A 286,484-nucleotide genomic window follows, 5' to 3' on the forward strand; every position below is an offset into this window, starting at 1 on the left:
GGACTAACCACTCATCCCAGTGTCTTTGGGAGCTCTTACCTAAGTCGGTATCACACTAGCATAAGGAGACATTCCCCTAAGGATTCTCACTAAAATATTTGTCACCCAGAGGAACCCAACCAAGATGTAACTGAGCTGCCTCTTCCTGTTTTCCTATAAAAGTCAACCAAGCCCAGCCTGATTCATCTCAGAACCCTGGCCCACCTACTTCTTCCTGGCCAAACCCAGTTAAATGTTGCTCCCTTAGAATGTCTTTGGTTGTTCTGTCTTCTCCTTAGACAATCCCAATTTGGTTCCATCTTCCTTCTAGGTATCTCCAGGTCTGCTCTGGCTCCTCTGAGCAACTCTAGTTTTCTGTATAGTTCCCTACTGCAGAAGCTGTTTTCCATCATGTTAAGCAAGAGACACCATCATTCCACTTTCTAGTGAGTACACTTAAAGAAGGTCCTACTGACCCTTTCTAAAATATAGTGACTAATTTGGATAACATCAAATACTCACCAGATACTACAAGGCAGATTAAACAGAAGTAACCCATTTCCAAGCTTATGAAAATGATGGCCCTTGTGTTTTTAATTGTCTGTCACCATTGTTGCACATGATTGTCCATTAAACAAATAATACAGAACAATAAATGTTGAATAACAAACGGCCACAAATCTATTGATATCTATTTTACTTTTTGTTCTTAAATTATAGTCAAATTAAGTTCAGGACTGGGGAGCAAAGCTGCTAATCCTGATGGTTAAGAGTTAAAAAATTAGAGCTGCAGGACTTCTGCAATCTTAAACCTCAGGCCACTTATTTACATCCCTCAGTACAAATATTTTGAAGCATCTAAATTAGAAAATTTGGTCTAGAATTCCTCAATCTAGACAAAGGGAGGGATTTTCAAAAGGGCTCCGCTTTTAGTTTAACTCTGCTCCTTTTGAGGTCAATGGGAGTTTTACCATTTATTTCAATGGAAACAGAATAAAGGTTGACATTAACCCTAGGTATTAACTTAGTAGTGTATATTTCAACTGGTGTAGAAGCAGCTTTAAAGACCTATTTTAAAACTAATCCTAAATCCTTTGACTGAAAGGAGATTAAAGAATTAAAATAACTAATGCTGAGTGAGGGCCAGATACTCTATTTTACAAAGGATTTTGAGATTTTAAAATTTGACTTTATTTAGATTTGGAAAGAAACCTGAACACTTCAAAATTCTCTGCCAGGGAAAATCCTGGAAATTCATTTGATGAAACTGAAATATTTTGTTTAGATTTTTATTTTACAATATATAATACAACATTTTTTTAAAACTTCCAAGCAAAAGGCTGTTTCAAAATGAAAAATCAAAATATTTCACTCCAAAATGTTGAAATGAGATGTTTGTTTTTCTCTGAAACAAAATTTTGGCAAACTTGACATGATTTTGTGAAGCTTTTTTTATTTCGATGGACTGTATTTTTCAGTGGAAACCAGTTCTTTCTGTTTTTCCAACCAGTTTTAAAATTAACCTCAAACAGCCTTGCACCAACTGCCTGCAGTTCAACACTTATTGATCATAATTCTGTGTGTCCTATTTTTATCTTCAACAAAGAAAAGCAAAGATTTTCTACACAAAGTTCTTATTAGGTGGTCACATATATATAAGCTAAATTATCTCATTCATTCTAAATTGGATCTTTCCTTGTAGTATCTCTTTTGAGCTAGTGGGTTTTCAGTCTGGGGACCTTTTCAGAACAGTGCCTGAGCAATACTATCTATTATTGTCCTGCAGTCATGCCAGTTATAGTGTATGAAGCTGTTACAGTGCTGAGCAGGGAAGAGTAAAGAGGCTTTTTTACACCACATGAGCCTATTTCTATAAAAATCCACTGTTCATTTCCTAATCCTCTATTTCAATGTCTTTGTTCGGGTCTTCAGTTTTAACAATACCATTAGCACTATGAGTTTAAAAAAATAAGGTGTTTCTACTTCTTCCTAAGGCTTCTAATAATCAGTGTACACAAGCTAAGCTTCCTGTTTATCGTAACAGAACGAGGAGGAGATTCTCAATTTTAATACAGAAAACCCCTCACTGGACATGACTGTTTTGCACAGATGAGCATCTATAATGGGTGCTGATGAGATCAGAAAATGGGAGAGAGACAAAATCATATTTAGAATTGAATTGCCCCTAAATTTGGGAGTTTCAGATCTGAAGGTTTGGTTCAGCCCGTTAGAGCAAAATCCTGAGCTGTTGTTCTGAGAGGTCACTCCATTGACTTCAGTTGAGGAAGGCTGGCCCACAGGGCTAGCAGTAATGTTCTTGTGTGTGATAAAATCCAAGGATTGATGCTGGCCCATTTCTAGCTGTCATGGAGTGCAATACATGCAGATCCTTTTATTATTCATTCTCATAGTGTTAAGCATCATAAAGTCACATCACAATGAACAATAAACACAACACACAGGAGCCACGGGCCAGTAATCTTCTTCCCAGTCTTCTCACAGCCTTGAGAAGCATGCCATGCTGCCTCCCAACCAGTCAGCAATGTCATCAAACCACACTCACCATGGATGGGTGTCTCTGGTACTAGTCCCTGCAAATCTTGCTTCAGCAATCTTCCCCCACTTATCCACCGAACATGTCCCGCAAACACAAATTTTCTTTGACTGATCATCTTGATATTAAGTATCACTCCGGTTATTCTGTAAATGTTTGTCATGTGTGAGGTATAGCAAGCATGCAGCAATTGCCCAAAACATTTCAGTTTGAAAGCAAAAGGTCTCTTAATGTTCTGTTTCCGTCATGCATATACCAAGATGGCGAAGGCAAGGGCCTGCAGCAAATCCATTTTAAACTTCATAGTAATACTTATCTTCTCCAAATGTGTCTGAGTGTCGCTAGAGGAGCAGTCGCAAGTCCAATTCTGTGTCTGATCTCTAAGTGATATTTAGTATGCTTGTGGTCATGCGACCAGTCTGCACAATAAGAACAGAGCAAGCACCTATTGTTCTAATGTGTAAAGATACAAAAATAATCCATCTTTTTGACCTTGTATGAATCACAAATCTAAACAATAACTTCTGCAGTTCAAAAAATAGATACTCTGCTTTTTTGTTCTTTTTTTTTTAATAAAATACTTTTTAGTCCAAGCCCATTCATGACCTTGTTTTACAAATAGTGTCATTAGACTTATTACTGTAGACAAAGTTAGGAAGAAAATGTCCATAATAATGGACCAAAGCCAAAAAGGATCTCAGTTCTATGATATTCTAAGGCACAATTACTTTGGACATAAAAATAGCCGTACTGGGTCAGATCAATGGTCCATCTATCTCAGTATCCTGTCTTCCAACAGTAGCCAGTGCTAAATGCTTCAGTGGGAATGAACAGAACAACGCAATTATTGAATGATCTGTTTCCTGTCATCCAGTCCCAGCTTCTGGCAGTCAGAGGTTTAGGGATATCCAAAGCATGTGGTTGTGTCCCTGGCCACCTTGGCTAATAGCATTGATGGACATATCCTCCATCAACTTATCTGATTCTTTTTTGCACCCGTTATACTTTTGGCTGTCACAATATTCCCTGACAATGAGTTCCACAAGTTGCCTGAGTGCTGTGTACATCCTTATGGGTTTTTTTAAAACCTGCTGCCTATTAATTTCATTGGGTGTCCCCTGGTTCTTGTATTGTAAAGTGGTAAATAACACTTTTATTCACTTACTCATGATTTTATAAACCTTTATTATATCCCCCCTTAGTCAACTCTTTTCTAAACTGAACAATCCCAGTCTTTTTAATATTTCCCCTTATGGAAGCTGTTCCATACCCCTAATAATTTTTGTTGCCCTTTTCTGTAATTTGCCAATTCTAATATATCTTTTTTCATATAGGATGATCAGAACTGCATGTAGTATTCAAGGCGTGGATGTCCCATGAATTTATACAGTGGTGTTATAATATATTCTGTCTTATTTTCTATCCCTTACCTAATGGTTCCTAATATTCTATTAGCTTTTTTTGCTTGCCGCTTCACATTGAGCAGATGTTTTCAGAGAACTATACACAATGACTCCACAATCTCTTTCTTGAGTGGTAACAGCTAATTTAGACCCATCGTTTTGTATGTATAGTTGGGACTGAGTTTTATTTTTCTCTGAGACACGTTTTAGGATTTCCACATTGATTTTATGACCCAATTGAGTCTCATGTTACTGGAAAAAGGCATGTTTTTCTTTCTCTTACCTGTAATCCAAGCCTTTCTAACTATTTTAACACAAGCTCCAGGTTTCTCAAAAGATCTCCTCTATTTTCACCAAAAATAAATACATCCCCCAGAGAACAAGCCACTCCATTAAAACCCTATGTTATTTGGTATGTTATATGTTAAAATATAACAGGCGACTTAGTACCTCCATAATAAAGTCTAAAAAAAAAAAAACCTTAATAAGTACTTGGGGTTACATATTTCCATAAATACCATTTTGGGTTACATTTAAGATCAATCTAGTTACCATATTGCATCAAAAAGAATTACATTAAAAGAATGTTTAAGTTGCAAAGTCAAGTACATAAAAATTAGGAAATGCCAGAATTAAGGTTGTCCTGCTTTCTTATTAAATACCCTCCCATCCCCTCTGTTCTTATCATCCCTCCTCCCCCTCCACCAAACCTCTGAATCCTGCTATCCCCTGCTACCTTCCCCTGATTCATCCCTTGCTACCACTACCTTTCCTCAATTCTTTGGTTCAAATCAGGCTTTTTCTGTCTCCTTTTCACTGCCTGGGTGTGAGCACTGAGAGCACAGAGAGACAGTCCCGCTGCTCTCAGTTCCTGTGCCTGGTGCCACGGCAGCCCTGATGGATAATTGCATGGAAAGTCCTGCTCAGCCCCTCTAGCCCTGGATTTGAGCATGCTCAGTGGCTCTGTGTGGACAATTGGCACATAGAAGCTGTTGAGGGGATGGAGCATGGTCAGTGCAGATGGAATCTTCAGAGAATTTGGCTGCCAGACTCTAACAAGTCACTACTGAGCATGTTTGAACTGAGATTTTTGGTAACGTGGCCAAATTTGGGTGAATTTTAGCAGGGTTGGCGAAGATGCCATTCTGACACCCCTGCTGAATTTCAAGTCTATGTTCCGAAGTATGGAGGTGCTAGAGCTTCTCAATGTAACAGTTGAAAAAATTTTTTAACATAGATAAATAAATGATAGATAAAACATTAGATAGATAAAACAATGTATTTTCCTTAATACTGTTCTTAGAAACAGCTTGAAACATTTTAGCTGAAACTTCCCCTAAAAATTGACTTGAGACAGACACCAGGATAGAAAATTTCAGCCCAAATGGTTGGTTTAGCGATATTATATGCAACTGAAAACACAGTCTTATAATGGAAAGTGTTAGATGGCCTTAACTACCAGTGTTATGGTAGCTTCCCAATAAGGGACATTATACTAAGATAACTCTGCTTTTTGGAAGTGCTTCGTGGGAGAGGACAGTATGTGTGCAGGAAGGAATAAAGCCAGAATGCTGCACTGCCTTGATTCTGTCATTTTATACTTGACACAGAACAAACAATGTCAATAATATTGATGCTAAAGTGCTATTGTTGCAGTCAGCTGTTCCATGACACCTGTGTAATCTCAGCTTCTTCTGAAAACATTACTGCATGCAGGCCCACTTTTGCTGTCTCTGGGAATTCTTTAATACTGTTTCCAATCTCCTCTCGTTTATAGGCAAGCACAAATAGGAGAAAGTTTGGTTAGAAAACAATCCCTTTGCTTCAAAACAAAACAAATCCCTTCATCACACTGCTGTGAGAGAAATCTTCAGTGCCTTGTTCAGGGCACAATCTCAGTCACACACCATTGAAATTAGCCATTTAGCCCTAGATATCCTCACCTAAAATTTCTCAGAGATGAAAGTAGTGTATTCTCAAGGAGTTGATATGTCATAAATGCTGTTTTGTGTTTCTGGGATTGCACATGAGTCCTCAGAAATACAAAGCATTTCCTATTCTAATACTGCTGGAATTTATATAAAAAAGTGACATATGTGAAACTAAATGTCATTGCTTGTTTGTTCAGATTATGCATTTCCTGAAAAATTTTAACAACAAAGCTGTGCTTTGAGGGTTCACTCCTGGAGCTGTGAAGTGCTAACCAATAGTTTGATTCAGATTTGTTCTAAAGAACACTCCTGTCCGATTTGTGGCTCATTGGGCATTTCTTTTCTGTACTCTCTAGAACTAGGCTTTTGTATTAATTTACATAATACTTGACAAACACACTAATCCAAGAGAGTGCAATGTTGATCCTGATAATGATCATTTCTTATGTTTCTGTGGTGCCTTTCATCCTGCAACATGGCATGACACTTAATTGTTTTCACTGTGCGAAAAGGAATCATGTCCTCCACTACTGAAAAGCATCATTCTCCCAACAAAGATGATTGGTACGTTCAGAAATCTTTTTTCTTCTTCATCAGAACATGGTAGCACAAGTGTTGCAAACTTGCAGCAACCAGCAGGGTTCATTTTGAATTCAGCATGCATGTTTGTGCCTACGTATTAGTGATGGTACATTCCTGGTGCCCAAGACAAAAAATGCTGTATGTGCCTGGCTTTTTAAACTTCGGTGCAAAACCATAAGACATCTGTGTAACAAATATGCACGTAGATGCTAAAGTGCCCCACCAGTTATGTTTTGAAAGTGCACCAAATCCTATTTTGGATTCTATTTACAATCACCACAGAACAGTGCTCCAATTCAGTTTGTATTGGCTTTTATTAAAAAACAAGACATGCTACTGTGTACTATAATCACGTTAGATTTCCCCAGCTAAATAGAATTGGGTTAGGTCACTACATGGATGATAAACCTACTAAGAGCATCTACAGACTGCAGTAAGAGGCGTTAGTGGTTCAGTAGGTGGCTCTCTGTCCTTAGTTTACTGTGGGTCATGGTGGATCGTCCATCATTGATAATTTTTTTTTAAAAGATTGCATGCTTTTCCTAAAAGCTATTCTCTAGGAATAATTTTGGGGATGTTCTGTGGCCTGTGTTATGCAGGAGGTCAGACTAGATCATTACAATGGTCCCATCTGGCCTTAAAATCTATGGACTCTGAATCAACATCCCTATACAGATAGAGGTCTCCAGGCTGCTAGCAGAGATGTGAATTCAGGTCCTGACCACTGGTGATTTCTAAGGGTCCGATAGAGCTTTCTGTAAAAGTGCATGTATTCATTCCAGTATCATGGTTAAATTTCTACTTGTATAGTTATAGTCTGCCTTCTTACATTTTCCTTGCAATTTCAAGTGCATTCTTCATTTCCTATCCTAGACTTTTGTCTAGTGGTGCTACATGCTGTTACGCAGCTTTATTTCAATCTAGTGCTGGGTGAAATGTTCTCTACTAGAGGTAGGCTCAAGCTGCACACCTTGGATCCAGATTTTGAATAACTCATGTTGTTATTGGAGAGAGGGACCATTTTGAAATTAAAATTCATGTTTGGGTTCCTTCTAGCTCCTCCTTCATTCCAAAATTGAATCTAGAGTTTGGTGTCTTCCACGCCTACTCTTTTTATTCATGATGAGCACTCCCTAGAGTGCTGGGAGGTCTATGCCCTTAAACTTTGAGATCCTTTAGCCAAAATGCAAAGCATTGTTGTAATCCCAATTGACTTGAATACGTTTGCAGCACCAGTTGATTCATGATTCCAGTGTAAGGGATGGTTGTTTGTATTCTTCAAAGAAGGCATTTTGATAAACAAACTCTTAGGGGGTTGTTACTACATTATCTGCTAGATAAACTGATAAGACTGTATTAAAGGCAGACTAGGCATGTTTAATTGCAAGCAAAAAAAAACTAGCCACCCGATGCTCTTTGTAATACTGTTTCCTATGAGGGTGCAATATCTGTCTGCTGAGAAATACTTGCAAGCTCATTACTTAGAAACGTAGGAGTGGTCATACTAAAGCAAACTGTTGGGCTTTCTGGTTTGGTATCCTGTTTCCATCAATGGCCAATAGATGATAGCCCAAAAAAGGATCCACAATACACCTAGCCAACTGAGCAATGCTAATCTACATTTAAAATACAATCACTGTCATACTGGTACTCAAAGGCAAATTTGTTGCTGATCTCAGCAGACAGGCAAAGTACTAAACAGACAAAGAAACCCAGCTACTATTTGATCCCTAGAGAAGTACCCCCAGAACAGGGTTGAAGCACACAAAGGCAGAGGGGCTGATGCGGAGGCAACATGTACTGCAGCTGCCTTTGCTGTCATTTTTCTATCTATTTTAAGGTTTCTATGGTACCCAGCAATCTAAGCATTTCCTAGGTTGGCTAGATCTGCATAGTCAGATCTGAAGTGGGCTTCAAAGAGTCTCCTACTTCTCTTTATTCTGACCTTCTATTGAAGGTTCTGCTTGGGATTGTCCAGGGCCTGCTTCTCTACTTCCTTGCACCTGATGTGGTTATTTTCTACCGCTGCGCAAAGTGTGAGCAGAATGTTACCATTCTGATCGGACAGCATGTGAGACCCACTTTGCACAGGTGTACATGACTGCACACATGGTTCAAGGCAGTGAAGAATCAGGCCTGTAATTTCCCTCCCCCGCCTCCCTCCGGTCCCCACCCATTAATAAGCAGAGAATTTTAGTCTCAATGTCTGCTAGAAACCCTTTCATTAGTGCTGAACTCATTTGTTTTCATTTTTATGTTCATGTAAATAGGTTCTATACTGGTTCCTTTAAAAGAGTGTTAAACATCTATCATGAGGTTTGTGTCTGAATGGCATAGAATGGAGACATTGGGGCATGGAGTTCAGATTTAGGCCTGGTTTACACATCAAAGTTAGGCTGACATAGCTACATCGTTCAGGGATGTGAAAAATCCACACCTCTGACTGATGTAGCTATGCTGGCCCAACTCCCAATGCAGCTGCAGCTATGTGGACGGAAGAATGCTTCTGTTGATGTGGCAACTGTCATCTGAGAAGGTGGTGTTCCTACACGGAACAGAAAAACCTCTTCCATCAGTGCACGCTGCATCTACGCTATGGGGTTATGCTGGCGTAGCTACAGCAATGTAGCGCTGCTGATATAGTTTCCATGGTGTAGATAGACCCTTAGTGTAGCTGAAGAAAGTAGGAAGAAACATGCGTCTAAGGGTTCATCTGCACTTCAATCAAAAAAAATCCTGCAGCAGCAAGTCTCAGAGGCCAGGTCAACTGACTCAGGCTTGTGGGGTTGTGCCACGGGGCTAAAAATAGTGGTGTAGTTGTTCCTCCCTGGGTTGGAGCCCAGGCTGTTAAAAGCCAGAGCTCCAGCCCAAGCCGGGCACATCTACACTGCTATTTTTAGCGCCGTAGAGCAAGCCTGAGTCAATGGACCTGGGCTCTAATACTCTCTGCCACAGGATTTTATTTTTATTTATTTATTTTTTTGCAGTGCTAGACATACTCTGTGCAACCATTTCACTCCCCCATTCTTGGGGACTGGCTGGGAGCTGAAAAAGCCCAGGGGTAGCTTAGAACAAACTAAGGGCTGCAGCGAATGGTGCTGGGTGCAGTTGTCCTTTAGGAAGCATTTTGTCAGCTGGGGATCAGTGGAGCACTGTGTATTGCTCCTTGACAGTCCCTGCCCCTAATGCTGCACCCTATGTGTAGGGAAGAGTGGGTGGCATGGAGCCATATATGCTGGCTTTTCACCACCTGAGGATCCTCCTGTCAGGGGAATTCTTGGCTGTGACTTTAGACAGCTTTACAGCTGCTTCATGCAGCCTCAGCCAGGGCTGAAAATCTGGCCTCTTGTGTTTTATTCATTAAAATTCCTTTCCCTGCTCCAAAATCTATACTCATCTTTTCATTAGAGAATCTGCTTCATTTCCTCTAATTTAGTGTCAGGCTGCAATACTTCGCATTTCAGGCAAGAACCTTCACCAGGAGAATGATCAGCATCAATCCCACAGCCAACTTTTCAAGAATGATGGGGGGGGGGGGGGGGGGGGGGGAGGATGGGTAGGTTTATTGAATGTGATCACTCTGTTTTATTATGCTGGATATTTGATTTCTGATAACCCACTATTGATGGGGGGAGGCATTTTTAAGATTTGAGCTCGGAGTCATCTTTCCTAGGCGAATTGTCAAGTAACTGATAGATCAGTCATGGCTGACAAGTGAGTAATTGGGAGAAGGAAGGGAGTGCAGCGGGTGTCGGTACTAATTTGGTAAAACAAAAAAATTGAGTACCAAGTATGGAAGGAAAGTCACTCTCACATTCATGACGTTTACAAGCTTTTAATACAAAATATGTCCATAATTTTACAATACTTGGAGCATTAAGTATTACTCAGTCTCTTTAAAGGATCTCATTTTTATTTTAGAGATGAGTGGTAAATCTTTTAATACAAGACATGTTTGAGCTCCCTAATCATTAACAGAACACAGGTACAGGCTTCAAACTAATAAGTATGGGCTGGAAATACTCCAGGGAGGGGTTCTCTGAGGAGGAAAATTTCTTTTTGGAGTTCTACATTTTTCGGTTGGGTTGGGAGATGCGCCCTCTGTGGGATGACCCAATGTGCTGCTCCAAAACTGCCTGAAATCAGTAGTAGACCAGGACCATCCCAAAGAGTCCCCGTGTGCCTCCACCAACATCTCCCTGACAGGATCTCACATGCCCACAGCTGAGCTGGGTCATCTGAATAGAGGGGACCTGCAGTTTGCTGTGTAGTTGTAGCCGTGTTGGTCCCAGGATATCAGAAAGACAAGGTGGGTGAAGTAATAGCTGTCATTGAACCAACTTCAGTTGGTGAAAGTGACAGGCTTTCGAGCTTACACAGAGCTCTTCTTGAGGTCTGGAACTAGGTTACCTTTATTTTTAAAATAGTCTCTGCAGGGCTAGAAGGAGAGACAATGCCCCTGTCTCCAAATCTGACCAGTTCCCGCCTAATGGCCCCTGCTATTGGCCCACTCCAGTCCCTGCCCATTTCTATCTCAGGTACTCTCGGAAGGGATGGTGCCATGGAATACCTGACCATCATATTCCATGCTGCAGGGTGAGATCCACACATGGGTGAAGGGCCCCCAGGGTCAGAGAGGCACAGTCTAGGACTCGGTTTGAATTTTTAAAATACAGAATTTGAAATATGCTTCCCTGCCAAATTCACTGCTGTGAGTTCTGTGTTCCCCTGCCCTCAATCTTAGCTGGCATTGCAGCCCTAAAACCAGGGACCCAAGTGCTGTTTTTGATGCCCTAATGGCATTAACTACAACAGGGCAAACAAAGAATTCTGTTAGCAGGTACAGTTCTGCTATGAAGTCACTGTACAGAGAGCATCCTGTACAGGGTCCTGGTGTGACAACACCATTCTCAGCTGTGTGGGGAGAGAGGCTTCCCACTGGCTCACTGGACACCACCATTTAGTCACTCGTCTAGCATTATCACTGTGGCAACCTCCACGTGTAGGATTTGTGCACCTCAGGGATGGATGCTTTATTTGACCTTCCAACAGCTGCTGCCATGCTGGATTCCACGTGCCTCACTCAGGGCGATGCTGTTTTGCCTGCATTTCCTATTCACCCTGGGACATGTGCTACCAGGGAGGGTTTTTTGTGTGCCTTTCACGTGCCCTTTTAACAAGAAGTTTGGGAGGGAGCTTCCTGGTCTAAAAGTGCTAGCTTGCTTTAGTTTGTAATGTCCCTATTTGGTGGGGATGTTTTCTTCTTTGTTTCTGGAATCCCCCTAACACAAACATCGTAAGTTTTACAGGAACATAAATGAGCAGCTGCAGTTCTTCAAATGGTGCCCCGCTCCCATATCTTGAGCCTTACTAAAAGGTAAAACAGCTCCAAGCCTCATGTGTTGTTGCGTGCGTGTGTGAGTGCATTACTTTCTTTCACTACTATGACAGCACATGCTCCTGCAAAGCCGTTCAAGGCATTGGAAATACAACTCCTCCCTCCAGTGCCACAGTGTGTGAGCAGCTCAGGCTTTCTGCTTCAGCTCACTCCCATTTGATCACTGGGCTGACAGTCACGACTCTCTGTTCTACACCTCCAGGCTTCACTCTGAGGAAAGAAGGACCAAGAAAAACACAGAAGCAGACACACAACTGACCTACAGAGCCATCAATAACTTACTTCCCTTGCAGCTTAATTACATAGGGGAGGGGAGGACGAGGGAAAGGAAGGGGGGGGGGGGGAGAGGAAAAGAAAAAGAAAATCCAGAGAATTCTAGCCTTCAAAATAGTCAAACTGAGAATGAGAGGAGTGTGTTTGCTCTGCAGGAACGGAGAAGAAAGAACAAATTAAATAAACAAAAGCAGGAGTGGACTGCAGCTCTCTTCCCGATAGCAACAGTGTTATTTTAGCGGTAAAATGATTCCTCCAAGCAACACTACTGAAGTCAGTGTGGATAATGTGGAGAAAGAGAATGAACTGGAGAGCACAGATCAGCCCCCCTCTCCAGCATCTACTACCAGCCAGGAATCAAAGGTATTTAATCCATTTGGTATAACAAAGCAGATTTTTCTGTCTGCTGGAGGTGTATTTTTTTTTTAAGTAGAAATTCTAACCCAGAGATTGAAAATAGTGATTTATTATTATTGTGGCTTATAATGTTCTAACCCTATTCAATGTTTATAATGACCAGATTGCAGAACTCTTGCCATTCACCTGGGTGGCTCAAGAGTTTGAATTGAAGGGGGGAAATGGTTTTGAGATTTCTTTTTCCTATGGGGGGAAAATCAATCCCTTTCAATAGACATTTATAGACGTTTTCATAGTTGGCATGAGAATAGGTCAAAGGTTTTCACTTCTTCGTGGCTGGAATGACTGAATGTATTGCAGGTTCAGGACACAATTTTAGGTTATTTTCTAACAGACCCTTCCATGAGCTTTGATATTCCTTTTTAAACAAGTCAGTATTTGAAATGAGACCTGGGTGGTCATTTTGGTGCAAGAATTCCAAACCTCTCTATGTAGAAGAGGGCTTTTTTCCCCACAGCCTCCTTTTAATAACTTGGTTCAACTTACCTGGATGAAAACAGCCAATCAGCTCTAATTTCTGTGCTCTTAAATGTTTCATTTATTTATTTGTGAAAAGTTTCTTGGTCATCCTGTGTATAATTAGGAAGAGAGAGAAGTAAATGTACCAAAGCAGATTTCCAAAATAATAGTGCTCTTCTGTTTATTGGACAGTCTCCCAATGATTTGTTTGTTTGTTTATTTATTTGTATTGCAGTTGTGCCTGGGAGCTGCAGGCATGGACCAGGGCCCATTGTGCTAGGTGCTGTACAAATACAGAACAAAAAGATGGTCACTGTCCCCAGTAGCTTATGGCTGGAAAGATATTTAGAAACCACATAACCTAATGCAGTTGGTTTAGCTGATAAGGTGCATAATTCATCTTGATTTAAGTGAAACAGTTGCTTTAGCCCACAGTATACATATATATTCTAGTATACAAAGAATACTACAATATTCTACAATAATGACCTAAATCACTGTAGTAACAGTATAATATGCCTCAGTGCTTTGGGCCATGATGAGAGTTTTATTTTTGGGATGGTGTACCATAAAGAAGAGAATTAAAGAATTCCCTAAGTAAAGGAGCATCTTTATATTTAAAAGAAAAAAACCTTGCACCATCAATATTCTGCAGTAAATGACCCAATTCTGTTGTGCACTGTAGTGCTTTGGGACATCACTGTGGAATGAAAAAGTGAGGGTTATTCACTGAGGGTCTGGCTCCACCAGGATCCAGCTGGTAGGTGTTGAGCAACCCTATCTCCCAGAGAAGTCCGTAGGAATTGAAAGCACTCTACCCCAGGAGTGGCTCAGGCCTTCAATGAAGACCTATAAACAGGTGGAGCAGCCATCATGCAACCATGTGCATGAAGGTGTATGCTGGGCCATGGCTCCTTGGTGCTGTATGATACCACCCTCAGGCAGTGCCAAACAAATAGCTATAAAGCTTTAGGTTCCATTCATCTAATCAGATTTAACTACTACTGTGTGCATGAGGCGCTTCTTAGATAAGTTAAAAACGCTTCATGCACAACAAAAATGGATAATTCTAGTCCTAAAATTAGATCAAGCAAAATATTACATGCAAAATTGCTCTTCTGCTGGTCATACATCCACACCACTCCCAGGAGTGCCAATGGGACTTCGGCTCATCTGGGAAGAGAACATGATACTGCTAAATGACTTATTATCGAATAATAACCATTCGCTTTGCCACTCTCACACCGTAAGCAAAAGGCCTGGATGTCTGTGCAGTTTTTATAAGTTGAAGCTAGTATTTGTAGTGTACATGTAATGTGTATATTAATTTTGAATCTTCATTTTATATATGATCAGAATGGACGTTGTATTCTCCATTCTATAGGAAAATCCATTTTAAAAATGAACAGGGAGCACTTCAGCAGTAGAAAGACTTCTGAGGAATAAAGACTCCTGGGGCCATATTTCAGAGAGCAGGCTTGAAATGTGCATACAACAAAATGCTTGTACTCAGAAAGATGACAGGCAAGCAATACTGCAGTACCCGACAAGCATGTTTTGAGATACACAATTTCAGGCTACCAGAAAAGCAGCTGAAATTTGGAAGGGTCTAGCAGGCAGGAGGTGAGTAGCTGGTGAACATCTAACTTTGTAGCCATGCAGATTTGTGCAAGAGTTTTCAAAGACATTTATCAGGCATTTCTAATTGGACATCCCCTCACAATTGAATCACATTCCTTATATGAAAGTATATCCCAATCAATAGTAAATTGCACTGCCATGTGCAAGTAACAAGTAATCCTTACAACCCCTGCATTGGCTGGGTAAGTATTATGAACTCCATTTTACAGGCAAGGAAACTGATACACAGAATAGTTAAGTACAAGATTCTGATACCCTTACTCATATTGACTTGCACCTTAATGATTGGTTTAATGGAACTGCTCACAATTCAGCATGAGTAAATGTATTTGAAGCTAACCCTAACTGATTTGTTCAAGGACACATAGCTGGAGATGCACTCACATGAGGTCTGAATGTAGCCCAGAAAACTCAGGAGAATCTAACTCCCAGAGCCACACTCAGGCCACATCTACCCTAAGGGCACTGAACTGGCATAGCTACGGTGCCGTAGGCATGCTGACATAACCCCATAATGCAGATGCAGCCTACACTGACGGAAAGGATTTTTCTTTTGGTATAAGAACACCACCACCCCCCTGCGATGGTAGCTAGGTCATCAGAAACATCCCTCCATCCATTTAGCTGCATTTACACTTGTTGGATTTTTCACACCCCTGAGCGATGTAGCTACGTCACCCCTAAATTTTAAGTGTAGCTCAGGCCTCATTCATATTGAACCATGCTGCCAATGATCCTTTATGCTTTGGGTCATTGTATTGGAATAGAAGAAACATTGTATAGGCCCTAATATAAAGCGACAAACATGGGCATAGAACACACGACTTTATGTTAAGGAATTCCCTAATGTGTTTGCTTTAGTCTCTATAAACACACGTTTTCAGATTAACTGCCCTTCATTTAATATATGAGCTGCCTGTTGGAACAGTATACTGTAGATACAGTTGTTTCAGATGTGTATGCAAAGGACAACAAATACTATGTACATATGTTTGTAAATTATGGCTTCTGTGCATTTGACCCTGCAGATCTAGTAAGACAGCAAAAGGCTTGTTTGTGGTAGAGTCCTCTAGTTTTGCACAGCAAAAAAAAAAAAAAAAAAAAGGGAAGGAATTGACTAATATATTCTGTGAGAGGATTTATTTCTCTGGACTCTTGTCTCTTGCACTTTTTATGGCCCTTTTGGATATGTCCTATAGGCTATAATAGAAAATTAAAACATTTCAATTTTTGCACCATTTTATTGAATTCAATAAAGAATTATAATTCCTACTATAATATTTGATAGGATGGATAAAAAGCCTATGAGAATGTGATAATTCTCTATTAAATGCTATAGATTTTTAGAGTTATTGGTATAGACACTTATTAGTTCTGTCCCTATTAAATTCAATGGAACTTTCCTAAATGAGCCCACATCTTGACTTCTACTATGATTATACAAATTTTATTAGTGCTGTGTTTTAATAATTTGGGACAAATCTTCAGAGACACCAGATATGCAATTTGCATATTCAAGTCCTAATTTTCTATGGTGCTGAGGTTCTATAGTCCCAGTTGAGGTCAATGGGGAGCTGTGGTTGTTCAGTGCCTCTAATTATCAAGCCACTAGGGTTTGATTTATAGCCATGGTGAGCTGTCTTCCACTGAAACTGCCAGCCAGAAGTTTCTTTCTTATAGATGTCAATGGACACCACAGGAAAATCAGGCATTCTTTCATAAGTATGCCCATTTCCACCCACTTTAGCAAAGTACAGGTCTGTGTATGAGATTTACGCACATTTAAACGTGCTCTGTAGCTTAAATACTTACATGACAACCCAAAATAGACTTCCACATTGAACTGCTGGCACTGTGGATAGCTAGGTGCTTGGAATATCTAAGAGTTTTTGCTTTGAATAGCTAGCCTTTAAATCAATTTGGTGTTGGGATAGATATTCAGAGAAGTACAAGTGATTTATACAGGCCAAAACTACTGTATACTGCGTAGCCACTGACTAGCTCAGGTAAACAAAGACAATTATATCCAAGGTTAGTCACAGCAATCAAAGACACACAGCACATATGTGCACTCTTTATGTATCAGCATAATAGGCATTAAAAGGAAGATGCTGAGAAGGTAGATTTTTGTATAATGAATCTTCCAGAGAGAGACCTGGTCTTCACACCTGTTTCTACAGTAGCAATCCAGAAGTTTGAAACCACTACCTACTACACTGTTAGCTATATACAAGTAATAATATGATTAAATAACGTTTCTAAACAAAGATGTCAGTAGCAAATTCTGAGCTGTCTTAAATGTCTTGCAGCCCCATTGATGTTAATAGGATTGCACATGGTTTTAATCTTGCAGGATTTGGTCTACAGCATTTAATGGAGATCTCCCCTGCATAAAGAGTTAATACTTTATGAAGCTCCATGGATGAGGGATAGGTTGCTGCTCAATGAATATTTAAAAGGGTAGGTAACATAACATACAGTTAGTGTCCCCCCCTCCACACTACTGAATAAATAGCCCATATGCAAACTACTACTGTGATTGTCTTCAAGGGAATATAAAAGCAAATTAAAAAAAAAAAACCTAAGAAAGAAAAAAAGTCATTTCCTGTTCTTCCCTACAGGTGCTTTACATGCCACTTCCTAAAATGGTGAGTACATATTGTGAAGGAGTTAAAGTTGGTAGTGCAAAGGGGAAGAAAATGAACTAAGGTTTTGTGCTTACACATGTTTATTTTGGGGAGTATTTTAATAAAATTATACAGAAGAAATTTTAATTGCAGGCAAGAAAATGGTGTTCTATCTCTATGAATAACAACATTTTGGGTTTCTCTATACGGATATACATAAATATATATATGTTTCTTTGTCTTTGTCCTTTTCTTTCTTATTTCTCACCTATTCACCTGCTGATCTGATATTTAGGGACTGGTTTATTTTCTCTATATATAATTAGTTTGTGGCTCCTTCTGGGGCAACAGGACATCAGAAGTAAAATGGGAATTCAGTCTGTTTATTCTCCTTTCACCTAGCCACTCTGCTATCCTAAGCAAAGAAAATGCCTACTGTCTCTTGATGCACATCTACCTAGCATGGCCTAGTAATGACTTGACTCTAGCCTGGTGTGGAGAAAAAAAAATCTCAGTACCAGCAATAAAAACAGATTTGCCAAAAGAGAAGAAATATTTCACCAAATAGAATAAGCAGTCTTTGTAGGTAGAAAGCTATCATTTTTCACATGAATAATCACAGAGCAAAACTTGGTCGGTTTGCCAAGATGTACTTCAGACGTAGGACCAGTTTTTCAGCTCTGGGTGTCTGAGTTTGGCTTACTTGATTTGTGTGTGCGTCTACCACATGCACAAAACCTGTGTTTGCACACACAAATGGCCATTCGTAGAAAATGGGTAATTGTGCTATAGCTCACCAGCCATTTGGGATGCTGAATTACCCATTTCATGCCTGTGAAAGTCCGTTTCCAATTGGCACATTAGTTGATTTTGCAGGTGTGGCAACACAGGTACCAAACTTTGAAAATGACAATCTGTGCTGAATGACTGGAATAAACTCTAAGCCTGGTTTTCCATTTACAATGGCATATTCCAGGAGTGACTCCACTTAGCTCACTAGTTACACTAGTATTACAAGAGACCAAGGAGTCTTGCCTGGGTATTCAACTCAGAAAACCTCCAATCCATATCTGTGATGAATATAAAATAAAGTTCTTGTGAGGATGGCACTGTAGAAGAAATCACAGTCTTCACTTCTGTTTGGGTGGGCAAGGAAAAGACCTTTATTAACAAGGTAATTACCTGGGGCAACAGCTTCAGATGAACTGCGCCCCCGATCTGCGTCACGTGAGGTTTTTTATACAGATTTATTCCCAGGTCATTGTTATACAGCAAAAATGCATTAAGCATGCGTAATACAAAGACGAAATAACCGTGAGTTTGCACAAACAGTGATACGTATACAAGGAACTTTCCGTATATAGTTACAAAGGAAGGCATGCGCATAGCTTATTGTTAAAATGGAAAAATACAACTTCAGTTAAAAGAAAGAGACAGTAGGGCAGTTTACTTATCTTATTTCTTAGTTTCTGAGAAAACTTTCGCCCATGCCTTGCTGACCATGCTTATCGGTCAGCGCATTCCTAACTGCCTCTTAGCTTTCAGCTACATGCTTAAACTGTCTTTGTGACAAACTTTATGTTTCCACAGCACGGATTGTTCAGACATTGCAAACAGTTTGCAAATCTGTTTAGAGAAATAAAGCTATTGCCTCTAAATTCACGTGTAGTCATTTCTCTCATTTAGGGCTCAAAGTTTTCTTTTTGTATAGGGCATTTCACAGTCAACCTGTTTTTTAACCTATTGTAGTAGTGTGCCAGATTTTATCAAACTGAATTCCTATATTTTAGGCATTTGTCATTAATCAGTCATAATATAGCTGTTTAAGATATCATTTTATTAACAATTGTAATAATGGGCTGTTTCCCCAGCCTCAGGAACTTCTGAGTCCCCAATGGAATTCCTAAGTTAGTCCTTTAAATAAGTGGTGGTGACAGTTTAGTAGGTTTTCTTGATACAGATAAGTTTTCAAATGGTATTTAGAAATGGAGCATTATTAAGACACCACACACACACTGCTTTACTAATGAGGATCATTTTAGCAGTCAATTGTTGTGAATGGAAAGCCAAAACAGCTGACCTACAGTACATGCCAATTAGATTTGGTTCAGTTAGGAGCAAAATGCTACACACTGACACGTTAGTCTTATGAATTCAACATATAACAAATAATCCTTTTTTTCAACCATCTCTCGAAGAAAGACAAAGAAATACTTGGCTATTCAGGCATGATTCAGGTGATCGAGCAAAGCCGGTAGGTGAACCTATAGCAAATTATATTGAATAGGGTCTTAGGGTCAGAATCTCATCTCAGTTATTCTAGTGAGACTCCACTCACTTCAGTAGGACTACACTGGATTTACACTGATCTATCTGAGAGTAAACCTGGTCTTTACTGTGAGAGACTCGGACATCTAAATTTCATCCCATTTCTATTACCCCAGTTTTCAAGGTTCATCCATATCTGGAGTAATAGAAATGGGATGAAATTTAATAGTGTAGATCATGCACTTAAGGACTAACAATGAGCTTTGCTAAAAGTTGGGGACTTGCCAGTTGTAAAGGGCAGAGGTGGGGAAAGACATGGGTGTATTGGTTGATCACACAATGATTATGAGCCACCAATGTGATACAGCCATGAAAAAAGGCTATTGCAATCCTAGGCTGCATTAGGTGAGGTATTTCCAGGAAAGATATGGGAGTGGTATTACTCATGTACAAGGCATGAGTGAGATCTCAGCTGGAATACTGTGTGCCGTTCTGGTCTCCCTTGTTTTTTGGGCACTCACATGAGTTGTGAGCGATCAAAATTCAGAGCCGTCCCACATTCCAACTGAGTGCCCTAACCAGCAGGCTATCAAGACAGTCTCTTGCCCATGTATATTTTTGTGAAAAGTTGTGGTTTCATTTCACATCACAATGAAAACAAAATCAGAATTTTTCACAAAACAGAATGGTTATGCATTGATGACAAAAACAGAAAGAAATGTGACCCTATCCAGGATGCATTATGAATCATACAACAACTTCATGATATACGGGCATAGAGGACTCTTTGGCAGACACACAGCAGTTAAATTTACCTTTAGCAGTTAGTCCTAATGACAAATATACTTAATTCTCTTAGATGTTGTATGGGTCTAGATGAACTGTCATTCAATTAGTCTCTGCCTTCCAGTCTTCATCTCTCTCCTCTCTGTTCCTCAGCTCACCCAAGTGCTTTCATCACAGAAGCAAGAGCCAGACCTCATATTTTCTGTACATACAAAATTTCCAGGGTCAAGACTAGTCAAGTTTAAAGTTGCCTACAGTGAAAATGGATGATAATCCTTTAGCTCATGTCATAAGTATGGTTGAAGTACAGCAAACTCCAGAGGCTTGACCCTCCATTTCCTCTATAAATGAGTCAGGGCTACTTTCTTTACAATAAATACATTGCTCTTGCTCCTCCACGGTCTGCTGCGTGCTCACTTTTAACAGCCCTGAAATGTTCAGCATTACAAAGTGTCCACCGTGCTTGGATGCAAATTTATTTCTCTCTTGGTATAACTTCATGTTGGTTTTTTTTATGTACAATAAGTTATTTTCACTAGCAAATTGGAACCTTGGAAATGAAGCAATAGAAAATATTATTTATGATAAGGAAATGGATCTCTCTCCTCCTCATTTGGGGTGTCTTCCCTGAATCTGGGCCTGGGTAGGCAGAAAGTAATGTGAGTGAAGGGGATTTTTCTGCCCTTTGAGTGTAAATGCACTGCCCACCCAGGCATTCACAGCCTCTGCCAGTTCAATCACAGGAATCAAAAGAACAGAAATCATAGTCAAGTCTCCCTGAGGTAGTAGAGAGTGCTACAACTACAGGCCAGGAATCTTTTATTCCTGCACTTTAAACGGAATTTATGTATTTATTTAAGTGACCATTGTGATTGAGAAAGCTTCCAAATTCACAACCCTCCTGACCACAGTTATTTGGTTATTAATAGAATAGGTACATATGGACAGTGACAGTACAAGCTTTCTGATGTGCCCCCAAGCTGGCCAGAAGGTGTTGGGTAGTTGGCAGCGGGGTGTTGGGTAGTTTAGTTGCCTGGTGGAATTTTCTTTCAGACTTCTTGTATCAGCAAATCCACTACTGTGTGAACCACTGGTACCCAAGCGTTTTCTGTCACGCTCCCCCTTTACCTGCAATGGAATCTGTCCACACCCACTCAGGAGCTGTGGTCATGAGCCAGGGCCAGGAGTAGGGTTACAGCGGGAGCCAGGGCTATGGCCAGGGTTGGGAGTTGGAGCCAGGAGCAGGGCTGGGGCCAGGAGCCAAGTCTGGGCCAGAACTGCAGTGGGGGCCATAGCTAGGAGTGGAGCCACAGCCAGGGCCAGGAGAAGGGCCGTGGCTGGAAGCAGAGCTGTAGCTGGGGCCGCAGTTGGGAGTAGAGTCAGGAGGGGAGCCAGGGCTAGAACTGTGGCTGGGGCAGGGATGGAGGAAGGGGCTGGGGACAGAGCAGGATTGGGCGGCACTCCCTCCCTACCCCCCGTGGCGGCTGGCCCAGGCCCTACCGTGCCTCCCCTCCCCCAAATGTTCCTCCACGACTCCCCATGCTCCACTGTTTGGGGACCACTTGTGTAGACTATAGTTATTGCTTTTGCCATAATTCTCATCTGATCTTAGTGAGAAATGGCACAGAACTCTGACAAATTAATATTTAGAGATCAGCAAAGGGGAAATTGATGGCAACAGAGCTGCTGTGATGTAGATAAATGAAGGACTTTCCAGAAATGGTGCAGGAACTGATGGCAAGTTTTTAAAAATGAAACAACCCCGTCCCTCTCAGAGCTGCACCACGCAGAGAACGCAGTTTCTGAGACTTAAGTTCACAGGTGTTAGCTAGTCACACAATCCATACAAAGAACTTAAGACTGTAGAAGTTCAGACCTCTTTAAAAGAGAAGGTAATAAAATGAAGCTAACTCTTTGTGGAAATGTAAGCAATTGATAATAAATATGCTCCATCAAAAGCAATAAACATGGGAACACATAGTTTATTCTCTACCAACAACTGCTGAGCCCCTGAAAAGATCCCCTCCCCCCAAGGTATCATATCTCCTGGTCAATAAAACTCGCAGCCTCCCCAGTATATGAAAAGTAAGACTACCCAACACCAAGGAATAAACATTGCACTTGTTGCCCAGTATAATAGCCATCATTTGACTCCCAGGACCATTTGGCAGAGATCTGTTATGGATCTATGCCACTTACCCCAGCACAGAATTTGGTCCTATGACCATATTGTATTGAGCTCAAACAAGTGCCGGCTGTATATCTGTACACTCAAAACTAGATCAAATGTTCATAACAAAGATTCACTAGATTCACTTGGGAGAATTTGGGCATCAATCCAAACCAACCTTTCATTTCCTCTCTCTCATACCTTTCTGTTGCTTTCGGGGTAAAAGTGCTGGTAGCCTTTGTCCTCACCTCCAATCTCGCCAGAGGCCAGCAGGCTCATTTTCCTTCTTGGCCTACATGATTGGCCTGATTTTCAAGAACTGAGCATGCAGCATTGCACTATCAAAGCCTGTGCCGAAGTTAGGGTGACCAGACGTCTCAATATTAGAGGCTTTGGCTTATATAGGCAACCTGCTCCCTGCCCCCTCATCCATACTTTTCACACTTGCTATCTGGTCACACTAGCTGAAGTCATTGGGAGCTGCTGGGGGCCAAGTATTCTTGAAGACCAAACCACTTATTACAATGCCTAATTGTGAATACAGGAGCCTGGCTGTAGAAACCCAGTTTTGACAATCTTGCTCTCCGCATTGTTGTTTGTTAAATCATTCCATTGCAGCTAGGTACAGTACAGCCGGTTCTTATTTGCTATGTGGAGAAAGGGCCAGGTGTAGATAGCACAAAGCTGCAAAGTTTAAAAGAAAAGAGTGCAGAAATCTGGGAACCTTTAACATGTATTTTTTTAAAGTCCACTAGATTCAAAAAGGATTCCCAAGGATGGGAAATGGCACGGTGTAGTTTGAAGGATAGCCAGCGGGGAGTTGATGCTTAATTCCCCTGCTGGAGGTCTTTGAAGCTATTGCTGCCATGATAGATAAATGAAATTCAAGGGCTGCTGTTCATTTAAATATTCCAAAAAGATTTCAGCAGAGTTCTGCATCATAGGAGATTAATGGTTAAGGGGAAAGGGCCATGGAATAGGCGGAGACTCAGGTGCTTCATAGCAAACAGGCAGAAAAACAGAATCCTCATTCACATCAAGTTCATACTCTTTCAGCCCCTTGAGGGTGAGGACATAGCTCTGCCCTGACTGTCTCTGCTCTCATTTCCTCCGCTGGCTGCTTAGGTTCCTTCTATGCAACCCTCTGGAATATCCCAGGTAAAATCCTGGCCCCATTGAAGTCAATGAGCATTTTGCTAGTGATTTCAATTTCACCCGCTATTTATAATTTCTCACTCATTTATGCACCAGCGTCTGAGTGCTTGGTACTCCCTCCTTGTCTTTGGGCCCAGCAAAGTGCTCAAACTCGAGTGTAACTTTAAGGATTGAAGTAACCCCATTGATTTCAGTGGCATTATTCACATGCTTAAAGTAGTGCATGTCCTTAGATGCTTTGCTGGCTCAGAACTCTTGAACATCAGTCGAGCACTCTGTCCTGTGTACCACACCTCCCATCATTAACCCAGCAACTACAGAGAGAGTGTGTGTGTGTGTAAAATGCAAATACAATGGAATGGAAAGGTACTTGCCATTCATGACCATCCCAAACTCCAGCTGCTAACTCTGTCTCTCTCTCCACATTGCTACCAGCATATATCCTGAATTCGCCACACATGTCACAGAAACGCTTTTTGGGGAATGCTTCGCTGCAGGGTTTTAAACACTTTATTGAGATGATTCTTTTCAGCTCTTTGCATATAAAGCCAAAGGCCTTAGTTACCAAGAGTCCAATGTGACAGAGTAGTCTGTCCCTGAAGGGCTGTATTTCCTAGTGGTCAATCCTCCCTATCACATAGCATGGCCCTTTAAGAGTTTGACATGGTCTGATACATAAACCCTGAGGAGATATGGGGAGAGAAAAGTGGTCCTGGGAAGAAGTAGCATCTAGAAGGAATCCATTACTGTATCTTTAAGGGCTGGGGACCTGGACCCTTGCAGAGAGGGTGGGGCAGGGCTCTCCTCCAACCCAGCCAATAAGGAATGAGCTGGGAGAAGGAGCCAGCATAAATGCTGCCTCCTTCACAGCAAGGCAGATCTCTGTAGGTACAGAGAGGAGTAAGAAGGTGCTGAGTCAGTAACAAGCAGACAACAGCAGGAGCCCAAATCCTCTGAGCTTGAGGATTAAGTGGGGCCAGCTGAGGCAGATAAATTGCCCCTTCCTCCCCCCTGCTCGAGGGGGATTGCTGGGGACTCCTGGTAAGAAGGATAATAGTAGTTTGAATTACCCAGCTCCGGTATGTTATCTGGGGTGCCTGCCATGAGGAGAGTCATAAAGACTCAGAGAGAACACTGCAGGACTGGGAATGGAGCTTAGAGGGCAGGCTTGAGAGGAACCCTGAAAGCCAAAACTAACTTTTGTTTAGGTGGAACTTTTTGTTATGGTTCCTTTTGTAGGAGGTTTTGTAATAAACAAGGCCTGTGGAGGGTATTATTGACACAAAAGTGCCTAATGTGGAATGATTGCTTTCCTGGGGAAGAGAACCTGAGGCAGGAGTACAGGCAGTGCCATACTACCTCAGCAGGAGATGCTTCTGGGCAGGCATGCTCTACAGCATCCAATTCTACCGAGTTCTGAGGGAATTGTATAAGTCAGAGTTTCCAGCTGTTGGCTTGAACACTTCTTTGTGACTCCCTAAGAAACCCAGAATCTCCCCACTCAGTGAAGTAAAACTCCAAATGTTTAACCCCACAGGGTTGCATAATAATGGACATGGAAGCTGTGAATTTTTTTTTTTTTTTCTTTTCAGAAAAGCTGTTACTACTCTAAGACTTGAGCTATGTCTTCACTAGAAAAAATGTATTTTCTGAGAGACATCTGCCATGCAGCCTGTTCCAGGGTCTGGGAATTCTACTGCTCCTAGACTCCCACACCAGGTGGCTCCCTAGGCTGTCTGACACCAAGTGGTGAGCTAGCTTCAACAAGAGGCACACAGACTGGAAAGGCAGTTGGCCCAGAAGTCTGGAAGCCTTGGGGTCCTTGTGTGGTGGGACTGTCCCAGACCCCCAACCTTGGAAGCCCTGGCACTTGCTGACTGAAATTGACATGTTTTTTATCAGTCTCACCTCTGCTATTGGGTGGTGGGCTGTGTGAAACTGACAACCATGTTAATTTCAATCAGCAGCTATTGAGAGCAGATTTTTATTTCAGAAATGAAAAATTTACAGTTTATAGGAACTTTTTTTTAAATGCTTTTGTTCAAAATCAGAATGAAAACCAATTTTGAACAGTTTTGGACAGCTCTACTTAGAATGTTAGAATAAACACCAAAAAGAAAGATTAGCGGGTCAGAGGGCAAGTGAGGCAGTCGAATACATAGGATGAATTCACTTATCAAATAATTCCAATTTATCAGATATTTCTGTATATATTTTACATAGTCACTGAGCCGAGGAGCTTACAATGTCTTTTCACATATCTATAAAGTGTCAAGAATTTATTATAATAATTCTCTTCCAAGTTAGATTGAAAGCCCCTTCGGGCGGAACGTTGACTACATCTATAGAGCACTGAGCATACTGATGGCCCAATACATATGAGCCAAAATACAGATTTAGCTGGAAACTTTCTGTAGCGGAAATAGGTTAATGTTGAGAGCTTAAGAATTGTTTTCAGCATTCTACTCCAAGCGTATGAACCATTTTGAAGTAGGAATTGAAAAGTAGATCTCCAAATGGCAGACAGTATTAAAATTGGAGACCGGGCAGATAGTGAGGAACTTGCATTCAGATTGGAAAGGTTTTTAATTATTTAGGTGACCCTGCATTTGTCAATTATTTGTTAACTAATCTAGGAACAAGGAACCAAGCTAGAGAGCTTGTACTAAATAGAACAATCATCTAGCTCACTGAGCCAGATATAGCAGCTTTTGTGGAAAAATCATTCAAACCATCAGCATAAGACTCAGCAGCAATAAAAAGGCAAACAGAATACAGGGTTGTGTTAGCTGTGCAGTAGATATACAACTAAAAAGATGACCCATCTGCCATATAAAGAAGTCACTAGACCCCTTCCTTCCCCCTAGAACTCTATGCCCACTATTGGCCACTGTATCTCAGGAAAGATATTACTCTCAAGAAGGTAGCGTATAAAATATCAAATATGACATCAGGCTGGAAAAATTTAAGTTAGGAAGGATAAAGAAGCTAACAAAGCTGAGACATGGAGATCACCTAAAAGGCATTTGTTAAAATTATGGAAAGGATAAAAATATTGAGAGAGACTTTCACATTGATAAGATCTTAAAACAAAGAGATGAAGACAAGCTGCAATATTTGGATGTGGGATTTCAGTTTTATGGGAAAGAATGGTTGTAACGTGGGGGATATAGAGCTGCATGCTGAAGTCTGGTGGTTAATTCAGCCATAAAATTCAGACCCAGGTTCAGTTTCCAAACTTTCTGCACGGCATAAGGTTCCAAGATTTTTGGTTCAGCTCCATCTCTAATGACGTTTAAAGCAATGCAAGTAAATAGGAAACCTAGATAGAGCTAATGCACACAAAAACAAGTGACTGAGAGGCAAAAGAAGCAGGAAGTACAGACAAATGCAAGATACACCTATATTTGGTGCTGAAGAAGCAGAGGATTTACAGAGATGGGGAAAAATCAAGAAGCTGGAATAAAGATCATTCAGATAAGGGGAAGTACATTGTGTCAGCTGGCCTTTTCCTGGTGCAAAAATTGTATTTTTATGAACAAGGCAAGATACTAAAAGGATTTTTTTTCACTCTAGGGTTTGGCTCCGTTGTGGGTTTTTTTTTTTTGTTTTTTTTTTCCCCTTTAATTCCTTACTCAGGCATAATTCCCATTGAAGTTAGCGGGAGTTAGCAGTGAGTAAGGATCTCAGGATTTGGCCTACTGACAATGTCATTGCATAACTGAGCAGTTATGTTTTTATTCTGAAGCAATGTTAACAGGCAAGTTCTTAACTTCTTTAAGAAGAGTGGAAACACTGACAGCATGTTAACTATAACAACACCCCGAGGTGTCTGGACCTTTTTTTTTTTGTTCTAAGTCAATACAAATGAGATTGTGTGGGATCTGGTGCTGATGTTATGTGTATCAGCCCCATGCCAAATAAGTTTTCATACTATATCCAACAGGCTGCCATTTGAATATTATAAAATGACTACTCTTTAAAAAAAACTCATGAGCAAAACAAAATCCAGTGGAAGTTTTCAGAAGTAGCTGGGCCACAATTCTTTAGCTGAAGGGTGTCATTAAGCACAGATGTAAATGGAGCTAATGTTTAATTACTTATTTTTAGCTTATGATGGGCAAAGTACACCTGAAGTAATGTCACATAGGGTCAAAGGCTGGGCATGTTACACTAATAGAATTTTGACTCCAGTGGGATTATTCATGAGGGTATGGTGAGCAAAATGTAGTTGCTATTTGGAGGTTTTTTGTTTTGTTTTGTTTTTTTAAATAAAATTCTCAATGGCCAGACCCTCAGCTAGTGTAAATCAATATAGCGCTGTTGATTTCAGTAGAGAACTATGCATTTACACCAGCCTGGGATCTGGCCCTTTATTTTCTAAAGGAAAAACACAAAAATCCACTTTGTAGCTGTACCTATACAGTAATAATTAGCAAATGACTGTCAAGGTTACTACCACTGGGAAATCACTGTTCCACTTAGAAGCGGAAATGGAAAAGAGAAATCCAAGTGGGGCAGTGAAATAATGAATTCCCAGAAGAGATCTTAAAGATAACCGTTCAACTTCAGCGCATATTGAGAAGCAAAAGACATACTAATCATGCGCATTGTCGTAATGAGGACAAACAATGGAAAAGATTGGCTGCTTAGCAACCAGATGACTGAGGTGAAACCCAAAGTACAAAACCAGACCTTGTAAACAAATATATATATATATATTATAGACAGAGTTGCAGGAATGTTTGGAAAAAATGAGAAAGTTACTATCAACCTTCTGTTACTTAATGTGTCAGCTTTCATGTTATGTTTCTGGGCAAAACATAAGGAAGAATCAGTTGACCCACAGTGACGACAAAATGATTCATCAAGGATTTTTTTAGTTTGTTCTTGTATAGAGCACCTTTTACAAGCTAAACTGTAGAAGATGTGCTGTAACTGATGCCACTTGTGTTAAACGAGACATGTAACAGCCTACAAGATTTACTGTCTCCCTCCCTGTTTTTGAGGCCAGCAGATCCCTTCGTGAGGTGATACATGAAAAGAGGCAGAAAAAGTGATGCATTCACGAGCCCTGTTGTAAAACATCATGCTTTTTTGTCATGAAGGTGTTTAGTTTAAACTGTGACTTACACACATGTTTACAAAGGAAGAAGACTTGACAGTCACTGGGCAGAGTACTATGAATTCAGCAGACGTTATTTACTTTCGGACTTTTAATCTAATTTTCATGGTTTGGATGGTAAACTATAGAATAAAAGAGAGCAATTATTTTCTGACAGAAGATCTGAGGAGAGATTGTTGAAATGTTGCACACCATGGCTTTAGAAAGACTATTGAAAGAAGGACTCTTAGGGCTTGTTCACACATACAGAGCTGCAACAAGGCAGCTGTGCCACTGCAGAGCTTAGTGAAGATGCTATCTACACCACCAGGACAGCTTCTCCCATGGTGTAGGCACATTACCTCCCTGAGAGGCGGTAGCTATGTTGATGGGAGGAGCCCTCCCATCGACATAACAGTGTCTACACCAGGGGTTAGGTTGGTATAACTATGTCATTCATGGGTGTGGATTTTCCATGCCCCTGAGTGACGTAGTTTTACTGTCATAGGTTTGTAGTGTAGACAAAGCCCAACACAAACAAGGAGTGAGCATTCCACCTGCAAAAAACATGACCCCCTAAGCCTTCCCCCAAACTAATCCTGAATCAACACTGTTCTAAGGTTTGAATAGGTATAATGAAGCATGCTTTTTTTCCAGATAGGACTAGCTATCTCAGGGAATTGGTAATGAAATATAAAGTCTTTGGTTTCTCAGTGGCTGGTTCTAATCTAGCTTGGTAGTAAGCAAAACATCATCAAAAGAAGACTCGTTGAAAATTTGCCATCAAAACCATGTTTCAGTGGAAAATTGGGTTTTCAACTAAGTGAATTTGTTTGCAAAATGTGTCTGCTTTCCTCATATTTTTTCCACAAAAAGATGAGCTTCTGAAAACTGAAAAGTTTTCTAGCTTTGTCCAAAATTCCAAGTATTTGATTCTGAAATGCTGCTGTGGAGCCCCAGAGACTCATAGACTTTAAGGCCAGAAGGGACCATCATGATCATCTAGTCTGTCCTCCTAAACATTGCAGGCCACAGAACCTCACCCACCAACACCCAAAATAGACCCATCACTCCTGCCTGAGTTACTGAAGTCCTCAAATCATAATTTAAAGACTTCAAGTTACAGAGAATCCACCATTGACACTAGGTTAAACCTGCAAGTGATCTGTGCCCTATGCTGCAGATAAAGGTGAAAAACTCCAGGGTCTATGCCACTCTGACTGAGGGAAAATTCCTTCCCAACCCCAAATATGGCCATCATATGGGAAAAAATTCTCTGTAGTAACTCAGAGCCCTCCCCATCCACTGTCCCATCACCAGCCATTGGAGATAGCTGCTTTTGGCAGTCACAGATCGGCTACGTGCCATTGCAGTCAGCCCCATCATACCATCCCCTCCATAAATTTATTGAGCTCAGTCTTGAAACAAGTTAGGTGTTTTGCTCCCCTTCAAAGGCTGTTTCACTACTTCACTCCTCTGATGTTCGAAACCTTCATCTAATTTCAAGCCTAAACTAGTTTCTATCCATGTTGTGTAGTTTGGGTATTTCATGCTTCCATTTTCCTATGGCATGGTCTCTCCAGCTGGACTCTTTGAGATGCACCAGGGCCATATGACTGCTATGATGCACTGTCTCCTCTCACCAATAGGGGAAATCATTTGCTGCCTCATGGGAGATATCCAACAAGGGAGTTCAGCCTATCAGACAGAATGAGAATGCGAGGTACCTGAGCTACAGCTGCCATGAGGCACTGTAGTGGCATTTCAAAATATTTTTAATTCTGATTTTCAATTTTTCACTAACAACTCAAAATTTCCCATGGAAAAAAGTCCCAGTTCTAATCACAAGTCTGTTCAGTTGCCTATGTATATGGTGATTTTTTTTCTCTCACAATCCCATTGGGTACGTGTCCACATCAGTCACTGCCACCACAGTTAGCACCTTTGTTGTCAATCTCAGCAGAGGCCAAGGATTGAATGGGCATGAAACATGAATTACCCTTTTACCCTATAGGCAAGGTTGGAGGCACATTGGTACAGGACAGTGGGAAAGTTTGTGCTGTCAATTTCTGTGCTGAAATTTGTTCCCGGAATAGACAAAAGATTTTAGTCCCCAGTACTATCAATCTGATATCTTTCACTGGCACTAAATTCCCCCTCCCCACCTCTCCCTTTTTTTTGCATTTTCACATACATCTGGTCTTCCTTCTTCCTTTTAAGATCAGAAACTGCAGTGACCATATACTGTGCGGTATTTCCAGCCCAACTGGAGAAAGAAGTAGTAGGAAGCATGAGATTTCCAGCCTAGTTATACTGAGATATCAAGAGGTTCACGTGGCACAGTCAAGGTTTGGATGAGTAGACAAACAGTTTGGATACTTATCAAGAGATTTGTTTTGGGTACTTTGAGGACCACTGATCAGATATGCACATCCTCCAAGGTTACCGTAAATCCTGCGATCAAATCTAGAACAGGGCTAAGCATTGTAGCTCACATTGACTTCAGTAGGAGTGCTGAGTACTCAGCATCCCTTAGGATTCAGCCCTATGATTTCATTAGGCTTTTTTAAAATTCTATTTGAATTACAGTAATATCCAGCTCAGGCCTCCATTGCACTCGACACTGTGCAGAGATAAAATAAAAGATAATCCCTGCCCCCAAAGAGTTCACAGTCTAAACAGAAACATAATTCAAAAGCCATGTCGAACACAAAGTCAGGGGAGAGTGGGGGAGCTAATGGTGACAGTAACACGAACACAGAGCTGCATGTAATAGCGAAGGGTACAATTTGGAGGCTTCCTAATCATCTGTTCTTTGTTAAATCAGATAAGTGAACAAGAGATGTAAATGAATCACTAACAGGCCACCTGCCTGGCCATTAGGCATGGTGTATAAGGTTTCTCCTTTGACTAGTTCAATACAGTATCCAGGCAGGCAGTTTGATGTCTTTCTTAAACAAAAATAAATGTATTAATTATAATGCTGTCTGTCTAATCTGCTGGGAAAACACACAAATATAATCCATAGCAGATTCTATAAGGATGGTCACTCCCTTGGACTGTGATGGATTATAAGGATGTGTTTTCCACCAAAGGCTAGACATACAATCCTTGAACAAATGCACTGGACCATGTCTCAGCTGGTGTAAATTGGCATCAATTGCACTACACCAATTTACAACAGTTGAGGGTCTGTTCTATTTATATCTATGGTGCATACATGTTGAAAATAAATCTGTTTTGCTCCCAGGTTTAACCTGACATTTTTGCGCACACAAAAATAATTAACTTGAATTTTTAAAATATCTTTTTATCTGGCCAATGGTATAGGCTGTGCTGCTTCTCCCATCAAACTGTCGGAAATCCGTAATAGTCCTTGAAAGAGATGTAGGCTTTGAGATGGTTTTCATCATGAATTTGCTTCTTAAAATCCTGATGCAATGCTTTTTTAAATCAGAGCCAGAAGAAGAATATATCCAGGTTTAAGAAATCAGTTGCTTTTGTATTTTTCAATTTGAACAAGATAAACATTTTTTATACTTACTTCACTCTCACTGTGGACCAGACCTTCACCTGCTGCTGTAAATCAGTATAGCTCTGTTGATTCACCTAAGCCAATCAACACCAGCTGGGAATCTGTCCCTGTATGTTTTACTTTATAACATACAGATCTTGAACAAATCTTGTCAACATCAACATACATTAGTGTATGTTAAAATACATTCTAGAGGACGATAATGTGAATTGAATGCTTCTTGACCCAGAAAACAAAAGTTACTCAGTAGAAGATCATCTCGTCTGTCAACAATTTGTTCTTCCCCTTACTTTTAGTCTAGTCCTCATGGTAACACATAATGCACTTGGTGAGTCCGGATAATGCTGCCTGCCTCACGCACCAAAGTCCTCCTTTTGCAGCAATGCAAGAGTCAAATGCTTTTGAATCTGACGCTGAAAAGCTAGCAGGGAAAAATGGTTCTGGTGGGCAGGGAAGGTGTTTATCTGGCAATAGTTAGAGGTCTAGCACTGCTGCATTTTTATTCTCTGCATTGCCAGTGAATAGAGTTAAGCAAAACTGGTGCATTTTTGTAAAATTTGCAGAGGAAAAAAATTGTGTGGGCGATTCAGTCCAATTTCCTCAATAGCCCTCATTATTTGTAATTCACACCATATTATCAGTAGCACTTGACTAAATAAAGGGAAAGGGAAAGGGAAAGGAAGCGTGCTTCCTTTTTCTCGTTGATATATTTTTGGTAGTGTAGCTGGAGACAGGTGACTAGAGCTAAGGGCTTAATCTATTTGGCCTGGGAGATTCATGCAGTGAAGGAGAGATGACGAACCTGATTCACTCACTGCCCTCTTGTAGTGACACAAGCCCCTAACTGGCCTCTCTGCACAGGAAGGCCCAGAGCCAGCCTCCAAACTGACAGTGGGGGTAGGCAGGCTGGGAAATGTGCTGGGCTTACTCTGTCTCTTGGGCAACCTCCACAAATGTTGCTCCAGATTACAAAGCAAAACTTCCAGGAGAAGGTGGCATTGGTACCCCTGCTTGTCGTTGTGACCCAAGGACCTCTTGGTGCCAATTAGCAGAGGGCACACTGCAGAGGGCATAAGGATTACAGGGATCCCCTAGGTCTGGTATCTACATACTAGTTCACCAAAGAGTGTCGCGTAAAGTCTCTAATGAAAGCCCGTGTCATACCGGTCAGCATACTCATTGTGAAACGTATGTACGGATAATAAATAAGAAGTTATATGTGTATACTGAAAATGATGTATTTAAGGCTTAGGGCTGGCCACCAGAAAAGGTGAGAAACTGCTTAGTTTTGGGCAAGAGTTGTTTATCTGTTTACATGTCATTTGAAAATTGTGTGGTTCACAATGGGAGTCAATTTACAGTTTAAGCAAAATCCTAGTCGAGTGATTGCAAAGTCTCCGGGGGAGACACTAGACAGGAAAGCGCAAGCAGCAAGGGTTATCCTGTTTACAAGCACAGGCAATGGATTTTTGGAATATAATTATAAGGACAGAGGAAAACTCTGGGTCTTTCCACTGCGGAGGCAAGAGGACAGCGTGTTTTTTCATGAACAGATGATCACAGCCAAGCCTGGTTGTAATACGCTAGAAGGATTTGGGGTGACCTTTTTGCTCTAATGGCATAGCAGTGTCTTATTTGTTAAATTTAGGCTTCAGCCTGTCTATTATGATTTTTTTTTAATGTAACCTGTTGTTTCCAATACTTCTATTTGTTATCGTGCGAATCTCTGATCTTTGTTAAATGAACTTATCCTTGGTTTCTCTATAAACAAATCCTAGTGCTGTGTCTTAAGCAGAGCTGTGTTCTGTGCTGTCACTGATAACCTGCACTGAACTGTTCCTTTGGGATAGGAATAGCTGGGATTCTGTGAGTGTCCAGTGGAACAGGGGCTGGGCACTCCAAGGTGACACTTGGAGGACTCGGTGGTTGGAGTTTCATGTGTAAAGAGAGGGCAGGGCCTGCAGAGGCCTGCAAGGCAGTGCTTGTGTTGCTAGAGGATTGTGGTTAGTAACTGATCCACAGAAGACACAGACGAGGCTTCCTCGCACTAAAGGTAGGTGGTAGCCTTGTTCCTCACAACCCTGGGTACCCTTGGGAAGCATCACAGTCCTCCCCCAGGGAGAATCTTCCCTCGGGCCCCAGAGAGAGGAGTGCAATCTGCTGCCATTGCTGGTGGGGAGAGCAGGAGACAAGGTGACTGGGAATAAAGTCAGCTAAATGGGGAGGGTAAATGAAGTGTTAAGCAAGATCTTGAAGGTGAGGCCAGGAAGTTTAAAACTGATGTGGTGGAGGCAGAGAAGCCAGCAGAGGGACTCAGTGAGCTTACGCAATCAGTTATGTGAGCAAGGGATACCATTTTGAAGTGGACTGAAGAGGGTGATGTGGGTGCTAGAGAGATAGAAGAGGAGGTGGTTACAACAATCAAGGCAGGAGATAAAAGCCTGGACTAAAGCTTCAGCTGTCTGGACAGACAAAAATTGTTTCTTAATTGCATGAAACCAGAATGAAAAAGGAACCAAAATCTCTGGGCTCCTCCCACTCTCTGTGTGTACCTTAATGCAAAGAAGTAAGTAACAGTGGGCTGCTTGCACTTTTAAGACAAAAGTTAGCCCTGGTGTAGCCGGACATAACTCACATTGAAATCAGTGGGAATTACACCTGTTCCGCCCAGGGCACAATTTCACCCAAGATGTTTTTGCTACCTCTGAGTCCTCTGTATGAGAGGAGCCAGCTTCAGGGCCCCAGAGTTAGAGCAGAGTTTGCATGTCCAAACAGCCCCACATGCTTAGGATGATGTCTTGTAGCTTACTTGCTGCCACTCATTCTAATAGATCTCCAATAAATCCATAAAGGCATCAGGACAGTCACAGTAAATCCACAGGGAATAAGGAACAGAGGAAACAATGTGAGACTATTATTTCTCTGGAGCTACCAGAATCTTTGGAGTGGGAGCATTCAGTGAAACAATAGGGAAGGAATAGATTCTGGTATAAGATACCTAGGAAAAGGTTAAATCTGCTCTTGGAAGCTGCTCTTGCAGTTATCTGTGTCCTGCCCTCAAGGTACAGTATGTGCAGTCAATGAGAGTTTGCTTGGATGATATAATGCTTTTAACTAGGGGACTGGCAAACTTTTGTGCCTAATTTCAAAGGCACAGGAACATCCTGGGTTTCAAATCAGACAGTGAACAGCCTTCTAGGGCTCATAAGAGTCAGCATTGCACTCCTGTGATTTTTATTGCAAGTCTTGCAATATTTGGTGGGGAGGGTGTGTTAAAACCACAGCTTCTGAACTCATGAGAATCTCGGTTTACTTTTATTTTATTTTATTTTTAAATGAAAGTTTCTAGCTCTTATGTATGGGTTTCCCTCAAAAAAAAAAAAAAGGGGGGGGGACACATTTATTGGCTTAAAAATCATGAGATGTCTTTAAGTAATCTAATGTTTGTTTTTTTCTGGCCTTGGCTCATAATTTTCAAATTGTTGGGGTTGCCAATGCTAGACGTTTGGATTGTGGCTGTCTTTGGCAGAAGCAATACTGAGCTAGGTTCAAGATCTAAATCTAACCTTTGTTCATAGCTCAAGTTTCTCCAGAGTTCAGATCTGGGGGTTTGTTGTGGGTTTGTCTCCAGAGAAAGATTAAAAATCCTGAGACTGTAATTTTTTGCTCTGATGAGATAAAATGTAAAGGACCTGATTCTGATCTCACGCCAGCTAAGCATCTTATTCGCTCCAGTAAATCAGTAGCCTCACAGCAGCATTAAATCAATATAAAAGAGATAAAAATCAGGCAAACAGCATACATGAATGTTTCATGGCATGTCTTTAAGATCTCTTTCAGTGTTCAACAAAACGAATTAGCTTAAACAATTGCAAAGATGTGGGAAACATAAATCTTTGTTTAAAGAATCAGTGTTCATTTGACTGCAACATAATCATATGTGTAATTATATTTTACATCTTTTAGCATTTATATTTTCACAAAAGTCTTTACTTGTCCCCAATTAGCTCATTGCTTGCACCATCCTCCCTCTAGTAGAGCAAAGATATGCATTTGCATCCAATAGCATACTTAGGCCTGGTCTACACTAGAGAGTTTTGTCAACAAACGTCACCTTTTGTCGACAACAATCCTGGTGTACACACTGCAATGACCCTTTTGTCGACAAAACTGCCCTGTTTTGTCGACAAAACAAAACCACCTTAACGAGAGGCGTAGAGCTCTTTGCGACAACGTTTTAGCGACAAACAGCAGTGTAGACACTGCTGTATGTTTTTGTCACGGTAAATGGACTCCAGAAATTTCCAACAATGCCAGTCCTGACCACTCTGGACATCTGTTTGCTGCTCTGCAGCCACCTGCCCCTCCCCCAGGAAAGTCGCGAAAGTTTTGTAAGTGTTATTCCACTTCCTGCTTGATCGGCGTGGAGAGCTTGCATCTCATCTTCCCAGGTGACCATGGCAGCTCCACACAGCAAGCGCTCTTCCACTTTGAGCACACCGGAGCTGCTGGTCCTGATCAGGATTTGGGGGGATTCTGCCATGCAGTCCCAGCTCCGCTCTAGCTGAAGGAACTTTGATACCTACGGCCAGATTTCTCATGCCATGGCGGAGAAGGGCTATGAGTGGGACATGATGCAGTGCCGAGCTAAAATCAAGGACCTGCGGCAGAACTAACACAAGGCTAGGGAGGCACACGGTTGCTCTGGTGCAGAGCCAATGAGCTGCCACTTCTACAAAGAGCTGGAATCCATCCTCAGCGGTGACCCCACATCCACTCCCAAGATGCCCGTAGACACCTCTGCAGCCCCAGGGCCACTGGATACCAAACTGAACTCCAACAAAGAGGTCATTGACGAGGAAATGGACCTGGAGAATGACCCAGAACAGTTCAGTTGCTGAGGCTGGGAGTCAGGAGCTGTTCTCGACTCCAGAAAGCTACAGCCACCCCCAGCCCTTCAGCTCAGGATGAAGGAGAGGGGAGCTCTGGTAAGTGTTTGGAAGCCGATGCTGCTTGTATACTGGAGGCATGGGGGGTCATTAGCTTGGCTAAAATATACAGATGTTGGAAGGGATAGAAATGCACAGGAGTAGCTGTGGTTGCATGTGCTTTCCCGTTTCCTTGTGCATCTAGGCAGTAAGGCTGAGAAGCATGTTAATGTACGCTGAGATTTTGCGGGTATCCTCTGATGTGACCTTTAGGAAACTTTTTCAGAGGTACTTCCCGACTCTTTGCCTCAGATTCCTGGGCAGAGCAGCTGTGTTTCTGCCCCCCTTGTAGGTCACTTTCCCATGCCAATCACTTGAGTGGGGACCAAAGCAGCGCACCATCATGCAGCATAGGGACCCAGTTTGAAGCTGCTTGTGTGGAGATGCATCCTAGCATCTTTGCTGACTCTAAGGAGCGAGATATCTGCTTCTATGGCCCCTGCCTGTGGAGAATGGTGGCACAATTTGAAATTTGCTTTCCCTATGGACCTGCATATATGTCCCAAGTGATCACGCATCCGGAACCCAGGACTATTTGGATGGTCTTCCCCCCCCCACACCCCAACTCACCATTCTCAGGCTGATCAAGGAGCTGTATTCTGTTCAGGGAGACAGTGAGAATGAGGTGTGTTTCACAGTGATTCAAGTGTAGTGTTAGGACACTCACAATAATGGTTTTGTTCACTGTTTCTTGTTCTTACACAGATGTGACCTTCACAGCCAAGGTCCCTATGCCGGTGGACTGCCTACGACTGATAAGGAAGCAACCCTGGAGAAGCAAGGAGGAGATGTTCCAGAAACTCCTCTTGTCCTCTGAGGCATCCAAAAGAGAGAAAAGGGCATGGAGACAATCAATGTCAGAATCTCAGAAGATGGAAAGACAGGAAAGGAAGGAAAACCAGTAGAGAATTTTAGCTGGCCATGAGTACATGATCAAGGCCATGGAGGAGAAGACAGAGCTTCTAAAGACAACAGTGTCATTGCAGACACAGTTCATGCAAGCTCGCCCACCCCCTTCAGCCACAACAGAACTGCTTTCCCTGCACTCCACTATCTCTCCCTACACATTCCTACCAAAGTTATGGGCATCTCATCACCCCCTTCATTCCACCTCCTCAGACAGCTATGAGAATGACTGCTGGACTTACATTCAGCTCTCATAGCTGGCACTGCCACCCACTACTTCCTCCCCTCTAGGATTTGTTTGTGCTGTGTGATGTTGTGTGTTTAATAATAAAAGTAACTCTCAAAACAAGAAGCACTCTTTATTTATGTGTTGAACATGATATGTGCACCTACCACTGACACACATGTACAGCTGTATAGCGGCCATAGAATGTCACAGCTCAGTTTTAAAAAACACCTGATGGGTTCTCATTGTCAAAATGGGCCCTCAATGCCTCCCTTATGTAAATGGCCCCCTGTTGTGCCCCTCTAATACCCCTGGCACCTTTCTGCTCATATTCAGATACAAGGTGATCCGCTTCTGCAGTCTGCCCAGGGGCAAACTTCTCACCTTTAGCTTCATGTAAATTATGGAGCACACAGCAGGCAGCTATAACCACAGGAATATAGTCCTTGTTTAAGTCCAGCCTGCCATAAAGGCATCTCCAGCATGCCTTTAACCTGCCAAACGCATGTTCAACATTCATTCAGCACCTGTTCAGCCTGCTATTGAAGCACTCCTTGCTGCTGTCCAGGTTGCCTGTGTAAGGCTTCATGAGCCATAGCATTAGTGGGTAGGCTGGGTCTCCCAGGATCACTATGGACATCTCAACATCCCCTATTGCATGGGCGCTGGATGAACCGCCCGTTAGGGGAGGCTAGCCTATGGCTCCTCCCCTTCCACCTGAGAACACGCCCCTCCTGCTCCCTCCTTCGCCACTGTGGCACTCTTCCCCCCTCCCACCCCCCGCCACTGCAGCTGGAGGAGCCCTGCCCCAGAGCTGAGCCACCCTGAGTCACAACAGGGATGCCCCAGGACCCCCAGCTGCCCGAGACCCTTGGACAGCAGCCTCAGCACCAGTTGGGCAGCCCAAGATGCACATGGCCCCAGCCACCCCAGAGAGGCAGCCACATGTGGCCCCAGGACCCACCAGTGGCCCCAGCCGCCCTGGAGCTGTGATCGCATGTGACTCTGGTGGCCCCAATGCGGCGGCCAGCCCCAGCCACTCCTGAGCGGTTGCCCCAGAGCGCCAGCACCCGCTGGTGACCCCAGCCACCCCAGTGCGGTGGCAGCACATGGTTCCAGTGCCTGCTGGTAGTGTGGTGGCCCCAGCCACCCCGGAGCCATGCCCAGGCGGCTGCAGCAGTGCCCAGGAAGCTTCTGCTGCAGAGGCAGAAGGAGGAGGTGGGGCCATGCCTGGCTCTTTGGGAAGGCCAAGCCTTCCCCTGCCTACATTACTCGACACCCATGCCCTATTGGAATCTTCTTGTCTGGAAAAAGAGTCCTTGCTTGTAGCTTCCGGTACAAACCAGTGTTCCTGAAAATATGAGCATCATGCACCTTTTCTGACCAACCACTGCAGTACCATAGAGAAATACCCCTTTCTATTGATGTTCTCCATCGCAAGATAGTCCGGTGCCAAAACTGGGATATGTGTGCCATCGATTGCTCTGCCACAGTTAGGGAATCCCATTGCTGTGAATCCATTCATTATTTCACACACATTGCGCAGTCACATTTCTTCACAGCAGAACGCAATTACGTATGTGCGATAATGCAATGGTGGACTTGCTGACTCCAAACTGATTCGCGACTGACCAGTAGCAGTCTGGAGTTGCCAGCTTCCAAACAGCGATTGCCATGCGCTTCTCCACCGAGAGGGCAGCTCTTATTCTGGTGTCCTTGTGCTGCAGGGCAGGGGCCAGCTCCGCATAGAGTTCCATGAAGGTGGCTTTGCACATTCAAAAGTTCTGTAGCCACTATTCATCATCCCAGACCTGCAGAATGATGCAATCCCACCACTCAGTGCTTGTCTCATGTGCCCAGAAGTGGCAGTTCACCGTGTGAAGATGCTCCATGAATGGCAACAGTAAGTTGTGGTGCTGTTTGTCTGCATGTCACTCAGCAGGTCAGGCTCCTCGGATTCCTGTTCCGATTCAGAGCTCATGATGTACTGCGCGACCGGTGTTCAGAATGCTGAAAAAAATAGTGGAGGGTAGCACGGGATCCATCTTTTCAGCTAGAGATGGTGGGCACGCAGTAACTGGTGGGGAGCTATTGAAAAAATGGTGTGAGTCGCTGCCAGCAATGCCGTGAATGACGGCATGGAAACGCATTGCACCATGGGACATTGACCCAGCAACCCATGCTGCTGCGGGCTCCTCTCCCCCATCCCAGAATTCCTAGTGGCAGAAGCTGCCGAGTTGCACGGTGGGCTAGCTGCCCACGTTGCACTGCTCTCACTATCAATACTTCAGCACCAAGAGTGGATGCGTTTTTGCGACAAAAATGATACTGCAGTATCAGGATTTGCACTTATGAGATGCAAAGCAGTAGAGAATCAGATCCAGGGGTTCCATTTGTGTGTGCACTATTATGCATATATAATCCACTTGGGGTACATTTTTGCACTTTTACTTGCATATTACGTTACAGGATTTGCATGTGCACAACTCATCTGTTTCATCAGGGCAATTTCAAATGGGATCTGAATGTGCAAATGCTATCATTTTGGTAACAGTGTGCACAAATTGCACATTCAAATGAATTTGCATGCATATATTTGCATGCACACACAAGTGGCACTCAGGTTGTGGCTTTTCTGAAAAGTTTGGGCCTCTCCGTCTAGGTGAGAAAATGCTTTCAATGGAGCTCTTCTCGAGTATATGACAGTGCATATAAGACTGAGCAAATAATATTAAATTACTCTTAGTCTGTTGAACTAAACAGTTTTTTGAGTTTTTTATTTTTTTGCGTCTTTGTCTTCTGTGATAAAATAAATACTTTATTGTACAGCTTAGTCTTCTGCCCATGGCAGAAGCATAGTAATATTTGAGATTTAATTGTCACTGCAGAAATGGATAGCAAATCAATAATGAATGCTGTCACAGTCACCTTGTGGCGCTATAATTCTCTGTGTTTAGTTGCACTAATGAGGTCTCGTTTCTGTGAGAACCACTTCAACAGCAAGCAGGAATTGTTTTTGGGTTTTTTATTGATGATCTCATGTCCATCACTGGGGAGATGAAGTAATCTCAGTAGAGATGCTACTACTGGGGGCCAGTGGCTTAAAATGCAAGAGGGGGAATATAACCCATTTTGTTGGTGCTTTTATACTTTCTCAGGCTGAGAAATTCCAAGTATTAAGCATCAGTTGATGTAGCTGTGGAAACGAGCCGCTATTCTGTTCTTGTGTTTGATATGTAATGATTTGATCTCTATTTGGTAATGACTCTCCTAGAAAGTAATCAGAGTGACTCCTTAGCAAACACTTTAGCATTTGCTTTGGTTATGAACATCTCCTCTGGGCTCTTTCTGTGTGCCAAGAAAAGAAAATGTATCTGACGACTCACTTTAGGGTTGTGTCAGTCTCTCCCACAAAGGACTTATCTAAATGGAGACTCTGGCATCAAAGCACTCGACAGAACTTTTAGCGTGCAGTTGCAGAGTAAGCGGCAGGCTAGCGTAGTGTACATTCATACCCTGGCTTGCCACACGTGAAGCCTCCGTGTAAAAGTCACTAGTGAGAAGAAGTTAATTAAATGGAAATAATGGATGTAAAAGAGAAGTTCTGAGAATTTTACAATACAGCAACCTTGGACTATTGTTAACCTGGAGAGCAGAGCTAAGGCAGCGGAAACACCTTGCACCTTTGTTGGACCAATGGAATTTACTGTGGAGAAATATAGGAAAATGACCTGAGTATTCCTTGTGCCAGTTCATATGGCTGCCTGGTGTGGAGTAGAGGCTACCTCCCATTCATGACAGGAGAGCACACCATTTTATGAAGCCCCTGTCCACTAATATCTGCTACAGGCTTCATAATAAAAAAAAAAAAAAAGGCAGATCAGAGGTGGAAAGTGGTTATAACAGAGCCCCAAGGCCACTACATCAGGTCTCGTGCCAGGATTACAGACCAGTTCCATGCACTTTCAGGAAAGTATGTAAGCTCATTCCCTTCCATTAATTTGAATTATCACTTCCAATCGCCATTGTTTCTAGTGTAAATAGTTTATAACCTAAACAATGCTCCTAGTTACCATGGACAGACTCTATGTGGCATGGAAAATTTTGTGCTCCATCACATTGGCCAAGAAAATAAGGCCCAGCATTGCTATAATTGAAGTAATACTGTGTGTGATAGGTAAAATGGACATGCTGTATGTCAGAGATAAATGAACATGAAAGGAGATGCATCTTAGGTTTTCCCAGCATGCTTTTCTTTCCCCTGACTGTTTGCCCTCTTTAGACTTCAGAGCCTGTCAAACCTGCCAACTTCTGTAACTCACACCATGATAGATACCAGACTTCACCCACTGCCCTTTGCAGAACTGTTAATTTTGGGGGGAGAGCACTGACACAGTAGAAGAGCCTGCCTGAATTACAGGAAAATTACACAGTATGAATTTGAGCACATGAAGCATTTATTATGATTCTTCTTAGGATCCTGGCAAAACACATGGTGCCATAGCTCTTGATCTTCACTAATTTTTCTTTTTAAAACCAGGATTTCTAGGACAAAACCCAGGAAATACTGTATTTGTTTGCACTGAATTGTAAACGAAGTTTAAAAAAATACATAATCTACCTCACTGATTTCATTTCTCTTCCAGAATCCTAAAACAGCTGATCTTAAAACAGCTTTACCTGTTACTCATGGACTCTACATAAGCACTTTAATTTCTGTCACAATTGCACACAAAGGAGCATATATTCTCCCCAGGATGTATGTGCATAATGCTCTGTGACGACTTTGTTGTTGCACCTATTAAGAAGACAGCAATATAGTTGTTTGTTAGAGCCTTTCTTCTTGCAAACTCTTGTCTTAACACTCAAGTTGCTAGTTAGATTTTGAAGTGGATTATTTAGGTCACTGGCGTCATCACAATTGTAGTCCCATCCATGGGATAATCCATTCCCAACGTACTGTTAATATCAGTGGGAACTTACATGTATGCACAAAGTTGACAATATACTCCCCAACATGAACCTGACCTGCAGTGTGGGGGTTTTGTTTTTTCGTTTGGTTGGATTTTTTTAAAGTGACCAACTTCTCTGTTATTGCATTGCAGCTCCAGAAACTGAAAAGATCGCTCTCTTTCAAGACCAAAAGCTTACGGAGTAAAAGTGCAGACAACTTTTTCCAGAGGACTAACAGTGATGTCAAATTACAAGTTGATTTGCTACCTGAGGTGAGCACCAGCACTGGCCAGCTTCCCAGCTCAGAGAGCCAGACCTCCACACCCACCAAACTCCAACGGCATCCAGAAAGCAACAAGGTTCATGTTTTCCAGGAGCACATCTTCAAAAAACCCACTTTCTGTGACGTCTGCAACCACATGATTGTTGGTAAGAATTATTTTCTTTGCGTGTGAGCGAGACCGTGCAGAGTGGCCTTTCCAGGCCAGATGTGATCACAGAGATGTTCTTGACAGTACTAGCACAAGGGAACTTGGACTGATGAGCTACACCAGCCAGCCCATTAACATGATCATGGGCTCCTTGATCTCACCCTTTAAGCTGTGTGGTTGACATAGGTCACAGTTTGACCCAAATAACAAATGTCTCCCCATGCTGACACAAGTAGGTATCACAACTCAGAAGCTATGGAGCCAAATTTTGCTCTGTCAGGTTTGGATGCATATTGGTTCCTGTTGGCTGCACTGTTATAAAATATGGCAAAATGTCATTCATTATAATGAATGAAGTAGAATGAAAACCTCACGTCGTTTCACTGCATTCCAGTGTGTTAATTGTAAATTCACCCAAGTGCGGAGGTCTCATGAAAGGCCCAGTACACCAGCTTTGCAATAAGGCTGCAGAAGAAGAGGTAGGGAGAGGAGGGCAAGAAGGATGGCAGAACAGAGGCTACATCCTCTGCCTGTCATGGGGGGGAGGGGTCCATGCTACCTGTCAATAGGCCAACAGGGAGGCTGTTACTCTAGAATGTTGACCTGCACACGCAGTTTTATAGACGGTTCACTTCACCTGGGGTGATGATCCTCCCATATAGAATGGCATAAAGCAGGAGTAATTCCTCCATTAAAAGCAATGGAGTTATACCTCTGTAAAAGTGAATAAGTGAGAGGAGAACCGGGTCCATGTTATTCATCAATAAAATTTAGAATGGGGCAGTGAATACCTTCATATAGAAAAAGTAACACGCATCCTTGGCTCAACTATTAGACAGAAACCTGCAACTGCACATGTTCTTCAATGTGGCGGGTGGCAGGTTTCAAAATGAGAAAACAGGGTTTGTTTTCTGGATCTCTGCATTGGGCCATATCCTCATCTAGTGTAAACTGGTGTAACTCCATGGCATTCAGAGGAGCCCATCAGGATGTGCCCCATTGTCTGTTGTGAGGTTCTTTGGCTACCTTCATTGAAGATACTAGTGGGCTGGATTTTTTTCAGTTTGCAGCATTGGTGGGTGTCCTGTCACAGCTAACTTTTTCAGTGTTGCTGGGGTCAGGGTCCCTTCTGCAGGCAATCTAGTCTTCTGTTGGTGGGTCAACAGAAGACTAGATTGCCCAGGACTGTAGCTATATTTAGTGATATTCCTATTGTGAGGCTCCCGAGGGTGCCCAGGGTTGTGAAGCACCTCACCACTAGCTGCCCTTAGCATGAAGGAGTCTTCTCTGTGCTTGCTGTGGATCAGCTCCATGACACCAACAGCCTCTGGCAGCACAAGCACTGCCTTCCAGACATTTGCAGGCCATGCTCTCTTTGTACGGATAGCTATAGGCACATACCACCTCCCACGTCCTCGGAGCATTTCCTGCAGTGTCCAGCCCCTTCTCCACTGAATAGCACAGAATTACCAGGCCTGCTGTTCCCAAAGGAACAGCCCACACCAGCTTGTAAGATCCAGCTGATACTTAAGCTGATGCTTAATACTGAGATGTATTTATGGTGAAAACAAGAATAAGTTTATTATCAAAGAACAGAGATTCAAATGTTAGTGTGAGAATATTGGAAACAAATGGCTACATACAAAATAAAACAATAACATGCTTTCTAGAGATTAAAGTGAATGAACAATTAACCTTCTGTCTAAAGAAGCTTATTGCACCCAAAGTCTACTCCAGCATTTTCAGCCAAGCCTGGTTCTGACCCTTCTTTCACAAAACAAATTTGCTGTCCATTTACTTCCTTGGTGAAGGATGCTTGGGTATCTCCTTTGTCTTCCTGCTCCCCCAAATATACTCAAGCAAACCTTTGATGTGCATCTCAAGATATGGTTCTCTCCAGCTGGTGTCTTTCTCTTACTGTTTTCTCTTACTCTTTTTGAAGTTCTTACAATCCTTCATTTGCATTCAGGTCAGACCTGTGATAGGACACCCACTTTGAACAAGACGGTAACCAATTTACATGTAAAGAGATGGATAAACATATCTTGTCTGACAGAACCTGTTTTTCATCTTTGCTGGTGACCAGTGTTGATACATGGCTAAACATCTTTTCAGTGTATATGCATAACTCCTTGCACAACATTCATACCTGTGTTTTGTGATCATATTGATGAGCAGTCTGACACCAGCTTTCATTTGAGACCTCACATGACATTTTTTTGGTGAACTAGAATCAGGAGGTCTCTGTAAGCCTTCTGCACCTCCTTGCAGAAGAGATTCTTGGGTCACACCTATACTAAGAGGAAGCCTTTGAAATTAAAATGTATTTTAAATAAAGTTTAGATATATATGTGGCAGTTGAAGACAATGCTCAGCATGATACAGGACTACGACCTATCTGGGGACATGTCATCAAGTATTATTAGCTTTGGGGGGAAATAAATAAGTTTTATAGCCTTAAAAACCTTTAGCGGCAGAGGATGGTTTCACATTTGAGATCAAAGGCCAGGACGGTGAGAGAGAGTATTAACACCAGGGAATACTAGGAGCCTAGGGCAAAAAAAAAAAAAAAAAAGGGGGGGGAGAGCTGGCATGAGTCTGATTGGTTTAAATAACCTGTTGTCCTAAACAAGCCCATGTGGATTTCATCTCAAGTATTAGTTTAAAAAATGTATACAGCTGAGAATATACGCTCAGAACAACTTTGCTTCCAACTGTTCACATTTTAACTGTTTCTCACTAATGCTGTGAATGATGTAGATTAGTAAAACTTCAAACCGATACAATTCAACAGTGCAATTCCAAAATATTATTACTCTAGGTAGGTGGGGGCCCACTCCCTGCAGCAAAGAGCTGACGCAAGTCCAGTTCTTACACACCCTTTGCCTTTGTTCAGCTTCCTCTGTGACACAACTTAACCAGGCGCGTCCTGAAGCAGAGCCATAGTACAAAACATCAGCTTTGGCCTTAGCTGCATCCTGAGCCAGCTCTCCCCTACGCTTCTGCTTGAAGAACTCACTAGCCTACACTTTAGCCCTTTTGCTATAGAGAGAAACCTTTTATCCCTGCTGAGATGAAGTTAATGTGACCTACTTTGTCTGGCTGCCTGGATGAGTCAGGTGAATGACCTCTGCCATGCAGCTTGTTGGTGAATCTTCCCCTTGAAGATACAAGGAAAAGACGTTGAGAGTTTTTACCCCATGGTACCCTATAGTCTAGATCAGGGGTTCTCAACCTTTTTCTTCCTGAGGCTGCCCCTCAACATGCTATAAAAACCTCCTCAGCCCACCTGTGCCACCACAGCTGTGTGTTTCTGCATAACCAGTAGAATAAAAGCTAGGACCGGCATTACTGGGCAGCAAGCAAGGCAAGTGCTTAGGGCCCCATGCCACAGAGGACCCACTAAGTTAAGTTGCGTGGTTTCAGCTTCAACCCCGGGAGCCAGGACTCAGGCTTTGGTTTTCTGCCCTGGGCCCCAGAGAGTCTAACGGCAGCCCTGCTCTCTGGTTTATTTTGGCAGACCTCCTGAAACCTGCTCGTGACCACCTCCCCACCAGGGGGGCCGAGACATCTGGTTGGTCTAGACCCCCTTTAAAGTGATGTATGGAACTGATTCTCATATACAAAACGCTGCTGTTACAGGCATCCCCTCCCTCTCTTCTTCCCATAGCCATGTCTGATTTTATAGCATTGTACTATGGACTGCAATTGGAGACTGAATAGTAACATTTGACATAGCTTGGTTACTCCAGATAAGCTGTGCAACTACTGGCCATAGGGCTGCTGAAACAAAACAGGCAGTTTTCCAGGAAATCTCGACATATTTCTTGCTTCCAAATGAAAAGCTTGTGCCAACCCACTTCTGCCCTGGTCCGTTGTGATTCTGAATTTTCATTGTAATAACATAACACCTTTCATTCCTTCCATTCATATTTTCCATAGGCTGTCATACTTAAAGGTAATAAGTGCATGGCTTTAAATTCTTTATTGATTGGAGTGGAGGGAAATATGTTCTGAGGACTGTTAATAGTCACTGGCAGAAAGAGTCCAGGAAAACCTCAACTTGGCTTCAGATGGTTTGATTTTTTTTTGTCACCAAGAAGGATTCCAGGTTCACCTTAAATGGAGCACTGCTCTATGAACTGAACAGCACTGTTGGGTCTGGTGCTGAATGATGAGCTCTGCCCCGCATGATCTCACAGTATGTGCTTCTGTCTTGCCAGTGTGTCAAAATCTTACTGTAGCTTAAGAGCTAACATGAAACTTACAATGCAGACAACAGGCTCTCTACGCTGCTCTTTTCACTGAAGGCAAAATTAAAGCAATGGAACATGAAACATCATCCTACAGAAAATGTGTGCATCGCCTTCCTTTTTGTCATCAAGTACAATGAGCCCAATTCTGCCTTTCAGCATGGGCTCCTTTATTATCTCTGTTTGTTCCTTTTACACATGTATAGTCAGGAGATAACGGTTAAATACATACAACTGGTTTCAGTATACAGAGTACTCTAGTGCTTTTCATATAGTGCATCAAAAATGCATTACACCCCATTCAAAAGCAACCCAAAAGGTGCAATTCCTGTGGAAATGACCAAGAGATGGAACAATAAAATGCTTTAAGCCTGGGCTTAAAGATGGAAGGCCAAGTATTGCTCTCAGGTTTTTTGGGTGCAATTCCCTTGCTAGAATTACAAAAGGAGGATGCTGGCACAGAGGCAGTTCCTGCCTGTCAGACCAAACAAGGGAGAGCCTTCCACATTCAAGGGGGCACTACAGGATAAAGGGAGCTCTCATTTTAAGGCAGTTTCTTAAGGCAGTAGTAGGCATTTTAGGTATGTCTACACTGCAGTAAAACACCCATGGCTGGCTGATGTCAAGCGACTTGGGCTCGCTGGGCTATAAAGGGCTATAAAGTTGCAGTGTAGCTGTTCAGGCCTGAAGCCCGCACTCTGTGACTTTCCCCCTTCATTGGGTCCCGGAGCTTGGGCCCGTTCTACAACTACAATTTTATAGCCCCACAGCCTGAGCTCAAGTCAGCTGACGCCAGCCAACTGCAAGTGTTTAATTGCAGTGTAGGCATACCCCTAGAGACCAGCTGAATTTTAAAAAAGAGCATTTCTCTCTCTTTAACAGCAGCAGTCGGGAAGGTCAAAAATCAAATGTGTGTGGGTTTAAAGGGTTTTCCAGAGCACAGGAGACTTTTATGTGCATGTGTGTGTATTTCATTTTACTGAACTGAGCCCCAGTTTATCGGAAGCTACTGGTAAAGACTGAAATAGAAGCACAAGGGGAAAATAAGATGAATTTCAGGCCGTTTTAAAGACCAATTTTGCACCCAATTTCCAATGCTCTTCCCGTTCTTTGTTTTCTTACCTAAGATTTCACTTGTTTTAGGCAGAATGTCATGACTCAGGTCAATATCAGGTGAGGGAAGGGAAAGAAAGTCTGTCAGCATTTAATATCTAAGCCCTAGCAAAGACTGTAAATGTAATGCCGCATCAGAAAAAGAAGCTTAAAAAATATAGGGCGATCAAACCCACGTGTTCTCTCTTTTCTCCCAGTCTTTGATGTGTCATCAATCATCACTATAGTACTTTGCGCTTAGGAGAAAACATTGTGTCAGTACTTCACACTTAGAAGAAAACATTGTGTATTTAAAAAACCCCGCTCCATCTGGGGCCCTCTTCTAAACATTTTACTCATTTGCAGTTCATTTCCTGTAATGACTCAGATGGCAAATCTTTTCCCCCCCTACACATTCCATGCATACTGTATGTAATTAATACTTCCCTGTCTAAGACAAATGTAAGTGACATATCAAGAAATTAACCCAACTTGGTTTTAAAAATATCTAACATAACATTTTCAGTGTTCCTAGACAGTAAATAGCTATTCATTTTAAAAAACCTTATAACAGTATTTTCTTTAACTGTAAACACAGCAGTTGAGTTCCACTACTCACCTTAACTCTGACGCAGAACCTCCCCCTACTTTATGGTGATATATATATTACAGTTGCTATAAATCCATAAATTGAATAAATAACTTTAGAAATCTTTCATTAAATAATTGAATATAAATGTCCAATAGGCAACACCAGCTGGGCCTTTTGTAATATAGCCATGAAAAAACAGTAATGGATTCCAGCCCTGTAGCTACCTCTCCTGTTGGTTGTAAGAGTGACCAGTGATATCCAATTCATGCAGCCATAAGTCTATAAAGAAACAGAGGACTATACAGTGCCTCTGTGTGAAATTAATACTTCTCTTTGGTAGTAGGGATCTAAGCATACTTTAAAGTGAATATTGAAAAGCAAATATTGAGTTTGTTTTTCCTTTGGGAGAACTTGCTCCTCTGAGATGAGGTTAGAATTTTATCTCTAAATTGGAAAATCAGGGACTGTTTAGCTTAGAAAAGAGCATGGAAGCACACTTCAAATTCTAATTTGTCCTTGCAAGGCACCAAGCATAGTTCACATTTGTTAGTTTATTATTTTTTAACTGACAGTAAATTTTAGAAAATGAATGTGTTTAATCTGCAGTGAGAAGACACTTTCAAGCCGCTGGGTAAAGTTTGTTGCCTAGCAGAAAGGAAGGTGGGTAAAACTTTCAAAAGCACATAGTCAAGGCACTTAGAAATCCAAACTACTTGAGAAACGACCACTACTGCTGAAACAATTCTCATTAAATATGTTTTTGACGTCCTCATGATCACTCAATAGCGACTATTGCTGCATCAATCGATGCAACAGAGGAATGTGGGGAGAAGCTGGGGGGAAAGGAGGAGAGAGAAAGTGGGAACAATTTTCAAAAGTACCGGTAAGTACTTTTTTTGAGACTAATGTGGATGTCAAGTGCTTTCCCTTGAAAGTGGAATCAAGTATGGCTCTTTTCAAAATGACCTTTTTAGTAAGCACTTTATTTTTCTACGTATAGACCTGTCTTTGTAGGCCATCTAAATATTTCAATTATATAGATGACTGTAGCTGCCGCTTGCTTGGTAACGTGTGATGTAGGGCCAAGTCAATGGGAGTTTCACCTTAAGGACTGCAGAACCTTAAAGCAAGTTAGTTTATGGATCTGCTTTTTCAAGAAAGTAAAATGCTGTATACAACAAGGATGGCAAAATCACACCCCACAGGATGCTTGAGCATAGCTTGTAGCTACCTTCATTGTTACTACAGAAGCACGGCTTAGAGATGTGATGACGCTAGTAGCCAATGCACAGCACTGCATGATGTGACCCACTGCTACCCTTGGCCATACTTTCATATTGTCAGTATGGATGCTAAGTTGGATGAAGTTTGGGTGCCCCAGTATAAACAAACGATGAAATCTTTGCCACAAGTCTATTTTATATGTGTAAGTGAAGAGAATATTCTAGGCCTGCTGACACACCAGTCTTACACTCTTTATGAGGACACACCATACAGTTGATGCTTATGACAAGATTATAAATCATTTTTCTGCTAACAGCCACTCTGATTACTGCTTGTCTGTGGCTGTGTGGTTCCCTTGTTATCTGCATGAGGTAACCTGGAAACAAAATATTTGGTCACTACCCGAAGAGCATAATCAAGGACAGGGGTTTTCACCTGAGGTCCATGGACCCCTGGGGGTCTGCTGACAATGTCTAAGATTTCCAGAAGGGTCCGCACCTCCATTTAAAATTCCTTAGGGGTCCGCACGTGGAAAAAGATTGAAAACCACTGGTCTAGGGGTACATCTACATTGCAATTAAAAATCCATGGCTGGCCCAGGCCAACTGACTCCAGGCTCATGGGGCTTGGGCTAAGGGGCTGTTTAACTGTAGTGTAGATGTGCCCACCATGCAGATAGAAGTAAGGAATCGTTTTCATCCTTTCTGCACAAGTACTACGGCGGAGAATGATTTGGAGGACCCTTTGGAGGGAATGGATCAGAAGGAGACCCATTTGATCAGAAGACAAGGGATGCATTATCCTAGGGACGGGCGTTCCACGACCACCATTCCCAAGAGGAAGAGAAGGGTGATGGTGGTCGGGGATTCCCTCCGATAACCTATTGGCTATTATCTTTGAAAGCTCGTGGCAACAGGGGGAGGTCCCTGAGGACTGGAAAAAAACAAATATAGTGCCCATCTTCAAAAAAGGGAGGAAAGAGGATCCAGGGAACTACAGACCGGTCAGCCTCACTTCAATCCCTGGAAAAATCATGGAGCAGGTCCTTAAGGAATCCATTTTAAGGCACTTGGAAGAGAGGAAGGTGATCAGGAACAGTCAACACGGATTCACCAAGGGAAAGTCATGCCTGACCAACCTGATTGCTTTCTATGATGAGGTGACTGGCTCTGTGGATGTAGGGAAGGCGGTGGATGTGATATACCTTGACTTTAGCAAAGCTTTTGATACTGTCTCTCACAGTATTCTTATCGGCAAGTTAAAGAAGTATGGGTTGGATGAATGGACTATAAAATGGATAGAGAACTGGCTAGAGCATAGGGCTCAATGAGTAGTGATCAATGGCTCCATGTCTAGCTGGCAGCCGGTCACAAGTGGAGTTCCCCACGGGTCGGTCCTGGGGCCGGTTTTGTTCAACATCTTTATTAATGATCTGGAGGATGGGGTAGATTGCACCCTTAGCAAGTTTGCGAATGACACTAAGCTGGGGGGAGTGGTAGATACCCTGGAAGGTAGGAATAGGATACAGAGTGACCTAAACAAACTGTAGGATTGGGCCAAAAGAAATCTAATGAGGTTCAACAAAGAAAAATGCAGAGTCCTCCACTTAGGAAGGAAGAATCCCATGCACAGCTATAGACTGGGGACCGACGAGCTGGGCAGCAGCTCTGCAGAAAAGGACCTGGGGGTAACAGTGGATAAAAATCTGGATATGAGTCAGCAGTGTGCCCTGGTTGTCAAGAAGGCTAATAGCATATTGGGCTGCATTAGGAGGGGCATTGCCAGCAGGATGCGGGAAGTGATTATTCCCCTCTATTCGGCATTGGTGAGGCCGCATTTAGAATATTGTGTCCAGTTTTGGGCCCCCCACTACAAAAAGGATGTGGACAAGTTGGAGAGAGTCCATCGGAGGGCAACAAAAATGATTAGGGGGCTGGAGCACAGGACTTATGAGGAGAGGCTGAGGGAACTGGGCTTGTTTAGTCTGCAAAAGAGAAGAATGAGGGGGGATTTGATAGCGGCTTTTAACTACCTGAAAGGGGGTTCCAGGGAGGATGGGGCTAGGCTGTTCTCGGTGGTGGCAGATGACAGAACAAGGAGCAACGGTCTCAAGTTGCAGGGCAGGAGGTCTAGGTTGGACATTAGGAAAAAGTTTTTCACTAGGAGGGTGGTGAAGCACTGGAATGGGTTACCTAGAGAGGTGGTGGAATCTCCATCTTTAGAGGTTTTTAAGCTGAGGCTTGACAAAGCCTTGGCTGGGATGATATAGCGGAAGTTAGTCCTGCTTTGAGCAGGGGGTTGGACTAGATGACCTCCTGAGGTCCCTTCCAACTCTATGATTCTATGATTCTATGTTTGGGCTCAGGCTAGAGCCCTGTCTTTAGGACCCGGAGAGGTGGGAGGGCCCCAGAGCTTTGGCTGAAGACTGAGCCTGAACATCTACACTGCAGTTAAACAGTGCCTTCACCCGTGTCCCATGAGCCTGAGTTAGCTGGCACAGGCCAGCTGTGCATGTCTAATTACAGATGTACTCTGTGCTTCTTATCTCGGCTCTATCCACAGTTCTGTCTTGGGACATTTTGTGCTATGACATTCATTTCATTGAGGCCAATTATTGTAAAAGGAACCATCTAAATTTAATTTGCCTTGTAAATTTCACTGAAATTCTCTTTGAGAAACCTTTGGTAGTTATGCTCATCTGGCCAAGGGAAAGTAACAAAGCAGGTGACTTTTGTGTTTCCAGTGTAAACAACTAAAAAAAATTGATTTTGGAATCAAATAAATTAAAAACCAGGAATTATTTGCAGAAAGTATTAATAAAATAATTCTGAATAAGGACTTAACCAATCAGTTTGCAGACAATTCACAAAAAGAAAAGCAAAATTCATCAAGTAAATAATTCATTAGGCGTCACTTTAGACACTGATCCTTGACCGCTTTGTGTGCAACTGTGCTGTGAGCAGAGCAGTGGCAGCTGTGTAGTGGATATGGCATAGGGAAGGATGGCTTGAGAGTGCTGGCAGGGGACATGTGACGGGCCATCCCTTACTTCTCTCTTCTTAAAAGGAGTAGCTTGCACCCCCATTTAATCCCTGTTGCATACCACTGAGTATGCAGTGGAGTAGTGGGGCTCTGACCAGGGCCATTCTGGACTGTAGCATCCTGGCAAAGATATTGGCTACTAGCCTTTCTCCCAACCTGGTGTTCTTCTGAGCACTAGATTGCTGTCTTGCTTTTTCTGCTTAATGTGGGGGATCAGGGAGAGAAAGGGCCCCACATCTTCTCCCCCCAGTAGCACCTATGCAGGAGTGTGTGTATATGTGTGTGTGTGCACGCACGTTGCAAAACTCAGCTTTAACTGTGAAGCCACGACCGGTGCTTCCATAACAGATATAATCAGCTCCCTTATTGACAAACTCAGTAGAGAAACTATGGACTGAATGTATGTGAAGATTCCACCTGGTCCTTCCAGGTCAGGGTTGAGGCATATTCATGAGTCAGTGTAGGGGAATTTGTACTTTCACTGCCAATATTGCATCTGTTTTGTAGACTACAGCAAGCTTCCGTGTCCAGGGCTGTTGGTACAGCACCTTTCACCAGAACTGATGTCTCGCTCTCACGCACCACAGACAATGACACCTGAAAAGCTCAAAATAGATTCTGGGCTGCCCGCGATCTTTTAAGAATCGTGAGGTATTTGCATAAAGGAGAACATCTTGCATTCCTCTTTAAGCATGCACACAGAATAGCTGCCTGGGACTTGCCAGTCAGAGAGAGGGGATTATTAGCAGCAGCTGGGGGTGCTCTCTGTATGCACGTTTACAGGCAAATGCTGAGGTGCTACAGGCTATGGGGTGCCTTAAATGGTCAGAAGCCATCTTCTAGTTTGTTCAGCATGAAAGTTCTTATTTTCCCTGTTCTAATCTAGCTGCAACCATAGGTAAGTACCAAATCCATTTATTGTCTAGGGCTGGGAATTTCAAAGATGCCTAAGGAGTGTTAACTGAATTTGAATGGGATTTGGATACCTAATTCTAAGTACTAGATTACAACTCTCCCAACTTACTTCCCCGTCTCTAGTACACTTAGGCCTGGGCTGTCTAACCGACAGCCTGCGGGCCAGAGTCTGGCCCGCCAAAGGCTACTATCCAGCCCGCTGGGGCAAAGGAGCAGTCCCTCCACTTCCAAGCTGGCTGAGCACAGCAGTAGCCCCTCCCCTCCAGCTCTGACCTGGCGGGTGCAGCAGCAGCCCCCCAGCTGGCCGGGTGCAGCAGCAGCCCCCCCACCCACCCCAGCCAGAAGCCAGCGGGGCACAACAGCAGCTCCCCCTCAGCCAGCCAGGCAGAGGAGCAGCACCTCCCCTCCAGCCACTTTGAGCTCTCTGTCCCCGAGTGAAAGAAAAAATTGCAGTGTGGCTCCTCACACAAAAAGGTTGGACACTCCTGACTCAGGCCTTGTCTAGGCTTGGGATCTAGCCATCAGACCAGAAACTGGTATTGTTGCTCTGGTGCAAACCCCAAGTGTAGAGAAGGAAAGCTAAAATTTGCACTGGTTCAATTTACTCCAGCTTGAATCCAGGATAAACTCAACCAATGCAAATTATGGCTCTTGAAATCTACATCAGGAGTTTGCTGCTGGCCAGCTACTGAACATGAATGAAGGCTATTCCTAATATAGACCAGGCCTTCATCATCTTGCTGAACTAATGACCAAAGCTTATGACATAAAATCAAATTTTTATTTACCATTCAAATTATTTTGCACCTAAGATTGACCCAAAGGAAGAAAAGTTCCTTTTACATACGTTGTAGAGATGGAGTGAAATTCTGTATTGGTCATGTGAAACTAAGAGATCTTTCCAGCAAATGAGGGGCTTTCTTCTTTTCAAAAAAAATGTATGTCCTTTCCAGCTACTTGGTAGAGTTGTTTTTAAGCTATCACTGCTGTGCTGAGTAAACCATAGAATCAGCATCAAATTCTGTTCTCATGTTGTAACTGATGGCAGAGTTTGCCTATTTCTGTGTCCAACACTTAATATCAGAACTGATCAGAAATTTTCAGATGAAATGCTTTTCTGTCAGAAAATGCTATTTAATAAAAACTGAAACTTTCTGCGGCAAAATGTCATTTTCAACAACATTTTCTTTAAAAAAAAAATTGAAATGAAGCATTTTGGTGATGAGAGTTCTATTTCAAATGATTTTTCATTTCAAAATGACCTTTTTTTTCAAAATGTATTTCATATTATAAAAAAAGAATCAAAATGAAACACTTCCGTTTTTATGGGGAAAAAATGCTTCAGTTGACCCGAAACACATTTTTTGACAACTTCATTTAACGAGAAATTGTTTAATTGTGAAATGGTTCTGCACAGCTCTACTTAATACAATCCCCAGGGTTATCCTCACTCAGGGCCAAATTATGCCCACCCATATGCACCTGTGGCTTCAGCTGAAGTCAATTAGAGCTGAATGTGCATCCAAGAGCAGAATTTGGATTCAGATTAAAAAGTAGCATGTAGCCAGATTCTGACAGAGGACTAAGCATTAGGCGTGTGTATGTAGTTATCCTCTGCTGCTGTCTCCTTGGCAGCTTCTGTGAAATGGGGGAAAGATGGAGGGAAGAAAGGTGTTGCAAAAGTCGGACATCTGCCTTTTCATTTGGCCTGCTCTAGCACGAGCTCCGCTGCTCTGTCTGCATTAACAAAGTCCAGGTACACAAAAGAGAAGTTGGTTTGACAAATTAGTGTTCGTGCCACAAGAGGAAACAGCCAAAGCATTAGGAAGTTTGGAACAGCAGAAGCCCAGTGGGCAGTCAGCTGTTTACATATCAAGTATTTTTTAAGTAAACAACTATTTTATAGTAAAATTGTCTTAATCCTTTGGCACACACCGTTCTCTCTCACTTCAGACCCATTGGTAATGGAGTGCCGCAAGCAACAAAACATTAAACAGTTATTAGCAGAACAGAGGGGATGAAAAATCCTTTTGCTGTGATGGAGTCAGAGCAGATTGTTCTTCTATTGCCAGCGTGAGGCTCCTTTCCCCCTTCTCAGCACAGCCAAAGCACTGCTCTTCATTTTGCAGCCAGTTCTTTGGTCTAATATTATTTTCTCACCTTCCAGGTTCTTAGTCATGGGATGTAGATCTCAGAAGATTGCAGTTTGAGTGCAGATAAGGCTCTGAAATTTTGAGAAGTTTATCTCATAAAACATTCAGGAGCCCATTTTTTCTTAATCAGTGCTCCATTTTTCCAGGTTATAAAAGACAGGTGCAAATAAATTGTGTGTACAAAAATAGAGGCCATTGTCTGAAAATCTGGTTTTCTGAATCTAAAATCTATTTGGTCTAGGAATTAAACTGTAAATGTAATTTGATTGGACTTTCTTGCACGTTTATGTGCCCAGAATAAGCCCAAACCATTCACCTGGGCTGGTCCTTACTTGGGCAACTGGTCAGGTTGCTTCTTGTCCTTTCTTTATTGTATTCTAGTCATGTTCTTATACCACCCTCGTCGCCAGAGTATTTAGGTGCTTTCCAGAAGTGCATTAAGATATGTAACTCTCCCTTTTTCTGCCTTCTGCTCACCAGGGGAAATCTATATGCAGGGAGGAGGGGTTTACTTTTTATTATTTAACGTCTGCTGTAGTATGTGTGGTGATTACTGAAGTAAAGACACTGGAATCCATATTTAGGCATCCTACGTTGCCTGATTTTCATGAGCAATGCAGGTGCGCAGCCTCTCTGAAAATCAGGCCACATGCTTAGGTTGTGTCCAGTGAGGCATCCCAGCTTGAAAATGTTGGCCTAAAGTTGGTTTGTACCGTAATATCCCTGTAGTATTTTTAAAGATGTGTTTGGATTGGTTATTTTATCTGAACCATTTTCCCCCATCCCTGTTAAAAATACTGTCTCATGCCTATTGCTTCTTGCTATTTAGGCAGAGGTGATAAATCTGAACATTATTACTGTGCTTCTGTAAGCAATTTTATCTGCCTTTCAGGCAAAACAACTCTCCACAAAGATCTGTTGAATACGGCTTGCCAAAGAGCTTACCTGACATTGGCAGTCATTGTTTTGCAGAGGAGTAGTTGCTATTGAGACATCAATGCCAGTTTGTTGAAAATGCAGTAAACTAGAGATGATATATTGCATTTGGCTTTAATAATACATTTGGCTGTTAATTTATTTATCATGTTGCTCTTGTGTCTTCACCAACATGTAGATAATCAACAAGAGGTGATATTTTAAGAAATGTGGTGGTGAATATTTTGTTTCTAGGATAGAACTAGTTAGCAAAGCTGCTGAATATTTGAAAAGTGAATGCTGGGAGAACTCTGGCTTTATATCTTCAGTGTGGGGCAATCAGCTCATCATCACCATAACATTCAAATATCTAGAATGAAATTCGCCCTTGTACAGAAGGCGTGTATGCCACATAAGCCCTATTTCAAGGATCGATTCATGACCTAATGACTGCGTAATGGTGTTGCTGCTGTATAGACGTTACAGAGCTGAATTACAGATGGAACAAAAATGTTTTCACCAATGCACATTGGAGAGAGAAAAATAAACATACATGTGGCATTTTTAATGATGAGATTATTTGTCCTGGACCAATCCCTGAAGAAAAACCTCCCTGTTCATTCATTTTTTCTTAACACATTGTTTCTAAAGAAAGCTCTGTCACTGGGAAGTCACTTCTAATTTTATGCTCTGTTTTCCAGCCTGCCTGCATACAATGAAACTCTTTTTTTTTCCTTTCTTTCTATTTCTAAAAAAATGTATCTGAATTCTGAAGCAGCTTTGGATGGATGGGAACTAACGATGACTCAAGCAGAAATAAATTTCCTGCCCTAAAACGTTGACATCCTGTCTTCTGCTGATTGATACGTTGCTGATATATTACGCTCAGGGAGATTTGTACATAGCTTGACACTATATTTCACGACTCATTGAAAAGAGTGATTTCAAGGCTATCCTCCCTGCAGCTCTCTATACATAACATCCAACAAAAAATGTAAAAAACAAAACAAAACAAAAAAACAGTAAAGGTGTAACTTTTTCAAAACATCAAAGTCAGACCAGTACTGTCACTTTTTATGGCAAATCCCCATAGATAAATTCTTTGACTCCTTTCATGACTCTATCAGTTCTTAAATTATATTTATAGGTTTTTAAATCCTCCATCTGACATATCTGTGGCTCACCTATGGGATCTGTCCTCCACTGAGTTCAGGCAGGAATCAAACCTTTGACAGAGAGGGCTGTTTGTGATGTGCTGTTTGTTTTCTTAACAAAGAAAAATGAAATTGATCCTTATGAAGTATGCCAGACTATTGAACTACAGCACAGGGAGAAGCAATGCAAGTCAGCCCTTCACCAGCCCACCAATGCAGCTTGTTCTGACATAATGGGACTATCTTTGCTTGGTAGCAGATAGTTCATCATACCATTCAATCCTGGGCCTCTCTGCCGAGGGTGTTCCTGGGGTTGCCAGTTGTGCTGGTGATTTTATGTGATGTGGATATCTGACCGGGAGCGATTCGTTTTCCCCCAGGACCATCACGTGGTAACAACCTTCATTCACAACCAACTTTAATCAGGATTTGAACTCTTAGATGGGCAGAGCTTTGAGTTTGATCTTCAGATGGTGCAAATGGCTTTAATGGGATTATGCCTATTTACATCAACTGGGCGGGAGGGGTGTTACCAACTGGGCAAGTCGCAGAATTTTAGCCCTTGCTGGAGCCAATCAGGGATGAAGCAAGAAGCTCCATCTGTTGCAGGATGGATGGAACCACCTGAGCTGCTGAAGGAGAGATGCAGAGATCTCCCTTCCTCCCACCCTCTCCTCAGCAGCCAAAATAATTTTGGGGGAGGGGAATTGGGGAGAGGAAACTTAAAGCGTAACAGCTCAAGGTTGTTCACTCCTGTGAAGAGTCAGTTTGCTTTCTGCTCCTCCCCCACATCTCTCCGTCTCTGCAACACCAGGCTTAAGGTGAAGTGGGAGAGGGGATGAAGAACCCCTGAAGATCTCTCTCCAAGGCCTGGAAAGGGTGAGAAGAGGACCTCACAGCTGCCCCTGACCCTCCCCCACTACCTGAGGGAAGAGCAGAGGTGTGCTGTGGACAAGGGGCAGCTGTATAGCTGAGGAGAGCAAAATTAATGTAAGTGGCTGGATGAGCCTAAGTGCTGGGCTGGAAGGAGGGGTGGACAGATGTGGGGATGGGGTGGACATAGAATTAATTAACTAGAGTGCTGGCTTGGGTTTGAGAAGAAGGTTTAGGCTCTGCATCGTCAGGAAATATTTTATACAAACCCGGGCAACCTAATCTCAGTGGGCCTTCTAGGAAGGGATCAGTTTACACAGGAGACACAGTTGCATTACTCCGGTACAGAAGGCAGTACTGTATGTCCCGGACACACATTGGGGGTATGCAGGGAAGAGTTCAAAAGCCAAAGATAGGCCAAAACTTCTTGAAACATACCAGGATTTTGGGGCCAATTTCATGATTTTGGAGAGGGGGGGTCTGTTTGAACTTCTGAGACTGGCAATGCCACACACCCAAATATCAGTCCTTGAGCCATCCAGTACTACAGCTGAAGCACAGATGGGGGAGAGAGCTTATCCAACCGGGGGAGAGGGGAGGCCCAGCAGTAGAAACAGGAAGTGGTCACGGAGAAATTTAGAAATAGTGAATATTATTTTTAAAACTAAGCAAAAAGTTAAAAAAAAATGCAAGCAGGGGCAGGGGGTGAGAGGTTGAGGAATGAGGTGAGGCCAGTGAGGTCATCTGATGGACTTTGTGCTTCTAAGGTGACATTGGAAATCTCTTGCTGACAAATTATTGGCCCTGCCAACTTCAAGTCTCCAGTTCCAGCTCACAGGCAGCCCTCCTGCAACAATTGCAAATGCACGAGAGGAGGGGGGAGGAGGGAAGAAGCACACCTTGCTTTCATCAGCTTCACACAGCAGAAGTTCAAGTTTGATGGAAAATACGTGGGTTGGATGTTTTTAGCAAAAAGGAGGGAAAAAATCCAACTGCTGAGTAGCATGATCCTTTGCATTGCAATGACAACAAACCTAAGGTCTAGACTGCAATCAGCTTAGCTCAGGGGTTCTCAAACTGGGGATCATGACCCCTCAGGGAGTCACAAGGTTATTATGGGGGGTCACGAGCTATTGGCCCCTGTGCATGCTAGTAAGGATGGCATGGCATGGGGGGGGGGAGTCATCAATTTTTTGGGGGGGTGATTGTCACAGCCTGAAATATTTTCAAAGGGGGGTCCCAGCAAAAAAAGTTTGAGAACCCCATTCTGCATGCAACAGTCTCCTTTCTCACTGAATGGAAATGACACTTGTGGGGGGAAGGTCGCATTCTGCCCTGAATTACAGCCCATGTTTGATGTAATAGGGTTGCAGTGGGTGTAAATTGACAGGATATGGCTCTTTTGTTTTTGTTTCTTCATATATTATGTATTTATGTTAATTCCATCCCAAGGGAACCTGCTCAGGAGCAGTGTCCAACACAAGAGGGCTGCAGTCTTAATAAGGGCCTTTATGTGCTGTTATAATACAAATAATTAATAACTGAGAATTCACTGGTCACGAACAGCCACTTAATGACATGCTACTGATTAAAACTAGTGTGTTGTGGCATGAGTGTATTATTTTAGTGAATCCTGCACATCAGAGGTGGGGAAGAATCTTGTTTGTAGAACTGAGTGAAAGATGGTGGTTTCAGTTTCCTTCATCTTTGGTTCTCATGCACTCAAATTCTGCTTTAAGTTTCAAAGTATGAACAACCCAAAAACTCCAAGTGGAGCTCATTTAAAACCTCCTTTTCTTACCATGACACCATGCAAAGTTTCAAAATCCACATATTTCTTAATTCGGTCTGCTTGTGCATATGCATTAAGATACAACCTTTAACTACATAAGTAGATAGTGAGGCATCCCTGTGTTATTCAGTGCACAGGTTAGAAGGGTGCACAGTGAAGGAATCTGAATTAGTTATAGAGAGAACAAGGCTTTCTATAGGTCCTTTGTGTCATTTGTTGTCAGTGGTCCTGTGGAAAAATATATGTGTGTGCCTAATGGATAGAACACTGGACTGGGACACAGGAGACCTAGGTTATAATCCAAGTTCTATGACTAGGCTACTGAGTTACTTGAGCAAGTCACTTAACCTTTCTGTGTCTCAGTTTCCCTAATTGTAAAACAGGGATAAAGATACCGATCTCCTTTATAAAGTGCTTTGAGATCTGCTGATGAAAAACACTAGGTATTTAGTGAAAAACACTAAAAGCTAGGCGGTATAACTAAATGAAGACTCTGTCATAATACACACACACAAAGGGGCAGAATTAAAGTTGCACAAGCAACCTTAAATTTGGCATTTCCACAATTTGTACAGCGATGTACATATAGATTAAAAAATGACTGTAAATAAAAATGAAACTGACTTCATTAATTTCATTGACCAATCTGAGAGAAATGCAAAAAGTAAACAAATAGCAGAGAAGATGAAAAATATATTGGATTGTTAGTAGAAATATATGGAAGAAAACTCACTTGTTTAATGTGGATGACTAAATATTTTCAGTGTCCCTTTTATTCAGGTTGAATCATCTGATTAGCTTTGTGATTGAACCAGATTTCAGAAACAACACTGGTAGAGCTGGTGAGAAGTTTCTAAATTTTTTAAATCTCAATGTATTTTTCCCCAGAAATGTGTGTTTTATCAACCAGCTTATAAACCAGTGAGATTTTTTTGAAAATTTGAAATTTGGCTGAAAATTTTGTGCAAAATTTTGCAAAATACCATGGAATTCTGTCTGTATTTTTCAACTAACTCCGAGGATGTGTTTTTATAAGCATCTGAACTGCCAGATCCGCCAGGACTTTAGTAATGACGTTGGGGTTCATTAAACAACAAAAACAGTCAATGAGAAAGGAATAAATTTTGATGCCATGTGATGTGGCAAATATAAGCGGAAATCAAGCCCCAAAACAGTAGAAACACAACCAAACAAGCGCAATTTGGTGACCTCAACAAAGATGGCCAATTTTGCATTTCTGGTTCCAGTGGAGCCGGTGCCGGAAGTAGGCAGAAATAACAAGCCCAAAAAGAACTGGAAGCGGGAGGCTAAAACAAGTACAAAACCTGCAGCCCGCAATTCACTCCAGAAACAAGTGACTTGCTTGCAAAAGAAGCCCAATTCCACAAGCTTCCGGGGCACATCTCAAAATTCCTATGTTCATAACTCTGTCCCTTGTGAGGGACCATCTCTAAATTATAATCTTCCACAAACATATATCTACATCTTCTCCCTTAAAGAAAAATGAATTAGCTCTTATATACACATATAAATAGCTAGCTATCTAATAATTTATATGTGAAATTCTCAACTCATCTAGTACATTTCCAATCCAATGTGTCAACTACCTAGAGAGCAGAGGTTACCAACCCATCATTCTGCAGTGAGTCTTTACCAGTGACTTTCCTCAAGTACCCCTTCTCCAGGCAGGTTAGCAAGTCTCTGAGTCTTTCAGGATGTTTAATCTCTCACTCTGCTCATCTCAGTATCAGCTTTTCATTAGAGTCTGAGTTATTATCTTGTTCCTTGATAGTTTCTCCTTTGTCTGCTGATGATAAATGATCAGTCAGCCGGGAAATGCCAGAGTCCACATCTATTGTCAATGTTTGGGAACTTTCTGGGATTATTCCTAGATCCCTTTGATTATGTCGAAATGTGTCTTCCTGGTCTGTCTGGACTACATAAAACATTGGATGAAAGCTGTTCTTTAACGGTACCACTTTGGCCCCAAGAGTGTGCCTGAGGAATCCCACCTCTATCACCTGGGTTAAGTGATGGGCAATCACAGGCCTTTTTGTCAATAATATTTCTGCTTCCATTTCTGATTTTCTTTCATCTTCCATGTGGTTTCATCATTATGAGATTTCAGCAGGTTATCAATGGTTAGTAAATTATATCTGATCCTTCTTCCCATTAACAGGTGAGCTGGAGAAAAGCCATTCTCCAGAAATGAACTTTGGTAAACCAATAACGCTTTATACAAATCACCCCCAGTATCAAAAGTCTTTTTCATAAGGTTCCTTACTGTCTGTATAGACCTTTCCTCAAGTCCACTTGTTTAGAGTAATTTGGATGTGATGTTTTGTGATGAAAATCCCAATCTGTGGCAAATTGTCTGAAATCTGCATGGAAAATTGTGACCCTTTATCTCTAAAGACTTCATCTGGAATTCCATGTCTGGAGAAGATTCCCTTCATGCTGGCTAGCACTGACATACTATTAGTACTGTGCAGTGTGCAAACTTCTGGATACAGAGAATAGTAATCTGTGACTGTTAAATAATCATTTGATCACCAGGTAAATAAATCTCCTCATAATACCTTTGTGGAACTGGATGAGGTCTCAGTAACGCTACCTGTTGCCATGGTTTGTATTTCAAGCATGAAAAGCAGTTTCTTACCACATTAGAGATGTTGTGATTGATCCGCGGCCCATATAGCACCTCTTGTGCTCTTTCTTTGCACTTCTCAATTCCTAAATGACCCCTCATGGATATTCTGTAGCATTTCATTTTGGAGGCTCATTGGAATTACAGCCTTACTGCCCTTGAAAATCACCCCTTCTATCACAGTAAGTTCATGGCTGCAGTTCTAATAGTTTCTTATACTTGGACAGCAATTGCTTATTTCTTCAGGCTACCCCTTAATTGTCACTTCTTTAAGGATCCCCAACTATTCATCTTTCCCCATTTCCCCTCATTTGTTGCAGTTTCCTGTTAGCTACAGAAATTGACTTTACATAGGCTTACATCTATATCTCTAAAAGTCTTCTCTGGTTTTGTAGTAGGAGTCACTGCTCTTGAAAGTGCATCTGCAATGAACATGAATTTTCCAGGCGGGTAGGTCACAACCAAATCATACTTTTGTATCTTTATCATCATTCGTTGAATCCTGAAGGTACAGTCATTTAGCAGTTTGCTAAATAACGCTATCAGGGGCTTGGGGTCTGTTTCAGTTTCCATTGTCTGGCCATAAATAAACTGATTGAATCTCTCACAGGCAAACAATATTCCTAAAAACTCCGTCTCAGTCTGTTAGTATTGGCTTTCTACCTCAATCAGTGATTTGAATGCAAATGCCACCGGTTGCCAACAATCCTGCTTCTGTGAAATCACTGCACCTAATCCAGACTGTGAAGTATCTGCTGAAATTTTAATAGGTCTTCCTGGTGCATACAACTTCAACACTGGTTCTTATATCAATTGTTGCTTTAAACCTTCCCATGATTCTTCCTGTTCTGCATCCTAACACCATTCATTATTATTCTCTAGGAGTTTTCTCAAATCTGCTGCTTTGGTAGATAGATGAGGTATGAATTTTCCAAGATAATTAACCATTCCCAGGAATCGCTGGACATCTTTCTTTAGCTGGGGATGTGGAATTATTTCAGAGGTTGAAATATTCCTCTTATCAAGTTTTACACCTTCACTGGAAATAATGTCTCCAACAAAAGTTAGTCCTGTAAACCTTACCACACATTTCTCCCTATTTAATTTGAGGTTTGCAGTTCTAGTTGCATCCAGGACTTCTCAAAGTCTACGATCATGCTCCTCTTTCATTGAGTCCCAGATGATGATGTCATCTATTGAGGTGTCATAAACCATATGTATGATTTTGTGGTATGCTTCTGGTGCTGAAGGTGTGCCGAAGGGTAAGTGTAAGAATCTGTATCTTCAAAATGAAGTATTAAATGTGCATACTTTTGAGCTTTCTTCAGTTACTTTTAGCTGCCAAAAACCTGAGGATGCATCCAATTTACTGAAATATTGTGCATTTGCAAATTGAGCCATAATTTCTTCTCTAGTTAGTAGTTTGAAATGTTCACTGTTTTATAGCCTTGTTGAGCTCTCTCAGATTTAAGCATATGCGTAGCTGGCCATTACTTTTTTCCACAATGACCAGGGAGCTCACCCATTCTGTTGGCACCTCAATTTTTTGTATTACTTGCATTGCCAGTACTTTTTTGCATTACTTGCAAGCTCAGCCTTGAGTTTATCATGGAGTGCAAATGGCACCATTTTACATGGATGGATAAGTGGAAGGACCTGCTTGTTTATCTAGATTGTATGTTCACCCTGCAGGCAACCCAACCCTTGAAACAGATCGTGATGTTCCCAAATGAGTGCCTCATAATCAAGTTCAGTATGATCTTACAGTGAGAGCACCCGTTTTACCAGACTGAGTTTTTCACATGCAGTCAGGCCTAAAATTGGTGTCACCTCCTTTGGCACTACAATGAATGGGAGCTTTTACATGGTGTTTTTATGATTGATGCTAGCAATGCACTGCCCCTTCACAGGTATATTTGTTCCAGAATAAACCATTTTATTTTTGGTGTCCCATTTTTAGTTTTATTTTCTGTTTCTCATAATCTTGTTCAGACAGAATATTAACCTGAGCTGCTCCTGTGTCTAGTTTCAGTGGAATAATTGTTTCATTCACTTTCATGGGCCGTATATAGTGTCTCTCATTCAGCCCTGCTTTATCCCTGTATGTCTATGAAAACTCCTCAACTAGGTTGTCTTCAACTGAATGCACTTGTCTTTCCTGCATCTGGGATCTGCAGCATTTTGCAAAATGTTTATTTTCCTCACATTTATGACAGAGTTTCCCAAAGGCAGCACACTGTTTGGGGCCGTGCTGTGATCCACACCTTCCACATAACCATCTGTACCCAGTCTTCCCCCAGCAGTGTTTTTCATAGCAAGTGGTTGCGCTTTTTGATCTGACCTACTCTGGCTATATTCGTTTGTACTTAGCACATGGGTAACCCCTTTTGGTGTATTCACCTCTTTGGCTTGTGCTTTCACAATTTCTGCTGCCCTGAATATCTGGAGAGCTTCTTCTCAAGTTAAATCTCCTTCATGGAGCAGTCTCTCTCTTAACACATTGTCTTTAATGCCACAGATGATTCCATCTCTGACCCAGAGATTCTGTCAGCTCAACAAAGTCACAGGTTTCACTGAGTTTCCTGACTTCTGTGTCATATTGCTCTATGGCATCATCAGTTTTTTTGCATGCATGTAAAAAATTTTGTCTCTCTGAAAGGTCTCATTACTTCTTGGCATGCAATTTTCCTCAGATTTAGTCAGTATTTTACTTAACTTCATGTTTTCACTTCTTCTTCAAAGTTGTTATAAATATCCAATGCTTCCTCCTCAACAACATGCAAGAAGATTGATTATTTCACTTTATCATTTTTCTCCTTTCCCCTATGGCTGCTAAATGCAATTCAAATCTCTGTCTGAATTTTTTCCAGTTCTCTGTAACATTGTCTGACAATTGCAGCCTGGATGGAGGCTGCAACACATCCATTTTGGGCTGTTTTTTTTCAAAATGACTGCAGTTCCTTCTCATTCAGCACTTCTGACACCATGTAATGATGGTTCATTCGGGTTCATTAGACAACAAAAACAGTGAATGAGAAAGGAATAAAACTTTTAATAAAATAAACTAAAGAGCTTCTGCAGTGAACTGCTGTACAAAGCTACGCTGTTCTCAACCCCCAGCTTCCAGGGCACATCTCTAAATTCCTATATTCTTAATACTATCCCTTATGAGGGAGCATCTCTAAATTATAATCTTCCACAAACATACCTCTACAACATGGGTGGCACGTGATGCCTGCCTTTGCGGAGGCTAGGCCCTCTCTCCAGAGGCCCTGCCCACGTTTCACCCTCACCATCAACATGCTGCAGCTACTGCCTTCCAGCACCACAAGGAATGCAGCGTGAAGCCTGGCACGGAAAGAAAAGGGTATCTGCTCTCCCTGCCTGTTGGTGGGGAGCCCAGCTGGTGCGGGAATCCAGATGGGCTCTGCTCGGCCCACTCCCCCACCTACCACTCGTGCCTTTTTGCCCTATCCCCCCAAGAGATATGAAGAGAGAGCAGGGGAGGGGGCAAAGAGGTGCGAGCGGTGGGCAGGGGGAGGACTTGGGGGAGGGAACCAATTGGGAGAGGAGCCCAGCTGGACTCCCCGCATTGGCTGGGGTCTGCACCACCAGACAGGGTAGGCGGGTGCCCTTTGCTTTCTGCCCACGCTGGCCCCTACGCTGAGTTCCCTGTGGTGCTGAGGGCAGTAGCAGCCACTCTGGATCCATCCCAGGCTGGGTTTGCCATGCGAAGAAGCAGCTGCTGAGGGCAGTCCGCGCCAACTCCTCTTGCAGTGGCATGTGAAGAGCAGGAATGGAGTGTGGGTGGGACAGAGAGATGGAGGAGCTTTCGGTGGCTGCTGATTGGGGTGGTGTATTATACCCGTCATCTATGCTCTATAACTGTCCTGTGGAATCTAAACTGTGCTTTCTGGCCTCCAAAAAATGTTGTGGAATGATAGTTACTTCCAGCTTTTAGCCACTATTTCAGTCAAAGAGCTTTTTAATCAACCTAAGGATGGATTCAAGCTAAACGGGGGTTGGAGCAATGAATTAAACGAGGCCCCTAAATGGATTGCATTTTCCCCCAGTGAGCGCTCTGCATATTTCTTGAGCAGATGGGGAAAGAAAGGCTGTCTTTCCTCTTCTGCATGAACACCAAATGTTTCCAGTTTAGGGCACTTCTTTGAAATGCAGAGCCTGGATCACACAGTGCTGCCTTGATCCGTCATCGAATAAATACCATCCACACGGGGGGGCTAAAATCAACCCTACATAACTCCACAGAAGCTGGTTTAGTTAAAACAAGGCCAAATTTGGCCCAAGATCTATTTCTTTAGCTATCCAAGAGCATCTTCCATTCTTACTGAGATAAGGAAAAAATGTGATTGCAGGAGGTCATATATCTAAACATCCTGTATCAGTTCTCAAAATAAAGTGCTTGACAACTAGAGCCACCACTGTGCTCTTTATATTCCTGTAAAAGCTGCATGATGTTTAAGATTCATTACCATGCATTTGTTTACTGGGCAGAACAAATGGCTGCAGAGAGTGAAGTGGCATTTGTAGCTTTGGTTGCCCTCCAGGCAGATTTCAAATCCATTTTGTTAGAAAGAAATGATAGGAAATACTCCTCCTCTGAAGCAGTGAAAGCAGCGGCCCACATTTGAAGCTCAGCAGCTGCATCATTGTTTCATGCTGTAAAGTCCCCATATGCACATGAGCATGGATTCACACAGAGCAGCCGTGTGTGCCCGGGTTTCTTCTGAAAATGAGTTATTTCATGGTTCATTATGTGACGGCATAGTTATATGTGTGCTGGAGCTTGGTTCTATTGCACAGACCCTGGCCCAGTTCAAGGGCGAGAACCTCTTAGCTTCTTTCCTGTTTTATCTTTGTAGCTGATCAGGGTTCTGATTCTCCTATACCAGATAACTCACTGAATTCTCTCTCTCTCTCTCACACACACATTCACCCAAGGCATAAAATATTTACTTCAAATAGCCACTTATAATCCAGTTATTCCCAAATATTAAATTGTATGTTTTGCTTTTGACTTTCTTCAGATTAGAAAATTCTTGCTCTTTCTCAGTGGCTTCCAATCTGATGGCGGTTTTAAAACAACAGTTGCAAAGAGCAAAACTACCCAGTTGTGGATAGCTCAGTTAACGAGTTTACTGACTGAGCAAACAATGGCAGGGGGAGGGGGGTGCAGGGGATGTTTGATGACATGTATTTTCATCCTCTAGGGTGCAGACTGTTTCCCTGCAGTGCGGTGTTGGTCCATTTGTTGCATATAGAAGAGACTGAGAGAGAGATGCCTGGACCAGAGATTTAGGATTAATCAAATACTGTCTCTTCTCGCAATCTTGATTACACACCTATGGTTAGTTGTTCTGTTCCCACCTAGGCAAAGGAGGCAGAGGATGGGGGAGATAGGAACAAGAATAGGTGGGAGGGAGAGAGCTGGCTAGGAACTGGGGAAGGCAAGAGCTATGGAGCAGTGCTTGGGGAATGAATCGAGGTTTTGTAGTGCATGAAGACTTGTTGGTAGGACCCCTCTGAAAAATCAGGCCCTAGTATTCTCAAACTGGGCACCTGAAATTAGTTGACTTTTCTGACATTTTGGCTGTAATCTCTGCCTCAGTTCCCCATGTGTGAAATGAGGATAATACAACTTTACCTCACAGGGGTGTTGTGGAATTCACTAATGTTTGTAAAGTACTAAGAAGCTGAATTAAGGCTGTACAGACAACCTTAAATCTGGCATTTCCTAACTTTCAAGTGCTTGACTTTGCAACCTTAGTAGCATTCTTTTAATGTAGCTTTTTTAATATAATAGAATATAGGCCAACAAAATGGTTAGTTTTATTATTGCTCTCTGTAGAAATCTAGAGCAATATGTCTGTATTTGAAGTCACCTGAAGTATTTCATATCTAATTGCAAGGGCAGTAGTGCCTATATTACTGATCATCCCTAAATGGAAATTACTGTCATGCTCCTGACTGGAAAGAAGATTTTATTTAGCACTTCACACTGGTTGCTTCCAGCTGTGCTTTAAGTCTGGTTTAACAGAACATCTGCTGATGGGGATGAATAGTAAGCTGCAATCAGACTGTCAGCTATTTAGAGGCCAGGGACAGAAAGAAGCCAACAGAGAGAGAGCCACGTTCACATATAGGCCTTTTCCACTTCTGTTGGGAGCAGTATTTTCCAGGCCATGAGGGGCCATTTTAGATAAGAATTTAGAAAGATAATATTCACCTATCCCCTTGCTGTTCAGAAACTTCATTCTAATGGGAACAAGCACACAGATGGATTCTTTAATTTTGAACAGGTGGTCCAAACATATCCATCTGAGCAGTGGGAGACAAGTGAAAATATCCCTCTAACCTTCAATTAGTCCACACAATAAGGGAGAGATAAAACCCAGCGTTGTCTATTTGATTACAATTCCTTTAACCTGTGTTCGCATGTGGGGTCAAATTGTGCCATTCAGGGGCCAATCCCTTTATGGATAGGATGGTATAATCTGATTTCCCCTTGCAAGCTGAGCCAGCTTGGTAGAGAGGCACCATGGCCCCATCTATTTACACCCCCTTTGGCGTGAGTTGAGTGCCTGGAGGTAGAGAGAGAGAGACACAGACACACACAGACACACACCCTGTGCTCCTGCATGAGTGTAAGAGAGGGACCTACCCTTAAGTGATAATGTTAGTTAATTGTTAGAGTCTGTAGGCTGTTTCTGCAGAACAGAGGAAGGAGAGAAGAGTTTAACTACACACTGTGCTCCAGTGATTTCACTGAAGCTGCAGGGATGTAGCTAAAGGCAGACTTTGGCACACTGAGCATTTCTTGCAATCCTTCTCCCTGTGAACTAGTCAGCTGACCAAAGCTTTGTGAGTTATAAAGTGATGTCTGTGTGTGCTTAAGCTTACCCCTGGCTGAGGAACTATATCTTTGCTCATTCTTCAGGGGACAGAATCATGAACCTGAGTGGTTTCTGACATATTAGCCCTATGCAGTGAGACACTGAGCCACGACAATGGTTCTAAAGGTGTCTAGAGCATGAATGCAGGACATAAAATGATCCCCATAGGGGAGAAGGAGAACTCTTATCCTCCATGTACAGCGCTGTGCAATTGGGCAGGAACATCATGGGGTGGAAGGGCAATTTATCTTCCTTTGAAGCACCAGTCTGGCACTGCAGGGGCAGGATGCTGAACTAGAAGCACTAATGATCTGATAGAGGAAGGTAAATACTATTACTGAAAGCACCCACAGAGCTGAAATCGCTGTCCCTGGGGAAGCTTGAATTACTAAGATTATATTATATTTTATATTTGCAATTATTATTTTCTCTAACTTTTCTGTTATTGTGGGAGACTGTTTATGAAAGGAAATTAATATTTTTATTAGAAAGCAGATTATTCACAACGCCAAATGGCAGGATATTCTAATTTTTGTTAGGCTGAAGGAGCTAGGGTTTTGGTTCAAGGCTGAATCAGCACGAGAGTTCCACATCAGGTTTGAATTCTATCACGAAATAAGATCAACTGTCATTACACGTTTTCCTTAGTAGCTGAACAAAACTCAAAAAGGATAGGCCTGTTGGCCTGTTCTGGTTTTAGATCCAGTCTGAAAACATAATCAAATGGGAAGGTTCTGGTCAAGACATTTAAAAATCTGCTTTTCAACTCTTCCTCCACAGAAATGTTGAGAGGTTTGGATTCACAGTTCTGTTTTTGACAAATCTCCAATTTTTATGTTCCTTTTTTTTCTCCAGCGCAGTTTTAGGAGGCATCGTAATGCCAATTGGCAAAGGGTATACTGTCATGTAACAATGACTCCTGACATGTTGTGGTCATAGTATTTATCTATAAAGAATGTCATGTAAGGTATCATATCAAAGCTTATATCACACTGGTCATCATAAGTATTGTGAGATATAGGTGTGGGTGTCATGCAAGAAGTTGTAAGTATGCACTAAAAATATGTTTAAACCATGTAACCAGGCAGCATTGATAGGCAAGTTTTTCTCAGACAAAGGAATGCTGATTTACCTATCTTCCTAGATTTCTGATGTAAAGTAAGCTGATAAACAAACACAAAGGAAGCTCTATTTGCACATTAAGTCAACAGGAAAACAGATTTAAATCAGCATAGGAGATCTAGACCATGGGGGTTGTCTTGTCTCTGGGATCAAAACAATGAGTTTTGAGGAAATATAAGGAAAAGCGAAAAGCCATTTTGTTATCCACTTGCTGAGGAGACTCCTGGGGAATCATGAAAATCTGGATCCTGATTTGACTGAAAATCAGCAAGCTCTACAGAAAAACTTTAAGGGTAAGAGAACTCCTTTATCCAAAGGAATTTATGTTGCTAAGCTTTATGTTTAGTCTCTTAGAAGCATGTCATACTTTTGTTTTATTTGTAACCAATTCTGTTTCCACTATCCTTACTCAGGATCACTTAACTCTCTCTTTGTGAGTGTGAATTCTTAGTTGAATTAAACAAGCTGGTGTCTACACTGTTTCTTTGGAGATAGTGGACTTGGCAATTTCTGTGAGTGTCCTAGGACAGGGACTGGAAACTCTAGAGGAATGCTCTTCCAGCGGGCTTGGGAACTTGGGTTCTTCCATGGCAAAGTAAGAGCTGGCAGAGTCCTGAGAAGATTGTCTGGGATAGCTACCAGAGGAGTGACAGGGAGCTGTCACCCAGTTTAGCACCAGCAAATCTCTCACTCACTAAAGCCGGAGGGTTACACAATGATTTAATGTTTTGGGCCCCAATAAAGCATCCCAGCGGGTAATTTTCTTTAAAAGGATGAAGTACAGTCTATCACTTTCTGCAAATGTGAGTTACTTCCACCAAGTTTGCACTTGCAGTTTTCAACCTGTAATTTGAATTACAAATCAGAATTCTTGCACCTCTAATTGGCTGATTTGCACCTGCAATTGAACTGCAATATGAAAATGTGAATGCCAGCTTTGCTGATGCAAGTTGTGCCCAAGAAATCTGTAAAATATAATCTTGTCAGGCTAAAAATAAAATTATGCTCCAGAAGAGTTCTAAAGACAAAGAGTACTGTGGTTTAGGTTGCATGTGAGCCTCTTGCATCAGAAAATCAGGGTACAACATCTAACTTACGTCATACTATAGGTGAATATGATCTAAGTGGTCTGATTCTTGTCTCAAGAAGACACCAGACCACATCATAAAAGTACATCAGAATCTGTTATGGTCTGATACCAAGGATCCAGAACTGAATTCACACAGATATGGTGTTCTGGTATGAGGTGCAACTAACACAGCCTTTGGAAACATTGGACCAGTGCCTGCCCGCAATAAGCCTAATTCTTCTCTTGCCAAACACAAGAGGCTTTGCCAAGGAAAACACGTCATTGCAGGGTAAAATCATCTCCAAGAACCAAATAAGTTTTCAAGCCTGATCATTAGTAATTTGTTTACTGTAGTCTTACAGAAGATTTTAGGAAAACCTCCAAAGGAAACTGGAATATGCATTCTTTATCTTTCTTAAGAGTCAGTTTTACATCATCATCATCATCTTTCAGCAGAGTTAAAATATACAAAGCACAATCCTCAGTGCAGAGACTGCTTCAAATTTGCAAACACTTTCTAGTAAACTTATTTTCCAGTCATACTGACATTAGCTGCCTTCTAGTACTAGAAGTAAAGAGGTTTCTGGTCAGAGAGATCCATAGTCTTTCCTTGATGTCTGGGGGATTTAGATGGGCAGATCCCATTAGCTGTAATTAACATTTAAACAAATCACTTATACCCAATGACATTTCTTTAGATGTAATGTGGATGACAAAGGTGTAAATTCAGAGTAACTCCACTGAAGTCAATGGAGTTACTTCAAATTTACATAGTGTAGCTGACATCAACATTTGATCTATAACCCTTTTACATTGCATTCTACCAAACAGTGTTCCAAAATCTGCTCCTCTACTTACACTTTTGTAACACCAAAAGCAATGAGATTGCACAAGCATGAGAGTAAAATTTGACTCAAAGAGCCAATTCTGCTCTCATTTACACCTGTATAAAATGTAGTGTAATTCTATTGACCTAACTGTAAACTGGTTGTTCAATATCTCTTGAAAATTAGTTTACTTATTTGGGTGTCTAAATATGGATTTTGGACACACAAGTGTGAATATTTTGGCCATGGTTTCAAGAACAAATTTGATTAGCAAACTGACCTATCAGAAACCAGAGAAGAAGGCATTATTCTGAGTCAAATGTATGGTACAGCAATTTCATTTTCAAAGACTGAGTTATGGCAGTGAAATGTCACTTAGACACAAAGTAAATTCTTCTTCCATTAACCATTGGTTATTCCACAAAGGAAACCTGGTAGACACATGCAAAATTGTTCCCAGGCTGCTCAGTTCACACAATAAATTGGGTAGTTAGAAAAGATAGCAAAATAGAGACTGAAGTTTTAGCTGGTTACAGGAAACTTCATTTTAATTTATAGACTCCCTTTAGATGCCAATGTGCTCTTGAAATAACTTTCCTCTCTTTGAAGCTATTACTTCTCTGTGACAGATGACACTCACTAATAAAAAATATAAAGTACTTGCTCTTCTAAAATTCATTCTATTGAGTTGATTGCAGCCCATCCTCACAGATGTCTGTTCCAGAAGAGAAAATGCTTCTGGTTTTGAAAAGAAGTGTATTCAATGTATGTATCTAGCACATTGTTTGGGTGTATAATTATATACAAGAGCAATAGATGTCTAAGATATCACATATTTTATTAAGAGTGTTTTATCATCAGAAAACATTTAAGAAATCAACATTTGAATAAACATTAATATTAAAATGACTCGAAAAGCAGAGAAACCCGAATGAAAAATAAAGACTATAAGGGGCTGATTCTCTTGTCAGGTTGGTGAAAATCAGCAGTAAGTAGAGTTACACTGGTATAAAACCAGAATAAGGGAAAGGAGAATTAGACCCAGTGTAGACACTGTCACCAAGTATGTATTTTAGTTATTCCTTGCAAGTGCAGTAGCTTGTCATTTTCAGAATTTTTATTCCACCTGATAAATCTAATAGACAAATGAGGGTGAAGTCCTGTTTTCCTATTGATTAATCCATTCATTCACTTCTAGAAAATTCTGTTCTCAGTAACACAAGCTGGAAGTCGAAATTGGTTTGTACATGTGTAATTGACATTGGCCTGATGTGTAAATAAAAAATATTCATAGTCACATAAACAAAAACTGCTACTCAGGAAAAAAGGATTTTTTTTTTCCTATGTGGCAAAAAGAATGACTTCAGGATTGGGCATTACCCAGCAGTTTATAACCGCTTGGGTTAATTGCAGCCCTCAGCTTCTCCAGTCAGTCTCCAAATGCCAGAAAATGCCCTCCCTGTCAGACATTATTGCTTACACTGAACCTAATTCTACCCTGATTCACACCAGTCCCATTCACTTCAGCCTTATTCAACTCCAATGGAGACATAGTATGTAGTCCAGGGCAGAATTTGGTCCCTAATATTAAGAAGTGACCAGTATTGAAATAGCTGGCACCATCTGAACACTCAGAAGCTCCATAAAATTCCCAGACCTCCCTGTGGTTATATCTGGTACCCAGGATCACCATCTTGACACCTGACATTTGAGAAAAGGCTGACCCTGAAAGCAACTTCTGGAGAGGCTAATATTTTATCATCTCCTTAGTATGTCTATACTGACGGCGGCAAAGTCGCCGCTGCCAGATCGATCTTTCTGGATCGATTGAGTGGTCAGTGTAGGAAGTTGACTGAGTAAAACCACCCCTTCAACACACTTCCCATCGGCGCAGTGCAGTGAAGATGGTGTGCAGAAGGGAAGCACAGCAGTCAACGGGAGTTACGCAAGCTACTCTGCATAGTTTGCGTAACTCCCGTGGACTGCCGCTGAATCTCCAGGTAAGTGTAGACCAGGGCTTAGTGACATCCTTTCCTGAAGTACTTCCTTCAGCAGTAGTACATCACTGGGTTAAGTCATCTAGCCAATGGAAATCAGTGTCACTCAGGTTTTATTACAGCAGCTTGTACACCAGGTTAGCTAGCCAAATAACCAATCTCTACACACATGCTTTCAAATGCCGAAACATTTCCTAACCCACTGAATAATACTACTAATCTCGCCAGGTAATTATTACAAATTAAAACATTTTGAAAGGCTTTGTGACCAAGGATTTTAATCTTTACGAGCCTGATGATATAGCTCATCTCACTGCTGTTATAACTGGGAGGTCAAAGACTTAACTGCAGTTTATGGAAAAGTTCTTTATCTGAGATGCCTATGACAAATTTCTTTTTAATATGTTTAGGCCTCTTTACTCTTTTCAGAGTGAAGATCCTGCTAACTCATACAAACACCTTCTAAATAATTCTGTGGGCATTTGTTTCTCTGGAAGAAATGTGCCCTTATGTTCCATTTAGGGGGTGAGAATTTCTAAAGCACCTAAGGGTGTTAAGTAACCAACTTCTATTGACTTGTAAGTTAGCAACTCAACTCCCTTATGAGTTTTTGAAAATCCAATCTAAATATCCAGTTTTCTCTGTTACTGCTTTATCCATTAATTCCCATTTATAGCCCTCCATTAGGCTCTAATACTTCCCTTACTATGTGAAGAGCTCAGAGCTTTTCTGCTGTGCTCTGGCTGCAAATGAATCTAAATCTTGCACGCAACAGTTCTGTGTATCGGAGTAGATAACAATGAACAGGAGTTCAGTGTATTCATTCCATTAAAAAAAATTATCTGCATGGGCCCAGAAAAGCAACGTTTCAGCCCAGAGAAAAATTTTGCAGCTTTTCTACACGTTCCTAAAAATGATCCTGTTGATTCGAATTTAAATTCTCAAGTACAGTTTATGATCGTGTGTGGATATACGCACAAGAGTGACATTTCCTGCCCTGCAGCTAGTGGGCTTATTTGTGTCCTTAGACACTGCTCCATGTTGCAGGACATGCAGAACTGAACCCAGCCTTGTCCCAGGAAGGCAAAATTTCCCCTGGAGTTCCCCTGCATGCAAACAGTGTGTGTCTGCTGCTCTGCTCCTTCAGGGGTGCTGCATACTCAGTGCCAGGAGGCACAGCTGTGCAGTGCACAGGCGGGTCAGGGCCATGGCCTCATCACCTCCACATCCCTTTGGGGACTCTTGCATCTCAGGAGACACATGGAGAGAAAAATCTCTGCCTTCCCCAGGAGACTAGCAAATGTACCCGGCTACTGCAGAAAGACACAAGGAGGTAACTTCTTGCTTCAGCATGCAGAGACAAGTGGGGGCCTGGCAAGGTGCCCTGGGTTCTGACCGGGACAGGTCATAGGATCCATCCGTTCATGAATCCTCTAAACAACCATCCAGCCACTTCTTTGGAGGCACATTTGGGACACAAAAGCCTGACTTCAGCCAATAGGCTAACGCAGCCTCTGTGTAGTGGCCCCATAGCCTGGGGCTCACAGTCCCTCACTGCTCTTAGGTCTGGGCATCAGGTCCCTGGACTTGGCCAGTGTGATGGCATTTATGGGCATTGAGAGGAATCATGGTAAACCAAAGAATAATCCAGTTCAGTCTCTGACATAACCGAGGTCAGTATTATCCTGGAAAACAGGGAGAAGCCCGAGAGAGAATATCCTAAACAGGAGAAACTTAAAAAAGCCAAAGGGAGTTTGTACACATATAAGGATGGAGAAAAAGGCTATTACCAATACCTACAAATACCAACTGAAACTGACCTTCTCTTTGATGCATTTAGGTCACTTGTTAAATGCATGGAAACTATTGATTTTGTTTACCTAAATTATCTCTGTGCATTTGACAGGGACAAATGCTAAACATGGACTGCGCTGTAAGGCTTGTAAGATGAGCATCCACCACAAGTGCACAGACAGTATTGGACAACAGCGTTGCATGGGCAAACTGGTAAGCAAGCTGCTCGGTAAAAATTGAACAGAATGCTACATGGCTCACATTTGATCCATTAGCTCTGTAAATGCTGCACTGTTGCTGTTACCTCCTGAATGTAGCCAATTGGTGCGTTAGCTCCTTTCATTTAGAAAATGGCAATTATGACTCAAGAGGCTGAGAAAACTAATACAGTTTCTTTTCTGTTGTATGGGTGTGGGTTTATGGTCACACATGGGTCAAAGTAATCTAAATGTTAGTTATTTTTTTAATTGAAGTGGTATTTGCCATATGGTATAGATCTCTGCAAAGAATTAATAAAATTGTTACAGTTAGGGCTGGTTCAAGTTGTTGAAAATCTGTTAGTAAACATCCTGGAAATTTCATTTGACTGGTTTCTGACCTCAAAATTTTATGAAAACAATAATTTAGTCGTAAAAACCAATAAATACTTTACAAGGATGATAAACCTCATTCTTCAGATAAGTCTTAAGATAATCACTAACTATTAGTGATCAGGATGAAATTTAATAAGGGGGGGGGGGAATTACCCCACATCTTCCTATTGCAGGGATCTTGCACCTTCCTCCGAAGCATCTTCTACTGGCTACTGTTGTAGACAGGGAATACTGGCCTCGCTGGACCCTGGGTCTGATCCAGTCTGGCAGTTACAATGTTCTTCTGTTCCTGTATTTCATTCATTCTTAGTGAAAAGAAGAAGGCCCGTTATACTGTGAAAATCAGACCAATTATGAATTTGCAATCCAACGTGCAACTGCTCACATTTCAGACATTTTGAGTTTTGTTGCAAATATTTCACACACATTAGTTTTGCAGGATAAAAAAGAAAATCAAAGCTTTAGAACAGACATAAGCTAGGAACAAATAGGTTGAAACCCCCCTCTGAAGTTTTGTCGTTGATTTCAAAGGGGCCAGGAAATCCACCCATAGTCTTGCAGGGCCTGCTCTCTCCCTATGTGTGTGTACAGTAGTTTCTATTAATATTAATGGAAGTTACATATGAGGTAAAACATAATGTGTTTAAACCAGAATCATAGTCACAGCCTGGGGCTTTCTAGTGCAGAATACTAAGCTCTTAAGGATAGATGAGTACTGAAGAATTTAATTGCCTGTCTGGTGTAAGCTGAATATTTAGTTCACATTAATTGTTTTAGACTTCAGAAGAGGGGGTCCTGTCATTATATGCATTGCTAGCTAAAGCTGTGTTGGTAGTGGTTTAGTTTTTATACAGGAGCAAACGAAAAAAGGCCAAGTTTAGAACTGTCAGAAGCAGGCACACGCAACTCCATTTTAAGTTAGGAGTTTGACAGGCCTACAGGAACTCAGAATTTGGCTTGTAGTTGAGAAAGTAAAGCTGTAAGTCACTAGCATCAGTTTCCCCACAGGCATCACAACTGTGAACCCCATCATTCTGTTTCAGTTTGTGTCCTTACATGGAAGCACAATAGCAGCAGGATTAACTCTCTATAACTTTACCCATCTGGATATCGTAGATATACACATTCTCCCTAAACATTTCTTCACTGGCAATTTGGAAAATGCCACTGTTATAATGGAGTCACCAAACCATGAGGCTTCCGCATTTCTTATTGTGACTTGAGCCTGTGTGTAGCGTAAGTTACTGCAGAAATACAAGATAGTCTAATACAAGCTATAACTAGTGATAACTATGTGTGTGGCCATAACCATATTCCAGGCTAGTGAATTTCTGAATCCTTGGCCTTAGATTGAAAAGTGTATGATCCCAAGATATGGTAAATACTGAGTTCATAATGAATGAAATATTTTGTTAACTGTGCTAAGAAAAAGGCGTGGCTTTGGCAGTTATACTGTATCTCTCTAGGAAGAACTTTTGAGGGCTATCTGATTGTTTTGTTTGAAATCTTTTGTTACATAGGCCCAACTTCTGCTCCTTTGACCTCTAACTAAATAGGAGCCAAAGGGAGAGGTTATCCTCTTTGTGCACTGCAGACTGTGCTCTCATGGGCTCTGTACATGGCAGCACAGGGATCTGATGTTAGGGCAGGGCAGAGTGGAGTCATTGCCAATACATCCATAACTATATACATTGACTGGCGGAATACTCCCGCATGGGAAAGGAAGGAGTGAGCTACCATGAAGGTTACTCCATGGGTTGTAGTACAGGCTGTGGAGCAGCTTTGCATCCTGTAAAGAGGATTCCTGGAGAGAACTGCTGAGCAAAGCCCATTTACCCTGGCTTTGTACAAGGAAACATGATTCACCCTTAAAGCCATATTTGGGGACATGTATCTCTGTCTGCCACGGCTCCTGAAGTGGGACACACCAATGTGGGATAAAGACCCCCCACCAGAGAGCCACAAGAACATCAGCAATTCCAGAAATTGTAAATAGTGTGGCAATAGTTTCCTTAGTTTAGAATATTTGGAAACCTGTTTTATGATCCAACATTTTTGCTGTAATTAATTTAAACTTCTTAATGCTAAGTTTGTATAAGGTTAAAGGTAAAATAGGGTTTCAAAATGAGGGTCCTTCTTCCAGAAAATGTTAAGAAACAGAAATAAGATGTTTCCAGTAAGCAAAAAAATAAATCTCTGTTCTCTGCACCCTGCCGTGAAGGAGGTAAAGGACTGCTCTGTAACAGATAGTATGTTCCTGCTCCCCACACTTTTTTTTGAGAGAAATTAGGGTTATGCCGCTAGCAGAAGAGCTGAGATTATTTCTGATGTTCTGTGACGCTACATCCATCATGTCAGTGACACACGTTGCTTGTTTTCTCTCTCTAGCCAAAGGGGTTTCGGCGTTACTACAGTTCCCCACTACTCATTCATGAACAGTTTGGCTGCATCAAAGAAGTGATGCCTATTGGTGAGTTTTAATTGAATTTCCTTTCAATCTAGCACAGCCCAAGAGAAACCTGGTTTTGCTCTCAGAAGTGATGTTTGTTCTCAGTGGCACTTCAGCTCCTTGCCGAGGAGCCAGGTATTCTTCCACCATCTCAGAAAAGTAGTCCTTCGAAAATACAGCGTTGTAACTGAAATGCATGTATTTATTTTTATTTTCAATATTATATGGTTCAAAGCCATAATGATGTTGATCAAACCAATTCCTGTGCTCAGAGTGGGAGGACTCTGTGCACTGCTGCTAGGCAGGCCTGATTTGGGAAGAAGCACCACAAGAGTTATACGTTAAAATAACAGTGAGCTCTGCTGAACACTGGTCTGGTCAGGATCTTGAATTAATTACTTCCTTTCTCTCTTTTTCCACCTTCCTTTCTTTTCTTTTTTGATTTTTACTGATTTATTTATTATTTCTTCAGATACTTGGGCCCAGATTTTGCTCTGTTACACCAGATTCTGAAAATGAAAATTTTTAACTAACAAAAAAAAAAATTCAATTTTGAAAAACTTCCTTCATGTGATTAAGTTAAACATTCCAAACGGTCAATGCAAAAACTAAAAACAAAGCAAAATGACTAACATGAAAGAATGTGTCTGAGAACAGCCAATGAGCTAATATTTTTGCCTGTAGTTTCCATCAAAACATTTTTTTTTAAAAATTAAATGACTGTGTAAATTTCCATTTTCAAAAAAAGACCCTTTTAATATGATAATTGTTTCTGTTCAGAATATTCTGAGCAGCTGTTCTGTAAAAAATAAGGTTTGTCTTGCTCTTTGCGACATTAAAGATCCTAGTATCTTTTACCTCCCTCCTGTTGTGCTGTAGGTTAGCTGGTTACTACCCTCCACCCTGGAGGAGGCTGCCTTTCCGTGATGCTGTGTGTTATGTAGAGCCTGAATCTGGTCTCAGTCACACCACTGTAAATTTATAGACTTTAACTGAATTACCTTGATTTACACCAATGTAGTGAGAACATACATTCAGAGATTCCAAGGCCAGAAGGGATTATTGTGATCATTTAGTCTGACCTCCTTTGTAACGCAGGCCACAGAACTTCCTCCAAATAATTCCTTTTTGAACTAGACCATATCTTTTAGAAAAACATCAAGTCTTGGTTTTAAAATTGCCAGTGATAGAAAATCAGCTCCACAGTTCTTGGATGTGCTTTCGGATGAACAGTGCTAGGTGAATATAAGGCCCTGATCCTACATTAAGAACTGTGTGGACAGACCTTATCGACTTAACTGGGGCTCTGTTTCGGGACAGAGGCCATCTCCTGTGGTTCTCAGTGTAGGACTGGAGTCACGTATTCATTAGCTTTACATCATTTTTCTCTTTATTCAAGTGAAACTTTGTTGTTTTAAGATTCAGGAGAAGTGCTCATTTCTCATAAAATGATAGCTATGTAGGACTGGAAGGGCCCTCAAAAAGTCATGCAGTCCATCCCCCTGCTCTGAGGTGGGACCAAGACCATCCCTTCAACTTGTTCTCAAAAACCTCCAATGATGGGGATTCCACAACCTCCCTGTTTCAGTGCTTACAGTTAGAAAGCTTTTCCTAATACCTAACCTAAACCTCCCTAGCTGCAGATTAAGCCCATTACTTCTTGTCCTACCTTCAGTGGACGTGAGGAACAATTGATCACAGTCCTCTTTATAACAGCCTTTAACATATTTGAAGACTGTTATCAGGTTCTCCCTCAATCTTCTTTTCCCAAAACAAAACATGCCTGGTTTTTTAACTTTTCCTCATAGTTCAGGTTTTATAAACCTTTTATAATTTTTATTGTTCTCCTCTGAATTCTCTCCAGGTTTTCCAGATTTTTCTTAAAGTGTTGTGTTCAGAATTGGATACAGTATTCCAGCTGAGGCCTCACCAGTGCTGAATAGTGTGGAGCAAGTACCCCCCATGTCTTAGTACAACACTCCTCTTAATACATCCAAGAATGATATTTGCCTTTTTCTCATGTATTATACTGTTGGCTCATATTTCATTTGATCCACTATAACCCCAGATCCTTTACTCCAGTACTACTACCCAGCCAGTTATTCCCAATTTTGTAGTTGTGCATTTGCTTTTTCCTTCCTAAGTGTAGTACTTTACACTTATATTTATTGAATTTCATCCTGTTGATTTCAGATCAATTTTCCAATTTATCAAGATCCTTTTGAATTATCATTCTGTCCTCCAAAGTACTTGCAATCCCTCCCAGCATGAGGTGTTCTGCAAATTTTATAAGCATACTCACCACTTCATTATCCATTAATGAAAATATTGAATGTGCCAGACCCAGGACTGACCTCTATGGTCCACCCTCTTAGTTTGACAGTGAACCACTGATGATGACTCTTTGAGTATGGTCTTTCAACCAGTTGTGCACCCACGTTATAGTACATTCATCTAGATTGCATTTCCTAGTTTGTTTATGAGACTGTTATATGGCACCGTGTCAAAAGCCTTACTAAAATTGTTATATCATGTCTACTGCTTTCCCCTTATCCACTAGGCCAGTAACCCTGTCAAAAAAGGAAATTAGGTTGGTTTTGCATGATTTGTTCTTGACAAATCCATGTTGGCTATTACTTAATCCTATTATCCTCTAGGTGTTTACAAATTGATTATTTAATCATTTGTTCCAGTATCTTTCTAAGTATTGAAGTTAGGCTGACTAGTCTATAATTCTCCAGGTCCCCTTTGTTCCCCTTTTTAAAATATGTAGCATGGTTTCCCTTTCTCTGGTCGTTTGGAACCTAATTCTTTCTCCATGTGTTCTTGAAGATAATTGGTTATGGTTCCAAGATTGCTTCAGCTAGTTCCTCAAATACCCAGAATGACACAAGTAGAGCTAAGCTCTTATGAGAAGATCCAGTTTACTTCATGAACTGCTAATGATCACTGTCCTTTGACATACCCTTTATATATTATAAATATCTTCCATTCAAAACAAAGATCACAGTTTTATGGATGATGAGATAAGGCTCATTCTTGCAAAGGAAGTAAGAACCAGTTATAGTGTGTGTGAGTGGGAGGGATCAGGAAAGCAGAGAAAAGGAGTCTACTAGCAAGATTGGTGGCCTAAAGGTAGGTCTACACAGTAATCAGGTGATGCAGTTGCAGCACACACAGGCATTCCCCAGCTGGCTTGCTAAAAATAGCAGGGAAGCTGCATCGTTCCGGGCAGTGACACAAGTTAGCTGCACCAAAACAGTCCCACCTAGAGACCCCAGGTACAAATTCGAGCAGCTAGCTCATGCCACCCTGCCTACACTGTTACTGATGGCAAACTGGCTCAATGAAAGGTAGTTTGGATATGTCTACATATGCCATCCCAATTGCAGCATAGACATATCATAGAAGAGAGAGGATGGGACCTGACAGTGGGAACAGGAGTAGATCATGTAGTTTCTCACAGATGAGGTGATTTTAGTTGCAATGGAAGATGATTTGAAGGGTCGGTCAATAGTAAGGTTGGGAGCAAGGAGAGAGTGGAAGTACTTCAGTGGGAGTGACAGCCTCATTGTAACTAGTGGTGGATCAGGGACAGACTGGGAATCACAGGAAAGAATGGTCTCATTGGGAGGGAAGAGACGTAGGAGAGGACCAAAGTGTTTGTATACGGACCTTGATAGGAGCAGAGAGGAAGCAGAAACTAACAGCAAAAGCCTCTTCTATTATAACGCCATGATCCTGCATGGTGGTCCCTGTGGGTGGACCCCTGCATGTTCATCGAGCACCTTGCATGATCAGGGCCTACCCTGTTTATTTTTTGTGTTTGTCTCCCCGAACATGAAGGGATGGGCAGTTATGTCTCTAAGTGAAGGAGATATGATGATGAGTACTTTCTGTCACACGTTTATCTGTGTTTTGCCTCTTCTGTTCCAGCCTGTGGCAATAAGGTCGACCCAGTGTATGAAACCCTCCGCTTTGGAACCTCGTTGGCACAGAAAACCAAGAAGGGCAGCTCTGGAAGTGGATCTGATTCACCCAAACGGAACTCTGTAAATCTTCTGTTTTATCTTCCCTTTTCCTTTTGCAGGATCCGAGTGCATCCATGCACAATAGTTGTGTCAGAGTTTCCATCCTAAAGCCCAAATTTCAGGTTATTTAAAAAGAATACATTCCAGACTAGAAAAAGGCCTCTAAACCCTTTTTTAAAAAACCTTAAAAAGAAAGAAAAATAGACATTGGACTGGTAAGCATTCCTGTTTTACTTTGATTTGAAAACATTGACATTCAATAAACAACATAAGCCAGAATCATTTCTAATAATTTGGAGATGGGGAAGTGAAAACAAAATAAATGAAAATGTTTACATTTGAAAAGTGACTTGCAAATGCACAGCACCGGCTTTAAAAGACACATTGGTATCTTGCAATTTAGCTTTGAACAATAGGCAGTGCATAGTCATGCTGTTATATGGACAAGTCAGGTACTGAATTTTGGCTCCACCCACTCTTTGGCTGTAGCAGCTTGATGGCACTGGGACCTAAGATCTGGGTAGATCATGCAGGTAATTAAGATAGCACCTCACATCCCTTCACTCTCATTCCTGGGCATGTTGGCCTGCCCATCACTGAGTACAGCAGAAGGCTGTTTTTTCAGGGGTGCTGAATGCTCACAACTCTAACTGACTTCAGTGGAAATTGCAGGTGATTGGCATCTCTGAAAATCAGGATCTAGATGGGCACTTGCTGGTAGTGTAGGAAGAGCTGGTGAACATGTGGTGCTGGCTTACTTCCTTGTTTCATTAAAGATGGCTGGAAACAACACACTGCATGGTGGGAAGTGATCCTCAGTCATGAATGGAAAGGGAGGTGGTCAACACACAATCTCTCTGTTAAGGTGTTGTCTGCACTTGAAAAAGGAAACTACTGTCTTAGAGTGAAATTCATCACACCGAGAAAGAACTCATAGGACTTAGGCCCTGATTCATCGATTCAGCACGGCACTTAAACACATGCTTAATTTTAAACTGGTGCGTCAATCCATTCCTGTTCACCACAGCACTTAAGCCATTATTTCATTGGGCTATAAACAGGTGCTTACTTGCTGTGCTGAATCAGGGCCTTAAATGGTACAGATGGCAATTTAAACAGGCCTTTTAACTCAGATAGAAAGGAAAACAAAGAGAAATTCAAACCAGAGACTTAAAATTCCTAAGTGAAAATAGCAAGGAAGTTATTAAATGACATGCCCTTCATCCAATGTTTTTTCTTTTAAAAGAAACAATAATTTTCCACCCCTTTTAAAAATCCAAAATCAATTCTAACACTTTTCACACTCTGTGATTACAGTTCTTTCTTTGGCTTATTTGATTTATATTGGAACAGGAGTTCTACAAATGTAATCATTACCTGCTAAATCAATAAAGCATTATGTTAAATTATGAATGATTACTCAGGCGTAGAAAATTGTCAACTTGCATTGTCAACTTGCCCTGGACTTTTGATCATAACAAGATGGGGAGTGGGTGTAAACTACAGAATGCCAGTTTGTCATGGGCTATTCTCCCAGGGAGTCAGTTTGTGACTAAATGTAGCACATGTCAGTGCTTAGGTAATATAGAAAACCATAAGACAGAGAGACAGATACAGAAAACCCTAACTTCTCACAGTTAAATCCTAAACCAGCAGTGCGTGAGCAGTTACAGAAATACAGAAACTAAACTTCTTCCCTGTTGGTCCTCCGATCCCACATGTATGCTGCATTGTTCCCCTGTGAATCTTTTGTTTCATTACAATCACAGTGGAAGTTGTGAATGATGTACCTGGTTTGCCCAATATACCTGCTGTGTTTATGCTGCAGTGAAGCAGGTAATAGATGCAAAGCAGGAACACGCCCTTTAGGACCTTATTGAGATTGTCACAATAACATCTAGAATCTGCATGTCCCTCTATGTGATTTTAACCTGGGTTTTTGAATGCCCATAAAAGGAAGGTAGCCATATGCTCCAAACTGAGCACCTACCACTTAATTGCTTCCATCAAAACGTAACCCTCTAGCCCATGTTTATGTGGGGAAATTGTTCGAGCTAATGGAAACATAACACCAGTTTTCATTCAGGATTTGATGGACTCATTCTTTCCAAGTGAGGCTTTGTATTTCAAAGTGAGAATATTTGTCCTGTAGGGCCTGATCCAAAGCTCATTGAAGTCAGTGGAAAGACACACACTAACTTCAATGGACTCTGGATCAGGCTCATAATGCAGGGATTGTCATGGCACTGACATAATATTCAGCAAAACATTGTGGTATAGCAGGATATCCCCACACTTTGACAGTGTTGTAACTGAGGTTTGAAGCCAAAGGTTTTTAATCATTGCAGAGATGCAGGAGTCTGGTGTCCAAGGAGCCAAGTTGAAGAGTTACAATTTCTGAAGGGTTTAGGTCTTGTAGCTAGTCAATGGGAAACCCAGGGACCCTGCCTTTACAAACTGTTGAAAAATAACCCTGATCTGGGGTATCTGACTCCATTTTCCACCTAGGAAGACAATGTTCATCCTGTGACATTCCCCATAGTTTCCCCTGCTTTACACAGTATTATTATCACTTAACATTTATACTGTGATAGAGCCTAAAGGCCTCAACCAGGTTGGGACTCCATTGTGCAAGGCACAGTCCAAAAGACAAACCATAAGAGGTGGACAGGACAAACAAGGAGGCCTGGGTGATGGTGAGGGAGACAAGATAGCAAAATGATTTTGAGTCTCTCCAGCTCCATGTTAACTTCCATGTCCCCTCAATATCCTTGGAAAAGGGAGAAGTTGGCAAAATAGGAGCAGTGATATTTGCCCTCAGGGAAAACCTACTGGATTTGACATAACCAGAGCTATAGGTAGAGAAGTAAGCAGTATTATCCTTATTTACAAGTTAGAAAACTGACAATCATAAAGGCTAAGGCCCAACTTTTTAAACATGGATGCCCAAATTATACTATAAATTTCTGCTAAAAGAAATTAGAGACATTATTTAAAAATTAATTAATTAAAAAAGTTAATTTCTGCTAAAAGAAATTAAAGAGACATCTTTTTTTGCCTTCCTCTGTAGCATGGGGCACAAGTCACTTGCTGGTGGATTCTCTGTGCCTTGAAGTCTTTAAACCATGATTTGAGGACTTCAATAACTCTGTCATAGGTTAGGGATCTGTTACAGGAGTGGATTGGTGAGGTTCTGTGGCCTGCATTGTGCAGGAGGTCAGACTAGATGATCATATTGGTCCTTTCTGACCTTAAAGTCTATGAGTCTAAAAACACAATTAGCCTTAAAATTATTTGTCAAATCCTTGTCCTTGTAACCCAGGGTTTTCAGAACCTAAAGCAGTGGTAACTTAACTGTTTCACTCCAGGCAGTGTCAAGAATAAATCAATGGGAACACATGGCTTCTGGCTGATGAAGATTAATACCAGCAAGTGTGCTGTTCTCTAAAGCTACTATTTATTAGATTTAAGCAACACAGAGACATAAGCAATAGGTTTAGAACATCCAAAAATAATTCCTTAGCATCTGAGATGGTATTGAGTAATTATCAGCAGGTCAACGATGGCTGGATGCTTCCCTGCCAGGGAGTAAGATGTCAGGAAAAAGTCTCTCAAGATAGCTTCAGAAAACTGCTCCAAAGTACACTCTATTATCTAGCTTTTTATAACTGACTTTCACAAAACACATAAATCATAGTGACTCCTACTGGGTCATCACCTCTCCTAACTTCAATAAGCTACTTCTTAACAAAACATTCCTAACAATCTTATTCATAATAAGCTTCTATATTAAAGATCCCAAACTCAAGGTCTCCATCTACTTGTTTTCTTTCAGTTTCAAATTGTTGACTCTTTTCTCTCCTCCTCCCATTCCGATTAGCAGAAACTGCAAGCCTGCCTTGACCTTGCATCCAGAAGCCCTGCTTGTTCAAATTAACTTTTAGCTATATGGAGTTCTATTTTATTAATTCATGGTGGCTGAATGCACACAATATGGTTGGAATTAGCTTGCTCAACTTCTGGGGTAACACGCCCTTCAAATCCAGGGAAACATGACACTACTAAATTTTAAAAATCAAGAAATGTATTTAAACTCTAGTCCTGCATTACGTGGGCAAACTCCCCATTGTCTTCATGCATAACTCCCACTGATTTCATTGAGGGTTTTGCCTGTGTAAGGAGTGCAGATTTGGATCCTTATATAGCACCTGTCATCCCAGAGGATCCTTAGGCAAACTACAGGCCCATCTTGCACACACAGACAAAACTTCCATTGGCTTCATACAAAACTCTCATTGGCCTCAGAGGGAGTTTTGCCTGTGAAAGAACTTGCGGGATCTGGCCCAAAAATATTTCTACCACTTTTGTAGGTTGACCGTGACAGCCAGTGAAGTCCCTGAGTCCATCCCTACTCACATAAGCTGAACTTTATGCATGTGCTAAATTCCCATATATTTCAATGGAACTTAGGCATGTCCCTAAGTATTTTTCTGAATAAGATGCATTCCTGAGTTGAGGACTGACAGAGAAAAGCAAGTCTATCCAACACTTTAGGAAAAGAAGTGATAAAGAATCTGCATTCAGCTGAAAGTGTTAACTTAGCAAAACAGAATGAGAATTAACCACACTGGGATTTGACTAGGACAGCATAGCTAACCCATCCTTATACTTTTTGTTATACCGTTGCCATTAAAGAGGCACTATAAAAGTCAATTAATTCATTATCTGCTTTATTTTATGTCATATTTATAACTTTTTTTTTTAAATTCCGGGCACAAGTTCTAATGCTGTTGGGTTTGTTTGATTTGTTTTTGATCTAAAAAATCAGGGTCAACAGTCCTACATTTATAAGCAACCCTGCAACAACAACCAATATGTGTATAAATGTGGATTGGTGGGGAATATATTTATAGGAAAACAAATGTCATTTTTCATCATTTAACATTTTCATTCAGATCTTAGCACAAAAAGTGGAAACGTGCTAATAAAATTTGCAGATGACAAAAGTTAGGAGGTATTGCCAATATGGAGGAGAATTGGAATATCATATAAGAGCTGGATGACCTTGAAAACTGGAGTAATAGAAATGGGATGAAATTTAACAGTGCAAAGTGCAATGTCATGAATTTAAAGACTCACAAGAAGAATTTTTCCTATAAGATGGGGACATATCATTTAGAAGTGACAGGAGAAAGCTCTGGGTGTATTGGTTGACCATACAATGACTATGAGCCACCAAGATGATGTAGCCGTGAAAAAGGCTAATGAAATCCTAGGATGCATCAGGCGAGGTATTTTCAGTAGAGATAGTGATGTGTTGTTGCCATTATACAAGGCACTGGTGAGCCCTCATCTGGAATACTGAGTGAAATTCCGATCACCCATGTTTAAGAAAGATTAATTCAAACTAGAACAGGTGCAGCAAAGGACCAGGACAATCAAAGTAATGGAAAACCTACCTTATGAAAGGACACTCAAGGAGATTGACTTATTTAGCCTAACCAAACGACACCTGAGGGCAGATATGAGTGCTCTATATAAATACCTCAAAGGGATAAATACCAGGGAGGGAGAGGAGTTATTTGGATTAAGCACCAATGTTGACACAAGAACAAATGGATATAAACTGGCCATCAACAGGTTTAGGCTTGACATTAGATGAAGATTTCTAACCATCAGAGGAGTTAAGTTCTGGAACAGCCTCCTTAGGGGAGCAATGGGGGCAAAGAAACCTAGTTAGCTTCAAGACTAAGCTTGAAAAGCTTATGGAGAGGGTGGTATGATGAGATTTCCTATAATGGCATGTGGCCCATCTGCGACTGCTAGTAGCAAATATCTCCAGTGACTTGAGATGAGACACTAGATGGGGAGGGCTCTAAGTTGCTAGAGAGAATGCTTTCCCAGGTATCTGGCTGGTGGATCTTGCCAACATACTCAGGGTCTAACTGAGTGCCATATTTGGGATGAGAATGGAATTTTTTCCCAGGTGAGATTGACAGAGACCCTGGAGGTTTTTCACCTTCCTCCGCAGTATGGGATACAGATCACTTGCTGATTTGAACTAGAGTAAATGGTGGATTCTCTGTAACTTGAAGTCTTTAAATCATGATTTGAGGTCTTCAGTAACTCAACCAGAGGTTATGGAGTTATTACAGGAGTGGGTGGGTGAGGTTCTGTGGGCTGCAATGTGCAGGCGGTCAGACTAAATGAGCACAATGGTACCTTCTGGCCTTAAAGTCTACGAGTAAGCAGCTGTGCTATAAATATGTGACAGAAAACAATATTTAGAAAATTGTGAAAGAATGCCACATCATTGATGATGACCTTTAAACATAGCTAGAGTACATTTTTGTTTAGTCTTTTTTTTCTTGAGAGGCAAGCTTAGGCCTGCGATGCAGTTGGCTTACTTGTGTGTACACTAAAATTACCAGTATCATGAAGAAATAAAATGGTAGAGTGAAATCCTCAAAAGCTCTTTTACAAAAATGTTAACAAGAAATAAACAAATCTTAGGAATATACACAAGGAAGAACTAGCTTTTTCAGACCAGAAAATGCTTCAGAATCCTGAGTTTATAAGGCTGTTCTAAAAATAATCCCAAAAGCAGAGAAGCATGTTGAATTCAGAATCTGAAGGTTCATAGGGTTGGATTCTGATAATCTTATTTTGAATAGCTCCTTACTCCAATAGAGCTACTCATGGAGAAAATTACTACTCAACTCAAGTAAAGGTATCAGACTCTGATCCTTAGACTATATACTTCAGAGGCCTGGAACCGTGTTGTCCTCCATGTTTGTATAGCACCTGGAACAATGTGACACTAATCCTGATTGGAGTCATTAGACACTACTGCAGTACAACTAATAAATAAAAGAATCATAACAAAAGTATTTAGCTTTCAAAGTATACCAGCACATAGGCTACTAAAAAAGAAAGTGGGTAGAGTGATTGTGACTAATTTCAGTAGATCTTTCATACTTCTGCTCTTTCTTCCACAGCAAATTGGAGACATTAAGGTCACACTCCATATTAAGGATATGTTTATAAAATGCTTATAAATGAATTATAGATGTTTTAATAAATGGTCATTCATTGTATAACTCATTGTTATAAATTATTATGAAGTGTAACTGCAATTAAATATTTACAATCACCAAAAACAGCTACTCTGTACAGATACCAACAACTTTTTAGTAACTTTGCACTCCAACTTCATCTGCTGTGCAGAAACCTGTTATACACTAGATCTGGTGTTCAGCTGGGTTTCCTGCTGCTTCCCATTAACTATCTGAATTGCCCCGTTGGATATCATGTTATCAGTAAATCTCTTCATGTTGACTTCATCTCACAACACCAAGCTGCTGATTTCACTTAATTCTCTTGTGTGATTTTATTTCACCTCATTATTCCCTTTTCTTCTTTATTCAGTCCCATTAACTTTCTTTTCCCTCATAGACTTCAGACCTGGCAGAAGTTCCTGAGGAAGCGGATGGTTCAGGAAGCATGATTGATATAAACAGGAAACGCAGCAACAGTGGTAAGTTCTGGACCATGTAGTATTTTCAGATACACAAAAATATTCTTCTAAATGAGTGGTGTAATTATTCCACTACCTTAGCCCACACAAGTGGCGTGGGATGAGAGATGAATTTGGCCCAATGTGGCCAAATTCTTTTCTTAGTCTTCAAGGGGGGTTATTCATTTTTCAAGTTGGGGGGCGAGGTTTAGCCAACAGGTTGGGAGCAGGAGTCTGAGGAGGTCTTTTTACTAGTGTTGCTTATTTACTTGGCTCCTAGTGGTCTAGGGGGACTGATTTTCCGTACCCACTGTGACCAAATTTATTTGGCAGTAGACAGGGACTCAGGACATCTCAATTCAGTCCCACAGACTTCCTGTGTGTGTGAGACCTTAGGCTGATCATTTAATGTCTGTGGGCCTCAATTTCCCATCTGTAAAATGGGGATGATAATACTTCCTTTCCTCCCACCCTTTTGTCTGCCTTGTCTACTTAGACTATATGCTCACAGGACAGGGACTGTCTGTTATTCTTACAGTGCCCATTACAATGGGTCTTTATCTCAGTAGTGGCCTTTTGATGCTATTGTAGTACAAATCATAAATAATAACACTAATAGTCCAAACCCTTTGTCCTCTTTTGGAATCTGAATGTCATGTTCCTATGCTATTGTAACTGTTATCAGGTAACTCCATCACAGGCAGCCCAGTGATGAAGACTTTTGTGGGTGCAGTGATGGAGACTTAGCCAGGAGCTTGGAACACCGACTAGCAAAACTGCAGTGTCCATTGTGCGCCAGTTCAGTCTTGGTGACACAAGGATTGTGCATAGGAAGAATTTTGGGGCACCCAATAAAGCTCTAGGCCTGGAGTGGAGCTGTTAATTGTACAGAGGCTCACCAATACCACCAAAAAGAATTAATATTCCCAAACTGCACACAGGGGCACGCAGGCTGGATCCCAGGCAAACACAAGCCACAGTGAATAGGCCTCCCTTCTTTGGACCCCTAAATCCACCTCCTCCCCAGTGCAGATCCTCCATTGGTCTTGGCATATGGTTGGTAATTTTTATAGTGGTCATGTGTCAACTGTAGTTGTCCTTTCCCTCACCCCCACCACATTTTACCTCCTTCCCACACTCCTCCCCGCCACTCATTCTGACCCTTTCATTTCACATCTCTGTGTTGTCCTTTTCCTCCCTCTCAGCATGTGGCCCACCTATCAGTGGCACCCACCTCCACCTGATGTCTTGTTGGGATTCTCCATCTCACTTGAGCGCTTGAAACCATAACCCAACCCGGCCAATGGTTAAGAATCCAATCTCCCTGAGTTTCATTTTGCCCCTGGGTTTTTCAGATCGCTTCTTTTTCATCACACACCTCCTTTATTTTTGAGCCTGTAAGAAACTTTTCTATGGGATCTGCATGACTTAGAGGCATCGAGAAACTTGCTCAAAGAGATCAGTTTAAAGAACTCAGCATGTGTCAAACCTCCAAATAACTTCCTCAGCACATTAATGATTCCTTTGATCAGCATTGGCTTTCTTTTTACGATCCATCCTTCAGAGGCCCCCGTGTATAAATTATGCAGCAATTGCTCCACATATTTCCTCTTGGTAGTTTTTAATAAACTGCCTGTGTTGTTTGCACAGATCATGGAAATGGTAAGACCCTTTTCATGCTGTCAGAGTCCCTGCGTGGTTTTCCTGCTGCTGCAAGGGCAAACAGATGGATTTCTGCTTTGTGTAGAGATGGAACATATAGTTGCTTTGGCCTTTAGCTTTATGTGTCTCCCAGTAATATGCAGTAGGCATGAGCCGAACAGAGATTGAAAGTTAAATGAACTAATATAAAATATTTTTGGGCGTTATTCGCCACTGCATTGCTCCAGCTTTACACTGGCATAACTCAAGTGATTCTAAATCGTGTTACTACACCCTAAAGGTGGAGTAAACCAGCAATGCATCAGTATGCAGAAGTCTAGAAGGCACAGTAAACATGGACTAGTTTATTCTCTTCTATAGATTCATTGCAATATTTTCAAAGGAAAATTGATTCTCTACTATGCTAATGCACGCACAGTGTCAAATGTGCTCAGTTTACACATAAAAAGATGTATTTTCTAACTGCCAACTCTGTAAACTCAAAGTCAATTGATCTCATTTCTTTACATGCATCATTACCAGTAATAAAAGTTCTGCAGGCCAAATTATTTTGTAAAAGACACCTGTGCAATCCCATTGCCATCAGTGAAATTGTGTAGATGTTTCTGATTCAGGTGTAGGAAACAATCTCCGGAAAGGAATACATTTAGTATACAGTTCTGTCAATGTACAAGGAATAGAATTCAGCTTATGCTTGCTTAGCTCAGTTAATTCTGTATTGCTAAGCAGAGTAAAAATTTTAGTAAGATTTTATTTTTGTCAATGAAGAAATCAGAAATTACCCTGAATACCCAGAGGTAGCTGATCTGATGAACAAGGCAGCTATATACTTTTCAGGTCAGAAATGCACGCTGAAATTTTGTAAAGCCTTTTCATATTATGAATAGCATAAGTCTAGACAAGGTGGGTGAGGTAATAACTGTTAGTGGACCAACTTTTGCTTGAGAGAGACACAAGCTTTTGAACTTACGCAGAGCTCTTCTCCAGAACTGAAGAACTCTGTGTAAACTAAACAGAACTTTGGCATTTTCCAGTTAGGTGCAGCAGAGGCAAGATCACAAGGTGGCATTTGCACCATTGCTATGCAGTTTGTGTTCAAGGTTCATTGAACTTTGTGTATGTGTACTTACTGTCTGTCTCTCTCTTTCCTGTTCACCTGCCAATTCATCCCTCTTCCCTATACTCCAACAATTAACACTTAGTTTTCTGAGTACCTAGAAATACAACTCACTCTCACAGTGGGAGGTTTACTACCACAGGCTTGTTGAACCTTTCCCTTAAATTCCAAGACTCTTATCTGGCTTTCATTTTACACTATGAAACACCACTGGGGAGGTAGGAGTGCACTGGCTTCCTGGCTTTTGTTATTCTGAAAGTATTAAACTAAATCACAGAGAAGGAAAACAAAAACACACAGACCAATCACTAATAATTGGTTTACAAAATACCAATAACAATATAACTGCTTTTGGAGACTTCTGACTTTTATTTCATATTTTCTAACAACAACAGGACTCAACTTTTCTAAAAGGCACTTAGTCCCATAACAGTTGATGGATTCCATCTACTAAAACCATGTCTCAGCTTTGCTCAAAAGTAAGGGACACCATGCTTTAAAAATTAGAGAGTGAAGAAGGAACACAGTCAGTGTAATAAAGCAATTGATGTTAGCAAGGAAGGCAACTGAAGCAAAGGTGCTGCATAAATCAGCTTATGAAACAATTGCAGTAGATTCAGCTAAATTCTGATACCCTTGTTAACCCTGAGTGGGACCTCACTCCTTATGTAGACCTACTGATTTCAGTGGAATTACACACAAAGTGATGTGCTACTTTGTGTGAGTAAGGCTGCCAGAATCTCATTGGCCTGGGTGTCAGGAGACCTGGGCTGTATTTCCAGTTCCACCACTGAATTGCTTCATGACCTTTTCCCTTCCCACCAGTTATTTTATGGGTTTTGATGATAACTTCTTCAAGCAAGGACTGTCTTGTACTACTTGTTTGTACAATGTGTAGCACAATGGACTCCATGACTTGATGTGGCCTATAAGTGCAACTGCAATACAAATGACTGATTAATAAAAGGACATTTTTGAGAGAAGTAGTTAAAACATTAGAAAGGGAGGATTAGGAGATATATACACACACACACACACACGTATATACATATCTCTCTCCTGATCCTCCCTTTCCAATTTTTCACTACCTCTCTCAATAATGTCCTTCTTTTATTAAGAATATAATATATAAAAAGGCAGACATCATGAGGTGAATGGCCTCCAGCTGTTCCTACAAAATGTTATGTGTTTTGTTTTATTTCAGTGTTTACCTACTCAGAAAATGGCACAGCAGACTTTGCAGAAGAATCCAAGACGATAAGCACGCTGGTATGGGCAAAGATTTAGTGAAAGTATAGTGAAAATGTTAATTGATTTGAAGAGGATTATTTTTACAGAAAAGAACATGGCTGAGCAGTATTAATTGGCATGGTGAACACAAACGTTATGGGTATGTCTATACTGACGGTGGCAAAGTGGCCACCGTCAGATCGATCTTTCTGGATCAATTGAGCGTCAGTGTAGACCCGCTCAATCGATCAGGAAGTCAACACTGGTAACCACCCCCTTAAGTGGCGTAGTGCTGCGTCGATGGGAACACAGTTCCCGTCAGTGCAGTGCAGTCAAGATGGTGCTCAGAAGGGAAACACAACAGTCGATGGGAGTTACGCAAGCTACTCTGCGTAGCTTGCATAACTCCCATTGACTGCCGCTGACTCTCCAGATATAACACGTGAGCCAGAGCAATGTGAATGTGATTACAATGGAGCAATCTTACAGCTGTGACAGCATAAAAATGACACTGCACAATCCAGAGTCTGACATAATTTGAAAAGGATCTGTGTCTTTTTTGCAGTTTTGAATATGAGTCTATGATGGGAGGCGGTTGTGCAACAGGCTTATATCATTAACAGGAGTGTTGTATGTAAGACACAGGAGGTAATTATCCTGCTTTACTCAGCGCTGGTGAGGCCTCAGCTGAGTACGCTGTCCCGTTCTGAGCACAACACCTTAAGAAAGATGTGGACAATTTACAAATTGGAGAGCATTCAGAGGAGAGTAACAAAAATCAAAGAAGTACAGAAAACCTGATCTATGACAAAAGGTTAAAAAAACTGGGGGTGTTTAATCTTGAGAAAAGAAGACTGATGGGGGCCCAGATAATAGTCAAATATGTTAAAGGCTGTTATAAAAGGGACTGTGATCAGTTGTTCTCCATGTCTTTTAAAGGGACGATAGGAAGTAATGGGCTTAATCTGAAGCATGGGAGCTTTAGGTTAACTATTAGGAAAAACTTCCTATTCTTCTGGGTGTGGTTGTGGAATCCCCATCATTGGAGATTTTTTAGAACAAGTTGGACAAACACCTGTAAGAGACAGTTAAGGTTTACTTGGTCCTCCCTCAGTGCCAGGGACTGGACATGATGACTTCTCGAGGTCCCTTCTAGCCCTATATTTCTATAATGCTATATAATGACAGTAATACACTGCTGGGCACACAGCACGCAGCCCTTAACATACAGCAGTGAGCACCTTTTTTTTTTTTTTTTTTTTTTTTTTTAAGAACTCACCCAAAAGACACACAAATAGTAAACTGTGCAAACCTCGTTTTATCTGCTTCTGGAGGATGAAGGGCCGAGTCAGCTCTGCCAGAACTTGAACCTGTGGTTCTGTAGCGTAGTTATTGCAAACTTCAGAAGTCCTGTTTATCCTTTAATACCTTCTTAAAATGTAAACATTTATTTGACTGAGAGACAGTTGTGCAATCTTGTCCCTCTGTCTGTAATGGGATGAACCAAAATCCTGTATTGAAAGGCCCCAACTTTTAATAAAGTTCAGATCTGGAGCCAAATATTTCACCTCAGGCTCAACTCTACGCAGAGCATAGCAATTCTGGCAGCCGGAAACTTACAGTTTCTCTTATCTGTTTTTTTTTCCCCCCTTAAAGGAACCTCTTTATAAAGACACATTACAAATGAACACCTATGTGGCCTTGTACAAATTTGTACCACAAGAGAATGAAGACTTGGAGATGAGGTAAAGTGCTGACATATTTACTTACTGATTTGACTCATGAAAACTGAGAATAGGGGAGACTCAAATTAGTGTTGTACTTTTAATTCTTTTTTTGTTGTTGTTGTTGCTATGCTTATTTCCATTATATTACTTATATAAACATGGTCTTACAGCTATTTAATTATGTACCCTTTCCCTCTTTCCACTTATGAAAATGATACAGAGTTGGGGACAAGTTTTTACAAAGACAATAATGGGTAAAATTTTAAAATCACTTACGAGCTGAAGTCCAGTGACTTAGGCACTTTTGAAAATTATGCCGTAAGTCCCATTCAATGACTTTTAAGGACACTTAGGCAGCTGAATGACAAAGTCTCTTTTGGGATGATTGAAATTTTTCTGTCAAAAATTTTTGATAGAAAATTGGATTTTCGATTAAATAAATATTTTTGTGGAAAGTGTCTGCTTTCCTTGAAGTTTTTGATTTTTTTTAAATCAGAAAACAAGAAAGTTTGTTTTGTTTTGACCAAATATTTTCAGTTTTTACCAACCAAAAACTGAAAAAATATCAGGTTTTAAATTTGAGGGATTTTGACAAAAAATAAAAAATTTCCACAGGAAAAAGAATCCCATTTTCTGACCAGCTCTAGTGACAATGTTGGAAGTTTAACCAGTGTTATTTAACTGATTGCTTCCTCCTCCCCTCCCCACCCCCGAGTTTATGTCTCAGAAAAAGAGAACGATGAGGATCTCAAGATGGTGAATGTACAATACATGGAAAGTTGGTTTGAATTACAAAATCATCTAGTTCAAATATCTTCTCTTTATCACTTTTTACTGTAACCCAGCACTCGTGCTGCGTTGTCCACTCTCACAGAGCCTATTCCAAAGCCCCGCTGAAGTCAAAGGGAATTTCCATTGACTTCAGTGGGATTTGATGCAGGTTCACAGTGAGTGGTTTGTTGCAGGGACTTTAATAAGCTCTATGAGTGCTGTCTGCTTTGGGCACAGTTCACAAAACATGTCAGCTCTCTTCATGATTTGCCCAAGAACAAAAGAGTAGAGTGCTGACTTAAATAAAATAAACTTACAAAGTCACTCAAGAGAAGTCCCACCATTCAGCATCTCTCTGTTTCCCAGTTCTCAGCTGTGCCTTCTTCGTGCTCAAGACAGAGCTATTGTTTTTCGTGGCTGGCATTTTTCCATTGTTGCTTTGTTTCAGGTGTGATAACTGGATAGAAAATAGCCACATGCAGCATGACATTTGGTAGGAATCCAGAGCCCCAACATCTAACCACTCTGCATGTTGGATTCCCCTTTTGCATTGTTGATTTATTTTGGTTTATGCACTTCACTCATTCGATTAAGAAGGAGCGCTAACTTAAAATGCAATGTAACTCAATCACATGCAATAACCTAGCCACTGAAAACATACTTAAGATCTTAACGTCCCCTGCCAGAGTCCTCCCACACGACACGGTGTAAAAACGTGCCTTGCAGTCCACCCTGAAGGCTTATAAACTAGAACTGCTTTGGACTGACTTGCCTTCTCTGTTGAGATGCCAGATACGTTTCCGATCAGCACCACTTGTTATGATGGTGGGTTTTGTTGTGTGACCAAAAGACCAGAGTAGAGACCAGATAGCAATGCTGTTTGGTCACCCACTGACCTGGGCTGGATTCACACTGGTCACTACGAGTTTCATTTTCATTTCATTTTAATTCATTTCATACCTAGGTGCTTTTGAAAATTCCACTAGGCACCTGTGTGCATCTTTAGATGCCTAAATACCTTTAAAAAGCTGCCCCTTTTTAAAAAGCACTTTATAAATTATTATAATCCCCGTTGGATGAAGAGGAAAATGGAGACAGAGAAATTAATGACTCAGTCCCTAGACTTTAATGGGAGTTAGTGTGGCTTCTAAGTGGCATAACCAGGAATCAAACCCAGGTGTGGTGCTCTGTCACTGGAGCACACTGTCCAGTCCAGTCAGATGGGAAGCTCTCTGGTTCTGAGCTGCCATCACAATTGTACAATGAATTCAAGATAAGATGTGGGGAAAGCTGGAGAAATTAGGGTTCAGCTACTGCCCATTAATTTCAGTAGAATTCAAAATCCGCATGACCCCAAGAAAGGCTCACACCAAGCAGGAAAGATCTCTTTGGAGCTGGTCACATTGGGAAGTGGGCGCATTTTACTTCCAACAGCACAGTGTGTGATGTTTGTGTAACAACTTGATGCAGTGTCTTGAAGTGGGTCTTCAGATATCTGCCAAACTAAAGCTACAGTATTAGGGATGAGCCCAGCAGACCCAAATATGGCCAGTTTGAGCAGGTTAATATTTCTGGCTGAATTATCCTCCCAGCCCTAGGTAGGAACTAGTCAGATGGATTATGATACTTAGCAATTACATCATGACTCTACGCATTATGAAGGTAAATATGTCCCGGTTGAATCAAAAAGACATTTCTGGGTAGAGTTACATCCCTGAAGATTAATTACATTTGTCAATTAAATAAAACTGTTTTCCTGCTGCCTTCCTTTAGCAGTAACAGCATGAGAATATGGTGGGTAAGATTCTGTGTCCCAACAATATTTAATGCCTTCATGTAAACATGGTTACAAATGTATTTTTAAGCAGTTTCAGACTAAATTGGAAGCAAAAATACATCACTTGGGAGCTGTCATCTTATTACAGAGATCTTTCCATAGAGAGGAGGGGAGGGGATTGTGTAAATGGGATGTCAGGTTTTAATTGCTGAGGTACTGTGAAATTTGGTTTAATATATCCTTTATTGCTTCTGTTGAAGTCAATAGCAAAACTTCCATTGATTTGAGTGGGAGTAGGACCCAGATGCTGTGTGGATCAAACCTTAGGGCCATATTGTGTCTGACCCTACGATGGATGAAGTTAGGGGAGGGTTGAACAAGCCTTCTCTCTGCCAAGTGCCTGCTACGTATTAGCCAGGCACAATAGTAATTCTTCCACTCAAGGGAGCACACAAACTCCTCCCTTTTAGTCCTATGGGTGCAAATCACACCAAAGGAGATGGGGGGAAAATGGAGGTCATGGCCATGTGTCCTCCACCATCCACCTAATGCAACCCTCATCAGTCCATGGCTCACTGGCCAGAACGCAGAAGGGAGAAGACAGCACCATTCTATGGAATGATGTCACATACATACACTCTCCCACTTCATGCATCGCGTTGCTGGGCCAGAGATTATCCTTGTGAGACAAAATCCCTCTGGGTGTTCTCCCTGGCATTAGGCTCTGCCAAACTGCCTCTAACATGAGCCAATGTAAAAGAGAGACAGGTCCAAATCATCTCCTGGTATGTATCAGCCCAGCTCCATCGACTTCATTCTGCATCTTAAGGTGTTTGTTCCCACTCAGCTGCAGGAAAAAAGTGTTACAACTTGTTGGAGTATCAACAGAGCCATTCAGGACCTGTTGCCTTGGTACCAAAATGCACAGGAGAACTCAATGGGACAAATTTTACAACCAGTACAATGGTCCAACCACCTTAGCATCAATGGGTTTTTCACTTGTATTACTGAGAGCAGAGTTTGACCCATTCTCACCTCGAATATGGAGATTTTGCTTCTGTGCTTGTATCTGACTTAGGAAGTTCTCGTTGCTTCATGGATCCACATGTAGTGATTAATCAGATATAATGACCAAGGTTGGGCTACCTTTATAGTAGCATTTCACTGTGAATATTGATGTAGTGTTACAATTAAGACACATTTTAATCAAAATTCCCTACATCTGTTTTTTCTTATTATAGACCAGGTGATATGATCACACTGCTTGAGGACTCTAATGAAGACTGGTGGAAGGTACGAGCCAAAATCTCTATATCCTTAAAAAAATAAATTAATGGTATTTATAATTAGTATGAAGGTCATTCTTTTGTCAATGTGCTTGCTCCATAGGGGAGAATTGAGGACAGAATAGGATTTTTTCCCGCTAATTTTGTTCAGCGAGTGCAACAAGATGAAAAAATTTTCAAGTGCATCAGAACATTTATCGGATGCAAGGAGCAGGGACAGATTACTCTGAAAGAGAACCAGGTAAGTGAAGTACACTATTTACTGTGCATTACATTCCTTGTGTACCTGTAATCTGTGAACCCAATAATCTGCTTGATTTCATTAGAAGCTTTGGGTGTGCAAAGAAACCATGAGCAGACTCTTTCACACCACATAGTATTTTTTTCAGTAATTATTATTTGTATTGTGGTAATACCTAGTGCCCAGCCACAATCATGGCCTCATTGTATGTACACTAGAGCTGGATAGAAAGCTGTTTTCTCATCCACTGAGAGTTTTCAAGACTTTGAAATTTCTTCACGTGCCAAATTGGAATGAAAAGTCAAAATCTCAAATATTTTCATGAACAGATCATCTGAAAAAAATTTCAGATCAGGTCGATCTCAATGTTTCTTTTCAGTAATTTTGATACGTTTAGTTTATATTGGCCTTTTTTAACCTTTATTTATTATAAACTAACTAAAATTTCAAAACAAAGTCATTTTGAACCAGAAAATGAAACTTTTTGTTTTGAATATTTCAAAACAAAATGTTTCAATGGTTTCAAAACTTTTTTTTTCCAAAAACGTTTTGAATCAGGAGATTCATCAAAACCAACCCTTTCCTGCAAACAGTTTCAGTTTTAACAAATCAACATTTTCTATTAAAGATGGTTTTCTCAGAAAATTCTGACCAGCTCTAGCAAACACATGGGAAGACAGTCTATGCCTCAAAGAGTTTATGGTCTAAATCCTCAATCGCACCAAGATTTGTGGACATGGTTAATTTACACCCTGTGAGTTGTCCTATTGACTCCAAAGAGGACAACACACAATGCATAAAGTTAAGCACATACGTAAGTTTGTTTTAGAACTGGGGCTTAATTTAAGACAGCACTCAACAAATGTCTTTAACAGACAATAAGGGGGAAGGGGATGCTGAGGGTAACAGTGATGGGAATGCTGTTACATGGGGTAATATGTGAACAACTAGTGGCTTCCAAATCATTCAGAATGGGATTTTCAAAAGTGATTTGAATTGGACCGTACCTTGCTCCCATTGATGCCAATTCCCAATGACTTATCAAAGGGAGCAAAGTTAAGGCAACATTGAGCATCCTTAAAATATCTTTTAATTATCCTTTTCCAATGCTTTAATCATTCCATAACTCCTTGTGCCACCTCGCCCTCCTCATTCCTACACACTGATTTTTTTTTTAATTAAAAACCACCACTGTATAGTATTTTTCGCTGTGTATCAGTTTGGACTCTCACAAACTATTCACTTTGAAGGTCTTTTATCAACGCCTCTATTTTAATATTTTTACACACACAATGATGGGCATATCTTTCATTTGAGGATATGCCTTTGTTGTGTTCTTTTTTTAAATTTGATTTTATAACTATTTTTCCCGAACACTGAATGGATCCAGTTGAAGTCAATGGAGGGCTTCTATAGGGTTGCACTGGTGTAAATGAAAGCAAAATTTGGCCTAAAATCTCCATTAAAAGAACATCAACACTGTGACATAAACACAGTAACATAATTAAGGAAACGAACAACTAAAAGAGAAAACAAAGCCTAGGTTCTTGGATACAAAGGGACATCAGCTTGAACTCTTTCTCAATGCATCCTGTTAGAACTAATTATTTTCCCCTCTTCGTGGGGCTTTTTCTTTCCTTTGGCGATTTGCATCACATCTCATATTCCTAGGGGCCAAATTCTGTGCTTACTTGCACTCTCTTGAACTCCGCCTGATCTCTGTGCTCTATTTTTCACTGAACATGTTTTCTCCCTCTTCACTCCTTTTCCCTAGCCTCTCTTAAGCAGAAAGACAACCCCATAGCATTCAAGTTGAATTTCAGTGGGGGCTTTTTCTTTCCTTTGGCGATTTGCGTCACATCTCATATTCCTAGGGATGAAATTCTGTGCTACTTGCACTCTCTGCAAGGCTACTGATCTTAATGCGGTTGAATGGGGGAGTCTAAATCAGTGTAGAATTTGGCCCCTAATGTTTCTTTAATGTTGCATTTGCTTGTGATGTTTCTTAACACTTCAGTTTGATGGTGGGTAGGGATTTTTCACCCCTTTGATACAGAAGAATGTCTAAGTACTAACATTCTGTGGCAACATCATCCCTGTAAAGAAGACATTGCAAGAGCAATACTCAGAATATATTTTGACTATCCTCCTGCAGCAAGTACATTAGGCAGCACTGAAACTGGTAAAGTGAGAGAATCTGCTTAAAGTTTTTTACCATCACAGTAAATTAGTGCAAATTTCTTCATTATGGGCCTGATTTTCCACTATCCTGCACCTTGTGTGGTTATTTACATATGTGCAAAAGGATGGAAAAATCAGGATAGTAGGAATTTATTCCACTTTGCACTGGTGTAAATCACTAGGTAAGGGGGAAGGGAGTGGAGAATCTAGCCCTGTGAATTTGATGGGTCAACATGAAGGTAGATTGACAGATGATTTGTGCGATTAAGTCAGATTATAATGTTAAACACACAATATCCTGTCAGTAAATATGATTACCATTGTAAATGCTATGGGCCAATTTTCTTGTATCATTTCCCATTGGATTATAATTTCCAAATGGTCAGATATAAAGTCTGACACTTGTCTTTAAACACCAGACCATCCTGTTGTCCTTCTTTCATAATAGGATTGTATTGGAGCTATCATCGGAGCAGCTCATTGTTTCAGTTCAATATCTGAGATGAATAGAGGTGGACTAATTCATCCTGTCTCTCAACCCCTTAATTTCCTTTTAGTAAAGGCAAGCAAACTTGTCTAGTTTAATTCTGAAACCATGCAGTCATTGAAGTTCATCTTGAATGCTATGGGGTTCTCTTTTCTTCTTTGGAAAGACTGGGGTAAAAGGAGTGAAGAGGGATAAAACATGTTCAGTGAAAAATAAAGTACAGAGATCAGACAGAGTTGAATGGGTAAATGCAGAGAGATGTGAGAAAAGGTGTAGAGACTGAGAGCAAAATCTAATGAAGGAATAAATGTGGGGGGTCAAATTATAACCAGCCACGGCAGAGAGATGCAGGAGGGGAAGTGCAAGGAACCTCCACGGCACCTTGCACAACTTCCACAAACATCATTCAGTCCTAATTCCTCCATGAATCCCACTCTGGAACACCGCCTGAGGTGGTCTGAGCCCCACACAGAGCTGTAGTTACCTGGTACAAGTCTGGATCATTGAACTTTTTTGTAAAAAAAAAAAAGGGCAATATACAATTTTTTGTGAGGAAAATTTTAGTTTTTGCTAACATTTTTCTTAAAAACATTGTTTACTTTTCAAAAACCAATTATTATTATTATTTTGTTTTAATATTTCTCACTTTCTCTCCATTCCTTTATTCTGTTTTGCCACTGTAGATAGAAAAAGGGAAAGGCAAAAAGGGAGGAAAAATGCAAAACATTAAAGAGCCATTTGGAGAGATTTGTCTAATCAAAAAAACCAAAAATTTCGGTGGAAAATTTTGAATGACATGAAAACATTTCATTCCTTTTGATACATTTTTTGGAAAATACTTAACATTTTTCATCTTTGGACACAAGTGAGGCCAATGCACAATACCATACACAGGTTCACCACTTGTGCCAGACTAGCTTTTGAAGGACGAGAGGAGGTTCTTCAGCCCCAAACACAGAGCTCAGGCTTCCCTTTAGCTAGAAAAAGTACATAACATTTATTTAACAAATGAATGTAATTATATTAGCAAAGATTCTCCTCGTTTTATATGGATGTCAATTCACTGGGTCAAATTCTGTGCTGGCACAGAAGTCATGCTAAAAGCATTTGTGACAATAAAGTTAGTGTAGTTACACCAACAGAGAGCTGGCCCATTGAATTTAATGTGAGCTGCTCATTTTCTAATACAGTGCTTGTCACCAAGAGCTTTCATACTACAGGCTACTCCTGTTGATGCTTGAACATAACTCCCTGCCACATTAGTGGGAGTTACATATGCACATCAAGAAGTGAATTAACAAATTATAAAGTGCTTAGTGCAGAAAAAGAGGAATTTTTTGTATGCACAATACTATATTAAATCAGCAGTAAAAATTCATAATCATAGACAGGCCAAAATACAGGCTATTTTCAGATAGGCAAAGATGTTTTCAGCATCCCACACACCCTGGGCAAGTCTGCCTATGTCTTTGCTTTACATGGTTTCAAGCACTTCGAGTTTCAGGTTCATCCAAACCTTTACTACACTAAAGGTATGTCTAAACAGCCTGCAGAAGCAGGCCTCTCAGCTCAACAGCTGCAAGCTAATAGGGCTCTTGCTCACACTCTAAAAATAGCTGTCTAGACAGCACTTGGATACTGCAGCCTGAGCTGGAGTTTGAGCTCTGAAACCTAGGGATTGGGGTGGGCTTCAGATCCTGAGCCTCACTCCAAGCTACAACTTCAAAGCGCTGTCTACATCACTATTTTTAGAGACAAGGCTGAACCTAGCTAGCCCGAATCTATTGATCTGGCCTCGGAGGCCTGCTTCTGTGGACTGTGTAGACAGTTGCTAAGGGGGAGAAGGGAAACAGCACGTTTTGCTCCTTCCTCTCTTGCATGATGTAAGGGTTCCGCTTCACAAAAGAGCTCTTGAAAAATTCATTATGAAAGATGAAACGCAACTTGGGGAAAAAAGCATTCTTCAAAGACATCCACATTTTTCATGTTAGGGTTCAGTGACAGACTTGTGCGTGTTGAAACTGGTTCAGAAGAAAATTTGCTATATATAGAGCTCAGTTCTGTGCCTACTAAAAAAAAACGTTGTATGGAGTTTTGTAACCACAATGGGCCCAGGATGTTAGAGAGACAAGGTGAGTGAGGTAATATCTTTTATTGGACTAAGTTATTGTTGGTGAGAGAAGTTGGTTCAATAAAAGATATTACCTTCTAGAAAAAAATGTGAGTTTTGCCATTGATTTCAAGATAGTAAGAACGGCCCCTTATTTTTTAATTTGAAACCAAAGCTAGCCAACTTTTGCAGGTGTTCAGATTTTGAAACAAAACTCTTGCATGATGCTGATTGTGTAAGCATTTCCATTTGAGATGGTCCCTTCATCTGGATGTGAAAAACCTTCTCCAGGCTGAAACGTCCAATCCAGCATATTAGTTCAACAACACATATTCTGAGACTTAGCCTTATATGTTAACAGGTCTTAAGTGAACCTCTGCTCAAAAAATAAAAGTCTGCCTATTGACACATACCTAGATATATATCATTACACAATCTATGTTTGGAAAACAATAAAATCAACATTTTTACCATAGTGGCCTTTAAAGGATTCCGAATAATCTAATGTTTGAACCTCTGGTTTTTATTCTCGCTCATTTCCTATTTAAAACAAAGGAAATGAACACTGGAAAAAAGCCTTGAGCCAGATCTTCAGCTCATGTAAATTGGAATAGTTCCATTGAAATCTATAGAGCTACACCAGTTTATGTGAGCTCATGATCTGGTCCCCTGTGCTTCAAAAAAGTCGAACTTCTGTGACCCAAAACGTCCAAGGTGGCAAAGAAATTCATAACCAATGTTAACACTCTGTTCTTAACCCAACTCTTTGCTTCTTGGCTATGCAGATGTCTTCAAAAAGAGGAGTTGTAATTTTCCATAATGTACAGTTCAGCAAATCATAGAGGAGTAATAAGAGAAATCTGAAAAACAAATCAGAAGAATCGATGCATTTATTGAAACAGCAATGTAAATTGCTTCTCTTACATAAAGAGCCTTCCAGAAAAGAGCCATTGCATTTAATACAACTACAGAACTTAGCATCTGTAGTGACTCTTATAACTTGACACTGCTACATGGCTATATTGTACAGCCATGCTATTGTAGCACCCAACCGTGATAATGGATAGACTCTCAGGCCCAACACAGCTTTAGTCCTTGCTGTCCCTAAGTACACTGAAACTCATGGAGCATGCACCGAGCCTAGCCTCAAAATACATAAGCCTACATTTTCAAAAGTAACTAGTGATTTTAGGTGGCACAGTTTTTGAGTTCCCAACCTGAAATACTGTAAAGTGACCTAATTTTCACTGGATAGTTGCTCAGCAAACTCTGTTCAGTTGCTCTGAAAACCAGGCCACTGTAAGGTATCTCAGAAACCCAAAACTGAGGTTTCCCCCAAAACACTAATCATGTTTGAAAATTTAGGCCAAAATAACTTGCCTTGGATCGGTGGAGGGTAGATACTCCTCCAGGCCATTCCTGGAACTAAAGGTCTTAATGTCATGGCAACATGAAATCTGTGTCCCTATTGTACGAAAGGGACTGACTGGATAGCACAGAGGATTGAGAATGGACTTTTGGAGCCTGGCATCAGTGTGTTAGTGATTCAAACCCAGGCTGGATTGGTAGTCATTACCATCTGAACGTTCTTTAGTGACCTGTGTGAAATGAGTTGGTGCTGTCAGTCCAAATGCTAGGAAGCTAGTGGGCACAAAAACCATCACCACAAATGGCGGCCTGGCTGGCAGTTACAGTCGAGAGGCAAAAGGAATGAATGGGCACGGAGAGACTGAACTATACTCCTTCGGTCCACAGAGTTGGTGCTTTCAGGCCAGGATAGACATGAATTGGCAGAACAACAGAGGGCCACTTACACGGCCACATGAGTTTTACAGATAAATAGAGGGCATCAGCCTCGAAGACGGTAACTTTCTAAATTCCCACTAGAAATGGTAGTGAGTTTGTATCCAAATTGCTATTCTATGGAAACCAAGGCATGGCATGGCAATGGGAAACGTTGTTCAAAGACATGCAGGTGCCAGGGGGACATTCTGAGGTGAACATAAGAGACATCAGGGAAAGCTAAACGTTGCTGTTTGACAATGGGAATTTTCCACTTGAGCCTTTTTCTCTGATGGCTAAATGCAAAGTATAGGACTCATGTGAGTTGGAGAATATTAATAACTCTGCAGTTTAAAAGAGCATTTCCTAATCATTCCTCTTGCCCATCTGTTAAGGAAAAAGTGATGGACAAGAATTCTTCAGGGTCAGAATATGCTGACAAGTTCAGGGAACAGTCCGAATCCCAGCAATTTTTTTTTAAAATAGAATGGAAACAAAGAATGGGGAAGCAACTTTCTAATATTAGAACATGTTTTCTGCTAGGACCACCTGCTATCTCAGAAATCGTTTGAGAAATGGTCACTTACACCAGTTCTAACCTCTGAACCACAGGCAGTTTTTCAGTGTCTATTTGTGTTGCTAGTTCATTGGGGAGTTGCTTCCCAGCTGCTCACTTGTGTTGGCAGCATGGCAGCCTCCCATGTATGAACAGGCCAGTGAGTTGCCATTTTAACCAGATTCCAGTTTGATACAGCAAGCTGTAAGTGCCCACTAGCAGTAGTCTCACACTTTCCCCCATAGCCACAATATTGGTTTGCATTTATCAACAACACTAGTTCCGTGTAACAGCTGAGGCACTGTGCAGCATCCGAATCTATTCTGACAGCTGTTAGAAATACGGGGCTTCAGGCTCCATTAATTTAGAGGCTATTTACAGTGCTTTGACTCCACCAACTTCATGTTACTCCTGATTTACACTGAAGCAAGATGAGAATCATCAGGTGCATGGATTAGAACTTGAGACCAATGCTTAAGGCTGGTCAGCTATTGGCAATGCAAGACCCAAGGGAGGTGAAGGAAGGAAAAAATAGTTTAAAGCCACCTTTACATTCTCCCAGTCCTTGCAGTTGCTAGGAGCTGATTTGGCTCTCTGCACAACTTGTAGCACCTTCAGGGGTGATCTAAGTTCTGGCAGCTGCTGCAGCCTCCTAAGATCTGATGTCTGACAAGAGATTGCCAGAGCACAGTGTGCTATGGTCATGCCCATTTCTGCCCCGATACATCCTCTTCACTGGAAAGGGGTGGCATAGTGCCAGCTGGAAGGTACCAGAGTTCAGGACTAGAGTTTTACAAGCTTGCAAGAGAAATTTATTCAGATGGGCACTCGCTTGCAAGGATCAGGAAGGAATATTTTTATGCACAATTGGCCAGATGTATTGGTTTTTGCCTTCCTCTGAAGCATCAGGGATTGACTGCAGCTGGAAACAGGCCTCTGGAAAGAGTTGACTGGTGTTCTGAGGTGCTAGATGCTCTTTCATAGATGCCTGGCTGGTGTATCCTGCTCATGGGCTGAGAGTCCAACTGATCACCAGCTCTAGGGTTGGAAAGGAATTTTCCCCACAAATCAGATTTTCGGGGACCTAGGATTTTTTTTTCATGGAGTATGGATCAGCTGCTAGGATCATTTGGGTATATCCTACCTAATCATTTCTCCACCTTTGCAGGGACCTTGGGCATTGGTGACAGCTCAGTCTCTCTCCTGTGTTCTGCCTGTGGCACAAAACATTTTAGTCTAAATACTAAAAGGCTTTAGTCTAATCCCAGTTACTGGGTTCAACACAATGGTAACTGGATGAAATGTAGTGGCCTGCTCTATACAAGAGGCCAGAGTAGGTGGCCTAATGCTCCCTTGTAGCCTTAATCTCTATAAAACTATATCTGCCACAGTTTCATATAGGGTGTTACCACTGACAGCAGTGGGAGCTAAAACGTTTTGAAAGCCCAACCTTTTATTCAGTTATTGCAGAGGGTGATGAAATGAGACTTTTGTGAATCTGTGACTATGATTTTCTTTTACCCATGAAGAATTATGCCCATTAGGAGTTAGGCACCTAAATAGGATTTGGGCCTATATGTGTGTACAGCACCTACCAGAATTGGCCCTTAATCTGAGACAAGACATTTAGGTACTATGGTAACATAAATAATCATGTTGCTGAAAATTATGCAGATAGATACATTTTTAGGGCCACGTATTCGTTGCATGTCCTCTGAGTAACTATAACTGAATATTGTAAATACTGGCAGCATATTCTCCCCTCTACAGAAACAACACCATGGAGTGATAGTTCATTTGGTGTGTGTGTGTAAGACTATGAGAGACCTTTCCGTGCTCCACGTCACTGCAGTCAACACATCTGTTTTATGCCTCACTTTTGAACCCTGTTTGATTTCAACAGCTTGTTTGTTGGAAGTGTACGGATCTTAGTGCCACATTGTACCTTGCTGGCTTAATTTTTTGAAAGTGATGTGGGGGGCTTTGTTTGTTGGTTGCCCAGTTAAGACACGTTACAAGGCCTGCTTCTTAGAGGGCAGTTCCTCAGTAATTTGTAAAAGGCAGGCATCTGAAAGGGGGCTCAGGCTGGGCCCTCCAAAACCGTGCTATCTATCTAAAAGCACTATCACTTCAGAGAATATGTTATTTAACATTTAGTAGAGTCCAGATGCTTCACTCACGATTGGCTCCCACTGTCATAGGCACTAAACAAACACACAAAGTGACAGGCCCTGCTTCAAAACCCTTGATCAAAAACAGCACTCCCACGGATGTCCGTGAAAACTGTGTGTGTGTATTGGCCTTTCAGAAGGAAACCATTGATCACTTTATATATGGAAGTGAAATTTCTTACATTCTGAGTTGAAATATAAAGAGGACTGCTCTATTTACAAGCTTTATCAGCAAAGTCTCACCCATGCAGTAAGTATTCGCTCATGGAATAAAGCAGCTGTTCGTCACAGCACTGGGTTTATTTGAATATATCTCCCCCTCTTTCACTTCAGATCTGCGTGACTTCTGAAAAGGAACATGATGGCTTCATCAAAGTTTACTGTGGGAAGAAGAAAGGCTTTGTCCCGCTAGATGTCCTAGAAATCATCTGATTTCAGCAACGCCCTTGCTGCAGTAGGAAAGCTTTGCTGGCAATGCCCGTCTGCCTCATCTCACACTGTGTCAACCCAGATGGGCTGTCTTGCAGATGATCAGGGATTAGTGAGACAACCGCAGCAACAAAAAAGACACTTGGACTGTTACGGCAACAAGAAATAATAAGAGGGTTGATTAAAAGAATATATATCAGGAAACCTCCAGGGGGAAAAGGGGACAAGGAAAATAAAAAGAATAAGGTAAGAAATGTCTGGACTAGCTCCTTTCCAGTGCAAGATGACTATTAATTACCCTGATGGAGACATACAGACAGCTGTTCTGAAGGACTAACCTGCTCGTGTGTCTGAAGAAAACTGTTGGAGTGCGTTTGTTTGAAGTGTGATTTTCAGGGGGGGAAAGGTTCAAACTGTTCTCGTAGTACAGTCTGATCTTATAGTAAAGTGTGTCTATGATTCTAGAGTTTTGTCCACAGTATTAGCCAGTCAGTATAGCGTTAAATCCTGATGTCGAGTCTCATAACAAAGCAGTTTGGAGGCACTGTATAAATGTCAGTCTGAGAAGTGCACTGTTGTCTGGACGTCAACGGCTTTCTCTTTCTCTGTGCTCAGACTGTACAAAAGAGTAGCCAACTTCTACGTCCTTTGTTTTCTCTGTATACAAACAAAACTCTTGGCACATGTTGGATGTAATGGCTGCTACGGTAGCTGACAAACTTAGAGTCCCTCCTGTTCAGAAGGCCTGGCTAGAAGTATTCCTCTGTGATCCCTGCTCCTTTATCTGGTAGCAGACGAAGTGTCAGAAATACAGAGCTAGGTCAGAGACCCCTGCTTGAAGTTTTCTATTTTTCTGGGTTTAATAAGTTTAAAGAGATTTTAATATATTGATCCTGTTTATAAGTAGTAGATGGTCAATCACGCCCCTTCCAGAGTGAAAATGCTAGTAAGAATTGAAGTAATTGAAGGAGAAGTCTGGAATCCTCCCATTCTATGATCAGTTAGCACAAGTGCTGGAACTAGGGGTGCTGGAGTGCTACCACACACCCTAAGTGGTTTCTGTCATACACAGGGTTTATAGTTTGGTTCAATGGCTCTCAGCACCCCCCCTATACAAATTGTTCAGCAGCCCTGTCAGTGAGAGAAACAAACTAAGGTATCATTCATTAACGCAAAGTCTCTTGGTTCATTCACAAGATGGGAGCTTTAAACAGACTAAGCTAAATTCTGCCTTCACACACACACATGCAAGCCCTACATCAATGAGCTTGCAAGAGGTGTCTGTGAGAGCAATGTTTGCTCTGCATCTGTTACTGTCTGCATCAGGTAGGCTTCTGCCATGTAATCTGTTCTGTGCATATGAACCTCTGTGCCCATGTAGAGTTCCTTTGTCTTCAATGGTCTCTCTGTGCAGACATAAGGGTCTGCTGGTGCGGATCAAACCGCAACATGAGGACCTTGGGTCTATGTCTCATAATATTTGCCACTTGAGTTCTTGCCTTTGTTGTACAGCCTGTGACAGAATCCTACTCTATATTAATAGATCCAAATCAAAATCTTATCTCCACATATTCCCACACAAAGGGGAAGTTTCAGATCTGCATCTGAACTTCGCATGTGGCCAGTCTCGCTAAAATGGACTGAACCCCACAATCCTGCAACCAGACACGGCAGAATTGTGAATCTATATCCATAGACCCTGGTCCTCAATTAGATGAGCCCTATATGAACTGTCCATGCAGAGCCTTCCTGAAGACAACAGGGTCCCATACAGCTTCAGAGGTCCACCCAATGTGCCAGATCAGACCCATACATTGTAGCTCTCATTGCTGTGGTAATGTCAGCTAATGAACCTTTTTTCTTCAGAGCTAATGTAATCTACACCAATCACTAAGGTTCCCACTTCCTACGCAAACCATGTTCATTTCAGATATTGTTCAGTGGGGAGATCAAAGATACATAAATGGCCTTTTTCCGTGTAAACACTTAACTACTTTAGCTCAGCTGATTTTCCAAGGTAACCTAGAAAACTCAGTGGGGGAACTGAGGATGCTGATATGGCTCAGAGACCAAGAGGAAAAACAGCAGAAATGTTATTATTCCACCCTGTTTTGTAACATTATTGTATTTGATATCCACCACTTCTTTAAAAAAATCTCAAATGCCTGGTACAACTAAAATTCTTGCTTACTTTGGTCTGGCCTGTTATGCCTAGACTAGGGAAATCTGTTTTAATCTATACTTATATGCTCTTGTTTACATGATTGCATCATACTGTGATTCCCTCCTGTGTCAGTCTCCTCCTATTATTTCAATTTCTCCCTAAAACATGCATCCTACTAATAACATGAACATTAACTACAATTCACAATGGCCTTTAATCAATGTCAGTTTGATTTCTTTTGATACCAAGCAATAAATAAAGTGATCATGGTGAAGCAAACATTGCTTTCTAAATAAAAGCTTTCATGGTTATTTTTCCTTTTTCCTTTTCTGTCATTGTCTCATGTGAAAACCAGTATTTTGTCCCTGATTCAGCAAGTTGCTTATTGTGTGCCTTGTGTTAAGCATAAGAGTAGCCAATGGATCATATGCTTAAAGCCAGGCACTTTCTTGAACATTTTATTCGTCAATTTTGGATGCTTTACTCTGATTCCAGATTAGCATTCCATAGCTTTTCTACCAGATGCCGTGCACCATAAATATTTGCATTAATAAACAGATAGGCCAGATGCAGTGATGGACTGGACTTTATCGGACACTTGCTCAGAAAAAATGAATTTTAGGAGATAGGGGTTGCTCACATCGAATTTTATATTTGCTTAATAAAGAACCTGCAGTGGCTGGCTGAAAGGAGAATGGAAGAACATGTGTTCCAACCTCTTCAATGCATTGAGTATTTTATCATTACAGAGACATTATTGGAGCACTTACTGCAGGTATCAGTAACAGGAGCAGTTGAATACTTGCTATTGCCCCCACTGGAGTTTCTCCTTTGAAACATTTCTAAAACAGTTCTGTAAAATAGGTAGCATATACCAAGTACATGATGGTGCTGTATGGTATAAAAGTTTTGTTTTATCAGTGGGGATTTGGGCCAAGCTACTTCAATCACTGACTGCCAGCCAGGAGCATCTCAGTATCACCTTTACATCACACCCATGCCTCAATGACAACCTATGGAACCGAATTCTACCCAGCACGATTGGATTATGGAAATCATCATCACATGATGTAATTAAGGTGAAGAACATATCAAAATTTAAAGAGATAATAGACATGTATGGATAACAAGATAGCCAGAGTTATAATAGTATATATTTTTAAGAGTTTTGAAAGATATAAAATCTCATGTTTCAGAGCCTAAACCAATCTCTAGTTGGTAGGGGCTAAGAGAATATGCTGGGGAATCAGATTATCCTATTTATAAGAATTGCATGTGAAGCTCTGCACACAAAAAGCTATTTATAGTGCACAACATTAAAGTTTTATTGGGCCCACAAACCATAGGAACAACGCTGCGTATTTCTTGAGCATCATCTACCACATCTGATGTATTAACTATTTACATAGACAACTCTGCTTTATAGAGCACTTCCACTACATCTGTCTTTATATAAAGGCAACGAACCAATTTCAATTAGCAATATAAATCCTGGCTTCACTAAAGTCAGTGGCAAAATTCCCCTTGAGGTCCATGGGGCCTGGATTTCATCAATAGTCACTGAAAAGATTAGTCAAAGTTACCAGTCTTTCAGCCATCTGTTTTACAGCCCAGACCCATAATAGCTACACCTAACTACAGCAAGGTTTCTTGCAACACTTTCTGAAGCAGCTGATACTGGCCACCATCAGAGACAGAATATGGACTGGCAGGACAGCAGGTCTGACCCACTATTGTTGTCCATATGTTTATTCAAGCTAGAAAGACATATTTCCCACAAGTTTGTCACATGCTTAAACAAGTGTTTTCTACATCAATGTAAGTAGGGAAAATGTTAAAAAGGCACAAAAGTCAGTTTTCATTATATCTAGACTAGATGGTGGTATGAAAGATATAACTACTTATATTATTCTATACTTCACTAGGTTATTCATAGTCATAGACCAACCAAAGCAGTTCATTTTACACATTTCATATGTAGTCAAAAATCATCATCAAGATGTGCAATCTGTTTTGTAAGGCACATAGTGCCTGGAGCCTTAACATTTTCCAGTGGGACTATATGTCAACAAATTCCTCACATTTAGTTTTTCCATGGCAAAAATAAGATCCTCTAAGTTAAGATGTACATCAGTCTTATTTTTAAAGCCATTCTTTATATAGCAAATGGTAATGTGCTTGGGGAACAAGCACTTGGCAGACTCTGCTCACAAGAGGCCCACAGCTTGAATAGCTAGGTTGCTGCAGGTCAGTTTGTAAGTGCATGTGTCTTGTGCTAGTAGTCTCTTATATTCACAAGCATCAAATGGATAGCAAGAGCAAAGCCCCTTTATTGTCCATCCTGAGTGACTGTTTTTCTTATATTAATGTTTTTGGCAGCTAGATCATCTGGTAAGTGGCACACCATCTATTTATCTACATAAATAGATGGGAAAGTACGGCAATTCTTGAGGGCACTATCTGCATTAGACAAAGGGTGTACTGTACAAATGCACATCTACAGGCATCTAAGCTGTAAACGTACACTACTGTAGGTAACAAAATATTTTCTATTTCCAAAATGCATGCCATTAGATAATCGAGATTACATTATTTTACAATATAAAAAGTGCCATACCACGCAACACCATCAGATCGATATGTAAAACACACCTCTTTAACTGAGCTTTCTCACAATAACGACAGTCAAAATATATCCCTTCACTTGGGGCTAGGAAGATTTAAAAAAAAAGTGTTCAACACACTGATACAGTGGTAATAACACAATGTGAAAAATCTACATACACGAGACAGAAACAGATCATTGGTCCAGCTAATTAAGTATCCTGCCAGGCCACAAATATGTGAAGATGAGCCAAAGGAAAGTGGCAAACAAAAAAAGATTATTTTAGCATTGAAACAATCTACAATGAGTGCCAACAAGAGGTTATAGCAAAAAAAAATCTGTATAGCCAACATAATATATCAACTGCTGACATGAAATTAATCAAGATGAAAAATCCTCCCACACAGCACTGATGATTATGTGACACGCCCCACCCCCCCCCAACCACCCTCACCCCATCAGATTTAACATCAGCTGAAACATCAGATCTTTTAGACCCACTCGTCCCCTAGCCACCTGCTCGCCCTCCCCACCCCCGCTCACAGTAGGAATTTCCCGTATCCCATGTTGATATACTGGAGCCACCATAGAGCTGAGTGCTATACAATACAGGAAGTTCCTATGGCTGGGTGACTCCCCCAGCTGTTGTCCACCCTCCCCACGTTCAAGTGAAAATCTGCCAGTTCTGCTGCTAGGGTCTGCTGCACCCATTGAAGACAGAGAGTTGTCCCCAACAATCAGACAAGCTAGCCATTTAACATGGCAATAGGCAGCCTTACAACTTCACAGTATAGTCCTCTAAATGATAACGCCATATGCAGAAAGCCCCAGTTCTTGTGTCTTTCTTCCATGGTCAGGGTTTAACTTGTCGTGACTAATATTAAACATCTGGCCCTGTCCTGGAGTCACCGTTAGCCCACCATCCATTCGTGTTTTGATTGCACTGATTCTCACACTTCGCCCTTGATGGCACTTCCTTTTGCTTACGCAAGCCTGCATCGCATCCGCTCTGTTTGTTAGATAGCCTCTTCCCTAACCCATCTAGAGCTTGAATCTCAATTTCCCTCAAACTCAGGTCTTGCATGACTGCTCTACCAGCCACTGGAGCCTTTAGTCAGAAGGCTGAGAAGGGGCATGGTGGCTGAGCTAAGAACACGAGGGGTGGACAGGTGGGGGCAGGGGGAGGGTTGTCTGAGCCAAAAAAGCCACAAAAAAAATGTGATGATTTGTTAGCCTGTGGAAACAGACCAAGTTTCCAAGGCCTGAACATGCTGTAGTTCATACCAGCTATGGAAGAGGCATGTTCATGAGTGAGCCAGTTCATATCTGCATGTGTGTCCACATTTTGGCTAAAGAAATCCAGAATGAGTGCAACCAACAGCCCTTCCCCAGCATCTTAACCGCTCTTTGTTTAAGTACAAGACCAAACAGCAACCTTGCTAAGCTGTCCTCTCACCCGCTTCCCAAGAGCTATGCTCCTGATGGCTGGTATCTAGGTCACTGCAAGGAATTCCTCTTTGTGGATTTTGTTTAGGTTGGTGATGTTGCATCTCCTTTGGCGATTTCTGTGTCACTGGAATATCCCGCTTGAAGTAACCAGAAATTGTCCTTGCTCCCACTATTGCAGCACAACCTGAGATGACAAGACACGCCCAGGTGAGAAGTGAGGGCGTTTTGTTTCGCTCTCTAATTTTTTCCGGGTGGTGTCTCATAGGATCACAATGTGATGTGACTGAGCTCCCGCCCAACACCAATGACCATCACCTGAAGCACATGTTTGCAAAGCCAGACCAGGAGCCACAGGAAGGAGTGATATAATGTACTAGCATTCACTATTTTACAGTCATTTGAAAGGGGTGTGTGGGCAGTGTTGTGTGTGGCTTTTAATTTCAGGTGATGAGGTTAACCAGCCCTGACTGGACCATGTAGGCATCCAGGAAGCAGACTTCTTTGCCCAGAAAGGATGGTGTGTAAAATTAGATGATAGGAGAAGGCAGTTATTCACATCTATTGTCATTACATGCCACTCCTTACAAACAGCCATAAGGTATGTCATTTTATATTGGGGTGAGAAAGGCTAGGGTGACACTAAACATTACATGTGGTACATATCTTATAAAGAGCTGTCCAACTTAATATAGCGCTAATTGGACTAACCGCTTAGGCCTCATTCCTTCCAGGTGCTGTGGACCAGCTGCAGCTGGCAGAATCAGGCCCTTATCATTTAAGGCTGCTCAGAAAGAGAAACCGGAAGGATGGGCTTGGAGTTAAGTCACTGGGCAAGGGGCCAGGAGATCTGGGTCGCTCTGTGTGATCTTTAGAGCAGGACTGACTCTTATGATTAATATCTATGGTGTTGTAGAATTTAGGCATTACTGTGTAGAATCAGACCATCACGGTCTGTGTGTCTCCTTGCTGTGAGACACAGCTCTGCAGGTGCACTGCCTCGGTTCCGCCCACATCGGTGACTTCTGGGGGCTCAGCCCTCCAGCCAGGTCACCATAACATTTCATTCTCTTCTGGGGTAGCAGAGACCAGAGTCTTGGTGCAAAACACACACTATAAAGGAGTCTTTGCCCCAGCAGGGCTTAATTCTGGGCTTATTTGTCCATCTGTCCTCTGAGTTTATAAACTTATAGACTTTAAGGTCAGACGGGACCAATATGCTCATCCAGTCTGACCTCCTGCACAATGCAGGCCACAGAACTTCACCCACCCACTCCTGTAATAGACCCCTAACCTATGACTGAATTATTGAAGTCCTCAAATCATGGTTTAAAGACTTCAGGGTATAGAGAATCCACCAGCAAGTGATCCATGCCCCATGCTACAGAGGAAGGCGAAAAAACCCCAGGTCTCTGCCAATCTGCCTGGGGAAAAATTCCTTCCCAACCCATATATGGCAACCAGCTAAACCCTGAGCATGTAGGCAAGACTCACCAGCCAGCCACCCAAGAAAGAATTCTCCATCCTCCTTCTGGCTTGTCAAGTGACATACCCTCTACCATCCCCTGTCAGGTCCTAACTTCCCCGTCCAGGGAGGCTTGAGCAGGCAGCGACCTACTCATCTCTGGATTCCTGTCCAGCTTCTCTCTCCACGTGAAGGCCATTACCGTACATCTTTTCCTAGACAGGCTCTTGCTGAGCAGCCTCTTCCCTTTTCAGCCCTTCCTTGTGGCCTAGCACCCACCACAGGTGTAGCAGGCAGGACTAAGTAGGCTCACAGTAGTCCCTTAACCCTTTCCAGGTCTGTATGGGGTTTGCAAAGCCCATCACCCTGCAGTATAAATGCTAAACAATAAATGGCATAGCTGCCCATTTGCATCCCAAAAACCAAGCTCCCTTCTACTTTTAGCAAAGGTGTGGAAGCTGTGCTCCCACAGCTACCTCGCCATTGCACCCTGCGGACAGGCTCTTCCATGACAAGCTGGACAGCCAAAGAGAACAACCCTTTAGTCAGGTTCAGGCAAAGCATTTGTTCCAGGAGGAAAAGGGGTGGGGTTTCCAGGCACACAGAGAGAGGGGCAGCATGCTGCTCAAAGCTCGCAGGTGAGCTTCTTCTACCACACTTCCTTGTGAGCATGCATGGCCTGGTCTACGAGCCAGCGCCAGGGCAGGCTAAGGCCAGGCTCAGCTTTCCTCCTCTTTGAGGTGATGGGAAACGCCACGGGCATGCAGAAGAGCAGTCCCATGTACTCCATTCAAATACAGGGCCCACAACTAGGGCAGGCTGTTCTGCAGATCATGCAAGACAGGGATGCTCTTCGCACGTGCCATGCCCTCCCCCTCCCCCCATGCCTCATGCACCTATGTCAGAGCTGGTCAAAATCTGGCCTGTATGGCTACAGCAAGTTCCAGGGCCCCTAAAAGGCTGACCTAAAATGCATGCCATTAAAAAACAATGCCGCCTTTGCGATGTGACTTTTCTGCAGAATTTTCTGGGTTCAGCATAGGAAATAATCCAAAAACCTGGCACAAGTAACAAGTGGTAAGGGCTACTTTTTTAATGGCACCTACTAATGCTCAGATTTAAATCCACATTTACAGCTCCGTTCCCAGGCAGAGCCAACTACGAGAAAAGCCATGCTGTACAGCGCTGCTATTTTTGTCTCAGCTCTCAGTAGGCTGGCCTGTATCTTAACTCACATCGGAGTGTATTTACTCACATGATTAGCCTCACTGACATCATAAAGGGTTGCACACTCTAGCCCACTGGGTTTATTCTGCCTCAAAAAGCTGCCTATCCCACCACGCCTTCTGTAGAGCACAACCAGCACCCTCCACAGATGAATGTAACGCATCAGCTGTCAGACCAGATGCCAGAGCAGACGCCCGGGTCTTGGCCAGCCAATTCTGTAGTTACTGAACCATTCAAATTCATTCACTAGCAGGAAATGTTATACAATGCTTGCAAATTGGAGATCAACAAATCCATGTCTTGAGCTTACATAACTATTGACAGTGGCACCCTTTCCTCTGCTTTTCACACCCACTAAACCCCTTCACAGCTGTTTATGTTTTATGCAGTTAACCACGCCATCCTCAGCAGACAAATGTGGCTACGTAGCCTACTGTTGCAACACATTTTTGTGTGCTAGATCCTACTCCGTGCCAGAGCTCTGCTCACTATAAATGAGGGTGAGGGGGGAGAAGGCTCCCCGATCACACTCCACAAGTCTGTTGTCGGCTGATTTGGCTTCCAGTGTAATTTAGAGCATCCTCAGGGCCCACGGAGCCATTATGCCGGCGAGGCATTACTCTGTCGCAGGGTGCTCTGATCACACATGCTCAAGCATGCTGCGTCTGCCACCATAGCCAGAAGAGACCGTAGAGATCCAGCTATGCCTGCTGGCTACTCCCCCGTACTGGGGGACTCCTCAGCTTCCCTTTTGGAGTTGTACTATGGCCACATTACTTGAATAGCAAAGCGTAAAGCAGTCATAGTAAGGCCTTTGTGCTTCCAGAGCACACCGTGCTCAAGCAAAACCTTGTCTTTGTCTTTCAAATAGTTTCTGAATGCTGATTGTTCCAAAGACATGGCCATTAAAAGGGACGCTTTCCAGGACATTATATTTGTCCATCTCAGGCTTTTCCATAGCACCATCAGTCTCCATCATGCTGGTTCTGGTGGAATTGCTTCGTCAAAGAACAGGGCCTTGCAGTCTGAAAGCAGCCAAATGCTGAACTGATCTGATCACTTTCTGGAAACTTCTTCCACAGCTGAACCTCTTGACTAAGAATGCTCTGTCTTCGACTTCCATGCATGTCTGTAGTCAAGTGTCGGTCACCCCTCCCCTCTGTGTTGGAGAGAGGCCACCGCCTCATTATGTCACCATCTCTTGACAAGGCAGGACTTAGCCAAGAGATTGTCAGGGGTACTCTGGGCGGGGCAGGGTGAGTGCACAGTCTATAAGGTCTGGGCTTTTAGGGAGGGGCAGATCCAAGCAGAGGTCTTTAGCCCTGGCCCTCAGGTAGGGTAGGGCAAGTGAACAGTCTAAAGCCCAGGCCCTCAGGCAGGATCTGGCAAGGGAACAGTCTATGGCCTGGGGTCTTGGCTCAAGTAGACGACATGCAAATGCAGGCCCCTTGGCCTGTGGTGAGGTTCTGCCACCTCAGGAGTGAGGTGGCAGGCGGTAGGGGGACACGGGCACATCCAACTCCACCATATCCCAGGGAGTGTTCCCCCACTGGATCAGCAGGGACTCCAACTGTAACACGCTGACTGGGGTGCAGGCCAAATACAACTGAATTGCAGTTAGCCACCCCAGGCTACTTCCTACCCTCTTTTCAGAGTGTACCTGGGTCCACAGAGTATTCTTGTTTAACCTGGGGTAGGCAGCCAGCAGCAGTCCTGCTGGTTCCCGTGCAGGCCCAGGCTCCCCAGTGGGCAAAGTGTCTTTGGACCTGTCTGCAAAGACAGTGGCCTGGAGCAAGCCAGATGCATCCATCTCCCTTGCTGTCTCAGCCCCAACTGAGGTGGAAGCCCTGCCTTTTATATTTCCTGTCCTACCCCCTCCCCCCCCCCCACTTCCAGTGGGAGGGGTGAGGTTGGTCTGGCTCTGCCCACTTGGGTAGGGAGGGTGGCTCCACCCCATCACTCAGGAGGAGGCCACACTGCCTCATTACAATGTTATTCAGGGCTTTGTAAGCTCCACTTTCTGTGAAGAACTTCAGCTGGCTAGGCAAATCATGGATGGAGAGGTGGTAATTGATGTAGCTCGGTTCAGACCAATTGATGGTTAAGAAGAGCAGGACCAAAACTGACTGACGATGGAACTGAACTGAGAGCCAGTAGAGGGAGCAGAGCAGAGAGGTGAAGTGCTCGTAGTTACCCATCTCATTGACAAGGCAGAAAGCTGCACTCTGTGCAAGCTGGAGATACAGTATTGCATCCACATTCAGACCCAGAAATCCATTATAGAGGTGATGAATGCACAGACCATTGGGCCAGATGCTCATTTACACTAGGACCACTTCAACTGTAAAGGGGCCTTAAAATGAGTGTACCTGCTTTCAGATCCATTTGCAGTGCCTGGGTGGTGTAAAAGAGGCTCTTAGTGTAAATGTGAATAAGGCCAATTTTGTCCAGAACCTGCTCTGGGGTGTAGAGATGGAGTTCCCTAGCAAGCTGTAGATGGGTCTGGAGAATCCCAGCTAGTTCTTCAAAGAATTCTTCCTTCTACCCAATGTCACCTTGTTTGTGCCCTGTCTTGATCAGCCCCAGCAGAATACCAATCACAGGCGTGCCTGACAAAATGACTAGAGAAGGACCTAACGTGTGGTGGTAGCTTCTGGGACATATCATAGAGAAGAATAGCTACGCAAATTGCTACAGTGCAGACACAGTGAAGATATGAACCTTCCCTGCCCGTTGGATAGTGGGAAAAGTAGAAGCCGTCAGAGTACTGAGCTGCAAAGTGAATTATACAATTATGGTATGAGAGCTAGAATGAAGCAGATAGTGCTTCCTGCATGGTTCGATGCTTTATTAAAGATACAGTGCTGACTATCATACATGACACCTCCAGCCATTCTACACACAGTCTGAGGCAGAAAGAACCATGTATGCATATAACCAAGATATCATAGACAGTACTGCAAGTTCATACAGTCATACAAAACTCAGAGATCCTTACTCAGGCTGTTTGCTTCCCTGCAACATAGAGTCAATATGACAGTATACTTACTTATAAGTACATACCACAGCAACAAATGAACTGATTAGATGCAAATACAGGAACCCCTGAATTTCTCTAGTGGATGGTTTGTCAACCTCACAGATGTCAGATGAGTATTACAATTAAAAGAAAACAGGCAGATTTAGTTAACAGTGGTTTCTGGACCACCTGTCTGTTAACACTCTGCATTGCAGGTCTTGAACTCAGCTAAGACAATAAATAGTGCACACCGCTGTATGTGCGCAATACTCGCAAGCCAGGCCACTGTGGCAAATTCCATAACTAACTGGTGAATATTCAAGCAAAGGCCCCAACTATACATAGACCTGGAACAACCTGGAAAACAAGGGCTCCTTGCAGGTCTACAGAATGAGAGTTGAATTAATAGGCCCTGGGTTTGGGGGTTATAATGAGAAGGAAGGCACAGTTGACATTTATCGGATCAAACAAACAGTGATGAATGGATGTAGCTCCAATTGTGGTAGAAAATGTATGAGGCAACCTGGGATACATAAAAGGCAAAGTGATGTGTCAAATCGCAGTCAAGTGTGAGCAATAAAGTCTGACAGATCATTTCTCAAGAAGAGAAGACAAGAGGAGTGTGGAATCCCGATTTCGCCCCAAGGAAGAGAAGAAGGAGGAAGAACATCTGAATCAATCACATCTCATCTGAATAAAGTGGATTCACTGTATATTACTGCAATGTAGAACCAAATTCATACAAGCCATTGAGTGCTGGAAATGGATGAATGAGAGTAATAAAATTCATTAATGTATGAAAAGGCTAAATTCATTGTCTGTAAAAGTGCTTTGAGAATCTCGTATGTAAGGCACCATAGAAGCACAAATAATTATCATCAGCACTGACATGTTGCAGTGCTTAGCAGCCTATAGGCAAATGCTGAGACCACTGCAGTGATGCAAGTCTGGGATGAGATCAGATTAAAGTCCATGAAAATGCCAGATTTTAAAGAAAAGAAGAGAATGTTCAGGATTGCCAGCAGTTATTAAAGGAATCTATTCTTGTCTCCGGCCCATTTGACAACAGAACAAGTCTCTTTTGCTGCTATTCATTCATTTAAATATTTCATGTAATTAACATGGGCACTGACATGGCCGGTGTTCCTTGAAGAACAGTAAAAAATCCATTACTCTTCTCTTTCTTTGTTGAAATGACCGAGGTGTAAGGCAAGTTAGAAGGAAAATCTGTGCTTGATTGTTTTATTTCTCGTTTGTCTATCATGCTGACTGAGGAAACGAAAAGTCATTAATCACCTCTCAAAACAGCAGATTAAAATTGCTTTGGTGTAGCAAGGATTAAAAAGGAGCACTAAAGCATGTCAATTAATTGAAATGAGTAAGACAGTGTCAGGCTCCTCATTCAAACCTAAGTAGCAGGTGACAGGTAACAGATCTTGGCTAATATTAAGAAAAATTGAGGGGGAAATCACAGTTGACTAGACGAGAAGTAACAAATGAGTTACAAGATGGAATGAAAGAACAGATGAGGAGAAGAGGAGCGTTTATATTAATAATCCCAGGTTCTTTATTGTCTTAAAACATTTAGTCAGAAACCTCTAGCCATGAATTCCTTCTCATCACATTATTCATACAAGTACTAAGCAAACAGAGGTTAGTAGACAAGCACCCATCATTCTCGAGGTTTCTTGAGAAGAATGCTAGCGATAGCATACCAGACCTGTCAGTGACATCTCTGTGCAGGTACATGAAGATGCTTCTCTTCCCCAGCTAGACTTTGGAAAGGCCTACATACGTTGAGGCTGCAAATAAACAAATCTGCCGGGATGAAAGCATTAGCTGTCACTAAACTCTTTGTTGCTTTTATGCACCCCACCTCATCCACTCTCACCGATCTAAAATATACCAGTCTGTTTAACCTCTCCTTTTATGGGAGTTTCCTTTCCCACCTCTTTATATGGAAACCCACTCTTCCCACCATGCTCCTAAACATTGTCATTCATTCTGGCTGGATGTTCCTCTGTTGACTCCATCCTTTTGGAGAATAGGCAATCAAAATGTAATGCAGAATTTGAGCTGAAGGTGTACCCATGATGTGTATATTAGCATGAGAGAGAATAACATGGATAAAACTAGCCCATTCATTAACCTGTTTTTCAAGCACTGTGCATATGCAGTTAATATAGATCTTCTGGTTCAGGGATACAACTGGGAGTTAGGAGATCTGGGGCACTATTCTGCAGCCACAGAATATAAGGAACTCACTGGGAATTCCTCTTAACCTGCACTTGGGAGAATTTATCCACAAAATTCCATTCCTGGCCCTGCCACAGACTTTCTCTGTTATCTTGGGCAAGCCATATTCCGTCTGTTTCAGATTTTTTACCTGTAAAATGGGTCTAGCCATACTAGAGCTGACTGGGAAAGAATTTTTTTTACCAATGTGAAAAATTTCAACAAAAATGTCTTTTTTCATTTTCATGGAAATTTTTCTTTAAATTTGGTTTCTATAATCAAATTGGGGGGGGGGGGGGGCAGGGAAAGGGTTGTGCGCTTAAAACTGAAAATAGTCACTTTTCAAGTTTTCATTTAAAGCCTGGACATTTTCAACAACAATGGAAGTCTTGCATGAAATTTTCTATTTAATTGAAAAGCTATTTTCCATCAAAAAAAAATAAAAGGTCCATGGGAAATTTTCAACTAGCTCTAAAGAATGTTACCCCTCAAAGGAATGCTTGAAGCTAAGTTTAAATACTATTACACACACAAAAAAAACTTTGTTTGGAAGTGGTGAAGCTGCACAAATAATATATACGACACAAATCTACCAAAGCGAGGAAATGGAAGGTAAGCCACCTAACACCTCTACCCCCCCTCCATCCTCCAGTCCTCACCATTAACACAACTGCCATAGCCACATACCAGAGCCTTAGCTTCCCTCCCACCCAATAAGCCTTTTTCCACACACTCTTTTAACAAACTACCTCTGCCCAATACTTTCCATTGACTTCCTTGGGCTTTGGATCAGGCCCTAAGCAAACACTATTATTATAAATGGAGCAGCAGACACCACTCTACATTGCATAACAGTGTCTGTTCCTACCAGCCCCTTTCAGTCAGGCAGAAATTTCTGAAACCGTCACAAACGGATGAAAGAGCTAAGTCACTGGGGCATGAGGTGAAAAAAAACCTGTTCACAATATAAAAGAAATTGTAAACCCTTCCTTTTGAATAGCTCCCCAACCAAAACAGCTGGGGATGGAACACTGACATTTGGTCGTAGAACAGCCTTAATTCAGAGCCCTTTGACTGGGCCAAAATATGATTCTTGCACAGTACATTTTAAATGGGCTGGTTTTATTTTTTCCTAAACTCAAAAAGTTCATAAGGAAGTGCACATACATGTACAAAGGTTACCAATGATGCATACAGGCCAAAGCAAGGGCTTTACACAAGCCTTTGTCTAATCCTTGTGGACCTCTGTAGTGTAGGAAGAAGGTAGTATTGTTTTCTTTATAAATGAGCAGTTTACCCACAGACCCAGTGCGTGGAAGATGTTTACTTTCACTAGGCCTCTGCGGGCACTCTCTCTCCCATTGTAATTCTGGATTAGAACTCCAGTCTCTTCACCTTTTTCATCTTTTGCTCCTTACAGAAGAAAAATCATAGGACAAAGTCACAGGCTCAGTTCCAAAATAACTATATTTACTAAATATATACACATGAAAGGCCTACCTATAGCTTTATATACGACACAAACCTTTCTGGCGGCATCTAACACACAGAATGCAGTGAGCACCATGAAAGGGCTCATGAACTATTTAAAGGGATACCACCCTATGTCTATACACTATCACCTTATAAGGATAGGGTTAGAAAGTACTGCAGTACACTTGCTAGACTGTACCTTGTCTTACTTGGCTGAGGCCTCTATATGCCCTTGTTGCACCTACCTGGATTTGGGACCCACGTCTAGCGCAAAGCCGAGCTCCTGCTCTCTTGATACTCTCCACTGTGAGAGTGGGTAGAATCTTGACTCTACCACCCAAGTGGCTGTACAGAGCAGCTGAGCAAGGAGGGTGGGGAAAAAAATCAGTAATTAATTGCTGGTGCAGCCTAGCAGTAAATCATTACCACCTACAAGCAAGAGAAAGAATTGTGCCTCAGACAGATGTTTTCTCAAATCACAGTGCCTACAAGGGCTATGCTTATATATTTGTTGACTTTGGGTTTGGGGGGGAGGAAGGGAAGATTTCATAGGGACTTCATCTGCAGCCTCACCATGCACAGAACTTCCCTTCACTTCAGCTGGAATTGAGCACAATGAGCAGCTACAGAAGCTGCAATTTGAAATACATTTTCAGATCAGCAGGTCTGACTTTACCCTTGAGACATGCAGATAAATTAATTCTCCACCTCTGTCCCCAACAAAGCACTTTTACACAGTCTAAACAGTACTCTTTAAAGTTGGAGAGAGAAAATACCGTTGTTCACCTCCCGGACCCAACAAGTGATTCCTGCACAATGTGTGTGACGCTTTCAGATATGACTTTTCTTTTTTCAATTTCTGTTAAGTAAAGGCCATTTTTAATACATCATTTTTGCATTTTAATCAAAGTTCAATATTTGGTGCAATAATTTTTTGCATAATTATGCTGGATAGGCGTTATCTGGAGCACACATAGGTGGGTTGAGGTGAAGCATCAATTGTGAGGAAATTGGAGACGTTCATAATAAACTCGCACTCACATTTGCAATGCAATATTAAATAACACTGTTTCTGCATGGTTTGGTTCAGTCCAAGCCCTAAAACACCAAAGCCATCCAGAGTTGCTTAGCAATTCGTGATTAGTTCAGATGCTGGCTGTCATTTAGTGGACATTGAATTAATTACAATCCTGCTGGCCTCAGAGAAAAATTATTCTGATGTCATTCAAAATACCCAATCTGTTGTACCGATGTGCACTGAAAGTACATCTCTGAAGGTGGCTACCATGTTATGATAAGGAACGCTTTGCTGCAACAGGGCAGAATCAAAATTCAGAAAATGATGTCTTCTATATATATGCCAGCCTATAATATTACATTCATATGTGATATTATTGTGCAGTGTATGGGATATGACTCATGATACATCACACAAAAAACATTAGCTAAAGAAATTTGAACTTCAGGAAACTAAGTTTAAAGAGAAAGAAACCACAGTTTTCAGAAATAATGAATATGGTAGACAGAGAAATCTCTCCAGATTTAATTAGTGGACTGTATTTCCTGTCCCATTTTATTTTTGGGTTGTCAAGAAGAGAAGCATTCAGTCTTGCTGCCACAATGCACAGGCCTGTAGGTATCCAGTGGTGAGTCACATATGTGGTTCCAATCATTTGGCACATTGCACTGGCTTTTAATACTCTCACAAACTGATATAAGGAGGAGGAAAGAAGCAATAGCTGTCAAACAGTACCTCAGCTAGTGCCACTTCTGAAGGAAGCTACTAAGGGTGATTGTGAAATGGCATGGACTAAAATAGCAGCAATACACAAATTCCCAGCCCTTCAGTAGTTATACATCAGTTGGACAATGAGCAACTTTCTGTAACTAACTCCTGGAAAGACCAGGGCCCTGCACAATTTTTTCAGGCCCAGTACAAACTTGTAACATAGGCCCCCTCCCATGCACATACCCTCTGGGCCCCAGTAAAGTGTACCCTACCCTTCCCCCCCCAATGTGGGGGCCCTGGGAAAGACTGAGCTGCTGCTGGAAGGGAGGGAGAAGTATTTTGAAGAACTTGCCACATCTGTAACATCACTTCACTCAGGGCATCTTCCTTCAGATCACTAAGAGAGTTTACAGCTCTAGTGTCCAGGCGGTGGACTGGACTCCTTATTGTTTCCATTTATGACCTATAAAAAGCAACCACTCTTGCCAGAGTCAAAGCTAGACACAGTAATCCACATGTAAGAGGGCTGTTGGCCCTTTACTGAAACGTAGGGGTGTTTCTTTGGCCCTTTCCCGATACCAGGAGAAAGGGGAAGGGACCTGAAGAATTTGTGTGCCTATGAAAGGCACTTTTGTATTGACCTACCTCCACCTCCTCCCACTTGGTACACATCTTACATTAAAGCAAAACCACAGTAAAAGCTGAGGATAAAGGCCACTGCTTTATTTATACAAACTTAAGCAGAACCCACGCATTAATCACCAATGAAACAGATGGCAACATAATATCAGCAGCAGGTTATTATTTGCCCAGGATATGCAGCAAAATCTCAACTAAATACATATACATAATGGAATCAAACACATATCTTGATTCCACATTTTATGAATTATTTCCCCAATCCTGCAATTATATGCACATAGACCGAGTCCCAATGAAATCATTGCAGCTCTGGATGGGCAGAGGAGTCCTCCTACAAAGAGCTTACTCCAGGCTCAGGGCCTCGCTATATAGGCCTTGATCCAACTCTTATTATTATCAATTGAAAGATTCCCATGGTGTGTAGAATCAGGCCTATACTACATTCAGTCAATAGATCAGAGTCCAAAAAAAAAAATTAAGGAAATGGCAAAGCAAGATGCATTAGAAAGAAAGGACGGGGTGGAAAACAGAAGGAGAGTGATTGAACTGAATGGAAGAGAATCTGACAACATTTGGAGACATATGGGAGAAATTCCTGGATAGAAGCCATTTAAAATTAGGGGAAATTTTAAAATGCAATGCCTATAGCTGAATAATTCAAAAGAAAAAGTACTATATCACAGGGACACCAACATTTCTACCAGCAGCCTTCCTTGACTTCAATTTAAAGCAGCAGAAGATTTGGCCCATGGCCTTCTCATCTGCTGCTAGCCCACACCTTTCCACCAGGAAATGACCAAATAATCACAACCATTTCCAATCCTACTCCGGTAGACACTTTGTCACCAGGATGAGGATGGCGTATTGTAATAAAGTGGTCATTGAGGGATTAACTGGGTTACTCAGAGTATTATGGGTTGGAGCCATGCTCCACCTTCCCTAACTCACTGTTTAATTAGTGAAGGGCTCCCCCTCCCCCCTTCTTATGTAGTTGAATAAAGCAGCATGTTCCCAACCTGCTGTACTGTATGAAGAGTGTGTTCTTGTGAACAGACCAGTCCCTTTATAAATGATACTTGGTCTGGGAGTGGTGGAAGAGAGCTGAATTTGAGAAATGGACTGCAGATGAGGCGGAGAATGATGGGCATGAAGGACCTAATCCAAAGATCATTGATGTCAATGGGCTTTGGAACAGGTCTTAACTGCTTGTTTCCTTGCTTTTTACAATGTGTTGATGAAAGCCACAATCTAGGAACCTTATGTCAAAGTCAGCAAAGGAGCTTTAAACACATATACTACACACATATGCACAGATATATACATTTTCTTTCTTCAAAAAGTTATTCAAGGCCCTTCCCCTCTCAATTGCTCAAAGAAAAGATCCAAAATGAAAAAGGCCACAAGGTGTCCTTCCGAATACCCTTCAGATATGAAAGTTAAACCATTACTGAAAATCATTGCTATTAACCTGAAAAATAAAAAGCAATGAATCATTGAAAATCTTTGAGGAATCTCTCCTTACAAGAACCTGTGTACTAAAACTACTGAGCATACAGAGAAACAAAAGGGAATAATTGTGCTACCCAGGAATAAGGGGTGGAAATGTTTCCTAGCTAGAGAAGTGGCATTTTTTTAAAAACATGCCAGAGTGTTTGCAGTGTTAATTACAGTTTTCAATTGTCTAAACAAAGTTAATCCTAATCTTGAAACCCATTATTAGTCAGCCAGACTATGGGGGCCAGATTCTGATCACACTGTGATGTAAAACATAAGTCACTCCATTAAATCAGTGGAATTACCTTTAGACATTCATTCAGCCTGTGCCGCAGACACATCAGGCAGTCCAGTTCCCTCACTGATTATGGTCACTCACTAGCTGTGGTACTTCTTCCCACATGAACCAGTGCATTCAACATCCTCTGCCACTGTCTGCTGCTAGTTCTTCTTGGGCCTTCCATGCTTTCTTTTTTCTCCCTCACCTATCCAATTTGATGTTTGCTTAGCATGCCTCCCATCTTCCATACAGGATACATGTCCCAACCACCTGAGCCTTCTTTCTTTCATAATATAATAAAACCCCATTTATCCAAACCGCCATTATCCGGCTCTCCACATAAACCAAACAACCAGCCGCCATGTGCAGGGCTGACAGCACAAGCCCAGCCTGCTGGTCTGACAGCTGAACCCCCGCCAACCATTCTCCAGTTTATCCAGATTTTTGGTTATCTGATCTGGACCCGGTCCCAATTAGATTGGATAATAGGGGTTCCACTATATTTTCTAACATGTGCTGTTCTGTCAGCTCCCTTCCTCTTGCATTTATAATTTTATCTTTCCATGAAAGGTGTAATATCTTCCCAAGCCATCTGTGATGGGCAGCCTCCAACCTCTTTTTGTTAGCCACTGTTAATGGCCAAGTGAAATTACATTAGTGTAAAAAGCCTGTGAAAGCAGAATCAGACACCAAGAATCAATTCAGAACCAATGTGCTGGGCATAAAAGGAATCCTCATAGGAAAACATAAACCCATGGACATTTTGAATAAAAAATGAGATGGGGGATGACTGTGCAAAGGAATGCTCAGAGGCGCACTTACAGATTTTGTACACCAGTAAGGATGTGCAACATCAGTAAGAAAACTGTGAATGTCAGGAGTAATAAATCCTGCAACTGTCTGTGTCCTTGAGCAACCCAAGTTTGCACCTTTGCACAAAAGGGAATAGATGTCATGTGGGAGAAGACAACTGTGAACATGGGCAAACTGTCTGATATCAAATCCTGTGGCCAAACTCTGATCCACAGGCACCATTTTTCATTTTAAAAAAAAATTATGTCAGCTTGATGACAAGGGTAGCTGTAAATATGGACCTTAGGTAGCCAGTGCCAAGCAGGATGGGGCGTAAAGATGATACTGATTTGCATATGTCTCTCTCCCACTCCCATTCTTTGCTGACTGCAGAATTGGGCCCTGGAGGGGTATAACAGACAGAGAGAATGGCATGATATCGTCAATTTATTTCTCTCATAATTTTCTCTCATTTAAAATGAAGGAAAATTTTAAAATGTAGCGCCTCTAACTGTATAATTCAAAAAAAGTGTATAACAGGGCCACCAACACTCCTACTAGCACCTTCAAGGACTTTGATTTATTTTCCTCATTATTTTCTCTCCCTTCTGGGAAATTGCAGTTCCAACCAGCTAGCCCAGATGGAGGGGCTAAGCTATTCTACTAAGGCAGCTACTGACACGTCTCAAATGAGTGCATCATAGAAGGCATCTTTGTTGTCTGTTGGAAATGATACGTAACCTTCCAGATCAGTGTCTAATGAATGGGGTTTCCACTTCTCTAGGTAACTATATCATCTTTTACAGTTATTCTGCAAATTACTTTTTTTCTAGCAGCCCCTTTGACTTTGTTGTTGATGTAATGGAAAAAAACTGTTCCGTTGTTTACCAGAGCATTCTTTTGTTTAGAGCCTACAATTTCTTATCAGCAGATATGGCTCTGAATAATTATGTCAGATTAATATCAAAGTAAGCCAGTAAATGGAGCACAGACTCCAAACAAATAATAGGATGGAAGATTAAAGGGTGGGCAGGGGCAGGTTGTTTGTCTTTGCAAGGGTTGGAGAATTATAGAACTGGCCAGTCTTCAAAACCATGAATCATAAGAACATGCAAGGTGTCTGGAACACAGCAGTTTAACATGGGTGAGCTCTGCTGACTTGCGTGGCATGAATTCTAATCTACTGCACTGGCACACGCAAGAGGGAATCGGGCTCTACATATGTTATAGATTTTTATTTTAAAGGCTGGGCTTTGAATTTTCCTGGTTCATTGCAACCTCCATATATTCTTTCCATCATGATCTTACCGTCATTTAAATCCATTGAAAAGAAAGCCCTTTTCTTTAGTCCTGCACTGACATAAACCTCATCTTATTGCACAATGCCTCTCAAAAGTGACTATAAAAATTGCAATGGGGACTTCCATGATTATTGCTTCTCAGAGATTCAAAATCAGATTACAATTAAAAAATGTAGCAGAACTAATTTTCTACTACCTTGCAGTATGCGTTTTCATTTACACTTGTGCTAATAATTGTCCTTCTGATCTGGGGGCATTTTCCACCTTCTTATAACAGATGTAAAGCCTGACACAAGAGGAAGAAGCCATGGAGAACTAGGCCCACATCTGCTACCACCATCACTGCACACTGAACGTGGATTCTGAAAGGTAAACTGCATCTTTTCTAGTTATTGCATCATCATCAGTAGTAAAGTTTCTATAAACCAGATTATGCTCTCAGCCATTCTGATGTAAATCAGGAGGAGCTTCATTTAAGCCCATGGAGTCTCTGTGGCATCTGTTCAGAACTGTTCAGAGCGTCTGAAAACTAGGCTCAGGGGCCAAAACTGTGGATTGTGTGTGCTCACACAACTATACACGTGCAAATCATTTGTGTGCACTGTCACTTGTGCATTCAAAAAAATCATTTGTTTATGTAACTTGAAGGCAAATTGGCTTTGAACAACTAAGTTCTGTTATTTATATGAACAAAAATAACCTATATAAATGATTTGCATGCAGGAAAATGGTGGCTAGATGTTGAAAATATGGGCTTAACTGTAAAGAGCATTTTTTTCATAGAATAATAGAATATTAGGGTTGGACGGGACCTCAGGAGGTCATCTAGTCCAACCCCCTGCTTCAAGCAGGAATAACAGGAATAACCCTATCTAATTCATCCCAGCCAGGACTTTGTCAAGCCAGGCTTTAAAAACCTCTAAGGATGGAGATTCCACCACCTACCTAGGTAACCCATTCCAGTGTTTCACCACCTTCCTAGTGAAAAAGTTTTTCCTACTATCCAACCTAGACATCCCCCACTGCAACTTGAGACCATTGCTCCTTGTTCTGTCATCTGCCACCACTGAGAACAGCCTAGCTCCATCCTCCCTGGAACCCCATCTTCAGGTAGTTGAAGGCTGCTATCAAATCCCCCCTCACTCTTCTCTTCTGCAGACTAAACAAGCCTGCTTCCCTCAGCCCCTCCTAATAAATCATGTGCTCCAGTCCCCTATTCATTTTTGTTGCCCTCTGCTGGACTGTCTCCAATCCATATTTTGTCCATATCTTTTCTGCAGTGGGGGGCCCAAAACTGGACACAGTTCTCCAAATGTGGTCTCACCAGTGCTGAATAGAGGGGAATAATCACTTCCCTCGATCTGCTGGCAATGCTTCTCCTAATGCAGGCCATTATGCCGTTAGCCTTCTTGACAACAAGGGCACACTGTTGACTCATATCCAGCTTCTTGTCCATTGTAACCCTCAGATCTTTTTCTGAAGAATTGCTGCCTAGCCAGTCAGTCCCCAGTCTGTAGCAGTGCATGGGATTCTTCCATCCTAAGTGCAGGATTCTACACTTTGTCCTTGTTAAACCTCATCAGATTTCTTTTGGCCCAATCCTCCCATTTGTCTAGGTCACACTGTATCCTATCCCTAGCCTCCATTGTATCCACAATCCCCCCAGCTTAGTGTCATCTGCAAACTTGCTGAGGGTGCAATCCACTCCATCCTCCAGATCATTAATGAAGATGTTGAACAAAACTGGTCCCAGGACTGACCTGACCCTGGGGCATTCTGCTTGTTACCAGTTGCCAACTAGACATCAAGCCATTGATCACTACCTGTTGAGCCCGATGATCTAGCAAGCTTTCTATCCATCTTATAATCCTTTCATCCAACCCATACTTCTTTAACTTGCTGGTAAGAATACTGTGGGAAACTGTATCAAAAGCTTTGCTAAAGTCAAAATATATCATGTCCACCACTTTCCCCACATCCACAGAGCCAGTCATCTCATCACTGAAGGCAATCAGGTTGGTCAGGCGTGACTGGCCCTTGGTGAATCCATGCTGACTGTTCCTGATTACCTTCCTCTTTTCCAGGTGCCTCAAAATTGATTCCTTGGGGACCTGCTCCATTATTTTTCCAGGGACTGAGGTGAGGCTGACTAGTCTGCTGTTCCTCGGATTCTCCTTCCCTTTTATGAAGATGGGCACTATATTTGCCTTTTTCCAATCATCCGGGACCTCCCCCAATCGCCATGAGTTTTCAAAGATAATGGCCAATGGCTCTGCAACCAAATCAGCAAACTCCCTCAGCACCCTCGGATGCATTAAATCTGGCCCCATGAACTTGTGCATGTCCAGCCTTTCTAAATAGTCCTGTTCTTTCATCACTGAGGGCTGCTCACCTCCTCCCCATACTGTGCTGCCCAGTGCAATAGTCTGGGAGCTGAGCTTGTCTGTGAAGACAGAGGCAAAAAAGCATTGAGTACTTCAGCTTTTTCCATATCATCTGTCATTTGGTTGCCTCCCCCATTCTGTAAGGGGCCTACACTTTCCCAAACTCTTTGCGTAACCGTGTTTACGCTGATGGTTAAATTTTCAGTTTTAGAAAATATTTGTATCCGCATTGACTCCTAAAATGCACTTGAAATTTCCACATACTCATAGGACAACATTGCAGATCTCTTCAACCCTCAAGCACTGTGTATTCTCAGTGCCTGTTTCCCATTCTCAATGATCTACCCTTAGCAAACTCTCCCTTTTGTTCCCCTAAGTCTCATATTCAAACACCTGTCATTGTGATCCACAGCACAGCACTAAAGAAATGGAAGCTGAACACAACCCTTTTTCATTGTGAGAAGCAATTGCATCCTTGAATGTTTAAGTGTCTTGGCAGCTTCCAATAATAATATCAGAGCTACAGCCTGTTGAAATACATAAAAGAAACCACCCAAGGGGTAAGGTCACATGAAATACAAGACATTCCTTGATTCGAAGACTGAATTTTCATCTATCAGCAGTAAACAGCATGCAAGTATGTAGTATGCATCTGTTCTGAAAAGAAAGTGTGTTAGCAATATGACAGCTGTATAGTATGGTACGTACTCATGCTAGAGCAATCCAGGCATGACAGGAATCTGTCAATTCAGATTCAACTATTGAAAAGCAAGAATATCTTTCCCCTTTTCTAATTTTCAACTATTTCAAAATAGAATGATCAATTAGTAGAAGCCTTTTGTTGCTTTGTCACTAATCCAATCCACCTCATGGAAAATATGAGTCAGGCCTTTCTGTGACCTTTTCTTTAGGCTGCTTTACCCACCAGAAAGAGAATGGGATACAGAAGGAAATGAAAAATTAATGCAGCTAAAATGAGCTCTCAAATAACCAAAATATTCACAAAATTCAAAGCCAGCAACTCAGTTTGAAAGTCCCAAGTGTTTTAGTAAGCGGTTCCTTTCAGAGGACCACACTCAGTCTCTTATTATTTAGTGCAACAATATTGTCTTCTACTGTTTCGTGGCAGGATTCATACTGTGAAGTGCATTTTCACTTGTTTAGAATTCTGCTGGAGGCATAAATATTTGTTCTAGACTCAAACTTCATATACAAGGTCTCAGGGAAGGAATGGACTAGGGTTGGGGTTTTTTAGGCCTTTTGCACAAACATTCAATTGTTTTAATTTATCATTTTAAATCATTCAACAAAAATCGAAGTATAGGCCAGATTAAGTGTTTACCCCCTTTAAAATCTTAGAAATGAATGGGATTACAAAGTAAATCCGTGCAGAATTTGATTTTTGTACATACATACAAAAAGAGAGAAGAGAATGTGTCCTGCACACAGATATATAGGCCACATTCTCTTCTCAGTTATGCCACTACAACGCCATTGAAATCAATGGGGGTACTCTGGTGTAACTGAGAAAAAAAATGGTTTTATATAAAATGTATTTGTTACACATATTTTGTGTACAATTCTACATACAATTATATGCAATATAATGGACTTAAATTGAGTTGCACAGACATAACTGCATTTATAGTACACTTTAATACATCACATATATTTATTGATTTAAAATACATTCTCAATCTATGTCATTCAAAAATAGTTTTGATTAAAAAGCAATCTTTGGCATAGGATGAATCCATAATAGAGTGTAACTTCTGCTAATAATTGCCATTAAGTATCACTCCTATTTGTAATTCCCATAGACTCTGTTACAATAAATCACCTGGTCTCTATTGGTTTCCACTGGTTATTTTTGAGTCCCTGTTCTCACCTACCACAAGATAAAAGTAACTCTCCTTTGCTTTGACAGAAATTACTCATAACCTGATGCAGGAGAATAAGTTAGCTGATTTCTATTGATCTTAGTTTCTGCTCATATCTGTTGGCTTTCAGTTAAGGCCCTGTGGCAGACCAATAAGCCCATGTGATGTTCTAAATCTAGTAACCCACATGAACCATATGAAAAATTTTACCTGAAATTTCTACACAACCAGAAAAGCCAAGGTCTGAATGAGCATGAAGACAGAATTACCCCCTAAAATTCATCCTTCCAGGTCAGTATGGTACAATAGGAGGACAAGTTTATACTTCCACTGCCCAGGCTGTACCCATCCAGTGGATAAATTAAGAATTTCAGTTTGCAGGACTCTCAGACTCATATTTTTCACCAGCAGTACATTTATTCAACTGATGTTTAAAATAATAGTACCTAAAATGGAAAATTTCCCCACTGCTACTTTTCACAAGGATTTGAGAAATTTCTGAATTTCAAAGTTTCCTATTTATGCTATAGACCTGGAATAATTTCACCTTTATTGGATAAACAACAGACCAACTTAACCCCTACTGAAATCAGTGGAATTACGCTAGGAATGAATTTGGTCCAACATGACTTGAAATATTTGAGAACGGCCTTTTCATGATAAACTGAAGCAGCTGTTCTTCAGGTCCTGATTCTGCAGTCCATCACTGTTAGTTTCCAAAAGAATTTTGTCCAAGAAAGAGAATGGAGAATTGGGCTCCATATCAAGAAAACCAAACTCTGTGACCTTAAGGACTATGCTGGCAATTTGTCAGGGCGCTAAAGTCAGCACCCTATTTGCATATATATTTACAGATTTTTAAAAATCAAAAGTAAATGCACAGAAGCATACAAGGTGTTTGTACTTGGACCATACCTTCCATGGCAGAAAAATCTAAATTGCTTGTTGTTTGAATTCATCCAATAGAGAGAGGATAGCTGAATAGCAGAGAGAGAATATATTTTAGGACCACCAGAGACTTCACAAGATCTCCTGATGAATTGTTTTAAATAATATCTATTGGATGACTATTCAGCATTCTCTCTTTATTATATTTTCCAAATTCACCTTGCTTAGTAATACTGAATGTTGTCATAACATAGGTTCACTAGCCTGTATATTAAGGTCCAATCTTGAAACACAAAAGAAATCCTCTCTCACGTGAGTACCCCCTATTGGCTTCAATGGGACTGTTTGTGTAAGGATTATTAACATAATTAATGATTGCTTCACAGGATCGGGAGCTTGTTTCGCAATATGTTCTGTATATTTATTTAAAAAATGAATGAGTGTGTATATACAACAGCCCTTACTACTTCACTGCATCGGAATAAATATTAAGAGAAAGAAAACCATTACATTTCTAGAAGTTAATACAACCACAGTTATGAGTTTATAAAGAAAAGCCCTTGCCAGACAAACAAGATTAGAGGGACATTGGGGAGGAGTTAAATAGAATTATACAAAAATGGGCGGACTAAGGGGAAAAAAGTAGCTGTAACACAGCAGGATTTAGTAAAACATTTATTACCTTATCACCAAATTTTACTCTCAAAATTAATTCAAATTGCTTTGGATGCGAACACTGTCACATAAATTAAAATCCGACCAGTGAGCCATCAACAAAGGGAAGTGACAAGAGGCAGTATTTGAAGCTGGGAGGGGAAGTGTCTAGGAAGTACCACAATGATCGATGTCAGTTGAGGTGTTAAGAATTCAGATACTGTGCTGTACTGACGGAAGCCATATAAGTAGACTGAAAAGTTTGGTGGATAAATTGATAATTATTGATTTAGGAAAAGGCATAAATGATGTATTAGAAAACAATGCAAATGATGCTAAATCAGGAGGGTGTTGTAGCCACCAGCCAGGACAGAAAAAAGAATACCAGACAGGCAGAAGAACTGATGCAATTCCACTTTGCAGGGAGAATGAGGAACTGAGGGTGTGCATCCAGTGAGGTGTCTGCAAAACAGCTTGCAGGGGGCAGTGCAGGACACAGGATCAGCTGCTAGGCTAATCCTCTGGTCCTCTCCTACACAGGAAGTGCAGAGCTAGTCCTGCTATTGGGCTACAAGTAGCCTCCATGTAGCAGCCATATGATGGCTTGGTGGGAGAATTCCTTGCCTGTCCCACAATTGCCCAGCGCACTTGAGATGGGCACTGAGCTTAGGTTATGTTCTGCTGAGCACAAATAGATTTTAGGCACATAGACCTTGAGTCTTCTCATTTAGACCAGTGTAAATCAAGAGTGACTCCACTGAAATCAACCAAGTTATATTGGTGTAAAACTGGCGTAAGTGAGAGGAGAATTAGGCCCATAGTACTTTCTACCCATTGTGGGCATTCAATAAAATTGCAGACACAAGCAATCTGAGCAGCCAGAACTGGGGGCAAGGTTAGGGCCTTTTTGAAAATTCGACCCCTCAAGTTCAAGAAAGCAACCACCAGCCAGACCATTTAAGGTGGACAGTTTGCATATATTTGCTTTTTCACAGCCCTAATTAAACTGAAATCCAAGACACAAGTGTAAAGAGCAGGAATCTCTCATGAAAGCGACAGCTTCTGGGCATAACACACATCATTCACACACAGCCAGAATACATTTCCTGCAGGGAGATTTTCCTAATCTGGGGGGACTATTCCATTCATACACAATACTGTTCATATGCACCATACAAGACATACACACCACATTTTGTAATCTACTGAAAAAACATTCAGGATCTGTATGTGGTTTAGTCCCTAATATGGGCCTCACTGAAAACTAGTGAACAGGTTACATCAAGAGATGGCATCCCTCATTTCTTATCTTTGTTTTGTGTCTTATCTTTCTAGAATTCTGCTGCAGGTGGCTGCCATTTTGCATTCTGTATAGGTGTAGCCTGCAAGAGAAGAGAGACACACACCGTGCTCTCATATACAGCCTTTACTTCTGTTCTCTCATGCTTTGTTGATTTCCACAAAAATCAAAAGACAAGTAATTCAGCCTGAGAGAATATGACTGCTCTTTGTCTATAGCAATGCATAATAAATAGAAAGAAACATTATGGCTCTTCTCAAATTGATCAAAGAGAGAATGTGGCAGCGTGGGAGGGAAAACTATAACAGGAATTCTGCTTTTAGCAGTGTTAATAATTTAATAGGCTTATTTTAAAAATTTCCCAAGGTAGCTGGAATTTGTACTAAACACAAGACTGCAGCTTTGTCAACATCTTTGACCTTCAACATTTGTGACCAGAGTCATAATTCAGGCGGTATCCAGACCCTGCAGTATCACGGCATGAGACGCTGTCTCCTTTCTTTCCCATCTTCCCTATTAACATGCTCGTAAAATGAGGAGGGATGTCATAGAATCAAGCCCACTTATACTAATGGCTTTGAGCATGCATGAGCCATCTCTGATTCAAAACACCATCCTAGAGCTCCTGCTCCCTCCACAGGGCAGCCTGTAGAGGTGGTTTAGCTGCAACCTTTTGCTTACCGAGAAGACAGCAGGTAAAGCACAGCAGGAAATAATCTTTCACCAGTGCTCTTTCATTTGTGAAAAAAATGAAATTACTTTTCAGGGACGCTCTCCCATGCATTCTGATCCATTTGACTTCAATGCATTTGCTAACAGCATTTCATGCCTGCCAAGTAAAATACGCCATGGTAACAACAACAAGCAAATTAATGAATTAGAAAACCTTGTCTTCACAGACTGCAGCTGTGGCCACAAAGGACTGAAAGTCCAACAAAGGAGGAGCCTTGCACAAAGTCGGATGCCCGGCATATGGATCAAAGGAGAACACAGCCACATGGCTCACTTGTGTCGCCACGGAAGAAGTTTCAGTGATGCACTGAGAAGCAAGTCTACTGCCTTCATATGGCGCCCCCTCCCGACTTCCCCCTTCACCCAGCAACACCAAAAAGCAAAGCTAAAGCAGACCAAATGCAAAATCGGAGTAACGTTCAAGGACTCAAGAGTTACCATGGTTTGATATCAGTGAGCTGGCATAATGGTATTTTCAGTACCTGACCCAAAATCCTGCCTTTGTTTGTACTAGGCCCTTGTTGCAGGAACCTTTGGGATAAGATTAAAATTACTGCACGCTGAAGTGGATCTCTTGATTGCCCAGAATGAAAATTTAATGTTACTGTAACAGGAAGGTGAATGTATATTCCCCATACAAAGATATACTTATTTTTACTACTGCCAGCTTCTGATTCAGCAGCAACATGTGCAAATTTCTCAGGATGGAGGACTTTTTTCCAGTAAAATATAATTCTTCTTTGAGTGCTTACGCGTGTCCATTCCACTATAGGTGTGTGCATGCCTCCGTGCACGGTTACCCAGAACTTTTTCCCCTAGCAGATCCCGTAGGGCCGGCTCCAGCGCCCCCTGGAGCCCTGCGCACATGCCGCGGTATATGAGGCATTGCCGGCCCTACGCCCCCTCAGTTCCTTCTTTCTGCCCGTGATGGTTGCTGGAACTAGCCTTACTCTCAGCAAGTACTATTCCCCTTGTTTGGACTTGTTTGATATTCTAAGTTAGCTTTATTTAGTTAAGTGTTATTTAAGAGTAGTTAGAGATAAGGCAAGTCCCTGCAGGGACTTCGAGTGGCCGGGCTATGCCCCAGTCGCTGGGCTTCAAGCCGTGTGCCTCCTGCGGGGAGGCCTTCCCGCTCAGTGACCCCCATGACTGCTGGCTTAAGTGCCTGGGGGAAGCCCACAGAAAAGAGAAGTGCAAGATCTGCAGGGCTTTCAAATCGAGGACTCAAAAGGACCGAGAAATCCGGTTGAAAGCCCTGCTGATGGAGGCAGCACTCCGCCAGGCATCCGAGCCGACCTGCTCTGCATCAGTACCAAGTGTGACCCCCAGTACAGAGTGCACCATCGGCACCGCCCTGAACTCAGCACCGTGCAACATCGCTGGCACCGAAGACGAAGAAGCAGCGGAGCGCAGACACTCCTCTGCGCCGACAGCACAGGCAGGGTTGAGTACGGAGATGCACTGGACCTGGCCTGTCGAGACTTCTCCGGTGCCTGCATTTCTGGTCAGGGAGCCTCCCCCAACTCCTGGGAGTGGAAGAATGCCCCTGCTGACACCATCGACCCCGTAGGCTTTTTAGGCGGCAAGAGCTTTATTGGCCTTGCCCACGCCACCTCCGCCCTCCCCCTTCCCCCACCGAGGGACAAAGGGCCGGTGCCAAGCGGGAAACCCACATTGGGTCCCCCTGAATGGTGGTGGAAATCCCTGGTACAGGGAGGAACATCTCCCACCAGACGGTCTCCGAGGGTAGAGCAGAGCTGCTCCCCTAGTAGTTGCTCCAGGTCAGTGTCATCGAGCCAACCTGCCCCAGCACAGAGGGAGTGGAGTCTCTCTCTCTGCACTGATGTTGCTCCCTGGCACTGGAGGCAGTGCACGCCAGGAGGCGGCACCGATCGAGGTCTGCCAGGCAGCGCTCAGACAGCTTCCTTTCCAGATCCCCGGCACCGAGGAGTTTGCCCGTACCTAGATGGCGCGGAACCCAGTCGCCATCGGAGGACCCAGCACCGATGAGTTAGCCCGCACCAAAGCTGCGTGGAACCTGGTCACCGCAGTCCGACTCGGCACCGAGGAGTTCGAGGTGGCACCAACCTCGGACACCGAAGGTGTCTGCAGGTCTGCAAGGCAAGTGGAAGGGGAAATCATCGGTACCGAGACAATACTCCGGTATCTCTAGCTCCTCTGAGCGCACCCCCACTCGTCGGCACTGCTCGTGGTGACAGACGCAGTCCTCATCGTCCTCCAGGTTGGAGGCATCGAGAGGGCGGTCCCCGGCACAAAAGGCTGCCCAGGACCGAGGATGGACACAGCACCGCCGGTCCAAGGTCTCTGACTATGACGATGGCTCGGGGTCTCCCAGGGGGGACAGTCGTCAGGAGAGCCGATGCCCCCACAAAGTGTCAGCTTGTGGCACAGTCAGCCCCGAGTTGGCCCCAGGGACAATGGCCGCAATAATGGCCTTATTGGGCCCCATGGGGTATCCAGGTGGGGCCAGGGCCCCAATCCATTATGTTGTCAGGGCTGCAGTCCGTGCCTCCGGCACAGGAGACAGCCCATAGGCACCACTCCTCGGATGAGGAGTCAGACCCTCTGGAGGGAACCTCAGCGGGCACAGCCCTTTGCCAGGATGGGGCACACCCGCAGGCTGCACCTCTGCAGTCCTCTTCCTCCTCACCTGACGAGGCAGTCTCCCAGGATCACTGGGTGCCATTGGACGATTTCAGGGCACACCAGGAGCTGCTCAAGAGGGTGGCCTCCAACTTGGGACTGGAGATGAAGGAGTTAAAAGAGGCTGAAGATAGCCTCTTTTAATTGGTGGCAGCTGCCCCAGCGTGAGTGGCCCTCCCAGTCCACGAAAGGGTCCTTAAGATTGTAAAGGCCCTGTGGCAAAGCCCTTCCTCGGTCACCCCTACGTCAAAGGTGGCTCAGAAGAAATATTACATCCCGGCCAAGGGGTTTGAGTGAGCATTTGTTCACACACCCTGTCCCGGGAACCCTGGTGGTAGACGCAGCCAACCAGCAAGACAGGCAAGGTCAGCCAGGATCAACTCCCAAGAACAAGGACAAAAAGAAGCTGGACTTGTTTGGGAGAAAGATTTATTCCATGGCAAGCCTGGAGTTCAGGACTGCCAACCACCAGGCCCTCCTGGGCAGATATAATTTCAACTTGTGGGACTCCCTCAGGTGGTTCGCTGAGGCCCTGCCCCAGGACCAGGCTGCAGACTTCAGCACCATCGTGGAGGAAGGAACGGTGATAGCTAGGGCAGCGCTCCAGATGTCCTGTGACGCTGCTGACTTGGCAGACAGGGCCATAGCCTCTGCCATCTATATGACAAGGTGCTCGTGGCTTCAATCCTTGGGCCTGTCCCAGGAGGTGCAGCAGTCTATTCAGGAGCTCCCCTTTCATGAGTCAGCCCTATTCTCGGACCAGACAGATGCGAAGCTGCACGCTCTGAAGGACTCCAGGGCCTCTCTTCGCTTCCTGGGCCTGTACACACCCTAGTTTTCCAGGCATCAGTCACGGCCCCAGGCGTAGCAGCAGCCAAAGCCTCCACCCAGGCCTTTCCAACCCTATAGGAATAGGGATAGGAATAGGGGGGTTAGAAGAAGGAATCAGCTCCATAGCTCATCCTCAGCTTCCCAGCAGGGGTATCCCAGGATTTCAGGCAACCAAAGGAGACAATTTTGATGGTGCACCCGAGGATGGCACCCCGACTGCTCTCCCGGATCTGCCCCGCCACTGCCTAAACAGGTTAAGGCCCTTCTATCCCGAATGGGCAAAAATCACTTCAGACCTTTGGGTCCTTATAGTCTCAGGGGGCTATGCCCTACAGTTTACATCTACCCCCCCAACAATCCTCCCCCTCCATCCCTCTTCAGGGACCCCTTTCACGAGCATCTCCTCTTACAGGAGGTGAACACCCTCCTCAACCTGGGAGCAGTGGAAATGGTCCCTGAAGGCAGAAGGGGGAAAGGGTTCTATTCGAGGTACTTCCTCATCCCCAAGGCCAAGTGGGGGTCTGAGACCCATATTAAACCTGCATTGTCCAAATAAATAAGTCAAACGACTCAGGTTTCACATGGTTTCCCTAGCCTCCATAATCCCTTCCCTAGATCCAGGAGACTGGTATGCCACACTCGATCTCAAGGAAGCATAATTTCATGTGTCTATCCTCCCTAGCCAGAGAAGTTTTCTCCATTTCATGATAGCTGGCTCCCACTACCAGTTTACAGCCCTGCTCTTTGGCCTATCTTCAGCTTCAAGGGTGTTTACCAAGTGCATGGTGGTAGTGGCTGTCCACCTGAGATGAAAGGGTATGCAAATTTTTCCTTACCTAGATGATTGGCTGATCAGGGGCAGGTCTAGATCCCAAGTGCAGGAAAGTGTGACCCTCACTTGCTCCATGTGCAGCAGGCTGGGACTACTCAAACAAACAGAAGTCCACACTAACCCCAGTGCAATGAATAGAGTTCATTGGGGCTACCCTGGACACTTCCCAAGCCAGAGCCTTCCTGCCTCAGCCACGTTTCGAGGCGATGTCTCTATCATCTCCCAGCTGTACTGATGCCCCACGACAACAGCCAGGCACTGACTACAGCAGTTAGGCCACATGGCGGCCTGCACATACGTAGTGAGACTAGCTCGCCTGAGGCTCAGACCGCTTCAGGCATGGTTGAGCTCAGTATATGTTCTGAGCAGACACGCATTAGATCGGGTGGTCACAGTTCCCCCACCCGTCTTAGCCTCCCTAAACTAGTGGCGGACTCCAAGGGCAGTGATGAGGGGCATTCTGGTCAGAGAACTGGTCCTGTCGGTCACCCTAATTTCTGACGCTTCAGATGTAGGATGGGGAGCCTACATCAGCGCCAACCTAGGCATTCAGGGGCTCTGGTCGGGAGAGGAGAAGTGCCTGCACATCAACGTGAAGGAGCTGAGGGCCATTCGCCTAGTGTGCAAGTTGTTCCTCCAATTCCTGACAGGCAGAGTGGTGCAGGTGCTGACGGACAACACCGCAGCCATGTTTTACATAAACAGGCAATGGGGGAGCGCGGTCCTCAGCCCTCTGAGAGGAAGCCATCCATCTGTGGGACCTTGCTGTGAGGCACGACTTCCACCTGATGGCCTCTCACCTCCCAGGAGTGAGGAATGACAAGGCAGATCGCTTCAGCAGGTCATTTCTACCCTGCCATGAGTGGTCGTTGCACCCAGAGGAGGTGGCTATGATCTTCCAGAAGTGTGGCGTTCCCCAACTGGACCTATTCATGTTGGCCTGGAACACCAAGTGTCCAAGGTTCTGCTCACTCCAGGGTCGCAAGACTGGGTCAATTTCTGATGCGTTTCTCATGAACTGGATGGGGAACCTCATGTATGCGTTTCCGCCCATTCCGCTCCTACCCACGGTTCTACTGAAAATAAAGAGGGACAGGGCGAACGTTATACTCATCGCTCCAGCCTGGCCGAGACAGCACTGGTTCAGCATGCTGCTGGACCTTTCAATCACCCCACCTCTGGAGCTCCCGAAGCAGCACGACCTTCTATCCCAGGACCACGGTCACCTGTTGCACCCAGACTTGAACTCCCAGCACCTCACAGCCTGGAGGCTCTGTGGCTGACGTAGGGAGAGACAGCATGCTTGGTGCAGGTCCAGAAAGTCCTCCTTGGCAGCAGGAAGCCTTCTACACAGGTCATGTATCAGGCTAAGTGGAGGTGGTTTAACCTGTTGGGCAGAGTCCCAGGGTATTCCGCCCAGCCTCTCACCTATACAGGCAATCCTGGAGTACCTGCTCCAGCCAAAGCTCCAGGGTCTGGCACTGGTCTCATTGACGGTTCACCTGGTGGCCATTTCGGCCTTCCATCAGCCACTAGAGGGGAGATCGCTGTTCTCCCATCCCATGTCGGTCAGGTTCCTCAAGGGGGTGGAGCGGCTTTATCCGCAGGTCCGTGACCCGGTGCCTTCCTGGGATCTCAACCTGGTCCTCTCGAGACTCAGGGGCCCCCTTTTGAACCCATGGCTTCATCCTTTCCTGGAAGGTAGCCTTCCTGTTGGCCATTACCTCAGCTAAGACGGTGTCCAAGATTAGGGCCTTGACCTCGGAGCCCCCTTATACAGTATTCTATAAGGACAAGGTCCAGCTGAGGCTGCATCCAGCCTTCCTACCCAAGGTGGTTTCCCAATTTCATTATAACCAAGATATCTCTCTCCCCGTGTTTTTTCCCAAATCTCACAGTTCGGAGGAGGAGAGGAGATGGCATTCGCTGGACGTGAGACGACCCCTGGCCTTCTACATCAAGTGTACAAAGCCCTTCTGGAAATCGATGCAGCTCTTCGTCACAGTGGCTGACCGGATGAAAGGTTCACCTGTCTCCACCCAGCGCATCTCCTCGTGGATTACATCATGCATCAAGTTCTGCTACGAGCAGGTGAAGGTGCCACTTCCGGGAACCATCACAGCACACTCAACCAGAGCTCAAGCCTCATCTACAGCCTTCCTGGAGAGAGTGCCCCAGCAGGACATCTGCAAAGCTGCCACCTGTTCGTCGATGCATACCTTCACGTCGCACTACACCATCATCCAGCAAGCGAGAGAGGACGCGAGATTAGGCAGAGCGGTGCTGGGGGCAGCTCACCGGTAACTCCGACCCACCTCCAAAGGTATTGCTTATTAGTCACCTATAGTGGAATGGACATGAAGCAAGCACTCAAAGAGGAAAACAAGGTTACTTACCAGTAACTGATGTTCTTCAAGATGTGTTGCTCATGTGCATTCCACAACCCAGCCCCGTCCCTGAGGCCAGAGTTGGCAGAAAGAAGGGACTGAGGGGTTGTAGGGCCGGCAGCGTCTCATATACCATGGAATGTGCACGAGGCTCCAGGAGGCGCTGGAGCCGGCCCTACGGGATCTGCTAAGGGGAAAAAGCTCTGGGTAACTGTGCATGGAGGCATGCACACACCTATAGTAAAATGGACCTGAGCAACACATCTCGAAGAACATCAGTTACTGGTAAGTAACCTTGTTTTACACGGGCTAACAATACTCATAATCAGGACATAAATTGATCTCCATCCATGGATCAGGAAGGAATTTTCTCTTACTATAATATATTTAAAGTCTACCTCAATTAAATCCTCATGAGGTTTTATATCTTCCTCTGATGCATCCAACAGTGGTCACTTTCAGAGCCAGGAAACTGGATTATGTGCACCATTGGCGTGTTCTGGGATGCAAATTCCTTTCTTCTGCATCTAGGATCTTTAGAGATCCTTTTACAAATCCAGCAGGGGATAAGTGAAATTTTACACTTGTTTAATTGAGTTAAGGTTATCTTCTTTCCCTACTGAGAAATGAAATTGCAGAAAGTTTTCAATTTTGGGGGAGAGGGGATTATTATAAACAAACAGTGGGAGATTGGAATATGTACTGCAAGCATAGAAATTGACTTGACACAATCTTTTTCTATTAAAGAATGTGATTACATAGACATAATTGACAGTTTCATTTCAGACATTTACTAAAAAGTTGAAACTAAGAATCTAGACTGACTTTAAGCTGTTAAATGACGGTGGCACGTTATTAATTATTAATATTATGATTATTTATTTATTTTGCTACATAAAATCATAATTTCCTCTTACCAGGCCACAGTCATTATTTTGTCCAGTGTTCAGTTTTAGTTTTTGTTTCTGGGTGACACACAAAATTCCTGTTTTAATCTTTGTATCTAAAGCACCAAAAGGACAGACACCATAGAAATGCGAACATGTGATCAAGGAAATCCCTCAGTAGCCTGCATGCATATAGAAGGAGGGGCAAAGTACTCGGGGTAGAAAGGAGGGACTGTATGAAGATGTCATCAGACCTGACTAATTTGTTCAGTGAAAACTTCAGAGGAAAGTTTGTCAGGCAGAGACTATAAAATGTGACAAAGCAACAGAAGAAAGGACAATAAAACAAAATGAGCAATGATCCAATTTTATTCATCATCACATGCAAGAAAATGCAAGAACACTCCTACTCTTCATTCAACTCCCAACTTCCCAGGCTGAATGAAATGTCTGCCTCATAGTTCACATCAAGGAAACACACATTGAAGGTTTTCCTCCCCCGCACATGACTCTATCCAGCATCTGAGTGTCCAGCTGAGATGCCAGCCGGAAGAGAGGCAGCAGTGAGCTGTCAGCAGTGACAACATTTCTCTCTTTCCCTTGCTTCACTAGTGACCTTTGCAGAACCACAGTTAACAACCTGGAAAGCAAATATCTGCCAGAGGACTGGCAGCACAGCACAGCTGTGAGGCTGCTGAGCAGCAGACAGAGATCCAACTTGATGAATGAGATATGGGGTCAAAGGAACAGCTTAGCAGCTGGCAGTTCTACCTGCTCCTGGAATGGGGAAAGAAGAGAAAACTCAGGGCCAGTGTAGCATTACACATATAGATTTTGCAAGGCTGTTGCTACCATGGGGATAAGCACCAGTATAAAGACAAGGCAGATGGATGTGAAATAGATCCTATTGAGCCAGGACTGTGAAAAGAAGGAAAGCAGCAAAAAAAAAAAAAAAAAAAAAGGGAACCATTTTAATATGGAGATAATTGCATGTGACCTTAGGAAGAAAGTGCTTCTTGTTGTCTTTACTGTAGCAGAATCATCTGTTAACTCATGTGCTTTCCTTGCCAGATTTAGGGCCCTATCCACTTATGATTCAAGTCAACGGAAAGACCCGCTCCCTCCCTCCCGCCGAGTAAGGACTGAATCTCTGCTGTCTTGCCCAACAAGTTACACCCATGCAAAGTGGGTGCACAACATTGCTACTCTGCACAGGCACAAGAGATCACCTGAGAATCAAGCTCTCAGTCTTAACTTGGAGCAGCTAATTGTTCTTTTGGTTTCACTACTCTTCTCCCCTGTTACTTTCATTGCCAATTGTTAGATCGCCTCAGCTGGGTGTTTATGGTACTGTGATTGGGTGGAATCCCTTTCCTATCCTGAACACAGCACAAATTCATGTTCACATTCCCCCACACACCCACTTCCAGGGGCTTGGCTCTGTTAAGTAACTCAAACATAAACACAGCACTCGGTGCAAGCTTCTTCCCCAAGCTTAACTGGCCCCCTAGGGCAGGGGTGTCAAACTCATTTGCTATGGCAGGCCAGATTTGAATTGACTGTACTTCAAGTGGGCCATTCATACCATAAATCGAAATACTAGGCACAACCATTTTTACGTAGTATTATATTTTATTTGCTAGATATCAGTGATATTAAAACTGCAGTAAATTCACTTCTACAACTACTTCTATTTTACGATTAAAAGAATCGATCAATGATTAAGAATTATAGTACTGAGCGATGCCCCAAGACCACACTGTCCATCTCCCACCTTTTGGAGCGCTGTGTCTCATGCACACAGTGCTCCACGTGCTGCCGCCAGAGTACACAGATCTCGTGGCAGCGCATGACGCCACGACATCTCGCAGCATGGTACTCTCCGGCGGCGGCGTGTGCTGTCACGACATCTTGTGGCGTTGTACTCCCTGGCGGCGTCGCACCCTATTGTGAGATCTCATGGCATTGTACTCTCTGGCGGCAGCGCGCAACTCCACCAGAGAGTACAGCATCGTGAGATGTTGCAGCAGCACATGCTGCCGCCAGGGGCCTGATTAAAAAGTTGGTGGGCAGCATCCGACCCGCAGGCCGGATGTTTGACGCCCCTGCCCTAGGGTTTCCCTCTTCTGACTTAACATCCTAGTATCCTGTCTCTACTCCCAGAGGGAGTTAGTCAACCAGGCCTGACATAAGAGGGCAGCAGAAAGCAGCTTTCTGCAAGGTTCTAACACCTGTTGACAGGGTGGGCCAGAAGAACAGTGCTTCTACCCTATCATAGCCACCAAGCTTCAGCCAGGCGTTCTTCTGCTTCAGTAGGTATTTCACTGAGATATCTTTAATTCTTCATTATGCTGCAATATCCATTAGATCAGGGAGCTCCGTTTTGACCACAACTCTGAGTCACATCTTCATGCACGGTGTCTCAGTTTGAATAGCCCCTCCAATGGCCAGCATAGGTCATATGACAAACTTTGGGGCCCCGGATCCTACTGCTGTGCAGTTCATGAACTCTTTCATAAACACAATAGGTCTGATCTTTCAGAAGTGCTAACCACGTGTAACGAAGTCAGCAACAGCTGTGAGTGCTCAGCACTCCTGAAAATGAGACCATGCTCGCCCAAGAGCTTTGGACAATCAGGTCTCTACTGGAGTAATTAAACATTTTGCAAACTATATAAGGTGGTTGTGTCCTTCTGTTTAGGAACTGTACAATAATGCAATCCAAAAAAAAAAAAAAAAGAAGAAGAAGATTAGATTAACAGTGGGTGGGAAACTTCACTCAGATACAAAAAGAACATGTTTTCTTTGTAAGCCACCAAAACAAATGAAGCTATACAAAAAAAAAAAAAAATAGGCCTTAAATTTAGTAGCTGTCAGCTCACTGCCTAAAGCAACATTCAGCTGATGGACTGATGACAGACCAATTCTCATTGCCACTCTGAATCCTGTCTACTGAACAAACCACTAAATGTCAACAGCATCATCAATGCACTCGCCTCCTGCAGCAGCTGCACCAAAGCCAATGCTCAGCTTTATCTATGGCAAGGCCAAGTTTCAGCATCAGCAGCTGACTGGAGGAGGTAAGAGATAGTGAAACCCAGTGGGATGGTGGCTTGAAGCCAAAACGCAAGTCTCAAATAAGACTGAGAGGATCCAAAGACCGCAAACAAGTTGTGGAAGGAAATACAGCCTACTCGGCACCTGCGTTGTTTTTCCTTTTTTTAGGACCCCCAATTGCCTGTTGCAGTCAGTGAAATGATGCCATTGACTTCTCTGGGTCTGCATCAGGACACAACTGAGGAAATGCTAAGAGCTTTCTTACTTCATCTTTATTCTCCCACTCTTCCTTCGTCTGCCAGTTTTGTTGGCCTTTGGGGGAATGTCTACACTGCATCTGGGAGCAAGCCTCCTAGCCCGGGTGAGGCCCAGGCTAGCGCTCTAAAGGTAGCTGTGTAGGAAGAAGAAATCCTAGAGGAAAGAGAAGTATGAAAAGTAGTAAAACTCCAGGCCCTGATGGCTTTCCAGCTTAATTTTACAAAGTATTTAAGACGGTATTAGTGTGTCTGTTGAGAGGTACCTTCAATGTTTGTCCTGTTAAGGGAGACTCTTCCACAACCTATGAAAGAAGTTATTGTGATTGTTCTCACTAAAAATGGAAGAGACCTTACCTTATGCAGATCCTATAGGCCTGTATCACTGTTGAATCATAACAAAGATTTTAGCAAAAATACTAGCTAGTAATGCTCTCAGCTTATATAAATCCAGAACAAACTGGATTCATTAAGTATAGATAAATGTCAGACAATATACAGAGAGTACTTGCAATCATCCATAATGCCAGATCAAAAAAAAAAAAGATCCATTTCTTTTAGTATCAGTAGACACGTTCTTTGATAGAGTGGAACATTCTGCTTCAAACCTTGTTCCATGGACTTTTTCCTTAAATGGATAACTGCTCTCTGCCCCAGCCCAAAAGCAGCTGTATGAGTTAATGAGGTTAAAAACCTCCCCGGTTTGAAATACACAGAGAGACCAGGCAGGGATATCCATCGTCTCCTTTACTTTAGGCACGGCCATGGAGAAGAGAAGAGTGGCAGAGAAGATAAGAATCAAAGGATCCATCAAAGGACTAAATCTTGCAGGAACACATCAGAAAATAGCATTACATACAGATGATGTAATATTATTTTTTATCTAAACCAAATATTTTCCTAAAATTAGTTAAAAAATCCAGAACTTCAGAAAAGCATCTGAATTTAAATTAAATTATGCCAAATCTGAAATGCTAGCTATAAATTTGCCAGACTCTGAAAAGTCACTCTTCTGAAAAACATTGGGGTACAAATGGGCAACAAATTCTACAAGATACCTGGGAATTCTAATCTCAAACAACCTAAAAGAGCTCCATGATTTAAAAAAGTCAAACCACTACTTCAGCAAATGAAAAAAGACCTGGAGTGCTGGGGAGGTGTGCAATTCTGTACAGACCCATTAAAAAGGGTGGATTAGCTGTTCCAAATATTCTACGGTACTATCAAGCCAGCCAGCTCAAAAAGCAATAATGGATTGGAGGCACTTTAAGCCAACCATAAACCCTGGGTCTTTATTGAACAAGAAAATTACAGCAATGTAAACATCTCTAGGCTACTACGAATTAATAAAAAAGTTATGCCTTCCAGAAATTTACACATATCCATTAGCAAAGGCTACTATATGAGTTTGGGATAGAACTAGGGATAAAATAAGATCTTTTGCCTCACCAGTGACATCCATTGCAAATAATCCAGATCATCAAAGATTGGGAGAGCCATGGAATACACTTGGTTGACCAGCTATTTGTAAAAACCTTTTCAAACTTATTTAGAGATCAAAACTAACTTTAACTGGCCCACTCTTAGAGAGTATTAGAATGCAATCTGTAACCAAATATCATAAATTGTTGGGTATTTATTACCAAATGATCCTTTGGTAACCCTCCTGGGGCTTCCTAGTGGACATGGTCACACAAAAGGAAATGAAGAATTAATCTCTTATAGGCTAGTCGCTACTCAGCTACTGGTAGCCTCTCAATGGAAAAAGAAAAATAGCTCAACCCCAGAGAAGAGGTTCAAAAAAAAAAAATATGGGAGGTTGTGGTTATGGAAAAATGAAATACACCAATGACATAGCTAGAAAAATAGACAGAGGACTTAGATAGATGCTTAGATATTTGGTTACCTTTTATTCAGTGCTCGAAGTACAATCACCTGCAAAAAAATAAAAGAAAGCACACCTGTCCATTTTTTTGAAATATTAATATTGGATAGACATGCCTGGTCTGTTAAAAACATGTGTAGAGATTTCACTCAATTTAATAAAATCACTAGGACCGACACAGTGATCTCACTCTGTAATATGGTAACACCATGCTAAGCAGAAAGATCTGATAACTACATTCCTGTATAATGTCGCTGTAAACAAAAGCTAACATTTGTCATGATTGTTTCCAATATTTACATGGCAAGGAGTTGTCAACTTGTTAAAACTTCCTAAATAAATAAATAAATAGTTTAAAAAATGAGCTGCATATACATTGCTGCTCAGCTCTCAAGCCTTCTCACGACTTCAGAGTCTGAACCACAATGTTTACTCGGCTATTTTTAGAGCACTAGTGCAAGTCCCACAAACCCAAGTCTGTGGTCCGTGGTTGGGAGGCTCTCTCCCAGAAGCAGCATAGATGTGCCCTTATTTGCTTTCTTCATCTCCACTCCGCCCTCCAAAAAGCATTTTAACCTGTCAGGTAAGAAATATAATTTTAAAACACACAACTTGGCACTTGTTTTCATTATTTATGGAAAAAATCAATTGTTCTTTACTAAACTCCCAACATCCACATGGATGTCCTCCCTCCCCGGCCCACATCCTCGCGCCTGTCTCCATTGAGACAAGGAACGCTGTTGATTCCATGGGTGCAATTCCATTCCAGTTTTCGCTGCACCACAAATGCAGATCCACCTTTGACCCTTCAATCCAGTTTCCCTACTCTGCCGAAACATGAAATTGCAGTTTCTCATTTGACTATTTAGACACAGCGTGCAGACTAGTAGGGGGCTGTATCACTCAACAGTCAATCAGCAGGGCTGGATGGTCATTTCATTATAAGGTCCTTAAAGGACTGGAGAAAGGAGTGTTTAAATGAGAGGATCGCTGTGTTTCCGTAAGCCCACATCCATCACTCATTAGAAGAAAATATAAGAAGTTCCTCTGATGTTTACGCAAGCAACCTCACCTACCTCAACCCAGAGCACCCCCATTTAGCAGCAGATGTAGTTCCTTGCTATGATCAAAGTCCCACAATTCTTTGTACGAGAATATGTTGCTGGGAAGAGATTGAGAATCACTTATAAGGACATAGAGGCTGATTGACCATCTCTGACTGTGTCCCATCCTTCCAGTGTCACAATGAAGTCCTGTCACATGTGCCAGGTACAATTCATTAGTCAGAAATCTCAGCATTTTATGCACCAGGTGAAGTATTTTCCTACATCCTGACAAAACACAGAGTCCAAAATGGAACTGTATAAAACATTCTAACACCGCCAAACAATTTGAATAAAATCACCCTCAGAATTGGCTCTAATGAGTAGTCCTGTTGTCTGTCTCAGCAGAAACACCACTGACTGAATGAGCACTGAGCGTGAACTCTCCTAGGCAAGTCACTCCAGTACAGGGCTAAGGCAGATTGGTAGAACAGCATGGGCAGCTTGCATTGTTATTGTGGGATGTCTTCTGATGTACAATTGTCAGTCATGGACACTGAAGTCTCAGTCAGGTACCTTTCATGCCCAATACATTCACTCAATAAAAGTTTGTGATAGAAAGGAATATGAAACAAGGTGAGAGGAGCACTGGAAGGAGAGGAGTAGGAGGACAGTCGAGAGTGCAAAAATTTTGCTGCTATAGGAGTGTTCACTACAAATGTTGTACAGATTACAGAAATGTCTTTAATGCAATGTGATGTCTAGTATGGGGAACAAAGAATTTAAAAACTCTGTCAGAAAGTGTGAACGTCATGTTTTATTTATTAGAAGCCTTCATACCTCATCAGGAAATTCTTCTATGTGTATGAAATGTCTGAGGAGATAGACATAAATATTCTTTAATATAACTCAGTAGATATAAGAATATTCTTCCCAGACTTGCAGCTACATGTATCATCATCATAATCATTATACTGAGTGTGTACAAACTAATCTAATACTAGCAATATAATGCCATTATTTAACTATTATACTACTAACAGCAGAATACTAACACTGTAATAGACACACCATTTATATGTCTATTAGTGTTAGTTATTTTGTTCAAACAGGAGAGTAAGGAAAGAACAATAACAGTGGACATATTCAACTTTATCATATATTTAGTTCCACAGATCTGTTATTCACAAAACTTTATATATTCTTTATCTCTTATGTTCCAAGTGAATTCTGGTTTTAAAAGTTTAATATAAAATGAACCACCACAGGCTCTGCTTCTGTAAACACTTATGCACAAGTGATTCCCTTGTAGTCTTGATGCAGCATTTTATAAGAAAGTTGTAAATTAGATCAGTGTTTCCCAACCAGGTGTGCCGCAGAATTTTTTGAAAAACTACTTGAAGAGTTCTGAATGGGCTCATGAATATTCATGAGTTCATTTGGAGACTATATGGTGGTGTGCCTCAAAATAATTAAATTAAATAATTATCAAGGTGTGCCATGACTGAGAAAAGTTTAAGAATCAGATGATCTAAATTGGCCCTAAAACACCAGAGATGCCCACCAGCCTACAATGGTATTTCCCAAAAACCACATTGCCCATTGACATGCCGAATGCTGGAGGGTGATCCTTCTTCTTCAGCATTACTTAGAAAGTTCTTGAATGCAGTATCCTCAGGGATGGTATAGTCCATGGCATGACAATGGGGATGCAACTATGTGAGCAGTACTAAATCAGAGCGAATACCTTTGCTCTAACACAGGCCCTGCACACACCAAGAGATTTGACAAGTTGAGCAACAGCCATCAGCTTTGCTCTACTTTCAAGGTAATAAACTCTTCTCATCAGTCAGGGATGTAATTTTCTCATGTCCAGACAGCACCACTTTTGGCAGATATGATTATGCTGCACATGACAGCATTACAAATGAGACACAGATGGTAACTTAATTTAACCCCTAGAGACCTAAAGATTTAGTGTGATTATTGTTCCCATTAGATAGCTCATCTTGTACTGTATGCAGCCTTTTATCATATGCAGTTTATTTAGATTAACAAATATCTACATCTCCAAATCAGTTTGAATCTCATCAATTAACATGAAGTAAAATCTATAGACATTGCTCACGGGCATGCTTCATATAGACAAATACCTTCATTGTTCCAGCTAGTGCTTATCTGATGGACACGGGTCTGCAATATCCGACCTCAGGGCTAAATCTATCTCAGCAGCATAGAGCCTGAGTACTGGGGAGCTCCCGAGTAGGAATCCCCCCCCATACTGATGCTTTGTGGGCTGCAGTCTAGAGTTGTTGCACTACAGCTGCAGCAGTTCCTACACCTGTTACATGCATCGGGGAGGGAGGGAGAAAGAAGACCCACATATCACTACTCTGCACATTAGGGAGTGTGATGAGCGCCTCAGCTGACTGGCACAGATGCTACTGTGCAACACATATGATAACCAAGGATGTATCGTTCTCCTTCTCGCAATTATCTGCAAAGGCAACCTCCACACGTTCCATCCTGCATCATTCAACCCTGACCAGCAAAATTCATGGAGCAGAGAATGTATCTACCAGCATCCCTGTTCTGTTCCCTCTAGAGAGGGCTAACTGAGGCAGCATTTGTCCCTAGATATAGGAATTGTCTCACCACTGAAAAGCATGTGTCAGCTGTTTAAGAGTGCACAGCAACTGCATGACAACTCTTGGGGCCAGAAAGTGGAGATAAAATTGCATCCAGTTGAAACTACAGGGGAAATGTGAATATAGATACGATTTCATGGAAGTGAACCCACAGGAGAATGAGTTACATGCTATAAACACACTGAGTTAAAAGATTTACAATGACAAAAAAGGAGATAGCGCAGCACAATAGAAGTCCTACGGTACCACCTTACAAAATACGGTTTGACAGTCCTTTGACAGATTTGTGACAAGACCTAGCCTCGGAAGGAAACTTAAAAAAATAGTAATAATAATCGGAGTGCTTTTTTAAGTTCCTGCCATTTCAGTATAATGGTAACTAATTTTAGCAAGCACTGAAAGGCAATTGCTATAATTAAGAGCTATCCTTATTTACAGCAAATAACACCTATTCTTCAAGCAGTCCCACTGAAATGAATTAAACTATTCACGACATAAGATACTGCTTACTGCCAAGGGAACAGAATCTGGCCCTTTAAGGCTCTATGATTATATCTGCAATCATAGAACATTAGAGTTGGAAGGGACCTCAGGAGGTCATCTAGTCCAACCCCCTGCTCAAAGCAGGACTAACCTCAGCTAAATCATCCCAGCCAGGACTTTGTCAAGCCTCAGCTTAAAAACCTCTAAAGATGGAGATTCCACCACCTCCCTAGGTAACCCATTCCAGTGCTTCACCACCCTCCTAGTGAAAAACTTTTTCCTAATGTCCAACCTAGACCTCCCCAACTGCAACTTGAGACCGTTGATCCTTGTTCTGTCGTCTGCCACCACCGAGAACAGCCTAGCCCCATCCTCTCTGGAACCCCCTTTCAGGTAGTTAAAGGCTGCTATCAAATCCCCCCTCATTCTTCTCTTTGCAGACTAAACAAGCCCAGTTTCCTTAGCCTCTCCTCATAAGTCCTGTGCTCCAGCACCCTAATCATTTTTGTTGCCCTCCGCTGGACTCTCTCCAACTTGTCTACATCCTTTCTGTAGTCGGGGGCCCAAAACTGGACACAATACTTTAAATGCGTCCTCACCAATGCCGAATAGAGGGGAATAATCACTTCCCGCGACCTGCTAGCAATACTCCTCCTAATGCAGCCCAATATGCTACTAGCCTTCTTGACAACCAGGGCACACTGTTGACTCATATCCAGCTTTTTATCCACTGTTACCCCCAGGTCCTTTTCTGCAGAATTGCTGCCTAGCTCGTCGGTCCCTAGTCTATAGCTGTGCATGGGATTCTTCCTTCCTAAGTGGAGGACTCTGCACTTTTCTTTGTTGAACCTCATTAGATTTCTTTTGGCCCAATCCTCCAGTTTATTTAGGTCCTTCTGTATCCTATCCCTACCTTCCAGGGTATCTACCACTCCCCCCAGCTTAGTGTCATCCGCAAACTTGCTGAGGGTTCAATCTACCCCATCTTCCAGATCATTAATGAAGATGTTGAACAAAACCGGCCCCATGGGCCAAAGAGCTAAGGTCCCAGTGCTATGACTGATAGCACAAGGGCTGTATGATTTCAACAGAACTCTGCATAAGCAGACTACTGAGGCCATGCACAACAAGTTGCAGGATTGGGGTATCTAAGGACAATCATCATAAACTGGAAGAAACAGAAACAATCAAAAGATGTTTAGTTTTATGTATGTTGTATCCAGATTTCTATCCATGGTTTGTTTTCCATTAACGAACAAATGCACATCAACTATGAGCTACAGCCTAATCAGTTGGCTACTTATAAGTATCACAGAAGAAATGGATCTTGAGACAAGATTTGAGACAGGCAGTGTCACCTAGTGGATTGAGCACAGGCTTGGGACTCAGGAGAGCTGGCTCTGTTATCAGCCTGTTGTACGATCTCAAGCAAGTCACTTCAGCTCTGGGTCTCAACTTCCTCAAATATGGGAATGATAGTGACCTCTTTTGTAAAGTGCTTTGATATCTACTGATGAAAAGCACTATATAAAAGCTAGGTATTATTTATTAATTATTATTATTAGTGTTAAGGAGGACAGTCATCAGCTTCTTAGTCTAAACCCAATATTTACTCCATTGAACTGTGATGAGAAGTTGTAGCTCTTCTTGAACATGGAAAAAGGATATGCCTATGAAATAAACAGCAGCATGGGACTCAAATGGCCTATCAGACTTTGCTAAGAGAAGGACTCTCAGCAGAGGTACCAACAAATAACATAATTTTACATTATATGAAATTGCTAAGCAGCTTTGCAGAATTCATATTCAATGACTAAATACTGAGTATAAGAATGACAGCCGCACTTAAAAACTCAGGTCTAGAATGTGTCTGAAATTTTTTCGATCAAGAGAGCTTCCGTGTAAACAAAGGAGAGCATTAAAGCACTAAAGTGGAAATCGAGAAAATGAGCAAGCCTCTGCTCTTGTATTTTATTCTGTTATACACCAATGCAGCAGCTGGGCCTAACAGAACCCTCTCTTCAGGTAAGGCTTGGAGTAATATGTTCATAAAATATTTGTGACACTATCACTCCAAAAGGTTAAGAGAAGGATTTACTTATCTGTAATGATTTATGGAACTGACAAGTTGGTATAGAAATGGGACTAGGAAATGTATAACAGTACACAGAACAGCTTAGAAGCAAATCATTTTGTCAGGGCATGGAGCAGATAGATCCTTTCTATAATGAAAAAAAGTGCTCCAATTCATAAATCAAGTTTGTCAGGAATAAATAAAAAGACAAAACAGAGTCAAAGTGGGTACCTTCGATCTTTATCAGACATTGGGCTGGGGGTTCTCCCCCTTACAGACAACAGAAAGGGAGGCATCTCATTATTTATTGGTCTGTCCCCAGCTTGTGGCTAAGCAATGCTTTTCATCCTTCTGAAATACTATGTGCTGTATATTATCAGTATTTCCTGCCGATGCCTGGATCTCAGTTGTCAACTAGTGCTGCTTAAAACCCAAGTCACAGAAGAGCAAATGGGCAATGCAAATCAGAAAAGTGGACATGGCAGTAAAACCTGTCACTTGCTTTAACTGCCCAGGCGTTTGAGAGGATGTTTTGTCATGGTTGATGAAGCAGTCTATTAATACTTTTTTCCTATATGAGCAATCTGAGGCTCCCTCCGAGTGAGATTTCCATGTTTATTCAGCTAGCAAAGCTACCAACATAAATTAGCCCAATCAATTTCCCAAAGTGTAATAAACTATATTGATCTCTCATTGACATTCATTGCAGGACATTATACATTCCTTTGAACCTACATAAATATAGCTTTGTTGTACGTGTTTAAATCTCTTGGGTACAGCCATACTTACCATGTACAGTAGGTTCTTATATAGATCCTCTCACACCTACATTGGTGGTAACCATAATTTGAATATCTTATCCTATACTAGCTTTAAGCCAATTACATCCACATAGCACAGTTCTCAAACCAGGACTGGCTCCTCCATTTAGGAAGAAGCAGATATTACCTAGCACCAGGAAAGGGTATCAAGATGTTCAGAGGCTATTTATTGCACACACAAAAAAAGTGACTGTAGGCTGGAGGGGCAAATATTTTCCTATTTCCCTAAGACAGCACATACTCTAGAGTCTCTCTATTTCAAACAACAAGCTCCCAGCACTACATTTTAACAACTGTCAAAGCTTTATTATTATGAAATATTCCCTAATCCCTTCAGGGACAAGTTGTGGCAGTAGTCCAGTCCGATCGTCAGAACCAATACAGTGAAGTTTCCATTAATGTGTATGCACCTTTGCTTTTCATTTCATTTACAGAGGGTGAAGCTTACCTCCTGTGCAAAGCCTGCACAGCTTAACTCCCATTTAAACATCCTGGTAAGGGACTAAGTTAGTGTAATTATTGAGGCTGCTCAGTATATACCAACCTCTTAAGATGCCAGTAGTGTGCCAGGTATACTACGGCTCGGAGGCAAGCACTGTAGGTGCTTCAGCAGCGAGGCCTTGTAGACACTAGCCCTGGTGGGTCTCAATATTCAGACACGTGGCTCAGTGAAAGGCTATTTTACTGGGGTGGCAGGGAAGAGAAAGGTTGCAGACATCCTAGAGGCTTAAACAGTTGCACTTCAATGTGAGCAATAGAGGTTCTTGTCTGTATCCCATGTGGTTCAATTGAGTCAGGGCTCTTCAGGCCTAGTGCCTGGGGTGTCCTCTCCAGTCCAGTCTCTATTCCAGCCAAAAGTGACACTTTCAGGGTTCCAGGCCAGGCTCACTTAGTGTCTCTCATTGGGGCCCCACTGGATTCCTGCCAAGCCACTAATGCTCCCTCTTAAGTCCCACTCAGACTGACACCTGGCTATAATGTCTAGCAGTCACACCCTCTTCCACGTCTGGCTCTGCATATAGCTTCTGGGAAATCTGCTCATAATTCAGCTCCCTGTTTGCCATGCAGCTGCTGCTTCCCAAACAAAGCCCAGCCACTTCATGGTACAGGACCTTTCCCCTTACCTGGTCAGGAGAAACGGGATGTGCAGTAGGGAGGGGGCTGATGGGAATTGTAGTCCACTGCTTAGCAGATCCATCACATCAGGTTTAGGGCTTAATAAAGGCCCTCTCTATAGGGGTAGATTTCATGCACACCAGTATACAGAAGCAGAGCAGAAATTGCATGCCTTGCCAAAGCATCATCCACAAGCTTAAGTGGCACTGTGGCAGCCTCTCACCATTCTGACTCAAAACAGCACAGTAATGGGTGTTGAAAAGAGGTATCTTAACAGGAAACCATACCTGATAAAGACATGAAAAAATTTCCCACCATGCAAAAACATTGGTTTGAGTGATACATAGGATCATAGGTATGGGGAAAATATAGGATCATAGGTGGAGATATTTAAAATGTTTGTATTAACATCTTAGAGGGGATGGCCTCCTAGGGAGAGGCAGGAAAAAAATGTAATTGAATATGAAAGTCAGTTTCCAGGCAGGAAAACAATTATGTAACGTGGAAGCAATGATGGACAACTCTAAGCAAAGAGACAGACAATGACTGCTTCTGCCAAGCCTTACAGGAATAATCCTTACTCTTGCTTGCAACCTCTGTGTGTTCAATGGACCTTCTTTTCTGAGTACGGGTTGTTTATACATTTGGATAAAAAATGTTGAGATGGCTCAAAGAATGACAGACTTCCATTCCACCTAATCTCTCCTCTACTTCCCTACCTCTACACATCAGCCCCTCCTTCCCTATTGCTTTATATCTTCTACCTTATTACTCTTACCCCCAACCTAGCATGTTTTGTCAGTGTAGTATTGGCTGGTGTTGGCGGGTCTTGAAGCTTTGACAAGTTCTAAAACTGCATAATTATACTGGAGATCCCATTAAGTATGCCATATCTGGAAACATACACAAGCTGTAAGTCTTTTACCTCTTTTTACTTTTTATTTCCTGTTTCTTTATGATTTTTTTTAAAGGTACAGGGTGCTTGGGAGAGTAAAGTTGCAGGATTGGGCCCATAATTCATATATTCTTGCATAAGAAGAAATAGATAAGGGACACTTGGGACCTGACCAAAGCCCATTGAAGTCAATGGAAAAACTATTGTTGACTTCTGTGAGCTTTGGATGATATCTGTGCTTGCCCTCCAGACAATCAGAATAGACTGTAATCTCAGCAAGCCGTTTTTGGCCTTAGCTTTAGTGTGGGCTGAACGTTGTATTGAAGGGCTGACTTTGCACAGTACATGAATTTGGAAAACAAGGGCACATGGCTTACTGGAAGCCAGATACAGCAGCAAAAAAGGATGAATGGATTAAGGACTGGCACTCTTACAAGTCAGACATTACCAGACTGAAGAGAAGGATTCTCCTTGCATGCCGATGGTAGCATCCTTCACGTAGGGAATGGACGATTTCAATGGCTCTTCATAAATCAAAAGACTGTCTGCATGCTGTTGGTTTGCTTCCTTAGATGGGGTGACTCACAGTTCAGAGACCCCCTTGTGATGCTGACATGGATGATTTACTGAGCTGTTGGCATAGTGCATCAACCCTCACATTATACTTGTCAATGTAGAACGAATAGAAGAGCCATTCCAAGGTAAGAGCTACCAACACTGTGCACAGCACCAAACCTGTATTAATTGCTCATGATGAGCAAATGAGAAAAGCAGAGGCCTCATTCCTTCGCCTCTCTTTCTGAAAAGCCATCAGTAAATATGTAGTTAGCGAAGTATATGAAAAATGACAAGCACTAATGCTGGGAAAGCTGAAGTGCTTTAAGTAGACAGTGTGCTGGGATGCTTATACGGAGTCTGTCACTTTTGCTTTTTTCCAGTTGAGAGCTAATGAGCTGATAAACTTTTCAACTAGTCTCATAAACTTTCCTTTCCCTTTTCCCAGACTGACAGAGCGTCGCTCATTTGCTCTCCTTGGATCACCATTCTTATTCTAAAGAATATATTATATATATTATTATAGTCTCTGGTATCAGAAAAGTATAGAGTCCTCAGAGTGCAGTGTACTCCAAAGGGAACAGGGAAGAGGTGCCTGTCAGGTCAGAAATATTGTGCAAATGGCCAGGCACCATATTTCTCTCATTTCCATCCCATCCAGAAGCATGAATAAAAGTTAAAGAACAAAAACAATTAACACTTTTTGAATCTTAAATTATAGATTTAAAAAAATTAGTTCAGTTTCACAATTTAAGTTGGCTCTTACTTTATGCCAAGAAGTTCACCGATTCCTAATCACAACACCCACATCAGAGAGCAGCTGAATTAGATAGGTTTCCATTAAGTGTAGGAGGCAGGGTTGAAAATAGTAATAGATGGTTTACGACTTAATGCACGTCTAAGAAACTACACGAAGCACAAAAATAAATAATTGCAAGCCTGAGCTAGAGGATTTTAGTCAGTTACTGTACATAAGGGTATTGATCAAGAGCAATTATAGTCCTAACACCAGACAAACCTTGTCCTTTTTTGTCATTAACTTTGTAATTCTGCACTTCATTATTCTTCCACGTAAGGTCATGTCCTGTTAATATGGATCTGATCAAGTTATGGAGAGGCACAATGACACTTTAACATGTAGCTCATCAGAAAACCTTGTCTTTTCCATTTTGCCTAATCAGACTGCGGCTTGGTCTACACTGTCAGCAAAATTTGGTGGCAGTCAACGGGAGATACGCAAGCCACGTAGAATAGCTTGTGTATCTCCCATTGACTTCCTAACTTCTGATTACCGCACTGTCCCCACTACACTGCGTTGACTGGAAATGCCCTCCAGTCGACGCAGCATTACTCTTTTTGCAGGGGTGGATTAATGCAGTCAACTTCCAAATCGATTGAGTGGGTCTCCACTTCCACTCAGTCAATCCCGCAAAATCAATCCGGCGGAGCTGACATTACCGTCGTGAATGAAGACATAGAAGTATGCTCCTGCATTTAGGGTATTAGATTCAGTACTGCAAAAAGAAGCAGATCATGCTAAAACCAGAAAGTATGTCAAAGACTCTGAAGTGTTTGAAAAGAGATGAAGGACATCAAGGTTAACGGCAAATTGGGATGAAATACAACATGGCTTTACAAAGGTAGAATGTGCCAGACTAACCTGATCTCCATTTTTGAGAAAATAACAGACTTTTTAGACAGAACGAATGCAGTGGATCTAATTTATCTAGATTTCAGTAAGGTATTTGATACAGTTCCACATGGAGAATTATTAGTTAAATTGGAAAAGATGGGGATTAATATGAAAATTGAAAGGTGGATGAGGAACTGGTGAAAGGGGAGACTACAACAGGTTATACTGAAAAGTGAACTGTCAGGCTGGAGAGAGGTTACTAGTGGAGTTCCTCAGGGATCGGTCTTGGGATCGATCTTATTTAATCTTTTTATTACTGACCTTGGCACAAAAAGTGGGAATGTGTTAATAAAGTTTGCGGATGACACAAAGTTGGAAGGTATTGCCAATACAGAGAAGGATCAGGATACCATACAGGAAGATCTGGATGATCTGGTAAACTGGAGTAATAAAAATAGGATGAAATTTAATAGCGGAAAGTGCAAGGTCATGTATTTAGGGACTGTAAGCTGGTAGCACGGTCCAGCCAGGGTGTCGTGACCATTCCTCAGGCACAGGCTCCAAGGAAGGCCACAGCACCTTGGTCTAGGGAAATAAGCTCCTGGCTTATGAGTCTTTAGTGGGCTCCCCTTGCAGTCTGTAGCTCATGGCCCTCACGTAGGGCAGGGCTTGTAAGGAGTCCACAACCCCCACCTTCCAACAGTCAGGGTGGGCAAGCAGTCTATTGCCCCCGGCTCTCTATTCTTTAGCCCCTGGCACTCAAGCGAGGCTGGCAAGCACACGCGATCTATTGCCTCTGGCCCTCAAACAGGGCAGAGCTGGTAAGCAGTCTGTGGCCTCCGGCCCCCAGGTGGGTGGGGCTGGGTAAGCAGTTTACAGTCCCCGGTCCTCAAGCTGGGCAGGGCTGGCGAAGTAGTCAATAGCCCCCGGCCCTAAGCTGGCAGGGCAGATAAAATAGTTTAGAGCTCCCAGTCTTGCAAGCAGGCGAGGCCAGTAAAGCTTGTTATCCTCTGGAACGCTCAGAGGAGGCCAAGCACTCCCAGGGTGGTTAGGGAAGAGGGGAGGGGAATGCAGGCCCACCTGACTCCACTGCGTCCCAGCCCAGGGCCCTATCAATGGCAAAGTGGCTTGCCACTGAGTCAGCGGGGATCCAGCCACAACACGCTGACTGGTCCAACCCCAGACTCAGCCACTCTAGTCAGCTGTCCCTGGGCTACTTCCTCCCACCCTGTCCCCGGGTACCTGTTGCCAGTCGTCTCCCTCTGGGTCGCTGGGATAGACGGCGAACGGGAGTCCTACGAGTCCCTCACCATCGACCAGCGGCAGGTCCAGAAACTCCTCAGGGTTGTCTGCGGAGGGCAGTTCCTCCAGGGGGTCCTCCAGTACACCAGGCTCAGTACGCTCTTGTGGGTCCCCGACGTCGGGCAGCTCCTCCAAGTCAGGGCCAGCCTAAGGGGGTTTCTCCCACTCAGCGGTCTCAGGTAGCTTCTCCCAGCTACTAGGGCCCGGCGGCCCTCTCCAGTCACTAGGATCCGGCAATCCAGGCAGGCTCTGGAGGCAGGACAGTTGCTTCAAACTGCCACAGGGCCTGCCAAGACCGCATCCTCTGGGAAGACACATATGCCTCCGGCAGCAGCTTCCCCCTGACTGAGCTGCTGGACTGGCCTTTTATACTTCCTTTCCCTGCCCTGGCTCCACCCCCCTGCTTCCAGGTGGTTTGGCCTGCAGGGCCTGGTTCTGCCCAGTAGGGCTGTCACGACCCTTTCTCGGGCCCAGGCTCCAAGGAAGGCCACAGCACCTTGCTACAGGGACTAATAACAAGAATTTCTGCTATAAGCTGAGGACGCATCAGTTGAAAGTGACACAGGAGAAGGACCTGGGTGTATTTGGTTGATCACAGGATGACAATGAGCCGCCAATGTGATGTGGCCGTGAAAAAAAGCTAATGTGGTCCTTGGATGCATCAGACGAGGTATTTCCAGTAGAGATAGGGAGGTGTTAATACCATTATACAAGGCGCTGGTGAGACCTCATCTGGAATACTGTGTGCAGTTCTGGTCCCCCATGTTTAAGAAAGATGAACTCAAACTGGAACAGGTGCAGAAAAGGGCTACTAGGATCATCCAAGGGATGGAAAACCTGCCTTATGAGAGGAGATTCAAAGAGCTTGGCTTGTTTTGCCTAACCAAAAGAGGGCTGAGGGGAGATATGATTGCTTTCTATAAATACCAGGGAGGGAGAGGAATTATTTCAGTTCAGCGCCAATGTGGACACAAGAACTAATGGATATAAACTGGCCATCAGGAAGTTTAGACTTGAAATTAGATGCAGGTTTGTAACCATCAGAGGAATGAAGTTCTGCAATAGCTTTCCAAGGGGTGCAGTGGGGGCAAAAAACCCAGCTGGCTTCAAAACTGAGCTTGATAAATTTATGGAGGGGATGGTATGATGGGACAGCCTAATTTGGCAATTGACTGATCTTTGACTACTGGTGGTAGATATGCCAATGGCTTATGAAGGGATGTTAGATGGGATGGGTTATGAGTTATTACAAAAAATTCTTTCTTTGGTGTCTGACTGGTGAGTCTTGCTCACATGCTCAGGGTTTAGCTGATCAACATATTTGGGGTCGGGAAGGAATTTTTCCCCAGGGCAGATTGGCAAAGGCCCTGGGGCATTTTCTCCTTCCTCTGTAGCATGGGGCACGGCTCACTTGCTGGTGGATTCTCTGTACCTTAAAGTCTTTAAACCATGATTTGAGGACTTTAATATCTCAGTCACAGGTTAGGGGTCTATTACAGGAGTGGATGGGTGACGTTCTGTGGCCTGCATTGTGCAGGAAATCCAACTAGATGATCATATTGGTCCCTTCTGACCTTAGAGTCTGTGAGATGAAGGACCTCACTTCCCTTGCAGTGCTTTCAATGAGGGAAATAGGTGTGTTTCAGGTTAGAAGGGATTCAGAGCCTAAATTGTAGTGATACCTTAACCCAGATTCAGCTAGTGGCACATGCCGACTCCTCAATGTACTTTTTTTAGTGCACCGTGTATCTACAGCCACAGAAATTGGCATAGAATTTGCCACTTTTCAATGGAATTTTGCTCCAAAATCTTGGCTTGCTTTAAAATAAAGTTATGTTTCTCGCCTTTATAGCTGCCAAAAAAAGCCTCAAAAATATGAACAGAGTGTAGCGGAGGCAGTCTCATCTGTCTGTGTCTGCAGGGAGCCCAGTACAATACCTCCGAGAGGAGCAATTTACCCTGATAATCATGGACTTTGCAACTGTGTAATTTGGCATTTTGCAAGATATCAGGGAATTCACCATTTTGCTGCAGCCAAGTGCCTGACATTTTGATCTTACTCTCCCTGCCCTGCTAGGATTTGCCTGCAGCTGGGTCTTGCTCTGCATATTTTCTCATGGGTGGCGGGGGGCGGGAGATTAATTAGATTACAATCTTTGCTTCCTGCACTATTCCATGGAGCTGGGCAGCAGGAGGTTGGGGTGTGAGAACTGGAATCCAGTTTGTAGCCAGGAAACAAGAGACACAGAAGGATAGGCTGGTAAGCTATACTGCCTGAAAAACAGCAGCAGCTGAGACCTAGAGAGACTCTGGCCCTAATATCTATGTGCATAGGTGATAGAATTTGTAAAGGCCCAACTCGTTTGGAGTCCATTGCCTGGAAATCCAGGTGTCAGCCGGGCACAAAAACTGCTCTCTTTAAAAAAACAAAAAAAAACAAACAAACAATCAATCAATCAATCACATTCTAAAGGACAGGCTACAATAAAGCCTATTTTTTTTCAATAGCCTGTTAAGCAGTTTTAAGCCACTCTCATCAGAGCCCACTGGATGATCTCTCTGTTGTCAAGTTCAAAATACAATTAAAAAGCCTACCTGCCTAATTTAGGGATAGATTGGCCAGTAATCAAATGAGCTGAACCTTTAAAATAAAAAGTGGAGGGATTTTCATTCGGTGAATATATAGGGCCAGATTGTCTCTGGCCACTGCACATGCAGACAAAAGGAAGGAGTCACAATTATTTACTATACCTGCCTGGCCCTATGGGCACACAGAAGTAGAGGCTAATTGTGCCAGAACAATTGCTGTATGTTGTCCTAGGCAGAAGTTAATGTGTAGAGAGGCTGATGCATTTTTGCCCCTAATAAACTAAACTAGAGTAATAGTGCTGACGGTTGTAGTTCAAAGAAGCAGACAGTCCTAAGTAATGGCTTTTGTACTACCTGCAAGGCTGCTTAGTGCTTTTTAGGGTTCTATCACTATGAAAACATTCCTATGAAAACATCATTTTCAGTGGGAGTTGGCCACCTACCTGCCCTTTGTAAACCTCTCCAAATGGTCATGGAGCCTGAACTACTGCCGCACCCCTCAAGTTGGTCTAGCACGAAGCACACTGGTGGGGTAGCATAGAGAAGGTTGCACTGCAACTGCTGCCACCAACTATAGCATTTCTGTTGCTATAATGAAGACATCATTCTCTGGTGTGGGATTCTTCTCCAGTGTTAAATTCATTTTAAGAAGCACCCTTGCATTATATAAATACACAACACATTAATTTGCCTTGCAAAGAGAGTCTTAAATTTTCCTGTGTTAAATAAAGTTCCTTCCTACCACATTTCAGACACTTCTGACTCTTCTCTTGGCCTGTTTGGAAAGGACATCAAAGGAATGGAAAGGAAAAGGGCACACTAAAAAAACAGGGTTTGAACTAAATCTTCCAAACAGTATTGTTCTGCTCATAGGCAATGCATATTAATCCCAGAGCTGATCCGGGAGCTCAGCCATGAAGAACAGAAAGTATGGCCAAACCTGAGCAGAAGGAACAGGCTCACAGAGGAATGCAAATGTGCTGAACATAAAGAAGAATACAGCTACCTAGGACAGCTGCCCTGGAACATGAAGGGAGACAAAAGGAGCCTTTGTTGGGTTTGAGGATCATGAGAGGAAATAAAAAGTTATGGTGATGAGCAATCTCCCACACACAGACAAGGGATATCTGTCCCTCAGTATCTAGTCTCATTTAGCCAATGGCTAAGAGTAATTATCTAGCACTGGTAATCAATATTCCCAAGCTGAGTGAAATGTTGAGTGCTGATTCAAGCATAGTGTCCAGCTATTGTACATAGATTATTAAGTCCCTAAAAGTTTCTTCCTGCAAACCAAATTGAACTGCAATGCCTATAAAAAAATTCACACCTCTCTCAGGGATTGTTTGCCATCTTCATAATAGAAATAGGCAGGGTTCTGATTAGTTATTGGTATTATTGGCTGCAACACAGGCCACCAGCTCCTCCTACCTAAGCAAGACAGTGTCTTGAACCTTCATTTTTCTTGTTTAAGGACATGACTGCAGCTTTAATCTATTGTCCACTTAGGGAACTCTAGATCAGAAGAGGCTATTCACCAGCAGCAACATGGTTTTTATTTTTTTTTCTTGTGAATAATGTTGGCAAAAAGAAAAATAGTTTTCATCAAAGTTTCCCCAAGGAAAGTAATAGGTTTCAACAAAAAAATTGAATACTGAAATATTTCAGCCAAAATTAATATATTTCAATTCTGATCTGCCACCACATTGCTTCTTGGAAGGTGTGGTTTAAGTTCCTCATGCCTGCATTATTCCCTATAGGCTGGGTTCCCTGGTCAAACTATATTTCCCTTGATACCCTATAATCTCCATTCTTGGTGAGGGGATAGCAGTTGCATGGCCACAGTGCTTCATGGGAGACGAAGACTGACTGAGGAACATCACTCACAGAGGGAAATGGGAGGATAAGGCTCCCAAACTACAACTCCTATGAGGCCCTATGTTTGGGTTTTGCCTGAAATATTACATGAAAACTAGAGGTTTGTTTTTTCCTTCTCTCCTGCCCCCAGGCATTCTTCAACGACAACAACAAAAAAATCAAATTTTCCATGGAAAGCACACGCTTTTCACCAAAAAAATAACAATAATTAAATCAAAAACCCAATTTTCCAACCTGCCCAACAGCAGCCTCTCTCCCAAAGGCACTGAGCCTGATCCAGGCACCAGCCACTGGGGTTGTCAAGTGGAAGGGCATGGCTCCACTCCTCCCCACTCTCTTTAGAGAATCAACAGCCACTCTTGAAATTAGATTCTCTCAGCTCTTGTGCACCAGAAGCTGAAGACGTAGGACGGGGCTCCGCCCCTTCAGATGCACCAGGGTGGAAGGAAACGTTTTTTATATCTTCTTCCCCCTTGCACATCCACAAAATCTAGGCTGTAATACATGGTGCTTCTCATAACACCTTACACCACAGCTAGCAGTGTGCATCATGTAAGTGCAACAATAACTTTTTGGTATCTTAAGCACTTGAGTCCTGATAGACATTCAGAAAAACGGTGTCTGAAGGTCCTATTTGACAGATGCTGCAACAGGTTCCCCCTGCCTTCACTAATTTCTACTGTACAGTTCTAGGATTCCATGCAGTGCACTATCACATAGTGCTTGAGTGAATGCTGGATCTGGTTTTCACAGGAAATGTTAAACTTGACTATGAAATTTTGCATTGGAAAGACATCAGAAGTTCTCGAAAATTCTTTTTACATTTTAGGTCTTTATTGATGCTGTCTAGCAGGTCAGGTCTAGATCTGGCCACCTTTACTCATGGTGAATAGCACCTCACTCCACTGGAGTCAATGGGATTATCTGAGAAATTACTGAGTAAGGGTTACAGAATTGGGACCTTAATCATTATTGATATACAGAGATTGAATAACTAGTTCAAAGTTTTAGAGCAAATCATTGGCAGAGCTGGGATTAAAACCCAGGAGCCTTGATACCTGGTTCCTGGTCACATGCAGTAACCACACATTTCCTGATGGAAAAATAAGCCATTAAAATGTAGCAAAATTCTTTTTATAACTTTAATGTTATGCTGTTTCTGAGATTAGGATCACACTTTATATTAAGGTTCCATTTATAAATAGTTTGTAAATAATTAGTAGACTATATAAACACAGTACAGTGATGAGCAGTGTGTTTTAGAGATGGTTTTAAGCACATAAATAGAAAGTGTTTTATATTTGTTATAAAAAGAGAGAGAGATGCCTGCCTGCACGGACATGGAGGAAATGCATCCTCAAGATCAAATTGTTAAAATTAAGAAACAATTGCTGAGAGACTTTGGCAAAGATCCACCATTTATAGGAAAACCAAGTGGTTTTCTTGATGCTGGAATACTCTAAAAGAATATTGACATGGAATATTTGATTTAAACTGATATCAGATAGGTTATCTAATGAATCCTTCCGGCCTTAAAATTCATGAATCAAAAAAATCAGTGAATCTGAACTGATGTTCAATAAGTAACTCATTGGAACGCAAGAGAAACTATATAAATGAATGGAACTGTACAGTAGATTAGGAAAGAGTACTCTCAGTTAAGGTTTTGAACAATGATGCTGTCATCTCATATTTTTCTAACAAGCGAGGATGTTAACATTTCAGTGCATTTCTAACTATTAATACACAGCAGTACCAATTAAAAATGAACTGGCAGATAATACTCAGGACACTGGAAGTAACATTCTGTCTGAACTCAGTGGTTGCATGGACTCTTTACATGGATCCCTGTGAAGAAGCAGAAGCCATCAGACAACACAAGGATTAGAAATAAAAGGTCTAATTTAAATTAAACACACAAAAGAAGGTTATTTTCTTGTTTAACTCAGGCATTCCATCCAAAGCATAAGGCCTTCCTATAAAATGGCACAGTCTTTCGCTTTCTAATCCACAACTATGATAATTGCAGTGTTGTTGTAGCCATGTTGATCCCAGGAAGCGAGACACAAAAGGTGGGTGTGGTACTATCTTTTATTGGACCAACTTCTGTTGGTGGAAGGGATAAGTTTTTGAGCTTCACAGAGCTCTTCAGGTCTGGGAAAGTCAACCAGACTAGAAATTTTGCCATCTTAACTGGAAACTCCATGAAGAAAAAGAAAGCCAGACAGCTTTGCTAGGCCACCATGCTCAGGGTCTAACTGACAGCCATGTATGGGTCGGGAAGGAATTTTCTCCCAAGTCAGACTGGCAGGGTCCCTGGAGATTTTCCACTTTCCTCTGTAGCATGGGGCATGGGACACTTACTGGTTTGAAATAGTGTAAATGGTGGATTCTCTGTAACTTGAAGTTTTTAAGTCAAGATTTGAGGACTTCAGTCACACAGCCAGAAGTTATGGGCCTATTTCAGGAGTGGGTGGGTGAGGTTCCGTGGCCTGCAATGTGCAGGAGGTCAGACTAGATGATCATGGTGTTCCTTCTGGCCTTAAGATTTATGAACCTTTAAATCTATTTCTTCAGCAAATGCAAGAAACAAAGCATTATCCCCAAAGGATAATATCCCCATCTGTAACCCTCTGACCACTATATATAACTCTAAATATGCTGAACAGCTCTGCAGAAGGACTTCAGAAAAACTGAGGCACCATCTCCTGCACCATAACTCTGTTAGACACTAAATATCATGGACTTATCAGAAACACTGTTTTCACGACTCATTACAATATGTAACCTTTTAGCCCTCTTTTGTCTTATGGCTGAAGAAATTTTAATTGCCCACTTCATTTTAAGTGGTAGCCTACAACATGTCTTAACCCCTTATGCTTCACAATCTGTCCCACCTTGTATTTAACTACAATATTATCATTTTACATCATGTATATATAAATATCTTGCACCTTAAAGGGCTTTGGAATCACATTTACTACACCATGGAATTGCAGCCACCTTTCTGGTGGAGACACATTGCACAGTTGAGGCAGACAGGGTGAAAGGAAAGTTAGGGCAAACTATTACTCTTGGGGAAAATGCCATAGGACTGAGAACCATAGTTTCTCAAAAACTCACATCCAGGCATTCAGTTTATCTGCCTCAGGAGAAAGAAGGCCTGAAGAAACCCTGCCAAGGTTTGAAGCTGTAAATCCAGTTGTGATTCTTCACTCAATCTTTCCTCTCTTCCCTCTCCCCTTCCCATCTAGTGCCCTTTCCCCCACCTGATTCACTCTCTCCTTCCCTCCTTTTTTCATCTAACTCAGTCTGAGCTACCAGGAGCTTTAGACTTCAGGGGGAAATGCCAGCATCTTAACTCCTTCACCCTTAAGTCCATCCCCCATGTCATCACTCCCTCCCACAGGCCTGAAGGGACGAATCTGCTCCAAGATCTTCACTTCTCTCTCTTAGCCCTTTGGTCTGGGCTCTCCCACTCTCCCTACTCTGACCACGGTTGCCAATTTTCACAATTTGTTTTTTTCAAGTGACATGAATTTGGCTGGGACTTCAGCCAGTCTGGTGATGATGTGATAAGCTCCAGCTCTAGTGAATTTTAACCCTCTGATTGGCTGCTTGCTCCATTTGCCTGCCTTCCGGGGCAGAATGACTAATCAGAGCTGCCGCACGTAGAGCTGTCTGCCCTTCCCCCTCAGCAACCCATAGCCATTCTCACAGGAGGAGGGAGCTACAGATTCCAGCAGTTCATAGTGACTCCATTCCCTCATCCCCTCCTGTGAGCAACAGGGACAGGACGATGCCTCTGCTCCTCCGACTCACCATTGCTACTGCAGCACCCAGCTTGGGAAGGGGCAGAGAAGGGAGCCCCTAATCCCCTTACCAATAAATCTGGAAACGTGGGTAGCACTAATTATCACACAGACTGGGGATTGGGCAGGGGCAGTTCAAAAATCAAAAGGCTAACCAAAAAAACCTGCACAATAATCTCTTATTTAAGAAAACCATGTTTTTGGGCCAGTCCCATGAGTTGGGGGAGATCTGTCTTGTGATTTTTTTACTTTGTGAGCTAGGCAATACTGCAACACTGCAGGAAAAAGGGCAAAGGGAGAGCAGATGAAATCTCCCGCCCTGCTGCTGCACTGGTCCAGCAGTCCCCACTCAGTGCCACAGCACCAGAGGCAGCCAGCAGGCACACATCATAAAGGAAACCCTGGTGAATTAAGGCTGACTTTTTAAAGGGCAAGATGGCAGTGTGTGTAAACTACCACCCCACTAGTCCATTATGGTCTTTATCTAGCAGAGCCAGTCATGGAATTATTGGTTATGGAAAAGCAAGAGCTGATTGAGCACTAGAAAGGAAACAATGACTGAAAAACTTTTCTTGTTAACAGAAAGCATGCATTTGGGCTGTTAGACAGACATTTTAAGGAGGCTGTTGCTGAAAGTACAGCTTTCGTGTTTCAAATACATGATAGCTTGCCAAATGAAGTGTAGCCTTTGTTAGGCATGAATGGGGTCCTTTTATATTTTTGCTTTGTATTTTTCCTGTGTTTGTTCACACAGTGAAAAAGGTTATAGTCCTTATAATAATTATCTCAAACAAAGACAGATGAATCATTCCCCAAATGAATGAGAATAAGTGTTATACACAAAGCTTTTGCAAACATGCCTTCATTCCAATAACTTAACAGCTGCCTCATCTTCATACAGAGAGAGAGAGAAATTAAAATAACATTAGAGAAATCAGACAAAGTTATGAAGACCGAAGGTCATAGAGTTAAAATTTTCAGAAGAGACAAAGGTATGTCTACACACAAACAGAAACCCCACAGAAGCAAGTCTCAGAGCCTGGGTCTACAGACACTAAAAATAGCTGTGTAAATGTTCAGGCTCTGAAGCCCATCCTACTCCCCAGGCCTCAGAGCCCGAACAACTACACAACTATTCTTAGCACAAGCATGAGTCTGTAGACCCAGGCTCTGAGATGTGCTGATGCAGGTTTCTGCTTGCTGTGTAGACATACCTTAAATGATTTAGAAGTCTACAGCCCATTTTCAAAAGTCTCCCAAGAACCTAAGTTTCACTGACTTTCAATGAGACTTGGGAACCTAAGTCACTTAGGAAAATATTACTCAGAGGCTCTAGATGCTGCAGCTCATTGCAACAATTGGTGTTCCATTTTCATTGCTGCTTCAGTGCAGCCACATCCCTAGCTAAGAACTCGGCAGCAGGGCACAAGTGTTTGCGCTCTGTGTTCCTTCATGGCTCAAACAGAGTGGGAGAAGAGGATGGTCCAGTGGTAGTGAATGACAGTGAAGAGGCAGAGACCAAAAAACAGCAAAGGGAAAGGTCTGAGATGAAAGCAACTCCATTTACTTAACAGGATCTGCCAGCAACACTTGCGTCATTCCCCTGCCCCTCCAATCTGCCCTAGGAGCCTTCAGAACCTATTTCAACACATGTCATCCAAAGTCCTCCAGTTTTGTGTCTGTCCCAGGCCAGATGCTGGAAGCATGCCTGGAAGTGGAACTAATTTTGTACAGGCAGTAACCTGAGCCTTTATAATGCTGTACTGACCTGTAAGTCATTCCTAAGCCAGGTCTTAAGTGTAGGGTATATCTCAAAGAATAATCTCCCAGTCATCCCCCAAATCCTTAGGTCTGACCTCAGCACAATAGTGGAATAATGGTGGTCAGGAATCTATAACGTGGTGGCAAGGAATTGTTTGACAGACCTGCCCAAAAGTTCTGAGGCTGCCACTGCTTGTTAAAAGTTTCAGCCCTCTCTGTGGCTGACATTAAGCCATTGCTGCTGACTCAGGCAGATGCTGCACCTTGGGTGTGCTCACTATTACTACAGCTGGTCACAAAGTAATTTTAATGAAAAATGACTTTTACTTGAAAAAAATATTCAACATAAAAAATAGATCCCAAAAATCAGCAAAAAATATTAGGTTGTCAGTAAAAAAATTCAAAAAAATGTTTTGGTCAAAGTTTGGGGGTTCTGAAAAACAAGGTTACTTACCAGTAATTGATGTTCTTTGAGATGTGTTGCTCATGTCCATTCCACTATAGTGTGTGCACGCCTCCGTGCACGGTTACCTGGAGCTTTTTTCCCCTTAGCAAATCTCGAAGAAGAACAATGATTTTTAACAAAACCTGGCCTTTTATTTTTTATTCCAAAATCACTTTCTGAAATTTCATTTTCATGTTTGGTCAGAAAACTGAAGAGTTTTCACTGGAAATTTTGACTAAAAATACCCTCAAATCAAACCAAACCCAGAAACATCATTTTTTTCAAAGTTTCCCAGGAGAAATAAATCAGTATTTTCTGTCCAGCTGTAGCTCCACCACAGTTACTCAGGCTGCTGTGAGTGACACTCACCTCTTGCATCACCCGCCAGCTCTCCTATTTGCACCTGGGGGATCTACCACATAAATCCTCCAACTACACACAGCCTCCCACCAACTGATCCAGCATCTATGAAGAGACAAAGCCAAACTGGTGCTAGCTGGAGTGAAAGTCCTACACCTTCTGGAGCTCACTGCTCACCTTGCCGGTACTGGTCCAGCCCCAGCCTGCAGTCTGAAGAGGTGGTACTGAAAGGAACCCCAAAATCTATACTAATCCCACCACCAGGAGAGACCTATTCACTAAACCAACCCCTCCACCCAACTTGAGGAGACCCATTCCCCCAAGCTAGCTTGAGGATACCGCCAGAAGTCAAAGGATACCTTCCCACCTCAGGAACCTAAATGAACCTATTCCCTATTCTATTTACCGCCATATTGCCAGAGACGACAGGGGAATCATCCTGCTACCACTGCTGCTGCTCCTGTGAGAAACAGGGAACGGACCCAGTCAGGTACATTGAAGAGGAGGGTTGCATGGCAGCTTGAGAGGTATGTGGTGATCAGGCATGGAGGTGGAGGCATTGATCGATTTAGTGTCGAGGGGATGATTATGGAACTGATTGATTCTTTGAAGTGGGAAGGAAAATGGAGTTTTCCCCAGAGAATATCACATGGATTGATCACCGGGTGAGGCAGGAAAGTTGAGAAAGCTCCATGTTAACATTTTTTCAGCACATAACTGGCAGTATCCAGAAAGGTGGCTAGCCACATCAGAGGCAGAGATGTTATCCCAACCCTCCCTTCCTTCAACTTAGTGGCAAAATTACAAAGGGGCTCTCATAAGACCCCACCCCTGCACCCTGGTATTCCTTGTAGCACAGTACTGGCTCACACTGCATCAGTAGACTCTCTCTGATACCACCATCTTAAGAATCCAAGCAGTACAGTTTTAGAAAGTGTAATAATTCAAATTTATATTTTATAGGTCCTACAATAAACTGAACCCCTCCCATGCCTTACCCCCAAAAAACAGGGGGAACCGCCCCAAAAGACATCAAACTTGCCTCAGATAGTCAGTTCTGCAAAGGAGATGGGGGGACACAGGCCCATCAGTTACTGTTTCCAAATGGTTTTATGAGCCACTGCATCAAGATACACATCGCAAGAGCAGGGATTAGCAGCAAAGACAATCCTTGAAGGAGAAAATGAGCCTTGCTAGAATAATAACAAGACTCCTGTCTGCATCTCTGAGCAGAGTGAGGTTTCTTTTGGAAACTCTTCAGAGGCACTGAAGTTGAAGTGCTTTTCCTGCCAGAGGGATAAGCCTGTCCACTTGTACAATCTCATCTGCCTCACTAAGACATGCACTTTACCTTCAGCTGCTTAAACAGAGACAGATGCCACTAGTGACTTTGGGGATTATTCCTTTTTCCCCTAAGCGGGCTGGCATGTTTTTGAATAAACAGGCAAGACAGACCCTACAAAAACGCCAAATTTTGTTACAATTTAGAGGGAACAACTTTTATCTCTCACCCCTACCCCAATCCACCCCGCACCACATAACTGAGTTTGACTTCTCTTAACACAAGACAAAACAGGCAGCTCCCAAATGAGCACCCCAAGGATATACTATGAAATAACTTCAGATGCAGCCACTGGTGGCCCAACAGGAGCGAGAACCAGTACACAGCAAGCGGGACATTGGGGAAGGGAATGTTCCAAATAACAAAAGGAATAAAGGTAATGGCTAATGGGCCGGCGTGTTCATATGCATCACTGAAGAACCATCAGATGATAAATACTTCTGGTCATTACAGGACTGGATAGCTTTGTACTAGTGACTTAGAGGTGAAAACTCCATAGATCATCACCAATTCCCAAAACATCCAGTCACACCTGTCCAAGGTGGGGTTTTTTTTTTAAGTGATTTCCTCCAGAGATTTGTTTAAACACTTTATGTGACAATTAAAGGTTTTTGCCTTCACAGCCCATTTCCTCCTCCTGCTTGAACCAGTATTTAAATAATAAAGGTGAGTTTATGACATCAGAATCATGTCTTGGGTAACAGTGTGACAGTATAAGCAAAGTCTGCAGCTTGATGGCAGAACAAAGCAGAAAGATTAATAATTAATAATACAGTAGTGCCCAAGAAGCTAGCATGGACACAGAGGTAAAAACGTCCTTTTTCTACTTATACACATTAGTAAGACCTAAAGAAACCCCCCCAAAAATGATTTGTTCCATCTAAAAGCTCCCCACCATCACCTCACACTTATTTTCTTAGTGTGAAAGTCTCTCTCAAAGAGGCTATCCTTTTTCCAGCTACCAATGTCTATAAAATATAGGGCCAGATTAGCAGCAGTATAATGACATAGCTCCATTACAGAGCTATGCTAATTTATACCAGGTAATGATCTGGCTCAGAATATGCAATGTTTTAGAGTTTTTGCATTAGTACTTACACATATTTTATAACAGGGGCGTACATATTTATCTATAAATGTGTGTGTGAACTAGAGGCAGATTTCACAATGGAAACAGAAATTAACTGCAAAATTCATACCATTTCACAAAATTCAATGATAATAAGAAATATGTTTTTCTTTTTTTCCTTGTGGTAATGCAAAAACAGACAACTTTGCAAAATACCTCTAAATGTTTCCACGAGGCCACTAAGGGTCAGATCCTACAAACACTTACACACCCAAGTAACCTTAGCCAGGAACATTCTCCATTTGGAGTCAATGAGTCTACTCACCTAAATAAAGTTACTCATGTGAACAAGTGTTTACAGGATCCTATTGCAAAATGCAGACGTTCCAATCAGCCATAAAAAGGTTTTTGCCCAACTCTTCCCTTATTTGGCTTTAGCAAACCTTTTGCCTGAATCACAAAAAGAATTAGCAAATTCATAACAAATCATAAGTGAACACCAAAAAAATGTCATTACTGAACAAAGACTACAAACTCCACATATATTAAAAAGGGGCCACATTTACTTTACAGAGATCACACCACTAAACTGAACCCTATCTATTACGAGAGCCTTTCTGTCAGTCGCTGCTAATGAGATGCCTAACTCATGAGAGTCTGTGACTGGAAATATAGGGTCTTCTTGATTTGTATGGTAATACATTTTGGCTTCTAGCCTAATTCTCCCAAATCTGAAGCAATGCCAACTGCAGAATTAAAGCCTATTAGACCTCTCTGCTCTTTGTTCTACTTTATTTTTTCCCCTTCCTTTCACCTTTTCACCACCGGGTGATTTTATTTATTTAGAATCCGATCTGACGATTCTGCAAATATCTCAACTGTTCTAAGTATTTCACCTCTAGTTGGATACAGAGATATTCAGATCAGTGGAGTTGCTATAACCTACCTTGTGGGGTGGCAAACACTTTGCCTAGAGAAGTGAAAATTTGCACCAGTCACTCCCCTTGCTGACAAGTGAGAATTTCTGAAATAGTGAAAAGGCATAATTTTTAGTTATTTCTTACCCACTTGATCTGTATACTCCAGTAATCTAGATGGCTAATAGCCCAATTCAGGAAAGCATCCCTATTCAGAAAAGCACTTAAGCACATTCTGAAATCAATGGGACTTAAGCATGTGCTTAAGTAGTCTTCTGAACAGAGGCCTAAACTCTTTGCAGACAGGAGCAGTATGTTCCACTTCTTCTATCTAAAGAGAGCTGCCAGTTTTCGAGACGATCTCAGCTTGCTAGAATGGCAGAGTTCTTCTCTTGCTAAGACAGCAGACCTTCCTCCAACACCAAGAGGATGATGTGACTGACTGCCAACCCCAGCAAGTAACATTAATGCTTTGCCTAGGATTTAATCTTTTCACCAATACACCATTCTGTTCATCACTAAAAATAAAAGCATTAAGTTAGGATAGTGTTCACTCACTTGGCATCGGAAAAAAATACCACAACAAGTCTTAGAGCTTATAGTTAATGAACAGAATGGGTTTGATTTTCCCCCGTGCAGAGACTACAACTGGGCAATGTTATGGAGACACGTGGAAGCAGAAGTTAGATGTGACACTTCTCCATAAGAGATAGCTAATGCATATTTCACAGCAGCCTGTTTCCTCCCAGACAGACAGTGTTATACTTCATCCAGCAGTACAGGTTACGTAGAAGTTAAGATAGTAAGTGCCCATAACTGTGGGAGCTGACTACCGTCAACTAGTTGAGGGTGCTCCGTATCTCACAGGACTGGGCTTCAAGAGCCTGATTCAAAGCATATTGAGATCACTGAGAGCCTTTCCATTGACGTCAGTGGGTTTTTGATCATGCCCCAAACAAGGTATTGTGGATCTAGTCCTGCAAAGTTCAGAGGTGGCCCCAACCATTATTAATGTCAAATGGGAGTTGAGGGCACTGAGAAAACTTGCAAGATTATGCCCAGTATGAGCACAGATACAGTCATGGTGGGCTACCTAGATGTTCCATAGGCTGGACAAACTAGTTTAGAGACTGTAGACGGATAAATAAGGGACTACAGACAAACCGTGCAACTCCTACTATACTATCATTTTCATTTCAGGAATCCTAAAATATTAGTGTAGTGGTATCAGACAATGAGCTACTGCAACTTGATCCTGCAGATTTATTGGAGGAAGGGATTGAAAGGCCTTCATATCTTTTTAGGTAGGTCCTTGTGAACAATGTTACTAGTATGTACAAATTCAGTTACTTCCCTGAAATGAGATGAGAACCCTGAACGATGGTTTAGCTCCTACAGGGAAAATTCTTAGTATTAGAAACCCAGTTAAGAATATTACATACCTGGACTGCAAGAAGTCCCTCAGAAAACATCACAGGGAGAAAAAATAATTTACTCAACAAGACATAGAAAGAGAAATAAGATGCTGTTTTGCAGATGACAATTGATTAGAGATGTCATCTTGTCCTTCTGAAACCTTCAGCTACTTCCCAAAGAGAGATTTGATGTTTTAAAATTATTCTCAAACCACAAAATATGTGTTCATATAACTCACAAAGACATATCATTACAGTCATATCCAGATCCAAACACCAAGCCAGGACCCCTTTTATAATTGTTTCTGGTTATGGGCTAAATGATTAGGTAAACAGATTGGTTTTCTCATTTCTGATTTGGGGCTAAATTACAAACCTTAGTACTTAATCACCTTAATAGGATATTGACTTCAATATAAAACATGCTGAAGATCCCATTATCCACCAGCAGGATTTTGTGAAGTGGATTTCAGCACACGCCCCTCCATGACTCTGCAGGACTGGAATATAATATATCAAGGGACACCCTGTAATAAGAACAGCCATACTGGGTCAGACCAATGGTCTATTTAGCCTAGTATCCTGTCTTCTGACAATGGCCAATGCCAGGTGCTTCAGACGGAATGAACAGAACAAGTACTCATCAAGTGATCCACCCCGTCGCCCATTCCCAGCTTCTGGTGAACAGCAATCCCTGCCCATCCTGGCTAATAGCCATTGATGGACCTAACCTACATGAACTTACCTAGTTCTTTTTTGAATCCCATTATAGTCTTGGCCTTTACAACATCCTCTGGCAAAGAGTTCCACAGGTTGACTGTGCATTGTGTGAAGAAATACTTCCTTTTGTTCATTTTAAACCTGCTGCCTATTAATTTCATTTGGTGACCCCTCTTTCTTGTGTTATGAAAAGGAGTAACTAACACTTCCTTATTTACTTTCTCCACAGCAGTCATGATTTTATAGACCTCTCTCATATCCCCCCCACTCCCTTAGTCATCTATTTTCCAAGATGAAAAGTCTCAGTCTTATTAATCTCTCCTGATATGGAAGCTTTTCCATACCCCTAATCATTTTAGTTGCCCTTTTCTGTACCTTCTCCAATTCCAATATATCTTTTTTGAGATGAGGTGACCAGATCTGCACACAGTAATCAAGACGTGGGCGTACCATGGATTTATAAAGTGGCAATTTGATATTTTCTGTCTTATTATCTGTCCCTTTCCTAATGATTCCTAACATTCTGCAAGCTTTTTTGACAGCCACTGCACATTAAGTAGATATTTTCAGACAACTATCCACAATGACTTCAAGATCTCTTGCTTGAATGGTAACAGGTAATTTAGACTCCATCATTTTATAAGTATAGTTGGGATTATGTTTTCCAATGTGTATTACTTTGTATTTATCAACGTTGAATTTCATTGGCCATTTTGTTGCCCAGACACCCAGTATTTTAAGATCCCTTTTTAACTCTTCGCATTCTGCTTTGGATTTAACTATCTTGAGCAATTTTGTATCATCTGCAAATTTTGCCACCTCATGGTTTACCCCTTTTTCCAGATCATTTATGAATATATTGAACAGTATTGGTCCCAGTACAGATCCCTGGGAGACACCACTATTTAACCTCTCGCCATTCTGAAAACTGACCATTTATGCCTATTCTTTGTTTCCTATCTTTTAATCAGTTACTGATCCAGGAGAAGACCTTCCCTCTTATCCCACATCAGCTTACTTTGCTTAAGAGCCTTTGGTGAGGGACTTTGTCAAAGTCTGTCTGAAAATCTAAGTACTCCATATCTACTGGATCACCCTTATCCACATGCTTGTTGACACCTCACAAAGAATTCTAGTACATTGGTGAGGCATGATTTCCCTTTACAAAAGCCATGTTGACTCTTCCCCAACAAATCATTCATCTATGTGTCTGATGATTCTGTTCTTTACTATAGTTTCAACCAATTTGCCTGGTTCTGACATTAGGCTTACCTACCTGTAATTGCCAGGATCACCTCTGGAAACATTTTTAAAAATTGTCATCACATTAGCTCATCTGGTACCTGATTTAAACACATACACTGTCATCTGCCTTGAACATCATTGATAATAATGCTGTGGCTTTTACTGGATTGCATATGATAGGTCAGCTGATTTAAGTGATAGGTCACATACTACAGTTAATAGTTCTGTAATTTCACATTTGAGTTCCTTCAGAATTCTTGGGTGGATACCATCTGGTCCTGATGACTTATTACTGTTTAATTTATCAATTTGTTTCATAACCTCCTCTAATGCCACCTCAGATTTGTCACATTAAAAGAATGGCTCAGGTTTGGGAATCTCTCTCACATTCTCAGCCATGAAGATCGATGTAAATAATTCATTTAATTTCTCCATAGTAGCCTTATCTTCCTTGAGTGCTCCTTTAGCATCTCGACCATCTAGTGGGCCCACTGGTTGTTTAACAGGCGTCCTTCTTCTGATGTACTTTAAAAAAAAAATTGCTGTTACTTTTTTGGCCTTCCTAATTATATTTTTACACTTCACTTGCCAGTCAGAAGGGTCACATGGATCTCTGTCCAAGAGAGGTGATGGTGGAGGATCCATGAGCCTAGAGAGAGTGTCCTTGCTGGTCCTTAGAGAAGGAATACAATTTCTTTTGCCCTGAACTGTGACAAATAACATTTCTCTCCTTACAGGAGTGTTGTGGGGATAAATATATTAAATATTGTGAGGTGCTCAGATTCTACAGTGATGGGGCCATATGAACATCTAGGATAAACATGCAAAGGTATTTACAAGTTAATCTGTAAATTGTCTACCTAACACAAACTAAAAACAGATTTTTTTAAATTTACAAGTTATGGTTCATGCCACCTGTTTTCCAATGCTATATTTACTGATTTGCTGCCATGTTCTCTCTTTGGAAGAGAATTCTGCAACAGAATTAGCAGTCATGCAAGAGGAATGGCACTTCTTCCCTACACCCATATTTGATTTTAACATGGGCCACTAACAACTGTCTACAGTTTGCCATGCAAACATCACTTAGGAGTTCAGCACCATTACAGAATCATACTGCAATTGTGCAGATCAGTTCTCAGGTGGAAACACAGAGAGATTATTCCATTTCCAGGAAGTCCTAGTACATACCGAAATTTTCTTCCCTGCCTCAATTGTTTTAAGCCACCAAAGAGTATAATAAGCACTTTCCCAATTTGTTCCCTTCTCTTCTAGGCCCTATTCCCGGCTCTGCCACTGACTCAGTCTGTGGTCTTGGACAAGCTACTTAACTCTGTGCCTCAGTTTCCACATCTGTAAGAGAATAATACTACTCCCCTTCTTTTGGAAAGCACTTTGAAATCTACAGCTGAGATGCGCTACATAAATTATAAGTATTATTGTAATATCCTTCCAAGGTAGATAGGCCATTGCACAAAAGTACCTAAATTCTCCTCCTACACCCTTCAGATTTGACCCAGTGTGATCACTACTTAAACCTATACAGTTAGACATTGATCCAGCAGTATACTGATTGAGCACTAAAATGTTGAACAAAACAAAACTGACTTTGCCCATGGAAGCATGTTATTACAAGTAGGAGGAAGGCTGCATACAGTAGCAATGTATGTATGCTACATCCATGAAGGAACTAGTGCTTCTTAGTAAAACCACTGGTTTCTCACATCTTAGCCTGTGCAACAGCAAATCAGTATGGAGAAGGAAAGTAGCACCAGCCCCAGGAGAACATCACAAAAACAAGAAGGGTCAAACAGAATTGTGAGATTTTAGAGGTTCTTCCATTCACTCCAGCTTCAGTTAAAGTTCTGAACTCATATTATGAGAAGTCATCATTTGACAGAGCTTTACCTTTCATAACTATTGATTAGTTATCAAAATCATTCTGTAAACAATAAATATATCTTTGTTACACAGACCTCTAGGGATTTGGGCGAGAAAGGGAAGATACTAAGGAAGCGCATCATTATCTCAAGCACTGAATTTCAATGAAGGATTCACTAAAATGGACAAAAATCAAAGAGAGGCTCCATGTAAAACAGAGTTTAGAAAAACTTGCTTTTAGTGCAGTAATTAAACAGCTGGATGCATACTTATTACTGGAGCACATGCTCCTGTGAGCACAGGCTGCAATTGGTTTGTTGAATGAGTACCTGTGTCTAAAGGGTATGGTGTTATTAATAATGTATGTGTTTAATAGGTATCCCTTTATGAACTTTCTAGCCCTGAAATATTAGATTACAGGTGTAGAGTAAAGGCGATCAGATAAACATAGGAAACAATTTTGTATTGCTGGCTGACGTCTCCTGAAATTTGCATTTGAAAGGAAATTGGGTCTTTTACAATGTTCATTTTGTTTATTTTCATATTTCTCTGAAGTCAAAACTAAAATGCCTTCCCCATTAAGATCCCCTGCAGCTCTTAGAAAGAAGGTTTCCCAGAATCTCACTTAAACCCACACACGAGTGGTTTCCTTATGTGTTAACTCCTCTTTTTAAAGCACACCAGAAGTGGGAAATTGTACAGGTAGCCACTTTGCTACCTGGCAGCTAAATCCATCACCATTGTTCAATAATGCCTGTGCGAGTAAGGCATGTGGTTTCACGAGGAAGCTCTGACTACCACTTCCTCGGCCGCATCAGAGTCAATGCAGGGAAAGTTACCCCACTAACTGGGCCTATGTGAGGAATCTATCTGTTCTGGGAATTTAACCAAGGACCCCCATATCCAAAAGAAGCAGCTCTTCCACTTGAAATGAGAGAAGAATATCCATTAGCTGTCACTTGTAGTAATGCTGATATCCTCTTTCCAAGTCTCCAGATCCATAGTGATAGATATAGATGTAGATACCACAGTTGTTTGCTAGCCACCAACATGTTTCACTTGAACTGTGGCTGCAGAAACAGTAGCCACTGCCCAGCATGAAAAGGAATAGCTCCATTAGATAATTTCCTTCTGCAAGATGAGCAGCAACCACAAGGGATGCTTTGGGAGATTTAAACCTTAGGTTTAAAGTCACTGCACTGGCTAAAACCAGAGGTTTGTATCCTAGCTGGCCTCACTCAGTCTTTTATCTTTCTGAGGTAAATAGAATTCCGTGGGTCTTTCAGATAAGGCCATGGTTGTGTCTGCTCCCTGTGTATGTTAAAGATCTCATGGCACTTTTCATTAGAGGTGGCTTTTGCTCTGGTGTCTTAGAAAAAGTCTTTCTTCTTCCCTTAGGGTTGGTCAGTCTACTAGTTGGTTGTTCTCCTCAACCCCATAAGTGAACATATTGCAGTCCTGCAATAGGTATTTGGATAACATTTTCTAAAGCACCCAAGTGACTTAGGCGTCCAAGTCCCATATCAAAAGTGACTTAACAATTGACTTTTAGTATTCCTAAATCATAAAGTGATTATGAAATTGTTACTTCTAATATTGCTCTCCTTTTTATCTATATAAATCTGATCATGAATTATTCTGTTGAAGTCAGTAGAGTTTCAGGTGCAAGTGACAGGAGAATCAAGCTCATAGGTACAAATCCTGAAGCCCTTACTCACCCAAGTGTCAGAGGATTGGTTCCATGATTTGCAGAGCATTTGAGATTAAAGATGCTATGTAAAAATATTTTATGTTTCACACTTTAGCAGGTGTGACATTCCATCTGGTAGAGGATAATTAGGGCTATACACAGGATAACACATTACAACTATCTTATTGAGTCAGCCACAACAGAGCTCGAGTGCTTATTCTGCAAGTCAGACACATAGAGGATGATAATAGCCAAAGGATTTTTTTAAATGTTATATTTGACTCTTTTTTTTTTTTTTTTTTTTAAAGGTAAATAAAAACAACAAAAATAAAAGAAACCAGATGAGATGTTTAACTTCAGTTGCTTTTCCAAGCAGGAATGGATAAACTCAGAGCTCAGCATTTAAAACCTACATAAACCTCAGGGTTTTTTACAACTTCAGGATGAACCAAATTGTTATCTTTTGTTCCATTCAAGGCAAGACAGATGCAAGCCTGAATCCAAATCTATAGATAATAAAGATTATTATAGCCAAGCATTTTCTGAATCAGTGCAATAGGCTGATTTCCTGGTAGCACTGAGGTGTCCTACCAACCTTTTTCAGGACAGTTTATAAATACAAATTAAGGACTTAATCCTGTAGCCCTTATTGAGTAGTCCTTATTTCTGTGAGCGATTGTCTTCAGTGAGACAACATATATGAGTAGGGGTTTTCAGGACAGCTTTTAAATTTGTATGGTGTCTTTTATACAAACTGTGTCCCAAAATGCTCTTCTGATACACTTATTTCATTTTTGTAGAGAGAAATTTATACATATTGGCCAGGGAGCAAAGATATATTTTCAGCTGAGACCTGAAATGAGATAGGAGTCCTCCATGTAGAAAGCACAAGGAAAAGATAGTGATCAAATTGTATGGGTGGCCAGAAATGAAGCCAGTGTTAGATGAGCAGAGGGTTGTGTTTGCCAAGGCTTCTTCAGGTACTACAGAATGTAATGCAACTATAGTAAAGAATCTCTGAAAGATTTATTTTCTTCTAATGGGTCATTTTATTACAATTGTTACATTCTTCTAGCCAAAGTTTCCACATAGAGCAGAAACTAGTCCCTTCATTCCTCTCCATCATTTGCTGCTGCTTCCACTTGCTCTTTGGTGTTGAGATTGACTGTTCTGCACTTCCTGCTAAGGGTCCTTCTTAAGGTTTCTGTTGGGTGCCCTCATTTCCTCAAACCAGTTGGTGTTCACTTAACTGTTGCATGTGGGAGTCTGTGTGTTGGCATCTAGAGTACATGCTCCAAATACACCCAGTGTTTCCTTCTGATTCTGGTGGAAACGAGCTGCTGATGGTTAATTTTTCGGACCTCTTCACTGGTGATGTAGTCTTTCTAACCAATGACCCTAATCTTTCATAGGCATCTAGTTTTCAGTGTAATGTTGCAGTAGATCACCAGCTCTCACAGCCATATATTAGCACTGAGAGTATGTTTGAGCTGAAAATTGTCAGTTTTGTTCTGATGCTGTATCTTTTTGACTTACATATATCCTACAATAAGGAAAGCAGTATTATCCCTAAAGCTCTTCTGCCCTTTCTTCACTGCAGAACTTATGCCTAGAATCTACCATGACACACACACACACACACACACACACACACCCATCTATGAGGCTTCCTGTTACAGTTTTAAAAGAACAGTGCATATATCTTCACAGAAGATGCATTCGGAGAGCTGCTCAATGTTTTGAACTCCTAACCGAACTAACTACCCACTTCCTGTCTCTGGGATCCCACCTGCTCAGCCTTCTTAAAGAGACTTGCCTAAATCCTGTCAACTATCAACATTTCAGGTACTGCAATGATCTGTTTCTCAGTCGCTTTTCTGAAAGGTCTCGTAAGCTTCTCCTGGCCATTACCAAGGCCCATAAGAACACACACACCAGGTGGCAATGGCCTACAGCGAAGAACTCAAGCATTTTCTTCATGATTATAAAGAGTTCTGACGACATTCTCCCTTAGGCTTGCAAAGCGAATTAAATTTCACACATGGCTTCTTTTCCTGTTATATGTATTTGAGCAGGCTTCTGTTAAGCTCTCAGATGCATTCACAGGGATATTGCCTTGAATAGAAAGTGCAATCTAGATGGAACATGCATTTTAAAGTGAACTACTTTCCAACAATCTAACTCAGCCCTTTGGATTCCAAGATATACACATAGCAGGTTACATTGGACTACTTGAATGCAACCCTCTTTTTAAATATGTACCTCCAAAACTAGTTCAAAAGGTTTCCTAAGAAAAGAGACTTCCTAGTTCTTTCCCCTCCCAACAGTTCCCCCATTCAAAAAGAGGCTTTTTTTTTTTTTTTTTAAAGTTTCTGAAAGAATTTGCCTATGGGCCAAGACTTTATAAGGGCCCGATTCTTCTTTCACTTATACCATATCTCCCTTGACTCCATCCCCCTCCGCAACATAGTGTCCCACCACAGAACTCCTCAAGAGCGAACTAGCCCTCATCATATTATACGGCTAGGCCCAAAGCCTGCAGTTCTTACTTAGTAGTAGCCAGTCGTTCCACTAACAAAATTCCCACAGATAGGGATCTGAGGCATAGAGAAACTAAAGTGCTGATCCTGTGCCACTGAAATCAATGGCAAACAAAACAAAAGTTGAGATATATAGCTGAGAATTTTCAACTCAAAATTACTCTCAGTGCTAATGTATAGCTGTGAGAGCCAGAGATCTACTGAAACATTAGACTGTGGCTTCAAAGCAATGCATGATTTAGTTATGCTCAGTTTACACAAGTGCAATTTCACCCCAGAGCAACATTATGCAGCCAAAACTGGAATTTAGAATAAAAATGGAAACAGACACTTACCTGCTAGCGTACAAATACAGTCAAACAACAACAAAAATGCTTCATCTATCTTAGACTATGTTTACACTGGTGGTGGCAAAATTGCCACTGCCAGATCGATCTTTCATGATCGATTGAGTGGTCAGTGAGACCCACTCGATCGATGAGGGAGTCGACTTAATAAGTCCACCTCCTCAACTAGCGTAGCGCTGAGCCGACGGGAACGCTTTTCCCGTCGGCTCAGCACAATGTGAACAGCGCGCAGAAGCAGTCGACGGGAGTTATGCAAACTACTCTGCGTAGTTTGCGTAACTCCCGTCAACTGCCGCCGAATTTCCGGGTCAGTGTGAGCAAGCCCTTAGGTACTTATATAGGCCCTACTACCAGAGCATCCGAGCGCCTCACTGTCTGTAATGTATTTATCCTCACACACGGGCTGTGAGGTAGGAAGTGCTGTTATCCCCATTTTATAGATGGGGATTTAAGGCACAGAGAAACTAAAGGCTTGATCCTACATTCATTGAAGTCAGTGTCAAAGCTCCCCTTTACTTAATGGTGCAGGATGAGTGTCTAAGTAACTTGCCCATACAGGAAGTTTGAGGTGGAGAAGGAAAATTAACACAGGCCTCCTAAGTGCCAGACTAGCACCCTAACCACTGGACTATCCTTCCTCATTTAGTCTATGTGAAAGAGGCACTGAAAGTTCCTGCGTGTCTTCAGTGCCGGGTGTCTTCAACTACTACTGTCTTCAATGGGCTCAATAGGTGACCAGCCTGCTCACAGAATCAGACCTATTGGCAGCAATCGGTATCTGGTTGTCAAAACGTTGAGCTCTGAGTTCAGACTTAACCAGTTGTGAGCTCAGATCAGTGCTTTTTAACCTACAGCTTTGAAGTTGTATGTGACTCTTCAGAGGATAAAGGTGAGACTCGCCTTGGGTTCATACATCATTCCGCATTCTACTTGATGAGAAAGAGTGAAAAAATAGGAAGGAAAAGGCGAGGAAATAAATCTATCATCTGCTGTGAGGGAAATGGGGTCCCTGGTAGGTGGAGTTAGACAGGACTCATTCTAAGTCAGAATCCTGCCCTGCTGCTTTTCCTAAACATTTGTATATCGCACCACAGATGTTAATGGCCCTTTCTATAGGGAGATATGAGAAGAAATAGCCCCTACCTTGAAAAACTTACAATCTAAATTGAGAACAAAGACAGGATACTGGGGAAATAACATCAGGCAAGGGGGAAGGTACTGACTTCCAGGAGCCAGGAATACATCCTCCTTCCAGCACAGTGGTAGTCCCCAGCATAGTGCTGGTCCCCAGCATGTGATACACTTAGGCTCTGGTAAAGCTTCCATTGACTTCAGAGAACTGTATGATTTAATCCCTAAGGATTAGTCAGTGCCTGAAAGGTTGAAGAACTGCCAATCCCTAAGGGGAAGTTATTTTTAAAATACCCTATTTTACTTACCATAGTAATAGCATTTCCTCCCTCACTTGCTCTCTCTCCTTCCTTGTGCCTTTTTTGCTCAAAACATTAGCATAAGCACAGGATCTTTGTTTGTGAAGAATTTATCAACTCCTGCAGCTTGTTGCCCACTAGACAATATAATCCTCTGCCTGTGATAATCACTTCCACAGCAACCCAATGTGATGCTCGTCACCACAGTGAAGGGGCCAATTGATTGTTCAAAAACAAAGATCCTGTTCTCATGCAAGTGGCCTTAGTAACAAAGACTAAAAATGACAAATACAGTCAATATTAGGCCTACAGGCAAAATTGTTTACAAATAGAATTAGGCTATGTCTACACTACAAAAACTATCCCAGCATAGCTACACCAGCATAGCTATGAAGGCATAACACCATAGTTTAGATACAGCCTACATGGATGGAAGGGGTTTTTCCATCAGTGTAGTAACACCAAGTCCCCAAACTACAGTTCCTGTATTCATGGAAGCAGGCTTTTGTTGCTATAGCTTCGTCTATACACTGAGGGTTAGGTTTGGCATAGTTGTGTTGGTCATGGGGTGTGTTTTTTCACACCCCTCACTGATGTAGCTACATTGATCTAACCTTTACATGTACCCCAAGTCTCAGTTTCACAGCTTCAGAGAGGCCAGCAGCATTGTGATCCAGTTATCTGTCCTGTCTAGGTTTAAGACAGACTGTTATAGCTAAATTATTCAGTTGCAAGTTGCAACCCTTCATACAATCACAGAAATTAAACAAGACTGTATAAATCACATAGCCCATTCCCTGTCAGTATAGGATCATTCCCTTCTGTACTTTAGTCCATTGTCCATTGTCCAGTCTAGTTTCAAACCTTAGGATCCTAAACACAAAGGTGCGGTCATGCATAGACTCACAGCCCATCTTAAATTGGAGGCATTTTTATTAACTATAAACACAAACAGGCTTGCTCACAGCTTGAGTTCAGGTTTGTTTCCCTTCTTTACCAGGAAGCTGAGCCTGGCTGGAACCCTATACAGCACAGACAGACATCTAGTGAATGAGTAATTTACTCCAAGTAAACATAACATTACAGGAGCAAGTCTGGAGAGCTCTGAGTTGAAGACTCTTCTCCTCGACTCTTTCCATCTACTCGATCCACCCCAATTTTTCCACCTACTTTAACTCTCTCTCCAAGCAGCAAAAGCTTCCCTTTCCTGTTACTTACCCACTATGTCTCAGTCACTGGAGCAGTAGTGACAAAGAGGCATCAGGGGTCCCAGCACTAATGACAGGACTTCCACACAAATGGCTTGTGCCTTTAGGACATCCATGAGATTTGGGGACTTGACCCATGGCTTCTTCTAGAGGAGATCATGTCTTGCTCAACTGATAGACAAATCTGAAGAAAACACTGCAAGAGGAATCTCAGTTTTCCTCCCCTAGTCCCTTCCTGTAACATATCCCATGGAAGGAAACAATCTGAACCAACAACAACTACTTGGCACCTGTTCTAAAGCCCACTGGAATCAATGGAAAGACTCTTCAATGGGGTTTGGATCAGACCCACATACAGTAATTTTCATCTTCAAAGTGCTTTTCAAATACATACGAATCAATTACTTTTGTGAGTGCACTAAATTTCATCCCACTACAAATGTCAACGACGGAAGAGAATGAAAGGACACAGAAGTAGGGAATGAGAGGTAAAGACGAAAATAGATTGATGAAGAAACACCCAGCAAAAGACAGAAGAAAAATGTACACTGATACAAGGTAGAAGGAAATAAATGTGGAGGCAAGAAAAAGAACAGGGAAAGAGATGCAAGAATAAAAAGTAAGTGCATTCTATATACTTGAATAAGCTCCAGTACTGTAAACACTTAAGCATGTATTTAACACTTCTCATGCGAGCGGATTCTTTGTACACAATGGGTGAGTAAAGTTATGCACGTTGCTTTTGTGTTTGCACAATCAGGGCCTCAATCAGTTTGTGCTTTTTATGTATTGTACATTCTGGCGTTATTAAAATTTGATTTTATGGACAAGCAATAACTTTTGACCAGCTATAAAAAAGTCTAATGCCCATCAGAGATACACAGACAAGTGATTCTGGTAAGTTGAGCAACTCTGGTAGAATTAGGTGAGCTGGCTAAACAATATTACCCAAGTTACTTGCACACACTAGCCCAGGACTGATTATTACTTCACAGTAATCAGTTCCTTACTCAGAAGGAAATGTTTCTGTACAACATAAGGCCAGTTTCAGAATCCCTGCAAACATGTGCCATTCCATTGAGTTCAGTGATGCTACACCTACTAATATACTTCCAAATTCCGCCCCTTAATTTCAACAACAGGTTTGGACTATGAATCCTAAAACTCTTGGAATAGATCACATTGTGACATCATTTATATCTGTGTGAAGGTGGATTTTAAACATTCCTAGATAAGAATTCTCCACTCACACAACTGCTAGCATTTTACACCCACTTTGCACAGGTAACAGAAGATGTAAGGCAGGGAAGAATCAAGCCTCTAGCTCCATATGAATTTCTTAGTATTTAGTAATCCATGCAAAAGAACAGAATGCTGCTGTCTCCAAAAATGGGGATTAACAACACATGTTCTTTGTGAGAAAGAAGGCCAATAAGCTATTAAAATTGGGTGCAATTATCCAGTCAGCTCAGGACAACAGAAGATTTATCTGGGAGAATAGTGGTGGATACTCCAAACAACACATTTAAGGGGGCATCTAGACAGAGAAATATTCTTTTGGGGAGATTATACCCCTCTCGCCTTCATTAGACTCATAATTTAGATCAGGTGCATCCAATCAGTGCCTAGATAATGGCCTAATGCAGCAGCAGCAGGCAGGCATGACTCTGTTCTCACTGAAAGGAAAGGAAAGCAAAAATCTGCGACTTAGGAAATCAACTGTGGACACTAGGGTCTGTTAGTCAGCAAAGAACCCAAACAATAATTGCAGAAGCCAGTTGTGCAGTATGTGGAGCACAATTATTTCATTAGTCATTGAATGGAACATAAAAATAGCAGAAGTCCTAGTATTAACCTGAAAGGAGAGTTGATCAGCATTCAAGCACTGATTACTGCACTGACTAAAAACAATTACAAGTGATTTAAAGGCTAATTCTGTAGGACTGTGTGGATGTGCAGTGGTTTTTTGGGTTTTTTTGAAGCAGGGGGTTAAAGTGTAATAAGCTCTTTCATGCTTCTCAACCTTTTCTATACTGAGACCCCCTCTAATTTAGTAACATGGAAAGGGCAGGGTGGTTACAACCCCAACACCCATTTATGATCTAGGACCAAGAACTCATGACCTCGTTAGGTGCCATTGTACCACTGCCCATTAGAAGATAGAGTCAGAACTGCTCAGCTGTGTGTCATAGTCCTTTTACTGATAGGAGCTAATGAAGAATCTCTTCTAGTGAAGTGGTAGAGACCCATGCTTTCAGAGCAGGATCTGTCCCCTCTGCTACAGTGAAGTTCTGATTGACTATTGTGTGCAGCATAAATGACAGCTGTGACATCCCTAGGGAACCACGGCTTTGTTACAATAGGGAATAGTATAAAGTGCATAGATTTTGTTAATGAATGATACATTTAGATCTTCTGTGTGACAATATTTTCAAAATGGCGGTGTAAATGCCCAAAAGGGAGTAGGTGAAAAGAAGAGTGTGGTTAAGGGCACAGTTATTCAGCTGTGATTCTCAAGAGCCCCACCAGGGCTCCCATGGACCCATCTGACATGCTCAGGGCATGATTAACTCAGCATGCGCCAGCTAATATTCTGAACTCGCAAGCACTCCTTGGCTGAGGCAAAGGCTGTGCTACACCTATGGCTCTAGGACACATGGATTAAAAGACCACCAATCACACAGCACCTTGGCAGGAGGAGGATGGTCGGAAGAAAAGTGAGGAGAGGCAGAAATGGGGATCCTGTACAATTGAAGGCTGCTGCCCATCTATATCTGCTTCCAGACATGATTCCCTTCTGTATGCTGAGGCAGATGAGGGAGAGGAGGAAGATCAGGCTGGCACATCCATAGAGGAAGCAATAGCGGCAACACTACCTGGTTACTCAGGTGTTTGAGCACTGCAGAATCTTCTACAACCTCATGGAGACATGGCATCCGGAGGTACCCCTGAAACTGTGTGATGATCTCAGAGGTGACCTAGACAGGCTGACACAGAGGAGACAGGTTGGAGGTAGCCATTAGCCTTCACTTGAGAAGCGGGGTTTGCTACTACTCAAAACAGGAAAAGAACATGTTCTACCGAAACTGCAGGGTTAGATAGACTACAGTTACCGGATTTGGCTGTGGGCTGAGACAGAAGGTTTAACGCACCCTTAACTCTACCAAAATCACTAGAAAAGTTCAGGTGTTCACTTTGTCATCCTCACCAGAAGACAGCACCTCTGGCAGCTCCATAGCCCCGAGAACAGTGCTGGCACAAAGTATTGGCTCAGTTCCGACTCTTCGGAGGGAAGAGTGCCACCTACTGAATCACAGCAGGGAATAGAAATCAGGACCATAGTTAAAACCATACATACATTAACAGCAGAATCTCTATCCACTCTAAAATTATTTATTGTTTACAAACACGACTCAGCTCTTCACCTCTGATCTGGACCCACTATCCTTGGTATCTGAAGGCTCCAGCTGGCAAATTGCTAACAACTGTGCTGTTTGCCTCTGTAAGCAAGACAGATCTTCTGGTTTTCCTCTGAATTAGACAACATTTCACCAGTGGCGTACCGTGGGTCCCCGGTGCCCAGGGGCCAATACTTTCTTTTGCACCCCCCCCCCACACCAGTGGGGTCTGTGGGCCCGTTTCCTGCTCTCCCCCACTCCCGCTCTGCTTTGGGGATGATGGGCATGGCTGGGAGCAGGAGTGACAGTGGCAGATGCCCCGGACCACCTGGCGGTGGGGAAGGGCATGACAGGCTCTGGTCCCCACGGCTCTCTTGTTGCACCCAGCAGGGGCGCAGAGGAGCCAGGAGGATGCTTGCTCCCCGCACAGCAGGAGCCCTCAGCTGCCAGCGGGCCTGAGTTGGGGTTGGCGCAGCCACCAGGCCCTGGCCGCCTGCAACAGTGGGAGGCGGCTACTTCGAGGAGGGCCCAGCTGGTGCCACCTCCAGGCCGGTGCCCGGGGGCATGGCCACCCCCGCCCCCCCTCTCGGTTCACCACTGCATTCCATCAAGTTAAAAACATACCAAGACAAAACATGTAAAGCCTTTTCAACTCTAAAGGGTGGTACTATTTTATATGGATAATTTATATGGCTTGGGTTTTATTATAGGTACCAGGCATGCTCCTGCACCCTGTGAGAAGGATTTTAAAGAGAATGGGCTTGATCTGGCCATTTAAGCCAATGGGAATTTTGCTCTTGATTTCTATGGGAGCAGAATCAGAGCCTAAATCTGCAAAACGCTAGCTGTTGTTCAGGACAGGTTTCTGAGGGCAGATTCATTGGTGGCATAAGTATGTACAACTCCATTGACCTTGATGTTGACTTGACTGGAGCAGTGCTCACTTACAGCAATGAAAGAACTCTCCTTTGATCTAACAAGATCTAGATTTGATTTTGACAAATAAGGAGGAACTGGTTGAGAGTTTGAAAGTGGAAGGCAGCAGCTTGGGTGATTAGAGTTCATGATCCTAAGGAAAGGTAGAAGGGAAAACAGCACAATAAAGATAATAGATTTCAAGAAGGCAAACTTTAGCAAACTCAGAGAGTTGGTAGGTAAGATCCCATGGGAAGCAAGTCTAAGGGGAAAAACAGTTCAAAAGACTTAGCAGTTTTCGAAAGGGATGTTATTAAGGGCACAAAAGCAAACTATCCCACTGTGTAGGAAAGATAGGAAGAATGGCAAGAGATGACCCTGGCTTAACCAGGAGATCTTCAATGATCTGAAGCTCAAAAAAGAGTCATACTGAAAGTGGAAACTAGGTCAAATTACAAAGGATGAATATAAGCAAATAACACAAGTATGTAGGGACAAAATTAAAAAGGTCAAGGCACAAAATGAGATTAAACTAGTTAGAGACATAAAGAGTAAAAAGAAAACATTCTACTAATACATTAGGACGAAGAGGAAGACCAAGGACAGGGAAGGCTCATTACTCAATGAAGAGGAGGAAATAACAACAAAAAATGTGGAAATGGCGGAAGAGCTAAATTACTTTATTGTTTCAATTTTCATTAAAAAGGTTAGTAGCGATTGGACATCTCACATAGTGAATGCCAGTGAAAATCAGGTAGGATATGAGGCTAAAATAGGGAAAGAACAAGTTAAAAATTACTTAGACAAGTTAGATGTCTTCAGATCACTAAGGCCTGATGAAATATATCCTAGAATATTCAAGGAGGTGACTGAGGAGATATCTGAGCCATTAGTGATTATCTTCAAAAAGTCATGGAAGATGGGAGAGATTCCAGAGGACTGGAAGAGGGCAAATATAGTGCCAATCTATAAAAAGGGAAATAAGGGGAAATACAGACCAGTCAGCTTAATTTTAGTACCTGGAAAGATAATGGAGCAAATAAATTAAGCAAATTTGCAAACACCTAGAAGATAACAAGGTGATAAGTAACAGTCAGCATGGATTTGTCAAGAACAAATCATGTCAAGCCAACCTGATAACTTTCTTTGACAGGATAACAAGCTTTATAGATTGGGGGGGAGGGGAGTGATGGATGTAGTATATCTTGACTTTAGTAAAGCTTTTGATATTGCCTAGCACGACCTTCTCAAACAAATTAGGGAAATACAACCTAGATGGAGCTACTATAAGGTGGGTACATAACTGGCTGGAAAATGGTTTCCAAAGAATAGTCATCAGGAATCCACAGTCAAGCTGAAAGGACATAGAGAGTGGGATCCTGCAGGGATCAGTTCTGGGTCTGGTTCTGTTCGATATTTTCATCAACGATTTATACAATGGCATAGATATAGAGAGTACACTTATAAAGTTTGCGGATGATGCCAAGCTGGGAGGGGTTGCAAGTGCTTTGGAGGATAGGATTAAAATTCAAAATGATCTGGAGAAATAGTCTGAAGTAAACAGGAAGAAATTCAAAGGACAAATGCAAAGAACTCCACCAAGGAAGGAACAATCAGTTGCACACATATAAAATGGAAAATGGCTCCCTAGGGAAAGAGTACTGCAGAAAGGGATCTGGGGATCATAGTGGATCACAAGCTAAATGTGAGTCAACAGTGTAACACTGTTGCAAAAAAAGCAATCATCATTCTGGGATGTATTAGCAGGAGCGTTGTAAGCAAGACATGAGAACTAATTCTTCCATTCTACTCTGTGCTGATTAGGCCTCAACTGGAGTATTGTGTCCAGGTCTGGGCACCACATTTCAAGAAAGATGTGGACGAATCAGAGAAAGTCCAGAGAAGAGCAACAGAAATGATTAAATATCTAGAAAACATGATCTATGAGAGAAAATTGAAAAATTTGTGTTTGTTTAGTCTAGAGAAGAGAAGACAGAGAGGACATGGTAACAGTTTTGGAGTACATGAAAGGTTGTTACAAGGAGAAGGGAGAAAAATTGTTCTCTTTAATCTCTGAGGATAGGACAAGAAGCAATGGGCTTAAATTACAGCAAAGGTTGTTTAGGTTGGACATTAGGAAAAACTTCCTAACTGTCAGGGTAGTTAAGCACTGGAATAAATTGCCTAAAGAAGTTGTGGGATCTCCATCATTGGAGATTTAAGAGCAGGTTAGACAAACATGTGTCAGGGATGGTCGAGATAATACTTAGTCCTGCCATAAGCACAGGGGACTGGACTAGAAGACTTCTGGAGGTCCCTTCCAGTCCTACGATTCTATGAAAAAATTCAAATTCCCCTTTGCAGAGTCTATTGGGAGTGAGTGGAAGAAAAGAAAACACTTCTAGCAGACGAGGACAGAGTGAAGATATATTTAATATTTCTTCCCCCCATGAAAATCCAGAACCGAGCCATTAATTTTGTTTGGTTTTTGTAATCCTTCACTGTGTTAGTGTTTTAAAAGTAATATTACCTTCTAAAACTAATTTCCTTTCTTAAGGCCATGTCTGGACACTATCATGATAGTCCTATATACTTAGTATGCTCTAAACCTGAGGTCAACAATAGTTCTATGTAAAACTGCTCTCTTTCCTGTGGAAACACTTTATACAGAGAAATTTATAACTGCTTCATCTGGATTTGTTTTAAAGCAAAGGGACTTTTATGCATTCTGAATAAAAACAACTATTTGTGGCAGACTTCATTTAAAAATTAATATTGTTCCAGTAAAAACAAAAACTTTAAACAAAATGAATCCAGTCCAAAGAAAGTACATACTGTAATCATCAAGATTTTACTATAATTTTTGTGCCAAGCTCACCACCTGGTGGTCATAACTTGAAAGTGATTTTTTCCATTATAGTAGAACAGTATTTCTCAACCTTTTAAGTAGCAAGTACCCTCTAACTTCTGAAAATTTTAATAAGTACCCCAACACTCAATTTTCCACTCTGAGAAATACAATCTTTTCCCCCTTTACCGCTGGACGACTGTATTTCTTGTAAAACAGGAGAGTTCTGAGTTCTGCAATGCTTTGTGGCTGTGGCAGATCAGAAAACCACCTGCTGTTTCTCCCATCCTTTCTCCTCCTCTTCCTCCATATAGGAGCAAAGGCCAATGCCAGCCAATCATTATGGCCTGATGGTGGGGTCACGTGGTGTTCTCCTCACACAGGTGGGAACTTATAAGGTCTGAGCAGGCACTAGCGGCCCAGAGTGGATAGCAGCGCTCCCCATGGCCATCCCTAGGGCGGTTCAGGCCTGGGGCAAATCACACTGCGTGGGCCCCTCTTAAGATTTTTATATGGTAAAATCTGGGGCTGTCATAACTGTCAATTGACAAGTAAGCCTGCCACCTGGGCAAGTTGCAGGCAGCTGCCGCCTGGCTGCCAGCCCAGGAGATAGGCGACTGCCACTTGCTCTGAACTGGGGTGGAGGAGGCTTCCACACAGGCTGGGACCCGGGGATGTGGGCAGGCAGCAGGCAGCTGCTGCCCATCTTCAAGCCAGAGCATGGGAGGCTGTCTCAGCTCAGAGCCGGTGCATGGATGGCAGCCACCTAGCTGTAAGCCCAGCTCGCAGTGTGCAGAAGGCTGCTGCTGGACTTCCATTTGGGAGCTGGGACCAGGCGGGACGCGGGCGGCTACCACCCAAGCTGGCGGCTGCCACCTGACGTCCCAAGAAGCCAGTGGTTGCCACCCAGCTTCCCAGGACTGAGGTGGCTGCCATCTACCTCCCAGCTAGAAACTGGGACCGGGCAGGAAGCTGGCAGCTGCCACCCGCCTCCCTCAAAAGCCGGTGGCTGCTGCCCGCCTCCCTTCACTGGGTTTTTCGCCACGTATCCCCTGCCTGTGTCTCAGGTTGAGACACTATGTAGTAGACACTATGTACCACAGGTTGAGAAACTATGTAGTAGAAGGTCAAGGAATGAAAATATTTTAAGGAGAGGACAAGTCAGAAACTTGGGGCTCTGTGAAGAACTGGGTTGAGATGAAGCGTTTATGGGATTGACTGCACTTAAAACAATTATCATTAAGTTGGAAGTGAATGAAAGCCACTGTTGTGTGACAACAGTTCAGTGCTCATATGAAAGGAGTTGGTGGTCTCAGTGCTTTACTTGTTTTGTTTTAATCCACTAAATGCTCAGTAAAATGTTACTACAGAGGCCGCTTGAAGCAGCATCAGCCATGAAAAGGAGTAAAAAACATCCTGCCTCCTCCTTGACAATTGACCTCAAAGAAGAAAACTATTGGTGTTCCAGAATAACAAGGTTACTTACTAGTAACTGTTGTTCTTCTAGATGTGTTGCTCATGTCCATTCCAATATAGGTGAGTGCACGCCACCATGCACGGGTTCCTGGAACTTTTTTCCCCTTAGCAGACTCCGTAGGGTCGGCTCCGGTGCCCCCTGGAGTCCCACGCACATGCCGCGGTATATGAGGCACCGCCGACCCTATGGCCCCTCAGTCCCTTCTTTCTGCCAACTCCGACAGCGGGGACGGAGGGTAGGTGTGGAATGGACATCTCGAAGAACAACAGTTACTAGTAAGTAACCTTGTTTTCTCCTTCGAGTGCTTGCTCATGTCCATTCCAATATAGATGATTAAAAAGCAATACCTTAGAGGTGGGTAGGAGTTACCGGTGAGCGGGCCTCAGCACGGCTGTGCCGAATCCCGCGTCCTCTCTCACCTGCTGAACGATGGCGTAGTGGGACGTGAAGGTATGAACCGATGACCAGATGGCAGCTCTGCAGATGTCCTGCAGGGCACTCTCTCCAGGAAGGCCACAGAGGAGGCCTGAGCCCTGGCTGAGTGCGCTGCAATAACACCTGGAAGTGGCACATTCGCCTGCTCGTAGCAGCACTTGATGCAGGAGGTGAGCCACGTGGAGATGCGCTGGGTGGAGACAGGTGAATCTTTCATCCGGTCCGCCACAGCGATGAAGAGCTGCGTCTATTTCCGGAACGGCTTTGTCCTCTCGATGTAGTAGGCCAGGGCTCGTCTCATGTCTAGCAAGTGCCATCTCTGCTCCTCCTCCGAACCATGTGGTTTGGGAAAAAACATGGGGAGAAAGATATCTTGGTTATAATGAAATTGGGAGACCACCTTGGGCAGGAAGGCTGGATGCGGCCTCAACTGCACCTTATCCTTATAGAATACAGTATAAGGGGGCTCCAAGGTCAAAGCTCTAATCTCGGAGACCCTCCTAGCCGAGGTAATGGCCACCAGGAAGGCTACCTTCCATGAAAGGATGAGCAGAGGGCATGAAGCCATGAACTCACAGGGGGGGCCCGTGAGTCTACAGAGGACCAGGTTGAGATCCCAGGGAGGCACCGGGTCATGGACCTGCAGATAAAGCCTCTCCACCCCCTTGAGGAACCTGAACAACATGGGGTAGGAGAACAGGGATCTCCACTCTAGCGGCTGATGGAAGGCCAAGATGGCTGCCAGGTGTGGACCCTCAGGGAGGCCAATGCTAGACCCTGGAGTTTTAGCTGGAGCAGGTACTCCAGGATCGCCTGAATAGGAAAGAGGGTTGGCGGAATACCCCGGGACTCCGCCTAGCAGGTAAACCGCTTCCACTTAGACCGATACATGACCTGTGTTGAAGGTTTTCTGCTGCCCAGCAGAATTTGTTGGACCTGCGCCGAGCAGGCTCTTTTTCCCTCTGTCAGCCACAGAGCCTCCAGGCCGTGAGGTGCAGGGAGTCCAGGTCCGGGTGTAGCAGGCGACCAGGTCGTGACGTCTCAGGAGCTCCAAGGGTGGGACGATGGACAGGTCCATCAGCATACTGAACCAGTGCTGTCTCGGCTAGGCTGGGGCGATGAGTATCACATCCGCCCTGTCCCTCTTGATTTTCAAGAGCACCTTGGGCAGGAACGGAATGGGTGGGAACGTGTACATGAGGGTCCCCGTCCATTCGATGAGGAACGCGTCGGATATCAAGCCTGGCTCGTGGCCCCAGAGCAAGTAGAACCTCGGGCACTTCTTGTTCCAAGACAACATGAACAAGTCCAGTTGGGGAACACCCCACTTACAGAAGGTGGAAGGCATGACCTCCAGGTGCAACGACCAGTCGTGGCGGGGTAGAAATGACCTGCTGAGATGATCCACCTCATCGTTCCTCAATCCTGGGAGTTGAGAGGCAGACAAGTGAAAGTCGTGCCTCACTGCAAAGTTCCACAGGCGGATGGCTTCCTGGCAGAGGGCTGAGGAGCGCGCCCCCCCCTGCCTGTTTATATAAAACATGGCTGCGGTGTTGTCCGTCAGCAATTGAACCACCCTGCCCCCCAGGAATCTGAGGAACACCTTGCACGCTAGTCTGATGGCCCTGAGCTCTTTTACATTGATGTGCAGGCGCCTCTCCTCCCCCATCCAGAGCCCTTGAGTGCCTAGGTTGGCACTGATGTGGGCTCCCCACCCCATATCCGAGGCATCGGAGATCAGGGTGACCAACAGGGCCAGATCTCTGAAAGGGACACCCCTCATCACTGCCCTGAGGGTCCGCCACCAGTTCAGGGAGGCTAGGACTGACGGGGGGGACCGTGAGCACCCTGTTCAAGGGGTGTCTGCTCGGCACGTACGCCGAGGCCAACCATGCCTGGAGCAGCCTGAGTCTCAGGCAAACTGGCCACACCACATACGTGCAGGCCGCCATGTGGCCTAACAGCTGTAGGCAGTGCCTGGCTGTTGTCGTGGGACACCGGTGCAGCTGGGTGATAATCACAGCCATAGCTTCGAACTGAGGTTTCGGGAGGAAGGCTCTGGCCTGGGAAGCGTCCAGGGTGGCCCCGATGAACTCTATGCGCTGCACCGGGGTTAGTGTCGATTTCTGCTCATTTATGTCATTTATATTCTGCTCATCCTGCATGTGGCACAGGTGAGGGTCACACTGTACTGCACATGGGACCTGGACCTGGATCAGCCCCTGATTAACCAGTCGTCCAGGTAAGGGAAGATCTGCACACTCCTGTGCTTCAGGTAGGCAGCCACTACCACCATGCATTTGGTGAATACCCTGTGGACCGACGAGAGGCCAAAGGGTAGGGCCGTAAATTAGTAATGGGAACCAGCCCCCATGAACCGAAGGAAATGCCTGTGGCTGGGAAGGATAGACACATGGAAATATGCATCCTTCAGGTCGAGGGCAGCATACCAGTCTCCTGGATCCAAAACAGGGATAATGGAGGCTAGGGTGACCATGTGAAACCTGAGTAGTCTGATGTATTTGTTTAGACGACGCAGGTCTAATATGGGTCTCAGACCCCCCCTTTGCCTTGGGGATGAGGAAATACCTGGATTGGAATCCTCTCCCTTTCTTGTTTTGAGGGACCATTTCCACTGCCCCCATGTTGAGGAGGGTGACTACCTCCTGCAAGAGCAGTTGCTCATGAGAGGGGTCCCTGAAGAGGGATGGAGGGGGAGGGTTGTTGGGAAAAGATGTGAATTGCAGGGCATAGCTCTGGAGAACTATCCCGAGGACCCAATGGTCTGATGTAATGCTTGCCCATTCGGTGTAGAAGAGCCTTAAACTGTTCAGGAAGGGGCAGGGCGGATCCAGGGAGAAGGTAGGGGTGCCACCCTCAGGCGCACCATCAAAATTGCCCCCTCTTATTGCCCGATCCCTTGGAGGGCCCCTGCTGGGAGGCTGGGGATGAGCTAGGGAGCTGATGTCGCCTTCCGAACCCCCTGTTTCTGTCCCTGCCCCTATGGGGCTGGAAGGGCCTAGGTCGGGGCCTCAGTTGCTGCTGCACCTGGAGCCGCGACTGCCTCCTAGAAACCTGGGGCGTATACAAGCCGAGGGACTGAAGCATGGCCCTTGAATCTTTAAGGCCATGCAGCTTCTCATCAGTTTTATCATAAAACAGGCCCGACCCGTCAAAGGGGAGGTCCTGAATGGACTGCTGCACCTCCTGGGACAGCCCCAAGGACTGCAGCCATGAGCACCGCCTCATGGTGATGGCGGAGGCCATAGCCCTGCTCGCCGAGTCTGCAGCGTCACTGGAGGTTTACAGTGCCGACCTAGCAACTGTGATCCCCTCATCGAGGACCATGGCGAAGTCTGCGGCTTGGTCTTGGGGCAAAGCCTAAGCAAACCGCCTGAGGGAGTCCCATAAATTAAAGTTGTATCTGCCCAGCAGGGCCTGGTGATTGGCGATTAGAAACTGCAGTGCCGCAGTCGAATAAACTTTTCTCCCAAACAAGTCCAGTTTCTTATTGTCCTTGTTTTTGGAAGTGGACCCCTGATACCCCTGCCTGTCCCGCTGGTTGGCCGCATCAACCACCAGGGTTCCCGGGGTCAGATGTGTGAATAGGAACTCAAACCCCTTAGCCAGGACATAGTACTTTTTCTCGGCCCCCTTAGATGTAGGAGCGACCGAGGCAGGGGTTTGCCACAGGGCCTTGGCAAGTTTAAGGACCTGTCATGTACGGACAGAGCTACCCTTGATGGGCCTTCTGCCCCCAGCACATTGAAGAGGGTATCCTCTTCCTCCACTAATTCTTTAACCTCTAAGTTTAAGTTAGAGGCCACCCTCTTAAGCAGCTCCTGGTGTGCCCTGAAATCCCTCAGTGGTGCCGTGTGGTCCCTGGAGGCTGTTTCGTCTAGGAAGAAGGAGGAGGACTGCGGCCGCTTGTCTCCCCGGCAACGGGGTGCACCCGGTAGAGGGTCCCTCCCCTGGGTCTGATTCCTCATCCAAGGAATGGCCTTTACGGGCTTTGTCAAGTGCGGGGGGCACCGACTGGACCCCTGATGATGGGACTGACCCTGTCCCCTGCCCCATCTGAACTCCCCATGGGCCCCAATAAGGCCATTGCCATTGACCCTGGGGCCAACCAGGGGCTGGCATTGGCACCAGCTGAGGAGCCTCATCGGGGCGTCGGCTGATCCCCCGAGCGTCCCTACTCCTTTGGGATCTGAAGTCACTAGAGCGGTGGCGCTGAGCTCGCCTCCGGCCCTTGGTGCCGTTCTGTGCCGTGGACCATCCTCTCGACACCTCTGATGTGCCAGACAATGAGGGTCACCTCCACCTCCTCGATCGGTGCCGACGAGCAGAGGCGCACTCTGAGGAGCTCAATGTAGACACCCACCGTCCGCTTGCCACAAGGGGAACGGAAGTGGTGCCGCCAGGAGCTGAGCGGTGCCGACCCTGACTCCGACGACAAGGATCTGCATTGCGCCGGTGCAGGTGAGCCCTCTGGTGCCAGGCTTCCCACCAGTGACCGGGTCCTGCTCCGCCTATTCGCGGGCGAACAACTTGGTACCAGGAACTGGGACCATGAACTGCCCCTGCGCCGCAAGGCAGCCCTCGGGCGGCACCGCCTTATCAGCACTTCCTCCAGTGTCGGGGGCCAACTTTGGTGCCGAGGGGAGGATTGGCTTAATGAGCTGGACTTGGAGCTCCTGGCAGGGGAGCCTTCGCACTCTACCCTCCATGGCCGTCCGGCGGGAGACTTTTCCATCCCAGCTGGGGGTCTCGACCGCCCTTCGGGGGGACCCAACGCAGGCTTGCCCTGGGACACCAACCCTCTCTCCATCAGCGGAAGGGGGGAGGAGGAGGCCTGGGCAAGGCCGTCAGGGCTCATGCCGCTTGACAAGCCTCCGATGTCGACGGCATCGGCAGGGGCACTCCCCCACTCCCAGGAGTCAGGGGAGACTCCCTGCTCGGCGATGCAGGCACCAGAGCAAGCTTGATGAGCCGTGGCTGGTGCACCTCCGCACTCGACCCCACCCATACCGGTGGCGCAGGGGAGCGTCCGCGCTCCGTGCACTGACACTTCTTCTTTTCGGCACTGGAGAAGCCTCTCTGCCGAATTGACGCCAGTACCAGTGGTGGGCTCTGCACCGAGGAGACACTCGGCGCCGAGGTGAATCGGGGCGGCTCGGAGGCCGGGCGGAGTGCTGCTTCCATCAGGATGGCGTTTAGCCTAATGTCCCGATCTTTTGGGGACCTTACAAATCTTAAAAGCTTTACAAATCTTGCACTTTTAAAAGCCTTACAAATCTTGCACTTTTCCCTCCAGTGCTGTTCCCCCAAGCACTTGAGACAGCGATCGTGGGGGTCACTAAGTGGGAAAGCCTTCCTGCAGGAGGCGCACGGCTTAAAGCCAGGTGACCTGGGCATGGCCCAGCCACCCTAAGCCCTCAAGAGCTTCTAATCTGTTTCTAAACTACTCTACTTAACACTATTTAACTAACTAAGGCAATAACAACGAAGTTCAACAAAGGGGAATGATACTTGCGAAGAGCAAGAGTCGTTCCAGCAACCATCACGGGTGGAAAGAAGGAACTGAGGGGCCGTAGGGTTGGTGGTGCCTTGTATACTGCGACGTGTGTGTGGGGCTCCAGGGGGCACCAGAGCCGACCCTACGGGGTCTGCTAAGGGGAAAAAAGTTCTGGGAACCCATGCACGGTGACGTGCACTCACCTGTATTGGAATGGACATGAGCAAGCACTCGAAGGAGAACTTTAGGTTTACAGAGTAACTATCATTCAACATCCTATCACATAGCAGCATTCACCATCTTAAAGATAACAGCAGAAAATGCAGCTCCTTTTTTGTTTAATCTTATATGATAGTGTTGGGCTCCTTCATAAGCCATCAAGTTTCAGGAATTCATATAGATGCTACTTTTCTTCTGGGCAACCTTCCCTATCTCTCACCAAGTCCTCACTGAGTCACAGCTATTTTGCAGCACTGCCTATAGGATCACTGTCAGGCTAGGTATTGTATAAACCCATAACAGCCAATGATCCCCTGCTCCAAAGAGCTGACATCGAGACCCCATTTCTGCAACCAGATCTACATCCACAGACACTCTAGAACCCACTGAAGACCTCCACATGGATCTAATTGCAGGATCAGCACCTGAGAGACAAAAACAAACCGAGGGAAGGGGCGGAAGAAGGGTTCCAAGCCAATGAGCAGGGTGATGATTGATAGATGCACCTCTAATTAACCACATTCTTAAAGACATTTTAAATACAACTTTTGACTCCAAACTTTCTAAGTTTACATATTTATACTTATCCCTTAACCCTGTTCAGTTTTTAATTTAACCCTGGCCTTTTTGGGTGTTATAGTTTTAAGCCACTGTATACTTAACTCTCTCGGCTCCTTCTTTCAGGGGCACTCAATCCTTGCCTCCTTAAAAATATTTTTCCTTTATTTTAACCTTGGGAACCCATATTTCAGCTGCAACATTACTTCCCTTTTTCACTCTTTTCCCCCAGCTGCCAGCCCTTCCCATTCCCCACCTGACCTGGTAGTGATAACAAGCACCCTTCCCTTTGCAACAGGCATCGTTCCATTGATGGCATCAATATCAGACACCTGGACTTGCTTCTTCCAGCGTACTGGGGCTTTTTAAAGGCTGGGGGGAGAAGGAAATCCCTAGAGCTCTTGCTGCACCTAGCTGTGGTACTGGGGAGTAGGTGTTCCAGTCTCTGCTCCCTGCTGGCTTCTAAGAAGTGTAGCAGGCAAAAAATGTTTGGAATACTCAGTTGTTATCCTGCCTTTGAGTTCCTCTTTTGCTCCTCTCAAGGGAAAGGAGCATTTAAAGTTCATTGTGGGAGGAGGATGTTATTATTATTCATTATTGACATTATAGTAGTGGTTCAAGCTGCTAACTGATATTGAGCCCCTGTGGTGCTGGCACTGTACATACATTAAGTCCCTATCCCTGAGTTTATAATCTCAATGGACCAGCCAGACAAAGGGTGGGAGGGAAAACAGAAGCACAAAGAATTGACTTAGCTAGGGTCACACAGCAGGTCTGAAGCAAAGCCAGGAATAGAACTGAGGTCTCTATTTCCAGTGTGTTATCTGAAGCACTAGACCAGGCTGATTCTCTGAGACCTTGGAGTTCCTGCTCACTCTGACCAGGGAATCACATGTCCTCTTCACTTGCAATTATTTGTGTGCTGCTCTCAAGCCTTAGCTAGCGTTTCACAGTCATTGGTCTCCCTTGGGTACAGTAAATAGAGAACTTAGTCCTGTAGGGTCAATCTGTGTGTTCTTGAGCTGCCTGTTGCAGAGATACATTAAATAATTCAAAGTGAGCTAGGGGACACATCCTTGTGGGAAATCATTTATCAAAGTATATGACTGTTTAATGGAAAACTTAAGGGGAAAAATGTGCATATCTACTGAGGAAAAAAAAAGCATGTCTCTTTAATAGAAAACTCCCGCTGGCTCTGCCTGGTGACTGATAAGCAAAGAGAAAGAAAACTGATGTGTTAAATATATAACACAACTTTGGGATTTTTTCATAGAAACTGAATGAGTCTGAAGGGGAATCCCAATCAGTGTATGAAAGGCTGCTCCACTGAGTGGTGTGATCATGGCTGGTCTACCCTGTATTTTAAACCCTCTTCCATCTCGGGAGCCACCAAACTCATACCGCCCTAGGCTCAGGGCCTCTTTTAGCTGATAGGTTACCTGCAATGGAGCAAATCCCTGCCAGAAACATAATCGTTAAAGAGAAAAAGCTCACAGTGATAGTTTGGGAGCAAATTACCTACATTTAATTTCCTCATGGATCAGAGAAACAGTCATAAATCAGTGGAAACGGCACATGCAGATTGACGATATAACTCTAGGTGAGCAATGTAGGGTAGTATGATGCTTTGGTACATAACGCTGGGTTCACAGGTTGGTAGAAACATAATGTCATGCTGTCTGAATGAGGGGGGCCCCTGAGGTGTATTCAGGAGCTCTGATCACTCCTTTCTACACCAGTCTCGCGCTGGGGGTGTCATGCTGGGTAGATGGGGGGGGGGGGGCGGAAGAGAGCATTTGTTATATTGTTTGACATCAATATGTCAAAATCATATTAATTCATGTGAGATATGCCATGTCAGGTACTGTTAGAAAGGTTACAATATGCTAAGTAAGATGATAATACTTATGTTCACGTGTAATATGTGAAATGGAATTTATAGATAGATTTGAGATATCTGTATTTCAAATTGTGCTGCCTGGGCAACACCCTAGATAGGATGGCTGCAGAACAATGGTCTGCTTAATGGCCCATTAAGACATTCCCAGATGCAAGGGGCCCAGGGGGAGAAGCCAGCATCACCAATGAGTCACCAGAACCTGCTCATGTGACTCTGAACTCCATTTTAGCTCCTGTAAGTTTTCACAGGCCGCATGGCCAAAGACAGAGGGTATATAAGATCAAGCCAGAGGAATCATTTTGTCTTTGTTACTGTTCAGTTACTGACATATACCTGCCTCTGGATCAATTCACTTGCAACTGAACCGAAGGACTGAGGCCCATCCAGGTACTGAATGTATACCAGAGGAGACTATACAAGCCTGCAACTCCACATTTCTTCTAGAAACCTGATGTATATGGACTTTCAATCATTTGTATGTATCTGATTGCGCTAATCCTTTATGGTTTATTTCTTTCTTTTTACAATAAACCTTTAGTTTTAGTTACTAAAGGATCGGCTGGCAGCGTGGTATTTTAGGTAAGATCCAAACTTATATTGAACTGGTATTGTGGCTGACCCCTTGGGGTCAGAGGGAACCTTTTCAGTAAAGAGCATAGAGTTTAAATAACTAGTCTCTTTACTGGACCTAGTGCTGATTTGGGAGCCAGGAACTGGAATGCAGTAAAGGGGGCTGTGGGCATTTGTGGACTAGCTTCTTGATAACCAGTGTGGGGAAATCAGAAGCAGTTTGTGACTGGTTGGGAAGCCAGACTTCAGTGTCACCCACCAGCACTGGGAGAATCTGCTCTCCTTTTGCAGCCTGCCCTGACCTTGGCATTACCAGTTGGCTACCCTGGGCATGGACGGGTCACACACAACATCAGAGGTCAAATAGCTTCTTTAATCCTCCCTCTCTCTTCTTCATCCCCATTCTCACTTTCTTTCCTTAGGGCTTATATCCTCTGTAGATGGATTAACTGGGAGGATGTGCAGTCATAGGCATGATAAATTATGCTGCTATGTGATAAACACATGTATCACATACCAGTGCAGTTTATCACACGCCTCTCTAGTTTATCACATGGATATCATCTCTACACAAATAGGTTAACATGTGCTTCGTGGCTAAAAGTTTATAAAGTTCCAGACAGAGGGCCTTTTTCATTTATAACATTAACACTTGCAGAAAGAGCCTTAAATTCAAGCGATGTTTACTGGTAATATCAGCTGAATTATTTAAATCTTTGACAGAACAGGCATCAAATGTCAGCCATAGACAGAGTCCACAGAGTCATCAAGTGTGACTGAACCTGGGCACTTTAGCCTCCACCATTTGAGCTAAAGGATAATGCCTTCACCTATGAATTAAGTTGCAAGCTTCAGAGTTGCTGGGACCAGCCACTAGAGGGACATACATCCACATAGTGCATGTTATAATCACATCGTGAAGCAATCTCATGTTCTAATTTCTGAAAAAATTTCAAAAGCCCAATTTTACACTGTTCAATGAAAAAGATACACACATTCTATTTCAAAGGTTACATCAGTATTGTTCCAATATATGTTTTTCCCAGCTGTCAGTTGCCATAGGACCTGCGTATTGTCTTTCAAATTTTACCAGAGTAGATGTAAAATGACGGAGACCCCAAAGCTATCTATCTCATTTTAAAGTTCTTCTGGGAAGTTAAAAGGTTGCATGGTTTGTTTAAAAACCCTATGAGTCATTTATATGATCATAAGACATAAGTGCTCTCTAAAGTGAAATCTATTTAAAAAACACAATATTAGTTGGCTTTTTGTTGAGATAAATTATATTAATGTCACAAGACGTAAAGCAGTTATTTTCTTTTATGCTAACATAGCTTTCCTAGTAGTAGTACTTCCTAAACATATTCTTTCATTATGTTATGTTTTCAAGATGCACTTAGCAATGTGAAACTTGTCAGCTTGAAGCTACAGCCATCTCTATTTTTAATGGCATGTTTACAGGCTCTAGTATGAAAAAACAGAGAGAAAAAACAGTTTACCTGTAGCAACAGAATGAATATCATATGCTGCTCACTTTCACTATGAATTTTCAAATCATAAACATGCCTTTCTGTTTTTGGTATTTATCTCTCTGGAGAAGAAATAAGTTTTCTGTTTGTAAACTGTCATTTACTGTGTTTGTACAACTCCCAGAAATTGGGGTCCAATCTGGTTGGCATCTAGATGCTACCACAATTTATTCACTGAATAAATAAATAAATGATAATAATAATGTTTATTTTTTGTAAAAGTTCTGATACCCAGTTTCTCTGACTTGTTCCTGTATTAGGAACCTACGTTCGACTCCCAGCTCTGCCACAGACTTGCTTTGGACTTTGGGCAAGTCATTTAATCTATCTATGCCTCATTTTCCCAGTCTGTAGTATGGGGATTTATCATACTTATCCATCTAAGAAAAGCACTTTGAGATGCTCAGATAACATTGCCAGAAAAGTATTCATAAGAGATAGTCTGACTCCCCAAAACATATGACTCAAGCTGCAAGCAGCTTTTTAGAATGCCCCATGCTACTGCACAACGTGATGTAGGAGCAGGAGCGGCACAAAGAGAAGATCCATTCAGGTCAGACAGTAAGCTCCAACCTAGAAACTGCATCTACCTTAACTCTGGTGATGTAACAGCAAACATAAAATTTGGGCACAAATATCAGTCCTGTTGGGTGACTGATTCCATAATGCCCTGGAAAACTCTGATAAACCCAAGAGTGCTTGCTTACCCATCTCAGGTAGTAACCTGGACACCTGATTGCCGTGTAGTTGCAGCTATGTCGGTCTCATGAAATTAGAGACACATGGTGGATTAGATAACATGTGGTCCAATAAAAGATATTACCTCACCCACCTGAATACCTGATTGTCATTTGTAACACTGTAGTGTACAGAGTTCAGTTGACCCTGGATCTCCACATCTCCCCAGATGGCCACCAGTGCCTGTATATTGTTAAGAAAGCACAACACTACATATTTTGAGTGCTATCTACTGGCACTTTAACTATTAAGTAATGATTTATACCTACAGAGAGCTCTCAGTCTCAAGCCAACTGATAGTATGCTTGTACAATGGCCTTCTTCTCTGAAACATAGAAGTATCTATTTTTTCTTATAATGTAGGCCCAAATGACCAGTACAGAACCTTTGGGCCTTCCCTTTCAGCTAAGGCACCCTCTCACAATCATCTTCCCTTGATAACAGCTCTCTCTAATTCTCCTTGCTACGCACAAGTGTAAAAGTATAATTAGACAGGCCAAAAAAGAATGTGAAGACCAACTAGCAAAAGACACAAACGCTAAAAGCAAAAAAAAAAAGAAGTTAAAACATCAGAAGCAGGAAGCCTGCCAGACATCCAGTGAGGTCACTAGACGATCAACATGTTAAATGAGCATTCAAAGCACAGAAGGCCATTGCTACGCCTAGAGAAATTCTGCGCCAAAAAGATTAAAAATTCTGCAAACGTCTGCATATTTTATTTGTCAAAATAACACAATATAATCACGCCAGTTTCAATTATTTTGGTAATTTATTTCAAAATACCTCTCAGCAACTATGTCTGTAACAATACAGACAACAAAAAAGATTCAGGAAATGTTTTCTGATGAATAGATTCTTTACTAGGTATATTCATACAGAACTTTAATAATAATTCATTTCAACTACAACACAGAAACATATTTCCTGCACCCCTCAGAAGCAGTGCAAAGACTTGAGGGAGCCAGGGGTAACGGAGGAGCTGAGGGAGAGAGAAGTAATTGCTGGGAAGGAGCCTGGGAATGAAACTGGAGTGTTGTTGAGTGTGGGTGGAAGAAATATGGAACGGTTTTTTGGGGGGAAGAAGGATTGTTAGTGAGTTGGGGATCTTCCCCCATGCAGACCTGGCTGACCCCTAGCCTCTCCCATTCCGTCAGGCATATCTGCCTCGTCCCCATGTGTCCCTGCACCTCCACTCAGCCACTCCTGCTACCGTGTCGCCATGTGGCCCTGAACCCCAAATCCCATTCAGTGGACAAAGGTGATCCAGTTGATATAATGTATGTGAATTTCCCAAAAGCCTTTGACTAGGTCCAACACCAAAGGCTCTTAAACAAAGCAGTCATGGGAGAAGAGAGAAGGTCCTCTCACGGGTTAGTAACTGGTTAAAAGATAGGAAACAAAGGGTAGGAATAATGGTCTGTTTTCACCATGGAAAGCAGGAAATAGTAGGTCCCCCCAGGATCTATACTAGGACCAATGCTATTCAATATATTCATAAATGATCAGAAAAAGGGGGTAAATAGTGAGCTGCTGATTCTAACTTACTCAAGATAGTTAAGTTCAGAGCAGACTGTGAAGAGTTACAAAGGAATTTCACAAAACTGGATGACTGGGCACCAAAATGGCAAGTGAAATTCAGTGTTTATAAATGCAAAGTAATGCACACTGGAAAACATGATCCTATTTATACATACAAAATGACAGGTTCTAAATTAGTTATTACCACTCAAGAAAGATCTTGGAGTCATTGTGGATAGTTCTCTGAAAACATCTGCTCAATGTGCAGTGGCAGTCAAAAAAACTAACAATGTTAGGAATCATTAGGAAAAAGGGATAGATAATAAAACAGAAAATGTCATAATGCCACTATATAAATCCATGGTATGCCCATACCTTGACTACTATATGCTGTTCTGGTCACCCCATCTCAAAAAAGATATATTAGAACTGGAAAAAGTACAGAGAAGGGCAGCAAAAATGATTAGGGGCGTGAAACAACCTCCATATGAGAGATTAAAAAGACTGGGAGTGTTCAACTTAGAAGAGAGATTACTAAAGGGAGATATGATAGAGGTTTATAAAATCATGAATGGTGTGGAGGAAGTGAATACATGTTATTACCCCTTCATATAACACAAGAACCAGGAGTTGCTCATTGAAATTAGTAGGCAGCAGTTTTAAAACAAATATAAGGAAGTACTTGAGTAATCCATTCCCTGTCATCCAGTCCCAGCTTCTGGCAGTCAGAGATTTAGGACACCCTGACCATCTTGGTTCATAGTCATTGATGGACTTAATAGCCATTGATCAACTTGGTTTATAGCCATTGATGGACTTATCCTCCAGAAATTTATCTAATCCTTTTTTGAGCCCAGTTATACTTTTGGCCTTCACAACATCCCATGACAACCAGTTCCACAGGTTGACTGTGCATTGTGTAAAGAAGTCCTTCCTTATGTTTGTTTTAAAACTTTGCCACCTCACTCATCATCAGTGTATACACAATGTGTCCAACCATTTAATGGTGTCATCATCAGCCAGGTGGAGAGCCGGTAGCCCGCCCTCGAAATAAGTCAGTGGACACTCAACAATGATACGCAACGTAGTCTAAAGTTGACCACAATTACATCATGGGTCATTAGAAAAAACTCATTTAACGAGACTGGCTGCACTGTTGCTTTGTCCTGTTCAAAACAAGTTCAGAGATGATCACTGGTACCTTGGCAGATCAAAACCTGGAGGACAGATGGTTGGGTAAGTGACAAGAAAGTGATTAACAACTGTTGTCGTTGACCGCAACGAAGCAGATTCCACCGTCACATCCTGTGGTGGTATAAATGACGTTCAGAAGGCAAGCAAGCTGGTGGGTAGTCAAAAAGAGGTCTGCATACAACAACAGGTCTCTATTCTCATGGATCTTAGCCAGCAGCATGACAGAGGCCTTTTCACAGAGAATATGGCGCAGTGTAATGTTGCTAAGTCTCAGCTGCCATGGCAATAGAGTTGTCCGCAAAGGCCCAGTAACAACACGCACAGCTTTGTTAAGCTCTACATCAACCAGCCTCATGTGAGACAAGCGACACCAGACAGGAGCACAGTACTGTGATTGAATAGCAGAGGGCAAGAGCTGATGATCTAAGCATCCAGTTGCTCTCACCCCAGGTTGAACCAACCAATTTTCTGAGCAGGTTGTTCCAAATGCTGATTTTGGCTGCTGTCTTCCTCAAATGGTTGCAGTACTGTGGATAGTAATGACCTATCCAATGTCACACTAAGGTAAACTGGGTTTGGATCATGCTGCAGGTGTTAGCCATTGAGGAAAATGTTTAACTCGTGGCTTGCATTATGCAGATGGAATACACTAGAAATGGTCTTAGAAAAGCTCAGCTGAAGGCACCATTGATTACAATAGTCTGCCATGAGCTTCATATCTTCCCTCAAGACCTTGTCAATTTCTGAGAAAGACTGAGCTTTGTAGCTGCAGCAGATGTCATTAGCATAGATAAACTTGCACAAGAGTGTAGCTGGCAGATCGTTGATGTACACATTGAACGGTATCAGTGAAAGAACTGCGCCTTGAGGGAGGCCGTTGAGCTGATACTTCCAAGAGCTACAGCAGTTGCCCATGTGTACTCTAAACTGACTCTTTTGGAGAAAGAGCTTTACTATTTCGACCACCCACTGTGAGGCAAATGGAGAGTTTGAACAAAAGGCCTCCATGCCAAATTGCGTCATAGGAGGTGGTCAAATCCAAGATGATGGCTCATGTCTTTAGATTTTGTTGAAAACTGTTTTCGATAAAGGTGGTCAAACCCAGGACTTGATCACATGTGCTGCATCCTTTCCTAAACCCTGTCCGCTCAACTTGCAAGACTTTGTCCAAATCTGGAGCAATTTGTTGGAGGATCAAAAGCTCAAACACCTTGAAACATACTGACAGTAAAACTATTCGGCAGGAACTTGACACACTATAGTGTCTTTGCCCAGCTTAAAAATGGCAAAAATCTTTGCTTGACTCCAAGTGTGTGGTAACGTCATCTCATTGATGACCTGTATGTAGAAGTTAGTAAGCCACTGTGACACCTTTGGTCCAAGGTGCTTGAGGAATTCTTGCAAGATGTTATCATGGCCCGCCACTGTGCCTAGCTTGATGGAATTAAGGGCTTTAACTAGCTTGTCAACCGTAAATGGCTCTGGTTGACTCCTACCCACAGTCTGATGTAGAAGTTGGCACCATTCGTCATATACTTTGCATTTGAATCACTTCTTCAGCAGGACCTTTGCTACCAGCAGAAGATGACTTGCAACCTCACTGAGTTTAACCAGAGGGCAATTTTGACCCAGAGGTTGTTGAGCAGTGCCCAGATGACTGGAACTTGATCTGCCAGCTGGGCCTTGCAACCTCACTATTATGCCTTTTTCCAGACATTTATGAATATGTTGAACAGCACTGGTCCCAGTACAGATCCTTGGCATTCAAACCCCTAGCTGGCCTAGAAGATGTCACCCTAAATGTTTAAGGTGCGCATGGTAAAATCATTGCATAAAACTAGGATCAGCTATATAATGGTGTGACCGTTTAAAAAAATAGAAATCTCAGATTCATTCTGCTTCCTTTAGTGTTTTTGTGTGTATAGCTTTGTTCAAATTTTCCTCTCACTTTCTGCATCCCTTGTACAGTTCAGTATGGTATCTGGATGCTGGGTTCAGCATATTTTTGTTTTACAACCTTCCCACCCCTTTTCCATACACATTTTTCTTTTCTTTTCTTGGGAGATTGCTATTACATTTTAGTGCCCTTGAGCATTGCAAGAGAGAGTTATGAAGACATTTACAAATAAATTTCAAAGAAATCCTTGCTTGGTTGAATCATTATTCAGACTTATTTACATAGTGGAGAGGTTTCAATTTTTCTTTTTAAGGACTAGCCCAGGCATCCCCCATCTTGTTGTTCAGGAGTGATGACCCAGATGGCAGGATATTTGGGTTGCTATGGTACATACTCAAAACCACTTTTCCACAGATACACAGAAATAACTGGGGAACAATCACTGGAATGTTACACATAGGGAATAACACATTGTTTATTTTACTCACTGAAGATTCGTTCAACTCATCTACAGCATTGATTTACTTCAAAGAAATAAAGACATCTTGGAAAAAGTAGAGTTTTCTTTGCATTTTCCTCACTTCTACTTGCCTATCTTCATGTTCCCCTTTTCTTCTGCTTGGCTGCAACTTCACAAGGGCCACATTTTTAAAAATAGGTACAAGGTGCACTCAAACTGGATTACTACATACATGGTGGATTTCTATATGTGCAGCACATATGCATGTATTTTTGCAGGCATACCACTGCATCTATGTTTGAAAGTTGGCCCACAATGTATCCTACACTCATCAGTATGTAGACATTAGCATATCAGATTAGGTACTGCTAGTATCCAGTCGTGACCAATATCAGAGGATATGGAAAACAAACAAAAATAATGCACCTGGCCAGTTCAGTGCCATACATAAAATGGTTGAAAGGGGTGCATTATCTGAGCCCAGCAGGTGATAAGCTTATGCTCTGAAGTATTCAATTGAATTAAAGTTGCCAACATCTCAAGCTCTGTATCTACAAATGTTTACGGTCACAAAATTATATATTCCTTTTAACAATCTAGCAACAGAATTTGCTTGATAATGGGCTACTGTAGTGAATGCCACAGACTGATGATAAACTCTGTAATTACAAGTCTCTAAAGAAAAACTGTCTTCATATCTGAAACCTTTGAGATTAAATATTTTTTGGAAAGATTTGTGCTGAAATCTTTCCAGAGAAATGCCTTCTGAAGGGACACTGACAATCATATTCTAAGAGGCATCATTGCCTCACAGAGCAATAATAATACAACCATCTTTCATTTAAAACATGACACTTCTCCAGCAATCAAACCTGGCATCCAATGGGCCTTATTCACTACAGCTATGCATGAAGGCTACAAAGGATTTAGGAAATAGTTCGTAACAGATCCTAAATGTTTCTCCCAATCCATATAGTCTGATTGTATTTTGGGCAGATATTCCCACCACTTTACTGCAGAAACACTTTTATTTCTAAATTAATCTGCACTGATCTAATTTAGTATTTAGATATGACCTTAATTCACCAAAGGTTCATTCATTACTTACACCCCTATTTATCATAATTTAGAATCAGCTCTGATTACACACACAATGTACATTTTGACCTGTCAGATTTGTTTTACCTTGTTTTCCTGTTCTGAACTATTTATCTTGTAATGATTAAAACTAACTTTCTGCACTAGTCAAGCAATTTCTGAAGTGCCAGCACAGGTTTTATTTGTGTGTAAATAAAATCTGTTTTGTAATGCAAGGCTGGTACAGTGAACCGGTGGATTGGATGTTACAAAAAATCACCTATTCCTTTCCCAACAAATCGCATCTGATTGTGACAACTTTAAAAGCATATTTCAGTAAAATATTGCCAGACTGTGATTTTATTAGGAACACAGGAAAGATAACTCTATCCAGCTGTTAATATCAATGCATTAAATCACAGTCTTAATTAGCCCTCCGTACATATGACTAAAATGCAGTGCTGCACTGTTATAAATTAGAGTGATTGCTATAAAAAGGTCAGTATTTGCTAACAGATACTACACAGTTATTCCTAGTTGAATAGTAGGGAAGTTGTGGTATCATAAGTAACGTGTTGTAGTAAATGTGGACACACATTGATTTTAAATGGCAATCACTTTATCACAGGCATTCACCAGCTATAGAGAAAGACTAACTTCTGTAACATCTTCCAGAACATCATCTATATAGTATTTGCATTTCTTTTTATGCTATTTCAGGTACAGAAGTATTGATGTTGAAGACCTATAGGAAAATAATACTTTTCAATGTCAGAATTGAAATATACACAAACTGCTGAGAAAACCAAGTCCTTTTGAAGTAATTTCTGTAATAATTGTCAGTTTTACTTATAATTACTTGTTGCCTCAAGCAAAGTAAGCCCCTTTTAAAATAAATGAGAGTTTAAAAAAATGAATATATGACATTTCAATGTATCACTATGTGTATGAGGTTTTAATGGAAATAGCTTCATTTGTCATGATTGCTTGCAGGAACAGAATATTCAGTGGACATGATTATTTGTGGCACTGAAAAATAGGAAGAGATAGTCAATCCATGTCTGAGGGCAGCTCTTCGTCAGTGCAGCCCAGATAGGAAGACCTCCATCCCCTCCCTGCCACTTTTACAGTGCTCATCCGAAAGCCTCCTTTGTTGAGTTCTGTTTAGATGACAGCGAATCTTTCATCAGAATAGGCTAAGCACAGTTTTGCTGCCATTTGTTCATACAATTAGGAGGCAACATTTCAATATCCCTGCAATTAACACTAAAGTGATTTGTAACCCAATACCAGCCAAACTGACCATTTCCCATCATGCTGAGCAACCTAGCTGTGCTTATGCAAATACACTATGTTTTTGTTAAGATGAAAGGGGGAATGGACCCTCGTGGACAAAGTGAGAAGGAGGTCTGTGGAAAACTTCATTAAGTAAGAATTTAACCAGCAAAGAGAATTGTACCAATGGAAAAACTTGCGAGTTCACTGAGTCTATGAGTCATGGTAACAGCCATCAAAAGTGAAGTATGGATTTAGCTTTCAACATCACAACATATAAGGTGAGAAAAGTGCAGTATTAGCCACATCAGCTTAAAGGAAAAAAACATACCTTTGCCTGCTGTCCTCTTGAATTTGATAAATTATCTAGCAAACCCTATCAGATTCCCCCTCCCCCCCCCCTTTTTATAGGGTGCCATTGATATCCACAGTTTCTAGAATACAGAATCCTATTTCACCATTAACTTTTCTTTTTAAAGGGGTCTTTCTTGGATTTTTCCTTTTTAATGTTCAGAATCTTAAGGACATTGGTAATAAGTTTTAATTTTTATTCTGGTGGAATAGTCTGGCAGTATGAGAGTCCAAATCAGAGGAAGACCAGGAGGAAAGAGAAATTTCACCCTTCTCAGGAGGATGAAGAGGAACAGTGAGCGTGAGATCTCAATGTGGGCTTTAGTCTTCTCTTGCTTTTGGCTATTTTCCTGTGTGGTTCTGGGAGTTTTTTGTTGGTGTTTTTTTGTTTTGTTTGGTTTGGTTTGGTTTTTTGCTTTGCTTTGCTGAGGCAAAGGAAATGGCTCTCTATGGTCCAAATCTAAGATGAAGGTGACTCATGGAGAATGGGTGATTGGAGGAGGTTGCTGAAAGGGGAGAAAAGGGGGGGAAAAGATAGATACAAGGGGGGAAAGCTCTCTATGATGAGTATATCCATATAGAAGAAAATTTGGAATCTCTGCACCATAAAGACAGGGTCTGAGTTGGAAGGTCTTGGAACAGGAAGGGGGAACACTTGAGAAGAGAGAATATTGGATGGGCAGAGAGTTGCGAGCCCTTGAGATTGAACGGCTCTCACAGATTCCCTGCCTTTGCTAGCTTTCTTTGAGTGCATCCTCCTCCATCTTGTAAAATATCAGCATGAGCAATTCTTGATGGTACTGGGCAAGCTAAGCACTCTGGCGCCTTGCAGACTCATTGCTTCAAGCTCTCAGATTGAACTGCTCTAGACCTCTGAATCCCCAGAGCTGACCAGTGTACAACTGCAGAGACTGGGCCCAGGAAGCAGAGGAAAAAAGAAGAGAAGAGAATAGCTAAAAGGTAAAGAAAAGAAAAAGGTGGAAGCCCAGAGGAGCAGCACTGAGATGCTTCCTGAACATCTCAATTGAGGCAGATGATTGGAGTCCATGGCTGAGGGTCTCCATCTTTTGTCTTCTGCAAGACCAATAAAAAATTCTTTAGTGCTGCCTTCTGCACTTAGTATTCCCTTCCATAACTGCATAGTCCAGGGCCAGGACCGAAGGAGACTATGCAGTGACATCGGGCAGTATAAACTCTGTTTAGTCAGTCTGGGACCTAGAGAGCCAGAGAGAATGACAAGAATCTTTCCTTGCAGCAGCTGAAATAAATAATCCCTTTCATATTAATCACTAATGTATTCTGTCTCTTCTACACCATAAAACTATTACACATAATTTCTTAAAGGTGACCAAGCAACCCAGTCATCCAAAATCCAGACTAGCAGATTAATTTGCACCTACAAATGTGTTTCAGTCGCTTCAAGCTTATTCTTATATTTGACATTGCATGTTGGAAGGTTTTTTTAATAAATAGTTTCCTGTCAAAGATAGAATTAATAAGTTTACAGAGGAAAAATTATTACTTATACATAATTACCACACAAGGCCTCCAGAGTACTAGGGTTCTTCATGGCCCTGACTCAGGAAGGCACTTGAGCATACTGCTTAAATCCATCATTGTTCAGGAAAGCACTTGAACCTGTGATTTATTTCTTTCCTGAAAAGGGATGCTTTCCTTAATCAGCGCCTAGATACAGGTGTATAGTATATCAATTAAATATAATTATTGGCCAATTTTAAAGATCTAAGAGTTTTGTTTGATTAACAATTGAATTCTACTGCAACCTTTAATTCAGTATATATTAAATATGAACCAGTTGAACTGGCTTATAAGTATTGAAGGTGCAATTCTCCCCTCCGATTCCATTAACAGATTTCAATTCTGACATTTTATTCTTATGGCAGAACATTTTGTTAGAACAGACACATGATGCAACACCTTTAACTTTTTTGACAATCCCATCAGTTTAAACTTTCAACTTAAAAAAATATTCTAGGCCTTATAGTTATTAAAATATCCTTCTGATTATGAAACAATACAACATTGTTTTACTATACATACAGACAAAAAGACTGAAACAATAGCTTTGAGTGTGCCTCCATACATATCAGTGCGCTGTTAACACAAAGCTAATATTAATAAACATTTTAAATATCAATATTGTTAACTACCATATGTGAGCTGTTGGCTATTTTACCAGAAACAGACAACAAATGTTCTTGTTGATTTTGGTTGGATAACAAATAACTCTGGGATACAAAAGATATATTAGGTCATACTCATTCCTGGGCTTGGATTTTTCCCTACATATTTTTTATTTTATTTTATTTTATCCAGTCCAGTTTTAAATAATTCAAGAAATGATGCTTCTGCCACTTCCTTTGAGAGCCTTTTCCATAGAATAATAGGAACTATTTTCCTGAGTTTAGTTTTTATTTCATTTCATCCCATTAATCATACTTATATACTAGCCAAGTGAAACACCAAGGAAGGGGAGATAAGCCACTAGGGGAAGGTGGCAAGAGGGAAAGAGGCCAGCAACAGACACCAGAAGAGTCAAAAGATTATTAAGCAGCCACCGTGTAGAGGAGAGGGGAACCATCAGGTAACGGGCTAAGACGAGTTTAAAAGCGTTTCACAATTATTTCCCCTCCTTCAGCACAAGAGAATACTGGAATCCAGAACCACCTGAGAGGACCTGAAAGGACAGCTCTGATCTTGAAAAAATACTAAGTAACTGTTCTCCACATGCCACCTCATAAAAAGTAGCCAGAGTTCCCACAGACTTTTTGTTCCCAGAGAAGGAAAAAAGAGACTACTCAGTAGCACATAGCAAAGTATTACAACAGTCTTGCAAAGCTGCCATGAGAAATTGCCAGCCATGATATCCTTCCTCTCTCTCCAAGAACCAATGTAGAAACATAGGAATTGCATACCATAACAGACCATTAGTTTAACTCAATCTCCCTGTCTCAGAGAATGACCAAGGAAGGATGTTTCCTAATACCTAATACCATAAAATACCTAGTTAGGTACCTAACTTTGTGAATAAGACTGCAAGGATTTTTAATCCCTCATACACACTTATGTGTTCACATGATAAACCAAATCACAGAGGTTTGAGTTGAACTACTGAAAGATGAGGGGCTCAAATTTTTCTCTACCTGGATTAACTCACCACTATTTATACTGAATACAAATAGTTTGCAGCATATTTAATGTAACCTGTAGCTAACTGATATATTCCTTTATATTGTGTTTACTTATCGTTTCTGTCACTAGCACTAATTGGTATAAAGGCTTGCTCTAGAGGTTATAGACATATTTCCAAAACAAGGCTCCATAAACACAAAACTTCTGGCAGCTACCATACAAAATAAGTACAGAAAACGCCCCATAATCATCAGTGATGTTAACTGCAGAAATAAATACTTTTCAGCTATAAAAGACAAACATTTTGTAACCTAAAGGCCCAGTTCAGTGTTTTTTTAAAAAAAGGACACGTTGAGACCTATCCAATGGCCAGTGAAATCAGTGGAAAGACTCAGTCACTTCAGTGGGCGCTGGACCAGGCCTTGAAATTCCAATACTTCCCCAGATTCTCAAAATCTAAAAAAACGTCGCACAACAACAACAACAACAACAAAGGGGCCCAATTCATTTAGGAAAGGAAGAAATGAAGAGGACTAGATTAACAAGAAGGGGTTTCACATGTCGTCATCTACAGCTTCCTTCCTGCGCTGGCTGCGAAAGTGGCGCTCAATATTTATTGTCACTTCTCTCTGCAGATTTCTGCTGTTGGTTTTTCCAGCTGTTCTGATCCAGGGATGCTGAAGAACTTGTTGAGCTGTGTAGCGTTTTTGAGGATCTACCACCAGAAGCCTAGATATCAGATCTTTCGCTGCTATTTCATGTCAAAAAAAAAAAAGAAAGGGGGGAGAGGGGAGAAGAAAAGGGGAAAAAATATGATGTGATGATGTTGGTGGCCTGATGTCCAGTTAAAACCAAATAAAACATCATGTCCATTTTCTTACTACTTTTGCCATAACAATATAGATGACTATTAACTGGGTCAGAATTTAATGACATGAGGTGACAAATCCCTAATGTGTCTTTTTGGCAACACCATCCTCCCCCACGAGAAGCCAGGAGGCAGAGACGAAGGGCAGATTTCCAAGCTAGGGAATTTAATCTGCAGGCACCAGAGGACAAGCGACTAGAGGAGCCTCTGACTGCCGGATGTGGGTACTTGGTGCCAGGCCTGTGGAAGAATAGAGTTCTATGTGGAGGCTTAAGACTAAAGGCACTGCTGAACAAGGGTTTTTCAAACAAGATACTGTAGACAGACAAAGTACTAAACTGGATGAAGAATCCCAGTGATTTCAATGGGGCCATGGGTCACTCTTGGACTTCATCCTTGTGTGTCTTTTGCACAGACCTTCCCACTCTAACATCACCAAATGTACTGCTTTGGCGCCTTATTCATGGACATATTTATAGCCAAACAGCAGAAAAACCCTCGCTCTTCCTTCAGAAAGGGAATTATATCCAATTTAAATGTATCAGAGCTGATTTTCATATACACAGTTGTTGATATGAATTGAGGCCTAAATTCATGTTTTAAAAAAACACTGCAACAGAGTCTGTAAGCTCCTGCAGTAGGGTATAAGTGATGAATCTTACCACCCGAAATACTGTCCCAGTATGGTGAAAGGAATTCATAGTGACCCAGCTGTATGATTTGAAACAGTTCTTCTTGATCTCGCTCCTGACTTCGAAAAGGAGGGAAGCCACACAGCAAAATATAGAGTATCACACCAGTAGCCCACATGTCTACTTCCAGTCCATAGCCTAGGGAAAAGAAAGGTAAATACCATTTTTCATACCTCTTACCAAAAATACCTTTTAGAGATGAAACTCATACTTGCAAGGTGGTTTCATATTACATTCTTTAAGAAACACTGTCGGTCCATAGCTTTGTCTGCTGCTCAGAAACTCAGTTTTCTGATCAAGAGTGGTGAATGAAAGAAAAAGCGACAAAGGCACCTCCTGATAAACTGCATACTACACTGCACTATCATTTTATTATAATAGTCCTTACATAGCCCCTTTCCTCTTCAAAACACTTGACAAACTTTGTCAACTTCACAAGGCCAGTGTCGATTATAGCTTAATTGAAAAAAATGCAGCATACATTTAAAAAACTCTCTTGTAAAACAGTTCTTTTTAGGTTCTCATTCCCTTCTACAAGCAGGAAACGGATCCCAAGTTTCCTTTCTAATTCACTATGACTACAGATGGGTAATTCTGCTCTACAAAACAAGAACCCCAAAAGGCACACTCATGCCTTGAGCCAAATTGAACTGCAAACCTTTTCCAGGTTTGAATCTATTTGGATAAGAAACTCCCCAAACTTTCCTTCTCTCTAATTGGTCTTTCAATATCTTGGATTGTTGATTAGTGTGACCATTCAGGTCCATTGCCTTCTCTTGAACTGATGGGACTTTAAGGTTGTAGAGGCTTCAGCCATGAGGCAGGAAGAAAACGGGAATCTTCGGTGCGTAATACTAAAACAATTTTTCTTTCTTTACATAATTTTAACATATATAATCTATGCTATTTTGATTCTTGCCAAATAAGAATAATATACATTTCAGTATTAAAACATTAATAATAGGAAGGTTAGTGAGGTTTCTTTAGTGATAAGCAATGCACAGAAATATTTTATGAACAGAGTAATTATTTGATTTTTTTTAAAACAGATATTATATTCACCCTTCTCAGCAAGTATTTCAGGGGCAACATATGTTGGTGTTCCACACACAGTAAATACGGGTTTTGTAACCTTCTTTGCAAGGCCAAAATCTGCTAGTTTCAACGTAGTAGATTTATCTGCATTATGCTGAACCTGTATCAAAACAAAAAAACAAACTGGATCTTAATCCAATGGTATTTGAGGGACAGAAGCAAATAAATAGATTAAATTCAGGATGGGGATAAACAGAGAGGATCAAATCTTTAGCCCAACAGTAACAAATTCAAGTTAGTCGAAATGAAGTAAAATAACATACCAATAAACAATATTCAGAGAGCAGTCTGTACGTTCAGAAAGTCAAAAAGACAATGAACATTTTCAAAAGGAAAGGCTATAAATGAAAAAGAAAACTCACTGTTCTACAAACTGTGTTACTCAGCAATTTCCCAGAAAAAAAACAGGTGGTGAGGAAGGGATGAATAAAGAAGAAATATCCTTCTTTCAGACAGAGATTTCAAAGTTAATTTACCCACCATCACCACCTTTGGAAACCAAATGCTTCACAAAGAGAAAAGCTGTGGAGTTCTTTCTCACTAGTAACATGTCTAGTCATATCAGTTTTGTACAGGTATTTCAGATTAGATACCAAATTTGTAGTATCACTGCAAACTGTTATTTTTACTCCTCAACTGATCCATTTATATAGAACTATTAAAGGTTTTAAAAACATTGTAATTTGCACATTATTCTGCCCAAATATGCTACTCTACCTTCTGTTATGGAAATGAACATTGGTGGGGCTGAATATTGGTGAAGGAAAGATATAGAAAGGATAGGAGAGAGGGGCCCTGATTCTGGACTGTTCTTTCATCACTATACATCATTGGCAGATTACATCTCTGGTATCCCTTTGGAAAATATTCAAAAAGTATCTTCCATTCTAGTTTTATTAGTACATATCTAACATTTTTTAAAAAAAAAAACAGAATTAAACATTACATTTGAGAAACCAAGGTACTCAAAAGTCAAGCAATGCAGAAATACTATATTAATATTCTTAATATTAATACTTACAATTCATATTCAAATTTTAAAAGTAAACTAATCAGGACTTTGCTTTGAATGAGAAAGTGTTAGCCTCTATCAATATAGGCAACAAAGAAATGCGGTATTCTGCATGAAATCCCGAGAAATCTGGACTTCACAGGTTTTGAAGGGATAAACTAGCATGTGAGATGCCAAGCACAGCCCACACTTTAACACCTCACACCCCATAATCAGACACAACTTAAGACGGCCAAAAATTCAAGATGGTCCTTGTAACAAAACAACTGAGGGCACAGATGGGATGAGGTCTGCTATCCCACATGCATTACCCAGTCAAAGTACATTTGTATCCTTGCAAAAATTATAAACATAGCAACACTTCCAGGATCCATAAGCAAAACATTTTTAAAAGGCATTATCAATATCACACAGAAAATAAGGTACATATTAATAATATAGTTCATAAAAAAAATCCATACTGCTTTTTAGCTAGCACCCATACTGGCTGGGTTGGGCTTTTTTTTTTTTTTTTAAAGAATCAGTCAACTTCCCTAATTTCTCAGCAGCACAGCTGACAAAATGCAAAAAAACATTATTATTTATACAAAGGTAGCAACCACAGTTTTCTAGAGCATAGAGGGAAACTCAGTCCAGGTTCCCTCATAGAGCTCACACGCTAAGAATACAAGAAAGAACCCAAGAAAGATACAAAGATACAATTGAAATATATAAAGTCTTTATGTACACTTGCATGTATGTAAGTGTTACTTATACCTAGATATCTATGTATACCTATGTATATAGACACAGAACCTTTTACAAATATTTAATAAATGCATATCAAATATACCCAACTGCCACTCAAATCCTGCAAATTATCATAGTAAGAAATAAATAAAAGTGAAATTCTCACATCCTCATATACAAGCTAGGGGACTTTGTCCTGCAGTGAACTCCATACAGGCAGACTGCTGCTTCTATGCAGAGCCCCACTCAACTAAACGGGGAATGTGTGGGTACCAGGGTCCACACATGCTGAATGCGCTATTGTATTTTCTCTTTTATCAACCAATCTTCAACTCTACTCTCCCATTACAACACAAGGTGGCGATAGCGCACCACCTGTTATTTCAGAACACCACCAATCTGCTTTCATTTCACATGGCAACAAAATAGGTAGGAATACTAAACACCTTTGATACAATTTAAGGTTGTGTAACAAACATACCTTTCAAAGAAAGTGATGTAAATTGTTGGGATGCCTGGAGGCCCCACCACATCGTGATTTGCTAATTCATTGTGCGTGGAAACAATTTAAAAGCCCACTCAGATGGGGTGGCTATTATTGCTCCACACAGTCCCTTTATCCCAGTCCTCCTCCTCTCCCTCTCTCTCCCAGAGAGCCTTTCATCTGGCGGCACAAAAGCAAGTAGCCCTCCCCTACACAAATGCTCACGCACTCTGGTAGAATAAATTACTTGTCAATCTCTTTTCCCTTCTGAGATCAAAGTACATAATCTCAGTGATATGACAGAAATCCACAGCCTCTTGAGCTGAAAACTGTCTCTCCCAAACCTACAAGGTATGTTCCATGGAACAGAGTACAAATATTGCCAACCAAACAAAATGATTAGTGCTGCTACCACTATAGTTAAGGATTTCTAATGCATCCATCACTGTGCACCCATATGATTTCTATTATCAAGCCACTATCTGACATGGAAGGGAAGGCAACTGTGGCAGCAGATCCTCATTTCCCTCTCCATTACCCTGATCACTGCTACTCCTGCTCCTTTTCTCTGGCCATGTCTACACTACGACGCTAACTCATATTTAACCGGAGTGTCAAATACTGCTCCTCCTACACTTACTCAACTGGCATTAAACAGGAGTCTTGTTTTGTTGGACAGAGTCAACCACACACAACATCTGCGGTAGCAAAGTTTGCTTGCTAGATATCAAAGTTTAGCTCAGTTGACCCTGTTTGTTGGTCAGAAGGAGAAAGATCACCTGCGTTCACACACCTATTGTCAAGCATATTTTGTTTCTGTAGTGCAGCCACAGTCCTTATACCTCTCAGTTCTGTTGCACTGAGTGTGGAAGTAGCTGGCAGACAGAGCAGCAAAAGACAAAAACAATGAGGGCAAATGATTGTTGCAAAAGTTGCCACTGATAAGAAGAGGGAAACACTACATGGAAAAAAAACTAGTTTTTCTCTCCCATTCCCCATTTCTTGGTAGCTGTCAGGCAATCCAATACGAGGACAGGCACTGAGGGTCAAGGAGAAAATGGAAACACTGTAGGGTTTCAACACCTATAGCAACACACTTTGTTTAAACTGATGGGACTCCCCTCCCGAAGAATCATTTCACACCCCCATTACCTGCCAAATGCATCCGACAATGGGATGAGCACATTAGCTCGTGTTTGACATTTGTGTCGCTAGCCTTCAGTTGACAGCACTTTAAGTTTACTGGAGCAGTTCCTCCTAGTCCCATACTATTCTTTCAGTCTGTCTGAAGACTCAGGGAAACAGTACTACAATGGGTCACATTAAAAGGTCAGAAAGTTAAAACTATTTCTTGAATGTATTGTATGCTTAAAGGTGCTTATTGGACAGCACATATGTGCCTTAGAAACACCACCACCACCAGGCATTACAATTAGAAATAAAAATCCATCCGCCCACGTAGACTATCAGTCACAGCCAAAGGATCCGCTACAATGACAAATGCAAGACCCTAGAGACAAGCTACCCACCAAAGAAAAGAACACAGTTCCCAGTTAACATGAAGAATGGGGAAAAACAGGGGGTTGACAACTGAAGGAAAACAAACCAACAACATGACAGCTGACATTCTGCAGAACCTGATAGGTTGATAAAGTTTAAAATCCCCTGGCTAAGCTCAGCAATAGCACAGTTCCAGATGTTTGTGCATGAAAGGACAGGTCAGCCCCTATACTCATTCAGACTTTGTTCTCTCTGCCAAGACTGACAACCAGAGGGCTAATTAGTGCCAGTTGTGGTTGCAGTTTTTGAGATGTGGAGCATAAATTCATTTCCTGCAGACTAACAAGCAACCATCACTATAACTGTAAAAGATTAAGAGCTATATATATTTTTTATAATAGCCATGAGCTCAATTTCAGCTCCTTCTTCTATCCCATAATATCCCTATGTGGTAATACTTCTTTTAACATTGAATTAAAAAATATTGTGGCCATTATTGATTTGTTCATTTGTTTAAAAGAAATTTTTCCTTTTTCCTCTCCAGGCTTTAATAAATATGAGAATTTCAAACAGCCTTTCACGGCAGTATCTACAAATACACAAAACGAGGCTCCTGAACTCATTTGTATTAATTGTCTACTCAGCCTCTTGAATATGATATGATCGGTATACCCAGTTACAGCTAATTGAGGTGTGTTTCTATAAACAGTATTTCTGATGGGTATTCAGTCAAGTAACAGAAAGAGAGAGGCCTCTAAAACAAATTTATAAACAGCTATTTCTCATTAGATTTAAATACCCGTGCTCTAATATGAAAACATATCTGCTGAATATTGGGCACGTTTCTCTTCATAAAATATTTTGCATCCCATTGTACCTTATCTGTATGCAGGCAGGGTGGCCAACATGAACATATTAATCCTGTAAATCTTCACTAGGGGCCAGATTCTCCATTGCTTTGCACCTTGTGTAGTCATTTACACCAGTACAAAGTGGGTGTAAAGTGCTAGAAAATCTTTGCACTGGTATAAGCACCTACACACATGCAGGGAAATGGAGAATCAAGCCCCAAGTATTTTACTAGGATTCATTTAATTTTGGTAAAGTTTGGAGGAAAAGTCAAAACGTGGTTCTCAAGGAAAACTAACTTCGGAAAGAGTGCACTTGAATCTGAGCCTTTCATGCCAAAAAATAGAGTGGGCAGGCCTTGCTCATGGCAGAACACAGAAATACACTCTCCCCACACCTGGCTGATTCAATCCACACCACATCCTCCATCTTTTCTCATGCAGATCAAATCCCAAGAGATCCTCCTGAGACTGACCAATACGCGTCAGGAGCCAGTCCCCACACTGTCAGCAAGGCAGACACATCCATCTGCCTATTCCTGTTCATTCCCTGTCTGCCCACAGACTACTGCCTCCTTTGTCACACTGGACTTACTCCAGCCATTCATGAGAAGCATATGTTCCTTTAGGGATTTGGCTTGCAAGGAGTCCAGGTTGGTTTTTTTTTTTTATGTCCCTTTGCTAGCAGATGGAATTAGAGTTGTTCAAGACATGCAAATATGGCCATCTGGGGTTTTCCATCTGGTCAGAATTTTGGAATATTAGTGAAGAGTCAAAATATATGACCAGCAAGGCAGAATAACTCACTTTTACCACCGTGCACAGGGCATAACCCAGAGCCCCAATCCTGCAAACACTTATGCCCTTGCTTACACGTAATCATAAGTAGTCCAATCAACTTCAATGGGACTACTCACATGCTCAAACTTAAGAACATGTGTAAATGCTTTTTGCATCGGGATCCAAGTTAAAATTTTGCTTTGGCTGACTTCAGTACCATACTTCATTGGGACATTTGTGTTTTCATTTCAGGAGACTTGTCAATCAGCTAGTAAATTCCAGGTGCATGAAGTAAACGATTGCACCATGCACTTATCAGTAACACACATAATCCTCATGAAATTAGAAATCACCATATAATCTCCAACAGAAGACTGGAGTGCCGGACTGAGTGATATAGCTGCAATGGAGAAAATGACCTTCAAATTAACAGGTTGAATGGGCATTATTTAATAATTTTTGGTTGACATGTGAAATGTTGTATGATTCAGTGTATGCTTTAGGCAAAATATTTGTTCTTCTGTGGCTAAAAAGAGGTCCCTAAATAAGAGGCCTGATTTTCAGAAGAACTGAATATACTCAGCATTCCTGAAAGTCAGGGCACTTACTTAGGTGCTCAATTGCAGGCATTCATATTATATGGCAGGCCTATCTGTGTTATGTTAAGGAAACTGTAAAACTGATTTCTCTTCACCTTTGTACGTGTATTTCTTTGAAAATAGTAACAATGCTGTATATATCTTTTCCCTAGTACTGAATCTTTTCTGTACTGTACTTGTTTAAAAATTACATATCCACAATCCTCCACTCACGCCAAAAAAAAAAAAACCCAACCCAATAATTTCTAGACAGATGCAACGTACTACTCTCCAGTACTTACCAGAAGATTTTCTGGTTTCAGATCTCTGTGGACTATGTTCTTTCCATGAATATAAACTAGAGCCTCACACAGATCAGTTATCATGAGAACAGCATCATGCTCAGTGAACTTTACGCTCTCTATGATTGCATCAAATAGGTCCCCTCCTGGGACATACTCCAGGATTAGGTAGATCTCAGCCTCAGTTTCATACACCTCAATCAAGCTCACTATGTTGGGATGAGAAAGGCTCTTAATGATCAAAATCTCATTTTCCATCATGTCCTCCTTCCCCTTCAGCTTGGATTTATCAACAATTTTCATGGCATAGTTCTGATTGGTGTTGCAACGCCGGCACTCCTTCACGACAGCAAAGTTCCCATCCCCAATGGTTCTGCCTATCTCATAATAGCTTTCCACATCAGCTCTAGTATGGACATTTTGTCTCAGCCTCGTGCTTTCAAATTCCTGTGGCTTGTTTTCATCTTTGTTGGCTTTATGTTCTCCCATCTTTTTCATCCTTGTCAATTCATTGTCTCCATGCACTACATTCTCTTCCTCTCCAGCACCTTCCTCTTTTGCCTTCCGTACCTCTTTGCCCTCCCCTTTTGTTTTTATTGGTTTCTCTGCATCTCCCGGAAAATCCTTCATTAACCAACAACTTTGATTGATTCTGGAACTGCTTCTATTCTCTTTCTTTGCTTCTTTTGCCACCTGTAGACCTTCTACAGTATTTTTCTTTATCTTTACTAACTGTTTATCATGATTCTCATGCCTTTCCAGATCCCTTTCCTTCTCAATACTCCTCTTTTGGTTTTCCAGCTCTTCATTAACATTCCTTTGTAAGGGTTTCCAACTCCTTCTACAACCAGTATCCTTCCATTCAACTTCCTCACCTTCTATAGAGTTTTCTGAAGATTTCTTGCAATTCCTCATTTTTACATTCCTATCTAAATTATATCTCTGACACATTCCCACCTTCTGGTCTCTGCTCTCAAATAAGACCTCCGCCTGCCTTTCCCTTTGTAGTTTTTGCCTCAGCTGTCTCTCTCTTTGACACTTCTCACATCTCACTACCTCATCTGAACTCTTTTCTGTTTCATTCTCAAGACTCTTTTCTTGGTTAAAATACCTCTCTCCTTCTCTGGCTTTTCTAGATGGCTTCACATCTTGCTCTCTGCCCCAACTTTCTATGCCCCATTTTTTTTTTGCCCTCACCTTCTCCTCTTGTCTGGTCTTAGTTTGAGTTTTTCCTTCATGCCTGGCTACTGGTTGGGGAGATATGGCATCACTGCAGTTCTTGGCAATCTCTGTCTCATCAAAGGCACTATCCATAGCTTTATCACACAGCCTGCTCTTAAATTTTTGGGATTGTTCCCAGTTTTGTTGAATTATATCAAGAGCATAGGGGCTGTTGGGATAAAGTTCTTGTATTACTTCTTCAAAGTTCTTCAAAGTCAACTGCTCCCTTCCCATAGCAATGAATGCATCACCTTCTCTGAAGAAATCAGAAACACTTCTTATTTCTCTGCCTTTCAAGTTGTAAAGTTTTCTCACACGATCATTTTTCCAACGTGGAAATCCCAGAGCTTCTGATATATCAGCCATCAGCTGTTCAAAAGTCTGGACAGATCGCTTGTTCAGAAGCAATGTTATCTTCCTTAGTGCATGTCCACCTGGTTTCACCACTGTAACAATCCTTGGCTTTACAGGGCTATTCTCTGAATGGATAGTGTGAAAACCATTCCGGGGGTTTAAAAAAGGGGAACTATAACTGTTTGCACCCAAGACAGGTTTTCCAAAATTTCCACGACCGATGGGTGGACAAGTCCCTTGTAGTCTCCTTTGTGTTATCCGTGAGCTTATACTGTTTAAAGTGTGGTCAAACAAGCCTCGGCATCCTGCAGCAAATAAAGAGAAAGCAGATTATTCAATTTTCTACACATCAATATATATAACCTCTGGAAGTAAAGCTAAATTTATTAAATATTGTTAAAGTGTTTTGAGATCCTTTGATGGAAGGCAGTATATACTTGCAGCTCCAACAGTATTTTCATTTTTGTGGTAAGCAGGGATCTTAGAAATCCGTTTCCCATAGAAAAACGTGGAATTTTGCATTTTCACAGAGAATCTTTAGTTTTTACATTTTGTGAAAAAATAAAAACGTATTAACTAAATTGTACTGAAAGTACCAGTGTCACTTATTCAATGTGCCCAACCACCCCCTCGTGGTTGATTTTTTAATGCACTTTAAATTTACAGTGGAACCCCATTTATCCAATCTAATTGGGACCAGGCAATGTCGGATAATCAAAAACTGGGATAATCAGGAGAATTGGCAGAGAGCTTTCTATCCCTTATTTTTAAGATGGGGGAGGGGAATGAGCCCCACCACTGTCAGCCCCAGGCAGCTGATGGTTTGGTTAACATGGAAAGACAGATAATGGAGGATTGGATAAACAGGGTTCTATTGTACATCAATAAAACATTTTGTTCAACTGATAGATATATATGTTGTGGATAGGGAACCTTTCTCTTCAGCATTTCATTTTAATTGTGCAAAAACATGGATTCTCATGATTTTTTAATCAAAGAATTTTGGGGTTTTTTATCATGGAAAACTAGGATCTTTGGTGATAAGGATTTCACCACACACACACACACACTCTCTCTCTTTCATGTCATTCTAACGAGAATGGAAAACTGGAATTTCCCTCTATAATATATTGAAACAAATGGGAATTTTCATTCTACACTTCTGTAAACAGAGTTTTGCACTAATTGCTTGTAAAATTATTGTAACATAAAATTATTATTTTGTGGTTCTAAATAACAGTAGTTACATTTTATCATTTGAATGCAAAGACCATTTAACATTTATACTCCATCACGATACATCTCTGAGAAATATATGATCCAAATTGATAAAAATATAACTTGAAGAAGTCAGAATAATCATTTACAACCTGTTTAACATCTTCTGAAATGTATGCCTGTGTTTCATATTTGTCTGTCTCAACTGGAACGTAAACTTTCCAGAGCAAAGATCTTATTTTTATGTGGCTGTAAAGTGCTATGTACACTCATTCAGATACCATAGTAATGGAGACCCTGTAAATACCTACATAGAGTTGATTTACGAGACTCCATAAAATATAAAATCATTAGTGATCATTTTTTTAGACTAGCTACCATAAACTCATATTTCCTTGGTTTCTAGGGTTTTTTTTTTTTTTTTCCAATTTAAAATTCATGAAAGATCTTATTTACTGAAAACACTGAGGCAGCACTTAAAAAGTTTTCCATGTAGGATTTCAGCATGGAATGAATATACCCTTGTCTGAAAGAGGCCTTCAGAACCATACCAGATGCCAACCCACAGAGGAAACATTCCACTCGTGTTTGGAAATTTGAGTTATCTTTTCATATGATTTCCTCAACACCTTGTTTATATGTGGTGATGGCTACCCCATATTATAACATGATTTATTCTTACATGTATAGATGGCAAAATAACAGAACCATCTTAGAGAACTATGTTTTAGCCTCCATATCTATACGATTCATATATGGTTCCCTTACATGATTATAATGCAGTTCTTTCTATCCACACAGACAAGAAAGAATAATTTTTAATGTGATTATATCATGTTATCAACTCTGTTTAAATATGTTTAGTTTTTAAAGTGTACTGGTAGCCTGTGACGGGTATACAAACCCCACACTGGGCCCAAAGGGGTTAAAAAGCAATACTGGGTCGATGTAGCCCTGTCCCTCGGGCCTGCCAAGCATGCTCCGACTGGAGGAGCAGGTTAAATGCTGCTCAGAAGCCCAAGATGGTGGGCTGCAGGAGAGATAAATCCTTCTCCAGGAAGCCACACAGAAGACTGAGTCTGAGAGCAGACCACAAAGTGAGTAAGGTCCCTGGCAGTGACTTTTCCAGCCAGCACCTCCTTTGAGAACCAGCAGGTCTTGCAGAGTCCTGTTCCTTTGGATTCTTTTCATTAAGTGATTGACTGGAAGGACCATGCCCAAAATTGAAGGGATATATAGGTAGGACATTGCCCAGGGGAGCAGACAGACTCTCTGCAGGGATGACGCAGCTGGTGTTGCTTCCCACAGGATCCTGGGTTGGGGCCCAGTAGAAAGGGAGGGCCTGGATCCCCCTACCAAGGCCCTTTAAGGGCTGAGACCCAGATGCAGGTGGAAAACAGAAGATTCCCAGCTTAGGGTCAGGAGTAGGCACCCCTACCACCCTGACAGAGAGGCCAGGGGCCAAAAGTCAGATATGCCACTAGCCCTCTAAGCACCCTGTCACATGGCCAAAGATTCAACTTATTTGTAGCCAGAAGGATCACACATGAAATGGAAGCTATAATGATTACTGGAGATGGAAAGTCCAGTACATAATTTTTTCAGGCTCCCAGATGGTTCCATCCCTTTAGACCCAATGTTTCAAACATCCTTCTCTACCTTTGTCCCAAATATCCATTTTCTTCTAGAGCATTTAGGGCTCAGTCCTTCAACATGCTGAGCACTTGGATCCCATCCAGCAAGGCACTTACACCTATGTCTAACTGCACAGGGGCAGTCCCACTGACTTCAATGGATTGAGGCCAGAGTGCTCAGAACCACACAGATTTCAAGTCAACAGTGTTTCATCGCTGGGAGCATCACCTTCAATACGTTAACCTATGTATCTTTGCTTGTTCCCTTCATTAATTCAGAGCAAGTGAAGAAGAACATGACTCCTTTCCTAAATCTTGGGTAAAAGGGAAAGCAATTCTTAAATGGACAGTATTTCAGCATCCTCCGATTTCCCTTAAACAGCCCATCCATGAAGCAATGTGATGATCAAGAAAGAAAGAATCCTAGCTCTGCAACTGGCTGCTGAATGTCCTTCAGCAAGCCACTTAACTTTCTCTCTCATTTTCTCCATCTGTAAAATGAGATGATATTTCTGCTCTGCAGGAGTGTTGTGAAGAAGTACTAATGTCTCTACATGCTGCTGTAAAGTGTTATGTAATTGCTATTCATTATTAATGCCCAGTGGTGGAACCGGAGAGAGTTATTCTTGTCTTTATTTTATAAGCATGATGACGTCCTGGTTATTGAAAGGTGTGCTACAGATTCTTCAGCCACATGTATTTATATTTTAGCCAGAACAGAAGCCTACTGTGAATGGATGTAACTCAGATAATATATTAGTTCTCTGAAATAAAAGATAGAAAAAGAACTGAAGTGCTCCTTGCACACCTGACGAAGTGGGTTGCAGCCCACGAAAGCTTATGCCTGCTGAAATTAAATTTGTTAGTCTTTAAAGTGCTATAGGACTCTCGTTGTTTCTCCTATAAATGAAGTCTAAACCACGGTGATTTCTAGGAAGTGATAAAGTTCTGAAATTCATGCTCATCTGTATGTCCACACTTGCTGTGCTCAAAATGTCAAAATGTTACTTCATTGTATGGAAACAATGCAAGACAGAGTGATACTGCACATTATCCTCTTGAAGTATGAACACAATGCTTCTGTGAGAATTAACTTTTCTACAGATCATCATTCTGGCTTCCCACCTGTGCTGCTATGAGTGTCTGCGAAGACACTCATTTATTATAACCCCTTGTTAGGCTGTTGACCGACTGTTATTTTAACAAAGATGTTCCAGTATAAACTCCCACCAAACTGAAGCCAGGCATATAGGGGATGATTGAAAGATATAATATTTTTAAATGGAAGTTTCCTTGTTATGCCAAATATATTTGCTAACTTTTTTATTATATGAAATATTACATATCAATGTCATGACAATTCCATAGAACAGAGATCCCCAAACTTTGGGGCTTGGCCCCTAGGGGGGCACAGAGGAACATTCAGGAGGTGCATCAGGGCTTGGGCCAACCCCCATGGGGGCAGGGAGAGAGTGCCACCCAGCCCCACTCTGCCCCGAGCTCTGCTCCAACCCCACCTCCCACCTGCAGCCCTTGGCCCAGTTCTGGGCCCCAGGCCCAGCCGTGGCCCCCAACCCTGGTCTCAGTACCCAGCCCTTATCACGTCCCCTGGCTTCCCAGCCTCAACCACCGTGGCCTGCTCCCAGACTCAGTCCCCAGCCCTCTGACCTCAACCGCAGCCCCTGACCATGGCCCTGCTCCCGGCCGCAGCCCTGACCGTGGCCCCACTCCAGCACCAGTGGGGGGCTGTAGACAGGGGTAAGGGGGGCATAGAATCATACAATATTAGAATTGGAAGGGACCTCAGGAGGTCATCTAGTCCAACCCCCTGCTCAAAGCAGGACTAACCTCAGCTAAGTCATCCCAGCCAGGGCTTTGTCAAGCCGCAGCTTAAAAACCTCTAAAGATGGAGATTCCAACACCTTTCTAGATAACCCATTCCAGTGCTTCACCACCCTCCTAGTGGAAAACTTTTTCCTAATGTCCAACCTAGACCTCCTGCCCTGCAACTTGAGACCATTGCTCCTTGTACTGTCATCTACTACCACTGAGAACAGCCTCGCTCCACTCTCCTTGGAACCCCCTTTCAGGTAGTTAAAGGCTGCTATCAAATCCCCTCTCATTCTTATATTTTGCAGACTAAACAAGCCTAGTTCCCTTAGTCTCTCCTCATAAGTCTTGTGGTCCAGCCCCGTAACCATTTTTGTTGCCCTCCACTGGACTCTCTCCAACTTGTCCACATCTTTTTTGTAGTGGGGGCCCAAAACTGGACACAATACTCCAAATGCGGCCTCACCAATGCCGAATAGAGGGGAATAATCACTTCCCTCAATCTCCTGGCAATGCTCCTACTAATGCAGTCCAATATACTATTAGCCTTCTTGGCAACAAGGGCACACTGCTGACTCATATCCAGCTTCTTATCCACTGTAACCCACAGGTTCTTTTCTGCAGAACTGCTGCCTAGGTCATCGGTCCCCTAGGTCATGGGATTCTTCTGTCCTAAGTGCAGGACTCTGCACTTGTCCTTGTTGAACCTCATCAGATTTCTTTTGGCCCAATCCTCCAATTTGTCTAGGTCACTCTGTATCCTATCCCTACCTTCCAGGGTATCTATCACTCCCCCTAGATTAGTGTCTTGCTGAGGGTGCAATCTACCCCATCCTCCAGATCATTAATGAAGATGTTGAACAAAACCAGCCCCAGGACCAACCCCTGGGGCACTCCGTTTGCCAGCTAGACATCAAGCCATTGATCACTCACTACCCATTGATCCTGATGATCTAGCCAGCTCTCTATCCATCTTATAGTCCATTTATCCAACCCATACTTCTTTAACTTGCTGCTAAGAATACTGTGGGAGACTGTATCAAAAGCTTTGTTAAAGTCAAGGTATATCATGTCCACCACTTTCCCCACATCCACAGAACCAGTCACCTCTTCATAAAAGGCAATCAGTTTGGTCAGGCATGATTGGCCCTTGGTGAATCCATTTTGACTGTTCCTGATCACCTTCCTCTCTTCCAAGTGCCTTAAAATGGATTCCTTGAGGACTTGCTCCATGATTTTTCCAGGGACTGAGGTGAGGCTGACCGGTATGTAGTTACCTGGTTACTCTTTCTTCCCTTTCTTGAAGATGGGCACTATGTTTGCCTTTTTCCAATCATCAGGAACCTTCCCCAATTGCCATGAGCTTTCAAAGATAATGGCCAATGGCTCTGAAATCACATCAGCCAACTCCCTCAGCACCCTTGGATGCACTGCATCTGGCCCTATGGACTCGTGTATGTCCAATCTTTCTAAATAGTCCTGAAACTGTCCCTTCAGCACTGAGGGATGTTCACCTCCTCCCCATTCTGTGCTGCCCAGTGCAGTAGTCTGGGAGCTGACCTTGTCTGTGAAGACAGAGGCAAAAAAGGCATTGAGTACCACAGCTTTCTCCACATCCTCTGTCACGAGGTTGCCTTCCCCATGGGGTAAAAAGTTTGGGGACCACTGCCACAGAGGGATCTTCCTTCTTTCTCCCTCACTGTTGGCAATTCCACCCTCCTTACTTGCCCATCAGGCTGCAACTTTAGTGCTGGTTTGTATCCATTTTTCTTCAACTGGTATTATCCCTAAATCCTGCTGTTCTTTCCCATTGCAACGTCCATCCATTCCAAACTCTTGTGCAGACCTGGGGTTCCTCCTTCCTTGACTACTGTAAACTCCCCTTTTCTGGCCTCCCTGACTCTTTTCTCACTCCCCTACATTCTGACCAGAATGCAGCTGTGAAACTTTTCTAACATCCCCACCACTGTAACCATGTCCAAGCCCCCTTCAGATACCTTCACTGGCTTCCACTCACATTCTGTATCAAATTCAGCTCTTTATTCTCACTTTCAAGGTCCTGCACAAATCAGCTGTCCCCTACCTCTGTGCTCTTGACGTTTTTTTCCACTACCTCCCTCACCATCCTTCCTTCCTTCCCAATAGCTTGCCTGACCACTTTCTCTTTTCCCACTCTCTAGACCTTCTTCAAGGCAATCCTCAGGTCCACAACCCTCTTCGTTACTCTACCTAGTATTCTTTCACTCTCTCCTCTATCATGTCTCTCCTGCAAGCATACTTCTTACCCTAATCTTCCCTCAAAGTGAATGTATTTAAAATAATAACAATAAAACCTTCAAGAAGCATGCATCACTAACCTAAAACAACCATAAGGTGTGTTCTCTCATCCCTCTACCCTCTCTCCATCTATCCTTGCAAGTTCCTCAACTCAGGGGCATTGACTTTTGTCTGTAAAGTGCTATGCACATTTATGGCACCATATGAATAATCATAATAATGATAGGGCTGGAATGAATGGTTCATCTGGGCTGGGAACTCTGTCAGACAAATCCATCAAAAATTTAGGAGTCTATGTGTGCTATTCCAGTTTGTGATGAAAACAACAAATAAAAGTATGTAACTGGGTAAATGGAAAATGTAAGCAGCTTCCAGCATAGAAGTTCCTGAAACTAATAACACTAAACAAAATGTTCAGAACAACGTCACAGCATAGTGTGTACGCACTGTAGCGTGGGTGGTGCAGAAGAGAACGAAGAGTCAAACAATATGCTAAGTGCCAGAATCATGAAATCCAGAATTTAAACTCATTCTTGTCCCTATACTTATACAAGATGCAAAGAAATAATGCATGGATTAAGCATCCAGACCACTTTTGTAGGAGATATGTGGAAGTCATGGCGAGGCAATGGAGAGGAAACGCATTTCTTCTTTCAATACTTTTGTTGTGACCTATTGGTTGAAAAAATATCAACAATGTCCTTGTAAATGCAGATATGTATCTATCTTTATATGTGGACACATACAAATGTCAATACATATCAACATTTAAAATCTGAATGTGACAGGGATTATGAGGATTTGGAGGGTGATAGGAGAATGTTGAGGATTGAGGCTGTGGGCACACATGGGAAGGGCGCAAAGCTGGGAAGAGTCAGCATTTGGGGCAAGCCAAGCTGAGCACAAGGTCCATGAAGTTCTGTAAAGGGACATTAAAAGGTATGCAGTTCTGTATGGGGGGCAGACCTGGGGGTATCAGGGCCCTGTGGAAGTAGGGCAGGGAGGAGATATAGAAGAAAAATACATAGAGGCAGCTATTCAAATAAATAACTAGCAACATAAATAACTATCAATAAAGACACCATCAGGATGGATTGATTAAAATCAAAGTGACTTAAATCACCAATTTTAATTATGATTTAAATTAGCAAACAGGAAACCTTAATTTAAGTTTTGATTTACATTTGTACTTTTTAGTTATTTTCTTAAAGAAAAGTTTATTCTTATAGGTTGGTAATCTTTAAAACATGTTGATTTGCAACTAAATATAGGCTTTACACTATATTTGGAACTAATTTTTGCTAACCAGGAAGACACTATATCTGTTGTGGCAAATGGCCAGCTTCACCCGAGTGGGTCCCACGCTCTTGCCTCTTGTAGCGGGCCAGGGTGTCTCCAGTCACCCTGTCTTCCCCGAGGAGGGGGTAGGGACCCGGGCCCACCCACCTCTCCAGGTCCCAGTCCAGGGGCCCTATGAGAAGCAGCTATGTGCTGCTGGCACTGTGTTCCCAACTGCGATCTCTTCCCCTGGACTAATTTTCCCCCTCCTTCTGTCCTTCTGTTTCTTGAGCCCGGTAACTTCCTCCAGCCTGCTCCTCCACAGAACTCTGCACTCCGGTCTGCTCCTCCACAGAACTCCATACTCCTGTACACAACCCAACACAGCATGGCACTCCTACTCCTCCAGCTCGCACCCTGTCTGCTTGGAGCAGAGAGTTTTTATGAAGCACCTGGCTGGTCCTTAATTGGCCTCAGCTGCTCCTAATTTTCCCCTAATGGCTCTTAGCTAGTCAAGGAGAACAGATCCCTGAGCATTCTGGGGCTTACATACCTCCCTTCGAGCACTCTCCTACTGCTTTCTGCCCTCGCTATATCACACTGTACACCTGCATTTAAGCAATTATATAGCTTAACATACAGATTTTTAATTTTTACATTTTTATTATGTTAGAAAATGGTGAATGATGCATTTCTTGTTCACAAGATGATTAATTTTTTTTAGCTAGGATTTAGATGGGAATTGACTTTCAAGTGAAAAAAGCATAAAAATATTGTTTTAGTATTCCCTCTCCCTCAGCCAACTGATTCCCATTCTCTCCCCTCCCCACCCCAGTTTCCTCACCAGCTCCTAGTCCCAGTCGCCCCCTTGGTTCCCAGTCTCCATATTCAACTAGTTCCAGCCTCTCTCCCTGCCTCCCAGCTGCCAGTGTCCACACCAGCCTCCACACCAAACTCATGCACAGCCTCCACCCAGCGCACAGGCCCAGCCTCCGCTCTCTCCAGCTTGTAATCAATAGCTGGCTCTTAAGAATAATCTTTGCACCTGACATGTTATATATTTGAAAAAGACTTTCCCAAACCCAGACTAACAGGCTAGTGTTTCCAGTTGTAGTGACTGTGTAAAACAATACCCATGTAAAATTTACTTACTGTAAAAGGATGCTTGTGATCACATTTTATTTCCATCTGACTAATTTAATACATTCAGGAGACTTGTTATATTGCGTCCTTCACTCTGTGCTCCCCTTTCCTTCTCTCTCCCGTACACACACACAGTGTATACTAGCCTTGCAAGCTGCAAGAGTTAATAATTTACAATAAGGAACAGGAGATCAAGGCAGCATAGTTCTTCAAGATTCAGATTACATCCTACAGATAACAGCTGATACACTATGGTAACCTGTGTGAATTACATAAGGAAACCATGACATTTAAAGGACTGCTCTGAATTGAGTGCAGTTTAAATATGCACACTTCAGAGAGAATCTCTGCCATCAGTTGCTTTCAGATAACTATACATGCCGTGACCTGTGTCATCCCTGGAACAATACAGTCTTTCAAATATTGTAGTTCTAGTACTATTGGGACCACTGATCTACTATCTTCAGAAATAAAAGAACTACAGTCATTTATTTTTAGAGTCCTCTCCGGATACACAAACTGACCATAGATTTCTCACGTCAGTGTAGCAGGGCCATTGATAATTTCTATTCAGATATCAACTTGGTTGCTTTGCTTTAAATAAGAGTTGAATAACAGGAAAATCTGTCTCCTTTTTGAGATTCAGTCACTAAAGGAAGTGGATATTCAGTTTCCTAGCTCCTTTATTTTGATCCGGCAAAGGAAAGCTTAAATGTTGATGCCTCAGTCCCCATCACCAGAAAGGACACAAAAATGTCAAGAAACAGAGAGTTTCACTCTTTTTAAAACTTATTTAATGAAAAATTTTGGATTCAAATTAAGATCATTTTTACTCCATAGTTCTCCATTGTTTCATCCACTTTGAAATAGGAATTGTAGATGCTTTGCTAAATGGAGCAAAATATTGTCTAGTTTTAGATTGCCTCTATAGGTACTTCTCTATTCTTTGCTGAAATGATATATTATTGTCTAATAGGAACGCTCCTTGTACGAGGTATTCCTTTTGCTCCTGTGATGAAAGCAAATTAATATCTCATAAGGTGCCAGTTCTATGAATGCTTAAACATGTGTGTAACTTTACTTGTGTGAGTAGTCCAACTGACGTTAATGAGACGTCTCATGTGCATATGCGTGTGTAGATCAGGATCAGGGCCTCAGACTTGTATTATCATATGAATATTCTTCTTTATATTTATTCCAAGAGGTTCTGTACTTAAAGAGGTTCTGCATACCTACTAAAAATGATACTCACAAACAGTGAAGCCATAGCTAACTATTAGATTGTGTTTCTTACTATTTAAAGTTGCTTTGTAATACTGCTTTTAAAATATTCATCCCAGTGAAGCCTGTGACATGATACTTCAGTTGGCTGCATGGAAAAGCACTGCAAAGTCATAAATACTGAAACCATGATCTTGCGAGGAAGAGCCAAGAAGGAATGCAAGACATTGAATAGAAACATTTTTCCATCATTTTGACAACCCCCACTACACTTGCTCAGCCAAGGTAGCTCTGTAAAATCTCGATAAGTCATCTACAGTGTCATCCACTTCAGATGACTAGACTCTGACACTGAATGGAACAAGAAAGCCCAGCTGCACCAGTTTTGGTGACGATTACACAAGGAAGTTAAAGATGAACTAGCTATACAGAAACTTCAGTCGTATATGCCTTTGTTGACCTGGCCATACACATTGACAACAGACTACATGAGAGATGCGAAGAAACGAAGGGGTCAGCGCCACACCCCAACCAATACTCAGTCCATGGGCAGCGAGTATTAGCCTCCCCCTGTTATATCTGTTGCCAGCTTGCCACCAGATGCCTGGGCCACAGTGACCCTGCCTCTTCCCATCCCTCATGGGCGGCGGGTAACGGAGGCTGGGGGGCTAGGCCACGGTGGGGCTCAGACCTCCTTCCAGTCAACCAAAGCTCAGGGCTCAACCTCGGCCAGCCGGGGCTCAGGACTCCTCTGGACTACTCTGAGCACTGGTGGGCCGGCCAAGGCTGCTCCAAGCACTGGTGGGCCGACCAGGGTTTGGGGCTGGGCCAGCAGACTGGCCAGCGAGAGCAGAGGAAGGGGACACAGGCAGAAGGGTCAGAGTGGGGGGCAGGGTCTCAGGTGGAAGGGGCTGGGCAGGGCCTCAGGCAGAAGCAGTCGGGCAGGGGGTTAGCCTCCCCAAAGGGGGAGTGCATGCAACACCCCTGATTCGGGAGTGCATGCAACACCCCTGATTCAGTCCAAGAGCATATGCAACTCGATGCAGCCCATTGCCATGTGACTCCCAAGGAAAGAGAATGCCATCACTCCCCCAATTTGTATTTCCACTGTGGGGAACCTGGCCACGCACTTACCAGTTGCCCGTTACGGACCACAGACAGGCAATATTCAGGAAACAACCAGCCCTGGCCTACTAAAGGAGTCTTGTCTGTGTGGGCCCCAAACCATTAATCCTCTTACTGAAACGTGCCCAAGGCATGTCAAGCCCTCGTTATACCTCCAAGTTCAGGTCTGCTTCTGCATCCCAAGTGGGCCTTGACAAGTTCTCTCACAGTGGGCACTCGTGGACTCCAGGGCTGCAGACAACTTCATGGATAGCAATGCCACACAAGCCAGTGCTGCCAAAGGCAATTCCAAACCTTGTAGACACTATAGATGGCTCACTCCTGTCCTTGGCCCCAGTGACATAGGACACCGTGCTGCTGGACGTTGTTATCAGAAGCAAAGAGCAACCATAAGGTCTACTGACCACACTTTCCCATAATCCTTGGCATCTCATGGTTGTTGACTCATGACCTGCACATCCTGTCACAGGACTGGAAAATCAGCTTCCTCTCTGAATTCTGCCAAAAAAGTCTGCCTGCATGCACTGCCTGATGGAATCTGGCCAGAGACCAGACCACTGACAGGAAATCCCAGGACCCTGGCCATAGGCCAGGTGATATCATCACTAGAATCAACCCCTGCTCTTCCTGCTAAGAACCACTAATACACAGAAGTCTTTGAAGAAAAACTGCAGATGTCCCACCAGCACACTGAGACTATGACTGTCTGGGACCAAAACACCCTTTGGCTGTATCTATGCAAGGTCAGAACCAAAATTGGCCATCCGGTGCTCCTATCTTCAGGAGAATCAGACCAATGGGTTTATCTGGCCATCAACCTCCTCTGCCAGGCCCCATTTTCTTTTTGTCAATAAGAAAGATGGGACCCTGCATCTATTAGTGGATTAGCGGGCCTACAGTCAAGTAACTATCAGAAACTGGTACCCCCCCTACTGCTCATCCAGGACATGTTGGACCACATATAATCAGCCCAGGTATTCACTAAGCTCGACCTACAGGGAGCCAACAGCCTAGTAAAGATCAGACCGGGGATGAATGGAAGATGACTTTTCAAACCTGGAATGGCCATTATGAATACTTGGTAATACCATTCGGTCTTACTAATGCCTCTGCCACTTTCCAGCATCTAGTGAATGAGATATTCCATGATATCCTAGACCTTATGTTGCAGTTTACCTTGATGGTGTACTCGTCTTCTCCAAGAGTCTGGAGCAACATACTCAGCACATCTGATCAGTCCTGGAACCGCTTTGCCCATATATTTTGTATATAAAACTCAAAGTGCAGCTTCAACCAACATTCTATGGAGTTCTTGGGCCATATTTTTTTGTCACTTGAGGGCCTCCAAATGGTCTTCAGGAAAGTGGACACTGTTTGGAGCAGGGCAGACACTCAAAGCATCAAGGAGCTGCAACACTTCCTGGGGGTTGCTAACTTTTATAGACATTTCATTCCTGGTTTTTCAGGCCAGATAACCCCATCAACAGCATTTATACATAAGAACATCACCTGGTTCCCGGTGGTAGAACAGCTGTCGATCAGCTCAACATGGCCTTCATCAATGCACCACTCCAGATATACCCCGATCTGATGCAATCCTTTGTCATCGAGACTGATGCCTCCAATGCCGCCATTGGGGCCATATTATCACAAAGATATTACAGAATTATGAAATCCTAGATAAAGAACTTCTAACAATCAAGACTGCCTTCAGAGAGTTGTGCCACTACCTGGAAGGGGCCTGGTACCCACTACAGGTGTACACAGATCATAAAAATCTAGAATACCTTCACAAGGCTGAGGCACTAAACCAAAGACAGCTGTACTGAGCTTTGTTTTTCACATATTTTAATTTCACCATTATCTATCACCCCAGAGCCCAGAACAAGGTAGTCAACACCTTGTTCCATAAAGAGGAGTATTTCACTAGCCAGGACCCCTCTCGCATGGAGTTACCCTGCATCCTCAAGCTCTCCATTTCTCAAGACCGCATGTCTTTGATGCGCTCAGCAGAGGAGAAAGAGTCCCCTCCCAAGGAATTCAAGTTAGGAAGCAAGGGACAACATCAGATACACGATGGCTTTTTCTACATCAAGGGTTATCTGCATGTCCCACTGGGCCAGCCCCAACTGAGAGTACTCAGATTCAGCCATGACTCACTGCCAGCAGGTTATTCAGTCACCTCAAGACCCTTTGCCTGATCCCCTGCTCCTTCTGGTGGCCCCATAAGTGAGCAACAGTAAACTCCTCCATAGATTCTTGCAAGGTATACATTTGCAAGAGGCTATGCTAGAGACCCTTGGGGACTCCAATACCTGCAGAGACCCCAGCTAGACCTTGGGCAGCTAGCATCCTGGATTTTATACCAGAGCTCCCTATGTCTGACAGATATACCATCATCCTCAATGTGGTCAAACAGTTAACCAAAATGGCCCACTTCGCCCCCATTACATACTTGCCTGCTGCAGAAGAGATAACTCAACTCTTGGTGATGCACATCATCTGTAGTTGAATTTAAGCCCTGGTCACATCTGACTAAAGTCTGCTATATTTGTCACAATTCTGGCATGAAACCCTGCGCTGCTCCAGGTTCACACCTACACATCCTCCACCCATCACTCAGAAACCGATGACGAGTCTGAGAGAGTGAATCAGGTCTTAGAATAGTATCTTTGGTACTTTACAAATGATCACCTAAACAACTGGTCAGCTCTCCTGCCCCAGGCAAAATTTCCCTGCAATAACACTGGCCATGTTTCTACTGGGAAGAGTCCACTCTACACAAACTTCGGGTTCCATCCCTGTCTCCACTTGACTATAACTGCTGTCTCCACAAACCCCACTGCCATCAACTGGATGCAGCAGATTCAAGAAGTCCACAAGAAGCTTAAGACGCATCTTGAAAACACCCAGAAGGACAACAAGTGTTACGCTGACTGCGGGTACTAGAAAGGCCTGACATCTGCAGTTGGACAAAAGGCCTAGCTCTCAGCACAACACCTCCACACAGATTGGCCTTGTCACAAATTGGATAACCAATACCTTGGCCCATACTCAATCAGCCAGGTGATCATCCCAGTAACTGTCAGGCATTAGCCCCCCAGATCTGTCAAGGTACACCCTGTGTTCCATGTATCGCTGCTGAAGCCATACGGTGACAACTCCTTTGCTCACTGACAATAACCACCATCCCTTCCAATACGGGACTAGGTTCATGATAACTATGAAATTCATGAGATATTGGATTCTAAAATCAAATGTTGTTCCATCATTGATTGGGAAGATTACAGCCCTGAGGTGCACTCCTGTGCCTGACCTTGTAGAAGCCACCTAGGTAGCCCACCCAGATAAACCTGGCTCCCTGAGGAAGGTGTCTTTTGAAGTAGGGAGATGATGTAAGGATCAGCAAGATTCAAACCTGGGTCAGCAGAGCCACCAGGCAACAGACATCTCCCCACCACCACTTGGTGATCACTGTAATCCAGCCCCTCCCTGCGATCCACAAACTGCAACATATGTACACTACAGGACATCCCATCTGAGACCCAATTGCCAGCCTCCTTGGAGACTCCTCATTGACGCCTTGACCTCATATAAAACCATGGGACATACCAGGAAGTGTCCAGACAACAGCGTGGATTCCCAGTGAGCTACCATGACCAACTACGCTCCCCAACTCCCAGCATTGACTTTGGCTCTGACTTGGATTCTGACCCTTGCTCTGGAACCAGAACCCTGACACAAGTTCTGACCTCTGGTACTAACCTTGGCCCAGAAATCTAGCCCCAATCCTCACTCAAGAACCCTGACGCTGACTCAGTATTCTCCATTTGTAATATAATAATCTCCGTTCTCTCCCTGCCTTCCTCAATGAAAAAAAAAACTTAGTTAAAAAACAGTTAAGACTGCTTAGTTGAAGATGCCACAATACAACCATTAAACATCAGGAAATCCCTAATTTAGTTCTGAGTCATTCCTTGCAGCCTTCAGCCATGATTGTACTATCCTCTCATTAATTCACCTTCAAATATCACCCACGTGGACATAGTCCTCCATCTACCTCTTCTCAGAAGATGCAACTTCTTATTCCAATTATGTGGATGTTTCCTAGTTGTTTGGAAAATTAAATTTGTTTTGTGTTGAAGTAGATAATGTGTGTTGTGTAGATTTTTAGTTGATGGTTATATTTAAATTTGTTTTACTGAGTGGCATTGGGATTTTTTAAAAGTGGAGATAATTTATGATAGTGTTATTTTGGGGATAGTAGAAACATTATATGATTATCATTTTTATTTAGGTGAGGTACTGGAGTTAATTTTATGTGTTTTGCATGGAGATGGAAGGAAGAGGGGTGTGTGCAATGTCTGAAGTAATGTGGTGAAAATGAATTCATGGTGACAGGTTCCAAGGGATGGTTGAGGTCTTAGCTAAGGATTTTCTGGTTTTTTTAGTGATTATGTTGGCGGAATATTCACTTCAGTAGTTGTTACTGATGTATTTTGTTTGGGGGAATGTCCCAGGTTCTTAAAGAAAACTGTATCCAGGGGGATAAAAATCAGATTTTTTTCAAATTTAAGTTATATACCTTTTGTCATTAAAAATAATTCATATTTAAAATTAAATTTGAAATTAAGGAAATATATGTTAAGGGCTAAATTTACTAAAACCTATTATAATTATTTAAATTAAATACAAATATTAATATTAAGCAGTATATGTTTACTGCCAAAGTGTTAAAGCACTGGATTGGTGGAAGTCACTGGATAAGCACCTGGAACCAGCATTTGTTGATGTGTTAAACCAGCTTTTGACAGTAGTTGTCTCTTCTGCAGGTGCTGAGAGAATATTTTCTTCATTTCAGTTTATTCAAGTAGTTTCAGTTCAATGACTAGGTCATTCAAAGTTAAGAAACTGATTGGGATTTGAAAAAGCAGGAAAGCTTGTTTTCCTCTTCCAATCTGTGAACAAAAAGGAGGTGAGAGGATGAAATCTACTAGTTCTAAAATCTTGCAGGACATGGTGACCAGAACTATCAGTTTAATTCACTAAGGATAATGCCCAGGGCGAGTAGAGGGTCCGGGGCTCTCTACAGCGGCTCTATGGGCAGCTCTTACCACGGCCCAGCTCCAGCCCAGCTCCAGCTTCCAGCTTGGCCAGCAGACAGGTCCTCAGGGGAAAGAGGAGGAGCAGAGGGTGGGGGCTTGGAGGAAAAGGAAGGGAGGGGCACCTGCATGTATCCTACTTTTGCCTTTTGAAAAGGTGGTCTCCCTATTCTCATTGGAGGAGCTGAGGACAGAGAGGACACTGATTAGCTGAACAGGGCCAGGGGCAGGAGAGGACCAAATTTTCAGCCACACTGCCAAAAGCTGAACTCTGCAGTAGAGGGACAGAAAGCTGGAGGTCATGCAGGCCTGCTTCCTGACCCATCTCTACTTCCTACCCAGGCCACTATGCATTGGCTGTATGTAGGCACCCTTCTGGCTGCTCCTCCGTTTCCATAAAGGCCCAAGTTTTGCATAATAATTGCGCTTAATTGGAGCATTTATAAATTCCTAAATTAAGCCATTATTTTAAATTAAGAGAACTATTTACAGCAAACAGCTGCTGCAATGTTATTCTTCTTTGCAGAGCCTGGGGAATAAATTAGTTCCCTCCGCCCCCCCGGTGCAGAATGAAAATAGGATGTCATGGCAGTTTGTGAACAAAGCCCTGAGAAACCCACAAAGTAAATAAACTGAAAAAGGGAGAATATTTTTCTCTCTGATCTCTTCCAGTTTTTGTAATTTTAAGTGCCTTTAAGGCTGCAGGATGTTGGTAGTTGATGGCCCATGACTGGAACTCATGCTCCCAAGTGGTGGGGCAGAGCCCGACTCTGTCAAATCTACAGAGAACAGTATGGTGCTGCGTGACTTGACGGTCTCTTAATTGTATCATTTATTGGTGGGTGGGCACAAGCAGATATACTCCCCAAAATGATGACACAGACGCGAGCTCAGTAAACAAAAGAATATCTATTTATTACTGGAAGGGTTTACAGAAGCAGCTCCCCTTTTGCTGCTGGCACTGCTGACTCAAAAACATGTTCACCTTCTCCCCCAGGCAGGAAGCACATGCACCCTCAACTTCCTATCTGGGATACTTCTACTTCCCGAAACAGGGGTACTTCACACCCTTGAGGGGCTGGCTGTGATGTGGCATGCAGATCGTAGGCCCAGCCAGCACAGTAACTGTTATAGTACCATAACCCCATTTATTTATTCAGACTTTTGCCCCAGTGGTGGTGTGGTGATTGCTGGGAGGGAGTCTGTTTGGTTTCCTGTTTTGTTTTTTGAACTCAAAGTTTTTATTGAGTTTAGGTAAGTAGAGAATTATGTAGTCAGTCCACAATCCATTATGCAATTCAATGCTCCACTTATTTAAAAAACCATGAACAATGCCAGACCATAAATACACTTAGAGCTTGCCAGGCAAGTGCATCATTATGAGTAAAATATATAAGCTATCATCAAAAAAAAAAATAAGTGAGCAGTTGCAGAATTTTCTTTTTAATGTTTTATGCAAAGTCATAACTTAATAGCTCTGAGCTACAATTGTCTCCAAACAACTGTTTTATTTATTTTGTGTGCAGTGCATCACATCTTTACAAAACGTAACTCAGTACCATTTTTAGAGAGATTTCCTAATTCCTCAAAATGTCAAAAATAAATTAAAGTAAGTTTCTCCATTAAAACAAGGTTTAAATAATGGCACTTCTGACTCATCAGATCTGCTCTCCAAGTGTATTTAAAAATCAGACCATCACACTTCAGTACAAACGTAAGTTTTTTGTAGCCAACACAGGTAGGGAAGAAGGAGCTGGATTCCATTTCTTCTTTGCTGGATTCCTAAACTTCATCTAGAGAACAAATTCAGTTACTCTTGAGCAAATCCAAGAAAAACAAAGGGTATGCAAAGGTGTCAACTGAGGACATAATTAGCCCTGCAGAATCTTTATTACTTCTGATGATGTTGCATAAGGAAAAAAAGAGCAAGCTTGACTGTCAGATCCCATGTTTAGTTTGCAGAATTAGCAATTAGATAAATGATCATTTTACTTGTAAACTGAGCAAACAGGGTATAGAGTCACTCCGGCTAATGTATACTACACGGGCTTTGCTGATACAGCTATACCAAAAGAGCCCCCTAACGTAGACACAGCATATGCCAACAAAAAAGAGGGTTTTTGCCAACATTAGCTAAATCGATAAAAGCATTCTTTTGACCGCATAGTTGCACCTACACAGGATAGCTATGTTGGTGAGGAAAGAAGTTTTTTTTCAAACCCTGACCAATATAGCTATGCCAGCAAAAATCTGTATTGGATATCTGGCCTCAGAGATAAACAGAGGATGTCCTCAATGTCATTATTATAGAATCTCTATTCTATTATAGAATCTACTTTTTAAGAGTAGAACCACATCAAGAACGATATGACCATTAAAAAAAAAAAGAGAGAGAGAGTTGGTTTGGAACAGTTGTGAAAGAACATGTCTTCTGCAGAGTGAACTGTCAACCAGTGCTAATTATATTTAAAAGTATAATGACAGCCTAAAGATCAAGATTTTCAAGCCATAAATTGCTAAAAATTTATATTAACGTCATTATTTGGAATGGCATGAAAATGACAAATTTCTATTTTTTTTTTTCAAGTTGGCAAATACTAATTGAGTGGGAAATCACATTTTCAAAATGATTACTGAAAGCTTCCTCTAAAACTACTTAGCACAGGTAATTGTTTTGCATTCTTGTAATAATTAGATTGAGTAAATTATACTAGAAACAGAGCGAAGCTGGGAAATGTACCTGATCTGCATTTGCAATGATGGCAAATTATTCCTAGGTAAGTTAACAACTTCCAAGTGTTATGGAAACCTCAAGTGCATATTAACTTAATTGATTCTATTTCCTTTTTAGTTTTTTACTTTTTTCTTAAGTGTGTATAGGATATTTTTCCTTGTGACCACCCACCTATCTATTTTCTGGAAGCAAAACACTTTGAAGAGCAGCAGTGGCAGACTTGCATTTTGCCCTTGCTAAATCTTCAGCTCTTCAAAAGGCCGATCCAACTCACATTGCCTACAAGGGGAGCACAAGATCCTAAATGAGACGCTAATTTCACAGCTTATGCCCAAATAAATTTGTTAGTCTTTAAGGTGCCACAGAACTCTCACTAATTTCACAGTAATGCCCAGATGGTAATACATCTATGAGAATATATAAACAGACTTCAAATGTCATCAAATATTTCAGCTACAATCAGGGTGAAGCATAGAGGTGATAACAGTAGCAGAATCCCATCCTATTAGCCCTAAAACTGTTGGAAGGTAAGGAAAGGGAGCCAGTGAAGTATCATTATTCACCTTTTTTCCTTATATATGCATGTTCCTGTGGAAAGCCAGGCAACTAAGGCTCACAGTGTTGGACAAAACAGAATGAGGACAGAACAAGGAAACTGATTTGCCCATCAGCTTCCCCAAATGTGAAAGTTCTCGTGGATTCCTTGGAGTCGGTGGAGAAGCAGTGGTAGAACACAGCTCAAGGAAGCAAAGCTGAAGAAAAGGAACAGCCTACTGAGTACACAGGCAGACTAACCCTCTGCAAGGATGTCCTAATAGTCTATACCATACATTTTTTTCTCAGGAATGCCTCTTGCCCCATCACCAGATTCAAACCCCATGCCACCCAGTCCACTACAAGGGATATCAGCCAGGAATTTGTCAGAGTTTCCTGCTTACCTCTGACAAGAAAAGGAAAAGACAGCTTCAACTGATAGGAAATGCAGGGGATGAGAGGAGAACGATGGAACAGCTGTTGAATAAATGACAACTGCATCTTACAAGTAAGACCAGGAAATTTTTTGCCCATTTTACATCACTTGAATGCTATTTTTCGACATTCTCATAAGTGCATTCCTTCCAAGACTTCAAGAAATTAAACTGAATTACAAGTGAGATAGAAGAGAAATAACTGAAAAACAGAAAGGATGAGTAGAGAAAAAATAAAGAAGATAGGTGGGAGGGTGGAGGAGACGCTGTGCTTTAATGTCCATGTCACTGACTTCAGAAGGTGAATATTATCCTAATATTTGTAATTAATTCTAGGAAATTCACTGTTCATGACTAAATATTTCCAACTGAGCCTCCCCTTCCCTCCCTCCTTTGCTGCCAGGAAGTATTTCCTTGGAAACCATTGGAGCAAAGGAATTTTTTTATTTGTAAATGCTGCTCCCTGGCTCCCACTTGTCCAGCTCCAGAAACATTTCAGGTTTTTCCCTGACTTACCTGCTTCTCAATTCCTTTGTTTTCATTTATTTTATCAATAATTTAATTTCTTTGATATTTTTTCCAGACCAGTTTTCATGAAAAAAGAACACACGAAACATACAATCGAAAATTGCTGCAAGGCAGACAGCAAAGCAAGTCAGAGCAGAAGCTGCAGTACAGCAAAACATGAGTTGGACAAACATCTTAGTAGGTTTTTTTAAAAATATTTCATATGTTAGTGGCAAAAACACTCCAAATAAACAATTAGTTTTCTGAGATAACCCACAATATAGTTGACAGTTTACACACTTGAAAAAAATAGATTTTTCCTAAGAGAAGGTTTTTTGTTTTGTTTTTTAAGAAATCTTTTAATACATTATATGGCAAAAATACCATTAGCATCTGGGGAGTTTTTCATGTGTTGTGACCAGAGATGCAGAAAATTGCCCTATCAGATCAGACCAATGATCCATCTACTCCGGTGTTTTTTCTCTCTGTGGTTATTGCCACATTTTTTTGAGGAAACCTTAAAAAACCTCATAATGGAAAATTATGGAATACCTTGTCCACAAATGTCTATTCCTTTATGTATATATATGTATATATATATATTGTGAACAAGGTATTCCATTTATACATATATATATATAATGTACAAATTTAACTCTGTTTTCTATTAGTGAAATAATTAGGAAAGTCAAAGGGGTCCAATGCTAGAGTGAAATCTTGACCTCTGTCCACATGTTTATTTATGTAACTGCATTCCTTATGTCCAAGAATCTGCTTTTGACATGCATGGCATGTGATAATCTTCCCCACCCTTTGAAATGAGGATATGCATGAACACCCACAAGGTGCATTACTAGTTACTTCCAAGACAACTTAAAACTGAAGGCTAATATTCAACCCTTAAACTTGTTTTAACACACCGTTGTGCAATATCTAAGTCTCTGTACAGCAAGTGCTATTAAGTTCACAACCCTTGTTTGCTCTTTATCGGTCCACTGGATCGCGTTCATTTTATGTATATAGTGCAAATACTACAAGAGCTTGAATGTTTCCAGAACCCCAAGTAACTTCTACTCTTTGGCTCTTATTGTATTGCATAATGCCCATGCCTGTCTGAACAATAAACCATGAATTTACCTTTCGAATTCAAAACTGTCATCTATCATTTATGACTTTTTAAATGGTCTTACAAGATGAGAAAAGGTAAGTTTACCTAACCTCTAATACTTCTACAAGAAACTGCAAAAAATTATTCAAGTTTTTGTAGCCCCACAGGCCTTGCAATTAAACCACCTCACTGGTTTTTATTATTTATCACATCACATGAGGTCCCTTCCCTTTTCTCAAGAAATTGAATTAAAAATCCCATGTTCAAGGTACTTTAGAAATGCGTATAGTGTAAATGCTTAGATGAACAGAGATAACAACTTCGGACAATCTAAACACATTTAAAATAAAATTATTTTTAAAAAGTAAAACTATTATCACAGTTTGATCATCTGGGTATTCGTAAGTTTACCCCAATGTGAGAAATCATTTATCTTTAATATAATTCGCTATTATATAGTTTCAAGTTTAAAATGTAACAAAGAATTCTCTTCTTTCCCCCTTGACACACCAAAAGTGAATGCCATACCCCCACCCAAGCTTGTACTGAGAGAACAATACTCTGACAGTTCTTGTAAAACATGATTTATTGAGCTGCTTATCCCACCATACATGGTACAACTTCTAGCTTAATAATATATAACAAAACTTTCATGAGGAACAATACTAACTTTACAGCTGCTCTGAGACATCACTCAGTTATAAATCTGAGAAGCACTGTTTTCATCCCAACCAGAAAAGAGACTCATAGATAAAATACTGTGTGTATTTAGGGGATCATCCATAAAATATTCTTCAAGTCTTGGGGAGAGGGAAACAGCTACAGAAATAACTGAGAGAATAGTCATGGAGGGTGGGGAGGGGAGAACATAAAAATGGCCATACTGGATCAGACTAACAGTCCATCTAACCCAGTATCCTGTCTCTCTCACCAGTGGCCCATGCCCAATGTCTCAGAGGGAATGAATGGAACAGTTATTGAATGATCCATCCCCTCCAGTTGCAGCCTCTGGCAATCAGAGGTTTAGGGATCCCCAGAGCCTAGGGTTGTGTCCCTAACCAAACCAAATACTGTACAAATACATCCTGTCCAAGGGAAATATGCCCATGAAACTATCCTGTGGGGCTTAGCTTCCATGTCACAGCAGGCACAACATGGATTTTCACAAAGCAACATAGGACCTGCCATATTTCAAATACTGATCTGCAGTTCATCCAGTCCAGTACCCTACCTCTGAAGGTGGCCAGTCCCAATGGCTTCAGATAGGCAGTGACCGTCAGGGAAAGTTTCCTCCTAAATCCCCAATAATTAGAGCTTCCCTTTTGCCTCAAAACTTGGGGTGGGGCGTGGGGGGTTACATCCCTTCCAAAGCTTTTATTTAACTGTAATATTTACTCATATGTATAACAAGAATATCCAGCTAACCATAGAATCATAGAAGATGAGGGTTGGAAGGGACCTCAGGAGGCCATCTAGTCCAGCCCCCTGCTCAAAGCAGGACTGGATGCTAGCACCCGCCGCCAGCACCACGCCCCTGCCCGGCCCCAGTGCGGTCACATCAAACAAACATCAAAGCTGCCCCCATAGGCTAGGGAAGATGCAAATGGCTCCACTACTGCCTGGCGGTCCCGCACTAAGCCAGGATGCGGGTGCCCCAGGATCCAGCCCCCCTTGCAATGGGGGGGGGGGGAGATGTTTAGTAAATAACATTTTGTTCCTCTTTGCAAAACAGAAGCGCACAAACCCCGGGGGACCGGCTGGGAGCTAATCACCAGCGAGGGGGAGGCGGGGGACCGGACCCAGCGCCCTAGGGACGGCAGGGGGGTCCCTTGCCGTGTTGGGGATGGGAGGCGTGGGGAGGTCGCTGCCCAGGGGGCTGGGTGGGGACCGGCGCGGGGGGGGGTCACTTACCCGGGTGGTGGGCATAGGGGCAGCAGGAGCCCGCGGGCCCCGCTGAGGGGTGCAGCGGGGGCGGCGCCGCGGCTGGCATCCTGCGGGAGGGAGGACGAGGTCGCTCCGGCTGCGGCTGCTGCTGCTCTCCGGGTCCGGCTGGGCTCTGGCGGCGGCTGCAGCAGCGGCGCCGCCTCCCGCTCGGGGAGGGGCCGGGGCTGGCCGGGCGGGGCGGAGGCTGAAGGAGAGGCACGGCCCAGCCGGCAGGGGAGCGGCCGGCCGAGACTCCCCCGGAGCCTCTCTCCGCCGCCAAAGCCTGGCGCCTCGGCCCCCCAAAGCTGCTGCCCCGCCCGCAGCGCCGCGTCCCCTGGTCACACCCCGCCTCCCCCCAGTCCCGCCTTCTCCCCTCCCCAGCGGGGCCGGCTGCTGTAGTTCAGAAAGAGTGAGACCTCCGCTGCTGAACTTGCAGCCAGGCAGCCTGCCAAGGGCTCAGCAAACCCTTTAACTCCCCCAGCCCACTTGCCCCTCAGACCCGCACCCTTCATCCCACCCCACACTACCAGGAGGAGTGAGAGACACTCGAGCACTTGACATCTTCCACTCTAGACTGCAGCCTGCCTGCCTGGAAAACATGACACAAAGCATTGGTCTCAATCCAGGGGGAGCGGGCTAAAATATAATGAATGGGCTGTGATGTTCAGGAGGTTAGACCAGCTGATCTAATGAACGGTCCCTTCTGCTGTTAAAAAGTCTTTAACTGTATGGATCAAACCAAAGTGTTAAAACTGTACTAGATGGATACTCCAATAACCCAGTGATTCTCAGTCAGGGGTATGCATGCCTCTGGGGGTACAGAGAGGTCTTCCAGGGATACATCAGTTCATCTAGATATTTGCTTACTTTTACAACTGGCTACATAAAAATCACTAGCAAAGTCAGCACAAAATTTCATACAGACAATGACTTGTTTATACTGCTCTATATATTATACACTGAACTATAAGTAAAATATTTATATTCCAATTGATTTATTTTATAATTATATGGTTAAAGATGAAAGAAAATAAGCAATTTTTCAGTCATAGTGTGCTGTGACACTTTTGCATTATGATGTCTGATTTTGTAAGCAAGTAGTTTTGGAGTGACATAAAACTTGGGGTAAGCAAGAAATTTCAGACTCCTGAAAGGATTACAATAGTTTGGAAAAGTTAGAGCCACTGCACTAACCTAATATTGCTAATATCATAAACTTTCAAATGCATAAATTGTGTTCTTCAAACACTCTCTCCCACCCCCACCCCTCCGCTGAAATAGGAGTTAAAAAATGGGAGGGGGAGAGGGAGGAGGAGAATCCTGAAAAAAAATTAGGTTGGTTGAACCCCCTAAGTTGAAAACCCATTATCTTTCATAACTTCACCCCAAATCTTTAACCGTTTCACTTCACCTTTATGTCCACTCCTCGAAATATCATCCTCTTCTTATCTCCCAAAACCTCTCTCTCTCACATAATCTGTTTCACAAGAGCTGGGATTATGTACCACATAACCATTTGAATTTAAGGACCCACTGATTCCTCTTGTAAATCATTCAATTTAAACATCATTATGTCTGATATTGCATTTTCTGAATTTCTTTTCTCACATTGTTATTGCTTAGGGACATTTGCATGAAAATAAAATCTACATTTTAAATTTTAACCATTCCTGCTCCACTCCTGATGCTATAATGCCTTGTTTGTGACATTACAATTGATTACTGGGAAAATTATGTCAGAACAGGTTTATTACTTCAGGCAGGGAATACATAGCAAGAACAGATGAACTCATAAATCAAATATAGTTATCCCTGTTTGTTTTTATGTGCTTTATTTAAAATATACTACAACTCTCCATGGATACAAACTGCTGTTTTAAAGTTATTCTATTTATTTCCAGCATCTGCTGGGAATTGCCATCTGTCTTCCTAATAAACAGAAATCTGACCCATAGTATTGTACAAATAAAGATCGGAATGGGGGTTCCATAATATGACAGTGTTAAAATTAAACTCATCTGGAAAAGATGAGTTTAATTGCATTAGTTTTCATGTTTTAAATCCAGCACTATAATACAATCTAAGGCCCACAGGAAAATGTTGCCTATATTTTTCTTACTGTTAGTTCAATATCAGCAATAGTGGGAGTCCTAGTTTAAATAAGCCACTGGTTGCCACAGACATTTTAAGAATAGCATCATGTAAACTTATTCAGAGCAGATATAAACATGATTCTTAAAACATAGGCATCTATATTAGGGATCAAAATACTGCTATCACTGGATCTGTGGTAGCAAAAGTGGGGAATGTTTCCAAACTATCCCTGTTGTAGATATAACTGCAATTAATATAGCATGGCTCAAAGGAAATATCTCAAAGCACTTTACATAAAACAACCAAAAGACAGAAAATTGACCTTTACTGAAGGCTAAAAAAAGACTAAAATAACAAATCTTAACTAAATCCCCCAAATCCATATATTTAAAGTTTAGTGAAAGTAAAGCTTGATTGCATAACATGCAATTGCTGTAAAAATGAAGGAATGTAATCTGAATGAAGCAAAGAGGCAAAATCTTAAAACCTGTTCAGTAAGATACCAACAACCTGTATTAAAATTTTCAAGATGGTACATATTGCTCAGATCTGACTTATAGAGGAAGCCATATTAATGTATTGAGTAGATTACATGAAAGCTGATGCTTCTCAATAGATTTTAAAGGAAATATTAAAAAGAGGAGCATTTAATAATCTCATAAAGCCAAATACAATGAATCTTGCATCAATAACAGAGATTCAGTTAAAGATGAGAAAAATTGTTGTCATCTCTTTATTCATTCCAGAGAAGAATTTCCACAGCTGAAAATCACAGGTGCTAAATCAATGAAAAGACAAAACAGATTTGGTTGTCGTATACAGTAGTGGCTCTCAGCCTTTCCAGGTACTTCCTACTGTACCCATTTCAGGAGTCTGATTTTTCTTGCCTACCCTCAAGTTTCATCTCACTTGAAAACTACTTGCTTTTAAAATCAGACACGAAAATACAAAAGTTTCACAGCACACTACTACTGAAAAATTGCTTTTTCTCATTTTTACCGGATAGTTATAAAATAAATCAATTGGAATATAAATATTGTACTTATATTTCAGTGTATAGCATATAGATCAGTTTAAACAAGTCATTGTCTGTATGAAATTTTAGTTTGTACTGACTTTACTAGTGTTTTTTATATAGCCTGTTGTAAAACTAGGGAAATATCTAGATGAGTTGATGTACCCCCTAGAAGATCTCTGCGTTCCCCCAGGGGTACATGTACCCCTGGTTGAGAACCACTGTTATACAGAACAGAGGTAACACAAACTGAAACAAACACACACCAAACAGGAGCAACATAGATTCTCAACACCAAGGTACCAACAAATTCAGGACTGTGGCACACCTTATAAATACTAGATACAATGAATGGAACCATTTCCAATGGAAACAAAATGGGCATGCTGATTGTACTCTGATCTGAACTAAGCAAGAGCAGTATTGTGCAAGAATAACCACAATACAATCCTGTAGGCAACAATATTGAATAAATTAAAAAGATCAAGGGAAAAAACAGTATAGAAAGTTACTATTACAACCATAGTCAGCAATATGACTCAAATTGAAAGGCAAGCTTTTGACAAATCATCACCATCCAGGGAATAATAATGATAATGATATCATTCTCTACCTCTTGCCAGCACTAACTTGTGTTTTAAGTATGTGTTTGAAAAAAACCTATACATCATTTCCTTTTCTTTTTAAATAGATTTTTAAAATATGAAATTTTCTATTCCAGAATAATAAGGGTTTATGTTATTACAGATAGGCCAAGGAGGCGATGGTCAGATCTAAATCCAGACACCTGCAGTTGTAGGGTTGGGTTTGAGTTCTGTTTTATACTGAACCAGAGCTATAGCTTCTGTATCAACAGTGCCAAATGCTCATGAGCTCATAGTCTCCTCAGATTTCAGCACCCACTGGCAGAAATCTTGAGAGATCATCTGTTCTGCATCCGCCTCTTCTCAAATCCTGGCTGCTTGGGAGGATGAGGGTTGTTTTTAGTCATTCTTCCTAGAAGAAGAATAGCCCTCATTAAACTTGAAGACTCTTAGAGAATCTTAGGGAAAAAAATCCAAAGTAGTTCTAACGTAGACAGGACTCCAACAGCTTCCTGAATCTTTAATTCTATATTTATAAACCTACTTGGGTTCCTACTGGTACTAAAACCAGTTAATCTGAACAAGCAGAGGAACTGGTGGAAATATTTACAGAGTAATCACCAGTGAATACAAATCTTACAGGTCCTGCAAAGCTGCATGAGGCTCCAGAATCACAGGTTGATTTTTCAATGGTTTAGAGTAATTGTTAAATTTCAACTGTCATTCAGTGGATTTACTTGGGATTTTTACTTATGGGGAGGAAATACAAAGCACTATAATCTGGACAAATTAAGTAATGTTACCTTCAAATATCTTCCTCTTAAAAAATTTCCTTGTTTCAATTTCTCAGTCACTGAGATAATTAATCAGTGTCAAATCAGGATAATTAGAAGTTAAAATGTAATGGGGCTCTTGATCATAGATATATTATAAATGGCAACATTTTGATGAGGCTGGAGATTTCTCTCTAATTAAGATTTTAGAAATGACTAATACATTATTTTAACGAAGCCTCATCAGAATAAAATGAACAGAAATTGTGACCACTTGACATTCTCTGCTCTTCCAGATTGTGTGCTTTGCATCATGTGGCTTGTGTTGTACTGAAACATACTGGTTTAGGACTGCTGTCTACCTGGAAAACTCACAGAATGAGACATCTCCCTCAGGACAGATATCTCAGTGAGCAACATTTTAAAATAAAATAATAATAATAAATTGCATGTAATAATAGCTTTCATTCAAGGATGTCGAAGCTAATTATAAACATTCATTATATAAGCCTCAGATGCTCAGATACCTCAGTATGGGTGACCTTAAAAACATCTAGATAAATATTATCTCAGTTTTACGAACAAAAGTAAGCTGAAGCATGAAGAGATTAAGTAACTCTGTTAAGGTCACACAGCAAGTCACTGGTGGAGTTGGGAATAACACTCAGGATTTCTGACTCTCAGAAGACTCTGCTTTCTTCCCAAGAGAAAGGCATTGTCCAATAAGCCAGACACAGGCTTGGAAGTCTTGAGTTCTAATCCTGGCTCTGACAGTGGCTTCCACTGTGATTTGGAACAAGTAGCTTAATTGCTCTGTCTCTGTTTCACCACCTGTAAGAGGATGATGGTACCTATCATGACAGAGTTGTTGGGAAAATTAATTAATTAATACTGTCAAAGAATTTGAAGATGAAAAATGCTATATCAGCCTTTTATTAAATAAATCAAGAAACAAACGTTCAAGTAGCATTTATTACCATTATTTATAGGGCAATAGTGCTCTGGTTTAGGGCTCGTTGCAACCGTATATGAAAAAGTAGTCAGTGGCCCCATGGAATTTACAACACAAGAACTTTTTCTGATAACGGAGAAACTGATGCTGGATAACATTTTCAAAAGTGCCTAAGGGCTAGATTTTCAAAGGCGTTTGAAAATTTTACCTGCTGTGCATTCACCTAATTGCTACATCTTTGTTTACTGCTTGTTCTGATGTACATTATAAAGGAGCCTTAGGGGAACGGCTTATGGGAGACAACGTTTTTCATTGGTACTCATGGCCATGGTAATAGAGAATTTACTTGCGAAGAGCACAAATGTGATGTGTGCAGGATCACAGTTAAAAAATGACCATTTGTAGTGTGAAAAAGGAAGCCAGTTTGGACTTACTGATCACATCTGTTTTCTTGGTATTGCCTCAGAGATGCTGGAACTTGGGGTGCCAGGGGTGCCGCTGCACCCCCTGGCTTGAAGTGGTTTCCATCATACACAGAGTTTACGGTTTGGTGCAGGGGTTCTCAGTATCCACCCTCCATACAAATTGTTCCAGCACCACTGTATGGATCCAGAGTATGATTTTAACAAGAAAAGATGGATGAGAAAAAATATATCAGCCAACTAGAAATTATAACGCAAGAGTTACTGAGCCTTTCACCTCTACACTGTTTAGCCTCGTGCAGGTCAGTACTGATGAAGAGTTCTGAATCCTGCAAGCTGCCTCTGGTGCCTAATGAAGGAGGAAAGTGCCAGCAACAGAGCAGGGGGGAAACATTTTTATTGTTTCCTGGGCATCTCTTTAGCAGTTGCAGCTTCCCTCCATTGCCTCAGCTCCGCTTTGCAGCTGCAGTCCTTCCCATCCCCCTGTTACATAATGTGTTCTCGCTCACCTCATGCGAAGCAGTCAGGCGCTGTGGAAAATCCAATTCCCTATTTCTCCCAAGATAGGTTCCTTAAGGGAAAGAGCTGAGGGAGGGAGTGTATTTCTATTTACACAGGTGAGTGGGCTGTACTCCTACTTGCCAGCCCTCTGGTGTTGCTTTGATGACTTCTGCCACAGATTGTCCTTAGAATAATGCCTCCAGCCTCATCTCCAACCAGGAAGTAGAGTCAAGGCCTACAAAGTTGCAGATTTGATCTGAGAAACACTCCAACTATTAAAATAAAAGTTATTTTATCATAAAAATATGCCCTGGTTGGGAATTTTCTGTTCTTTCTCTATCAATATTTGAATTGTGTGTTTTGGGGCAAGATACACTCTCATTAATACTGCTTAGGTCTTATATAATGTCTTTTATCTGTAGCTCTCAAAGCACTTTATAACAGATGAGTAAGCATTACTATCCTCATTTTCCTCCCTTCTCCTAACTAACCACACCTCCCCCAGCCCATTCCACCCCAAAATAATAATGAAACTAACGCAACATTTGCCACCATCACACCGTTCACTCTGTGTGTTACATCCTGTGCTGGGGTGTCTATCCTACACAAGACTGGAAGGCGTGAAGATGGCCAATTAACTTCACCGACTGCACCTGGAGGAGGAGCCAGGGAGCAAGATATTGATTGGGAACAGGCTCAACTGGACAGGAACAGGAGGGGCCTGTATAAAGCCAAGGAGCTGGCAACAGAAAGAGGCTGCAGGGAAGTAGGCTGTAGTCTTCATATTCATATGGCTGATGTAGATGTAGAGGAACAACTATAATTTTACATTTAGATGGTTAAGCCAAATAACTGTGTCAAGAGTAGTGGAGAATAACATTGTGAGGCCGCTGTTGTATTTGTGAATCAGGCATTGAGTTGTTATATGTTCCACGATCTATTCTGGGTGACCACAGTCGCACAATGGAGAGTTTTTAATTTTCCATTTGTGCATCAAGTATCCACATCTGCCATTTTGTGTGGATGCAGTTTAGGATTGCCTATCAGCGTCACAGAATATTGAATCCAGGAATCTTCTGCATCGGGTCTTTCACATGGTGTTCGTTTGTGGCTTCTTGTAAACTCCATTCGGCTTTCCAAACTTCATCAGGGTTGAAGTCATGTTGTCAAAGGTAAAGCGCATGGGTCCAAAAGGGCTTGCATGATCTCAAGTGGTGGTGAGGGATGTCACTGACATTCTTGTGGATGGGGAGGTGTTCGTTTTCCTCAATTCGCTGCAGTCACTCCCTGAAAAAAGGGAGTTGGGAGGCGGAAAGCTGGTGAACCCAGAGTGGGGGGAAGCCAGGAAGGTAGTAAAAGGCTCAGGGGAAAGCAGCAAAGTAGAACAGTGCAGGACTTGGTTGCTGAGTGGAGACTCCCTGAGCTCGAACCCAGAGTAGAGGGTGGACCCGGTTCCCCTGCCAACCACTGGGGACATGGCATAGGCCAGCCAGAGGACAGTGGACTGCCTGAGATGGTTTGTCCAGGAAAGACTTTGTTATATCACCCCAAAAGGGGAATACATACAGTGACCCTGCAGGAGGGCTGAGCTATGAAGAGGAGGCTGCAGTTCCTGGAGTGAGAGGGGCCACAAAGTGAGACAGGACAGGTGAAGACACCACCAAAGAAGAATGCAACACCTGGTGGAGCTAATCCCCAGGACAACCAAGAGAAGGCACCATCTGTGGTAAGCGGACCCTGTCACACATCCGTTTCCCTTATTCTTTGTCTTGTCTACCTAAATCACAAGCTGTTCAGGGCAGGAACTGTCTATTACCCTACATTTGTACATTGCCTAGCACAAATGGGACCCCATTTTTTGACAACACCCTAGGTATTAATTTAATGAACATGATAATAATAATAATTTTACACCTGGGGAAGCTGAAGAACAGAGAGAGATTATGAATCTAATTGTCCCATCCACAGGAAAATCAATGGGGAAAAATCAAAGGGGGTGAATTTTTCCTGAATGCAAACCTTGCAGAGTTTTCTCCCAGTCATTCCAGGCAGACTCTGCCATCCTGCAGGACAGGCCATGGACCGGACCTGACCCACCCAACCTGCCCCCTTAACGAGCTCAGTGAGTGGCAAGAAATTTTCACACAGTAGCTCTACATCTCTACACCAATGCTTGGTCTTTACACCCCATCCACTTAACGAGGGGTCTCCATCATAGAAGGAGGCCATGGAGATGTAACAGTCTATGGCATGACTGAAATAATTGCTTTCACCTTGAAAGCCCCTATTATTCAAGCTATTATGGTATTACAATAGCACATAGGGACCACAAGCGAGATTCGTGCCCTATTATGCCAGGCACTATACAAACACATAATAAATGGCAAGCGAGATTTGCCCCTGTACTCATTTAGGGTTTGTCTCGATTAGAAAAAGAGGTTGGGGTTTGGCTGGAGTTACCTCATACGTGTTAGCTAACCAGAACCTTTATCTTAATGTAAACCCAGATTACCACTTAGATTCCATATGGACCAGCTAAACCAAGGTAACCTGCACCTACACTACAGAAAAGACTGTGGTTAGATCAGTGTTTGCTAATCTGGTTTAGATAACACCAGCATAACATCAACCGCTTTTCCTAATTTAGACAAGCCCTTAGGAAGCCCTTTGATAAATGTATATTATATTAATTTGTCTGCGCTATCCCATGTTATCCAAGAAAATATACTGTAGGCTTTTGTCTTTGTCTCAGCCTCAGGCATGTGAACTGGAATTATATGGGCTGTTTCTGTTTGAATCCATTACAGCATGGAACATTAGGTTTCATTTCATTGAAGTCTGGAGGAGCAAAAGCTACTTTCAAAAAACAGATCTTCTTTAACAAATTACAATGAGCACAAAAGGAAACTTTTTTTTTTTTTATTGTCATTGACAGCATCATTCCATATCCAAAGTAACTTGTATTCAGTTGTATACTTAGGAAGAAATTGGGCCCAGCAGGGCGGGGTTGCTAATTTGCAATTTACAGCTTATGACAAAGAGAGACATATCCTGCAATAAAGATAATTACATTGTAGTGAAGAATATGACAGAACCAAAGATATTTGTATTATTCTGGCCAGGCTCAGGAGCCAAGAATTTGCATATCCTAAGTGCATAATATATTTCTTTCAAAAGATAACTGGAGTATAATTCTTTTGAGAGGTCATATTAGCAAGATAACTCATGAGAGCTTAAGGAGAATCATGTGATGACATAGAATCCTTGACATGTAATTACATTTTTCATTTTTGCCTTAGCAAAGATTTAAACATATACGCATACACACACAGAAAATTGGACAAATGCTGCCCTCAGTTATTTCCTGGGGTACACTATATTTAGAATGTTTCAGATATTTTTATATCTTTTGACCTCCGTAATGCTACATTAAAAATCAATCACATTTTATTCATTGGAAAAAAAACAATAAATCACTCCAGTATATGGTGAGAGGCAAGAGGGGGGAAGGGTTTATGGATTCAGAAGGTATATCTACACTTATGGCAGAGTGTTGAGTGCATACTTTACATGTCCTCCTAGAATAGGTATAAATAGCTGTGTAGCTGGTGAGGCACTCCTTAGGTGAGCATAGTACATACACACCAGAACCTTATGTTGTAAACCTACAAGGTTCTCTTTGTGCCCAAGTGGTGCCTCCCCCATCTACACTGCTATGTACTATCCCACTGCCCAGAGACCTTCCCAGCTGCTTCTCTCCTGCTAGAACCTTTCACTGATGCGTGTAGCTACAACTGCAGTATGGACACAGTATGGATGCAGCCTGCTTTTCACTGTGGCGTATAGCTACACATACCCTACACACCACTGCAAAGTCACGCCCAGAGTCAGAAGAGGAGACTATGTCCTATTCCCGGCTCAAGGACTGATCTGTTAGGTGACCACATGCAAGTCACTTCACCACTCTGTGTCTCTGCATCCCCTTCCACACCTTGTCTGTCCTGTCTCATTAGATAGGAAGATCTTGGAGGAAGGGACTGTCTCCTGCCAGGCGTATCTTCAAAGCCTAGCACAATAAGGCCCCATTCTCCATTGTTACCTCAAGATGGAGACTCTCATCCACCAGTAGTTGTTTTTTCTGAAGAGAATTCAGATGCTGCTGCTATCCCATAACAGTTAAGACACTGTTACAGTGGGCTATTAAGTACTATGCCACGATGAATACTGTTGTGGGTTGAGTTAAACCTCATTTATAGAATTGGGTGTGATGCCAACCCTTATTTCAGGTAGCTGTAGGAGACAGTTAAGCAGCCTTCATCTAAAACAAAGGCATATGTGAGTCCACCTAGGAATCTGAACCAAGCAGGCAAAGGGCTTTTGCTGGGCATTGTTTGGGTAGCAGTGTGTGCAGGAGTGAGAAGCAGGAGAAAGAAAACTATCCAGAAAGCCAAGCAGACAGTAATAGAATTGCTGAGAGAAAGCTAAGGAAAGAAGCTCTTTTGGGCTAACTGGAAAGTCAGGTTTGGATCAGCAAGCAAAGATACTGTTTCCTGCTGTTTGATTCCTACTGTGTTCAGGGAAACAGGACTTTAAATTTAATCATAGAAGATTAGGGATGGAAGGGACCTCAGGAGGTCATCTAGTCCAACCCCTGCTCAAAGCAGGACCAACCCCAACTAAATCATCCCAGCCAGGGCTTTGTCAAGCTGGGCCTTAAAAACCTCTAGGGATGGAGATTCCACTACCTCTGTAAGTAATCCATTCCAGTGCTTCACCACCCTCCTAGTGGAAAACTTTTTCCTAATATCCAACCTAGACCTCCCCCACTGCAATTTGAGACCATTGCTGCTTGTTCTGTCATCTATCACCACTGAGAATTGCCTAGCTCCATCCTCTTTGGAACCCCCCTTCACATAGTTGAAGGCTGCTATCAAATCCCCACTCATTCTTCTCTTCTGCAGACTAAATAAGCCCAGTTCCCTCAGCCATTCCTCATAAGTGATGTGTCTCAGCCCGCTAATCATTTTCATTGTCCTCTGCTGGACTCTCTCCAATTTGTTCACATCCTTTCTGTAGTGGGGGCCCACAACTGGACACAATACTCCAGATGTGCCTTCACCAATGCTGAATCGAGGGGAATAAGCATTTCCCTTGATCTGCTGGCAATGCTCCTACTAATGCAGCCCAATATGCTGTTAGCCTTCTTGGCAACAAGGGCACACTGCTGACTCATAGCCAGCTTCTTATCCACTGTAACCCTCAGGTCCTTTTCTGCAGAACTGCTGCCTAGCCAATCAGTAGCAGTGCATGGGATTCTTCCATCCTAAGTGCAGGACTCTGCACTTGTCCTTGTGGAACCTCATCAGATTTCTTTTGGCCCAATCTTCCAATTTGTCTAGGTCACTCTGTATCCTAGCTGTACCCTCCAGCGTATCTACCACTCCGCCCAGCTTAGTGTCATCCACAAACTTGCTGATGGTGCAATCCACCCCATCATCCAGATCATTAATGAAGGTATCGAACAAAACTGGCCCCAGGACCGACCCCTGGGACACTCCACTTGATACCGGCTGCCAACTGGCCATCGAACCATTGATCACTACCTGTTGAACCCGATGATCTAGCCAGCTTTCTATCCACCTTAGAGTCCATACATCCAGTACATACTTTAACTTGCTAGCAACACTACTGTGGGAGACTGTATCAAAAGCTTTACTGAAGTCAGGGTACATCATATCCACCGCTTTCCCCCATCCACAGAGCCATTCATCTCATCATAGAAGACAATCAGATTGGTCAGGTATGACTTGCCCTTGGTGAATCCATACTGACTGTTCCCGATCACCTTTCTCTCCTCCAAGTGCTTCAAAATGGATTCCTTGAGGACCTGCTCCATGATTTTCCAGGGACTGAGGTGAGATTGACTGGTCTGTAGTTCCCCGGATCCTCCTTCTTCCGTTTTTTAAAGATGGGTACTATATTTGCCTTTTTACAATCATCTGGGACCTCCCCCGATTGCCACGAGTTTTCAAAGGTAATGGCCAATGGCTCTGCAATCACAAGATTTCTTCATCATTTTCGTATCATCAATTTCTCCTCCTAACTGGAACAACCCACAATACCCCAAATTTGGCTAATTAATACTTAATAAGGGACAAGCCAGCCTATCAGTGTGAGTTTTTCAAAATGAGAGGACCCAGTTTTGCCAACTCTCACACTTTTATCCATGAGTCTGGTGATATTTGGTGCTTTTCTTGAAGTCTCAGCTCCTGGAATCCTGTGATTACATGAGAATCTCAGTTCTCATTGAAAAAATAAAGTTTTTAGCCCTTCTGGTTATGGAGAAAAGCTGAAAAATATTAACCCCAAGTGCTCAAAAATAAAAAGAATCCGACAGTTATATTTTAAAATCTCATAATTTTTTAAGCCAATCTCATGGCATTTGGAGGGCCAAATTGAATATTTTTGAATGCTTGGGGCAGGCAATACTGGAAGTATATACACTGTAAAATGTACACTGCACATGTTACATTTGGCATTGATTTTGATCTCTCAGAGAAACATTTAAACATTTTCAAAAATTTGCCACCTCCTTTTTCTTGATAGTACTAGCACTTGCCTTTGCTTCTAGCGCTGATATTGTGTTTATAATTGTATATCATTGATAAATTGGGTTTTTTAAAAACTTTCTGTGCATTAAATTCACTACTTACCAATATTTTCACTCTTGATCTTGCACAACATGAGTACTGGATGTTGCACATAACAGCACAAGGGGAAAAGTGGTGAGGAAATAGGGTCTGATGCAAAGCCCATAGAAATCACTGGGGGCCTGTCCATTGTCTCCAGTCAGTTTGGATCAGGTCCAAGTAGCACAGGGGCCCCTGAAATAATGAAAGCACTGCTGTATGGCTGCCAAGTTACTCACATCTAGGTAAGGAGAAAAGCCTAAGAGGACAGCATGTAGTTAAGTGCCTTATCAATTTGATGGAGTTGTGCTTTCACAGATGGCTCCTCAAATGTGCCTATTTATCTGCTCAGACTAAGCCCCATTTTTACCCAGTGTGATTGCAACTAAGAGAACTGGTGCACTTAGGGAGGGTTGGGGGGAAAGTCGGGGAAGGGGGCTTTGACATATGACTGTTCAATGGGAAGAACTATGCTTAGAATGTAACCATACTATGTGTCCTCCACGAACATCACACTAGGGCATGCAGGGTCAAAGGCTTGTTGTTTTGTCAATCCCCTGCTCCCCTGTCTCGCCAGTGTAGATTTGTTCTCCACAGTATATTCTCCAAAGCTCTGTCTAATTTAATTTTAAGAGCCTAACTTTCAAGTTTAGGCACAAACGCACAGGCCTAATCTATGTACACAGTTTCAGGGGGTGAATTAGCCATTCTCCTGCAGTGGATGTGGAATTTCCCTGCACGTGGGTCTTTATTTATGCTTCTTTCCTGAACTGTCAGCCTTTTAATCTGCTTTTTGGCATTCCAGAGGCAGAGAGGCACTAGATTCAGGGTTTGGCCAAGAACTGTGCTCAGTTCCGCCTCTGTGAAATCAAGATAATAATACTTACCTGCTTCATACGTTGGGTGTTGAGACTTGAGTTGACATGTTCTTCAATATCCTCAGATGGACTGTGTGGGGAAGTATCAAGTACTGGCATTGCAAACCATGCTTTTATTGCTGTGGTTCCACTAGCCTCCAGATAGCTACAACCTTTTGTCCCATTTCCATGTGCCTTTCTCTTTCCTCCATCAATAGAACCAGCCAGCCAGGGAAGACTAGACTTGACATTTCTAAGGTAAAAAAAAGCAGACAGAAACTTCCTTCCCTTATAAAAGTTCAGATCTTATCTTTAAATCATAGAGGAGCAGTAAACGGGCACAATTCCACGTGTTTCTTTTAAATCCACTGCAGGTCACCTTAAAAAAATTCCACTGACCTCTCCATTATGTAAAGGAACCAAAAGACACTTGGCTAGATTTTCGACTGGAGTTGACTGGGCTCGCGCCACTGAAATTTGCTTTGAAAAATGTACTTTTTTCATGCCAACTCACACCAAAGTTTCAGATCACTTCATATTTTCCCCATGTAACAAGCAACAATTTCCACTTCCTTACAGGGAGATGAGGGGCCCACAAAACCCTCTTGAATAAGAACACATCAGAGAAACTGTGGAAAAAAAAAATTCTCCAAACTGATCGAGCAAACAGTTTTTAATCCCTCTTCACTTGTTAGGAATAGGCCCACCGCAGAGTATTTGCCTTTAGACTGGGAGCCCGGGGACTATGTTTTGCTACCCAGGCAACTTATCTGCATCATCTGTAAAGAAGTGAGGATAGCCCTGGAGACCTAATCTGAATGAAAAATACTGCGTCAGTTCCTTCGAGTCATGTCACGAGCTATTTCTTTTATTATAACAGAATGTGAATACATTCTGTATTTGACATTTTAAAAGGGAGGGGAGGACAGATTTAAAATGAAAGAAAAGTGACTGAACACATTACCGTCTAACTAACTTTATAGAAATCACAGTTGAAAAAAATTATTAGATCAGTCGGTGCAGGGTTGTCTTCTACACAATATTTTGGAAAGATCCAAGGCAAGGGGTTCCCATAATTTTCCTTGGAAATTTTAAAGAGAGCTGCTGTTTTACACTCCACAGCACTTTCACTATGGGATGAGCATGAGCTTTATTTGAAAATCATGTTTAGTGCTAAAATTGGCCTCTCTGATAACTTGACATTCCTGGCAGCAGCACTATGGGAATCAGAGCTTACACATCAATTTCCAGCCTGCTGTTAGAGTCAAAGAAAAAATGTTTATTTTAGCTATGAATTTATTTTAAAAAAATTTAAGTCAAAGACTTTTTTGACAAGTCAAATTTCTCTGTAGCATCATTCAGGATACCCTAATTGCAAGGGCACTCTCAATATTTAGTGAGAAGATTACTGCCTGAGCATTTCCCTAATGCCGCATATACACTACATTATGCATAAGGCTTTGAAATTATTAGTACTGTGAGTTCCTTACAGTTTTCAATAAGTGCTTTTATGGAGGACAATTTAGAGTTATTGCTGCTGCAAATTACTAAAAGCTTCCAATAAGAAAAGACCTTTATCTTGATTGGATTGCCATCTAAGCTTGGGTACACCCAATTTTATGGCAAGAACAAAAAAAAACCATGATGGCCTATTCGAAAGACAGTCAGTGGTTGCAGATATAGTCAGTCTTTTTATGGCATCAGGGTTGAAAGCAAGAATCCAGGTATGTTGTGGATGATTGCATTCCAATTGCAACCCCTTTTAAATTACCTTCTACACACTTTCAAAGTGACATTTCATAAATCCAAAAGGAAATATGTAGCATAAATGTTCTGGCAAACAAAGTAGTGACAGCCCTTTCAGTTCTATGCTCCATCAGACTGGCTAAATCCCTACCATGTATCTTCTTTGACTAGAAAATAAAAGGGAAAAACTGGTTCAAGGCCACAAAGAATCATCTACTAGCTGTTAATTATCTGACCAATATCAGGAAATCAAACCAGGCAGCTACGTTCAACATGTCAGGCAATGCACACAAAGACTAGGTGAGCCAAATAGTGAGGAAACCATAGCAAATGAGCAATTTAGCAAACCAAAACAATCCTACCACATTGGCATCAGAATCCAGGTCATGACTTGCAACCTCACTTTGCAGGAAATATTAATACGCCAAAAGGTGGTCCAGGTTACCTCTGATCTACTAAAGGCAAAAGTGTTTTGTTTACTTTTCTCCACGGAGATTCTGTGAGGGCTAGATAGCATGAAACTTCAGCCAATAATTTACTTAACGTATTAATCTGCTCCTTCACTCTGGTAGTGAAGTGGGTCAGGCTCTGACTAATACTTTTCTCCAGCTTGGTTTGATATAGCAGAGCACATGTCTTTCTTCCCTATAAAAAAAGAGCCCAAGACCTTTCTGTCTTTGCTTAGAAAACTGTTTTCACTTAAGGCGCTTCATGTCTTCCTGTCAATCAGTTAAGACTCAAATGTGGGATAGAAAGTAGGACAAAAATCCCCAAAGAGGAACCAAAAAAAAAAAAGAGAGAGAAGACATCGGAAGCTTAGGAGGACATAGGGTCATTTTCCTTTTAGCATAAATGCTTTTGGCATAAAAACAATGTTTTATGAGTCAGCATTCAAGACATAAATGATTTACAACAATAAAAAATGAAATAATAAAGCCCAGCACTTTATAGAACATGTTTTAGTGATAGCTACCTCTTTTCACAGTGAGGAGAAATGGGCACAGAAAGGTGAAATGATTTGCCCTTGATCACAAAACCGATCAATGATAGGCAGGGAATAGAACCCACGTTTCCTGACTCCTGATCAGGGTCCTAAGCCAGTGGATCACATTACCTTGCTGTAGCATCATGTTTGTGTGGTGGAGGTACATGTGGGTCCAAACTCAACAATGCTCCACATAAGGCAAGACAGCTAAGAGGTATAGAATTCCAGTAACACACACAACTATGAGCGACCTCACCCCATCCCACTCTTTCTACATAAAGAAATAAGTACTTCGTAGAATGTTACAAAGGAAGAAACAGGCTCTTGGGTCCAAATTCCTCGAAAACGTAAGCATGTGCATTTTCACTAAAGCCAACGGGGTTGAGATTTGCAATATCCAGGAACATCTCTTTCAGATCCTCAACCGAGACTTTGGGACAATCAAAGAAAAGACTGCATCCAGAAAATCCATCTCAGGGTCTATATTAAGCAAATATGTGCTGGGTTGGGACTTAAGAGCCCAATTCTGTTCTTGTTTGCCATGCTTTTACACTATGTAACTCATTGATTTCAGTGGATTTCCTTTGCTTTTACACTAGTGTGAGCTCAGAACCTAGCGTAGGGAGTTTATATTGTGTGTGTGTGTATTCATGATCAATACAACTCATAGCATTTCAGTCTCAGTGTTTTTAATGTAAAGATTTCCCAAAAGCCTGGAACATAATGCAGTTCTTTATGTCGGTGGTGAATTTGGCCCCACGTCTTTAAAATAGTAGCTCTTTGGGAAGAAAGTGTGGAAAATTACTTTATCTATACAGCAATAAATTATCAGAGACATTTTTTTTCTCCCTGAAGGCAAGTCTGAGGGGGAAAACCATAATTTTAGACATCCACCCACTCAGTTTCATTTTGGATTGAAAAGTTAAAGAATAGCCTGATCTGAACTGTGCTATGTGCAGATGTGACTAATATTTCCATCTCTTGGTGAATCTGCCACTGAAAACTAGGCCCCAATCTGCCAGTATCTTGATGAAGGAATTGCTCTAGTTTCATTTTTAGCATTACTTTAAGGCCTTCATTTGTAATAAAAGGGACAAGTGATCTGGTCATGAACTGGAAATTTTAGAGACTGCTCACACTGAAATTGGCTCCCTGTTGTCAACATGAATTCATCTTTATGCTCCTGACTCAGACTTCTCTGGCAGGAGCAATCTCACATGTGGAATGTGGTCCAGTAGTTAGAACACTTACAGTAGGACGCTATTCCTGGGTTTGCCATTGAATAGCCCTGTGTGCCCCTAAAGCATATCACTATCTTTCTGTGCCTAAGCTTCTCCATCTGTAAATTGGGGATAATCAACACCTGCCCACTGTGATGATGTAACATTTAGTTGACTAATGTTTGTAAAGCACTTCAAGAACCATGGATGAAAGCCTCTGTGTAAGCGTGGAGTGTTACATTTCCGTTCTTGACGTGGTTGGACTTTTTAAATTCACTCATAAAGCCTCCCTTACAATAGAAGCCATGAATGAAGAGAAGTTATGAGCTATACATTCCAACTCTTCCACCCACCCCCCACCTCTCTTCCATCTGTTGGAGACAGAGATTTTATTTCCTGCAAAAATGCTGTCTGGCTAAAAATGAGCACGCTCTTTAGAGAAGGATCCCACTCCCTCCTCCATTCACACCCCCTTTCCAAGCACCTACTTTTAATCATGAGATCACAGTTGCTTCTTGCTTAATACATTTGTAAGAAAAAGGGGTCTACAGTAGATTCTATTTGATGATGAGTAAAGTCTGCTGGAAAATCCAGATGGCATTCATTACTGTTCATCCTCCTTCCTTTGAGGGATGGAGTAGAGCAGGGCACAGCACTTGACTAATTTTTCCCCCTCCTCTTTTCCCCTCTCCGACCTATTACAAGTAATCCAGAATAAACAGAGGCTTCATATTGCCAAATTCCAAGTTTTAATCACAAGTCATGCAATATCGGGTGGGTTTTTTTATTTATTTATTTTATTTTTATTTTTAAGCCTCAGCTCCTGGAGGCAGGTAATTACTTGAGAATTTCAGTTGTATCCCAAAAAAAAAGTTCCTAACCCTCATGGCAGTGGAAAAAAGTTTAGAACCATGTGATCTGTGTAACCCTAAAGACTCAGAAACAAGGAGGAAAATACCCAACATTTGTTGTTTTTTAAAATCTCACAATTTTTAAGTCAATGTCATGAATGGGGGGAGGGGAGGTGGAGGGAAGACTCACTCCTGGTTTTCGAGCCCTGGGGTAGACATTTCTAGGTCTGGGGAAATTTACAGCCATTAGAGTAGGTTGCCCACCAGAAATTACTGAAACAGAACCACAAGTCTAACTCCAAACACCGTCCAGATCCAGATCCAAAACTTGTTTCAGGATCATCTTTAAAGGGAAAGGAAGAGCACAAAGCTAGTCAGAATAGAAGGTGAGACAAAATGGAGGACCGAAACTGCTTAAAATACTTTTAACTTCACCCTCCCCTCTGAATACTGAGTGGAGAGATCTGCATGAACACTGGAAGCTTTGTAAAATTTGGAGTTGTATTAATTTGACCAGTCCTCATCCACAGTGATTCCATCTTATCTCCCACAGTGGCTGTATTTATAATGCACTAAACACTCATGTTAGTGGAAATTAATAATGGGTCTTGTGGACGTGTCCCTGGAACCGGGGAGCAGCGTCCGGGTCTGGCTCCCTCTCTGGGTCCTCCTCAGAGGGGGACCACCCCTCCCGGCTCCCTCTCACGGGGAGCAGTCTGGTGCCCTCCAGCAGGGCTGGCCAGGCAAGCAGTCTAGCGCCAGGCCCTCCGGCAGGGCTGGCCAGGCAAGCAGTCTACGGCCCGGTGAACAAGCCACTCTCTGGAGCGGTATGGCGGGGAAGGCTTTCTCAAGGATAGGGAAGGAGGGAGGGGGATGCAGGCCCGCCCGTCTCCACTGCGTCCCAGCCCAGGGCCCTGGCAGTGGCAACGGCGTTTGCCACGGGGTCGGCGGGGCTCCGGCCTCAACACGCCGCCCGGGTTGCCCTGACTCAGCCACTAACTTGCGGCTATCCCTGGGCTTCTTCCTTCCCGGAACCCCTGGTACCTGCCTCCTCTGGGTCGTCAGAGCATGGTAGGCCCACTAGGCCCTCTTCATCCACTGGCGGCAGCTCGGGTAGCTCCATGGGCTCATCTTCCGAGGGCAGCTCCTCCAGGTCCTGGGGCCCCCAGGCCTCGGGCAGGGCCAGTAAGTTCTCGGAGTCCCAGGCTCTGTACTGCTCCGGCGGGTCCGATTCTGGCTCCCAGACCACGGGTGTCTCAGGGGGGTTCTCCTCAGGCTCGCAGTCAGTGGGGAGCCCCGATGGGTCTTTCTCCGGCTCCCAGGCCGTGGGGTCCTCTGGTGGGCCCTCCTCCAACTCCCAGGCCGTGGGATACTGGGAGGAGGCCTCCGCGGATCCCCAGGCTGGGGTTAAGGCCTGCCGCTCCCTTTCAGTGCGGCTCCCCGGCCCGGCCTTAGGTAGGAGCTCGGGAGGAGGCGCGTCCTTCCTCTTCGGATGTCTCCCTCTGACTGAGTTCACCGGCCTGGCTCTTAAAGGCCTAGCTTCACTTCCCTGCTTCCGGTCAGGTGGGGCCACTGGGGCCTTTAAAGGCCTAGACCCACCCACCTGCTTCCGGTCAGGGCTTCCCCTGGGGGAGGGCTCTCTGGGTCCTCCTCAGAGGGGGACCACCCCTCCCGGCTACAGGTCTGTATCTGGAGAATTGCATTTTACCTGTGGTGTAAGTAGGGAGAAAAAAGTGGGAAATAAAACTACAAGCCCCGATTAACGGACAAGGGAAGTGGTGTTTTTCTCAGGAAAACTGTTGCTTGTTATTGTTAACTCCTTTTTAATTCAAACTCTTGACAAACAGTCAAGAGAATGTACTTACCTGATGATACCACTCCCTGGAACTGACTTCTCCCATTTAGGTTAAATGGGTTCTGCTGGTCTCTGTGCTGTTGTGCCAAGACTCATGGATTAGCATTCCTTTACCTCCACCAGTCAGAAGCATACATTTAAAGTTCTAGAAAACACTGAATTCTTATTAGTGGTAAACCATATTTTGTAATCATAAACTCTGACTTTAACTGGGTCTATGAGTCTACCATCAGAGCCTGTGTGGAAGACTGGGAAAAGGTGTCTCAGGCAGCAAATCATCAGGTATCAAAATTTCTAGTCTGTGGTGGCCGATGTTCTCTCAGCCAACCCTGGATATGTCCTCCAGGGATTACTGCAAATAAACTCTGATCCTAGAAACATGTACACTATTTGTAACAGTTAATGGTACAACTTTTGTTCTAAACCAAGGCTTGCTACTAATAAGAATTCAGTATGTTCTACAGCTTTGGAAGTGTTTTCTGGTGGGCAAGTGAAGTGGAAAGAGTGTGGCCGACTCTGGAGCCAGGGTCAAGTCTGAACTGGCTCTGATATTTGTACAGAGAGGCTCAATCCAATTTGTCTGCATTGTGGGAAAACATCAGAATGGAGAAAAGCCTTTTTTGTTACAGAATAAACTCCCATCCTTTCAGTCTGAAGAGCTCCCAACCCATGCCTCTGGGTTCTCCCAAGGAACTCCCTTGCAAAACAGGCAAGAGTTGATATTCCTGATATTTCTAAGCTAAAACACACACACACACACACAAAACCCTTCACCCTCCCCCCTCAAGAAAAAAAAACCTTACAAAAAATATAAGCAACTTTTGACAAAAATAGCAAAGCAAAAAACCCCATCTTTTCCCCCCTCTTCAGATCATCTTCAAGAACATTTAACTGTTTTTAGTTCCCAAAGCTAAGAATATACCACAGAAAGAACATCCATCAACTTCCCCATTATGGAAAGAGTCTTACAGAACATACAACTTATGACTTGCTGTCACAAATGCCCTTGGTTTGTGGGGATCATACATGTTATGTAACCTTGTCACCACACCACTCTTTTATTCTTGTTTTAAGTGTAAATACCTCCTGTACTCAAGCTAATAACAAGGCGCCAGCAATCTGGGAACCCAAAATATTGGAAAATTCCTTCCTATTATCTTGTATTTAATCTTGTGGCTATCATCTTGAACAGCGAAGACAGATCCAGAGTGACTGGGTCAAAATAAACTAATAAGATTTGCCCAGGGAAGTTATTTACAGAAGCAGGCTGAGTGGCTGACAGGGTAAGTCTTTTTCTTCACTTATGAATTCACTTCTGCTTTGTTCCCTCAGTTCTTTATGCAGGCTTCCAGCCAAGAGCTTCTGGTAATTGCTTGGAATGGATCTTTCAGAAACTTCACTATGTGCTACCCAGGAGCCATGGAAAACAGATCCTGCTCTGAATGAATCATTAACAGAAGGAGTTAAATGGTTGTCTTTGCATGGTAAACACCATACAAGTCAATACAACTCTGCTGCTAACATACCAAATTGATTTATGCATGAATTAATTACAGTTTTTCACTTGCATAGCACCAATCATCCTGGAATGTCAATGTCATTATAAAAATTGAGTTGCCCACCACCCTCTGAGGTCATTATTCATATCTTCCTTTTATGGAACAGAAAATTAAGATACAAGCAGGAGAGGCAGCAAGGCCTAGTGGATAGGCACTGCACTGGAAGTTAGTAGACCTGGGTTCTATGCTGACTCTGCCAGTAACTTGTGGGCACGTCACTTCTGTGATGCTGTCTGGATTAGAGGTGACCACTTGTAATATTATTGAATACCAATATGACTGTGGCATTGGCCTCCAGGGGAGCCATGATGAGATAGTTTAAACAGGGCAAACTGCAATGAATGGGACAGGCAAAGTGCTAAACACTGGTGGTTTTTATTCCCTAAGATATAGTAAGCCAGCAACGAACAACTTCTTATCATCTCACTGGTCATTCAGAAGACAAAAACACAGATTCCTTAAAACTATCCAGCCTTTTGGCTAGCACCCAGACAGCCAAGTCAAATTTGATAGGGATTACTGAAAATCTTGTCTATCATATGTGAAAAAAAAGTTCTACCAATTCTAAAGGATCAGACACATTACCAAACAGGTCAATGAATATTTCAGATCTAACTCAAATACACACTTAAAGCCAATGCTTATTAAATATGCTAATATTTACTTAAAAAAAAAAAAGAGTATTGGTTAAAAAATCATATACATATAGATGAGAATAAAATCCATAAATCAGTTTCAAAGAAGAGATGATTACGAAGTTGCAAAATTCTTAATTTGCAAAGTCTCTTGAAATTACCCAAGCAGCTTGGAGGGTCATCCCATCAATCCTTGTTTAGTGTTTCCTTGTTAAAAATCCAGTTCAGAGAAATGAAGAGTAAATAATCCATGTTTAGAGTCTGCATAATTTCTTCCATGAAAAATAGCAGGGGGATCCTAGTCTTGCAATCCAAATTTTCCCTGAGAAAAGTTGGACAGACTTGAGATAAAAAGAATCAAGCCTGAAGCTTCCTTCATAGTTGAAGCAAGGTGGGTGCTTGCAGGTAACTCCCTCCCCTGAGCTTTTGAAAGTGAGCAGACAGTTTGATCTTTACTCAGTGGGTCCTTCCTCAGACTATACAGTCAGCAATAGTCATTTAAATTAGCTGCATTAACACAGTAAACAGGCAGTTTACTTAAACCTTAACGAGTAATACAGGCAAATGATGTTGTTACACCAACGGTCCATCTAGATGTTAATATTCCCTTTTGATCTCTTAATCAATAGAACAACAGTAATAGACAACAATGTAAATAAACTACTTTCCTAACTTCTAACAAGATATATGTAAGCAACATCAAATAACTACCAATAATACACTTGCATATCAAAGCTATAGTCTACTTGTAAGGAATGACCCTCATTACCATTTATATTTTCCTTTAATATGTCTTTAAAAGTCAGATTTGGGCCATGCAGCTTGCAAAGTTGCTTAGTCCTGTCTGGCCCAGTGTCACAATGACAAAATGGCAATGACTCAGATATGCCATGTCAGGTACCATTAGAAAGATTATAATTTGCTAAGTATGATGATATTGTGAATGTGTCATATTTGCATTGGAAGTTATGTATCTGTATTTCAACTTGTTCTGGGCAACACCCCACACAGGATGGCAGCAGCAATAAGCCTGCTTAATGGCCCATTAAGGGAACTCAAAGGTACAATGAACCCAGGGAAAGACCCCAGGGGCTACACCATGTGAGTCACCAGGACTTGCCCAGATGACCCTGGACTGCATCTTCTTTCTGTGAATTTCCACAAGCTGCACGGCAAAGGGACATAAAAGGCAGCTCCACCCCATGTTCTCTTAATTCCTGCTTTCTACCTCTGGATCAATTCATCAACAACTGAAGTTGTGAAACAAAGGACCGAGACCCATCCAGGTACTGGATGTGCACCAGAGGGACTGTACAAGCCTACAAAGTCACAATTCTACTGAAAACTTGATATATATGGACTTTCAAATCATTTGTATGTATCTGATTGCTTTACTCATATAACACCTCACCTTGTTTATTTCTTTCCTTTTATAATAAATCTTTAGTTTTAGTTACTAAAGGATTGGCTGACAGCGTGGTATTTTGGATAAATTCCAAACTCATATTGGTCTGGTAATGTGACTGACCGTTTGGGGAACAGGGGAACTTTTTTGGTAAAAGGAATAATGTTTAATAACTTATCCCTTTACTGGACCTAGTGGCTGATTGGGAGCCTGAGACTGAAATGCAATAAGGGGGCTGTGTAGCTTCTTGCTTTTAGCTTCTTGATAACCAATAAAAACAACCAGAGTTCTGTAGCACTTTAAAGACTAACAAATTTAATTTCAGCAGGCATAAGCTTCCGTGGGCTTCAGCCCACTTCCTCAGAGGTGGGGGATCAGAAGCACTGTTTGTAATGGATTGGTGAATTTACTGCAGTGTCAGCCACCAGTGTTGGGAGAATCTGCTCTCCTCTTGCAGCCTACCCTGACGTTGGCATTTTCAGGTGGCTACCATAGGCACAGACAGGTCACAGCTTCTCCATGCCATTTCTCACGCACTGGCTTTCTTGTCTATTTAGAGTGTAAACTCTTTGGGACGGTATGCGTTTGGACACTGCCTGACACACTGGGGGACCTGACACTTGCTAGGCCTTCTAGACACTATTATTAAGTTATTAATTAAAGCGACAGTGAATCGGGAACAGAACTTTCCCTCTCCCTCTGAAGTCGTGCTGCCGAGACCCTGGCTCTAACAACATGATCACAATCCTGCTCACATAAAAGCACAGAGATGTGTTATAGCCCAACATCATTCAGAAGGCAACTGCAAAGAAATCTTAATGTAGTTTTTTTCAGTACCACACACTCTCTATCTGAGGTATAAGAAAAAAGGATTTTGATTATTTACCTTCGTATTGCATGCATAATAGAACAGAATCTTGCTGAGCAGAAGAAATGTTACCCTGAGGTCAAACGGTGGCATTATAGATGTGCATTTCAGTTTAAGGGGATCTTAAATCTTTCAAACCAAATGAAGGGGGACAATGGCTCGGCCTTCATGACGTGTTCCTTGTCAGTACCCAAGTGCAGCTTGTCTGTGGTCTGGAGAAATGGATGATCCAACTAGCAGATTAAATTCAAGGATTACCAGGAATCTCAGTCAGCCAGTTAAAGAAGTTACAGATGGTGATTTTCTAATCACCGATCCATGCCAGTCCCGCTTAATGTCCTCTAGCTGAATGCTGAAGGTCTGCCTGCCACCAAGTGGGAATTCATTGGTGTTCTGTGCATGATGTGTCACATCTACTGTTAATTTGTTTAATCCACCTTGGTGTCTGCCCTCACATTGCCCATTATAGATAAATTTACCGGATGAGGGATTTATGGTAGAGAACATAAGAATGGCCATACTGGATCAGACCAATGGTTCATCTAGCCCAGCATCCCATCTTCTGACAATGGACAATGCTAGGTGCTTCAAAAGGAATGAAAAGAAGAGGTAATCATCAAGAGATCCATCCTGTCAGCCATTCCCAGCCTCGGCAAACAGCAATCCCTGCTTATCCTGGCTAATACCATTGATGGACCTATCCTCCATCAACGTATCTAGTTCTTTTTTGAACCCCTTTATAGTCTTGGCCTTCACAACATCGTCTGGCAAAGAGTTCCACAGGTTGACTGTGCATTCTGTGAATAAGTACTTCCTTTTGTTTGTTTTAAATCTGCTGCCTATTATTTTTATTTGGTGACCCCTAGGTTCTGTGTTATGAGAAGTAAATATCACTTCCTTATTTACTTTCTCCACACCAGTCATGATTTTATAGACCTCTATCATATCTCCCCTTTGTCATCTCTTTTCCAAGATGAAAAGTCTCAGTCTTAATCTCTCCTCATATGGCAGCTTTTCCATACCACTACTCATTTTAGTTGCCCTTTTCTGTATCTTTTTCCAATTCCAACATCTTTTTTGAAATGGAGCGACCAGATCTGCATGCAGTATTCAAGATGTGGGTGTACCATGGATTTATAAAGAGTCAGTAGGATATTTTCTGCCTTATTATCTAATCCTTTCCTAATGATTCCCAACATTCTGTTAGCTTTTTTTGACTGCCGCTGCACACTTGGATGTTTTGAGAGAACTATCCACAATAACTTCAAGATCTCTTTGAGTGGCAATGGCTAATTTAGACCCCACTATTTTATACGTATAGTTGGGATTATGTTTTCCAGTGTGCTTACTTTGCATTTATCAACATTGAATTTCATCTGCCATTTTGTTGCCCAGTCACGCCGTTTTGTAAGATCCCTTTGTAACTCTTTGCAGTTTGCTGTGGACTTACCTTGAGTAGTTTTGTATCATCTGCAAATTTTGGCCACTTCACTGTTTACCCCTTTTTCCAGATCATTTATGAATATGTTGAACAGTACTGGTCCCAGTACAGACCCCTGGGAGACACCACTATTTACCTCTCTCCATTCTGAAAACTGACCATTTATGCCTACTCTTTGTTTCCTATCTTTTAACCAGTTACTGATCAAGGTGAGGACCTTCTCTCTTATCCTATGACCGCTTACTTTGCTTAAGAGCCTTTGATGAGGCACCTTGCCAAAGGTTTTTCTGAAAATTTAAGTACTCTATATCCACTGGATCACCCTTGTCCACATGCTTGTTGACCCCCTCAAAGAATTCAAGTAGATTGGTGAGGCATGACCTCCCTTTACAAAAACCACGTTGACTTTTCCCTAACAAATGTTATTAATCTATGTGTCTGATGATTCTGTTCTTTACTATAGTTTCATCT

General features: G+C 42.3%; 2 protein-coding genes across 2 annotated transcripts; one reads left to right on the forward strand and one right to left on the reverse strand.

The window, feature by feature from the left end:
* The first annotated feature begins 12,366 nt into the window (after nt 1-12,366).
* Nucleotides 12,367-112,917, forward strand: STAC (SH3 and cysteine rich domain). The gene is made up of 11 exons (XM_067560845.1): nt 12,367-12,483; nt 43,508-43,784; nt 78,274-78,374; nt 81,143-81,224; nt 85,140-85,255; nt 92,690-92,771; nt 96,734-96,798; nt 98,416-98,504; nt 102,276-102,327; nt 102,424-102,561; nt 112,182-112,917. The coding sequence occupies exons 1-11, from the start codon at nt 12,367-12,369 to the stop codon at nt 112,278-112,280; spliced, it is 1,218 nt and encodes a 405-aa protein (XP_067416946.1). The 3' UTR covers nt 112,281-112,917.
* Nucleotides 112,918-223,324: 110,407 nt separating this feature from the next.
* DCLK3 (doublecortin like kinase 3) lies at nt 223,325-259,674 on the reverse strand. Its single transcript, XM_067560926.1, has 5 exons — nt 259,550-259,674; nt 233,919-235,798; nt 227,653-227,785; nt 226,561-226,728; nt 223,325-225,781 (listed from the first exon to the last, which is right to left on the reverse strand). Exons 1-5 carry the CDS (start codon nt 259,626-259,628, stop codon nt 225,585-225,587), a joined length of 2,457 nt encoding a protein of 818 aa, XP_067417027.1. The 5' UTR covers nt 259,629-259,674; the 3' UTR covers nt 223,325-225,584.
* Nucleotides 259,675-286,484: the final 26,810 nt, after the last annotated feature.

This window comes from Emydura macquarii, unplaced genomic scaffold, assembly GCF_026122565.2.
Source record: "Emydura macquarii macquarii isolate MOO-44397 ecotype Brisbane River unplaced genomic scaffold, CSIRO-AGI_Emac_v2 contig_2321, whole genome shotgun sequence".
Lineage (NCBI taxonomy): Eukaryota > Metazoa > Chordata > Testudines > Chelidae > Emydura > Emydura macquarii.

What these genes read in the sequence shown, in the direction of transcription:
- STAC (XM_067560845.1), top strand. Translation starts at nt 12,367, where the DNA reads ATGATTCCTCCAAGCAACACTACTGAAGTCAGTGTGGATAATGTGGAG. An exon ending in ATTCACCCAAACGGAACTCT is followed by an intron (nt 85,256 to 92,689) that starts GTAAATCTTCTG and finishes TTTCCCTCATAG; the next exon opens with ACTTCAGACCTGGCAGAAGT. An exon ending in AATGAAGACTTGGAGATGAG is followed by an intron (nt 98,505 to 102,275) that starts GTAAAGTGCTGA and finishes TTCTTATTATAG; the next exon opens with ACCAGGTGATATGATCACAC.
- DCLK3 (XM_067560926.1), bottom strand. Translation starts at nt 259,628, where the DNA reads ATGCCAGCCGCGGCGCCGCCCCCGCTGCACCCCTCAGCGGGGCCCGCG. An exon ending in TGAAATACTTGCTGAGAAGG is followed by an intron (nt 226,729 to 227,652) that starts GTGAATATAATA and finishes TCTTTTCCCTAG; the next exon opens with GCTATGGACTGGAAGTAGAC. An exon ending in CTGGGACAGTATTTCGGGTG is followed by an intron (nt 225,782 to 226,560) that starts GTAAGATTCATC and finishes GACATGAAATAG; the next exon opens with CAGCGAAAGATCTGATATCT.